General features: G+C 43.6%; 4 protein-coding genes, 1 non-coding gene and 1 pseudogene across 19 annotated transcripts; 2 read left to right on the top strand and 4 right to left on the bottom strand.

The window, feature by feature from the left end:
• Positions 1-8,356: 8,356 nt before the first annotated feature.
• Positions 8,357-9,393, bottom strand: LOC102141232 (glycogenin-1-like; annotated as a pseudogene).
• Positions 9,394-16,664: 7,271 nt separating this feature from the next.
• Positions 16,665-165,609, top strand: USP24 (ubiquitin specific peptidase 24). 6 transcript variants are annotated; one of them, XR_012419749.1, is made up of 69 exons: positions 16,665-17,243; positions 54,757-54,922; positions 56,422-56,489; positions 60,267-60,410; positions 61,109-61,231; positions 66,150-66,185; positions 66,799-66,864; positions 68,046-68,111; positions 70,911-70,985; positions 71,542-71,700; positions 73,189-73,303; positions 73,505-73,608; positions 75,841-75,948; positions 76,150-76,245; positions 76,336-76,497; positions 76,699-76,746; positions 82,380-82,487; positions 83,182-83,331; positions 83,934-84,065; positions 85,180-85,291; positions 87,078-87,154; positions 88,177-88,317; positions 88,497-88,550; positions 89,570-89,685; positions 93,237-93,303; positions 93,517-93,627; positions 94,333-94,431; positions 94,540-94,713; positions 97,937-98,022; positions 98,189-98,282; positions 99,663-99,818; positions 102,781-102,878; positions 105,848-105,943; positions 106,058-106,286; positions 106,983-107,142; positions 107,993-108,148; positions 110,076-110,146; positions 110,837-110,997; positions 120,695-120,756; positions 123,554-123,745; positions 125,033-125,150; positions 127,283-127,427; positions 129,580-129,699; positions 130,311-130,436; positions 131,411-131,509; positions 132,734-132,816; positions 133,197-133,338; positions 133,565-133,684; positions 134,125-134,345; positions 134,675-134,799; positions 135,895-136,036; positions 137,217-137,367; positions 138,383-138,478; positions 139,163-139,266; positions 141,522-141,635; positions 145,242-145,338; positions 147,390-147,506; positions 147,914-148,006; positions 149,850-149,952; positions 150,940-151,032; positions 152,085-152,206; positions 153,089-153,202; positions 154,449-154,514; positions 156,213-156,279; positions 157,776-157,854; positions 159,119-159,194; positions 159,585-159,671; positions 160,064-160,174; positions 162,859-165,609. XR_012419749.1 is itself a non-coding variant. In XM_005543253.4 (68 exons), exons 1-68 carry the CDS (start codon positions 16,923-16,925, stop codon positions 162,919-162,921), a joined length of 7,860 nt encoding a protein of 2,619 aa, XP_005543310.3. In that variant the 5' UTR covers positions 16,665-16,922; the 3' UTR covers positions 162,922-165,609. The 6 variants fall into 6 exon arrangements, 4 of the variants coding, with proteins under 4 accessions (XP_005543310.3, XP_065378033.1, XP_073862017.1 ...); XR_012419742.1 differs by lacking the exon at positions 150,940-151,032 and adding an exon at positions 154,985-155,167; XM_005543253.4 differs by lacking the exon at positions 150,940-151,032.
• Positions 165,610-167,080: 1,471 nt separating this feature from the next.
• On the bottom strand, positions 167,081-192,476 carry PCSK9 (proprotein convertase subtilisin/kexin type 9). Of its 8 annotated transcripts, none has more exons than XM_074005923.1 (13): positions 191,949-192,476; positions 187,967-188,158; positions 185,377-185,500; positions 179,507-179,637; positions 179,131-179,272; positions 175,744-175,940; positions 174,395-174,578; positions 173,695-173,868; positions 173,257-173,405; positions 172,257-172,434; positions 170,384-170,565; positions 168,294-168,535; positions 167,081-167,432 (listed from the first exon to the last, which is right to left on the bottom strand). In XM_074005923.1, exons 1-12 carry the CDS (start codon positions 192,153-192,155, stop codon positions 168,320-168,322), a joined length of 2,076 nt encoding a protein of 691 aa, XP_073862024.1. In that variant the 5' UTR covers positions 192,156-192,476; the 3' UTR covers positions 167,081-167,432; positions 168,294-168,319. The 8 variants fall into 8 exon arrangements, with proteins under 8 accessions (XP_073862024.1, XP_073862028.1, XP_073862026.1 ...); XM_074005927.1 differs by having other exon boundaries at positions 167,081-167,549; XM_074005925.1 differs by having other exon boundaries at positions 167,081-167,690.
• A 21,784-nt stretch (positions 192,477-214,260) lies between these two features.
• BSND (barttin CLCNK type accessory subunit beta) lies at positions 214,261-228,090 on the bottom strand. The gene is made up of 4 exons (XM_005543261.5): positions 227,655-228,090; positions 220,876-220,970; positions 218,730-219,005; positions 214,261-217,790 (listed from the first exon to the last, which is right to left on the bottom strand). Exons 1-4 carry the CDS (start codon positions 227,829-227,831, stop codon positions 217,376-217,378), a joined length of 963 nt encoding a protein of 320 aa, XP_005543318.2. The 5' UTR covers positions 227,832-228,090; the 3' UTR covers positions 214,261-217,375.
• A 6,618-nt stretch (positions 228,091-234,708) lies between these two features.
• TMEM61 (transmembrane protein 61) lies at positions 234,709-246,448 on the bottom strand. 3 transcript variants are annotated; one of them, XM_045370419.2, is made up of 4 exons: positions 246,421-246,448; positions 245,997-246,123; positions 240,653-241,002; positions 234,709-235,160 (listed from the first exon to the last, which is right to left on the bottom strand). In XM_045370419.2, the coding sequence occupies exons 2-4, from the start codon at positions 246,009-246,011 to the stop codon at positions 234,893-234,895; spliced, it is 633 nt and encodes a 210-aa protein (XP_045226354.2). In that variant the 5' UTR covers positions 246,012-246,123; positions 246,421-246,448; the 3' UTR covers positions 234,709-234,892. The 3 variants fall into 3 exon arrangements, with proteins under 3 accessions (XP_045226354.2, XP_045226357.2, XP_045226352.2); XM_045370422.2 differs by having other exon boundaries at positions 246,298-246,448; XM_045370417.2 differs by having other exon boundaries at positions 246,241-246,448.
• Positions 246,449-268,870: 22,422 nt separating this feature from the next.
• Positions 268,871-268,943, top strand: TRNAK-CUU (transfer RNA lysine (anticodon CUU)). Its single transcript has one exon. It is a non-coding gene; the product is annotated as a tRNA-Lys (tRNA).
• Positions 268,944-288,358: the final 19,415 nt, after the last annotated feature.

Genomic DNA, 288,358 nt, shown 5'->3' on the forward strand with positions numbered 1-288,358 from the left:
TAGGTTTGAATGGAATAAAATTAAAGCCTTGAAAAACAAAGAGTTAATGTAACTGAATGTTTGCTCCATGGGTCCTCAAAGGCCAAGAAAACCTAACAAAAAAAGGTGGTGAGGAACGAAGATCATACAACTCAGACCTCTAAACTCCTGAATGTTGTGTTTCTTATGTTCCTATTCAGTTCAAATTTAACCAAGACACCCATAAACTGAACCCTCTTCTCTTCTACTATCCTAAGCTAACCAGCAGAAAACCCTCTTGGGGATGATTAGTAAGCATGAAGAATAAAGTGTCATGAAACAACGAAGGAAAAGATCCTTTGAAAATTGAAAAACACTCCACAAATATATTATTTTTATTATTATTCATCTGTTTAAAGTGTAATTTTGGCTTAACCACAGACATGACTTCAGGGAAGTAATTCATCAGCTCTGCCCTTCATATAAAACAAATGCAGTCATGGATGCGAAAGATTAACTAGAAAATGATGGTGAACGTCTTTGAAAATTGAGGGTCACTGTGATGCTTATTAATTAATAGTAGCCATACAATTGTGATGTTATAAATAGCTTTACATTCGAGCAGCACCCAGAGTAACCTGCTATTTTTTCGCTTGTTGCCATTTTGATTTAGTCCATTCCTCCACTAACCTATAATTAGCACAACACCCTGGAAAATTAATCCAGCCTGGTGACTCAACATCAGGGAAATGAAACAGACTTCTAAATCATGTTAGAATTAAATTGGAGCCCAAGGGCTAAGTCCTCATGGTTTCAGAGGGAACTAAGAGCCTCAAGCCCTGATTTTTCAGCTAAATATAGGGGAGTCCATCTTTCTAAACAACTGAGTTTCAACATTGTTATCAAGGTACACATATTCCTTATTAGAATTTTCAATCAGTTATAAAATAAGAAAGAGAATTGCAAGCTGTTACATTATGACTATGTATTTTCAAATATTCCTTGTAAGAATGTGGCTTTGGAGAACCTAACCCTGCTAACCAAATTAAGATAAACTGCCCCAATCTCCATCTCCTGGCAGAGATTCTGGGGTCAATCTGAGCAGGAGGGTTTTGAGGGACTGGACTGGCAGAGGAAGTCTTCTGCTAGAAACTATGCAATCGCTGGCCGGACGCAGTGGCTCAAGCCTGTAATTCTAGCACTTTGAGAGGCTGAGACGGGCAGATCACGAGGTCAGGAGATCAAGACCATCCTGGCTAACACGGTGAAACCCCTGTCTCTACTAAAAAAAAATACAAAAAGCTAGCTGGGCGAGGTGGTGGGCACCTGTAGTCCTAGCTACTCGGGAGGCTGAGGCAGGAGAATGGCCTGAACCTGGGAGGCGGAGCTTGCAGTGAGCTGAGATCTGGCCATTGCACTCCAGCCTGGGCGATAGAGCAAGACTTTGTCTCAAAAAAAAACAAAAAACAAAAAAACAAACAAACAAACAAAAACTATGCAATTGCTGAAATCTGAGCATTCTCAGAGCCCATGGAAAGAGGTATCCAATAGCCAGAAGAGACCACATGCAGATCAAAAGCAATATGGAAAGCTAGAATATGGAACCAGCTATCCAGGAGCAGGAAGATGAAAATAAGTGTCAATGGGGTAAAAATGGACAGTGTGGGCTGGGCGCAGTGGCTCACGCCTATAATCCCAGCACTTTGGAAGGCCAAGGCAGGTGGATCACCTGAGGTCAGCAGTTCAAGACCAGCCTGACCAACATGGTGAACCCTTGTCTCTACTAAAAATACAAAATGAGCCAGGCATGGTGGCAGGCACCTTTAATCCCAGCTACTTGGGAGGCTGAGACAGGAGAATCGCTTGAACCTGGGAGGCAGAGGTTGCAGTCAGCCAAGATCACACCACTGCACTCCAACCTGGGCGACAAGAGTGAAACTCCATCTCAAAAAGGACCGTGTGTACTTGGGGCACTTCTCCCAAAACAAGCTTTGCTTGCTTCCCCTGACATATATTGTCACGGGTAGGTCAGTATGCTGAGTTAAAGGCTAGGAACTAGGTCATCAGATAAATAAATAGATCCTTTCACCTTTCTCTTTTTTTGCTAAATCTTTTCACTTTCTAAATTAAATAGCCCCAGTGTCCTTTCCTTGTAAATGTTTATTAGCTTTGGCTGTTTTATTTCCAATTGTTTGCATGGGATATGATTGTGGAAGCCTGCAGGCAAACTTTCCTAGTTTTAAATCTCAGCTCATCTAAGGCCAAAGCCATCACCTTTCCTTCTAGTCAAACTTTGACTTCAGAAAATACCACCAGTATTGTTTCAATTGCTCGACCTTAAAATCTAGTAGTCTTTCCTTTCCCTTGATCATCAAATCTAATTGCCAGATCCTGCAGAATTTACCTTCTGCAAGCTGCTTTTCATTCTCATCACCCAGCTGCTTATTTGATCTTTTATATCCAATGCACTAATGCTAGTTTAATCTTCTTAAAGCACAGCTTCAATCATGGTATTCCCTGACTCAAATATTTAATGGTTGCCTACTGCCTAATAAATCAAGGAAAAGTCCTGGGTTTGGCAGTCAAAACTTTGGTCTTAGCTCCCATGTCTCCTCTACTTGACAATCCAGTATCATGCATTTTTTAATGCTGTGACTACCAGATATAAATCCAGCTCGACTACTACAAGTAAAAGGTATTCCAAAGTGGAGGCAGTGGAACCAATTTGCAGTGCCCAGGAAATAGGTCTACCTTAGTGATGGGGGCTCAGAGCAACTCGTTGCTGCTGCTGCTGCTGCTGCTGGAAAAATAACCAAAAGCTAATGTTGGGTTGTCATTAGATCAGTCACATTATCAGTCACATTATTTCTTATGTGAAGGACAATACCACATTAAATTTCAAATGACTCTCCATTTGGGAATATACTGTCTTTACTGAGGGATAGGGAAACTTAAGAATTATCTTTTCTCTTCCTTCTTTCAGCCTTCTCCGTTGTCCATACTGACTTTTTAAAAAATTTTTTTTAATTTATTTATTTTTTGGCAGTACAGACTCAGAACCTAGATTCCTATAAAAGTAATTGCTCTTGGCCAGGCACGGTGGCTCATGCTTGTAATCCCAGTACCTTGGGAGGCCGAGGAGTGGCAGATCACTTGAGGTCAGGAGTTTGAGACCAGCCTGGCCAACATGGAGAAACCCTGTCTCTACAAAAAATACAAAAATTAGCCAGGCGTGGTGGCATGCACCTGTAATTCCAGCTGCTTGGGAGGCTGAGGCAGGGGAATCACTTGAACCCAGGAGGTGGAGGTTGCAGTGAGCTGAGATCACACCACTGCACTCCAGCCTGGGCGACAGTGAATGAGACTCCATCTCAAAAAAAAAAAAAAAAAAATAGGCTGGGTGCAGTGGCTCACGCCTGTAATCCCAGCACTTTGGGAGGCTGAAGTGGGCAGATCATGAGGCCAGGAGATTGAGACTATCCTGGCCAACATGGTGAAACTTTGTCACTACTAAAAATACAAAAATTAGCTGGGTGTGGTGGCACTTGCCTATAATCCCAGCTACTTGGGAGGCTGAAGCACAAGAATCACTTGAACCCAGGAGGCAGAGGTTGCAGTAAGCCAAGATCACGCCCCTGCACTCCAGCCTGGCAACAGAGTGAGACTCCATATCAAAAAAAAAAAAAATTTAAAAACAAAAGTAATTCCTCTCTTTCCGCAATATTATCACTAAGCTTTAAAAGAAAATATTAGCAAGCTGAATCCAGTATCATATGTAGTAAATTATACATCTTGACAAAGTGGGATTCACTCCAGGAATGCAAGGTTGGTTTAACATCTGAAAATCAATTAAGGCAACACATCATATCAATAGAATTCTTTTAATAGCATGATTATCTCAATAGATGAAGAAAAAGCATTTGGAGACAAAGATCCAATGCCTGTCATGATAAAAACAAAATAATAATAAGGAGCAGGTCACAGTGGCTCACGTCTGTAATCTCAGCACTTTGGGAGGCTGAGGCAGGTGGACCACGAGGTCTGGAGTTTGAGACCAGCCTGACCAACATGGTGAAACTCCGTCTCTACTAAAAATACAAAAATTAGCCACATGCCACGGCACTCCAGCCTGGGCGACAAAGCAAGACTGTGTCTCAAAAAATAGTAATAATAATAATAAAAAGGAGAAAAAGAACAAAAGAGAAGTCTGTCAACTTGATACAGGCATCCGTGAAAAACCCATAGCTAACATCATTCTTAATGGTGAAAGACTGGGTATTTTCCCCATAAAATAGTAGCAAGACATGGATGGCTGCTCTTACCGCCTCCATTCAACACTCTACTGGAGGTTCTAGTCAGGGCAATTAGGCAAGAAAAAGAAATAAAAGGCATCCAGATTGGAAAGATATATAAGATATTATCTTACATATCATTAATATACAAGATAACAACATGATCTTGTGTATTAAAATCCTAAGGAATTCGCAAAAACTATTATAAATAATAAACAAATTCAGCAAGGTTACAGGTTACAAAATCAATATATAAAATTCAATTGTATGTTTATACATTTGCAATGAACAATCCAAAAATGAAATTAAGAAAACAATTACATTTGTAATAGCACCAAAAGGTAAAATATTTAGAAACAAATTTAGCTAAAGAAGGATAAGACTTGGCTGGGTGTGCTGGCTCATGTCTGTAATCCCAGCACTTTGGGAGGCCAAGGAGGGTAAATCACTCGAGGTCAGGAGTTTGAGACCAGCCTGACCAACACTGTGAAACCCCATCTCTACTAAAAAAAAAAAAATACAAATGCCGGGCACAGTGGCTCACACCTGTAATCCCAGCACTTTGGGAGGCTGAGGCAGGCAGATCACCTGAGGTCGGGAGTTCAAGACCAGCCTGAACAACAAGGAGAAACCCTGCCTCTACTAAAAATACAAAATTAGCCAGGCATGTTGGCAGGCACCTGTAATCCCAGCTACTTGGGAGGCTGAGGCAGGAGAATCACTTGAACCTGGGAGATGGAGGTTGTGGTGAGCTGAGATCATACCATTGCACTCCAGCCCGGGTAACAAGAGCAAAACTCTGTCTCAAAAAAAAAAAAAAAAAGTCAGATACTTAATACTTATTACTAAGTATTAGAGAAGATGTGTAGAAATCAAAACCCTCATACACAGCTGGTAGGAATATAAAATTGGAAAAAATTTGGCAGTTCCTCAAAAATTTAAACATAGAGTTAACATTTGACCCAGCAATCCAAGTCCTAGGTTTATGTCCAAGAGAAATGAAAACATATGTCTACACAAAGACTTTTACTTAAATGTTTATAGCATTCTTCACAATACCCAAAAGTTGGAAACAACTCAAATGTCCATCATGAATAGATAAACAAAATATCCATATAATGGAATACTATTCAGCCATAAAATGGAATGATCTAGTAACACATGCTACAACATGAATAAATCTTATAAAGGTATGCTAAGTGAAAGAAGCAAATTCAAAAGATCACATATTGTAAGATTCCATTTATTTGAATTTTCTAGAATAGGCAAATCTAGAGAGATCAAAAGTAGATTAGTGGTTGTTTATCTCTGTGGGGGTTGGGGGAAGTAGGGAAATGGGAGGGTGATAGCTAAAGGCTACAGAATTTCCTTTTAGGTGATGAAAATGTTCTGAAATTGCCAACAGTAATAGTTGTACATACCTGTGAATGCACTGAAAACTAGAATTGTATATTTCAAATGGGTGAATTGTATGGTACGTAAATTATGCCTCTCAAGAAAGCTGTTATAAAAAAATCAATACTCAATTAGAGTATTCAAGGTATGAACACTGATGACAATTTTCTGGTTGCTGTTTTTTTTTTTTTAAGAAAAAACAAACATATAATATATAATGGATACAGATTTGTATCCATCAAAACCCAGTACATTAAATATCATTTTACTTTGCTTTTTCTGAAACAAATTAAAACTCACCTGAACCTTCATTTGCTAAAATATTGAGACATTGAATTATAGTTATAATTAGGGCCCCCCTACTTACCTTCCAGGAGGATTTATTCAGGTTGCAGTGTTCCTCTGCAGTCAAGAGCATCAAGAGGGCTCACTGGTACTTGGTGGGTACTTCCTGATGCTTTTGACTGCAGAAGAACTGGTTAACTAGTTAATACTGGTTAACAGTGAAAGAATGACAGTCTAAGCTTGCACAGGCTAAAGTACTTTGAGGAAAGGTGGTTCTGCTGCTCCTCTGCCCTGCCCTGCTAGAGACTGAGGGATTTTCCAAGACTAGAAGCCCTGGGACCCAACCAGTCACTTCTCTTTGAGCTCTTTCTACTTCCCGGGCCACTGTGAGCCAGCAATACAGATCAGCTTGCTTAAGACCATCCCTCCTATGGAGAATAACTAGAAAAGCTGGGAACAATACAGGAAATATCAGTTTGAAGGCACTGGAAAATTTCTAAGAAAATGTGAGCTCAGAGGACCAATCCCGAAGAGAAAGGAAGTACAGAGAAGTGAACCCATCACTTGGTATTGCTTTTCCTTTGACATTTTTGCTGATTCTTAATCAGCAACTGAGAAGCCCAAAAGCTGAAGAGAGCTTACAGGGCTGAGATGACAAGAATTGGAGATCAGGAGCCATTAAAGAGGAGGTACTCTGGTAAACACTATAGGATTTCATTTGATATGGTAATATGTTACATTGCCGGCCGCTAGTGAACCAAACCTTCCAGGATTTATGCCTGTGGGTGGTCCTCTTCACATTGGCTCTGGGCTTAGCCATGTGATTTGTTTTCTTTTGTTTGTTTCTTTAGAGACAGGGTCTCGCTGTATTGCCCAGGCTGGAGTGCAGTAGCTATTCACAGGTGTGATCACAGCACACTCCCTCCTCAACCTCCTGGCCTCAAGCAATCTTCCTGCCTCAGACTCCTTAGAAGGTAAGACTACAGGTGTGCACCACTGCATCTGGCTCATGTGATTTGTTTTTATCAATAGTACATTAGTGAAGGTGAAAACAAAGATTAAATATGCACTTGCTCACTGGGACTTGTACTTTTGGATTTCTCCCTGTTAGAATCTAGCCTCCATGCTTAAGTCAAGGTTATCCCAGTGGAGAAATACGCCATGTGGAAAGGCCCTGGGGGATGGAATACTGTATAGAGATGCTATGTGAAAGCTTACCAAAATGCCCCAGCCCAGTGCCCAGCTGAATGCAGCTTTACAAATGATCCCAGCCAACACCAAATGGAGAACTGTCTAGTCAACCCAGAGAATTACAAGAAATCACTATTGTTTTAAGCCACAAGTATTGAAGTGGTTTGAGATACAGCAATAAACAAGTAAATCAGTTGGGAACCCTAAAGAATCCTCCAAGTAAGGATGGGCCAAATATAGACTAGGCCTCACAAAGACTGAGGTCCAGCAAACCCACAAAAACCCTCCTAATCTCTGATTGAATTAAATTGCTTTTTTTTTTTTTTTTGAGGCAGAGTCTTGCTGTGTTGCCCAGGCTGGAGTGTAGTGGCACGATGTCAGCTCATTGCAACCTCTGCCTACCAGATTCAAGTGATTCTTCTGCCTCAGCCTCCCGAGTAGCTGGGACTACAGGCATGCGCCACCATGCCCAGTTAATTTTTGTATTAGAGACAGGGTGTCACCATATTTGCTAGGCTGGTCTCAAACTCCTGACTTTATGATCCGCCGCCTCGGCCTCCCAAAGGTTGCTTATTTTTTATTTTTTACTGCAATAAGTCTTTATTTTTCATACAGGGTGCCACTGTAGGTAACCATCAGAGAACATATTGCTATTTTCAAATATGCAGACTGAACAAAAGCATTTTAGCATGCTGCCTTACCGTACATAGAAAACTGGTGAACATCTTCAGACACTAAGACCAGGAAATAAAATGGGTTAATGCTATTTGTTGATACGTTTATGAATCATTCAGCAGTGTTAATATAAGCTATATTTACCTGCAAGCAGAATTACAATCACTCACTCTGGCAGCACTGGGCAATTCTAAAATGCAGGTCTAGTGAAAGGTAGGTACAACCAGCAAGCAAGCAAGGATCAGATGCCATGTCTACTTCTGAAAGCAGTGACTGATTTGGAACCAGGGTCTGCAGATTTTAAGAATCGATACAGCCACCTTAACAGCTTAATATTGAGCTTCCCTTACTTTGTATGTTGGCAGTCAACAAAAGTGAGAATTTCTGAAACAAGCTAAATAGGATTAAAAAGCAAAACGCTGTCCAGGTAACAACAGAATTGCTGCTTCACAACTTTTGCCCAGTTCTCACCTGTTGTCTTACAAAAACCCCTCATCTGGTAAGTTTTAGTGAAAACCTCTAGCGACTGTAACAGACTTTTCTCAACCCAGCTCTAGATACTAAGTATCAGAAACAAGGCTTGTGAAGTGGATGTGTCCACAGGAAAGTGCAGTGTTTCTACTGGAGGTGTCAAGTTTCCTCTCCATGTTGCCAAAGGAATCTGCTCCCATGTAATCAGCCTGGCCCTGTTCCCACTGCTCCTTCCATTCTTCTGAGGATACAAAAGCTGGGCCATAGTGGGGATCTCCCTGAGAGAGATGTGATATGGCTCCTGAGACATCTTCCACATTTATGTATGAGCAGTTGCCTTTGACAAGGCCAAATTGTTGAAGTAGAGGTAAAATGATGGTGGTAAAGATGTTCCACCAGGATGAGAAACTCTGAATGAGTCATGTTGTGATGGTGGGACTCACTTGACACTTTTTGTTTTGGGATCATAATTCCATGGTTTGCCTCATCCCAGGAAATGCACAACTTTGGCACTTCCGCCAAACACTTTAAATGCTGGGAGGCAGGAATATATAGAGATGCGACTTAGGCTATAAATAAACAGCAGGTGTTTTCTGATATCTGTTGTTGCCCAGCTGTTAAAAAACGTGTTCTGTATGCTTTGTTCCCCCACCATCAAAACTACCTTGCTCAGAAGCAAGATGCAACAGCTGATTATATGTTTCAACTGAAGGCTGATAAATTCAGAATTGAAGCAGTCAGACTACCCTGTGTCAGGTGCTGCTGACAATTCTTCTCTCTCAAAAAGATCATCAATATTTGCTGGGACCAGAGTATCTGCATCCATGAATACACATTTTGAATAATATGTAAGCGACCAGCAGTGGAGCTTTGTCAGCGTGACACCCAACTGTGACCTCTTCATTAAGCTTAGATGAGCAGAATCACCACTGTCCAAGACATCTACCATGATGACTTCATCAAAGACTCTCTTTCAAACTTTTCTCATGGAGTCTGAGACCTGTGGGGTGGGGAGCACGACTAGCCTCCTGGTGGTCCTGTGCTGTTTCAGAGATGAGTCCGGGACCAGGGCACCTTTGGTGTAGGCATCATTTGTGGTCAGTGTCACAAAGGCCTGATCTGTCATGGTACTGCCAGAGGTGCAGGTGGACCAGGGCAGCCACAGGCTGGTGGCTCAGAGAAGCCAGTGCCTGGAGGGAGTGTGGCCAATGAGGAGGCACAGTGGGACTTAAGTTGCTTATTATATGTACTCCCAACTGCTTGTTGAAACTAAAGTGAATCCTCCCTTAAATAAGGTATCAACTAGAACCTCAGGTCATCTCTATAGTTTTTAAAACACAATTTTCCATTTCAAAAAAACTATGCTGATAAAAATATAAGAAGTGACTGATAATCAAGAGAAAAATCAGACAATAGAAACAGACCCACAAAAGATCCAGGTATGGAAGTTATCAGACACAAACTATAAACAGCTGTGATTAATGTTTGCGAAATTAAATGACAAGATAGCTTCAGCACAGATGTGGAAGTCATAAAAAATTAAAGTGAATTTATAGAAATATATACAATAACTAAAATTAAGAACACAATAAGTAGACAACAGCAGATTAGGCCAGGCGCGGTGGCTCATGCCTGTAATTCCAGCACTTTGGGAGGCCAAGGCAGGCAGATCATGAGGTCAGGAGATCGAGACCATCCTGGCTAACATGGTGAAACCCCATCTCTACTAAAAATACAAAAACTTAGCTGGGCATGGTGGTGGGCACCTGTAGTCCCAGCTACTTGGGAGGCTGAGGCAGGAGAATGGTGTGAACCCAGGAGGCGGAGATTGCAGTGAGCCAAGATCACGTCATTGTACTCCAGCCTGGGCAACGGGGCAAGACTCTGTCTCAAAAAAAAAAAAAAAAACCCAGCAGATTAGATATAGCTGAAGGGAGAATTTGTGAATGAGAAAAGAGGCAGAAAAAAATATTGAGATGAGCATGAAGAGAGAGAAGAATATAACACTTTAGGAGGCCAAGGCAGGTGGATCACTTGAGCCCAGGAATTTGGGACCAGCCTGGACAACATAGTGAGACCCTGTCTCTACAAAAAAAAAATTTGAAAATTAGCCAGGCAGATGGCTCATGTCTCTACTCCCAGCTACTTGGGAGGCTGAGGTGACAGGATTGTTTGAGCCCAGGAGATTGAGGCTGCAGAGAACTGGGAACACACCACTGCACTCCAGCCTGGCAACAGTGTGAGACCCTGTCTCAAAAAAAAAAATTATAAAATAAACAAACAAACATAGGAGACAAATGTGATTTGGTGAAAAAGGTCTCACATTTATGTAATTAATGTCCCAGAAGGAGAAGAGAGAGACAATGAAACAAAAGCAATATATGAAGAAATAATGACCAAGAATTTTCCAAGCTAATGAAAGACCTCAAACCACATACTCAACAAACTCTACAAACTGCATTGAAGATAAATACAAAGAAAGCCACATCTAGACATATCACACTAAAACTGCTTCAAAGCAAGACAAAAGACAAAAAATTGTACACTGCATAAGAAAATAAAATTCAACTTTTCATTCCAAAGTGGTTACCTAGGAAGGCTAACTGGTTTTGTCTCCTTACCGGGTTCTCTCCCTTCACTTTTCCTCCCTTCTAAACCATTCTCCAAATTGAGTTAGGTTGATCTTTCTACAATTTAAGTAGCATCATTTCTGTCCTCTGCATAAATGTTTCTGTGACTTTCCATTCCCTCAGAATAAAGTTCAATTTCCTTATTGCAGTTTAAGCGGCCCTCTTGGAACTGGTGTCTGTCCACCTTCTTAGCTTCTTTTCTCACTACTACATGTTGAATATCTCTCATCTGAAATGCTTGGGACCACAAGTTTTTCAGATTTTGGACATTTTTGGATTTTGGAATATTTGCATATACACAATAAGATATCTTAGGAATGGGACCCAAGTATAAACACAAAAGTCATTTGTTTTATACAAATCTTATTTTTATTTATTTATTTTTTAGACAGAGTCTCACTCTGTCACCCAGGATGGAGTGCAGTGGTGTGATCTCGACTCACTGCAACCTCTGCCTCCTGGGTTCAAGCGATTCTCCTGCCTCAGCCTCTTGAGTAGCTGGAACTACAGGTGTGTGCCACTACGTCAGCTAATTTTTTTTTTTGTATTTTTAGTAGAGATGGGGTTTCACCACGTTAGCCAGGATGGCCTTGATCTCTTGACCTTGTGATCCGCCTGCCTTGGCCTCCCAAAGTGCTGGGATTACAGGCATGAGCCACTGTGCCCAGCCTTTATACACACCTTATACACCTAAGCTGAAGATAATTTTATTTATTTATTTATTTATTTATTGAGATGGAGTCTCTCTCTGTCACCCAGGCTGGAGTACAGGGGAGCGATCTGAGCTCACTGCAACCTCCACCTCCTGGGTTCGAGCAATTCTTCTGCCTCAGCTCCTGTGTAGCTGAGCTCACAAGTGTGCCACCATGTCCAGCTAATATTTTTTTTTTTCAGATGGAGTTTCACTCTTGTTGCCCAGGCTGGAGTGCAATGGTGCAATCTTGGCTCACTGCAACTTCCGTCTCCTTGGTTCAAGCGATTCTCCTGCCTCAGCCTCCCGAGTAACTGGGATTACAGGCAACCACCACCATGTCTGGCTAATTTTTTGTATTTTTAGCAGAGGCAGGGTTTCACCATGTTGGCCAGGGTGGTCTTGAACTCCTGACCTCAGGTGATCTGCCTGCCTCGGCTTTTCAAAGTGCTGGGATTACAGGTGTGAGCTATCACTCTCTGCCTGAAGATAATTTTATATTAAGTCAATGCAAAAGTAATTGCAGTTTTGCCATTAAGAGCAATGGCAAAAACTGCAATTACTTTTGCACCAACCTAATACACATTTTTAATTTTATGCATGAAACAAAGTTCGTATACATTGAACCATCAGAAAGCAGAGGTGTCACCATGTGAGCTACTGATGTAGACAATCTGTGATTATCTGGCATCACCATCACTCCTGACTATGAATATGTATGCTACCAATAAGCAATTTTTTTCTTATACCATTCACACTTAAGTACTTAACAGTAAAAAATATGGCATATGCTTAATACAGTGAAAGAATAATGTGTTCAGCATACCTAAACAGGGCAGTATCATCCCCAGAATACCTATATTAGCTGTTAAACAACAACAATAACAAACAATGGCAGGCTTTCAGTTTCCACCCACGTTTTGTCTGCAATCTATCACATGAAGTCAAGTGTGGAGTTTTCCACTTATGGCATCATGTCAGCACACAAATTTTCAAATTTTGGGGGCTGGGCATGGTGGCTCACACCTGTAATCTCAGCATTTTGGGAGGTCGAGGGAGGCAGATCACTTGAGGTCAGGAGCCTCATTGAGACCAGCCTGGCCAACATGGTGAAACCCTGCCTCTACTAAAAATACAAAAATTAGCCGGACATGGTGGCAGATGCCTGTAATCCCAGCTACTTGGGAGGCTGAGACAGGAGAATCGCTTGAACCTGCGGCAGAGGTTGCAGTGAGCTGAGATGGCACCACTGCACTCCAGCCTGGGTGACAGAGTGAGACTCCAAACCAAAAAAAAAAAAAAAAAATTCAAATTTTGGACTGGGTGCAGTGGCTCACATGCCTATTATCCCAGCACTTTGGGAGGCCGAGGTGGGAAGATCACTTGAGCTCAGGAGTTTGAGACCAGCCTGAGCAACATGGTGAAACCCCATCTCTTAATAAGAAAACAAAAAAGAATAAGAAAATAAATTTTTTTCCCCAGATTTCAGGTTAGGAATGCTCAATCCATCTCTCTCTAGAATTCTATACTCCACTGGCTTTTAATTCATCCAAATTGCTTTATTTTCACCCACAACAGGACCTTTGCACATGCTGTTCCTGTTCTTTTGAACTTTCTCTCCTTATTTCATACTCCTTTTCCTGGCTTTCCAACCTTATGTCAGATTATAGTTTGAATGTCATCTTCTCTGGGAAACTTTTCAGTTTTCATAGACTTGGTAATTACCCCCACAGAGGGCAAGAATTTGCCCCTTATGTCCTGAAATTCCCCCATCAAAGTACCTATCATGCTTTATGACTATTATTTGTCGATTTCCCTTTATTATAGACGGTAAGTTCCAAAGGGGCAGAAATTGTGTAATGTTTTTCTCATAGGTGTCTCCCTAGTCCTCAGCCTGGCTCAAAGTAGATATTCAATAAATAATCTGAAAAACTACTTATTAACATTAGAAAACCCTCAGTCTTCAAGATAATTCATCATACCTTACTTCTAGATGTAGCTATTTTTTTTTTTTCCTTTAGAACCTTTCTAGAGAAAGAGGTATGGGAATTGAATGTAATTTAAATTTTTAAAAATCTTCTCAACATTTTCTAGATTTTACTGCAATAAAAATAAAAATGTAAATGACAATTATGAATATTCATATCATAGGCCCCACCCCTGCTATCCCAATTCCACAGTTTGAAGTACTCACTTGCTTTCTTATATGCAAAAAAAGTATGATTATACTACTCGCATCCTCAAATGACACTCTGCCTTTTCAGTCACTCCAGGATCCGGTTCCAAAATGGACTTCCTTGTTTTTTGTGGCCTTTTGTGGCTCCTTTCCAGTTTTTATCACAGACTTTGTTTTTCTCTGCTTCCTTCTCTGCTTCCTCTTCTCAGCTAAGCACAGCTTCTTCTGTCATGTTCTATAAACCTGCCACCGTTGATGAGTCTTTTAACGTGCCATCTGATTCAGTTGGCTCTCTCATGACCTCTTAGATTCAACCTCAAATTTTAGTGACAATTTTTTCGTTACCTGTTACTTCCTCTCTCCTTGTAATTCATTTCTTAGTCACTAACTCTTCAAACACAAGGCAGAATTGAATGCCCTCACTTTGCCATCATCAAATTTTTGTTTGTGCCAAGAATAGTACCTGGCACCTAGTAAATAGAATCATTTTTATTCTATTTATTAAATTTATTGAATATATTATTTATTGAATTATTTATTGAATAAATTTATTCAGATAAACATTTAAAACTTCATTGTGTACCTAGAAGTTCATACTTAACAAAATTTTATTTCAATATATACATTGTGACTCAAACCAATTATAGGCATTCCTTCTTGTCATTGTTGTTCAGAAGTATGAGAAGGTTTCCTTTTGTTACTTTTAATTCAAAAATTAAGAGACTTTATTTGCTTTGGATATGAGGTCTAGGCTTTATAATGTCGCATTTAATGGAAAAAACAAATACAGTAACTTCATTTAAAAGTAAACAATAGTGACAAATCCACCCTGTAAATCAAATTGCTGGTGTTTATAAATATAGGTGGCAATTAACTAGGTACGAAGGGTTCGTGGTCCAGGGGAAAATATGCCAGCAGAGTGCAGAGACAATGTCTGGGTACTGGCACTAATTTTTTTTTTTTCTTTTTTTTTTTTTTTTTGAGACGGAGTCTTGCTCTGTCGCCCAGGCTGGGGTGCAGTGGCCGGATCTCAGCTCACTGCAAGCTCCGCCTCCCAGGTTTATGCCATTCTCCTGCCTCAGCCTCCCGAGTAGCTGGGACTACAGGCGCCCGCCACCTCACCCGGCTACTTTTTTGTATTTTTTAGTAGAGAGGGGTTTCACCGTGTTAGCCAGGATGGTCTTGATCTCCTGACCTCACGATCCGCCCATCTCGGCCTCCCAAAGTGCTGAGATTACAGGCTTGAGCCACCGCGCCCGGCCTACTGGCACTAATTTAATATTTGGTGTATGTGGAGATCTTAGTGCGTGCTGGTTTGGCAACAGCAGGGGTTTGATGGGATGAAAAAGAAAGGTTAGTTGGATTTCAGGTTCAGGAAGAAACCAGGATGAGGACATTACAAGATGAATTCAGCAAGTATGTAAGAATAGGCATAGGAGATGAACTCAGCAAGAACGAAGGAATAGGTATCTGAATCTTGGGAAAGGGTGGGAAAATAACCTAGAGAACTATGAATTGAAGGAAATTGAAGAGGAAAAATAGCAAGGACTTAGGCCCAGGACGGCTTTGAATGCGGCTCAGCACAAATTCGTAAACTTTCTTAGAACATGATGAGAGTTTTAAAAAATTTAATCAGCTATCATTAGCGTTAGTGTATTCTATGTGCTTTCTTAGAACATGATGAGAGTTTTAAAACATTTCATCAGCTATCATTAGTGTATTTTATGTGTGGTCCAAGACAATTTTTCTTCTTCCAATGTAGCCCAGGGAAGCCAAAAGATTGGACACCGTTGGCTTAGATAGTGGAAGTCAAGGGAACTAAAGATATGGCCCCAGAGTGCCAACGCCAAAGGTGAGAGAGAAGAGAAAGCAAAGAAAGCAGGCCTTCAAAGGGGTAGACGGATGCTCAAAGGTGGAAAGAAATAGGGATAGGATGCTGCCCAAGAGGCAGGGACAAAGAATCAGAGCCAAAGACTGCGGTGAAAATGTGGGAAGGCGATGTCCCATGTTCGAACGAGTCTGTGGTCGAAGTAACAAGAGTCTGGGTTTCTGGAGGTTTTCACACAGAGAACTGGGATTTAGATTTCGGGCTGAAAAAATATATTTTGGACTCCCAGGGGATTTCAGGGTAAGAGTTCGGTAGAGTTCAGTCAGTTTGGCGGAGACAGGTGGTCAATCTTGAAAGGAAAATTCGGACGGCTGAGAATTAATTTCAACGGGTTTAGGGTGATTTCGGCAAGGGCTGGCGGGGCTAGGGTCGAGTGTCAGTGAGCGTGAATTTCAGCTCAGGTGGTCCACGCGTCTGGTTTGGGCAGTAATTTCTGTAGGCAGCCAGGCGTATTCAGGCAGCGTTGCGGGTGAATCTGCGTGGGATGAGGGTGGATTTCCTTCAGGACTGCGGTGCATTTCAGGCCGGGGTGTAGGTGCCTCACAGCCGCGGCGAGGCAATTCCCTCTAGGATGCGGGGAGGCTGGTCGGGCGGCGCCGGCCAGGGAGGGGAAGTCCAACGGGGGCTCGGAGAGGCTCGGGGGACTCGGACCGAGGGAAGCCGCGTCGCGGCTGCGGAGGCTCGGCCGGCCAGGGGATTTCGGCGACATTCGGCGCTGCGAGCTGCGCGGCGCGGTGCGGCGCTGCGGCCCCTCCCGCCCCGGGGGAACCTGTTGCCGGCAAAACGGGCGGGCGGTGGCGACGACGGAGGAGCTTCCCTCGCCTCTGCCTGGCTGCGCGGCAGCCCTTTCACCTTAGGCACGCTCCGCGGCGCGGCCCCTTTCTCTGCTCCTTCATTTGAAAGAAACAGACTACGCCGCAGCCACCCCTAGTCAGGCAACGGCGAGCACGGTCACCTCCCGTGCCGCTTCCGGGAGCGGAGGCGCGGCCCCGCGGCCCGGGGAGGAGGAGGCGGAGGGGGAGGAGGCCAACATGGCGGCGCGCAGGGCTGGGCCGGGCAGCCGCCGCGCCTGAGCGCCCCACCGCCCTAGCTCGGCTCGCAGAACCCACGCCCGCACCCAGCCTGGCCTGCGGCTGCGGAGCACGCGGGACAGGAACGCAGGGGCCAACCTGGGCGCGGAGGCGGCGCGGGGGGTGCGCCGCGCGGTCCGCCAGGCCCGGGACCCGTAGCTTCGCCGTGCGTTCGCCGGGGCGACCCGGAGGCCCAAGCCATGGAATCGGAGGAGGAGCAGCACATGACCACGCTGCTGTGCATGGGCTTCTCGGACCCCGCCACCATTCGCAAGGCCCTGCGCCTGGCCAAGAACGACATCAACGAGGCCGTGGCGCTGCTCACCAACGAGCGGCCGGGCCTCGACTACGGCGGCTACGAGCCCATGGACAGCGGCGGCGGCCCCAGCCCCGGGCCCGGTGGGGGCCCGCGGGGCGACGGCGGAGGTGACGGCGGCGGCGGCCCCTCCCGCGGCGGGAGCACCGGAGGCGGGGGCGGCTTCGACCCCCCGCCCGCCTACCACGAGGTGGTGGACGCGGAGGTGAGGAGGGGCAACACCAGACCTCTGTGGGAAGCCACTGGGCTGGAGTTACTGGGAGGGGACACACCCCGCTGGGCTTGGTGTGGGAAGAGGGCATTCGGCGGGGGCTTTAGTGGGGGCGGGGCGGAGACAGAAGCCCCAGGCGACAGTTGGGGACCGAAGTCACTTGATTGGGGTTAAGTGGGGAGAGGGACCCTTAGGAGAGGCGTGTAAAAGGGAATTAGGGATGCCGAGAGCAGAGCTGTGGGTTGGGGTGAGGAGGGGTCCCTTAGGTTTCCGGCTATGCACGCAGACGATGGGGAGGAGGTTCCAGGGCCATCATCCGAGATGGGAAGACAGACACTCGAGCGTATAGTGAGAAGGATGCGTGCAGTAGGGCGTCGGAAATGGGGTACTGGTGCACTAGGCTAGGTCGGAGATTTTGTGGCACGAGGTTTCAGTGAAGGATTGGCGGAGGTACCAGGTTCAGAGTCAGAAAAAGTGGTGTGGGCCGGCCGGAGTAGTGGTCTTTGACAGGATCACAGGAAAACTGTTGGGGTTAGGAATGAGGTTGGGGTTTTAGTCAAGGATCGGAAAGAGGGGACATTGAGTAGGATTTAAAATGAAGAGGGAAGGGGCCGGGGCCAGGAATGAGGACTTGAATCAAAGTCTGGGTTGTGGGCACTGGACTTGAATAAGATCAGGTATTAGAGCAGTGGGGATTGCACTGAGAGGGCAGAGGTGGGAGGCCTGGGCAGGGATGGGAGCTGAGGAGGGTCTAGGCAGGGATGGGAACTGGAATTGGAAGATAGAGCTGGGACCAGGTCTGGGTAAAGAGGGAGTGCTGGTCATCGGTAAGGTCAGAAATGAGAGAAAGCTAGACTGGGGAAAGAGATTGTAGTCATATTGAGGTGCTATGCAGAGGGCACGGAACAGGGTGGGAGCCCAATGGGAGTGGAGGAGGAGTCTTGAGGCTAATGGCTTTGATCAGAGACCTCAAGTCTAGGTGGAGAAAACTATGCCTGTTTAGTTTGGGGTGTGAGCAAGGAACATGGGGGAAGAAAACGGACTCTTCTACAATGAAGAAAAAAGATCAACCAGAAGCAGCAGTGCTTTTCAATAATTACTTTGCAGAAACATAGCTCATGGCAGGAATTTTGGTCAGATTCGTTGGGCAGTTCATTTCAGGGGCCGGTAGAGCAGCTTGGCCTGACCACAGAAAAGCACAGATCTCAAATTATTGGGATTGCATTATTAGGTAGAGATACGAATTTGGAAGCTTAGAGAAGCTAAGCCTTCTGAAAGACTTTTTCCTGAGCAGTTTTATATCCTTTTAATTGTATGCTTTTGCAACAGTTTCTGGGGCTGAAGTAGCTTGAGCAAGAAGGTGGCACTTAAAAAAAAACTGGTTTCTGCACAAGATTTTCTTTGGCTTCCACACTTTGACACAGTTGCTAGATTGCCCCTGTAACCCACTAACTCAGCTGTATCGTTGACTAGTATTTGGAAATAAATATTGTTATTATTCCTAGTTTGGGAATTTTTAAAAATTCCCATATAATTGAGTAACCGTACTTAAGTCACTTTAAGAAATGAGCTTCTCATTGCCAGTTCCTATCACTCCTCCCTTGTTCCTTCTAGTTTTGACCCAGTTTTGAAATCAAGAAGAAAGCCGTTGCTTTTTCAGAAGGTGTTTGTATAACTGCAAAGCTCAGTGTATCCTCATTATGTGAGAAATTTGATTCTTTTTTTCTTTTGTCATACCTTTTAATTTCCTGTGATTGGAAAATCAATTTAAATTACAATGCTTGGTGCATTCATGTTAACATTAGCGCTAACCTTAGCTTACTGCCAGTACATGTACGTACAAAGAATTGGGAGTGGCTTCTTATGTGAATGGCAGGCTAAGGAGTTTGGTTTGCGGTAAATTAAAATCCATAAAATCTTCATCTTTTCGAAGCAGTGCATCAAGTCCTCATTTCTCCTAGACCTGTGGGTTTGGCCTGGGGGAGGGAGGCTGCACTGTTTACTTTTTAGAGTTCTAGAGGAGCTGGTGACTGAGGCTGCTTTACCCAGGAAGCGTGTTGGCAGAGGTTGGCAGGCTGACACTTTCCTGACACACAGGAGCCTTTTGGGAACATTTAACCCAGAATGTGCCTCTGTGGTTTAAAAATCTTAATGCATGCCACCTATGCAACTTCTTGGTCATCCTTGGTGTACGCAGTTGGGAAACTGAGGCTCTTGATCTTGGGAAATAGGGAAAGGCAATAAATATTATCCAGCATCTACAGGGTGTCAGGCCCTGTCTTAGGTGCGTTATACAGTTTATTTAACCCTTGGTGAGAGAGTTAACGTAGCCATTTTAGTGATACGATTATGTAGTGGGTGGCAGAGGCTGTGAACCCAGGTCTCTGTCTTCAAAGTCAGTGTGCTTTTCACTCTGCTCAACTCATGGTTTTGGGATTCAATTTGTTTGGTAACATTATGGATATTAAGGAAAAATAATGAGGGAAAGACAGATTTTGAGGCTACTGTGCAATGATGTGGTGAGCACCAATCAAGGCATTAGGAATCGAATAATGGATAGAAAATAAGGTGAATCAGATTTTTAAAAAAGAAGCATACTTTAGAAATTAATAACTGGTGCAGCTCCCTTGTTTAACAAATGCAGCCTTTCAGGCCCCAAAGGGGAAGTGACTTGTCCCCACAGAGTCAGTTAATAGAAGAGGTGGGGCTAGTACTCAGGCCTTTTTGCTCTAAGTCCTGCACTCTTTCGGCCTCTCTTTCAAGGAAAAAGGAATGGGACACAGTAATGGGTTAAAGGGAAGGAAGAAAAGAGTAAAAAAACTGGGTGAAGATTGTCAGCTATTATATAGTTAACCCTTTTTATTTCTAAAAACAGAACCTTATTTTAAATTATATCCATTTCTATTTGCTGCATAGGAAATTTCAGTTTCATTGTCTTCTTTAAAAATGGGAAAAACAGAATAAAATCTAATTGATTAGAAAAGAAAAAAATGACTTAAGCTTTTTTTTATATTTGTAGTTTGGGGACAGCAATGGTTTTCTCTTAATGCCTTCCTGTCCCAGGGGCAGGGAGTAGAGTGGTGAACAGAACATGGTGTTTACATTCTAGTGGGTCTTAGTCCAAGCCTCTCATTTTACAAGAACTGACTGCCCAAGGTCATGTAGCTAGTTAGGTAAATCTGTTTGGGGCCCTACTGTAATTAGTGGTTGGTTTAAAAATTAATATTTGAACAGTGAAAGCTGTTAACTTCCGGTTCAGTAGAAGCAAGGAGAATGCAGATAAAAAAGAGCCAGATATCTAGCAAAACACAGAACTGCATAGAAAGCCACCTTGTTGATATCCTCCAATTAAGTAAAGATACTGTTTTTCAGAAAAGATGTGTTTGGTTCTCACTGGTATTGTTGGATGTAAATGTTCTTGGTCTCTGGGTCTGGAAGGGACTTTGAGAAGCTGTCCAGTTTTGATTTTGAATAGCAATACTTCAAAATCATTCCACAGCATGTAAGAGTCTGTTCTATTATTAAAGAGCGTGATCTCTCACAGCTGCTCTAAATAACTTATTCTGATTTTTAACCACCCCCCGTCAGAATTCTTCACTTTTTACTGCATGGCTAATGTAAACTCCTTTGGCCTGCTAAGTGCGTACCAATTGGTTCTGTTCTCTGCACAACGGGAAGAGTCAGGCCTTTGTAATCCCTCCAGGGGATCAGTAGAAATCTGAACCAGGTATCCTGTGCATCTTACAGAACTTAACAATTATGAAATGTACCTTATCCATAAGGAATACCTTCATACATTAATACTATAATGAATACCTTATTTATTAAGTTTGTCTTTAGAAAATACTAAAGTGGAAGTTTGGGGAAGGAAATTTCATATTAACTGAGGAAATACTTTTCTTAGCTGTCTAGTGCTGTTAATTAATATTCCCAGAAGTGACATTTAATACTGGGATCTGATAAACATTGTGAACTCCTTGCTTTGTTCCTGTTTTAATGTGGATGTTCCTTCTGGAGGTATTATTTTGTCAGAAGTGCTTTCAAGATTTCATTGCTTTTTTTTTTTAAGTTTAGAGCCCCAAAGTTGGTCCTGCTGTAATATATCTAAGTCACATAAAAATAAAAAAGCATATTAATTTGTAGTTTCTTAACTTACCTCATTCCTGTCTCTTTTTTTCCCCTTTGGTAGTAAGTGTTAATTATAAATGGATTAAAATTGTAATACTGTCAATGTGTATCATTGAGGTTTATGTTAAAATTCGTGTTATTCTTTTCCTAAAATACAGCAATCCTAGTATGAATGTGGAGTGAATATCAAATGAGTAGCTTTTAGTTAACTATTAGTGATTGGAATCCATGACCTGTGGTTTATGAATTACTGTGATTTGGTAAATTTAAAAAAAAAAAAGGCCCTTTAAAGGCTTTAGAGTAAAAAAATGAAATAATTTCCCAAATCAGTTGAAAGTAGATGAAATAAAAATAGGGAATTAAATAAGAATCAGCATAGCCTAATTTTTAAATAAGAATTTCTTTCTGATCCTATATATATATCTCCTTTGGGAATTAGGTCTGTGAGTTAATCTAATGGTTGGAGTCTCACCTTGTAATTACCTGGCCATTCACTTTTAGAATGAATGTAATTTGGCATGAAGGGAGTACCTTGTGTGTGTCTGTGAATGTGGTTTTAGTGAAATCATAGTAGGTTGTGACAGCTTTATATAGCATAGTAATATTGTTAGCTTAAATTTTGAAAACAATTTCAATGTTAGAAAAGCAAATGTTGTAATGTTTTAGCAATTTGAGGAAAAGGTTTCAACGTTAATAGAAAAATATGTCCATATACTTATTTTTGTACTTACTGCCTACAATATCATATACCATTTACTTGAATCTGAGTGTGAAGGAGGGCATTTTTTGCTTTTAATAAGAAAATATTAAGAAAGATTTAGTAGAGTCTCAAATCTAGAGTTCAGTTTTCCTGGAAATTTTCCTTATATGGAACCACAGAGAGAAATAAGAAGTAAACACATAAGATTGAACCATTTCAGAACACCTTCATACATGCGTTAAAGCTCATGCACTACTCTACTCACTAAGCGCTCTCAGTGCACGAAAGCTCATGCATTTCATTCGTGTTTAAACTTAAAAAAAATACAGTTCAAACAAGTTTCAATATGAGGTTTCCTATCAAATTAGAATGGTTTTATGGCAGTCTAAACACAAGGTGATGAGCTCTTAGAGACAAGCCCATTTGACAATAGTGAGAAGTGACAGTAGCAGCTTAGTGGTCAAGGAGGGGACAGGAAAGCTTTAAAAGCCGACTCAACCAAATCACACTAGCCAATTTGTGCAGGGTGATTTGAAACAGCTTTATATGTTTCATGGCCCTGAGAGGATAACTGTGTTTTCAATGATGTCACAGTCAAGAAGAGGTTCCAGTATGGTCTGCTTAAGAAGGGTCAGGAATGTTTAATGTATTTTAGTAAGGTTTTCCTTAAAAAAAAAAAAAAAAAAAAAAGAAGAAGAAGAAGAAAGTTGGACGGATGGAGAAGTAGGCTTCAGATACCTGGAAAATTCAGATGTGAGGACATTTCAGTCACAATACTAGATTACAGAGGTACGACTAAGAGAGTTGTGCTTCATTTTCAAAGGAGTAAATGTTTTTCTCCTCCCTTTTTTTCTAGGGAGTTTTACTTCCTTTTTTTTAAGCTTGTATTTCTCATTCTCCTTATCATAGGAATTTTTATTGTTTAGTGTTATCACATTTTTCAGTCACAGCTGATATAAAAATTGTTGTTAAGCTCATATTGATAGTAGGTGATAGTAGGTGACATTATTGGTTGTTTTTTTTTTTTTTTGAGATGGAGTTTTGCTCTTTCGCCCAGGCTGGAGTGCAGTGGCGCAATCTTGGCTCACTGCAACGTCCGCCTTCCAGTTTCAAGCGATTATTTTGCCTCAGCCTCCCAAGTAGCTGGGATTACAGGCGCCTGCCAGCATGTTCTGCTAATTTTCGTGTTTTTAGTAGAGATGGGGTTTCACCATGTTGGCCAGGCTGGTCTCGAACTCCTGACCTCATGATCCGCCTGCCTCGGCCTCCTGAAGTGCTGGGATCACAGCCATGAATCATCATGCCCAGCGCTGTTTTTTGTTTTGTTTTATTATTTTGAGACAGAGTATAGTTCTGTCACCCAGGCTGGAGTGCAGTGGTGCGATCTCAGCTCACTGCAACCTCTGTCTCTCAGGTTCAAGTGATTCTCCTGCCTCAGCCTCCCAGGTAGCTGGGATTACAGGCATGCACCCACCACGTCCGGCTAATTTTCGTATTTTCAGTAGAACTGGTGTTTCACCATGTTGGCCAGGCTGGTCTCACTGGCCTCAAGTGATCCGCCTACCTTGGCCTCCCAAAGTGCTGGGATTACAGGTGTGAGCCTCCACACCTGGCCAACATTATTGTTTTTGTCCATAATCTCTGTGGTGAGTTTTGGCGAAGTATTTTATAAGCATTTGTTTTTATAGTATGTTTACAGGGTCACTTGTCTGTCCACTAGTGAGAAACCTGGCTCCCACCATTGTTAGCTTCCATTTTTTTATTTCTCTGTATGTGTTATGTGTGACAAGTAGAATCCACTGTTTTAGAGGTGATTACCATAAACTAGTTAATGGAATATATAACCGTAGATTTGATTTGTTTTTATTTTCTGTGAAGAGCTAACACAAGTTAAGTTTAAATTTTATTCTTACAATCTTTCCAACAATTACAATGCTTCAGACATGATGCAACAGTCCGTGGAATCTTTTAAAGGACTGAGTTGAAGATGTGATTGTTCTCTTAAAAAATAAATAATATTTTAGGTACTCGCCAAAGGCTTCCTACTTCTAAAGATAAACACTAACAAGTAGTTGTTCTAGCACACAATTTGCTTTCCTGTAGCATCAAGCCAGTTATTTGTATTGTGAAATTCATTTGACATTATTTATTATATTTTCACTTAAGTTTATATCAAGAATATTTTATAAAACCATTACTTACAAAGCAACACAATACAGTTGTCCCTTGATACCCATAGGGGGCTGGTTCCAGGACACCACCTGGCCATGCTCAAGTCCCTAGTGTTTCCATCTAACCTACACACATCCTCCCCTATACTTTAAGTCATCTCTAGATTACTCGTAATACCTAATACAATGGAAATGCTGTGTAAACAGTTGTTACATCATATTGTTTCTTGTTTGTATTTTTTATTGTTGTAGTCTTACTTTTAATTTTTTCTTCAAATAATTTTGATTTGCAGTTGGTTGAATCTGCAGATGTGGAACCCATGGATACAGAGAGCCAGCTGTACTTAACTCCTGTATCAGTAGGTTTCCAGAATTGCTTCTGAAATTAAATTCTTTGTCAGAAAGACTTGTTGGTCAGAAATTCAAATCCAAGACTTTTCAGTCTCTGCTTCATGTACTGTTAAAACCCAGCTTTTCATAAACAGTTCAGCATTTCCTTTTTTTCCCCCCTCTCCATTTCTCCTATATTGTCAGTTTTGGTTGAACATTAATTGCTTTTTGAGAACTATAGTTGGTAATCTATAGTGTGGAGCATTTTGGTAACAATTTTATTACTTTGTTTTAGTTTTTGAGACAAGGTCTCACTCTGTCACCCAGGCTGCAGTGCAATGAGGTGATTTTGGCTCATTATAGCCTCTGCCTCCTAGGCTCAAGTGATCCTCCCCACCTCAGCCTCTCAAGTAGCTGGGACCACAGGTGTGCACCACCACACCTGGCCAATTTTTGTATTCTTATTTGTAGATACGGGGTTTCGCCATGTTGCTCAGGCTGGTCTCGAACTCCTCAGCTCAGGTGATCTGCCCACCTCAGCCTCCCCAAGTGCCACGATTACAGGTGTGAGCCAGCCACCATGCCCGGCCTTGGTAGCAGTTTAAGATGTATTTCAGATCCTAGAAAATATGAAGGTACTCTGTGAATAGCAACACTATTATTAATCATCTGTGTTACTCTAGACTCCTTGCTCTCTTTCTTATGGAATAGTCTATTCTAATCCTAAATATTTTTCATGCCCCTTCCCTCTATCCTCACTTGTTACTACTCTGGTTTTGGCTCATGTCCTCCCCCCGACCCTTTTTTCTTTTTTAGTGTTTTTCTCTAAAACTGGCACAAGAATGATTTCTCTAAAATATAAGTTTTAATTGTGGAATAATCTTGGTAAAATGGTTTTGTGGTTCCTCATATCCTATAGGTAAAACCTAAACTCCTTTTCTTTCAAGGTCTCCAAACTTACCTATCTGGTCTTACCTCCTGCCTTCCTGTTCTAAGCCCTTTTGCAGTTTAGCTGCTATTTTCCCATTCTCATTCCTACTCCCCGATATCTCTTCTCCCTGTCTAACACTAAATCATTCTTCAAGGTTAGCTCAATAGGGCTACTTCTCTATAGGGAACACTTGTCTTACACCACTACGGTCTCCCACTGCATTGTGCATGTACACCAAGTAAAATAGTTAAAAAATTTTCTGTGTTTGCACGTGTGTATTGATAATTCCCATTAGGCATTGAGCAGGACTATTTTTATCTCTGTGTCCCTAGTACTGGCTCACAATAATACTTAGTTGGATAGAGAGATGACTCAGTGGTTGGATGGAAAGAAAATTGTAAATGAAATGAAAGAAAACGTCTCATGGTATTTGAAAGAGTATTCCGCCCAGGATTTGTGAGACTGTACCTTTCTGTTCAGCGTTCTGTTTCTTGCTGTTATTTGGCAAGTCAGTTTGCCTTTCTGAAACTCCATTTTCTCCTCTATAAAGTGGGCATCATCTTAGACTAGATCTAGAATACTTAATTTTTTCATTCATTGACTCCTTTAAGAAATTAAGAGGTATGGGGCCTCTCATGTATACATGTAAATATGCATACTTAATTTTGAAAATAAGCTTGTACTAAAATATTAATACTGTTATTTTGGGGTGATGGGGCTATACTCTCCCTATTTTTCTGTGTTTTAGAATTTTTCTTTCATGAGTTTTTAAAAAGTATGTAAACTTTATTAAAATTAAAAGCAAACCAAACTCTGTTTAAATGAGAGTAGTTAAAAAGATTAAAGTATTGCATAATTCTTAGGAAAATTTTGCAGACTCTAAAATTATTCAAAAACTTTACTAATGAGGAAAATGAAATATAAAAAAGATTTAATTTGCTTTTTATCTAATTGAAATAAGGAAAAAAGTATACTGCTTCCTAGCACATCATTGGGAGCTATTTTTTTAAAATCTAGAATTCACATTTGACTGTTACGTTATATAGTTATTTCTAGCTTTAAGAAAACTGGCTCAGAAGATACAATTCAGCAGGGCTTTTCGAATTTGAGTCACTGTTTAAGCCTTTTTTTTTTTTTTTTTTTTTTTGAGACGGAGTCTGGCTCTGTCGCCCAGGCTGGAGTGCAGTGGCCGCATCTCAGCTCACTGCAAGCTCCGCCTCCCGGGTTTATGCCATTCTCCTGCCTCAGCCTCCCGAGTAGCTGGGACTACAGGCGCCCGCCACTGCGCCCGGCTAGTTTTTTTGTACTTTTTATTAGAGACGGGGTTTCACCGTGTTAGTCAGGATGGTCTCGATCTCCTGACCTCGTGATTCGCCCGTCTCGGCCTCCCAAAGTACTGGGATTACAGGCTTGAGCCACCGCGCCCGGCCTGTTTAAGCTTTAATGGAGCTTCTATTTCATTGCCTTTTCTGCCCCTTCTGTTCTTTTTCTGCGTGCTCCCCTTCTCCTGCACCCATATCTCACAGCATTTTGCCTTGCTAATTGTTTTTAGGACATTGTTATATATGACTTCAGTGTGTATTTTGATTGACCTTTAGATTATCTGCCAGCTTTTGAAGACTCTCAAAGTTCTGTGGTGACTACATTTTGAAAACAGCTGTGTTTAGAGCTCTTTTTTTGGCCAAAGGGATGGAATGGAAACACACACTTGGCTGACATGGCCTTCCCTGGTGACCTCTGTTCCTGTGACCTGTGCGGTATTACTCATTGTGGGGCCATTGGTAGTTGCACTCACAGTCTCATCTGTTACTTAACTTTCTTTTTTTTTTTTTTTTTTTTTTGAGACGGAGTCTCGCTCTGTCGCCCAGGCTGGAGTGCAGTGGCCGAATCTCAGCTCACTGCAAGCTCCGCCTCCTGGGTTTACACCATTCTCCTGCCTCAGCCTCCCGAGTAGCTGGGACTACAGGCGCCCGCCGCCTCGCCCGGCTAGTTTTTTGTATTTTTTAGTAGAGACGGGGTTTCACCGTGTTAGTCAGGATGGTCTCGATCTCCTGACCTCGTGATCCGCCCGTCTCGGCCTCCCAAAGTGCTGGGATTACAGGCTTGAGCCACCGCGCCCGGCCTGTTACTTAACTTTCTTTCTGTCATTTGTATACTTTAATGTACTCTCATGTCTGTTTGCACATTTTTAAGAAGGTGGGGCTGCTATTTCTGTTGTTTTTATTAAGTAGAAAATAAAGAGTTCTCAGAGTAAAAACTAGTTTTAAATTAAATAATGGTTTAGATCAAATTCCAATGGAAAGAACAGGCATTATACTGAAAATGTCAGAGCAGCAAAACAGCCATGATCCAGTTTAACAAAATAACCATTCAGTAAGTTTTTATTGAGAACTTATTGTGTGCTAGGTACTAAGCGAGATGTTAGAAATGAATACAATGGTGAACAAATCAGACATTTTCCTTCTCTTACTATAAATTCAAGGCTGGTTGGTTTCTTATGCCCCAAGTCTAATAAATCTTAATATTCTCTTTCAGAAACTGGAGAGAGGTCTTGAAGGGTTGTAGGTTAAATATGAAAGCTTAAATCTGTGTATCAAAAGCATTTGTATAGTGCCTCTAGAATTTTTTGTGATGTAATTTGATCCATAGTGGTATCCATTGCCAAGAAACCAAATGATATTTTTTTTAAGCAGTATTTCTTTAGTGTCATGGAATATACAGAATTTGTATTTATTTGCCTGTTAGATGTTTAATATTAGTAGATGATGACTCTCTCAACTAGTATCTTTTTAGAGTGATGTTAATTATTTTAATGAAATGGCATTAGTTTTTATCCTAAAAGCATAAGTGTATCAGTTTTTCCCAAAAAGAGAAATTGCTTTAGGTCTTATTTTAGGCTAAAAATCTCTTAATGATTATTGATAATAAAAAAAATTACTTTAGAGAAATGTTGGTAATTTTAGAAAGACTTAATTATAATGGAAATAGCAGTAACTCTGTAAATAAAAACCTGTCTGGCATTAATAACATGAGGACTGCTTAGTTTATTATAAGTATTTTGCTTTTGTGGTCAGTTTTATATTGGAATGAACTGTGCTAAAACTTTGAAAATGTTAATGATTTTTCTTTTAGTAATACACTTCTCATGATGTCTACCTTATTTTGAAATATTTTGGTGAGTTACAGTAGCAGCAGATCATCCTATAATTCCCTAGTTAACAGCTAAAATATTTTAGATGTGCACATGCACACACATGTATGTAATGTATTTAATTTTGAGAAAATGTCAGGCGTCTATTGAGCAGCCAGACTCTCTGTGTTGAATTATGTCAGCCAAAAATATATGATTTATACCATTAATTGGTTCATGATATATGTGCAGATATACTGACACCTTTAGAGAATAACAAGGAAGTGCTATTTGCTTTCTAATACTTTGAGCTTTCTATGGTTGAAGTATAAAACATGCCTGTGGTAGAGAAATTTTAAGCATCTATTAAGGGTCAAAGATTAGAAATGATGCAGTTACCTTGTATTCTCCCAGTTCATAGTGATTGTAATATGGGAGAGAAATATTAAGACTACTTATCAAGGTATACTTCATAAAACAGCACAATTATCTGTAGAGCTGACAGTATTTCCTGCATTTCCCTCTCCTTATTCCAGTAAGTAGAACTAAAAGTTGAAACTTTAAGGATTAAAATGGATTATTTGTTTCAGAGCTGGGACCATGGAGATCTGCTGGTGGTAAGCTTTCTCAGCTTAGGGAGGAGGACCTTGACTCTTGGCTCAGCAGAGTCAGAAAAGGAACCCAGCCTTCTGCCTCTTGAGATGTATTTTAGTTACTTTACCATACTGTTCTTCTGACCTGAGGAAGTCTTTGACTGTAGGTTATCTTTAATATATCCTTCCTCATAAACTTTCTCTAAATCATCACATTTCCTTTGTTAGATATACACTGGTGTCTCCCCTTATCTGTGGGGAATGGATTCCGAGAACCCCAGAGGATGCAGAAAACCACAGATAGTACTGAACCCTATATATATTGTTTTTTCCTATATATACATACCTGTGATAAAGTTTAATGTATAAATTGGGCACAGTAAGAGATTAACAACAGGAACTAATAAATAGAACAATTACAATATATGGTAGTAGAAGTTTTATGAATGTGATCTCTCTCACTTAAAATGTCTTATTGTACTCACACTCCAGAGTGTTTATTCTATAGTTTATCTTGCTTTCTCATTAGGTACTTTTTAACTTTGGTTATTCGTAAGTTTATAAAGATGGTGGGAGTTGAGGAAAGGAAGATTGAGCAATTGCTATCACTTGTGAAGGTGCTGTGTCGTTCTCTCGACTAGCATGCTTGTACAAGTGATCCCCTGCCTGAGTCTATCCACAGTTGCACATGGTATTGAATATTTTAAAAATAAACTTTAAGAGTCAGTATACAGGCTGGGCGTGGTGGCTCACGCCTGTAATCACAGCACTTTGGGAGGCCGAGGCAGGTGGATCACCTGAGGTCAGGAGTTTGAGACCAGCCGGCTCAACAGGGTGAAACCCCGTCTCTACTAAAAATACAAAAATTAGCCGGGTGTGGTAGTGGGTGCCTGTAGTCCCAGCTACTCAGGAAGCTGAGGCAGGAGAATTGCTTGAACCTAGGAGGCGGAGTTTGCAGTGAGCCAAGATTGCACCAGTGCACTGCAACTTGGGTGACAGAGTGAGACTCCATCTTGAAAGAAAGAAAAGAGAGAGAGAGAGAGAGAGAGAGAGAGAGAGAGTGTGTGTGAAAAGAGTCAGTATACACATCGCTTGAAACAGTGTACCATCTAATTTAGTAATTTTTTTGTTTCAGATGTGTGTTGTTTAGTTTCTTAGAATAGCCTTTTCGTTCTCTGTGTGTCAAACACGGTAATGATTACAAATATCAACTGGAATGTATTATATACTTGCAGTTTTGAAGTTAAACATTTTGAAATATACCTTGGAATGGGGTAAATATACTGTAAATATAACGCTTGCCTTAGGTTATATATTTTAATGAATACAAAAATAAAGCACGGTGAATATTGATGAACTCTTAGAAGATACTTAAAAAGGCAATCAGTTCTAAAATTTTCTTATGACTCCTTGCCTGTGCACGTGGGTTTACTCCTGCCTGGCACGCCCTCCTCCCTCGCCTCTTGCCATAGTGGGCTGTTGCATAGCACTATGTGTGTGGTATCAATTTGATCCTTGCATTTGATCCTTTCTCTACAAAATAGATTTAACACAGCCTTGCAGTTGGCAGAGATAGGGTAGGAACATCCTCCTTCCTTAAGTCCAGCAAGTTCCAAGAGACTTCGAATGCTAACATACTACCTGTACTGTTAATCACTTGCTAATGGTTTTCTGTGAGAACTTGATGCCTTCCATTATACCTCCTCTCATTCTTTCTTCCCTTCCTGCTAGTTAAACGTCCCTTCTTGAGTTTGAATAGAAACCCTTTCATACCTCTGTCATAGCATTTATTTCATTGCATTGGCATTGTTCCTTTGTCACCATATTAAATTGAGTTTTTTTTTGTTTTGTTTTGTTTTTTTGAGACGGAGTCTTGCTGTCACCCAGGCTAGAGTACAGTAGCATGATTTCGGCTCACTGCAACCTCCGCCTCCTGGGTTCAAGTGACTCTCCTGCCTCAGCCTCCCGAGTAGCTGGGATTACAGGCGACTGCCACTGCGCCTAGCTAATTTTTGTATTTTTAGTAGAGATGGGGTTTCACCATCTTGGCCAGGCTGGTCTCAAACTCCTGACATCGTGATCCACCTGCCTTGGCCTCCCAAAGTACTGGGATTACAGGCATAAGCCACTGCGCCCAGCCTACATTGAGTCTTTTGAGAGCAGCATCTGGTTTTCTGTGTTTCCTGACAATTCAGGGAAACCCTTGACACAGGAGATACTCAACTGAATCAAAGAATCTGATCTGGAAAATACTTATTTGCATCACCATTTGGGAACACATTTCCTCCATTCATGCTTATCAAATAGTCTCTTAAATCTACTTTTGCCTAAAATACCCTACACTATAGCTTGAAAATAGCATAAATGTTTTTGTAGTCTTTCGGCAGATTTCTGTCATAGTGTTTGCCTTATATTACAGTTGGTGGGAAGGAACATTTTTTGAGCTATTGCTGGTGTCTTTATAATGTATACAATTTTGGATATAACACATTACATTTGAACTTTGGTATTCTGTACCACTTCCTTTGATTTATGTTTTTTCTTTAGCCCACATAGAAAAATATTGGACACAAGAAAGAACATAGTGGACGCTAAAAGAAACAAACCCTTTTTCAGCCTTTAGTAGGACTGTTTGCCAGTCTGTTTTTATTTAGTTTTGTTACATCACTTAGGTGAGCTCTACTTTAGTAAGGAGAAGATTATTTGCAGAGATTATCATTTCTGGAGAGGAAAGAGAGAAAAGAGAAAACATGTCATAGTATAAAGCAGAAAACTGACTTTTAGTGTTGTTTTTGTTTCAAATAGTCACATTTATTTCATTTATTTCTATAATAATGATTAATGATTATACTATTAATCCAAGTGAGTTTATTTTGAAGAAAAGCTATTGAGACAGTTTTTTTTTCTCCTTTCTCCTCCCAAAATACAAAAAATGTATGTGGAGTGGGAGTAGGAAGAGGAAAGAAACAATAGTATGGTAACTGTTTGTTCAACACTGAGCAATCTATTGAATGTCTTTGGCTCTCTTCTGGCTTCTGAGAACTAAGATACAGCCCTTGCTTTTAAGAGGTTCATAACCTACTCCAGTGGTTCTAAAGAGTTGCTAGGGATGGCCAACATCAGATCAGAGTCACTTGGATTGTTTTTTCAGTATAGCTTATCCCCATAAGGACCTCAAACTATCCTAGGAACTTCTGACAGACTGGGGAATGTTGTGGAAAACTACTTAGTAAAATATTAGAAAATGGTCTGCTACAAATTTAAACTGGGTATAATTTGATTTGATACTTGATAAGGTTTGGCTCTGTGTCCCCCACCCACGTCTCATCTTGAATTATACTCCCATAATTCCCATGTCCACGTGTTGTGCGAGGGACCCAGTGGGAGATAATTGAATCATGGGGGCAGTTTTCCCCACTGTTCTCATGGTAGTGAATAAGTCTCACAAGATCTGATGGTTTTATCAGGAGTTTCCACTTTTGCATCTTCCTCATTCTCTCTTTGCCTGCTCCTGCTGCCGTCCATGTAAGACATGACTTGCTCCTCCTTGCCTTCTGCCTTGATTGTGAGGCTTCCCCAGCCACGTGGGACTGTTAAGTCCAATTAAACCTCTTTCTTTTGTAAATTGTCCAGTCTCAGGTATGTCTCTATCGGTGGCGTGAAAATGGACTAATGCAGTACTAGATATATTTTTTCCAAGTTTTTATGTTGAACAATTTATAGTCTACAGAAGTCAAAAGAACAATACAGTGAACACTTGTATACCCTTCACCTTGATTCATTATTTACAAACACTTTGTCATATTTGCTTTAGCTCCTCTCTCTCTCCCCCCACCGTCTCTCTCTCTCTCTCTCTCTCTCTCACACACACACACACACACACACACTTTTTCTGAACCAATTTCAAATAAGTTGCCAATGTCAGGACCTCTGACTCCTAAATACTTTAGTATGAATCTCCTAAGGACAAAGACATTCTTCTACAGAACTGCAGTACCATTATCCTACCAAAGGAATTTAACATTAATAACAATAATATTGTCTGTTATTTAGTTCATATTCAAATTCTCCATTTATACTACAGATATCCTCTATAGGCTTTTATAGAAATTGTAATCTAGGATTGAATCAAAAAGTATGCATTGCATTTGTTAATCATGTTTTTTGTTTTTTTGGGTTTTTTTTTGTTTTTGGATACAGAGTCTCACTCTGTTGCCCAAACTGAAGTGCAGTGGTGCAATCTTGGCTCACTGCAACCTCCAACTCCCAGGTTCAAGTGATTCTCGTGCCCGAGTGTCCCAAGTAGCTGAGATTACAGGTGCCCACCACCATGCCTGACTAATTTTTATATTTTTAATAGAGGTGGGATTTTGCCTGTTGGCCAAGCTGGTCTCAAACTCCTGGCCTCAAGTGATCTGCCCGCCTTGGCCTCTCAAAGTGCCGGGATTACAGGTGTGAGCTACCATGCCCATCCTGGTTATCATGCTCTTTTAATCCAGATTCTAGAATGGTCTTTTCATCTTTTTATACTGATACTTGTGAAATGTCTAATTCAGATCTCTTATTTTAAAAATATTTTATGAATGAATCATTTTAAATACCCAAGGATGTTTTATTATTTATTAAGGAAAACTGAAGAAAAATATTTACCTTATTTCATTACATAATTTGTTCCCCATTAGTAAGACTGCATTTGTCAACAACCTATATTTTGACTTGTAGTAGTAGAATTTTAGCATTTTTAGAGCCAGAAGAGATCTTGGATCTGTAGGTAAATATTTTCATTTTATAGATGAAACTGAAGTATGGAGATATCAAGTCTTAACCAACCAGGGGTGATTTGTCATCCCACCCCAGAGACATTACGTGTATATGGAGATGTTTTAGTGTTGTCACAATTACAGAGGTGTTACCGGCCAGGGATGCTGATAAACATCTTACAGTGCACAGAACATAATTGTCCAGCCCAAAATGTCAGTAGAACCAAGGTTAAGAAACCCTGTCCAGAATCATACAGCTCATGATGGGACTTAACACCACGTTACTTGACTTTCAATTCTGTGTTCTTTCTACACACAAAAACGGAAATGCCTTTCTTACCCTTTCCTTCTCTCCGCCTTCATCCTCCATTTCCATTAAGACAAAGTAGAGCATACTGCTTGAGAGAACCTGGAGTATCTTTCTAAAATGAGAAATACGGGCTGGGCATGGTGGCACGCGCCTGTAATCCCAGCACGTTGGAAGGCAAGGCAGGAGGATCGCTTGAAGTGAGGTATTTGAGACCAGCCTGGGCAACATAGTGAGATCCTGTCTTTAAAAAATACATGTTTTTTTTAATATGTTTTTAAAAAAGAAAGAAAGAAATATAAGTGTGCTTTCAGTGGGGTTTTATTCCTATAAGTAAAAATTTGTGCAGAATGACTTTTGGGTAGTTTAGATAACCATGATTGCTCTTCACTTTTGATTATATGAGGTTTGAGTTAAGAAACACTTTCTCATACATTATCTTATTTGGTACTCACAGAAACCCCTTGTAGTTATAATAATGAGCAAAGCAAAAAGCATTTGCTTTTCACAAGTGAGAAAATGAAGGTTCCCAGAAAATAACGTCCCATCTAATTGTGGTCAGGTAAGGTATTAGTCAAAGTTATGTGGAGATAGATTTCGGTTGAACGGGCAAAACAGAAACAGGTAATCTCAAAATGTCCTAAGCACCTGGTCACTAAATGTATTTAGGCAGAGGTTCTGGGATATTGTTGGGGATGTTGTACAAGTGATTAGGTATCAAATAGACATTGGAGATAAAATGGAGAATTAGATGGAGCTCCATTGAGTAACACACTCTTATTGGGGAGCCAGACCTTAAATAGGTGAAGTTTACTACAGCTCAGTATATTTGATGTTATGAAGGTAGTGCTTTAAGTGTGCCATGCTTTCTCTTTCGTGCCTGAACACACATACAGTTCTCTGTGCTCAGGATCTGTTTCCTTTCTTTCATGTCATGAGCATCTATTAGGTCTTAACATTCACTCATTCATTCACCAAATATTTGTTGAGCACCCATTCTGTCTTAGGGACTGTTACAGATAATGGAGCAAACAAAACAATTCTGCCCTGTTGGAGCTTACATCCTAACGAGGGGAGACAGAAAACAAACAAGATAAGTGAAATGAAGAGTGTCAGATGATGATAAGTACTATGGAAAAGCAGCACAGGAGAGAGATCATGCTGGACAGCAGTGGGTGGGGGTGTGACAAGGGCTGATTTTTGAGTATTATTCAAGGAAGGCCTCACAGAGCAGGTCATATTTGAGCAAAGACCTGAAGAAGGTGAAGCCAACTGTGGTTATCTGAGAGAATGGCACTCTAAGTTAGGGGTGGACAAACGTTTTCTGTAAAGGGCCTAAAGTAAAAACTTTAGGCTTGGTGGGTTACACAGTCTCTGTTGTAGCTATTCAACTTAGCTATTGTAGTATGAAAGCAACTATGTACTATATGTAAGCAAATACGCAGGTCTTTGTTTCAATAAAATACAGAAACAGGCAGTGGGCTCTACTTTGCCAGCTCCTGCTTTAAGTGGAAGGAACACCTAATGCAAAAACACCAGGTACCAGCAGGGCTGGCATGTTGGAGGAGCTGCAGGGAGGCCAGTATGGCCGGAACTCAACAGGCAAAGATCAGCTCCCCATTAGGGCCTTGCAGCAACTGTCACGATAACTTTTTGTCAGAATAGGAAGGAAGGCATCGAAGGTTTTCAACAGGGAGATACCATGATCTGGTGAGAAAGATCAGGGGTTTGTTTTTGAACGTGTTGATTTTAGATGCCTATTAAATACCCTAGTGGAGTTGTCAAAAAGGGAGTTGGATATATGCCTGGTGTCCAGAGAAGAGGTCTGTACTGGAGCCAAAATGTGAGTCTTCAACTTAGAGATAGCACTTAAACCATTAAACTGTTCTTAACAGGAGTAATGTAACTCTGTGGGGGGCAGAAATTGGTTCTTGAGGGAGATGAAAAACAATCTTAGATATTACAGTGGATCACACCAAAACTCAGCCCTACCCAACCCAGTCAATTCTTAGTATTTAATTTCATGGGAGGTAGGATGGTTAAGAAAAAGATGTCTGAAAGTTTCCTTGGAAGAATGATAATGAAAATCAGGTAGAAAACACTGCATTAGATTAAACTCACTGAGGTCACCAAGGGGGTGCCTGTAGATAAAGAGGAAGTCTGAGGACTGAGCTCGAAGGTGCTCCAATATTTAGAGACTGGGGTGGGAAGGCGGAACCAGCAAAGGAGATTGAGGAGTGGCTGGTGGGGTGAGGAAGCAGGTGAGAACTGTGTTTGGAAACTGAGAGAAAGAGGTGTTTCCAGGACAAGGCATCCGCTGTGCTAAATGTTGCTGATGGGTCAGGTAAGATGAGAACTGAGAATTAACTGTGTATATGAGGCTGTGGTGAAGAAGGTGGATATTTACTCAGGTCTCGGCTTAAGTATTATTTCATTTAGTAGGCTACCTTTGACTACGATTAGGATGGGTCCCCCCTTTTTTCTTAACTGTGGTAAAAATCACATAACGTAAAATTTATCATCTTAACCTTTTTTAAGTGTACAGTTCAGTATTGTTAAGTATATTCGCATTGTTGTGAAACAGATCTCCAGAAATTTTTCATCTTGCAAATCTGAAACTGTACCTGTTAAACAACAACCTTTCCTTTCCCCTACCCCCTAGCTCCTGGCACCCACCACTCTGCTTTCTGTTTCTGAGTTTCACTACTTCAGATACCTCATATAAGTGGAACTATACAGTATTTGTCTTTCTGTGACTGCCTTATTTCACTAAGCATGATGTCCTCAAGGTTTTTTCATGTTATAGTATGTAGCAAGATAGCCTTCTTTTTAAAGGCTGAACGGGCCTCCTTATGTACTTTCATAATACTCTGTTACGATAACACTCCTTATAGGAAGTTGTAATTTCTTATTTGTCTTTTTCCCTGAAAGACAGGATATTTCCAAGATTCAGTGGCAGAATATGTTTGTCTTATTCATAGATGTATTCATAGCCTCTGGAAAACACTGAATGAGAATTCTATGTAAAAATAGAAGACAGAATACCTTCGTTTGTTTGGAGGAATCTCAACACTCAAAAATGTTGTTGAAGAGACGGTACTTGAACTGGTTTTGAAGAAGTAGGAATTTGTCAGGCTGAGAAAGGGCAACCTAGGCAGAGAGAGCAGCTTACAGCTATGCATGGTTTCATAATAGGACCTTGTGTGTAGCTCTAGCAGAAGGTTTGGAAAGTGGCAAACCATATATTATGATGGGTTGTGGTCAGAGGATGGAGAGCCTTGCCTGCCAATGCAAGAAGCTTGCGTTTACTTTCTAGGCACCTTTAGGCAGCTGGGAGCAAATGGAGCTTTCTGAGGAGGTGAGTGATGGGATCAGGTTCCTTTTTTTGGTTTGGGTTGGGGTTAGGGTTTTTGTTTTGTTTTGTTTTAAGGAAGATCCTTCTGGTGGCCCTTTGGAGGGGGCACAGGAGTGGTATATGGACTGGTGGAAGGAATGGCAGTTATATGAGTATTGCAGCAGTCCAAGCAACACATGACGGAGACCTCAAGTAAGCAGGCTTGGCTACAGCAAACTATTCAGAAGAAATTTATGAGGTAGAATTATTGTCATGTGGTGACCAACTGGCTGGGACGATGACACAGTTCCAGGGATTAGGAACGTTAGAGAAGTAACAGATTTGAGCCAGCACTGAGTTCTTTGTGGATGTGGTAAATCTGGAGTACCTTGAGGGCACCAAGGTTAGAGTCTAGCATAGAGAGAGAGAGAGAGAGAGAGAGAAGGAGAAAGAAAGATTCATCTGAAGTCTGAGGAGCGGACTAGGCTACTATTTCTTTCTTTCTTTTTTTTTTTTTTTGAGACAGGGTCTCCCTCTGTTGCCCAGCCTGGAGTACAGTGAACCTGGAGTACGGTTCACTGCAGCCTCAGCCTCCTGGGCTCAAGTGATTACCCACCTCAGCCTCCCAAAGTGCTGGGATTACAGGTGTGAGCACACTGCTCCCAGCCTGGGCTTCTGTTTCTTACTTTGCTGTGTGTTGTAGCTGGCACTATAGTGAATTATCCCTCATCGGTGTAGGAATCCTGCAAATTAGGCACCATGCTCTCTTTTTCATTGAGGAAAACAAAGACAAATTATAAGAAGTTTATTCAAGGTGACACAGCTAGCAAGTGGTAGTGAAAGAATCAACAATTAGATCTGTTTGGGGGGAATACTTAGTAAAGGAAATATCAACAAAATTAAAAATGAAAGTTGCTTGCTTATGCTAGATAGCTCTTTATCTAGAACTTTAGATTAAGTTTTAATGGATTAAAAAATACTAGTGCTTTGGAAGAAAATAAGTTTTACTTGATAATCCTCTCCCAATTCTTGGCTTGGGGTCCATTATATAAGTTCTGTTTGTTTTTTGTAAAAGCATTTTTGCCTCCATTCTGCATTGGTGTTTTTTTGAGGCCATGTCATGCTACCAATTTTAGGAGGAATTGGAATACTTTCAAGTGTGCTTAATCTAGAGCCTGAGATTTGGAGAAACCTTGACTTAAATTTTTATTCCAGTCTGAACGCATTAATGACTGTTGGTGTTAGGCAAGTGACCATAAGAAATGTGACTTTAGGTGAGTAACTTTGCCTTATTTGAGCCTCAGTTTGTTTGCTCATGTAAAAAATTAGGATGATAACTCTTACCTCCTGAGGTTTGAGAGTAATTAAATTATAATATTTGTACACTTTCCATAGTTACTAGTGCTATTCCTGACGTGTAGCAGCTAGGTGCTCAGTAGACGTATTAGTTCTCCTTTGCCGCTCACTCATATTGCTCTCATCTGAATTTATCTCAATCCCCTTTACCATATCTCTCCTCCTTCCTGCTGGCTGCTAAAACTGAGGGCCCAGCATAACTGCAGTCACTGGAGATGCCCTAAGAAAACTGGGACTGGAACAACTACCTACTATTTCGGTCTTGTAATGGATCATCTGTACATCCCAAACCTTAAATATTAAATGAAGGTTACCCTCTATTTGTAAGATATCACCTTTGGATTATAGGACAACCTCTTCTCATGAAAACCTTGTTCCTCTATATTCTAAATACAGTTGTCTGTTGGTATCTGCGGGGAATTGGTTTCAGGACCCCCTCGGGGATACCAAAATCTGCATCCCCCTGCCTTCTGCGCAGGTACCAAAATGCTCAAATCCCTTATATAAAATGGCTTAGTATTTGCATGTATCCTAAGCACATCCTCCTGTGTACTTTCAGTCATCTCTGATTACATGTAATACCTGATACAATATAAGTGCTATGCAAGTAGTTGTTATACTGTATATAAATACGTTATTTGTAATGGAAATTACAAAATGTAAATACGTTATTTTCTATGTATGTAAGGAATAATGACAATAAAAAATGTCTGGATCTGTTCAATACAAATGCAACCATCCATTTTTTTTTCCCCAAATATTTTCAGTTCACATTTGGTTGAACCCATGGGTATGGAGGACTGACTTTAAGAAGTCAGCTTTTGTTGAATAGTTTAGGAAATTATTTACTACTCATAACATGGAATGAAGATGCATTCCAGGAAAACATTTGCAGACTTCAGATACAAATGTATTCATACATGGGGACTACCTACACTTGTTTATCATCTCCTGTTTTTCCAGGAAGCAATATTTTAGGAATTATTTTCTCTAGTCTGAATTAACAGGGAATATCAGATCTGCAAGTAACCATCTCCAAATTGCTTTGAAAAACAGTAAAACTGAGAACCTCAAGGTTTAATGAAAGGTATTTTAAATTAGTGACTTGCAATCGAATGCCCATGTTTGCATGTTTTTCCTTAAGCTGTTGACATATATGTTACTAATTGTTTATTATGATAAACAATTAAATAATAGACAAATCTGTTTTAAATCATCATGAAGAAATCAGTCTGTCATCTTCATTTTTTTGTATATTGATCAGCAGTTCTTTTGAGTACATGTCGGTTAATAGCATAGTTCAGTAATTGAATTTAGTATTCAAATAAACTTTAAGCAACACTGGTAGTCTCTTATCCGTTAAGTTGAATAATTTTCTTTTATCTGTATTTGTTGAGTCAGTGGGCAGATAGGAGCTTATCTCTAAACTAGCAGATGGTATGTACCTCCGCAGCAGGTTTTACTTCTTTCAACAAAGAAGGCTTAAATTACAATAATGTATCCTTGTTGGGTTCACAAGTAATCAGTTTATTGTCTCTTTTAAAAAAATAAGGGTACTTTTTCTAAATAGATATTAAACTCAGTTATTAAAAGCTTGCATGTTGATTTTTTTAAAGCTCATTTGCAAGGATTAGGTAGATTTTGTGTGCGTGTGTACTTAACTGCCAGTTAAGATATCATCTGTACTTAGGTTGGTTCATTTGCATTTTTCAAACGGGCAAGTTTCTGGATATGGATAGCAACATATGTACAAACATGTCTGGCTACAGTTTGCAATATAAGAGGTAGCATGCAGAAAGATATTTTTGTCAAAATAATCTATATTTTAAACCTAACGATCTTTGCTAAACTGTGTGGGGGCAGATTAATACTGTACAGTGACAGTGTATATCAATTCCATGAAAAACTTCAGTTGCAACAATTAAAAGTGCCAGGCCAGGCAGGGTGGCTCATGCCTGTAATCCCAGTGCTTCGGGAGCCTGAGGTGGGCAGATCACGAGGTCAGGAGTTTGAGACCAGCCTGGCCAATATGGTGAAACACCATCTCTACTAAAAATACAAAATATTAGCCAGGTATGGTGGCAGGCGCCTGTAATCCCAGCTGCTCAGGAGGCTGAGACAGGAGACTCGCTCGAACCCGGGAGGCGGAGGTTGCAGTGAGTCAAGACCGCTTCACTGCACTCCAGCCTGGGTGACAGAGCGAGACTCCATCTCAAAAAAAAAAAGTGCCATATTGATCTTATAAGTGAGTAAATAGTCCTTAACAGTTGGCAAACAGATGAAGTCATAATTGTAACTATTTGAATTCCTACCATATTTATGGTGCTATAAAGTATTATGGCAGTTACAGAGACTTGTTTATATTTTCATTTGTACTTATGGGCATAAAAATATTACATATTTAGAAAGTAGCCTAAAATACTGAAGAGATGAGTATGTATCCAACAATGTTAATTGTTCTTTCTTTAATCGTAAACTGACCAATTAGAAATCATAATTGAACACTTTAGTTCATCTGTATTGTTTTTCTTGAACAACTGAATACACAAGATTTAATGTTATTAAACATTTTTCAGGTTAAAAGTGACATTCAATAGTTGTTGGCAAGCTCATTTCTCTTCTACCTTCGTGCCAGAGCTGTGCATCTCCTAACAACTGCTAGATTTACATGAATATTATAAAATATTTTATAAAAATTATTTTTCAATTTTAAATGAAGTTGATGGAGTATCATAAAAAGCAGCAAAGATATTAACTCCAGTAGTCAAATGGCTAAAAATGTTGAAGTTTTATAAATATACTTGAAAAATAAATACTGGTTTTGAAATAGTTTGATCTATAATCTTCTTTCTGGAGCACCATTTCCTTTCAACTTCTTCAACTGTGTACACATGTTTGTTCTCACTGCCCATATACCTGGACACCCACAGGCTGGTTTGGCATCCACCAGCCCTTTCTTTACTTTCACATTATCCTGTTCTTTAAAGACAAGAATTGTGTCCATTATCTCTGTCCTCAGCACTGAGCATTTTGTTTGGAGCATAGCACTCTCGATAAATATGTTTTTAATTAATTTAAAATCAGTGACCATTAATGGTTACTTTTGTATCATTTGGATTTGGCATCTAATGAGAAAATAGTAAGTTAAATTACAGAGATCTTACTAAAAGCTGAATACATTATGTCTGTTTGGAACTATGACATTTTGCAATAGAACAATACTGAGCTGCTTTGTGTATGTCTCTTGGTCAATATGTAGTTTTTGCCAAGGACAGGCTCTGCTTAAAGTGATAACTCACAATATCAAACCAACCTAAATATGGGTTCATACTATCCCCCTCTGTGGTTGCTTATCTCTGTGTTTGCAGCACCCTCCTGAAAATGTAGTGCTGCTTTGTGTCATTCCTTAACCCTGTGTATAATGTGCGGTTGCTTCCATTTTTTTTTTTTTTTTTTTTTTTTGAGACGGAGTCTCGCTCTGTCGCCCAGGCTGGAGTGCAGTGGCCGGATCTCAGCTCACTGCAAGCTCCGCCTCCCGGGTTCACGCCATTCTCCTGCCTCAGCCTCCCAAGTAGCTGGGACTAGAGGCGCCCGCCACCTCGCCCGGCTAGTGTTTTGTATTTTTTTTTTTTAGTAGAGACGGGGTTTCAGCAGGTTAGCCAGGATGGTCTCGATCTCCTGACCTTGTGATCCGCCCATCTCGGCCTCCCAAAGTGCTGGGATTACAGGCTTGAGCCACCGCGCCCGGCCGGTTGCTTCCATTTTTAAGATCAAGAATGTTAACTACCTAGGAGGCAGCATGGTATTTTTCACCTGTCAAGTCTTAAATAATATTTTCTTTCTTTCTTTCTTTTTTTTGAGATGGAGTCTTGCTCTGTCGCCCAGGCTGGAGTGCAGTGGCGCAATCTTGGCTCACCGCAACCTCCACCTCCTGGGTCTGAGCAATTCTCCTGCCTCAGCTTCCCAAGTAGCTGGGATTACAGGTTCCTGCCACCATCCCCAGCTAATTTTTGTATTTTTAGTAGAGACCAGGTTTCGCCATGTTGGTCAGGCTGGTCTCAAACTCCTGACCTCAAGTGATCTGCCCTCCTGAGCCTCCCAAAGTGCTGGGATTACAGGCGTGAGCCACTGTGCCTGGCCTTATATAATAATATTTTTTAATTGCTGTTTTAAAACTAATTGTCATATGTGTTAAATTTTTATTGTAGATCATGAGGTACAACTCTGTGTTTTGCAGTTCTTAGATATATACTCACTGTTTAGTGACTATAATCATTGAACTCATTTTTGTGTATCAAGTCATTTAAATAACAGCTTTATTGAGAAAGAATTCTCACACTATAAAGTTCACCCTTTTAAAGTGTGCATTCACAGAGTTGTGCAACTATCACCACCATTTATTTTGAGAATATTTTCATCACCTCCAAAAGAAACCTCATACTCTCTTTTTCTTTCTCCTGCCATTCTGTGGCAAACACCAGTCTGCTTTCTGTGTCTATGGATTTGCCTGTTGGGGACATTTCATATAAACAGAATCATACAATATGTGGCCTTTTGTGTCTGGCTTCTTTCACTTAGTATATTTTTGGAGTTCATTAAGAACTGAACTTCAGAACTCATTTTTGTTGAAATTCATCCAACTCACTATGTTCATTCAAAATACTGTAACTTGTGAGTATTTTCATTTTTAGAGCTAAAAAATACTTTATTGTATGGGTATAACACATGGACATAAAATAGATTGCTCATTCATTCTTTCTGATGGACATTTGGGTAATTTCCAGACCTTTTGGTTGTTAGCAACAGTGCTGCCATGAACACTCATGTACACATGTTTCGTGTGGACATGTTTCCATTTCTCTTATGAATATTTGTAGGAATGGAATTGTTATGTAATGTGGAAACTTACTAACCTTTGAAGAACTGCCAGACTCTCTTGGAAAGTGGTGGCCCCATTTTATAATCAACCAGCAATGTGTGAAGTTTCCAATTTCTTCACATTCTCACCAATACTTGTTATTTCCTATCTTTTTTTTTTTTTTTTTTTTTTTTTTTTTTTGAGATGGAGTTTCGCTCTTGTTGCCCAGGCTGGAGTGCAATGGCACGATCTCAGCTCACCACAACCTCCGCCTCCCAGGTTTAAGCAATCCTCCTGCCTCAATCCTCCTGCTTCAGCCTCCCTAGTGACTGGGATTACAGGTGCCTGCCACCACACCCAGCTAACTTGTTATATTTTTAGTAGAAACGGAGTTTCATTCTGTTGGCCAGACTGGTCTTGAACTCCTGACCTCAGGCGAGCCACCCGCCTCAGCCTCCCAAAGCGCTGGGATTACAGATGTGACGCACCATGCTCGGCTTCTTTTCTGTCTTTTTGAATTTTAGCCATTCTAGTATGTGTGAAGTGGTATTTTGTGGTTTTGATTTGCATTTTCCTGAAGATGCTTAGCATCTTTTTGTGAACCACTTATATATCTTTTTTGGAGAAACGTTTATCAAATCTTTTGCCCATTTTTATTAGGTTATTTGTCTCTTTATTGAGTTGTAAGGTTTTTTTTTTTTTTTTAATTCTAGATGCAAATCTCTTATCAGATCTATGATTTGCAAATACTGTTTCTCACTCTGTAGATTCTTTTTTCACTTTCTTAATGGTGACCTTTGATGCACAAAATTTTTATTTTTGATGAAGTTTATTTTTTCTTTGTTGCTTTTGCTTTTCCAAGAAATAATTACCTAATCCAAGGTCATGAAGATTTAGTCTTACGTTACATTGAGTTAGTTTTTGTATGTGGCTTGAGGTGGGGTCGTTTCATTCTTCTGCTTGTGTATATTCAGTTGTCTCAGCACCATTTGTTGAAAAGACTGTCCTTTCTCCATTGGATTACTTTTGTGTCTTTGTCAAAGATTAAGTTGTCTCGTGACTCTTGTTGAAAAATTAATTGACCATAAATATCAGGTTTTATTTATGAAATCTCAGTTATATTCCATTGATTCATTATGCCAGTACCAGATTGTCTTGATTATTATAGCATTGTAGTAAGTTTTGAAAATGGGAAATGTGAATTCTTGAACTTTGTTACAGTTTTGACTATTCGGGGTTCCTTGTAAATTTTAAAGTTTGTCGTTCTTTGCAAAGAAACTAGCTGGAATTTTGATGCAGATTGTGTTCAATTTGTAGACCAATTTGGGGAATATTGGTATCTTAACAGTTTTAAGTTCCAATCTATGAACATAGGATGTCTTTTTGTTTATTTAGTTATTTTAATTTCTTTCAATGATGCTTTGTAGTTTTCAGTGTACAAATCTTGTACTTCCTATTTTATTTTTTTATGTTACTGTAAATGAAATTATTTTCTTTATTTTAGGATTACCCAGTGTTAGTGTATAGAAATACAGTTGCATTTTGTATATTGATACTGTATTCTGCAACCTTGCTGAACTCATTTATTAATTCTGGTATTTGTTTTGGTGAATTCTTTAGGATTTTCTATGTGCAAAATATGGCATCAGTGAATAGAAGTAGTTTTATTTCGTCCTTTTAAATCTGAATGCCTTTATTTTTTCTTTTCCTAATTGCCTTGACTAGACACTCGAGTGCAATGTTGAATGGAAGCTGTGAGAGCAGAGATCTTTGTCTCATTCCTGATCTAGAGAAAAGCACTCAGCGTTTCACAGTTAAATATGATGTTCACTGTAGGTGTTTTTATAGATGCCTTTAATCATGTTGAGGAAGTTCCCCTTTATTTCTAGTTTATTGAGTGTTTTTTGTCATTGTTTTAAAATCACGGAATGGTGTTGCATTTTGTGAAGTTTTTTCTTGCTTCACTTGAGATGATCTTGTGATTTTTAATGTCCTTTATTCTGTTACTATGGTGTTATTATATTGATTGGTTTTTTGGGGGGGTTTTTTTGTATGCTAAACCTACCTTGATTCCTGAGATAAGTGCCACTTGGTCATGGGTTAGGATCTTTTTAATATATGTCTGGGGCCGGGCGCGGTGGCTCAAGCCTGTAATCCCAGCACTTTGGGAGGCCGAGACGGGTGGATCACGAGTTCAGGAGATCGAGACCATCCTGGCTAACACGGTGAAACCCCATCTTTACTAAAAAATACAAAAAACTAGCCGGGCGAGGTGGCGGGCGCCTGTGGTCCCAGCTACTCTGGAGGCTGAGGCAGGAGAATGGCGTAAACCCGGGAGGCGGAGCTTGCAGTGAGCTGAGATCCGGCCACTGCACTCCAGCCTGGGCGACAGAGCCAGACTCAGTATCAAAAAAAAAAAAAAAAAAAAAAAAAAAAAAAATATATATATATATATATATATATATATATATATATATATGTCTGGATTTGGTTTACTGGTTTATTGTTAAGGATTTTTGTGTCACTATTCATAGGGATATTGGTTTGGTGTGTGTGTGTGTCTTTGTACATTATTTTAAAGTGTGATAATATATACATAACATAAAATTTACCATTTTACTCATTTTTAAGTGTACAGTTCTGTGGCATTAAGTACATTTAATTAATCCTTCAGTCCCATCCATCTTCAGAACTACTTCATCTTCCCCAGCTGAAACTCTGTACCCATTACATGCTAACTCCCTATTCCCCGCTTCACCCAACCCTTGGCAACCACCATTCTACTTTCTTCATCTGTGAATTTGATGACTTTAAGTACTTTCATGTAAGTGGAATCATATAATATTTGTTTTTTCTGTGATTGGCTTATTTCACTTGGCGTAATATCTTCAAGATCTTCCATGTTGTAACATGTTATCGGAAATACCTTTTCTTAAAGGCTCGATAATATTTTATTCATTCGTTGATGGACACTTGGGTTGCTTCCACCTTTTGGCTATTGTGAATAATGCAGTTATGAACATGGGTGTACACATACCTGCTCAAGCCTCTTCTTTCGGTTTTTTTGTATGTGTATATCCAGTAGAGTTGCTCAATCATGTGGTAGTTCCATTTAAGTTTTTGAGAAATCTCCATACTGTTATTCACTGTAGGTACACCGTTTTATACTCTTATCAGCAATGTACAAAAGTGCCAGTTTCCCCACATCCTTGCCAACATTTTTTTCTCTATTTTTGATAATGACCATACTAATAGATGTGAAATTTCCCTGTCCATTTTTAATGTCAGGGTAATACTTGCCTCATAAAATAAGTTGGGAAGTGTTCCTTGCTTTTCTATTTTTTGGAAGACTGAAGGATTGATGCTAGTTCTTTAAATGTTTTGTATAATTCACTGGTGGTGTCATCTGGTCCTGGACTTTCCTTTGAGGGAAGTTCTTGATTACAAGTCATTCTTTTCACTTGTACGGGTCTTCAGATTTTCTGTTTCTTCTTGAGTCAGTTTTGGTGGTTTATGCTTTTCTAGGAAATGTTCATTTCACCTGGGTTCTCTAATTTGTTAGCATACATTTGTTAGTAGTATATCTTATCATATTTATTTTTGTAAGGTCAGTGGTAATGTTTTCTTGGCCTGGCGAGGTGGCTCACACCTGTGATCCCAGAACTTAGAGCCTGAGCTGGGAGGTTCACTTGAGCCCAGGAGTGTGAGAACAGCCTGGACAACATAGTGAGTCCCTGTCTCTATAAAAAAAAAAAATCAGAAAAATGAGCCAGTTGTGGTGGGGTGCTTCTCTGGTCCCAGCTACTCAGGAGGCTGAAATGGGAGGTTTGCTCGAGCCTAGAAGGTCGAGGCTGCAGCGAGCCATGATTGTGCCATTGCACTCCAACCTAGATGACAGAGCAAGACCCTGTCTCAAAAATAAATAAAATAAAAAGTGGTAATGTTTTCTCTTTCATTCTTATTATTAAATTTGAATCTTCTTTTTGTCAGTCTAGTTGAAGGTTTGTCCCTTTTTTTTTTTAATCTTTTCAAAAAACCAACTTTTGGTTTTGTTTATTATGTATTTTTTAATGTATTTATTTCCACTCTGATCTTTTCTGTTTCCTTCCTTCTGCTCGCTTTGGGTTTAGTTTATTCTTGCTTTTCATGCTTCCTAAGGTGGAAGGTTAGGTTGTTGATTTGAAATCTTTCTTCCTTTGTAATACAGGCATTAACAGTTAAAAATTTCCCTCTAGTGGCCAGACATGATGGCTCACACCTATAATCTCAGCACTTTAGGAGGCTGACCTGGGAGAGTCGCTTGAGCCTAGGCGTTCGAGATCAGCCTGGGCAACAAAATAAAACCTTATTTCTAAAACAAAACATAGCCGGGCATGGTGGTATGCAGCCATGGTCCCAGCTACTGGGGAGCTGGGAAGTAGGAGGATCCCTTGAGCCCTGGAGGTCAGGGCTGCAGTGGGCTGTGATTGTGCCACTGCATTCAGGCCTGGGCAACAGAACAAGACCCCATCTCAAAAAAAAAAAAAAAAAAAACAACTCCCCAAACAAACAAATTTCCCTTTAATCACTGCTTTTGCTGTACCCAAAAGTTTTATATTTTAATTTTCATTCATCTCAAAGTGCATTCTTATTTATCTTGTGATTTCTTCTTTTTGCCATTGGTGATTAAGGAATGTGATGTTTAATTTTCATATAGTTTTGAATTTTCCACATTTCCTTCTGCTGTTGATTTTTAATTCCATTGCAGTCAGACAACATATTTGGTACGATTTCAATTCTTTTAAATTTGTTGAGGCCTGTTTTGCAACCTAACATATGCTCTGTCTTGGAGAATATTTCATGTGCACTTGAGAACAATCTGTATTTTACTGTAATTGGGTGGAGAGTTCTGTAAATGTGTTTTAGGTCTAGTTGGTTTATAGTGTTGTTTGAGTATTCTATTTTCTTGTTGATCTTTTGCCTAATTCTAATGTATTGAAGTCTCCAACTATTATTGTTGGTGTATTTCTCTCTTTAATTCTGTCAAATTTTGCTCCTGTGTTTTAGATCTCTGTTGTTAGATGCATATGTGTTTATAATTGTTATATCTTCCTGATGGATTAACCTTTTGTCATTACAAAATAGCCTTTCCTGGCCGGGTATGGTGGCTCATGCCTGTAATTCCGGCACTTTGGGAGGCCAAGGCAGGTGGATTGCTTGAGCTCAGGAGTTTGAGACCAGCCTGGATAACATGGCAAAACCCCGTCTCTACAAAAAATACAAAAATTAGCCAGACATGGTGGTGTGTGCCTGTAATCTCAGCCACTTGGGAGGCTGAGTTGAAAGGATCATTTGAGCCTGGGACACAGAGGTTGCAGTGAGCTGAGATTACGTCACTGCACTCCAGCCTAAGTGAGAGAGCCAGACCCTGTCTCAAAAAAAACCCCTAAAGAATGGGGAAAAAACAGCCTTTCTTGTCTCTAGTAACAACTTTTCAGTATCTTTTTTACCCCCAGTGTTATCGTAGTCACCCCAGCTCTCTTTGGTTATTGTTTTTAGGGTATATATTTTTTCATCATTTTATCTTCCTGTTGTATTGACCTTTTTATTATGAAGTGTCTTACTCTCTAGTAATACATTTCTTGCCTTAATGTCTGTTCTATCTAATACAGCCACTCCAGCTCCCGTGTGTGTGTATGATATCTTTTTACATTCTTTTATTCCAGTCTCTGTATCTTTGTCTAAATTGTCTTTGATGTAAACAGCATATAGTTGTATAATATTTTTAAAAAATTCATTCTGCCAACCTCTGCCTTTTGGTTATTGTCCATTTGCATTTAATATAATTACTGGTAAGACAGGATTTACATTTGCCACTTTGCTGTTATTCTTATCTCTTACATCTTTTTGTTCGTCTGATCCTCCGTTACTCCTGTGTTTTATATTACATACATATTTTCTGGTGTATCATTTTAATTCCCTTGTTTCTTTCACTATATGTATTTTTATTTTCTTCATGGTTGTCCTGGGGATTGCAATTAACATCTCACATTTACAGAGAAGTAACCTTTACTCAGGTTCTTTAAGTATTAACATTTTATCGCATTTGCTTTATTTCTTTCTCTATGTATGTATTTAGATATACAGACATATATAATATGCATGTATGTATAAAATGTGTATTTTGTTGTTCCTGAACTGTTTGAGAATGAATTACATGCCCCTTTACCCTTATACACTTCCTAAAAATGAGGATATTCTCTTAACCTTAGTATATTTATGAAAACCAGGAAATTAACATTGATCCAGTACTAAGTCCTTTGAAGCCAAAAATGTAAAATAAAACACATAATAATTTCTGTTTTAAGATCCAGTCCAGGATACCATGTTGTGTTTGGTTATCGTATTTGTCTAGTCTCCTTGTCTTTGGTGACTCTGGCATTTTTTTAGGAATAGAGGCTAGACCATTTATAGACTATTTTTTGGCCAGGCACGGTGGCTCACGCCTGTAATCCCAGCACTTTGGGAGGCCAAGGCGGGTGGATCCCTTGCGGTCAGGAGTTCGAGACTAGCCTGACCAACATGGCAAAACCCTGTCTCTACTAAAAATACAAAAATGAGCTGGGCATGGTAGTGTGCGCTTGTAGTCCCAGCTACTCGGGAGACTGAGGCACGAAAATCGCTTGAACCCAGGAGATGGAGGCTGCAGTGAGCCAAGATGGTGCCACTGCACTCCAGCCTGGGCGACAGAGCGAGACTCCGTCTCAAAAAAAAAAAAAAAAAAAAAGAGACTGTCTCAAAAAAAATAAAAGACTGTTTTTCACTTTGGGTTATCTCATTGTTAGATTCAGGTTATACATTTTTTGTGGGAATATCAAAGAAGTGAGAATTGTGCGGTTTACAGTGCGCCATATCAGGAGGCACATACTAAGATTTTCCCCCTTGCTCCCCCTTAGATTTAGTATCTGCTAGGTACATTTGACAGTTTCATATGTGGTTTGATTTATTAATTTCTGTAGAAATTAATGATGGATATTCCATAGTAATGAAATATACCCACCTCAGAATCAGCCTGAACAGGCTGCCATAACAAAATACCACAGACTGGGTGGGTTAAACTACAGAAAGTTATTTCCTTACAGTTGGGGCTAGAAGTCCAAAATCAAGAAGTCATTAGAGGCCGGGCACAGTGGCTCTCCTGCAATCCCAGCACTTTAGGAGGCTGAGGTGGGCAGATCACGAGATCAAGAGATCGAGACCATCCTGGCCAACATGGTGAAACCTCGTCTCTACTAAAAATACAAAAATTAGCCGGGCATGGTGGCGCATGCCTGTAGTCCCAGCTACTTGGGAGGCTGAGGCAGGAGAATCGCTTGAACCCGAGAAGCAGAAGTTGCAGTGAGCCGAGATTGCACCACTACACTCCAGCCTGGCAACAGAGCGAGACTCCGTCTCAAAAAAGAATAAAAATAAAAAAGAAGTCATTAGAGTTGGTTTCTGGTGAGGATTCTTTTCTGGGCTGCCTTCTTGCTATGTCCTCAACTGGCCTTTCCTCTGTTCTCTGACAAAGAGGGAGATCTCTGATGTCTCTTCCCCTTCTCATAAAGACACCAGTTTTATTGGATTAGGGCCCTACCCTTATGACCTCATTTAACCTTGTTTATCTCCTTAAAGGTCCTATCTCCAAATGTAGTCACATTGAGAGTTAGGGCTTCAATTGATGACTTGGATTTGGGAGAGTAGACACAATTCACTCCTTAACACTGATGATGCTAGAGGACTTATGTTTCTTTCACCAAAGAGGCTCTTAGTTTTTATAGCTACTGGGTACATTTGATGATTTTATATATGATTTGATGTATTAACTCCATAGAAATTAATGATAGATACTCCATAGTAATGACATATACCCACTTCAGAATCAGCCCGGTGAAATTTTTTGTTTTTATATGACTTAATTCCACTTCAATCCTAAGGTAATAAATCTAAGCAGTTAGCATGTGTGCAATTTTAAAACTATCCTAAATTTTTTACTATTTGAGTCCCATCAGGTTCCTTTAAGTAAAATTGGCTTACTTATAGTACTTATGAATTAAATGTATTTCTGTAAAGTGTTACACTTTAAAAACTGAATTTTTCCTGTGCATTGTGATTCTAAGCATACTTAATTCATCACCCCCTCCTTCTACCCTTGCCCAATTTACATTGTCGTCTATGCTTAATTACCTTCCGTTTTTTGTTTTATTTAGTTACAAACTTTGGCTGTGGGGGGTAGAAATGTGTTGGATTTCTTTAGATATCATTGATATGGCATTGAAATTAGTTTTCTTCTGTGTTTTTTTATTTCTGCTTTATATTTATGGTCTTTTTCTTCATTGAGGATAAACATTATTTTTTAATGGGATTATTTTATTTTGTAATGATTATATAGTAAGTTGTGAGGATATGTAGGTTTTCAAAAACAAACAAACTAGTGTAGGTATTAGGCAATTTGGGGTCCAGTTTACTTTATTACAAATTAGCATAGTGAGAACTGAAGGAAAGTCTGGCAGTTACCCTGTTAATCATTGAAGCTTTATATGGATTATTTTTACATTTAACAATATTTACTAAATACCTGCTTTATGCTAGGTACCAGCTTCTAGAGATACAGAGGTGGTCAAAAATAGATAGGGTCCATGCCCTTAAGCAGCTTGGTCTAGTGAGGGGCAAACATAAATCACAGCTAAATGTAAAATTACACCTGTGAGTAGTGCTGTGAAGGAGAGGTTGAGGATGATTAGGGTATATACTAACTGGAGGAATTTGTCTATTTTAGAAATTCTGGAAAGACTTCTCAGAAAGAATTAAAGATGTGTAGGAGTTAAGTCGGTTAAAGAGAACAGAAAGATGAGCTCAGGAATAGTGGCGTAAAGCAACCATTTATTGTTCCCATAGATTATGTGGGGAAGGGATTCAGACAGCAGTTTGTCTCTGCTCCATGATGCCGAGAACCTCAGCTGGAAGACTAAGGCTGGGGATGACTTGATGGCTGCAGGCTGGAATCATCTGAAGGCTCCTTCTCTGGCCTTCAGGGGCTGGTTGTCCAAGGAGACCTCAGTGAGACTGTTGGACAAGACAACCATACGGGCCCTCTGCATTTAGCTTGGGTTCCCTCAGGACATGGTGTCCATGTTGTAGGAGGGAGTGTCCTGAGAGAGAGCCAGGAGGAAGCTATATTGCCTTTCATGACCTAGGCTTAGACGTGTCTCTTTCTGCTGTATTCTATTCACCGAGGCATGCACCCACACGGTTCTACCCTGGTTCAGATCCAGGGGAAGTAAATGCCACTTTATGGTGAAGAGAGACAAGGTTCTGGAAAAGTATATGTGACGAGGAATACTGCTGTGTCCTTTTGGGAAAATAGCCCAATACATGGAGCATTATGCCTGACAAGAAGCTAAATCCCAGAGAAATGATCTGGAGTGCAAAAAGCTGGGGAGAGTGAGTTAGGGAATAGACCATTCAAGGCCTTGTAAAATATTTTAAACATGATTTAGGCTTATCTTAAGAACAAAGGGAAGCCATGAAGGTTTTAAGCTTAACGTCAGATTAGTGCTTTATGAAGATTGGTATGAAGAGGAAATGTGTGTATGAGGCAGAGGGAGAACAGTTAGGAAGCTGGTGAAGTAATCTAGGCATAAACCAGGGCTAGGTGCTAACTGCGGAGATGGACAAGAGTAGAGGAATTGGAGAGAAATATATGAGGTCCAATCACCAGGTCCTGGGGATGGGGATGGGAGAACAAAGTGTTAAGAATGATCCCCTGGCTTCTGGCTATGCTGCTAGATGAATCTGGTGCCATTCACTGGGATGAAGAACACAAGAAGGGGACCAGGATTTACGGGGAAAGGATCATGAATTTGGTTTGGGGCAAACACTGAATTAGAGAAGTTATCAAGTAGGCAGTTGCCTTTGTGGATCTGAAGCTCAGAGGAGAAGTCTAAGCTGGAGATAGAAATGTATGAGTCATCTACAGCTAGGAGGTAATTGAGATTTGGAGTGTGGATATGGTCAACCAGGGAAATCAACAGGAACAAAAGAGAAGAGGGCTTAGCACTGGGGTTTGAGGAGCTCAAATATTTGATGACTAGGAAGAGGAAAATGTACAAGAAGAGGAGACAGACTATAACACCCAGACCCACGGGAGGAGAACAGAGTGTGTGCTGTTTTAGGAGGCAGGGAAGAGAAGCCAGCATTTCAAGAGGAGGGAATGGACAGAAGGTCAAATACTCCTGAGAGGTAAGGTTAGGACTGAGACATAATTGGATTTAATGAAATAAAGTTCAGTGGTGGCCTTAACAGTAGCCATTCTGGAGAATAGGGAATCTGGAATCCAGATTGGGGTGTTGTCAGGAATGAGTCAGTGGTGTGGAGATGAAAATGGCAAATATAGATGCCTCTTTGAAGAATTTATCCCCTCAGTGAGAAAAGAGAGGTGAGGACAGGAGGGCTGTTGATGAAGGCAAGCATTTGATATTTTATCATGAGAAATGGACAGTTTTTTTTTTTTTTTTTTTAGAGAAACAGGGTCTCACTCTGTTGCCCAGGCTGGTCTTGAACTCCTGAGCTCAAGTGATCCTCCCGCCTTGGGCTCCCAAAATGCTAGGGTTACAGGCATGAGCACCGTGTCCGGCCTGGACAGTTCATTTTTAAAGAAAGAGATGAGGTCACCTTCTGAGAGAGCAAGTAGCCATGCCAGAATGATAAAAGTTGAGAATATCTGAGATATTCTTGGTGAAAGATGTGATTACAAGAAAGAAAGGTGGAATCCATGCTATTGATATTAATAGCTACCATTGATTAAGTATCTGCTCTGTGTTACATAGGGAGTTTTTAGAGTAATCACTAATTAGTTTATTTGCTTTTTTTCATAATCCCTTTTCGTCAGAAGAATGATGAAAATGGAAACTGCTCAGGGGAAGGAATTGAATTCCCTACAACAAATTTATATGAGCTGGAAAGCCGTGTTTTGACTGATCATTGGTCCATCCCTTACAAGCGAGAAGAATCACTAGGCAAATGCCTGTTGGCATCTACCTACCTAGCAAGGCTTGGTAAGTTTTCAGACCTCAGAACACATGAGTATATTTGTTTCATAGAATGCCTGAGTTTAATCTTAGCTTTTGTTGTTGCCTAGCTGTGTGATATTGGACAGATCATTTTTCTGTTAGTCTTCACTTATCTCCTGCAGAAGGAAAGCTTTGAGCTAAATTGTTTTCTTCTACCTTCGATAGAGTATAAGATTATTTAAAATATAATTGAAAAACTTAATGGAAATTGAAATTAACTTTTTCCACAGAAGCTTGGAGCACTTTAAGCCTCAATTCAACAGCTTTTTTTCTTTTAAGAGAAGAAAGTAATATTTAACACACTTGTGCTTATTAAGTGGCTGACATTGTTTTAAGCTTTATAAATATCAAGCTATTAAAATAATAAAATATGATTAGGTTGGAAGAGTGGGTGTCAATATGAACACCTGTACTAAAAAAGAGAAAATAACTTATTTTTCATATTGAATTCAGTTATGAAATGAATATGGCCACAATATGGTGTATTTCTGACTGGCTTCTCAGCAGTAGCATTTATTGAGTGCCTGTTAGGATCTAGGTACTATGCTAGGCAGTGGGTCTGAAAAAAAAGAAAGTATGTTTAGCAGTATTCCCAGTGATAAGCAGAATCCATTATTGAGTTTAATAAAGAAATGTACTTTTTCCAAAAGATGATTTTACAGGAAATTCATTCATTCACTTAGCAAGTATTTATCTCTTACTATGTGAATTGTGCCAAACACAAATCTGTGTAACAGAGTTCATTGGTTTGTTTTAGGGAAGAAGAGTGACTTAGGCATTTATTGCAAATATTTGTGTGGTTTGTTTTTTTGTTGTTGTTGGTTTTTGATTTTTGATTTTTGATTTTTGAGACAGGGTTGCTCAGGCTGCAGTGCAATGGCATAGTCATGGCTCACTGCAGCCTCAACCTCCCAGGCTCAAGTGATCCTCCCACCTCAGCCTCCCAAGTAGCTGGGACAACAGGCAAGCACCTCCACGCCCAGCTTTTTATTTTCTGTAGGGATGGGGTTTCACTGTGTTGCCCAGGCTGGTCTCAAACCCTTCGGCTCAAGTGATCCTCTTGCCTCAACCTCCCGAAGTTCTGGGATTAGAAAATATTTGTGTTTCTGTAGAACTTCTTAGGAAATACTAATGGCTAGTAAGTAGCTGCTATTGGTGTTTTATTAGCTATTTAATCAGATCATTGAAGTTACTCTGACATGGGAATATAAGTTCAACCATTTCAGTTCAATTGGTATTTATTTAATCTAATGTTGTGGTTATTTCTCAGCCTTTCCTTCATCAAAGGTATATATTCTACTTTTAATAATTTCTTAAGAATTAAGGTTCCTATGACATAGTTCCATGTGTATGAATTTAGAATGATGTGTATAATTTTTACAAACTACCAAAGAACTAAATAAAGTATATTATTTCATTCATTTTACTAAGGTCTTTCTGAGTCTGACCTAAATAAAGTATATTATTTCATTCATTTTACTAAGGTCTTTCCGAGTCTGATGAGAATTGTAAAAGGTTTATGGATAGATGTATGCCTGAAGCATTTAAAAAGGTAAGAAAAACGTGCTGATGTGATATTTTGTGTGTGTTGGGGAGCAGGGGTGAAGGAAGAGAAACTTATTGTTTTTAGTTTTTTATGTATAAGACCAGTTTATGAATCTTGTTCAACTGAGGAATCTTTTAATATGAAAAACAGAGCTCTGAATTTGGGGCTTATAAATGATTTAACTCTTTTATATTGTCTACATGTGTCTTTGGTTAAATATAACTTTTATTAATAATAAATACTTCCTACTATTGCTAAATAATAGGTTAAGACTTAATTATACGAGGATATTGCACATATTAGTAAACAAAGACTTGTGGCACTTAGAACTAAGACGGTATATACTTACCAAAATATGAGCCGCTTTAAGTGTGTGAGACAGAAGACCTTTTAAACTACTGAAAGATTGACTAGGTGTTCTCACTGACAGAATAGCATGCATAAGGCACCATTTCTATTAGAGCCAGAGTGATACACTTGCTTCCATTCAGGTCACATCTCTTAGAAAGCAATGTTTCTTAACAATAGGAATAGGAGATCACAAGAATTGTGTTTCTAAAAGCAGATTGAATCAGCCTCCCTTTTTAGTAGGTGAGTCTTGAATCCTCATTAGAGCAAGGACTGTGTCTGTTAACATACTGCCATTTCCCCCAGCATATAACTAAGTGCCTAGCTCATAGAAAGAGCTCAGAAAAGTTTCAATGAATGATTCTTTTGCTGGCTTAACTTCTGGATTTTGACGTCCATTTTTGTCCAATATGCAAATAAGTCCCTAGAACTACAGATGGGTAATGTTTGTGTTTATCTTAAGACCCAATAAGGCTGGGTGCGGTTGCTCACGCCTGTAATCCCAGCACTTTGGGAAGCCGAGGCAGGCAGATCACGAGGTTAGGAGTTTGAGACCAGCCTGGCCAACATAGTGAAACCCCATCTCTACTAAAAATGCAAAAAATTAGCTGGGCATGGTGGGTGGGCACCTATAATCCCGGCTACTCGGGAGGCTGAGGCAGGAGAATCTCTTGAACCCAGGAGGTGGAGGTTGCAGTGAGCTGAGATCACGCCATTGCACTCCAGCCCGCATGACAGTGCGAGACTCCGTCTCAGAAAAAAAAAGAAAAAAAAAAGACCCAGTAAAACAAACAGTTCATTTGCAAATAGTTATTCCCAGCTGCATTTTGGTAGATAGAACCTCCCTTAATTCAAGCCTTAAAAAATAATAAAATTAATTTTAGAAGCAAAAGTAGCTTCATTTTTTAAAAAATTGGAGAAATCTTTTCAAATTGCCATTTGGGCAAAGATTATATGAAATCAAGATTTACCTTCATTTTAGATTAGGTCATCTATCAGTTTGTAGTTTAAAATAATTTTAAGCTTTTAAGAATTATAGCAGCTTTTAAAAAATCCAAAATTGGCTAGTCCAAGTGCTTTACACTATAATCCCAGCACTTTGGGAGGCCAAAAGTGGGAGGACATCTTGAGGTCAGGAGTTTAAGACCAGCCTGGGCAACATAGTGAGACCCCGTCTCTACAAAATTTAAAAAAATTAGAAATAGCAAAATTGTTATATTGTAACATATTGTGACACATATCACAGTGGATACATAAACTTAAAAGGAAAAGTATATTCAGAGTTGTGGAAAAAGGGCTTATTCAAGGTTGAGGATCTCCAGATCCAGAAATCCCTGTATCCAGTCCATTCACCAGCAAGTTGCATATTTGGAATATAATACTCTAACTCTATACAGAGATACTTCAGAAAACTGTTTTGTCTCAGGCCTTCAGCTGTTAGTAGCAGTGTAATAAATGGTCACATGGTTGGTCGTTTTTCTGTAAAACTATGAGTACAAAGGTAGCCTGCCTTATGTTATTCAGTTCTGTTAAGGTAAAAATATTAAATTCTCTTGCACTTTAGAGCTATTAAAAAGGTTCTCCTCCCCGTCAATTAGGCATACTTTCTTTTATTACATCAGAAGAGCTGGAGTTCTGTGTACCTTTAGGCTTGTCTGCCAGAAAACTCAGTAGGATCTGATATAATTGGTACTACTTCCCTAGCTGTGTTTCCTGGTTGGGTGACCATCCCTCTCCCCAATTCCCCAGGCTTTTCTCACGAGCTGCCGCAGGCTTTCTTTTAGAAGTGAGGGTGTGAATGATAGGTGATTACATGAATAAGGTGCCCAAAGGAGCTTTGTTGTCATTTCCACCTTCTTCACCTTTTACCTTCAGGCTAGCCTGGATTTTTTACTAGCATATTCAGGCAGAGAAGATAATTCAGGTGTGGCCATAGTGCATGGTTATTAGTATGTGCATCTTCTCCACAAGGTACTGCCTCCCTTTCCCTGTCTCTTCCAGAATGTAGGCAGAATTGCATTTTCAAAGTGAAAAATGAACAAATGGAATGGCGCCAGAGGGATTGCTGCTTAATCCACATACATTTTCATTTTGTAGTCACTTGAAGCTTTTTAATTGGTAATCTCTGCTTTGTTTTGCTTTATTATTTATTTTTTAACTATAGGAGGAATATGTAGTCAGGCAAAAAAAAAATCTGCAAAAAATAGTAACTCATTGGTTTACATAAAATCAGTCTTATGACTTTTGCTAATTTGAGCAAATAGTGTGGCTAATTAGTATTTAGAAAATCTGGAACTGAGGTTTTTCTCTGCAGCTATTACAGTTTGGGCTCTTCCAGCCTACTCTTTTTAAAGAGATTCTCAGTAAGGCCAAGATGAAATTTTTGTTACATAGTATTTTACCTTTGAAAAATCTTACAAAAACATGAAACCACCATACCAATTTAAGTGAAATCCTTTGCTTTTTCATTTCTTGTTCTGGCATTTGTTCTACACTTCCCCAAAGACCAGAAGACTGAGAATTAGGGGCATCCAATTTCTCTGCTTTTTAAGGAATCTAAGAAGGTATCTAATTATAAGATTTGTACCATTGTTTTATATTTGATGTTTATGTTTAAGAAACATAGCTACAAAGTAAACAGTTTAATGTCTTAAAACTTAGAGCTATTTTAGATTTGCTTAAACAGTTAAAAAATTAAATATTATTTTGTACATGCCAAAAAGGAAAATGTAAGCCAAATAAACTGTTACGATATTTCTAAAACTTCTTTTTTCACATTCTGAGTCCTGCTGTCATCTAATCAACAGGTAGAAAAAAATTATCCTATTTCTGAGATGTTAAAAAATGTTAAAAGGATATGTATGGTAGAATCCATGCAATACAGCATTCATTTCTTAGGTTCTGGAAATATTAATATGGATAGCCAGCCATCAAGATATATTAATAATGCCTTACCATTTGTAAAATGTTTCATGTTTGTTATACCTTTTAATCCTCATAGCATTTGTGTGAAGTGGGTGGGAGTTAGGCCTCTTTAGAGTTGAGAGAACTGAACCTTTGAGAACTCAGGTAAATTTGTTCGAGGCCACACAGCTAGAAAACAGTAATACTGGAATTGATCTCAGATTTTTACCTTGCTCTGTACCACGTGACCTCCCCTTGTAATTATGAAAAGTAGAGAACCAAATAAAATTTTTATTTTAAACCAAGTGCTTTAATGCAAGAGAATTAAAATTCAAAAGCAAAACTCTGTATTGACTTTGAAATAAATGGGCAAGTAGATGAACTACAGCTGTGGGTCTTTTAAAAGCCAATCATATGCATAAAAAAGTATTTTCATCATAATCTCTCAGTTATTTGAGATGGACCTGATAAACTGTAGATTTATTTTCTTTTTTCAAGTTAGACTCTAGACTGCCCTGTATGTTTTTATAGCTCCTGACATCAAGTGCTGTTCACAAGTGGGGTACTGAAATTCATGAAGGAATTTACAACATGTTGATGCTGCTAATAGAACTGGTTGCAGAGAGAATAAAACAAGATCCAATTCCCATTGGTCTCCTGGGTGTGCTTACAATGGTATAGTATCTCTAAAATTAAGTACTTTATATTTTGATTTTGTTTAAAATACTTGCTGTTCTCTGACTTGTAATTAATAATGAGTGATAATGATTTTGTCATTAAGGATATTAGCTGTTAGGATCCTTTGTCTTTATTTTAAAAGCAGAGCAACCATCTTGTGTTCTCAGTTTGAAAGAAGTACTTTTCTAATTTTAATGGGTTTTTCAACTTATAGAATGATTAAATGCCTTTCTCTTACCTCTCCCTGATTATTCATGTCTTAAGTACTTTTATATGGAGTGTTCATATAGATGTAGTTTGGTTTCTGGCCTTTTCCCCCAACAGGTAACAGTAGCTGCATGAAGAAGGGACCTGCATATTTTCCTCTCCTGACTTCTGCCTTCAGTGCCTCTGTTGCTCTTCTCATCCCCAGTAGCCCTAGCACACCTGGGGCATTGGCATCACACTGCCTTGAGTCAGACCTCTCATCCTGTTACCTCCTCCTCTTCCTTCACAGTGAACACTGAACAGGACAGGAGAATAGCACATTAATTCTTAGCGCCTCTGCTCTAGCTAAGGCATATGCTTTCGGTGTATTCTTGAAAGATTCCATTAATGAGGGGAGTCCAAGGCTATATTTTTATCTTCTTTTCTAATGCTAATATGTGTTGCTATAGAAATAGATAATAATGTTTCTCTGTTCTCTTTGAATCTAGGCTTTCAATCCTGATAATGAATACCATTTTAAGAACAGAATGAAAGTGTCTCAAAGGAATTGGGCAGAAGTGTTTGGAGAGGGAAATATGTTTGCTGTTTCACCTGTATCCACTTTCCAAAAGGTAAACATAGTTTAGTTTCATCTTTTTATAGAAAAATGTGTTGAAAAAGAAGATTTTTCTGTGCTATAAAAAAGACAATTTACATGGGAGGATTAAAACAATCTGAAAAATGACAAATATCCCATCTGGCTCATAAAATTTTTTTTTTTCAGATAGTGCATAATTTTTCCATAGCTGTTAACTAATATCATGAAGAATTTTATAGGTTTGAAATGATGTTTAGTAAAATGAGAAATGTCTTTAGTGTCATATATTGGATTATCAGAACCCCAGTTTAATTGGTGTTCCAGTTTCTTAGAGAGAGTTGAGAGACTAGAACATTTAAAATGATTAATTGTACCTAGAAAAAATAATCTAGTAGTTAATCTCATATATAATTTTCTTTTGAACTTCATACGCATTAAAACTTGCTTTTTCAGGCCTGGAAACAATATATTGTATATCAAAAGACTACAGTCTGCCAGTAAGAGTATACTCACAAGAAGTACATAATCTAAACAATCCTCTGGTTAAAACACTGTTTGGTTTCAGAAACAGTTGAAAGAAGTTGAGTTTAATCAATAGAAAACTTGTTAATTGCCTTAGTGGAAGCAGAGGTTTAGGTCAACAATCATTTATTTAACATTTACTATATGTCTGGCATTATTCTAAGTTTGAGATGTTAAACATAAGTATACAGTCCTGTCTTCTAAAGAGTAATAAGATGTCATTACTAGCTTGTAGCATAGTGGAGGAAATATGAAAACAAAAAAATGACAGCATGATGAACAGTAGGTGGAATTATAATAATATGTACTGTGCATAGAATCCAGGGGAAGGAGTAGTTATTGCCACCTTGGGGAGTCAGACAGTTCCCCAGAGAGGAGGAAAAAGTTGAGCGGCAAGGGCAGTGAATATGTACTTTGGAATTTAATCCTCACAGCGGCTCTTTGAGTTGGGTACTATTTTTACCCCCATTTCATAGGTGAGAACTGAAATAGACAGAAGTGAAGTACTTGCCCAAGTCTGCATACCTAGTTACAGGGAGAACCCATGCAGGCAGCTAGTCTGTGTTCTTTAACCATATGCAGTACTGCCTCCCCAAATGCTAAACTCTTCTCTTCATATGCGTTGTGAAGATCAAGTGACAAACATACATAGAAATAATGAACATGGTGGTTCACTGTAGTGAGTGCTCAGCAGATGTTCATTCTCTTTTTTCACTTTACGTATGCATCTGCTGAGACCCAGAAAGGTGCAGTCTTTGTGTTTCATCTCATTACCACAGAGGAATTCTCTCTCCTCTGGATCCCCTCTCCTCTTGCCTTCTCCAGCATATTCCTCCTTTAGCTTTCTATTATTTCTTTGGTATCCTCGATCTTTCCCTCATTTTTGGGATTGTTACCCTTTTATGCAACATGATCTAGTATTTCCCATCTTTAAATATTCTGCCTTTAATATCATACCCCTCTGTAGTTTCAGCATGGTCCTCTGCTCCCCTTCCCAACCAGACCTGAAGATTCCATGTCCTCCCTCTCAGTTTTCTTTCAGTGGTTATCCTAAAATTTTAACTTAATAAACAAAATCTAAATTTCACTAGTATCTTTCTCCTCCTTGAGCAGTACATAAAGACCTTATAACGTTGCATGTGCTCGCTCCCCTCTTAAATGATTCATTACCTCTTTGTCTTACTTGTGCATTGTCCTAGTCCCCTCCTGTCGTTTTTTACCCAGTAAAGTCGATAGTGCATTCTATAAACAATCCTTTAGTAAGGTTCTGTTTGTGGATAAGTCTTGATTTTTGATGACCTGAACTTTATTTCCCATTCCTTGAAGTGTGTATTTTCACTGGGTTCAAAAGTCTAGATGATATTTCTTTTCTCTCAGAACATTAAAATGCCATTTCACTGTCTTGTGGCTTTGATTATTGCTGTGGAGAAGTTGGCTATTGATCTGACTGTGGTTTTTTTATTAGAATTCTGCCTTTCCTCCATGGCTGTATTTTGAAATCTTTTCTTTCTCTTTGATGTTTGTAAATTTGACTCTAATGTGATTAACCATGGTATTCTTTTTATTTATTTTGCTTCAGATTCATTGGGCTTCTGAATCTAGGGTTAATGTCTACGTCAATTCTGGAAATTTCTCAGCCTTTATCTTTTAAAATGTTCCCTCTTCCCCATTAGTCTCTCTTCTTCTGAAACTTGATTGGATACATGTTAGACTGACTCATTCTGTCCTCCATGTCCCTTAATTCCTTTTCACATTTTCCATCTTTTTATCTCCTTGTGTTGCAATTGTGCTTTTTTCCAGATCTATAGCAGTACAGTTCGCTGATTTTTTTTTATTTGTATCTAATCTGCTGTTTAACTTGTTTATTTAAGTCTTTAATTTCAGTTACTGAATTTTTCATTTATATAAATTTTGTTTGTTTGTTTTTGACTCCGTTTAATTTTGTATTGTCTCATGTTCTTAACTCATATTTTCAATCCCTAATTTGTTTAATACTTTATATTCTGTGTCTGATACCTACTTTACTCACTTGCTTTGTGTATGTATGTAGGTGTGTAGAAATGTACTTATACTTATTTGTTTGTTCATTTTTCTATGAACTCATGTTTCTTCGCATTTAATCTAGGAGTGGACAGTTTGAGGCCTAAGTTGAAAGTTCTTTCTTCCAAAAAGGATTTACTTTTACTTCTTCTGGGTGCCTGGAAGCACTACATTTTGTGACCATTTTAGAATAAATTATCAGCTTAGGGTTTTTGAGACCATAACGTCAGTGTGAATTTGAGCAGTAAAGCCATATAAGGGCAATTCTGTGGTTATGAATTCTTGGAGAATTTTTTTTCTCTTTTTAGGTGTCCTTATTTTCTCTTTCCACAGGTAAATCTATATCAATTCATCTGACACCAAGGATGTAGCCCTTTAGTTCCAGCTTTATGTTACAGTACCCTCTGAGTCACCCTGTACCACCTGGGATTGGTGTCCTTTTTCTCCTGCAAATGGAAGCTCATGGTCACCAGGGCTCTGCACTTGCCTGTGGGTGAAGCTGGCTTCAGAGCCTTCCTGCCTGCCTCACAGGATTCCTGCTTTCTCTTTGTTTTAAGCTTCTGAGCTTTTTTCTTTTCTTTTTTTGTCAACTCAGCTGTATGTTTTAAAATATTGTATGTTTTTATCCAGTAGTATTATTTTTAGTTGGAGAGCCATTTAGGATACCTAGATAGAAGTCTACTAAATTTTCAGGGCATTCCATTCTGCCTTCGTCCACCATCTACTGAAATCATTCTCATTAAGGCACCAACACCTCTCCATGTTTCCAGATTGGAAAGAAATGTCCCTTGACCCCATCAACAGCACTGGTCCCAGTTGTTCTCTTCTTGGAGATGTTTCTTGCTTGGCTTTCAGGATCTACAGTGCCTTGTGTTTCTGCTTGCCCCCAAGCCATGTTTCCTCTGTTGACTCCTTCACCTCTATCCAGTTTTCTTCAGTGCTTCCTCTCTTTATTCACTATACTTTCTCTAATGAATTTAAATGTCATATTTCTGCCGACGGGTCTCCAATTTATATCTCTGTGGCCCAAACCTCTTCTCTTGAGTATACCAGACTTGAAGAGTCAGTTATCTCCTTTTGGTTGCCATACAGAGTTCTCAAACTTAGTGTGTCTGAAATGGAATTTCGTTTTGCCTCTCCGGCCTTTAGTCTCCTTTTTAGTAAATAACATCATCTATCTAGATGCTCAAGCCAGAAACATGGGAGTCGGCCAGGATTCATTCCTTGAATAAAGAATAACCAAACCATAAACAAGTCCTTTGATTTAATCTCTAATATGTCTCCATTTGACCTCTCTCTCTGGCTTCTGCTGCCTTCCTTCTCCATTAGTCTGTGAACTACCTAGACACTGCACTGGCCTTCTAACTGGTTGTGTCTGACTATGTCTCATTCTCCCATTCATCCATTCCATTCCATTCTCCACAGAACTGCAAGAATGACCTTAAAATATAAAACACTCTTTTGCTGAAAACGCTTCTGTTGCTTTCTTTCTAATCATGGTCTGTAAGTGTCTCCATGATCTACATTCTTTGCCTCTCTGTATGACCTCATCTCTGCCACTCCTGGCTCACCATGTCGCAGCTGGGAGAGTTTTTAAACACAGCAGACTCTTTTCTGCCATCCCCAATCAGGACCTTTACCATTTTAGCCTCACTGCCTGGATTGTTCTTTAAACAGCTACATCTGTCTCATCGTTTAAAGATTATGTATTCAGAGAAGTCTTTCATGACCACCACCCCAAGTAGAGGAAGCTCCTGTTTTTCTTTTGAGGCCTTTTTGTTTTTCCTTTCATGGGACTTAGCACAATCTGAATTATCTTCTGTATATGATACTCTACTTGGTTTTGTTGACTCTGCTAGAATGAGCTTCGTAAAAGCAGGTACAACATCTCTTCGTAGTCACTGTTCTGTGTCTAGTCCCTAGAACAGTGAATGCTCAAAAAAGAGAAGAAGAAAAGGAGGAGAAAATAGAGCTTGCTTAAGAGCATTAATTAATGATCTAACTGGTACTAAAACTTTTAATCGCTGCTGATTTACTACTTTTTATGTTAATAATTAAGTTTTAATTTCTAAAATAAAACTTTTTTAAAGAATTTAACTCAAGTTATTCTGTATGTTGGAGAGCTGAAACAACTGATCTCAGCTATCCAAAAATGCATAGATGTTCCACATTGTGGCAATTCCATCAAAATACAGACTTACAGACTCCCAAAATTATATACAGTAATGTTAAAGACGTATTAGGAAGCATTTGGGAAAAAACTTTGAAAATAGTTTCCAAACTTTTATGATTTTTCCTCTAACTTTTCACTTAGGATAAAAGAAATGTAAGGGTTAATGGGGAAACTTTTATATTGCCATCTCAATTTTTTTTTTTTTCTTTTCTCATAGGAGCCTCATGGATGGGTTGTGGATTTGGTAAATAAGGTATATGACTTTTGTTAATATTGTCATGTGGTATATTTTCAGTTTTCTAATGAGATGTCCTAGAGTTTGGTATGTAAAGCAAATGGCAGCTGCAGAGAATAATAAAAATGCTTTAAGGAGTGGATTTCATATTTTCTTCCCTTTTTTGTATGTACAATATTAGCAGGTAAACATCAGCTTTTGGACTTAGTACTATCTGCAGTATGCCACAGGAGCAGTAGAAGGATCGATGCAAGGCTTCTCTCAAGACCAATGTTACAGAGCACAGTGATAAAGTCGAATGTTAGCTTTAGTTCCTTGCTTAAATTATTAATATATAACATTTTAAAATTAATTTGTGTAGTATAATACGATGACTGCAGTCAATAATTACTTAATTGTATATTTTAAAATAAAGAATGTAATTGGATTGTTTGTAACTCAAAGGATAAACGCTTGAGGGGATGGATACCCTGTTCTCCATGATGTGCTTATTTCACATCGCATGCCTATATCAAAACATCTCGTGTGCCCCATAAACATACACACCTACTATGTGCCGAATAAATTTTTCAAAATAAAACAATTAAAGGGAAAAATAAACTAAATTAATGTGTGCCTTTTTTCTTCTCAGTTTGGAGAATTAGGTGGATTTGCAGCAATCCAAGCCAAGCTCCATTCAGAAGATATAGAACTTGGGGTAAGTTAAACCACTGTCTGTGCCCAGTGTGGGAGTTCATTTCATTTGCGTTGGTATACAGCCAGAGGGCATGGTCTGGACATGCCAAGTTAAATGTCAAATTCAAGGTTTTCGTCTTTAGAGGAGCAGATTCCACAGTCCTGATAACCAAAGAAATGTTTACTCCTAATTATAATCAAATTGCCATGTAGAGTTTTTTTCCTCACTATTTTTTCTTTACCTATGGAGTTTTTCTCTTAACTTGTAATGGTTACATGAAATTATCTTGCTGTTTAAAGTTGGTTGCTATATATGGCAAGTATATATATGCATAACAATTTTATGGCTCAGTTAAATGATTGTATAAAATCAGAATTTACTTCATAGACTCAGGCACAAATAAAAATACTTTAACAGAGTTGTTTAGTAAGCTTTTTGGTGTTACAAAAACTTTTAGATAACAAATGGCTGTAACATGGGAGCTTAGAATTATCAGGTGCAGTGTTTGTATCAACTTCATTTTCTCAAAACATAACCTCATAGTAAGGGGAATAACTAATCTTTAATTTTCAGATACTGTTGACCTGTTTGTTGCTGAGAGCACTTTATTCTTTTCTATAATTAATAATAATTCAATTAAAAACTATTACATACTTGGCATAAATAAGACACTGCGCTATCTGCTGTAATTTGATAAATACAGAAAATGTGTTAAAATAACATACCCAAGTGTTACAGATTGTGCTTACAGTTGCAGTTATTTCTGTGAAACCATGACTAATCGATTCCTATTGGTCCCTCTCTGGGTGAAGGAAATAGCAATGGTCAAGGAGAGAGACTGATGGTGTAGTACTGTATTGACTCTTCCTTGCGACCTAGTGTTTATCCTAAAGATCAGATGTCTGCCAGATCAGAGACACTGATGCAGAAGCCTCCTCTTGCTTCCCTGGAAGTTAATTAGGTTGTTGAACTGTCCTTGTGATCCCCATTGAATAGATCAAGTATGTTGGAAATGACTTTATTGGACTGACATCTTTATATCAATTCTTTCTATCCAGGAGTTTAGTTTCTCTAGTCTTATTCATGACTTGATCAAATCACTATTCAAACTTTTTTTCTGATATATGAAAAGAGATTTGTTTAATTTTGACAGGAAAAAAATCTTCTCAAATGTATTTCTAATCTTCACTGTCTTTTTCCAGGCTGTCTCAGCACTGATTCAACCCTTGGGAGTGTGTGCAGAGTACCTCAATTCCTCCGTGGTACAGGTAAGATTAAACCATTTCACGTTACTTCTTAGGATTGAAGACGTGCAAACTGTAATAACTTCTTTTTATCAGGTTATTCAGAATGGTCTTTAATCCAGAGTAACTCCTTTTTTCACATTAGCTGTCCTTTTAATAAAAATGCCATCAGATAATAAAAATTATTGAATAATTTGAAGTATAGGAGACCTAACATTTGAGAAGGCTATTTACCTTTTCAGTTTATCATTTTATAAAATACAATTTTTATTTATTTTTCATTTTATTATCTGTAAAGTAGGCAGCATATCCTTATTTGCTTCACAGGATTATTTAAGGATTTAATGCCATTATGTATTGAATCAGATTAGTATGTATGTATTAAATCAGCTAGGCTCACTTACTGGCTCAGTCGCTCACTTCTGAATATCAGCTTAACAGCACATCTTGTCTGATTTCCTGCCTCTCTAGGATTGTAAGTCAGCAGGTCATAGAACAGTCAAAGCTGCGAGTGTTCAGTTTTCCTAATGCTAAAAGCCTATTCTACTACCTTGTTTCCTTCATTTCAATTAACAAGTTTTACCGAGCAAAATGTCACGTTGAAATACTTCTATTTATTTATTTATTTTTATAAATAAGTCTATGCACCCTAAACTTTTATAGAGCTTTTACAAAATCACCGTAAATGGTTTTGAAAGCATGGTGTCCTTCTGGAGCAGTGTTTTTAAATGCACTGTTCCTTCTTTCCAACATCACATTTACTTAGGGCTGCTTTAATAAGGGAGATAGGATTTTTTTTTAGTAGGTTCTGGAAATTTCTGTTATTTCTTTTTTCTTTTTCTTTTTCTTTTTTTTTTTTTGAGACGGAGTCTTGCTCTGTCCCCCAGGCTGGAGTGCAGTGGCGCGATCTCGGCTCACTGCAAGCTCCGCCTCCTGGGTTTACGCCATTCTCCTGCCTCAGCCTCCTGAGTAGCTGGGACTACAGGCGCCCGCCACCTCGCCCGGCTAGTTTTTTGTATTTTTAGTAGAGACGAGGTTTCACCGTGTTAGCCAGGATGGTCTCGATCTCCTGACCTTGTGATTCGCCCGCCTCGGCCTCCCAAAGTGCTGGGATTACAGGCTTGAGCCACCGCGCCCGGCCTTTTTTTTTTTTAAGACAGAGTCTCGCTCTGTCGCCCAGGCTGGAGTGCAGTGGTGTGATCTCGGCTCACTGCAACCTCCACCTCCCCGGTTCTAGCGATTCTCCTGCCTCAACCTCCCGAGTAGCTGGGACTACATGCATGTGCCACCATGCCCGGCTAATTTTTGTATTTTTAGTAGAGACAGGGTTTCACTGTACTGGCCAGGCTGGTCTCAAACTCCTGACCTTGTGATCCACCCTCCTTGGCCTCCCCAAAGTGCCAGGATTACGGGCGTGAGCCACCATGCCTGGCCAATCTCTGTTATTTCTAAATGTTAAATGCTTTCTTTAGATGTCAAGGTAATCCTGCAAGAGTTTTAGGTGAAATAGGATGGCTGTTTATATATTTCTCCATTCTGTATATTAAGCTCTTTAGAAACAGCTAATATTCCTTCAGTTTATTAAGCATATAAATATAATCATTAATATCATAGTTGAAACATGAAGACATAAAGAGACAAAGTGATTGGACTTTTTAATATTTTAATAATAAACATTAATAATTTAATAATCAGGGTCAGGATTGGGTTTTAAACACATGCTCTTTACTCATGCCTTGCTCTCTGGAAGGGAATTTAGCATAAATACCCCAGCTGCTAACATTAAGGTCTTTAGAAATTCCAGATTTAATATATAAACAGAGTGTACTTTAAAAAGAACAAGAAGTGTATGAATTCCCAACCAAGCACATCTGACTTCATCTTTATTTTAATTATATCAAACCATCCAAAATTAAATTTCAGCAATAAATTCATACAGTACATGTTACTTACATAACAGTTGTCTCTACCACTTGCTACTTGTATGACTTCAGAAGACTCTTATTTAACTTGTGTGCCTCAATTTCCTAATTTGTAGAATGGCCATAATAGTAATAGCTATCTCAAGAGTTGCAGTAAGGATTAAACAGCACATGCTGAAAAGAACACTATGACTCTCTTAACCATAACAGCTCTCTCTCCTTCCTATACAATTGGCATTAAGTGTAAATGAAGAAATTCTATCTGGATAAATGCCTGATGTCATTTTAGCTCATTGCTAATGTATTCTTGGCTTTGACAGCCAAATATTGTTTATCTCTTTCTTCATCAGCTAAGTTTTAAATATTTTCTTACTTAGATGGAAGTGGTAATTTAGATGTATTAATGGCTAATACTTTACCATTCTCACATACTCTTTAGAGTTAGTTTTCTGGTTGTGTTACCATTCTGGAGCAGTGTATTGTATGAATCTCATCTATAGGCCTCATTCACATCAATAAGCAAAAGTCGTTCATATGACAGCATATTTTCCATGGTCTGTGTTTACATTCATTTTTAAAAATCAAACACAAAATATTTATTATAAAAACAGTGTTTTAAAAGTTAGACTGTGTGTCTTGAGTCACTCTTCAAAATTACCTTTATAAGATGGTAATGACAGAAATTGTACTTATATTGAAGAAACTGAGGCACCTAAGATTAAGCAGAATCAGTTAGGGGTTTATTTGGCAGTATTAGCTAGTTAGTAGCTGCTCTGATATGAAAATTTTTATCTTTTCATTGCACCCTCTCCTTTGCGAATTGTAGATGAAGAAGTATTCTCTCTCTTCTTTTGGGACAGCTTCGGGAGTTCTTAGTAACTGTAGCATTTTATTTCTACAGCCCATGCTAGACCCAGTCATTCTTACTACAATCCAGGATGTACGGAGCGTAGAAGAGAAAGACCTCAAAGACAAGGTAAACGCTCTCTCCAGCCAGATACGCCCTAGTGCCAGTTAGTTCACAGAAGCAGAGCCAGGACTTAGCAGCGTTCATACACTTTGGATTCTGGTCACATGCATTCACATCAAATTAACTTTACATTTCCTAATTAAAAAGTACTGTTTCTGAAGCACCATTGGTTGTTGTTGCCTTAGTCAATAGAGTTAATACAGTGAGTAAGTTATACCATTCAGAATTTTACTAACATGATTTTGATGGTATCACAGTTGGCGTAGAGGAAACTTTAAAATAATAGTGTTAAAACTTACCCAGAGTTGTTTAAAGCAATTTTACCATTTAAATTTAACATGATTTATTTTGTCTAGCCTAAATTTTTCACAGGACCATTCCCTTTCCTTTACTGCTCACCTATGTGCTATTTTGTTTCTAAGCAAAATGAAGTTAATTGGCTTTGTAAAATATCAGATACTGCCAGACCATTGTTACCCAGTATTCTTGTGTGTGTTATAAGAATTGGGATCAAAATGTTTTTACAGTTCCTTTTTTGTTTTTTGTTTTTATTCAATAAAAGAGATTAGTTAGCATCCCTGAGCTCTTGTCTGCCATTAAGTTACTTTGCATGCGCTTCCAACCGGATCTAGTGACAATTGTGGATGACCTTCGACTAGATATTCTACTGCGCATGCTGAAATCACCACATTTCAGTGCTAAGATGAATTCTCTCAAAGAAGTAAGTTTTGCATTTGTTTCTACAAGACTTAATGCGCAGATACTAAGTTCTACCAAAATGTGTGCTTATTACTATAAAAATGTTGGGAAATATGAATAATTTATTGTAATCATATAAAAAAGAGGTAACGATTCTGTATAAAACGTTGTATATCATTGTTAGTAAAGACATCTTCTCTGTTACTTTCAAAATTTGTGTCTGAAATATTTAAAATATGTAGTGTTTTTGTGAAATTTCCTAGAATATAATCCCTTAGAATGTACAGTTTGAGACTTTTGCTCTAAGGGTACAGTTCATTTTGTTTTATTTCAGATGTAAGTTTACTTCAATCTTCTAACTGGGGTTGGGACAAAAACAAAATGACTGCAACAGTGTTGGTCGAAGCAAAATGATGGAAATAATTTTCTGTAGCTTTCTGAACTTGCTATCATATCCACAGAAACAGCACAGTTGGTTTTGGTGTGTGACACATGGATCCAATGCAGTTCAGTTATAATTCAGTTATTTTTCCTTCAGTTTTGTATTGGTTAGGATTCTTGGCTACCAGTGAAAGAAACTCATCTTGAACCATTTTAGGCCAAAAGAGGAGTTTATTGAAAAGAGACTGGATTATTTCACATGAATGAAGGGTTTACTAGCCAGACCAAGAAAGGGTGGGCACATGTGGGCAACAGAACAACTAAAATTTGCAACCTGACCACTGTCAGGATTCTGTCCAAGTCTCGTGCCTGCTTTTCATAGTATGTTGGCCTTGCTCCCTCTCTACCTGCATTTGGCATTTTTCATATGGTAGAGATCAAGACAATGAATAGATCCCATGTTTCACATCCTGCGGTTCCCATCACCAGAGAGGGACTGACTTTCTGTATATGAAGTGTCTTCTTGACACTTCTGTATACTTTCCACATATAAAATTTGGAGGAAGTGCCTGGTTGAGGTATGGGTTAGATGTTCATCCCTGAGCCAATTAGCAGTGGTCCAGGGAACGAGAGCTGTAAGAATGACTCCATGTTCCTTTTTTTTTTTTTTTTAAGATGGAGTGGTGCTGTGTCACCCAGGCTGGAGTTCAGTGGCACAATCTTGGACCACTGCAACCTCCGCCTCACAAGTTCAAGCAATTCTCCTGCCTTAGCCTCCTGAGTGTTTGGGATTACAGGCACCCACCACTATGCCCAGCTAATTATTTGTATTTTTAGTAGAGACGGGGTTTCTCCATGTTGGCCAGGCTGGTCTCAAACTCCTGACCTCAAGTGATCCGCCCACCTTGGCCTCCCAAATTGCTGGGATTACAGGCGTGAGCCACCGTGCCTGGCCCTCCATGTTCTTTTTAAAGGGACATCACAAATGGTAGTCTGTTAACTTCTTATAACTGGCCTTTGATACATTTTGGCTAGTTATCGAAGCACATTGTAACATTGTAAAAATTATATACATATGAATATTTGATAATGTATATTAGACTCAGTCACAATAATCTTATCTTTTTAGGTAACCAAACTAATAGAAGATAGCACTTTATCCAAATCTGTGAAGAATGCTATAGATACGGACAGATTATTAGATTGGCTAGTTGAAAACTCAGTTCTGTCAATTGCACTAGAAGGTAAGTTGCTTTCAAAAAAAATAAAAATTACCTAACATAATTTAAATAGTATATCTTTGTATTAAAAAGTATACAAAATTGTTGCTTTGACTGTATTAGCCTTTAAATGATCTTATAACAAGTTATTATTTTGAATTAATAGAATTGTATTTAGAGAGTCAGTGTTCACTATATCTGACTTTCTCATGTTTCTTCAATTAGGCAACATAGACCAAGCACAATATTGTGACCGTATAAAGGGAATTATTGAACTCTTGGGTAGTAAATTGTCGTTAGATGAGCTCACTAAAATTTGGAAGATACAGGTAGGTGGATCAGAATTATTTTTGCCTTTGCCTAACGTTTTTGAACTACAGGAGAGGGAGAAGGGTGGTGAGTGAGCAGGGAAACGGAATCTTTATCTTGCTTTAAACAGAGCAGCTATACCTAACCCACTTTACAGTTTCAGGTTTTTATTAAGATTGTATGTATAAATCCACTTGCCACAAGAAGTTTCAAACTGCTGATCTAGTCTGGTCTTTTCATTTTTTAGATTAAAAAATTTTTTTAATTAAAATGTTAAAATTTTAAAAATTTTTAAAAATTACCTTTTTTTAGATTAAAAAATGAGAAGGTTATATAGCAGTTAGTGACAGAGCTAGGAATAGGTATGTGTCTTTGTTTATCAATGTAGTGTTCTTTTCATTATATTATTTTCATTAATAATTTTTTCCCATTTAGTCCCTATTAAATAAAGATGATAGATGAGTTTGTAGATCTCATCTTACTAGGACTGTCAAGAGGTGTGACAGAATCCAACATAGTCTTCAATTTCTCTTTTCTTCACTTTGATCATAGTCCATTTTACTGGTTTTCCTAACTTTCCTGGCATTCCTCCTTGAGTCCCCTTTACTAACTTATTCGCTTCTACTTTGACTTTATTTGGTTTTTTCAAGCCTTAGTTCTTAGCCCCTTTCTCACTGTATTCATAAGTCAATTGCAGGCACTCCTGTGACTTTGACTGCATTTGTATGCTATTGACTCTATGAATTATATCTCTAATTCAGATCTCTTCTTGGAGCTCCAATGTAATATATCTAAATATGTAACACACGTTCCCATGCATAGTGCGTTGGCATCTCAAATTAATTATTTCCCAACCTAGTCATTCTCCAGTCTATTTCATTAATGGTATTATTCTTCATCTAGTTGGTAAGCCAGAGAAAAACCTGCAGCACTTTTTGACTGTATCAACTTAGTCACTGTATCAGTCAGAATCTAGTCAGGAAGTAGAAATTGTGCTAGGTATATCAAACAAAGGGAATTGATTACAGGGGATTGTTTACAAAGGTGTTCCTAAGTAAGGTAGAGAAACAAAAAAGGAGAATGTTGGAGAAGCAAAAAGAAAGAAGGGGTATTAAGTTCACAGAAATGAAGCTGCTCTTGGAGGCGCTTTTACTTGAAGTGCTGGAACTGTCAGAGAGGTGCTACTGCCACCAAGGTTTCCAGAGTCCCTTGCTGCCACAGCCAGCATCTGCATCCACTCTGAGCCTAAGCCAGACGTACTTCATCCTGCCACTCATCTCCCAGTGCTTCTTCTCATTGGCAGAACATAATAGGAAGTTGGCTGGCAGAGGAGTTTGGGAAATGTAGTTGGCAGGCTCCCAGCCCAGCATTACAGAGCCGACTGTAAAAAGTCAGGTCCAGGAGTAAAAGAAAACAGTCCTGGGTCCCAAGATATTACTTCCCATGTCTTGACTTTGGTGGAATACACTCATATAATTTTGTTTTGCGAATATAAATTTTGAATCCACATAAGGTTGAAGATTTAGGTTGACGATTAGAGACCATGATTTATATATTGTATATTCCTACTACATTCAATGAATGACTCTATGTGCATAGTATATATTGAGAAAATTCTTAAGAAATTGAATCTTAAAATGTCCTCTTTCAAGTCTCTCACACGATGAACAGTGAGGCATAACAGTGACATAATTGAGGTTATAAAGTGAATTTAAACCTTAAGGTTGACAATAGGGTCTATAGCTCTGCAGCAAAGACTTACTGCCAATGGGATAAATAAACATTAATTGAAATCACAAAGTATCTATGAGTAAAATAAGAAATGAGGCAGGTAATACACTCAATTGGAACCTTCAGTATCATTTATAAAATGCCGAAAGTGAGTACATTTGTTTTATAATTCAATCTGTTTAAATCTTTTAGCAGTTGAAAATATTTTGTTCTTTTCTTGAAGTGAAATATGTCAGATTGAGAACTTGATTCTTGTGTGTGTGTGTGTGTGTGTGTGTGTTTTTTTCCATTGTCGGTTTAAAGAATTAATGCTGCTAGGAATTTAAATAAGGCCAGCTGATAACGATTAATAATGGTTGCTTCATATAGTCTTGCCAATATTATGCAAGTGGATGCTGATTAGACCAGAGTCGATTTATCTTTGTTATATTTTTGCTTGTGCTTCTGTAAATTGCTAGGGGGAAGACTTAGGTTGTTCCAAGTTCCACGACTTAACTTTTTGCCAATGTTTCCTTTTCCAGTCAGGACAATCATCTACCGTGATTGAGAACATTCATACTATTATTGCTGCAGCAGCTGTGAAATTTAATTCAGATCAGCTTAATCATTTGTTTGTTCTCATTCAGAAGGTATGTGTTCAGTCAGACATGCTTACTTTTAAATTTTCTTAAAATAAGCTCTTTTGTGGTCCTGAATACCCTTCCTCCCCACCAATTAGCAGTGTTTAAGTGTACTTTTCTTACGTTATTGTTTTTAGCTCAAGTTTAAAATTTCTGCATATTTTGCCAGTTTGATCGTGAAGCAATTCCTGTGTCTTTTCCATTCTACAGAGCTGGGAGACTGAGAGTGATAGAGTAAGACAGAAGCTGTTGAGCCTGATTGGACGAATAGGCCGGGAAGCTCGCTTTGAGACCACTTCTGGAAAGGCAGGAGAATCAAATGGATTTTTCTAGCTACAAATGCTCAAAGCAGCTATTTGCGTATTGGCTGGCTGATTATATGTAATATTATTGTAGGTATTAGACGTGCTCTGGGAACTGGCTCACCTTCCAACCCTGCCCAGTAGCCTTATTCAGCAGGCCTTGGAGGAGCACCTGACAATCCTTAGTGATGCGTATGCAGTGAAAGAAGCAATCAAGAGGAGCTACATCATCAAGTGCATAGAAGATATTAAGAGGGTTGGTTTCAGCTTTTATCTGATTTTGTTGTTAAAGCAACAGTATTCCCTGAGTAATTAGAGCCAAATAATTTTCCTCCCCTATTATGTAAATTAAACTAAATGCTGTATCTGGAAGCTCTTACCTTAAAGTACAAGATCGGGAAATTATAGGTATTGCTTTTACCAAGTCACTTATATTTCTCTTAAAATGAATTTTCAGCCTGGAGAATGGTCAGGTTTGGAAAAAAACAAGAAGGATGGATTCAAGGTAAGAATTTGCAAATGGAACCAACTAAAAGGTATACTAGTTTAATAATTTCCTTTAATAAATTACATCACAATTTAAAAATAATAGTATGTTTTAATGTTTCTTAATGTTCATATTCAAATTTGATGTCTAAAAATTTGTTTATGACTTATGCTTTATTAAAAGCTTGGGAGTTACTCCTAATGGGAAAACAAATCTAGGGTCACATTCAAAGAGTTAATTTTCTGAAATTAAAATTAAAATCTTCTAATTTTATGAAAAGTATATAAGAAGATTTTCAACTTAGTTTTTCTTTTTAAAATTAAATCTAAAGTATGCACAATTTTAATAAGTACAGTGGATTCTAAATAAATATTGTGCTTGTTTTTCTCCCATAAGGGAGAAATGGAGGAACAGTCATAGAATGAGAGAGAGAAAGGAAGGAGGTTCAGTCATCGATGGCACATAGTAGTGTTTCAGGTTCTTCATTTAGACATATTCCTAAAGTAATTCTATAGGCAAAGTCATTCAGTGAGTATCTGTTGCTGGGGCTTGATTTTAGAAGGCAGGGTTGGATAGTGACTTGTATAAGAGGGACTGGGACTGTAGGTTACTGTGAACTTCTGGACTTTCCTTGGAGGTGGTGGTTAGCAGATTGAGCGGTAATGATTGCAGCTCTCCAGTCCTTACGCCTCAAGCCTCTCCTCTGAGAGGGCTGATCACAGCGGCCAGCTCAGTGGACTGTGCTGCTGTTGTTGCAGCAGCACTAATTGGAGCAGTGTTGTCCTTCCACCTAGACCCTCAGGATGCCCAGACCAAACTTAAAGCCTGCACCGGGAAGGCTTCCACTTTCTGATTTTCATTTTATTATTAACATAAGAAAAGTTTTGGTAGAATAACTAGTGGCTTAATAATTTCATTGGTAAAACACATTGTTTGACTTTTGTTAAGTATTTATTTAAAGGATCTTGGATACCGCCAACTAATTTTCATTGGTATATTAAGAGACTCTTAGCTCAATGGGCTTTTATTTCTTATGTTGTGTTTGATCATAAAGTTTAGTTGGGGGCATTGAAGAACTTTGTGTTTTGTATTTCTGACACTGAAATGTGACCAAGTGAATTTTCTACATGTAACCCAGCTTTAGAGATTTTAAAAGGTATTTGCAAACTGGAGCTGGTAATTCTCAGGTTATGAGGAATTTTTCTTTTAACTCAACAACATTGCTTTCTTTTCACTCAGATACAATTTGAATTTTCCCAGTTTCCTTAGCTCAGTGATTCAGATAATTTAGCAACCTCTCCTTATGATTACAATTCATCCATAGTTATTGAAGATGTTTAGAACCTTCAATAGTAATAGTAAGAGGAAAAGGGTATCCATAGAAAAATGGTCTTTTCTTCTCAGCAACAGACACGTTTCTTTGTATATAAAAGGTCAAAGCTGAATGGACTTTTCCCTCCTCCAGGGAAGTGGCGTTATGAAACCAGAATATCCCTCCTGACCATTATTCCTTCCTTGTTACAGCTAAGCATTACTTAGCTTTTCTAGTCAGTTGCATCACTGCATCTTTATTGCTTCTCTTTGCAGTCATTTCATTTATGTCTGTTGTTTTATAACAAAACTCAAAAAGTAAAAGAATTTTTGGAGTTATTTAGTGAGACTTGAAAGTAATATTCTTTCTTTTTTATTTCCCCACTGCTCCCAGTAAAGAAATTCTGGTGTACCATTATTTCATTCTAAACAATAACATCTTGCCTTTTATATAGCACTTTTCAGTTTACTAAGTGCTTTCATGGACTTTTACAAAGTACACATTGCTGAAGGGGGGCAGTGGGAAGATCAAAGCCCCCTGGATATGGCTCCAGGCAGGGGGGTGAATTATTTACTTCCACTAAAGGTGTTTTTCTATGCTATGCCCTTTCCTGCCAGGCAGCAAGGTGGGCTGACTGGGGATTATGTCTCCCTGCCAGGCTACACAGAAACTAAGCAAAGGGTAAGACAAGATCACCCACTTCTTACTTCCCTCCCGCCCACAGCTACCTTTATTCCCCCAACTGATTCCCCTTCCCTCTGCTTTTGATATTTTTAAAATTCCCAAGTTCCACTGTTGTGTTCAGAAATTCTGACCTTGATTTCCTAACTTTATTTCTATAGATTCTGCAGGGTACCCTTGGCTCCCTTGGTCCTCTTTCCTTTGCTGCTTCTGTACCTTCCACTGTCTACCCCAATCCTTCCCTCTTATTTCACTTCTTTTTTTCTTCAATTAAAAAGTTTAAATGTACTCATCCAAAAACAAATTACTAAACCAAAAAAAAAAAAAACAAAACAAAACTCATTTTTCCTCAATTAGTTGTATCTGCATATTCCTTAAGTTGTTTATCTTCAGGCCACCTACCACAGTGCCTGACAGGCTTTTAGCAAATGTTGGTTTCCTTCCTCTTACCTCCTCCCCTTCACCCTATGAGGACACCAAAAGCCTCACTTAGCCATAGCTGAGTTGCCTCTACTTAACAAAACACATAACCGAAAATAAAAGTAGCAAAATGTCCTCAGTACAGATACTTTCACATGATGTGGTTAGTACAGGAGGAAATACTTTTAGAAATTGTCCTCCCAAGCAAAAATTTTTGCTGTGGTCCTAGATAAAAGGGTAGGTCTGGAAAAACAAGACAGAAGAGGAAGTGGGGATGTTCAACTTTGAGAAGAGAGAACTCAAGAAAATATGAAAGCTTTCTTTAAATACTTAGAGCATTGTCATAGAGAAGTTTCATTCAACTTACTTTTTATGTCTCCTAAGAAGTTATGCAGAAGCATGTTTCAGTATCAATGAACTTTTATGTGAGAACAGTCTGAAAACAGAATTCAGTCCCTTCTGAGGTAGTGAGTTCCTCATCATTGGAAATAGTAAGTCAGTCATTGTATAAAAAATGAATAAATATAATTTAGGCATAGGTTTGCAGGCTAAACCAATTGACCTCTAGGGCTTCATCTAATGTTGAGTCCAATTTAGACATCCCATTAGCTCCTACTTATGAAACCTCCACTCTGTGACATTATCAGATATCTTTGTTGAAATTGGAGAAGAGTAATTAAAATTTTTCTTATAACTTGTCACCATGTCATAGATAAGATGAAATAAATAACATCTTTCCTGTTTGCTAAACTTTAAAAGGGCTATATTAGAATAATTCTTAAATTTTAATTTTATGGACTTTTTCTTTGAATTTTATTGTATAACAAGTTACCTTCAAAGGATAATTTTCAATATTAAATAAGAATAGTGTTACCATAATTGACTTAATTGGCCATCATGATACTTTTTAATATATTTGCTTATTGTTGAAGAGTTCATATTTATGTCCCAATTTTGTAATCCTTTTGGGAAGGTATCTGTTTGGATATGAACCTTACAGTTTTTATTACTGTCATTTTGCAACGTGTAGCAAGAAATAGTCTAGCTGGTCTCACTACGTAGTTGGCCTTTAATATATACCTTATTTCTGTGATTCCAAGATGCCAGTGATTGCAGCCTGCATCTCAGATTTAATAAGCTTGCAAAGAAGAAAAAAAGAAACTGTCCATTTTGCAGTTATGGACCGTTGGTTTAGATTCTTTTTTTTTTTTTTTTTTTTTTTTTGAGACGGAGTCTGGCTCTGTCACCCAGGCTGGAGTGCAGTGGCGCGATCTCGGCTCACTGCAAGCTCCGCCTCCCGGGTTTACGCCATTCTCCTGTCTCAGCCTCCCGAGTAGCTGGGACTACAGGCGCCCGCCACCTCGCCCGGCTAGTTTTTTGTATTTTTTAGTAGAGACGGGGTTTCACCGTGTTAGCCAGGATGGTCTCGATCTCCTGACCTCGTGATCCGCCCGTCTCGGCCTCCCAAAGTGCTGGGATTACAGGCTTGAGCCACCGCGCCCGGCCTGGTTTAGATTCTTAATGAGAGGTTGAGCCTAAGCCTTTTTTTGAACAATTATGAACAGCTTCATGGGAGCACACTGCTTTGCATTGTATGTAGTAATGCTTTGGACCTCTCTGAAATCTTTAAGATTGGCTGTATAATTTTGAGGCATGTTATGAATATGGAGTTTTGTGTGCTTGTTCTATTTTGTAAAACTCAAGCTGCTTTTTTTCATGATTGAGTTATGTACACTACAAGTTAAACACCTTCTCTTGAAATAAGGTGCAGCTTAGGACAGAGAGATATTTAGTGTTGAGTGGTACAGCCCTTCACAGGGTATAAGTCTGTCATGCCAACTTCTCCTGGCTTTGGAAAATGCTTTAGTGTGAGACCACTGTTTTCTTTTAGTTTAATTATGTTGATGGACACAACTGGTTAGTTAGTGCTGCATTATAGTGTAATATTTTTTATAACATTTAAGTAACATATTAGTGATCCAAATTTAAGTGAGAAAGCCATTCTTGTTTGGTACTACCTATACCAGGTAACAACTAAAATGACAGGTAGATGAACAAATACCTTTTGTGTCCAGCTAAGTTTGCACATACTCAGGTAAGCACAGCTATATAAAAACTTACTCCCCTGTGCCTAGTGGCTAGTGAGTTTCTTTTGACATAATTGTCTAATGTGTCCATTTCAGAAATGTTAAAATATATGAAATCTTTGTCTTAGAATCTAGGAAATATCTGATTTGCTGATTGAGGATTGGCTGATCTCTATGAGGCAAGGAAAAAACTATTGTGTGACAATAACACATTTACATATTCAATAGTGAGATGTTTCTCTACAAAGACAACAAAAGTGTATTTCCCCTCCACAAGGGTCTTCATCTTATACTAAGGTTCAATAGAACAAGGAGGCTTTAAAACAAAAAATTCAGCCTCTGAAGAATGCTGAGGAGTTAAGTTTTTACTCAGCTTTTTGGTTAGAGATTTAATAGTCATGTTTTAACTGAAATTCTTACCAATTTTGAAATTTCATAGTTTGAAAGATGCTATTTATTAAAAAGTAGTTGTCTTTATAAAGAGTATTACACGAACAGTAGACTTTTTAGATCTGTACTATGACAATCTGGATTGTCATATACCAGTTTCAGAAATAATATATTTGAAAGTGTTTTGAAAAATGTACAGTGTAAGTGTAAAATGTCTGTAATAATAAAAGTAGAATTACCTCTTATGAAAATGTTTTAACTAGGAAATACAGATTATGAATATTTTCTTTAATATTTAGACCACTATTGGTGTCTTGATCATGTCATTGGTATCTTAATCATATAATCATAGAAAGCAATATTCTTACTCCATTTTACTTACCATGCAGTTCAGTATTATCCAAGTTAAGCTTTGGCCATCAGTTTATTTTGTGTCAACATGACTTAGCAGCCTGTGCTACTTAATCTGTCCTCTGAAGTTGCTAATTCCTTGTCTGTTTTTTGCTGATGTACCCCTGTACATTTACTGTCACTTCACATCCACTCCTGTTTGCAGTTCTTGGCTTTAGGAAATTGCATGCAGATTAAGAAGTTGAAGACTGAATTATGAGTGCATGGAGATAAGCTCTAAATGGTCAATATAAAGAGTAAAATAATAAAATGTGTAACAAACCTGATTGACTTGGAAATTTTGTATAGCTAATAAATGAATCTCCTGTTTATTTCTAAATTTAATTAATGTAACTTCTTTTTAACTCTAGTCATCTCAGCTTAATAATCCTCAGTTTGTATGGGTGGTACCAGCTTTACGTCAGCTCCATGAAATTACTCGCTCATTCATAAAACAAACTTATCAAAAGCAAGACAAGGTAAGGGTATAGCTATTTTTTATTATTATACAGTTACTGGCATAACTTTTATAATAACAAAATATGGCTAAAATTGCTGAGTTTATAGTCCCTATCTTTATGTTTATTAATGTAATTCACTTACATCATTTAATAATCTTGAGTTTAAGCATATTCTGCTTTCATTTCTGTGGAGCTTTTTTTTTTTTGGTATCTCCTTAACTCATTTTCTTTTTATTTGCTTAATTTTGAAATAATTAAGTTAAACCAATTTTTAAAAGTTAGAATGGCATTTTAAAAATTGGTTTGAAAAGATTAAAAAGCTTGTTGCTTGTTTTGTATCATAAAAAGATTAGTTTGCTTAAAGTACTAGAGTTTCCTCAGTATATAGACATGGGAAGAACGATCCAGAAAAGTATACAGGAAGTGAAATAGTTATTTTTAAATAACTTTAAACTTTTAAATAACTTTTAAATAGCTTTAAAAAAAAAAAAGGAATTTTTTTAGATGGAAAATGTTAGTAGTTTATTAATTTTCTAGTAAATGTACATACCAGATTGATTTTGTTTACTTTTGTGTAGGAAATATGAATGAGGAAATTCTTATGTTTGCTTTGTCTCATCTAGGACTACATATTTAAATAGCAGCTTGTATTAAACCAACAAAATAACTGCAAATTCTCATTACCACTTTTCTTTTTGTTATTTTCGCCAAGAGCATTATTCAAGACTTGAAGAAAAATTTTGAAATAGTGAAATTGGTAACGGGAAGTTTGATCGCTTGTCATCGGCTTGCAGCTGCTGTGGCCGGGCCTGGAGGCTTAAGTAGCTCTACACTAGTGGATGGCCGGTACACTTACCGGGAGGTATCAGGCCTTGTGTTTTTGCTTCATGATTTACAACATTCATTGGACCTTTTTATACTTTTACTATAAAAAGAATTTTTGTTAGCTGTAACTATAAAGAGGTTGTGTGAGGTATCTTTGTAGTGATGAAACAGTTTTGTATCTTGATGTTTGTGAATTATTTTTCATATGATGAAGGAATAAACATCTTTTTCTTTGTTTTTGATCTGAAATAATAATTGCTAATTCAGTGGATAATGGGTTTTGTTTTTCAAATCAATTGATTAGCAATATTATAGTTCTTTAAAAAATTAGGAAAAAATTTGTTTTTTCCTAATTGTGAAATTAGGAAAGTTGTGAGTTTGTAGTGTTTTACTCTGAGATTGCTGAAATTACATTTTATTGACGTCCAAAATTAACCGAATTTCTAATAGACTTGAGATAGATAGCTGCTATTACATTGTACTATCAACTTGTAAACAGAATTCTAATATTTACTTTACCCTAAATTATATGAAAAAGGATTAAGTAAAACTGTTGTTAAAACTTAAGAGTTTTGTTTTAATGTTGCTTTTAGGAATGAATGCCTGGAGTTAACTAATTAGCATTATTTCTTTTTGCAGTATTTAGAAGCACATCTAAAATTTCTGGCATTTTTCTTGCAAGAAGCTACTCTGTATCTGGGCTGGAATCGTGCCAAGGAGATCTGGGAGTGTCTTGTAACTGGCCAGGATGTTTGTGAATTAGATAGAGAGGTAAGAAGATGGTAGTGTGGATAAAGTAAGGCAGAAATATTTAAATATTTCACTTTTTCTGAAAAGTGTTTTCACATCTTCTAAACACTTTTCAGTTTATATAAGCATAAATAGTATGGGCCAAGAACTGTAAGTGCTGAAAAAATGTTTTATATAACATGTATTCATGATAAAAATAAATGTATGAGTTCTTTGGTAATTTTGATACCATTCTGGATAAAATACCAAGTTTAACCAAATGAGTATAAAGAATTCTAGATATATTTAAGTTTTTTCCCCTCCATATGAAACTAATTTTAAATTATCAACAGAAAACTTTAGGCCGGGCGCAGTGGCTCAAGCCTGTAATCCTAGCACTGTGGGAGGCCGAGATGGGCGGATCACGAGGTCAGGAGATCGAGACCATCCTGGCTAACACGGTGAAACCCCGTCTCTACTAAAAAATACAAAAAACTAGCCGGGCGCGGTGGCGGGCGCCTGTAGTCCCAGCTACATGGGAGGCTGAGGCAGGAGAATGGCGTGAACCCGGGAGGCGGAGCTTGCAGTGAGCTGAGATCCGGCCACTGCACTCCAGCCTGGGCGACAGAGCAAGACTCCGTCTCAAAAAAAAAAAGAAAACTTTGAGTTCCTATAATGATGTTGCACCCCAAAAACAGAAGAAGAATTGGTACCTGGCCAAATTTTTTTTAAACTATAATTAAACAGCCAAAGATAGATTAAATCAGGAACAAAACACCTGTCTTGATATTTTCTAACAGTGAATTTCATTTTCCTCATCTTATTTGACAGAATAATATTAACTACTTCCTAGACTTGTCGAAAGGCTTCACTATTGTGATAGTGCCTGGCGTAAGCAGGCGATAAATGTTGATGGAAAAACCCAAGTATAAAATCCAGTGAAAAGTATGAGTAGATATTTTCATTATCTAGAGGAAAGATTGCTAGTAACTGCTTCATTTAATTTCAGAATTCCAAGCATTTTAGCTTTGAATGGTATTTTGACAATATAAACATTTGAAGTATTAAAATAATTTATCTTTACTTTTCCAGTTTGGAATATGTATGTGCCTGAAATGGATCTTAGTTACAGGGTAATATTTGTCTTATTCCACAGATGTGTTTTGAATGGTTTACAAAAGGGCAGCATGATCTCGAGAGTGATGTTCAGCAACAGCTCTTCAAGGAGAAAATTCTTAAATTGGAGTCATATGAAATCACTATGAATGGTAGGAAAAAACTTAAGATCATTTTTTTTCAGTACTTTTAAGTAAGAATTGTTATTCTTTCCTTTACTTTTAATCCTCCTTCCCAGAAGCAACTAAACAGGAATATCATTCTAGAATTTTTCATGTACATATAAAGACATATTTAGTACTCAAATTCCTTTTTACATGAATGGTATCTTATAATTAGTTTTTAAATCATATGGCCTGCTAGGTCAAATTGCCAAATTGTCTTTTTAAAATTTCTTAGTACAAAAGGATTCATTAAGGTAAAAATGTATCAAAGTATAGAAATCCTCCTTTCAGGTGTTTCTTTTCATTGAATTTTTAAATTGAGATATAATTTACATACCATAAAACTCACTTTTTAAAGTGTACAAATGGTGGCTTTTAGTATATTCACAAAATTATGTGACCTTCACTCTGTTCCAATCCGAGAACATTTTCATCACCCCAAAAATAAACCTATACCCATTAACAGTCACTTTCCATTCATTTTATCCAGCCTCTTATCTATCTTCTGTCTATGGATTAGCCTAATCAGAACATTTTATATGAGTGGAATCATACACTGTGATCTGTTGTCTCTGACTTCTTTCATTGTATTAAGGCATAATGTTTTCAGGGTTCGCCCAGGTTATGGCATGTATCAGCACTTCGTTCCATTTTATGGCTTTATAATATTCCACTGTGTGGGTGTACCATATTTTATTTATCCACTCATGAGCTAATGAACATTTTGATTATTGCCCCTTTTTGGGTGTTATGGTTAATACTGCTGTAAACATTCATGTACAAGTTTTTCTGTGGGTATTAGTTTGCATTTCTCTTGGATGTATATCTAGAAGTCAGATTGTTGTGATATGTAATTAACCTTTGAGGAACTGCCTGTTTTGCAAAGTGCCACACTATTTTGTAATTTCGTAATCCCACCAGCAATATATGAGGGTTCCAATTTCTTCACATCCTCACCAATACTTGTTATTATCTGCCTTTTTTTATTTTAGACATCCTAATGGGTATAAAGTGGTATCAGAATTTAATGGGTGTTTTTTTTATTTGTTTGTTTGAGATGGAGTCTTGCTGTGTCATCCAGGCTGGGGTACAGTGGCATGATCTTGGCTCCACCTCCCAGGTTCATGTGATTCTCCTGCCTCAGCTTCCCAAGTAGCTGGGATTATAGGCACATGCCACCACACCTGGCTAATGTTTGTATTTTTAGTAGAGGCAGGGTTTTACCATGTTGGTCAGGCTGGTCTCAAACTCCTGACCTCAGATGATCCGCCTGCCTCAGCCTCCCAAAGTGCTGAGATTACAGGCTTGAGCCACCACGCCTGGCCAAATCTAATGGTTTTAATGTGCGGTTCTCTGGTGACTAATTATATTAAGCATCTATTTATATGTGCTTATTGGCCATTTGTTTATATTCTTTAGAGAAATCTTAAAATCTTTTGCCCATTTTAAAATGGGTTTGTCTTTTAATTGTTGAGTTGTAAGAGTTCTTTATGTATTCTAGATACTAGCTCCTTATCAGATAGTTGATTTGCAAGTATTTTCTTCTATTATGTGAGTTGTCTTTTCACTTCCTTGTTAGTGTCATTTGAAGCACTTAATTTTGATTATATCCGATTTACTAATATTTTCTTTTGTTGCTTCTGCTTTGGTACCATATCTAAGAAACCAATGCCAAGAGTCTTACGGTTTTAGTTCTTGATCCACTTTGAGTCTTTTCATTGATTATCTGTGTTACCTAGAGTACATGAATTTATTTGGCATTTTATAATTACAGGTTTTAACTTATTTAAAACTTTTTTTGAAAATGTGAATCTTTGTGATCATCGATTGAAAAGACAAGGAGCTCAGTTGGTAAGTATGTTATTCTCAAATCTAGAGAGTTGGGATAATCTAGTATAACTTGATATTCAGCAAAACAAAAACAAACGAAAAAAAAGTGTTGAGAGATAACATGGATTTTTTTTTTTTTTTAAAGAACAGCATCTCCTTGACTGCCAGTTTCTACCTTGATGACAGAGCTTCTCCTAGAGTGTAAGGGAGGCTCCTACCTGCACTACCATGCCTCACCAGCTACCTGGGAGGACACCAGTCCCTCCTCACATCTCTCTGTTTCTGGCTGATCTAGGGACAGCCAGTGGCCTCCTGTGGCTACATGAATGCAGAGCAGGGATAGTTCACCTAAGCTTCCAACTCCTCAGATCCAGCAGTTCACATGTACCTAAAAAAGCAAGCGCAGTCTTCGTCCTGGGATCACAATGGCAGGGATTTGGGGAGAAAAATTCAGGAATAGACAGGCAGGAAAACTAGGATGTACAGCTTATGTTTATATTTACACATACCCCTTTGGGGGAAAAGAAAAAAAGGCTTATTAACTCTTTTTCTACGTCCTTTTTATTCAAGACATGACTTCCTGGGTGGTAAGATCTTTTTACCAGATCTTACAAGCTCTGGGTCCTGCTGTTGCCTACTGAGCTTTAGAAAGACCAGATTGAGCCCCAAGAATTAGTGACCACTTCTGGCTTGACTGTGTTTCCTTTTGAAGAAAAGCTCCTGAAAATGGTGCCCATCTCACTCCTCCTCTATTTCTGCTTCAGTAGCCTGTCGGGCTGTGTGTCCAGTTTGGGTCTAGGGACGTCTGAAGAGATATCTCCATACCTATCCTGGTTCCCATGGAATTTGCCCAGTGCTTCTGTGGTTGGTTGCTTTTTAAAGTTCCACATCAGTATAATATTATTTTCATATAGCTGAGGTTTTGCAGCCTTAATTCGTATTGAACTGAAGAAGTGTGGACTCGTGATGTAACAAAATAATTGTTTGTGGTTTTGTAATTTTGTGATCCTGATATGCTTTATAATTTTTCTTCTTTTGAACAGTATGTAGAAAAGCTGGAATTGATAGGAATGGATTTCATTTGGAAAATAGCCATGGAATCACCTGATGAAGAAATTGCTAATGAAGCTATTCAGCTAATCATAAACTATAGTTACATTAATCTAAATCCTAGATTAAAGAAGGTAGGTATCTAAGGAAAGAAGTTACCCATACACAAGAAAGCAGAAAATTATATATATATTTTAGTGATAAGCTGTGATCCTTGGCATGACCAAAAATTGGCTTATTTTGATATTTTGTGCTGAATAATGATTACAACTAAATGTCAAGGACTAATTGTAATTTCCATGTACTCTTTCAGGATTCAGTATCTTTACATAAGAAATTCATTGCTGATTGCTACACAAGATTAGAAGTGAGTAGCAAATTTTATTTGACCTCTCTTTGAGGTAAATTTTTTTTTCTTTTGTAATTTTATCTTTTTAGATAATTTATAATGTTGATGTTTGTGGCTGGATCCTATTGAAGAATTTATCAATAGTACCATATTGTGGCATAGGGAACAGATGTTTGCCCAATATATAAGTGTACTTTATAGGAAATCTTTCTCCCTCTCATCAGCTGTTTTCCCCACTCCATCCACCTTCCTCCCCTTTTGGAGTATAGGAACTATCTTCAGAAAATAGGTCGTCTATACATTCCATGTTTGTAATAGAATCTTTTTCTCTTTTTTCTTTTTCTGTTCAGGAATTTTATACAAGCACTGCTTCTTTTCTTTTTTTTTTTTTACTTTATGTTTCACCTAGTTATACCATAAATGTTATTAAAGGCCACAGCAGGACAGTTAGTAGTAGGTGGTATCGGTTGTCTTTGTCCATTAGAAGCCTGCTGTGTAATGCTACCTCACATGTATCTCTTTTATTTGTAGCATGACGGTTAAAGCATTAAACGTTCATATTCAGTTGATATGCTTAAGTTTCATATCTAATCAAAAATATTCCAAAAGCCTAAAATGCTACTGCCTCCCAACTCCAATAAGTTAAACTTTCTGATGATAAGTATGTGCTAGAATATGTACAGTATTTCCCTAATTGTGACTTCTATCCAAATATGTCATTATAAAAAAATATTCAAGTATTCAAATACCCTTTATGAGGTCCCATGTAAGTATTAACATGTATGTAGGGCACTAGTTCTCAGCTGTAGCTTATTTTGCCTCTGGGGGTCATTTGGTAATATCTGGAGACATTTTTGGTTGTCACAACTAGAAGCATCCTACTGGTCCCTAGGTAGGTAGAGGCCAGGGATCCTGTTAAACATCTGGCAATGAATGCCCAGGCCAGCCCTCTGCAACAGCAAATTATCCTGTCCAGAATGTCATTAGCGTCCAGGTTGAGAACCCCTGATAAAGAATGATTGATTGGTATCTTTTAGGCAGCCAGTTCAGCACTTGGTGGCCCCACTCTAACACATGCTGTGACCAGAGCAACAAAAATGCTTACAGCAACTGCCATGCCAACTGTAGCAACCTCAGTTCAGTCTCCTTATAGGTAAGTGATCAGAAGTGAAAAATACACAACACACATACGTCAGTTTTAAATGGTATTTTTTGTGTAGGTTTCTGAATTATTGATTTCGTCATTTTGTATCATCATTTTTGCAAGCTGTCATAATCCTGAGAATTACATGTTCCCCATCATACACCCCTGAATCTGTGTCTCTTTGGAAGTTCTCTGTGTAGGTCATCACCAGAACCACCCAAGTACTGCCCTGTGCCTACCCTTCTACCTGGTGGACAAGTCTTCTTGTTTTAGTTTTTATTTGATTCATTTTACTTTTATTCTATGTAGTATGAATAACTTACTGTTTAGAATGGAATACACATACATTGTATGAAGATTAATTTTTTTCAAGTTTAAAATATTTACTTAGGCTTTTCTCCTTGAATACTCAAGCTCAGAGCATTAATAGGGTAAGAAGAATGAAGTGGAAGATGATTAATTAAAATTATGCATTATAGTATAATCATAAAATATTCAAATAATAAAAGTATTTTTCAAAATAATTTTTAGTGAGAACTTTATCCCCCAATGTTTGTGTTAAAACTTTAAACTGACATTGTCTCTTTTTTTTTTTTTTTTTTGTACATTGGCTCTTAATCTATTACACTGCTGTTTTTTGAGTTTTCAGTTATTATTGATGAAATCTTTTTTTTTTTTTTTTTTTTTGAGGCGGAGTCTTGCTCTGTCGCCCAGGCTGGAGTGCAGTGGTGCGATCTAGGCTCACTGCAAGCTCCGCCTCCCGGATTCACGCCATTCTCCTGCCTCAGCCTCCTGTGTAGCTGGGACTACAGGCGCCCGCCACCACGCCCGGCTAATTTTTTTTTTTTTGTATTTTTAGTAGAGACAGGGTTTCACCATGTTAGCCAGGATGGTCTCGACCTCGTGATCCACCCGTCTCAGCCTCCCAAAGTGCTGGGGTTACAGGCGTGAGCCACCGTGCCCAGCCATATTGATGAAATCTTGAGTTTAGCATCTGCTGTAGTTCTTTGATGTCAGAGAACTACAGCAGACGCTAAACTCAGATTTCATGAATAGGAGGTATAGGAGAAACAATGCATAATTTGGAACGTTATATGGAAGTAACTAAAATACTTTTGTGGGTTTCTTATGAGCCTCTGCTGGTAAGCAGCACCACGTCCTTGTTTTTCTGTTTTTTGTTTGTTTGTTTGTTTTTTGAGACGGAGTCTCGCTCTGTCGCCCAGGCTGGAGTGCAGTGGCGTGATCTCGGCTCACTGCAAGCTCCGCCTCCTGGGTTTACGCCATTCTCCTGCCTCAGCCTCCTGAGTAGCTGGGACTACAGGCGCCCGCCACCGCGCCCGGCTAATTTTTTTTTTGTATTTTTAGTAGAGACGGGGTTTCACCGTGGTCTCGATCTCCTGACCTTGTGATCCGCCCGCCTCGGCCTCCCAAAGTGCTGGGATTACAGGCGTGAGCCACAAAACTGGCGAGTGCTCTGGGAAGGGCTTGCTCTCCGTACCTCACTCTGCTCCTGCCCTCTAGTGATGGGTACTCATAGAGTCTGTCTCTACTCTAGAGTGACTATTCTTATTCACAACTGAATAAGGGTATTCCTTTGCTTGTTAAAGCCTTCCTTTAAAAAGGGGAATCAAAGCAGTGAGTCCTTTCCCCCATTCTTCTTTTTCTTTTTCTTTTTTTTTTTTTTTTGAGACAGAGTCTCTCTCTGTCGCCCAGGCTGGAGTGCAGTGGCGCAATCTGGGCTCACTGTAAGCTCCGCCTCCTGGGTTCACACCATTCTCCTGCCTCAGCCTCCCGAGTAGCTGGGACTACAGGCGCCCGGCACCACGCCCGGCTAATTTTTTGTATTTTTAATAGAGACGGGGTTTCACCGTGTTAGCCAGGATGGTCTCGATCTCCTAACCTGGTGATCCGCCCGCCTCAGCCTTCCAAAGTGCTGGGATTACAGGCTTGTGCCACTGCTCCCAGCCCATTCTTCTTTTTAAAAATGACTTGAGTACTGTGTCACTATACTTCGTTAATATGAAGGAAGCCAATAAACTCAGCCTTCTCAGACTTCATTTTTAAATGGCAGAAGTAATGATAGATTCAACTCATGATAAGAACACTAACATGACTTGCACATTCCTACATTCTTGGAAGTATATCTCAAATAGACTTTCATTTAAAATGTATATTAAGAATTCCCAATTACATGTTTGTAAGATGTAGTCCATCTCTATGACTCAGTTCCTTAATAGTTTATTTATCTGATAAATTAGAATGTAAGTGTATTTTATGTGCTTTTGGGTTAGGATGTCCAAACTCCTACTTCTTTAAATGACTATGCTTTTTGTTTTTTTCTCTTTACTAAGTGCTTTTTATTCTGAATCATTTCATATTTAGTGGACTACAGAGAAAAACCACATAATTTAAAATATTCTTATTACAAACTCTAAATTGGATTAATAAGAATATATAGTTTCAAAGTCAAATTTGAACCAGAACATTGTAGTTTATCTCATTTCACTAGTTTGGAAAGAACTTTTCAGTATCCATAATTGTTCCAACTTGGGGTAGTGGGGTTTCTGTCATCTGTACAGTATTTCATAATACTGTCTGTGATTTAATTCATTATTGAGGCATAATTTAAAAACAGTTCACTCAATAGTTCACTCACTTATTATGGACTTAAATATTTTCTAAAAATTTTTCATCTGAATTTCAAGTTCTAGTTCTTGCCCATAGACTGGAATAATTTAGAACTCCGTTAAATATATTTAATAGAACTGCTGAAATGTGTTTAATCAGCTGTTTTTAGAGTGAAATTTTTGGTACTGCTAATCAGCATACCAGACCAATTGTTAGAAAATGGTGGTACCTCTTTTCAGTTTTAGAAATATACCTCTTTGAAATATCTAGACTCTCGGGAATATAAAATGTTTAAATTAAGAGGACTTGGATTTTCATTTCTTAATGTTAATACATGCAATGTTTTCTTTAGTAAAGTATGGGGTTATGACTATATAAGCTGATGAATATTGCAGTCTGATTATTTCAACTGATAAGTAAGATCCCGTAAGTCTTCAACCAAAAGAGACCTCAGATTTCAGATAGCAACTTTTGTTTGTGTCATACTTACTGATTTGCATTTGTCTTCTAATTCTCAGGCAGTTCAGAACTTTGTCAGATTTCATGTGTTCACAGAATTGTATGTCATATTTTAGTTACAAGATTAATGAGAGTCAAACTCACTGATTTCATTCTTGATGAATTAATGGACAGATAGGCCTAGAAACCCAGGTCCTCCATTTGTGGAATAACTGTTTAAAGAATTAAATAGAAGAAAGGAAAGGAAACATGGGGAGGTACAGGCTTCTCCCTTATTCCATCTGTATGCTACAGCTGTCAGCTGGTAGAACCACCTCCCCATTGGGTAAAAGGGAAGTTTAATCTTTGCAAATTTCAGTCCTTGACCACTGAGTGCTAACTGTTACTGTGGTTTTGGTGAAACAGACTAGAATTGAGGTCAGATCAGTAACTCACTTCAAATACATTGTAATACTTTTTTTTTTAATCTGTAGATCCACTAAACTTGTAATAATTGAGAGACTGCTGCTTCTGGCAGAGCGCTATGTGATCACTATAGAGGTAAGCCGCTTCCTTCTTTTAAGACGCATGTTGCTTAGGCTGGGCTCAAGCCATCTTGACACCTCAGCCTTTCTAGTAGTTGGGAGTTTAACACACCACCACACCCAGTTAGCATCTCTTTTCTTAAGAAAGCATCTCCATTCATCATATGTACATAGGTATGTATTTCTGATGTGGTACTGTCCATCTGACTTGACTTATTTGTTTTTTAAGGATTTTTACTCTGTTCCACGAACTATTCTACCTCATGGTGCCTCATTTCATGGACATCTTTTAACTCTTAATGTTACCTATGAGTCTACCAAAGATACCTTCACTGTCGAGGTAGGTTTACATTAAGAACTATAGCCATTTTCATGTTGTCTTATTAGTTTCATAAAGCAGTCTTGATTGAGATAGCTACATAAATAATCATTCTAAAGGTTGTTTGGTAAACAGATGTAGAATAAAGACCTGAAATGAAACTGTGGGGTATAAGCAGATATATAAATAAATATTATATAATGTCAGGCAGTGGCGAGTATTATAAAGAACAAATAAGAGTAAAGTAGGATACATTGGTGAGGACGGTGATAAGAGGGTGATGGGAATGCACAAAATATTTTATTTAAAGGTGGACAGGGAAAGGTCTCTCTGAGGTGGTGACATTTGAGCACAAACTTGAGTAAAGTGACAGGGTAAATGACGTTTGCTTGGGAGAACATTCCAGGCAAATGGAGGAACAGGTACAAAGGCAAGCAAGGTGGCTGGTGTGAGGGGAGCACAGTGAAAAAGGGAAAGAGTGGACAACACCGCAGTGGAAGAAGGGCTTGAGGTCTCATTCCATGCTTGATGGGGAGGAGGTGGAGTGTGGAATGGAACATTTAATTATAGCAGAAGGGAAGCCTCACGAGGGTAGGGGTTCTTGTCTTTATGTTCCCTGCTGTGTTCCCAGCTTCTAGAACAGTGCCCATTACCTAGTAGATGACCAGTTGTTTAAATGAATAAATAAATGAATTCTCTCACAACATGTTTAATTTTATTTTACAGGCTCACAGTAATGAAACCATAGGGAGTGTCCGGTGGAAAATAGCCAAGCAGTTGTGCTCTCCTATGGATAATATACAGATATTTACAAATGATAGCCTGGTAGGTTTAAATAAGCAGTTTTTATGAATAATAAATGATACAAATATTTAGCCTGATATGAATAATTTCCTCTTTTCCTCTCGATAATTAAGAAACCACTTTTTGCAGCTGACAGTGAATAAAGATCAAAAGCTACTCCACCAACTGGGCTTTTCTGATGAACAGATCCTTACAGTGAAGACTTCTGGCAGTGGGACCCCATCTGGGAGTTCAGCAGATTCTTCAACCAGCTCCAGCAGCAGCAGCAGTGGGGTTTTTAGTTCTTCATACGCCATGGAGCAGGTACTGGGTGATCAATTTCAATTTAAAAACAAGAACTTAACAATCACTGTCTTTTTGTGTTCCGCCCATATGGGTTTGGATGATGATATCCTTTTCTCTCAGACAAGTTCTGACTCTTCCAAACTGTATAACAAAGGCTGGGATTCAGTTGAGAGAAGAAGATAATATAATTTACCAGCCTTCTGAGTCAATCACTGAATGATTCTGCCTGGCCACTCACTGTCCTCTCATGCATCTCTCTCTTCATTGATTTTTTTTCCCCCTCTCTACTGGGTCATTCCCATTAGTGTTCAAGCATGTTGTGTTATTTCCTCCATCTTAAAGAAACTCTTCACCCCATTTCCACTTTAGTTTCTGCCCCATTCTCCTTCCAAAATCAGCAAAGCTCCTTGAAAGAGTTGTCTAAACTTCTTTCCAGCTTTTCTTTGACATCCTGTCTTGATCTCCCTTGATAAGAATTAACCTCTTTTCAAGTTAGTCTGTCACCTCCACCTCTTAGTCCTTGTCTTCTTGGTGTTTCATTGAAGCTGATACGTGTGGTCACTTCCCCCTTGGAACACTCTTCACTTGGCTTTCAGGACTTGTGTGACTTTCCACTGCCTCTCTGCCTGTTTGGTTTTTTTGTTTGGTTGGTTTTTTGTTTTTTGGTCTCCTTTGCCAATTTCTCTTCATCTCCCTGATCTCTGTACTGAGGAGTTCCCTGGCCCAATCTTTGGACCTCTCCTCTGTCTACAGTCATTCCCTTAATAATCTCATCCAGTCTCCAGTCTCAGCATATTGTGTGTACATTGCTGACTTCTAGTTTTTAGCTTTAACCATCTCTTAAGTGTCTACAAGGCACCCCAATCCTAATTTATTGCAAATTGAACTCCTTATACCCTTTTCCCCACTACCTCACTCCCACTCCAAATCTCTTTCTTGCTGTATCGCAAATGATGGCATCTCCAGTCTTCTAGTTGGCTCATGTCAGAATCTTTGGATTCCTTCTTTCACACCCGTGTCCATGAGCAAATTCTTGACTCCACCTTCAGAATGCATCGAGAATCCAGCTACTTTTTTCTGCATCCACAGCTTGCACACCAGTCTAGGCAATCACCATGCCTCACCTGGCATGTTTTAATAGTATCCTAACTGCTCTCACAGTTTCTGCTCTTACACCAGTTCAGTCTCTTCGCTACAGGGCACCCAGTGGCCCAGGATCTTACTAAACATAAGTCAGATTGTACCACTCTGCCCGAGTGGCTACTGTCTCACTCAGAATAAGAGCCAGTCTTTACTGGGACCTTCAGGGCCTTCCTAATGTGTCCCCCAGAGCCTCTCCAAGGTTGTCTCCTGTGAGCTTCTCCTCTCACCACTCCAGCCGCACTGGCCTCCACGTTGGTCCTCAAATAGCATGGTCTGTGAACTTGCTCTTCCCTGTGCCTAAACTGTTCTTTCCTGATATATAGGTGGCTCACTCTCACTTTCTTCAGCTTTTACTCATATTCTCAGGCAGCCTTCTTTGACTGTCTTATCTAGATTTTCAGCCTCTTTCCTATCCCTGTATCTTTTTATTTCCCTTCCCTACTTTATTTTTTCTTTAGCATACTGTGTATTTTATTTATCTTGTTTATCTCTCTCCCCCAATAAAATGTAAGCTCCATGAAAGCAGATTTTCTTCTGCTTGGTTCACTGCTGCATCCTTGACACCCAAAACAGTGCCTAGAACGCGATAGATAATCAGTATTTCAGTGACTTCATGAATTGATTTATTTTGTACCTTGTCTGTGTTAGGACTCCAGGTGTACAAAGCTGCGTAAGACTGTTCTGCTTTTTCGGCTTCTATATAGAAAGCAAGCTAATGTAAAATAAAGGTATTGAAAAGACATACACAGTTTTTTCCCCCTATGGTTATTATATATATTTCTTTAATTCCAAACATAAGACTTTGTGTGACTGCATCTTTTTAATTTACAGAGCATAAACCTTACTAGAGAGATCAAAGAATTCTTAAAGTTTAGTGCAAGTTGAGTAGTCCTTAGGATTTTAGAATATTTGCATATACATAATGAGATATCTTGAGGATGGGACCCAAATCCAAACACTAAATTTATTTATGTTTCATATACACCTTATATACATAGCCTGAAGGTAATTTTATGCAACATCTTAAGTAATTTTGTGCATGAAACAAGATTTTGACTGAAATCAGTTACATGAGGTCAGGCATGGAATTTTCCACATGTGGTATCATGTTGGCACCCAGAAAATTTCCGATTTTGGAGAATTTCACATTTCAGATTTTTGAATTAGGGATACTCAGCCTGTGTTGGTATTGTGGGGTTGTCAAAGTTAACTGTATTGAAAGATTGGGTGTGGTGGTGTGGTGGCTCATGCCTGTAATCCTAGTAGTTTGGGAGACTGAGGCAGGAAGATTGCTGGAGGCCAGGAGTTCAAGACCAACCTGGACAATATTGTGAGACCCCCATCTCAATTTTAAAAAAAATTATGTTTCATATATAACAAGAATTTTAAAAAGAAATCCCACTCAGAATGGTATTATAGCAGCTAAATAACAACAAAAACAATGTACATAGTGTCTTCAAGTTTACTAATTTTTAACTGTCTCACATTTATCCTGAATTTATTAAAAATCTTACCACTTATAAATACATTGTGTAATGATGTCCGATTTCTTATTCCTTATAACCAGAAAATAGTACTTTAATCATATCCAAATCTCTTTTATGCAATTATAACCATTTTGTCTTTTCTGATCTTTAGGAAAAAAACATGGTAACTTCTTTTTCTCAACTTAAATTACATATATCTAGTGTTATGTGTGAATGTAGATACATAAACACACTACTTTTGTTTTCACATCACTCACCCTGTTCTCTGGTAGTGAGCAGTCATTAGCTCAGTGGTGCCTGCTCTCCATTATATTAATTACATATGCCCTCTGCTTTACCTCTCTTCTACTGTGCCTGCCTTTGTCATCTTAGTCCCTTCACTGGCAGGTGGCCAGGATAAGGGAGAGCAAGTAATACACACTAGAAGGTAGTGATCCCTCATCTATTATGTTCCAATGTGGTGTTCTTCAGTACAGATGAGCACTGTGCTTCCCTCAAGCTTTACGGTGACCAGCCTTTCAGAACTAGTATTTTTATTGCTTGTAAGTTTGATTAGGAAAGGAGAACATTCTTTTGTAAATTTGAATTTCTATTTTGCTTTTTTCCATCAGGAGAAATCCCTCCCTGGCGTAGTGATGGCTCTCGTATGTAATGTATTTGACATGCTTTATCAGCTCGCCAATCTGGAAGAGCCAAGGTAAATATAAATATTTGTGAGACTTGGGCAGAGAGAAAGTTACTAACGTTAGGGAGCCAAGTCACTTTTCACTTGAAATGCATTTTATTTTATATTCCATGCAAATGGACTTTGTTATTAAACTATGGCTCATATGTAAAAAAAGTTTGTATCTGAAAAACTTCAGGATAACTCTACGAGTACGGAAGCTTCTGCTCTTGATACCTACTGATCCAGCCATTCAGGAAGCCCTTGATCAACTTGATTCTTTAGGAAGAAAGGTATGAGTATTTTTGATAGTTGTTTAACTAGCATTACAATTTTATATCACAATTCAGTGAGTGAAAATGCAACCTGAAATCACATCAAGGTCATATGATATCATCTTTGCCATACTGTTTTTTCTTCTTTTGAAAAATACCTTTGCCAGCCCAGTGCAGTGACTCACGCCTGTAATCCCAACAATTTGGGAGGCCGAGGTTAGAGGATGGTTTAAGCCCCAGAGTTCAAGACCAACCTGGACAATGTAGGGTGACCCCATCTCTACAAATTAAAAAATTACCCTGGTGTGATGACATGTACCTGTAGTCCCAGCTACTCAGGAGGCTGAGGTGGGAGGATAGCTTGAACCCAAGAGGTCGAGGCTGCAGTGAGCCAAGATTATACATGCACTCCAGCCTGGGCAACAAAGTAAGACCCTGTCTCAAAAAAAGAAAAGAAAAGAAAGAAAGAAATACCTTTGCCATAAATGGAAATCAGAACTTAATGTTGGCTTTTAAAGTGCCTATATAAAAGTCAATAATGACATCAGGTTTCAGAACTGGAAAGAACCTTTAATATCATCTACCTTTCCACCTCCTCATGTTATATATTAGGAAACCAAAGCTCAAAGAGATGAAGTTACTTGTCCCAGATCAGACTCTAGTTGTGATTCAGCTGAGAAGTTTTTCATTAGCTATGATGCCTCTTTGAATCTGATTGTTGCCTATGTCTGAGTTGCTTATATAAATGGATTACCATTTAATTTTTTCACAGTCGATATTTAAAGTTCATTTGTGTTAATTGTTAGAATGTGGTTCCTTAAGAGATTTATCTACATATTAATATTGTCTTATCTATAATACTGTTTAATTATGTTCTCAGAATAAATTCATGTAGAAAAAGTTGTTAGAACTGTATTTTCTATTTTATAATTTAGTGTTAGAAATTTAGGTCAGCTCAGTCATGTCATTTATTGCTTATAAATTAATTTGAAGGATAAGCGAACTAATGTAATTATAAAATATATCACTAGTATTAGCTTAACACATTTTTCAAGCCCACCACTTTAGCAGTCTTATAATTTTATTATCAATATTTAGAGATACAAATTTTAAACACAGAAACAAATTAAAATGACCTTCTCAGTGTTGCTTAGAATACATGCTCAGAAGCATTCATGTAGTATTTGAATCTTATTGAACGCTTAGAATTTGTATGATCAAGTTTGATGTTTTAATAGTTACAGAGTAATGTGATTTTATGAAGTTAATTTTTAGAAAATAACATTGGTGTGGCTTATATTAAAGAGGGAAAGAATATTAGAACATGTACTAAGATCTATTTCTCTTTAATTTGTCCTTTTAAGAAGTTTACGTCTTTTTTTATTCTCTTCAACTTAGAAAACATTGCTGTCTGAATCAAGTTCTCAGTCCTCAAAATCTCCATCCCTGTCATCAAAGCAACAGCACCAGCCAAGTGCCAGTTCAATTTTAGAAAGTCTGTTTCGATCTTTTGCCCCGGGAATGTCTACCTTCAGAGTGCTCTACAACTTGGAAGTAAGAAACCTAATTTCTTTCCGTTTCCTTTTGACAGATCTATTTGGATTTATAGATTCAGGCTTTCACATGTCAGAAATAAGTAAATAGGTTTCTGTTATGTGATGATTGGTTGAAAATTAGTTTTAAGAAATAGATTATAAATTGAAACTTCTTTGCCTTTGAATATGCAAAAGATTATTTTTATCACTACCTTAGCCCATTTGGGCTGCTATAACAAATCACTGTAGACTGGATGGCTTAAACTGCAAGCATTTATTTCTTAGTTGGAGTGGCTAGGGAGTCCAAGATCAAGACACTGGCAGATTCGGTGTCTGGTGTGGGCTGGCCTCCTGGTTCATAGATGGTACTGCCTCACTGTGTCCTCACTTCCAAAATAGGAATTTTAGGGGAATACAAACACTCAGTTCGTTGCAATTAGCCTCCCCAAAGGAAGCTTTAAACTAATACATTTAATTGTTTACTGTCTATAAGTCATAGTGGTAGTTAAAGGAACAAAGTTGGAAAAAAACAAGATATTCTCTCCAAGATCTTATGAGTAAGACATACGGAAGCTGGATATACTGAGTCTGGATGGCAGAGTGTAAACAAAGCACTATGTGAAAGTGACCAACTGGAATCAGTTCTGCTCTTGGAGAGTAATAGGTCAGACCCTCATACCACTTTTGGTTTGAAGAAAATAAGGCCCTGAGTGATTTTGCTTTGTTTTAGGACGTTATATCTAGGCAATAAAGAATCCATATCAGTGCCTAAGCAAGCTTAATTATTATATCATGTATCTTAAGTACACAAAAGTCAAACTTTTTAAGAGGGTACCTGCATTTTTTCCAAGTTTCATTTCATTGACAATCTAATTGGGAGCATATAATTATAGTCCTTCATTTTTCCACTCGTTGCTTGTACAATGTGATAACTTTTCATACAAACAGTATCTTATTGCTTCAGGGTGTGATGACATTTCATATTTGCCTTAATCATTCTTGTGAAAAGACATATTGGTCTAAAAAGGAAAAAGTACTTAGCAAATATTTTAAAAATTAAGCATGTCCTTGTTTAGTGTGAACATTTAAAAATATATACAGTATTCAGCATGAAAACCATGTTCAAGGTTGAGTCATCCCTGTGTTTAAGAATTAACTTTATGAAATGTAGTAGCATTCAGTGTAGTATTAAGTTATAACAACAGCATGAAGTACCAAAGTGCTTTCTGTTTAGATTATATTTTACACTTTCGTGCATACTGAGGAGGCTTATTCAAAATGAAAATACTAACTTAGTGTTCACCCTGTTTAATAAACAGATGTCAAAAAATAAAATGTATACAGTATTCCAAAACAGAAAATTGCCTAGGAATTTTTAGCCCATTTAAGTCTATAGAATTTGCATCTTGTGATTCCTGCCAGATCTGTCATTTGTTTTTAAATGATTATCTCCAAAAAGTTCAAGTGTAATTTTTAACACCCACATTTGATAGAAAAACAGAATGGTCCAACAATGGGTCAACTTGTCATCAACTATCTGAATTACATTATCTTAGAGCCATAGCACTGCAGTAGTAAAATACCTCTGGTATCATTTTAGGACTCCTGAGTAAGTGTGAATTCCTTTGATATTTTTTGTTTTGATTTAGATACACAAAACAGTTGGAAACCTAACACTCCCAAAAGCTCTTATTTTGCTGTCAGCTAAAAGGTTAATTTCTTTACAATTTGTTCATTAACTTTTGTTTACCTGCTAGGAAAGTTCAAAGTGGATTATTTCCGTGTCTTTGAAGAAACCTGTCAGTTCACTAAATTGTTGTCCATTAAGCATGAGGTGGGTGGGATCGGAGTGTCCATGTAGACAAAGAGCTCTATATGCTTGAAGGGCTTAGAAGAGCACAGGTTCCTTTTCTCCCATGTAATCCTCTTTATCCCAGGTTGGTGGACCTGTTTCTCCAAGAGCAACCTGAGAAGAAGGCATCTTTAACAAAATCCCACATTAAGTTCTAAACTCATAAAACTCATGGGTTCATAGAATCAGATTTTTTTAGACTGGAAAATGATCTTGAGCCACATCTAGTTTAAGACTGAGGCAATGTGAGTTTTTATTTTTAAATCACAACTAAATAAGCAGTTGTTTATTGAGTACTTATTTTGTCCTGATGCTTCTACTAAGCACCTTTAAGCTTGTGCTGTAGTATTTAATCCTTTGATCTTCCTGTAAAGGTAATTACTATGCTCACTTAGTGATGAGAAAACTAGGACAAAAGGGAGCATTGTATGCCTAAGGTCTCTCAGCTAGGTAAAACTAGAATGTGAACTAGATTTGTAGTCTTGGCTATAGTATGGTTATTTATGTGAAATTCTGCCCAACCAAAGTATTCAGTTGAACTCCACTTTAGGTAGGCATTGCGGCATCATAGAAGGGCATGAGTGTTAGAATGAGACACATCTGAATTTGAATTCTAACCATGCGACTTTGGGTGGGCGGTTATTTAACCTACTTAACCTTTCAGGTCTCAGTTCTCTCACCTATCAAGTAAAATACGTATGCCTGATACATTGTAGTTGTTCAATAAATAGGAGTTAGAGTTATTGGGGAACTCATCTTGCATTTTTAATATATGGGCTGTTTTATAAAACTTTGGTTTATATCTTTCTAAAGAATATATCTAGCATATCACATGGAATTATCTGTTCTTATCTAAGCCTGAGGGCCTGAGACTTTCATGTTTGCCAGTTTCATGAAAAGAACACACCAACTTTCTCTAGAATGGAAAGATTTTTCTTCCAAAGTAAATAGAATAGGGAAAATGTGATTATTTTATCGTGAAACATCAGCTTCTACATACTTCTGGGGGGAAAACAGTGTGCAACATTTAAAGAAATTCTAACTCAAGTTGTCTGAATGTTTTATTTAATAAAAGAGTAATTTCTGCTGAAAATGTGTGAATGAGTAATTGTGCTTACCTATTTCCTAGGTTCTAAGCTCCAAACTCATGCCAACAGCTGATGATGACATGGCCAGAAGCTGTGCCAAATCCTTCTGTGAAAACTTCCTCAAAGCCGGCGGTTTGAGGTTGGAGTTTCAATGTCATGTTACATGAGTTGCCGAACATGAATATAGTTATTTTAGTTAATTTCCCCTGCAAAGTCTTGCTTATTCCTACAAGGTATCATATGACTCATTGTGAGAGTTCTTATAAGAAGGAATGATGTTTCAGTCCTTTAGAATATTTTAAATCCTTTTATTACTTCTGATTATTTGAGAAATGTATGGAAACATGTCTCCCATCTGGTAGTGGGGGACATCTTCAAGAAGAGTAGAAGCAAGGAGACTATATCTGTTTCTTTTGTGTCTCACGTCAGTTTGAAATAAGGTGAATTTGATCCCTGTGAATCCATGTTGTGCAAGGTATTAGTGTTGTGGATGCAAAGATAAATTAGATATTATCTCTGCCTTTGAGAGGCAGCTGATGTTTTAACAAAGAATAACAAACAGCTAGGTAACTATATTATAAGTATTAAAATAGGCCAGGCATGGTGGTTCGTGCCTGTAATCCCAACACTTTGTGGGGCTGAGGCAGGAGGATCACTTGAGCCCAAGAGTTTGAGATCGTCCTGGGCAACATAGTGAGACCTCATGTCTACGAAAAGTAAAAATAAAAAAATAGCTGAGTGTGATGACATGCACCTGCAGTCCCAACTACTTGGGATGCTGAGGTGGGAGGATCACTTGAGCTTGGGAGGTAGAGGTTTCAGTGAGCCATGATTGCACCACTGCACTCCACCCTGGCAAAGAACAAGATCCTGTCTCAAAAAAAAAAAAAAAAAAGATATTAAAACAGAGCTATGTATAAAAAGTACTTGTGACGGGGAGGGGCGAGAAAGTGGTGGTTAAATTGGTTGAATTTGCTTAGGGTCATAAGGTTAGGAAATGATTCACAGAAAATGACCGTTGAGCTAGGAATTGGGAAATTATTTACCTAGAAATCCTCTAGGTAAATAAGGAGGGAAAGAGCACTCCAAGCTGTAATGGAGGGAAGGATGAGTGAGAGCATGAAGATGCATCACCTCTCTTGGGCACCTCAGTTGCCTGGTGAGGTTCAAGCAAAGGATGAAAGAGAGAAACATGTCAAGAAGGGTCTCATTGGGGAATATGAGTGTTGTAGTCCATGAAAAAGCAGGCAGTTTCTAAGCCAAGAATTACCTGAGACAATTACTCTGGCAGCAGTGAAGAGGATGAAAGGAAATGGGAGAGACTGAAGGAAGAGAAGACTGAGAACTGACAGTATTCAAAGAGGAGATGAAGGCCAGTGACAGAATGACATTTATGACTAGGTAGAGGGTGGGGACATTTATAAAATGGCCCTGTGGTTTGTAGCTTGGTAGAGTGGCGAAATGGTGAGTCATTAGTCAGTATGGGAAATAAACAGAGAGAGAGATGGAAGGAACAGAGGAAAGCAAGAGAAATAAGTTTAATTGCATACAAGGTCCTTCCGAGTCATGTGAAGTAGATGGTTTGGATTGGATAGGGTGCTTGTTAGAAAAGTGGAGAATGGCATGAGAGATTTGGGAGCGTGTGAGTAAAACCATGAGGCCATAATCCACCTGTCAGAGCTGAGTGGCAAGTATAAGGCAGGAAGGTAGCATCAGGGCATAGAGATCTCTCCTTTCAGATGAGTCAGAAAAAAGGGGTGACAGTAAATTGAAGAGAAAAATAACTGAGGGGAAAGTTGGCTTTTCTGTTTTGATTTTAGCTTGTGGAAAACTGGAAGACTTGGTTCTCTTCATAGGCTAACTAAAAGGGACCAATGAAGGAGAAAAAAATAAAGATAAAAGAGAAAGGGGTAAATGATGGGGCCAACTTGTACTGCAGTTGGAAGCAGATTTTCTCTAGAAAGAAGTAGGCATACCATTTCCTCTGGGTGAGGAAAGTATGGACACCAGCTCGATGCATGAGCAGAGGATGTTGAAGGAATTCATGTGGGGAGGTCTGGCACAGAGAAGCTGGGTAGGGACCTTGAGGAGGTTGAGGGAATGGGAAACAGGGAAACGATGGCGAAAAGGATTCCCAGGTATTGTAGAAGGTCTGGCACACATGTAGCTTCATTCTGTGTTCAACACTGTAGAGGTGTTTTTAGTAAAAGCTCCTTTGATATCACTCAGCCATTTACAGGGCTGTCAAACTAAAGGCATTAAACATTTGGCTTATTTGTGTATGTCATTTAATTCATGTACCAGATACTGTTCTAAGCACTGAGAACAGAGCAGTGAGTAGATTAGACCAAAATCCACATCCTCATGAAGCTTACAATTTAAAGGGGGAAACAATTAACATAAGTAAAAATATGTGTCAGGTGGTGAGGAGAGCTGTAGAGAACAATGAAGAAGGAAGCAGGGATTCGGGGGCTGTGATTTGCAGTAGGGTGATCAGGAAAAGCTTCACTAGGGTGACATCTAGCAAAGACCTGAGGAGATAAGGGAGCGAGACCCAGGAGAAAGCTTTTCAGAGGAGCAGCCAGCACACACCCATGCATGGGGACCTGCCTGGTGCCTGCAGAGGCCACAGGAGGCCAGTGTGGTTGGGGCAGAGTGAATGAGGCAGTGTTTCCCATTCTCAAATGAGACAGAGGTCTGGGACATGACATTGTAGAGATATCAGAGGTCAAGTTATGAAGGATCTTATAGGCTGCTGTGAAGACTGCTGTTTTTCAGCGTAGGAAATAGGAAGCCATTGAAGGATTTTATGCAGAGGAGTGCCATGATCTGACTCAAATTTTCCAAGGATCACCCTGATGGGTCTTTTGAAAATAGGTTTGGAAGGTGGAGAGTCAAGAGCAGAAGCAGAGAGAACAGTTAGGAAGCTTATAGGTATCATAGGAAATTATTATGATAGATATGTTTAGGCTCTTACATTATATGACAGAATCATGTAGAAACTAAGTGATGATATTGATGACCAATTATATTACTATACTTATGGAAAATTTAAAATGAAAGAAATAGAAGTCTTTAATATCCTGACTTTTTTTATTCTTTTTGAAGTTTGGTTGTAAATGTCATGCAGAGAGACTCCATCCCATCAGAAGTAGACTATGAAACAAGGCAGGGTGTTTATTCCATCTGTCTACAGCTTGCAAGGTATGTAAATACATTGCATTAGTCTCAACAGGCAATATTTGACTTTTTCTTTCAAATCATGTTTTTAAATAGTGTGAAATGGACTCAGAATAAGTCTAGCTGTTTCTTTTTAAGATTTTTACTTGTTGGACAAACAATGCCCACGTTATTAGATGAAGACCTCACCAAAGATGGCATAGAAGCACTTTCTTCCCGCCCATTCCGAAATGTCAGCCGGCAGACAAGCAGACAGATGTCCTTATGTGGTACCCCAGAAAAGTCATCCTACCGACAGTTGTCAGTGTCTGACAGGTCTTCTATTAGGGTTGAGGAAATCATCCCTGCTGCTCGAGTTGCAATACAAGTAAGTGATTTGTGTATTCAGGACATTTTAGTACCTCTTATTCAGAATGTCTTGTTTTGGAAGAGGTGCTATGGGGATTTAAAAATGATTAAGACGTGAATTTTGCCTTCAAAAAATTTATGGTGATTTAAAAAGAGATCACTAGGGCATAAATAACTCTAATTCCCGGTAGAAAGTATCAAGTGTTGTAAAATTATAAGACAAAGCGTTATGTGTGTCTTCAAAGTAGGTAGAATAATTTCCTTCACCTGTGGCTGTGATGGGTGATTTTATGTTATAGATGGCGTTTGAGCTAGGCCTTGAAGAACAGATGAGGATTAGATATACAGAGATTAGTACTTAGAAAGTTGGAGAAAAGAGATTTGTTCAAGCAAAAGGGAGCACACGTGCAAACTAGAGACAATACTAGAGCTTATGGGAGGTCACGAGGTCATACTATGTGGAAAAGGGGGAAAGTGAAAAAAAATTGGTAAAGCGTAATTTGAAGCCACAGCATGAAGATCAATCTGTTTTACAGATGAAAAAACAGAGAAATTGAAAGTCCTTGAGCAGGATGGCAGCTTGAGAAAGGCCATCCTTCTGGATGACCTTGGAGGGAGAGGAGGCTTATGAAACTGAGACCTGTAAGAAGGTTGGAGATGTCAGGGCATGTGTTCAAGTATTGCTTTTTCTCATAATACTTGTTCCATTCTTTAGACGATGGAAGTAAGTGATTTCACTTCTACTGTGGCTTGCTTCATGAGATTGTCATGGGCTGCGGCTGCAGGACGGCTTGATCTTGTTGGGAGTAGCCAGCCAATTAAAGAAAGTAATTCCCTGTGTCCTGCTGGAATTCGAAACAGACTCAGCAGTTCAGGTACTGATTAAAAAGAGACAGTAATGAGAACATTGGGTAAGAAATAGCCATAAGAATTATCTATGTGTAGGTTTGCCAGAGTCACAAAAGGGGGAGACCCTCTTCTCTTGCTTGTGAGCATGAGTAAAAATTCATCAAGCTCTGTATACACTTGGTATTTATGCGTGTTCCTATATGCATGTCATGTTTCACTTAAGAAGAAAAATATTTATAAACACACAGAGTAAGTGAAGAAACCAAATCAGCAGTTTTTAGCTTAGCTGAGTATAAAAGTGTCATGAAACCAATCATTGTGGCAATAATACAAATTCATTTAGAATTCTGTCCTGGAAAACAGTTCTTTTCTTCGTTTACCAGGTTATTTTTCATTAGGGCTTTTGAAAATATAGCTTTATTTCCCAGCTTTGTTTGGTCTTCCTGCTCAATCTCTGTTTTAGAAATACCTCAATAATAAAGGAAGTTTTTAAAATTTTGACATACAGTAAAGCATGTGGAATTTTTAGGATTTTTGTGTGCATATAACCCATCTACATCAAGTTACAAGGTAGGAAACATTTCTCATATACTCTGGAGGGCTCCCTCAGGCCCACAGAATTGCACTATTCTCATTTCTGTCACCTGAAATTAGTTTTGCCTTGTGAACACATTTTTATTGCCTGCAAATGTGTTTTAAAGAAAAAGTAGTTAGAGTGTTTCAAATACAGTGTTAAGTCTCTCTTGCTTCTTGGACCTAAGTGATTTCTTTAAGTATTTAATGTCACATGAGGATTCTGGAACATATAGTAAAAAGATTAAAATATTGCATAGTTCCTGTTGGATCCACAGTAAATTTCTGCTTACCTATTTTCAGGAAGCAATTGCAGCTCTGGAAGTGAAGGAGAACCGGTAGCCCTGCATGCAGGAATCTGTGTTCGACAACAGTCTGTATCCACCAAAGACTCGCTGATTGCGGGAGAGGCTTTGTCTCTTCTTGTTACGTGCCTACAGCTTCGGAGCCAGCAACTAGGTGTGCTGGAGGCTTGTTTGTGATTAATCTCTTTCAGGGAAAGGCCACGTTTCTGTTGGGAATTATTTACATTTCTTTATAGATAAGGTCCCATTAGTCAAAATGAAAAAGGCGGGAAGTTGGCATGTGGAGTAGCTAAGGATAATGCTAAAGTAGCTCATTCTGAAGAAATATTTATTGAGCACCTTCTGTATATGAGGTTCCACAGTTGCTGTCACCAGGGCTGTGTGTCTGCACGCCACGAGCTTGCTGTCTAGTTGAGGAATTCAAACAGCCCAAATTTACTAGTTCGTAAATTACAGAATTAGAATTGTATATCAATTCCTGATAATGACTCTAGTATTAAAAATTGTGTAACTTAAGATTTACCCTTTCATCTTTATTGTTGGCTTTGGTGAACGGGGACCATTACTAATCATTCTCTACCATGAGAGCACCCCAGGGCTCAGCTCCTCATCATCTCTTCTCTATCTCCATTCATTCCCTTGGTGATCTCGTGCAGTTTCACAGTTTTAAATTCCTCTATGTGTTGACAACACCTAAATTTGGGTCTGTGGCCTGTACCATTGTCCTGATATCTCCAGTTGGATATTAAATAGACATCCCAAACTTCTCATTTCCAGAACTGAGCTCCCCTAATCCTGCCCATATCACCCTAGAGTTTTCTCAACTTAAAAGCAGTTCTGTTCTTCCAGTTGCTCTGGCCAAAAACCTTGGCTTCATCTTTGATATGTTTTTTTTCACCCCCTACTTCTAATCTGTCAGCACATCCCCCTTCAAGCCCTCTCTAGATTCTACCCCTTAGCACCCCTTTCACTGTTGGTACCCTCTGAGCTGCCATTGCTTCCTACTTGGACTATAGCAAGAGTACCCTAACTCATCTCCCTGCTTCTGCCTTGCAGTTTATTCTTTACTCAGCAACCAGGGTGGACCTTCTTCATTTTAAGTCAGAGTGTGTCACTCCTCTTTCAAAGCCTTTCGGTGGCATCTCAGTTCACCGAGTAAAAGCCAGATCTTTACAAGGGGTGGACACAGTGTACCCTTGATACTTCTGTGCCTTTGCTTCTACTCTCCCTTTTACTCACTGTGTTTTGGCCACCCTGGGTTCCTTGCTGTTCCCCCAACAACCAGCATACATTCCTTCCCTTGCACTGGCTGTTTGTTCTCTCTTTCCATTGTGCTTACTGAGACATTCCCCAACCACCTTTGAAAAAATTACAATGCTCCTCTTGCCCCAGCACTACCCAGACCCCTTACCTTATTTTTTTCCTGTATCATTTATCATTTTATAACATGCAAAATAATTATTTATTGTGTTTATTGTCATTATCTCCTCCCCAACTACACTGAAAGCTCCATGAGGACAGAGACTTTTATTCATTTTGTTCCCTGATGAATCTCCAGCCCCCAAACACTGTCTGATGTGTAGTAGATTCTCAATAAATAAATATTCAGAAATGAAGTTTTAGCAACTCCACTTTTAAAAAGTGTGCTAGTCCTACTCTTAGCTGTTTGATTTCGTTTAATTTTCCTAGAATTGTTTAACATAGAGATATTTTCAAATCAAGATGAAAAAATAACTTCCCTCCAAACTTTTATCTGTTATTATTTGTAAGTTTATTTTAGGGTATATTTTATAGTTTGCAACTATTGATAGTTTCTCAAGGCAAGACATTTATTCTGTAACTGGTATGTGCAAGGCATTGTGCTAAAATATGGGGCCCAAAAATAAGACATGGTTTCTTAAGTAACTTAGAATTTTACGGGGTAAATGGACAGGCATGAAAGCAGTTGTAAAAGGTTCTGAATTATTATATGTAAAAGAGATGAGCTTATGCTTAAGATGAGCTTAAGAAATTAATCAAAATTTGAAAATGCATTACCTAACTTGTTTCACACACCCACATCCCCCATTTCTTCTTCTTAGCATCTTTCTATAACTTGCCCTGTGTTGCTGATTTCATCATTGATATTCTGCTCGGATCACCAAGTGCTGAGGTGAGGATTTTTCATGTTACTTACAAAACTCCTTTGGTCCTGTTGTTTTGTGAGCTCTCTCAACTACCTGTGACATTGTTGGGAATACAGGAGTGGCACTGGGTGCTCTCAGGGAGTGTACAGAGGGGCTGCAGACCGTGAAAGAAAAGTAACCATTTGGACTCTACTGCCTTTCCTTCTACTGTCTCCTCCATATGCCATCAAAAGTTATGAGACTAATGTTAGTAAGTTATTTTTGTTTATAACAATGTTACAACCAGTGTCTGACATCCATAACTGGCAAGGGCAGCTGGCATTAAGCATCCACATGTTGGTCAGACTCAGGAAAAATCAACCTCAACCCATAAACTTTCATTAGATTTTATAGTCCTGACATTCTTACATGACCTTGAGGATTAACTTAAACTTTCTTTTTTCTTATTTTCATTTACATTAAGTTATAAACCTATTGAGTAGAGTAAAATAGTAGAATAATTAGGGAAATCAGTTCCCAAACCACAGTGGGTTTTAATTAGCCTTAGTTTATTCAATGGAAACCTTACCATTAAAAACTGAAACACTCATACCTTTCTAGTATCCTTCAATAACTTGAGTGACTAAATAGGGTGGACTTTGGAAGAAAATCACTCTTGAGGTAGTCTCAACATGTTGATTCATGTCTGTCCTTTGCTGCTGATCATGTAATTTCAGATTCGCCGGGTTGCCTGTGATCAGCTGTACACTCTTAGTCAGACAGACACATCAGCGCATCCGGATGTGCAGAAGCCAAATCAGTTTCTTCTAGGCGTCATCCTCACGGCTCAGCTGCCTCTCTGGTCTCCAACTAGTATTATGAGAGGAGTCAATCAGAGGTATGTAATAAAAATGGAAAAGCTCACCTTATACAGAGAGAAGATAAGTGATAATTTGTGTGCTGCTCCCCTAAAGTCCACAGTGCATTATTGAGATGACTAGAATTTCTCCTTTCTTCTTCTGACATTTGGGTCCTGAAAGATGGCATTTGGATAGGAGAGTTAGAAGAAACACTACCAGGCCTTCTTCTCCATACCCCCAGGTCTCACTTCACCCTGTGTGATTCATCTACCCCAAAGAGAAAAAGGAGTTCACCTGATTGGTGAGAGCCTGCAATTACTGGAGCCCAGTCACTGTGTAAAGGTTATACTGATTCTCTCCCCTTGTGCATCACTTTTTCAGTGCAGATATCTCATAGCTCCATGTCTAGAGGTAGCCAGGGTATCCTCCTGGCTTGTTTTCTTGGTTTTATACATGCTTCAGTATGTAAGAGAGCTTGTAGTCCAGGCTCGTGAGATAACTGTTCTGCCTGCCCCATCTTACCTCTACTGGTGAGCCTGCATGCATGTGCTCCTCAGTCTAGTCCCAGGATAGGAGGTAGGGGTCTCACATTGACCTCAAGTTCATACGACTTTTTCTAACTTACCTTTACCACACAGCCCCTACCGTGGGGCTTATAAAGTGTCATGGAGATTTGTGAAGTCAATGTTTCCTTTCCTCGTTTATGTGCTTTATAAATTAGGTCCATCTCCAAAACTTTTGCATCATCCTAAACTGAAACACTATGCCCGTGAAGAAGTGATTAAATGAAAGACTGAAAAATTTGACTCCATAAAAATTACAATTTTCTATATAGGAAAAAAAATGCCTCAAAAGTCAATCACCAAACTGGGAAAATAAATCTGCAACATACATGACAGACAATAAGCTAATTAGAGAGAGAGAGAGATATATATATATAACTATTACAAATTATTAAGCAAAAGACCAGCAGCCAAGTTAAAAAGGGACAAAGAATGTAAACAGACTGTTCAAAGACATGTAGATTTTGTTTGAATTGCTAAATTTTTTTTATTGTGGTAAATATACATAACATAAAATTTACCATTTGAGGTGTACAGTTCTGTGACATTCAGTACATATACATTGTCATGCAACCATCACAACTATTTCCAAAACTCTTTATTCATCCTAAACTGAAACTCTGTACCCATTGAACAATAACTCCCTGTTCTCCCTCCACCATCCCACAGCAACCACCATTCTACTTTCTGTCTCTAAGGATTTGACGACTCTAGGTACCTCATATAAGCGGACCCATACAGTATTTGTCCTTATATGTCTGGCTTATTTCACTTAGCATAATATCCTTAAGGTTTATTCATGTTGTAGCATGAATTAGAATTTCCTTCCTTTTTAAGGCTGAATTATATATCATTGTATGTATAAACAATATTGGTATATCCATCCATAGATGAACATTTGGGTGTTTCCACCTTTTGGCCTTTGTGAATGCAGCTACAAACATGGGTGTGCAAATATCTATGTGAATCTCTGTTTTCAGTTCTTTTGGGTGTATACCCAGAAGTGGAATTGCTAGATCATTTAGTAATTGTGTGTTTGATTTCTTTGTGGAACCACCATACTGTTTTCCACAATGGCTGTACCATTTTACTTTCCCACCAGCAGTGTACAAGGATTCTCATCATTTCTCCGCATCTTAGCCAATGCTTATTGTTTTCTAGGATTTTTGTTTTTGTTTCGTTGTGTTTTTGATAGTAGCTATCCTAATGCATGCGAATTGGCATCTGTGGCTTCAGTTTGCATTTCCTTGATAACTAATGTTGAGCGTCTTATCTTGTACTTGTTGGCTATTCGTATATCTTCTTTGGAGAAACATCTATTTTAAGACCTTTGCTCATTTTTAAATTGGATTATTTGTTGTGGAATTCTTTATATATCCTGAATATTGATCCCTTGTCAGATAATACGATATGCAGATATTTTCTCCCAATCTGTGGGTTGTCTTTTAGCTCTCTTGATGGTGTCCTATGTATGTATTTTGTCTTCAGTTGCCTGGAAATTATGGCCAAATCCTATGTTACGAAGTTTTCCCCATTTTCTTCTAAGGGTTTTATAGTTTTAGTTCTTACATTTAGGTATTTGATTCATTTCGAGTTTAGTTTTGCATATGGTGTAAGGTAAGGGTCTGACTTCATTCATTCTTCTCCATGTGAATATCCAGTTTTCCCAGTGCTGCTTTTTAAAAATACTATCCTTTCCCCATTGAATGGTTTTGGTGCCCTTGATGAAAATCAGGACCATATGTTTGAGTTCTGTATTGCTATTCCATTGGTCTATATGTCTGTCTTTATACCAGTATAACACTGTTTTGATTACCATAGTATTGTACTAAGTTTGAAATCAGGAAGTATGAGTCTTTCAACCTTGTTCCTCTTTTTCAGGATTGATTTGGCTACTTGGAGAGTCCATGTGAATTTTAGAATGGGTTTTTCTGTTTTTGCAAATGTCTTTGGGATTTTCATAGAGATTTCATTGAACCTGTAGGTAACTTTGAATAGTAATGACATCTTAACAAGATTTTGTCTTTCAATCCTTGAACACAAGATGTCTTTTCATTATGTCATCTTTAATTTCTTTCAGCAATGTTTGTAGTTTTCACTGTACAAGTCTTTGGTTTCCTTAAGTTGGTTCCTAAGTATTTTACTGTTTTTGATGCTATTGTAGGTGGAATTGTTGATTTCTTTTTCAGTTTGTTCATTGTCAGTGTAAGAAACACAACTGATTTTTGTGTTGATTTTGTATGCTGCAACTTCGCTGAATTTATTAGTTCTAACAGTTTCTTTTGCAGAAACTTTAGGGCTTTCCATATATAGTAACATGTCATCTGTTAACAGATAATTTTACTCCCTTTTCAATTTGGATGTCTTTTATTTCTTTTTCTTGCCTAATTGCTCTGGCTGAAACCTTCAACACTATGTTGAATAGAAGTGGTAAAAGTGGGCATCCTTGTTTCTGCTGTTAGGATAAATACTTTCAGTCATTCAGCATTGAGTATGTTAGCTGTGGGTTTTTCATATCTGACTTTATTATGTTGAGGTAGTTCCCTTCTATTTGTAGTTTGTTAAGTGTTTTTATCATGAAAATGGGTTAAATTTTATCAAATGCTTTTTCTGCTTTGATTGAAATAATCGTGTAGGTCTTTTTCTTTCTTTCCCTTAATATGGGATTACATTGATTTTTGTACCCTGGACCATACTTGAATTCCAGGAGTCAATCCCACTTGTTCATGGGGTGTAATCCTTTAAATGCACTGCTTTGGTTTGATAGTATTTTGTTCAGGATTTTTGCATTAGCATTCATAAAGGATATTGGTCTGTAGTTTTCTTGTGGTGTCTTTTTCTCACTTTTGTGTCAGGGTAATACTGGTGTCATAGAATGAGTTAGGAAATGTTACCTCCTCTTCAGTTTTTTGAAAGAGCTTGAGAAGACTTGGTGGTAATTCTTTAAATATTTGGTAGAATTCACCAGTGAAGCCATCTGGTCCAGGGTTTTTCTTTGTTGGGAGTTTTTGGTTTGTTTGTTTTTTTTTTGTTTTTTTTTTTTTTGGATTACCAATTCAGTCTCCTTGCTGAATAGATTTGTTTACCTTTTCTGTTTCTTCTGATTCAATCGTGGTAGGTTTTGTGTTTCTAGGAATTTGTCCACTTCATCTAGGTTAATTTGTTGGCATACAGTTGCTTATGGTACTCTCTTATATCCTGTTCATTTCTATAAAATTGGTAGTTACGTACCCACTTCCATTTCTGAGTTTAGTAATTTGATCCTTCTGCCTTTTTTGTCTTAGTCTACCTAAAGATTTGTTGGTTTTGTTGATCTTTTCAAAGAGCCAACTTTTGATTTCACTGATTTTTTTTTTCTTTTTGGTATTTTTTTTATCATTCTTTATTTCCACTCTAATCTTTACTCATTTCTTTCCTTCTACTAGCTTTAAGTTTGGTTTGTTCTTCTTTTTCTAGTTCCTTAGGTGTAAAGTTAGGTTGTCAGTTGGATCCTTTTCTTGTTTTTAATGTAAGCATTTATTTTAATTATACTTTAAGTTCTGGGATAAATGTGCAGAACATGCAGGTTTGTTACATAGGTATACACATGCCATAGTGGTTTGCTGCACCCATCAACCCGTCATCTACATTAGGTATTTCTCTTAATGCTGTCCCTCCCCTAGCCCGCCACCACTGCCCCCAATAGGCCCCGGTGTGTGGTGTTCCCCTCCCTGTGTCATGTGTTCTCATTGTTCAGCTCCCACTTATGAGTGAGAATATGCAGTGCTTGGTTTTCTGTTCTTGTGTTAGTTTGCTGAGACTGATGGTTTCCAGCTTCATCTGTGTCACTGCAAAGGACATGAACTCATCCCTTTTTATGGCCACATAGTGTTCCATGGTGTATATGTGCCACATTTTCTTTATCCAGTCTATCATTGATAGGCATTTGGGTTGGTTCCAAGTCTTTGCTATTGTGAACAGTGCCTCAGTAACCACACGTGTGTATGTGTCTTTATAGTAAAATTATTTATAATCCTTTGGGTATATATCCAGTAATGGGATTGCTGGGTCAAATGGTATTTCTAGTTCTAGATCCTTAAGGAATTGCCACACTGTCTCCACAATGGTTGAACTAATTTACACTTCCACCAACAGTGTAAAAGTGTTTCTCTACATCCTCTCCAGCATCTGTTGTTTCCTGATTTTTAATGATCGCCATTCTAACTGATGTGAGATGGTATCTCATTGCAGTTTTGATTTGCATTTCTCTGCAGTGATGATGAGCTTTTTTTCATGTTTGTTGACCACTTCTTTTGAGAAATATCTATTCATATCCTTTGCCCACTTTTAGATGGAGTTGTTTTATTCTTGTAAGTTTGTTTAAGTTCTTTGTAGATTCTGGATATTAGCCCTTTGTCAGATGGATAGACTGCAAAAATGTTCTCCCATTCTGTAGGTTGCCTGTTCATTCTGATGATAGTTTCTTTTGCTGTGCAGAAACTCTTTTGTTTAATTATATCCCATTTGTCAGTTTTGGCTTTTGTTGCCATTGCTTTTGGTGTTTTAGTAATGAAGTCCTTGCCCATGCCTGTGTCCTGAATGGTATTGCCTAGGTTTTCTTCTAGAGTTTTTATGGTTTTAGGTCTTACGTTTAAGTCTTTAATCCATCTTGAGCTAATTTTTGTATAAGGTGTAAGGAAGGGGCCGAGTTTCAGTTTTCAGCATAGAGCTAGTCAGTTTTCCCAACACCATTTATTAAATAGGGAATCATTTCCCCATTGCTTATTTTTGTCATGTTTGTCAAAGATCAGATGGTTGTAGTAGATGTGTGGTGTTATTTTTGAGGCCTCTGTTCTCTTCCATTCGTTTATAAATCTGTGTTGGTACAGTACCATGCTGTTTTGATTGCTGTAGCCTTTTGGTGTAGTTTGAAGTCAGGTAGCATGATGCCTTCAGCTTTGTTCTTTTTGCTTAGGATTGTCTTGGCTATACAGGTTCTTTTTTGGTTCCATATGAAATTTAAAGTAGTTTTCTCTAATTCTGTGAAGAAAGTCAGTGGTAGCTTGATAGGGATAGCATTGAATCTATAAATTACTTTGGGCAGTATGGCCATTTTCACAATATTGATTATTCCTATGCACGAGCATGGAATGTTTTTCCATTTGTTTGCGTCCTCTCTTATTTCCTGAGCAGTGGTTTGTAGTTCTCCTTGAAAAAGTCCTTCATATGCCTTGTAAGTTGTATTCCTAGGTATTTTATTCTGTTTGTAGTAATTGTGAATGGGAGTTCACTCATGATTTGGCTCTCTGTTTGTCTGTTATTGGTGTGTAGGAATGCTTGTGATTTTTGCACATTGATTTTGTATCCTGAGACTTTGCTGAAGTTGCTTATCAGCTTAAGGAGATTTTGGCCCAAGAGCAGATGGGGTTTTCTAAATATAGAATCATGTCATCTGCAGACAGAGACAATTTGACTTCCTGTCTTCCTATTTGAATACCCTTTATTTCTTTCTCTTGCCTGATTGCCCTGGCCAGAACTTCCAATACAATGTTAAAGAAGAGTGGTGAGAGAGGTCATCCTTGTCTTGTGCCAGTTTTCAAAGGGAATGCTTCCAACTTTTGCCCATTCAGTATGATATTGGCTATGGGTTTGTCATAAATAGCTCTTACTATATTTGAGATACGTTCCATCAATACCTAGTTTATTGCATATGTTAAACCAGCCTTGCTTCCCAGGGATGAAGCCGACTTGATCGTGGTGGATAGCTTTTTGATGTGCTGCTGGATTCAGTTTGCCAGTATTTTATTGAGGATTTTCACATCAATGTCATCAGGGATATTGGCCCGAAATTTTCTTTTTTTGTTGTGTCTCTGCCAGGTTTTGGTATCAGGATGATGCTGGCCTCATAAAATGAGTTAGGGAGGAGTCCCTCTTTTTCTCTTGTTTGGAATAGTTTCAGAAGGAATGGTACCAGCTCCTCTTTGTACGTCTGGTAGAATTCAGCTGTGAATCCATCTGGTCCTGGGCTTTTTTTTTGGTTGGTAGGCTTTGGTTGAGGCATACCAAATTGAGGTTGGTATGCCTCAATTTCAGAACTTGTTATTGGTCTATTCAGGGATTCAACTTTTTCTTGGTTTAGTCTTGGGAGGGTGTATGTGTTTAGGAATTTATCCATTTCTTCTAGATTTTCTAGTTTATTTACATAGAGGTGTTTATAGTATTCTCTGATGGTAGTTTGTATTTCTGTGGGATCAGTGGCGATATATCCTTTATCATTTTTTGTTGTGTCTATTTGATTCTTCTCTCTTTTCTTCTTAATCTGGCTAGTGGTCTAGGAATATTTACCAAGCAAATGGAAAGCAAAAAAAAAAAGCAGGGGTTGCAATCCTAGTCTCTGATAAAACAGACTTTAAACCAACAAAGGTCAGAAAAAGACAAAGAAGGACATTACACAGTGGTAAAGAGATCAATGCAACAAAAAGAGCTAACTATCCTAGATATATATGCACCCAATACAAGAGCACCCAGATTCATAAAGCAAGTTCTTAGAGACCTACAAAGAGACTTAGACTCCCACACAATAATAGTAGGAGACTTGAACACCCCACTGTCAGTATTAGATCAATGAGACAGAAAATTAATAAGAATATTCAGGACTTGAACTCAGCTCTGGACCAAGCAGACCTAATAGACATCTACAGAACTCTCCACCCCAAATCAACAGAATATACATTCTTTTCAGCACCACATTGCACTTGTTCTAAAATTGACCACATAATTGGAAGTAAAACACTCCTCAGCAGAAGAATGGAAATTGTAACAATCTCTCAGACCACAGTGCAATCAAATTAGAACTCAGGATTGAGAAACTCACTCAAAATCGCACAACTACATGGAAACTGAACAACCTGCTCCTGAATGACTACTGGGTAAATAATGAAATTAAGGCAGAAATAAATAAGTTCTGTGAAACCAGTGAGAACAAAGACACAACGTACCAGAATCTCTGGGACACAGCTAAAGCAGTGTTTAGAGGCAAATTTATAGCACTAAATGCCCACAGGAGAAAGCAGGAAAGATCTAAAATCAACACCCTAACATCACAGTTAAAAGAACTAGAGAAGCAAGAGCAAACAAATTCAGAAGCTAGCAGAAGACAAGAAATAACTAAGATCAGAGCAGAACTGAAGAAGACAGTGACATGAAGAACTTTTCAAAAAATCAGTGATTCAAGGAGCTGATTTTTTGAAAAGATTAACGAAATAAATGTAAGCATTTATAGCTATGAATTTCCATCTCATAACACTTTTGATATTTCCCATAATTTTTGGCAAGTTGTATTTTTGTTTTCATTTGTCTTAATATATTTTCTAATTTCCCTTCTGGTTTCTTTGATCCATTCTTGACTTTTTTTTAATACCTCTGTTTTCTAGATACAATATGTATAATCTATAGAATTTCTCAAATTTAGTTATAATTTTATCTGTTGTTTGCAAGTCTTTATTACAGGATTAAATGTGTGTATAAACACTTGTTATATTCTCATTCACTTTCTAATATACAGAGATTTCTGGCCCCCATATCCAGGCTTCTACATAAATATTATTTTGAAACATTTAACCTTCTGTTTTAACATTCCAAATGTCTAAGAAAGAAGTCAACATTTTGGTTTCTGAGATAAGGTCATTGTGAGTGACTTAGAAATGTTAAAAATTCAGCCAAAACTTAAAAATTATGTTATAGTTTACCATCAAGATTTAAGCTGAATTAGACATTAGCTGTATATTTCTGGTAATAAAAAATAATTCTTTAGTGATATTTCAGAGAATGGCTTCCCCCAGTAAACATATGAATTAAAAGCTGTAGAAATTTCTTCTTTTGTCTTTGTATACTTTTTACTTTAGAATTCCAACTTTTCCTGGTTAAAATTTTTCTAAACAGACGAACTTTTTATTTGAAAGACAAATGATTCTTCAGTATAAATGTTTAAGCCATTTTTTAAGAAGTTAAAGCTATTGTGCTTATACTTGTAAGCCAGTTTACTTAAGTACATGTTAATTTTTTATTTAATATTAAGTTCCTCTAAGTTTTACGAAAGAAGCAGAAAGCATTAGACGAGAATTTTAACATACACTCTTAAAGAATCCTTAAAAATATGTTGAAGGTAGAGCTTTTTAATTTCACATCAAACTGAATCTTTAATTATATGTTTGCATAATTTAAAAAATTACATCTCACAGCTTTTTTTAATGCCCAAGTTTGGTACATATTTTCTCCCTCAGTAGTATGATGATGATAGTTGCATGCTAAATACCAGGAAAAAAAAAACCAGTATGGTGATAATAATAGCAGTTACCATGGGCCAAGTATATGCCACACAGCATACTAAACTGCTTATGTATGTTTTTCTTTTAATCCTCAGACTGGCCTAATGAGTTTGGCAGTTTTATTGTCTTCATTTTTTATAACTATAATTCTTGGTTCATTATATATTCTCCTCATTAGTTTGTGCTTGAACCTTTTCTACATGTTTGTGTATATGCATCTGTTTTTTATTTCCAATACTATAGTAAGCGTTTTAGAAGTTAAAATACTAAAAGTTAAAAGTGTAATAGTTGTCCATGGGACATCCAGCTGCTATAAGTACGGGAGCCAGGTTTAAAACCCATTTGTGTCTGATTCTAAAACCTGTGCTGTTCACTACTATAATTGCAGAAAAAGCTGCTTTGATCATCCTCTGTAAAATAGTTTCCCTGTGTCTTTCTCTTCTTACTCTGCTCTATTTTTCTTCTTAGTGCATATTACCACTTGACAAATGTGTATATTTCTGATTTGTTGTTTGTCTCCCTTCTTAATTTCACTGATCTCCCAAAACAGTTCCAGGCATTTGTAGGTGCTTAGCAGATACAGGTTGAAATGTAAATGAATGAAATGAGTGTATTATGTATGCAGTCAGTACATTTATTATTTTAAGATGTGATAGATTTAATGTTTCCCTCTCTTTACACTGTTATTTCTATTACTATATTTGCATTAGTAAAATCAATATACTTCTTGCTAAAATATAGAATTTGAATTAATATGAAAGTGGTATGCTTATGAAACTTGTTTTATGAACTTGTTCTTACAAGGAAAATACTTTTTATTTTCAAATCAGCCTCTTATTAGTAACTGAAACCTTTCTGTTTTTTAGACTGTTATCTCAGTGTATGGAGTATTTTGATTTGAGATGCCAGTTATTAGATGATCTGACAAGTAAGTAAATGACTAATATGTAGGGGAGAGGGACTGGGGAAGAGTAGAAGAGAAAGTCACATGGACATTTCTAAGTATAATTTACATATCTCAGGTGTAAATAAAATTACAGTTATTGTCTGAAGTTGAACCTTGTTTTCTTGAAAATAGCGTATAAACCTATGTACCAGTGAGCTCTTCTTCTGTTACATAACCAGTCATTAATGAATTGAGAAAATTTGTTGATTTTTAAATTGTCTAAGGCTCATATTTTAATTACACTGATACAAAACTATTATGAAGGGTCTTTCTCTCCAGTGTAGTCTGTTATAATTTTAAAGGTTGATTGTCGAAGGAAAGAGGGACTCTTTATTGCAGCATGTTGATAGTGTTAGAAGTCAGTTCATTAGTGTTACTTGTATCACGGTTAGAAATTCTTTTGTTAGTGTGCTTAGATTTTAATTGTACTTACCCTTAAATAATGCAAATGTATGTTGCAATGCTCTGTGTAAATTTTAGTTCAGATCAAGAGTTTGTTCTCCACTCTTTACAGAGAATTTGCTTCAGCTTACAGGAAATTAATAAAATAAAAATCAGGATCCACAAAAATAGCAATTGGTAAAGAACGTCAAGGCCAGGAGGAAAAAAGATACCTCAGAATTAATTTGTGAGGTTCCTGAAAGCCAGAAGTAAAAAGAAAACAGCATATGGTTAGTTGTTCAGCATATGGTTAGAATGCCCTGTAAGAAGAAATAGAATAGTTTCTCAAAAGAAGCAAATCTCTTTCCCAGCACCTAAGTCTAAAAGAAATTTCATACAAAGGCCATCATGTAATGGACACATAAAGACAGTGACTAATAATCCTCAACAACATTTCTATGGTGGCAGATGCCTTCATCAGTTTCGTAAGTGTCTGTCAAAAACAGGAGGTGGCTGGGTGCAGTGGCTCATGCCTGTAATCATGGTACCTTGGGAGGCCAAGGCGGGCGGATCACTTGAGATCAGGAGTTTCAGACCAGCCTGGCCGACGTGGTGAAACCTTGTGTCTACCAAAAACACAAAAATCAGCCGGGCGTGGTGGCGTGTGTCTGTAATCCCAGCTGCTTGGGAGGCTGAAGCAGGAGAATCGCTTGAACCCGGGAGGTAGAGGTTGCAATGAGCCGAGATTGCACCACTGCACTCCAGCCTGGGTTACAGAGCAAGACAAAGTCTCCAAAAAATAAAAAAGAAAAACAGGCCACATTGCTCTGAGCAATGCAGTGGAATTGGTTTCGTGAAGAGGGAGTTAATACAGTGTGAGAGAAGATCTGTTGTATCTAGCGAAGTGGGTGGACTACATGTCCATCTGACAGTCTCACGTAACACTGGTTTTCACCCAGGCTCCCAGGGAAAGCTGACCAGCAGCCATCCAGGCTTTGCTTTCTGCTCTGCAGCAAGGACAGGAATCATGAGTTGGCTACACACATGCAACTTTGAAATGAATGAATGAGTTTTAATTGTAGACCTTCCCTGTGTTGTTGAGTGATAAATGAGGGACCCAGGATCTCTTGTTAAGATCTTGGGAGGTGAGGGGAATTAATTCTCAGGTAATAACATGTCTTGAAACAAACAATATTTGCCATTTCTGGAGTGTTTTCCATAAGCCAGTGCCTACACTAGCACTAAGCCAGTGCCTACACAGTGCCGACACAGCACCCTGCCGTGTAGGTGCTGGTCTCTTTGCATAAATAAGGAAAGAAGATCACACAGTAAGTGGTAGACATAGGGTTTGTATCTGGTCCCAGTCCAGCTCTGACTGACCCTAAAGCGTCCTTCACTTCACTGTGTGGAGACCCTGCTTGCTTCTCACTAGTACAGTGGAAGAAGACATAATCACTCTTCCTCTCCTCCCCAGTCTCAATTTCCAATGTGAAATTGTGCTTTAAGTCCTTGTTTGAAGGGGCAAGTGAAATACATAATACAAAAGAACAGAGTAGTTCTCAGGAGTTTGGCACATTGTTTAGAAACCTGGACTCTGGCAGCTGTACTTCTGACCTCATTGTCCTTTGCTGAACTCAGCCCTCCCTTGGTTCAGGTAATACTGCAGGAGTGTTGATTCTCCTCGTACTCTTCTACCCCTTCTTTCTCTAGAAGATTTTGTTTCCTGGGACTTCTGCTACCCCCCACCAAACCAGGAGCTCCTTCAGAGCGGGATTTGTCTCCCTCATCTTACAGCCTCAGCATGTGGCACAGTGACCTGCACAGAGGAGGCAACCAATAAGTAGTTTATGAATGAGGGTGCCTTCATTCCCTGTGGGCAGCAGCTGTCGCCTACTATTTGTTAATGACAGTTTTGTGGGGTTTTTTGTTTGTTTGTTTTGTTTATTTTTTGAGACAGAGTCTTGCTGTTTTCACCTAGGCTGGAGTGCAGTGGCATGATCTCAGCTCACTGCAACCTCTGCTTCCTGGGTTCAAGCAATTCTCCTGCCCCAGCCTCCTGAGTAGCTGGGACTACAGACATGCACCACCATGCCCTTCTAATTTTTGTATTTTTAGTAGAGACGGGGTTTCACCATGCTGGCCAGGCTGGTCTCGAACTCCTGACCTCGTGAACCGCCCACCTCAGCCTCCCAAAGTGCTGGGATTACAGATGTGAGCCAGCAGCCCCGGCCTTAATGATAGTTTTTTAAAGATCTATGAAATAAAAAATCGGGGCTTGACTTTGCTTACTTCAATTCAAGACTTTGACTGCTTGACGTTGCTTACTTTAGTTCAAGACTTTGACTCCATAAAGGGAAATTCTTCTTAGTTTGTAATGGATTTTTTTTTTCCTTCTTAGCTTCAGAAATGGAGCAGTTAAGGATCAGCCCAGCTACCATGCTTGAAGATGAGATTACTTGGCTGGATAACTTTGAACCTAATCGCACAGCTGAATGTGAGACCAGTGAAGCGGACAACATCTTACTGGCAGGGCACTTACGCCTCATCAAGACCCTTCTTTCACTCTGTGGGGCAGAAAAGGAAATGCTTGGTAATTATTGCTTCATCTTATATGGCAGATTCTTCAATGCTCAATTATTGCCAGTGTGTGTAATTGGGAAAATAAGATAGATGCCAAGTGTTCCATGGAAAATTGACCCTTCACACAGTAGGAAATTGTCTGTTATTTTAGTGGCTAACAAATTTAAGGTGTACTTTACCCGTGTCATTAAACAACATAGAGAATGTTATAGCGTTCAAAATAGCTGGATCACATAACTTCCTAATACCAAATAAGAATTATAATTCAGGCCGGGCGCGGTGGCTCAAGCCTGTAATCCCAGCACTTTGGGAGGCTGAGACGGGCGGATCACGAGGTCAGGAGATCGAGACCATCCTGGCTAACACGGTGAAACCCCGTCTCTACTAAAAAAAAATACAAAAAAACTAGCCGGGCGAGGTGGCGGGCGCCTGTAGTCCCAGCTACTCGGGAGGCTGAGGCAGGAGAATGGCGTGAACCCAGGAGGCGGAGCTTGCAGTGAGCCGAGATCGCGCCACTGCACTCCAGTATGGGCAAGAGTGCCAGACTCCGCCTCAAAAAAAAAAAAAAAAAAAAAAAGAATTATAATTCAAAGTATATTTTTCTCTTTTTGCTGTTAGATACTTTATAATACATAATTTACTGTCTGTCTTCTTTTAAGGGGGATTCTCATCTGAGGAGGCAGCCCCTAACCACCCCTGCCCTCCAGTGGTGGGGTACATATGAGGTTCTCCTAGGGTGCACATGTAATTTGTAAAAGATTATTCAGTATTATAAATTGTATTCAGAAGACAAATGAAAAATTAACTCTTTTATAACACAAACCAAGCTTTACAAAATATTCTCAGCTACTGGGAATATATAGAAAAGAGTGATTCTTAACCAGAGAGAGAAAGACATATCATTTTAAACTAAAGAGGCAAGATTTTAAAAGTTTCAGGAACCCTTATGTGGACTCCCCTATGCCCAGAGTAAAAACTATTCACTCAAACCATTCTGCCTTGTGGTGTTCTTGGCACTTGTGTTTCTAAAGTGAAAGCTTGACTCCTTTCACTGTATTGTAAGCCCATAAAGGAAAGCACCCTCACCTACCTATCTTTGTATTCTGTGCCCTTTGTATTCTACCCCACGAGCTTTGCCATGTAGTAAGTTCTCAAAAAATAAACATTAAATTAAACTAAATGCCCTGCTTTTGGCTAGCCTCAGGTACCTTTGCTGCTCTGATAAGAAAGCGCAAGATAGGATCTTTGAATTAAAATATATGTTCATCTTCAACATGCATATTATGCTCTATTCCAGGTTCATCACTCATTAAACCATTGTTAGATGACTTCCTTTTCCGAGCTTCTAGAATTATTTTAAATAGTCATTCTCCAGCTGGCAGTGCCGCCATCAGTCAACAGGACTTTCATCCAAAGTATGGAAAATGCACGTTGTGTTCAGTTTTGGTAAAAATTCTAATTTGAAACTTCAGTCCCAAAAGATTTTGTTAACTTGGAGTTTGTCTTCCATCTGTGAGTCTGTATATCCTATGTTATCCACTAAATGAAGAAATGCATGTGAAGGGGCTTAGCGTCAAGCCTGCCTGGCACATAGTAAGCATGGAGCAAGTGTGCTGGCACCATTATTATCATCAGAATGGAAGAACAAATAAAATGTGGCTAACTTGGTCAGTAACAAATTCCAAGAGAAATGAAGGTTATAAGAATTATGTCCAAAGTACAAGTAAATAGACTCTGAGTACAATCTTGAAGGTTTCTCAGGAGAAAACGATAGGTGCTTTAGTGCATGAACCTTGTCGTTTGCTGAGTGCTGGCTGTGTTCTGTTAACTACAACTGCTCATGATTTATTGCAGGAGTAATTTTGGAATCAAATTTTGTATTAGTTTTATGGATACGAATTTGAAATATCTCTTTGTAATGTTGACCCTACTAGAGTGGTATTTATACTCTTGCGGGTAGGAAGAAGAGGCAGAGCTACAAACTGCTATTTCATTTGCTCCAAATCTAACTAACTTTGTTCCTTTCTTGTGAAAACCAGAGTTAATTGAGTAATCCTGAAGAAACTGATTTGCTATTTATAGTGAAAAGGGTTCCTGTACAATATCAGTGGTTATTGAAATGGACAAGGCATAATAAATAGTATTTTGTGGAATCCTAAGAGGTATCTTATCATGTATAAATATTTCTTTACGTAAAGTTGCCTCATTAGCAAAATCTGTTTTAGGTAAGAAAAAAAAGCAAAACCCTTCATTAGAACTCTTGGGGTGTTCCTCAGGCTGTGACTCCCATCCTCATTGCTATCCCAGCCCTGTTTTGGAAGATTTGGTGCTAGGTCTATGAGCATCTTTTATTAAAGCAGCAGAAACAAGTGAATATTTTAATTTTCAGTAAACACAAAGACATTTCTTTAGCTGTTTTATTATTAATAAAAGCAGTTCCTCCATAAATGAAGAAGGAAGGAGTGTTTTTATAAAAATCATATACAGTGCCTTGACTAAAAAACGAAGTATTTGTTCATCCCTCCCCATTGTACTGAATGGTGTTGATTTATCACAGTAACTCCCAGTCTTTTCCCACCAAAACCTTCAAGGAAGAAAGAGATTTAAAATACACAGAAACTCTTTTCAGAAGTAATGCTATTTTGTATCACAGTAACAAAGCAACTTTTAATGCTTAACCTGTGTAAATGGCACCTCCCTATTCTTTTCTTACTGTCCTTTGCAACCCTGAAGTTCAGATAAGAAGCAAAGGACAGTGCCAGCTCCATGGCCATTGTCCTCAGTGCCTGGTGTTGTGCTGGTCTAAAAGCCTCATAATCCCCCCCCACTTAAATGCCTCCTACACTCCCTGAGTGTTTCACCCAGAGGTTGGCATCCTCTTTTCTGTGTATCCTTCTTAACCAGTGATCCCTCAGTAATGCAAGGTTAGCATTGGTTAAAGTGAGATATAATTGTCCGTCCCCAAAGTGATTTCTACTACAAGGCAGGCAGTGTAGAAAGCCTTTGATTTCATGCAGAATGCTTGCTAGTTATCTTTTGTGTCACTTTAAACGAATTGATTTGACAAGCTGTATTTCCGTTTCCATTTTTTCATAGAAAGTTCACATAAAATGTTTACGGCTATCTATTCTGGTTTTTACAGCCTTCTTTTGCTGCCAGTTATATATTCAGATCTTAGGATGACAGCGATAAAATCTTTCTACATACCTATTTTATTTGAAAGACAGTTATTCCCATGTCATCTTTATTACAGAGTTCTCTTTACTCTTTCTCCTCCATTCTTGCTGATCCATTCATTAGATAAGACTCCTCTGATCATAAGTGAAAGAATTTTGCTACTTTATCATCAGGCCAAGAAGATAGTTATTAATTCCTTCTGTATTCATGACCTCTAGATTACTAGATGTCTGGGGTTAGACCTGACTTAAGTATGTTTATCCTCAAATTGGACAAATTGGAGCTCTTCTAATTCCAACTGTTGTTTTAGTTTAATGAGTAATTTAAGTAGACTATTCATTGTTGAAATTGACTTGTGTCTTGTTTGTAGGTGTAGTACAGCGAATAGCCGATTGGCAGCCTATGAAGTCCTTGTGATGTTGGCTGATAGTTCACCTTCAAATCTTCAAATTATTATAAAAGAACTGCTTTCTATGCATCACCAACCTGACCCTGCTCTTACCAAGGAGTTTGATGTAGGTTTTCTAGACCTTGATGAACTTAATTTTTTTAGAATGATCTCTTAAACATATAATTTTAAGACTGTATTTGCATTCTGCTGACCACAAAGAAAGTCAGTATTATTATTTTGCTTACTGTGTTCACATACTCAAATCAAGTATAAGCTATAGTATCACTCTAATATACTGAATATATTGTGAAATAGTATCCTTTTAATTAAAGAGGGAGAGACATTTTCAAGTTGCTTGGTAGTTATTCTAAAATAACTACCAAGTAAATAAGTAAAAAGTAGCATTCCAACCTATTTTTTGAGCAACTTTATGCTGGGCATAGGCCAGACCCTAGAGATACAAGTCAAGTAGACACTGGCTCTATCACAGTACAGCCTATGTTCAGTTAAATTCAATGAAGATTTATTGAGATTAGTATGTGCTAAGAGGCATATTTGGCTTTTGGAGCTCAAAAATGGAAATAGGATCCTAGCCCTCAAGCAGGTCAGTGTATAGTGAAAGAGGCCCATAAGCAGATAATTTCAGTATAATGTGATACGATACAAGATAGAGGTATGTCCGGAATGCTCTACTAACACAGAGAGGCACTTTACCACCAGCTCAGAAGGCTTCTTAGAGGAGATGAAACTTAAAATAGGGCCGTAAAAACTAGTGAGCCCGGTGAAGCAAGGTGGGAAGGTCATTCCATTCCAGTAATGCGAAGAATATGAACAAAGCTATGGAGCCATGAAATAGCTTAGTGTATGTTGGGATCTGCGAGAGGAAAGTATATTGCAGGTCCACTGGAGTACCAGACCAGAAATGGGAGGATGCTTTCAAAGCTGCCTTTTGTGTTCTCTAACATCACAGAAAACCAGACTTACCCTCTAGATGCCTGAGTTAAGTATTACAGAACAGAGGGGTTAGGTAGGAAAGGAAGTGGGGACAGATGTCCTAAATAGAGGGAATAGCACTTGGCAAAGACTTAGAAGTGTGGGCTGTCATAAATTGGAAATGGTTTTGATTGATCAAAATGGGTTTATAATGCTTTAGTTTGTAGGTTATGTGTTACTTTATATGCATTTATTTAATCAGATTTTTGAACTTTTTATGTTTTTCCTTACGCATAATGAAGGCAATATCTGTGTTAGATATTTATATTTTTAACACTGTTATAAACCAGTTTTTTTTAATCTATGCTTTGGACTACAAATAAATTTCGGTGTTAATTAGGTCTTAGAAATAATCCTGCTCTAAGTATATGTCTGATGTTATTGAAGAATAAGTAATACTTAGCAATTGCTTGAGGTCTAGAAGACCTACACATTTATGTCTGCTAGTTGGTTATTACATGGATGCAGATACTTGATATGTGCAGATAACATGATTCTGGTCATGGCATGAGAACCAAGATCTTGCTATAATAGCATTTCAAAGTGTAAAATTACAGTATCCTTTTCCACTTGGAGAAATGCCATGTTGAACTTTATCCACTATGCTTTTTCTGGATCATTTCTACCCCGAAAAGCTCTGTACTAGGGTCTATGTTATTTCAAAACACTTGTAAGTAAAATGGTAGGATAATCACCTATTTAATTATATGTTTACTGGAAAAAGTTTAATAGAAGAATGTTACCTTCTCTAAAAGGAATTACAATATGAGCCTTCTTTTACCATCCAGATTGGTCAGGATCCTTCATGGTAATCACTTCCTAGACTCACATTCCTTTTTTTCAGAGTACTACCTTAATTCATGAATATATATCAGGACATTTGCTTGATTATGCCTCTTTACCCTAATAGACTATAAGCGCCTTGAGATCAGGAGCCATGCACATTTCTGTTCTCTCTTATATCCCATGCACAGTGCCTGGCGTATAGTAGGGTATTTAATCAATATTTGTTGAATGATAAGTGACTATATAAATAAACAAATATACACCTATCTGCCAGGTATTTTATGAATGAAAAAGCAACATTGAGATAGCAGTATTTGATAATTATATCGGCATCTGCAGAAGTACTTCATGAATATAGGTTTTTGCCAGCATAGCTTTCATAACATGCTGGATGGGTAAATCTGTGAATGTATCTCCCACATAGCTATAGTGTAAATGTGTCTGTGGCAGAGATGCTCATTCTCCTCCTCTGCTGTTTCTATTCCTCTCTTTCCCAGTACCTTCCCCCAGTGGATAGCAGGTCCAGTTCAGGGTTTGTGGGGCTGAGGAATGGTGGTGCAACTTGTTATATGAATGCAGTCTTCCAGCAGCTGTATATGCAACCTGGGCTCCCTGAGGTGATTTCCTTTTTCTGTCCTTTTTGGTATGATAGATAATATGTGCGTTACTTGAAAATTGTTTCATAGTTTTTTATTGCTTTTGGGGTTTGCTAAAACGAGACATGGCGATTCTTTAGTAGCTCCTGAGATGTGTAGAGACATGTTGTTTATAATCACACATTTTTATAAAGCTGCTGTTGTAATAAGCTGCCTGTATTACAGATGGACTTGGCCTAATGTGAATTTTGAACTCCAAAGTTGTTTTTAAATTATGTTCCATAAGGTTACAATTTTAGTATTTTAGAAATATATGGGGTCTACCATGAGCACTTTACAATAATATGGCAGTGGCTTGTAATATGGTAGTCAGTGGTTTTGAGAGTATTCCATGTGTATTGGGCTGCACTTATTACTAGACCAATTTTCATAATCAGAGCTTAAGGACATGATTTGTTCATAATTAAACCAGATAGAAATTACTGAAGTTAAATATCTGCAGCATTACAGCCATGTTCAAACATACATAACATTCTAAAAAAGTAATGTGGGTACTAACGTGTACATATGTCAGAGTTACCTGTGAAGCATTTTAAATATTTCAAGCTTGATAATGTTTCTTTTCTGTGCAGTCATTACTTTCGGTGGATGATGACACAGACAATCCAGATGATAGTGTGTTTTACCAAGTGCAGTCTCTCTTTGGGCATTTAATGGAAAGCAAGCTGCAGTATTATGTACCTGAGAATTTTTGGAAGGTATTTCACCCAGTAACTCTTGAGATTTAAAGATGTTAAATATTTGGAGTTTGGCTACATTCTTTCTCTAATGATAATGGTTTTTTGTTTTTATTAACTTTAGACTAATTCCTTGCCAAAAAACTGTAAAAGGATTTGTTATACCCTTGTTGAAATTGGTACTTGGTTTCAAATCATTAGAATGTTGAGAATAGTCATTCATAATTCCTAGGAATTTGCTCATCTTAATTGTTTTGAATATTTTTCATGATTCTTATTTTAGCTCTTTGCAATATTTGTTCATATCATTCCCCTGACCCTGTGCCAGTTTCACTAATGTCTTTAAATAAAGAACACTTAAAGTTTTTTGAGACGGAGTTTCGCTCTTGTTGCCCAGGCTGGAGTGCAGTGGTGCGATCTTGGCTCACGCCATCCTCCACCTCCCGAGTTCAAGCGATTCTCCTGCCTCAGCCTCCCAAGTAACTGGGATTACAGGCACGCACCCCATGCCCGGCTAATTTTGTATTTTTAGTAGAGATGGGGTTTCTCCGTGTTGGTCAGGCTGGTCTTGAACTCCCGACCTCAGGTGATCTGCCCGCCTCAGCCTCCCAGAGTGCTGGGATTACAGGCGTGAGGTACCACACCCGGCCAAGAACATTATTTTGAAACATTGCTGTACTGTGTTTCACATATTGGAGGATCACCTTGTGTTTTTCCCCATAGGTTGATTAGTTTCTAAGAGAGAAATTCTCTGTTTCATGGCCTAGATCTTACCCAGTATCCACTTCTGATTTCAGAGACTTATTATGATTGTAAGGGGACTAGGAAAAAGGGTGGATGGCTGAATACAAGCTAGTCTCACTTTACTAGAAATGTTCACATCCTAATAGTGAACCTGATTTTTAGAAGCATTTAAGTGCTCTTTTATGTTCCCTTTCTACCACATTCAGAAATTGCTACTTTTCCTTTAAAAACATTTAATTTTTGTTATATAGATTTTCAAGATGTGGAATAAAGAACTTTATGTGAGAGAACAGCAGGATGCATACGAATTCTTTACTAGTCTCATTGATCAGATGGATGAATATCTCAAGGTAATAAAAGTTTTACTTTCCCTCTAACTCCCTCAAACTCTAATTATAGTATGAGAATAGTGTCTTAGAATTTGAGGTTACTATGAAACTGACAAATCAGAAACTGATTATCTTTAACATAAGAACTATAATGTATTCTGTGTTTAAACATCAAAATATAACACAGATCAATAGAATTGTATATTTTCTCTTTTTTTTTTCTTTTCGTTTTTTTGAGACAGAGTCTCGCTCTGTCACCCAGAGTGGAGTGCAGTGGCACAATCTCAGCTCACTGCAACGTCTACCTTCCAGGTACAAGAGATTCTTGCACTTCAGCCTCCCGAGTAGCTGGGATCACAGGTGTGCACCACCACGCCTGGCTATTTTTTTTATTTTTTTGGCAGAGATTGGGTTTCACCATGTTGGTCAGGCTGGTCTCAAACTCCTGGCCTCCAATGATTCACCCACCTCAGAGCCTCCCAAAGTGCTGGGATTACAGGCGTGAGGTACTGTGCCTGGCCTAGAATTGTATATTTTCTTAATTCATCTAACGCTCAATGAAGTATGTAACTCTTAATCTCTACTACATAATAATAGCCATTCCTACCTACATATTCTGTGTGTCCACTGAAATAATCTGGCCTCAGAAGAGTGCTGTAGTCAGCAGTGAGCTGACGGCCCTGTGCAGAGCAGAGAGTGCTCTGGCAAAGGGGAGAAAGGAGCCAGTTTCAAAGGTTATTTGTGGTGCTGTTGAAACCCAAAGCTCTCTACCTCAACCCTGTAAGCCATGTGGCAGACTTCCTAAACGGTATTGCCTTCTCAGATCCTGCTGTCACTGCCAGCATTGGCCTCTCATCAGTAGGCACAATTCTTCCATTTTATAAAGTAACTTGCAAATTGATGGCATTCTATCCACAAGAAAAAAGAAAAGATTGCCGAGAGTTGCCCCTAACTTGGTCCTTGTAGCACAGGGAGAAGGATTCGGAATCACCCTGGAGAACATTCTGTTGTCATTAGCTCTACCTGACCCATCCCTCCTCCTCCTCCTCCTCCTCTTCCTCTTCTGATCGTCTGCATCACTCTGACGGTGGAACCAATAATGGGTTTGGCCTCCATTTATCGCAGCTGACACTGCCAGAATGACTCATTTTGTTTTGGCCCTTAAATTGCAATGTGTTAATAAAATTCTATATACTCATAAGTTCTGGAGGCATCACTTAAAATTGTAACTTTTCATTCCAACAGAAAATGGGGAGAGACCAAATTTTTAAGAATACATTTCAGGGCATCTACTCTGATCAGAAGATCTGTAAAGACTGTCCTCACAGGTGAGTGAAGATATCACTGACAGGAAAAATAAATATCATTTTGAAGTGATTTGTCTAGTATGTTGTAAATTTTGCATTTGTTAAGAGACTTAAAACCCTCTCCCTCTCAATAGATCTATAAGTATTTAGTGACTTAAATTTCTTTGGTTTCTACTTCCAGAAGTAGAAAAAATTTCTTTGTGGGCTTAAGAAAATATTCATTGAAATTCATAATTTTAAGCAATTCTAAATTGTCACAAAGTGGCATTTTAACTTATTAATGGACTTTTAAAATATTGAGGGACTCCCAGATTAAAAATGTAGTTCTGTGTTCAATTATGGTAATTGAAGAGTTTTAAATTCCATTGCTGATTGTGGGTTTTCTGTTATTTCCTAATCAGATATGAGCGTGAAGAAGCTTTCATGGCTCTCAATCTAGGAGTGACTTCTTGTCAGAGTTTGGAAATTTCTTTGGACCAATTCGTTAGAGGAGAAGTTCTAGAGGGAAGTAACGCGTACTACTGTGAAAAGTGTAAAGAAAAGGTATTAAGTTTGCCCTTTTTAAAAAACAAGATTAATTTGTTATTCACATAGTGTGTCTTGGTTTTATGTAAAATCAGTAGTAAGCTCATATTGTTATTTCCATTAGATTGTGTCATTACTTGTTTTCACATGGGTCAGAAAGACCTTTGCTTTAATTACTGTGCTGTTTTATTTTCTCCATGGAGATCATTCATATTTGCTCTTTTTTCTTTTTTTTTGTCTTTAGAGAATAACAGTGAAAAGGACCTGTATTAAATCTTTACCTAGCGTCTTGGTAATTCACCTAATGAGATTTGGATTTGACTGGGAAAGTGGACGTTCCATTAAATATGATGAACAAATAAGGGTAACTTTTTATCTTCCTGAAATTTTTCACAACCATTCATTTCCTCACTCCTTTTTTTTCCTTTTTCTGTTTTCATATTCCGTCTACCATGTTAAGGCTGTTGTCTCAGCATTATGAAGAGCCCCTTGTCTTAGGCAGTTGCTGCTACTGGAATAGGCAGATCTGGAAACAGTCGCCCTCATTTCTAGAAGGCACCCTAGTGATTACTGTGAAGGAAAATGCCTTCCTTAGTGCTCAAACCAGAGACTACTTTAGACATTCCCAGACTTAGCATTTCTGAGATTTTATACTTGAATTGTTCCTAGCTTAAACTAGGAAAACACATAGTTGTTCCTAGCTTAAACTAGGAAAACACATCCTCTTATTTGGATCTCACTTAACTGGGTACTGCTGTATACGTTACTAATCAATGTTAATATGGTCTTTTTGCTTTTACGTAGTTTCCCTGGATGCTAAACATGGAGCCTTACACAGTTTCAGGAATGGCTCGCCAAGATTCTTCTTCTGAAGTTGGGGAAAATGGGCGAAGTATGGATCAGGGAGGTGGAGGATCCCCACGAAAAAAGGTTGCCCTCACAGAAAACTATGAACTTGTCGGTGTCATCGTACACAGTGGGCAGGCACACGCAGGCCACTACTATTCCTTCATTAAGGACAGGCGGTAAGGGTTTCCTGAGGCAGCACTTACTCACTTTCTGCCCTCGCCTTCTCTCCCTTGTCATCCATACTCACCACTGTGGTGCAGACACACTTTGGCATTGTTCTTGACTGTGTTTCATTTTGAAGTTTTAAAGCTTAGTGCAACTGGTTTTACCCCTTCAGTTTGAAAAGTTGTTTTAGAAATTGAAATAATTGTTACTACGTATTTCTTAGATATTTTCAAATGATAATCACCTGCTTTATTTGTAGACAGTACATAGAGATAAATGCTAAGGATGAGAATGTTGATTTTTTTAACCTTATGATGTTTGTCTGATTTCCGGGCTCTAGAGGGTGTGGAAAAGGAAAGTGGTATAAATTTAATGACACAGTTATAGAAGAATTTGACCTAAATGATGAGACCCTGGAGTATGAATGCTTTGGAGGAGAATATAGACCAAAAGTTTATGATCAAAGTAAGTATTTACAAATGGATATTTTCCATTTTTTATTTATAGTTTTCTATAAAAATTAATAGTATTCTTTATATAAAAACAGCAGATTTTGTTATTTTTATTATACTACTATTCTAGCTATAGAACCATGAGCAAGCTCTTTAATAACCAGCGTGAAAATGTTCAAGGTGTTTATAAAAATTTTTAAAATAATTTCTTACAACAACCTTGAGGGATAGGTAGGGGAGCTGGGAGTAAGTTAAAAGGATGAAATGAACATCAAAGAGAAACTAATGAGTACAGAAATTGAACCTTAAAAATAGTTTTGGAAGTAGTTATCCATTAAAATTTTCAGATTTCCTTTTCACTAATATAGAGGTGTGACTAATTAGAGAAGACATTTCTAGCACCTGTGTTTTTAAAACCGTATTTATTATGCAGTGTGGCAAAGCAGTCTTCCCCTCCACAACCCCCACTCCCAGGAGAAAAGAGTATGAGGAGAAGCACAACCCAATCAGAACTTGCTCTTTGATAAAAAGCTATTTGACGGAGACCTTGGCATTTCAGAAACCTGATTTTGAAATCTTCTAGTGGTATTTCTAAATTTTTAGCTGTATTGGCTTCACTGTATTAGATTTTGATACCATGCCATTATAGTCGTGCATCGTATGGTGGTAACCTTTACGGGTTGGATATAGTATTGTCAGAATTTACCTAGATTTGGCCGATCATGGCAGAAATGGTTAAGTGAGGCCAGTTATCCCATCCTGTGCCACATAACATATTTTTAAATGTCACTTGCTATTTGCTTACATTTAGACCTCCCTAGGATACTTACCTTCTTTCTCTTACTCCATTACCATACTGCTCCCTTATTCCTTGCCCCCGCCTATATCACTTCCAAGTAAGAGATCAATCTTAGGCCCAGAACTGAAGTATCCTGACTTCCATGCTAAGCACTACTCTAGAGACACTCATATTTTACTTAACACTTTGCATTTTACAAATTTAGGGAGTAGTTAACTACTTACTGGAATAATGGGCCCTTTGTTTTAGATTGTCAAGACAAGAAAAGCTTTTACTTACAGATGTCTTTCTTAATGTCTTGTTATAAAGCAAACCCATACACTGATGTACGCCGAAGATACTGGAATGCCTATATGCTTTTCTACCAAAGGGTGTCTGATCAGAACTCCCCAGTATTACCAAAGAAAAGTCGAGTCAGCGTTGTACGGCAGGAAGCTGAGGATCTCTCTCTGTAAGTGTCTCTTCCCTGTAATTTGCTGTGTGATTTCTGTGGTGATGATGTGGTCTATGAGAATATACTATTTGAGCTTTTAAAGATAATTAGCTAAGCTGGAGAGAAATTCTAAAGAATTCCAAAAAGAAAATAAATCCATTTCCTTATTGCTTCCTGGTTATTTTCTTGGCAATAGGTTGTTACATATTTAGAAAGATGCACGTAAGTTAAATCATTCTAGAGTTGAAGTGTTTTGTTTTTTGTTTTTTTGAGACAGAGTGGTCTCACTCTGTCACCCAGGCTGGAGTGCAGTGGCATGATCATAGCTCACTGTAGCCTTGACCTCCCAGGCTGAAGCGATTCTTCCACCTCAGCCTCCCGAATAGCTGGGACCACAGGCAAGAGGCACCAGGCTCAGATATTTGGTTTGTTTGTTTTTTGTAAAGACAAGGTCTCCCAATGTTGCCCAGGCTGGTCTGGAACTCCTGGGCCCAAGCAATCCTCCCACCTAGGCCTCCCAAAGTGCTGGGATTATAGGCATAAGTCACTACACCTGGACCTTTTTTTTTTTTTTTTTGATGTTAGCAGCATTTGTTGAATACACTTTCTGTCCAAAGCACAGTACTGTGCCAGCACTGTCAGAATGTTGTTGTTTTTTAAAGGTCCTGTCGTTGGTGAATTTGCCTTTTAATGTGTTGGGTCAGGAAAGTGTTTACTTTTTCATGTGAGAAATATGACTATATGTGTTTTATTAAATTTGAAAACTTGGTTTAATACTTTGTTCTTACAAGACTTTGAGTGTATGGCTCTAAGATAAGTTTATTTCACTGCTTTTTAATGGCTGGGAAAGATATCTCACAATAATATGTAGAAAGAATTCATTTTTGTGCTTACTAAATGTTAAATCTCATATGCCAATTAAGTAAAAATTTCTGTTAAAGTTTGTCCTGCACTATTTTATCTTCTATAATGTCAATCAGTTCTCCCAACTAATTAGAAGGTATTGCATTTTTTCATTTCTTAATTGATACATTACGATCATATATATTCATGTGGTACAGTTTTATGTTTCGATACATGTATAATAATCAAATACTTTAAGTCTAATACCCTGTTTATGTGAATGTGGCAATTCTTACTAACTACTGAAAAAATAGCCATTTTATACTAGACGAAATTTTCTGATTCTGTCTCTTAGGTCAGCTCCATCTTCACCAGAAATTTCACCTCAGTCATCTCCTCGGCCCCATAGGCCTAACAATGACCGGCTGTCTATTCTTACCAAGCTGGTTAAAAAAGGTGAGAAGAAAGGACTGTTTGTGGAGAAAATGCCTGCTCGAATATACCAGGTAAGAACCATATAAAAAATTCTAAGAGGGAATGTCCACGTGGACATCAAAATGTATCCAGTAGGTCCAGAAGTACTCCTGCTGGGTTAGTCGTACCACTGGTGCTACATCATCTGACACACTTGTCTCATGAAACTTTTACGCCACGCCATAGAGGGGACCATAGAGCTAGAGCCATGGAGTGCTAAGAACACAAGTATGAATACACACTCAGGATTGGCAGGCACAATCACTGACCTGCTGTGTGAGTGTGAGATGTCACAAATAAACAATGTTGTGGGGAGTGGGCAGTAAAGAAACCATGTTGCCAAAATAAACTTATTTTGTCCGGAGAGAAAAACAAGGTTCATAACCTTTGAGTAGGACTAATAAGACAATGATTGGCCATTATTTATTGAACACCTACTGTGTGCTACGTGCTTGAAGCAAATCTTTAATTTGTAAAAGATTATTGTACAGTATCAGGTTTTATTCTCATTTTTTGGATGGAAAAACAGGTTCAGAAAAGAAGAAACACGTGCCAGTGTCACAGGGCAAGGATCTAAATTCAGAACTGTCTACTCAGTCCAGACTTTATACACTAATTAATCAAAAGCTCAGTAGCTAGAACAAGAGACTTTGAGAAAAATACGGAGTCTTACATTAAGAAAGAGAGAGAATTAAGCCATCTGACACAAAGGAAGCATGGAGTTGGTTGTGCTTGGGAGAGCTCTATTTGTCCCCTTCTGCCTAAAATACCGAGTTAGAATTTATTTGTCCTTCATGTGACGGTTTACCTGAATTTCCCAAAAGGGTATGGTTTAATGAATAATAGTTCTTATAACATCTTATATTCCAAAGGAAGGTTTTCTCTCTCCTCTTTTGAAAGTTCAAAACTTGAGAAAGGGGAATTAAAAATTATAATTCACTTTTTATAAGTGCTTTTTACCTATATTTTTACATATCATTAGAAATGTCCTTCACATATTGAATATTTTTCCATATCATAAAAATAATTATTAATCTTCTTTTGTAGATGGTGAGAGATGAGAACCTCAAGTTTATGAAGAATAGAGATGTGTACAGTAGTGATTATTTCAGTTTTGTTTTGTCTTTAGCTTCGTTGAATGCTGTAAGTAGCTAATTGAATTCTTAGAAATAAGAAAGATTACAGTTAAATATATTTTAGCGAAAGCATTCAGTGATTCGTCTTCAATCTCAGTAGTTAGCATTCAGATTAGATGCAAAAAGATTTTCCCATAAATGTAGCCTGTATTGGGTAATATTAAAATGCAGGCAGCATTCTGAATGTATAATATAGGTGGTGGGGAGGTGTGAGTTTCCCACATACTGGCTTTCTAAAGTGCCCTTGTTTAGATTTATAGAAGAATCTTGGAATAGCTGTAACTGTGAACTCATGTCAATGGATACTGGGCTTTGTGGAGATTCCTAATTTGTAATAAAATGTTACAAGACTAAAGATTAACTTTCAACTACTTTTCCTTGAGTACCATGATTATAATTTGCCAATAAGGGAAAACAGTGTTCTTAGTCTCTTGATGACTTAGCATTCCTGTGGTCTAACAACTGTTTTGAGAGGATTTCATAAAAGAAATGAAGAAGATGTCTTTTCTTAACCTTTTTAAAAATTTAAATGGAACATTTTTTATAATGAACTGGCTAGATTCTTATTAGTATTTAACTTTATCATGTGTGTATATCATATTCATATATTGTGTCATATTTAGTTCGTAACAATGTGTAATAATCTATAAAACTTCTGTGAAAAACGTCCTCTTTCATGTTTCCCTCTTAGACTAAATTAAAGCATCCATATTATCCTTGCATGGCAAAGGTGAGCTTACAGCTTGCTATTCAATTCCTTTTTCAAACTTATCTACGGACAAAGAAGAAACTCAGGTGAGAAGTGATATGTTTTGATAATCTGTTGTGACAAAGGGCACTGGTTAATTCAGTTGAAGTTGAATTTATAATTTTAAAATATTGTGAAAGCAACTAGCTAATTTTATTCAGAAGACTAAGACATGTTCTCTAGCTTTAAGAAACTTCTAATCTAATGGACAGAATAGATCAAACAAAAGAGAAATACCTAAAAAGAGAATGGGCATAAATTCTGTACATCTTGGAATTGGACAAAATCATACCCAGATAAGGAGATTAGAGTAGGCTGTAAGACACTGATGTTCTCAGAGGGTTTTGAAAGGCAAAACAGAAACACAGAGGGCTCATTTTAGGCAGAAGGGAAAGCCTGAGTAACAGACAAGACTTGGCCTAGGGAACCATGAGTGACTAATTGTGTTTTACTAGGACGGGTGAGAGACTACTGGAGCTGAGGCTGAATATTGGGTTTGGAACTCACTGAGTGCCCTTAGTACCAGAGCAGGGAGTTTGGGCTCTGTTCAGTGGGAGATCATGAAAGATTTTTGAACAGGGAAGTATGTCCAGAGTAATGTCTTAGAACAACAGTCTCCAATATTTTTAGCAACAGGGACTGGTTTCATGGAAGACAATCTTTCCACAGAAGAGAGGGTTAAGGGACAATTAGATTCTCATAGGGAATGCACAGCCTAGATCCCTCACATGTGCAGTTCACAATAGGGTTCTTGCTCCTATGAGAATCAAATGCTACCACTGATCTGACAGGAAGTGGAGCTCAGGCTGTTCCTAACAGGTCCCAGACCGGTACTGGTCCATGGCCCAGAGGTTGGGGACCTCTGCCTTAGAAACTTTACAGACATGACTATATCTTATTCATCATTGGTTTTATGGTTTTTTTTGTTTTGTTTTGTTTTGTTTTTTGAGGTGGAGTCTCACTCTGTTGCCCAGGCCGGAGTGCAGTGGCACGATCTCAGTTCACTGCAACCTCTGCGTCCCAGGTTCAAGCGATTCTTCTACCTCAGCCTCCCAAGTAGCTGGGATTACAGGCATGCACCACCACATCCAGTTAATTTTTGTATTTTTAGTAGAGACAGAGTTTTGCTGTGTTGATCAAGCTACTCTTGAACTCCCGACCTCAGATGATCCACCTGCCTTGACCTCCCAAAGTGCAGGGATTACAGGCATGAGCCACTATGCCTGGCCTCATCATTGGTTTTTATCTTCAGCACCTTATAAGGTGCCTGCACATTATAGGTTCTGGATAAGTAGTTGTGAATAAATGAGTGAAGAATGAAGAGTATTGAGCAGTGGTTTGTAGAATATACCTAGAGTAAAGGGAGACCCAGGATGAGGAGACCAGTTAGAGTTAAAAGACCACTGAAGTTCCCAGACTTTTCCCTCACTAGCAAAGTCAACTTCTCCAAGTGTGGAGAGGTTTTTGGACAGATTTTGCAGTCAAGAAACTCTTGAGAAAAAAATATATATAGTGACAACTTCATTTTTATGTGTAATAATCAAAGATATATTAAGTGATCTCAGTCTTTAGTATTTGATTGAAAAAGAAAAAATAATGTATTCCTTTCTTTTAATGTCCAGATGGCATGGATTTTTATGTCCTAATGGCATAGGATTAATTAAGGACACTTGGTCACTTCTGTTTGTGAAATTTGCTCATGCTCTTTACACGTTGCACACTATTTCCATTTTGTTTATATGGTCATTACACACAATGATCATTTTGGGACATTGAGGGATGTAAGGGAGGTGTTATGAGGGCATGGGTAGAATAGTCATTATGCCTTTTTTCTGCCTGAATTTTTTTTTTATTTCATAAGGTAGAATATTAACGATTTTAGCAATAAAGTATAAAAATGTAAATGTAAGTTATTCTGAAAGTGGACATTTTGTGAGTGTAAATTAATTGAACAAAACAAAATGCTATATAGTTCAGGCCTTTTTTCCAATTAGAGATGTTTGGTAAAGATGCAGAAGGAAGGTAAAGTCTAAGACTTAAGCTTCTTTACATGTTTTTGTTTGTGGGGAAAGATGAGCCACAACATAAGGAGCCAAGGAATGCAAAGCACTGGCTTCCAGAGTACACTGAGCCATGGTAGTGGGCAGTCATTGAGTGTCTCTTATCCCTCCACCCTACCCCGATAGGCAGACAGAGAGACAGACATTGATAGATAGAAATAAGAACCAATAAGAGTGACACTGCATGGGGTCATTGGCTGGGCTCATGCTCCTAACATTGCTGTCTCTGCTTCTTTTTAAAGGGTTGATACTGAAGAATGGATTGCTACCATTGAAGCATTGCTTTCAAAAAGTTTTGATGCTTGTCAGTGGTTAGTTGAATATTTTATTAGTTCTGAAGGACGAGAATTGATAAAGTAAGTGTTGGAGTCTTTTAATTGAAAGAAATTTGTGTCTCTTCCAGTGATTTAGAGCTGAAGTTTCTTATAACCCTTTTTATTTCAACTTGAAATTATTTTTCTGCTTAAAGTCCGTTTTAAACTCTCTTCACTGAAACAGTGAGGAAATTATTCAGGTCACTCTAAAATCATCTCAGGCAAGTATTCAGTGACCGCAAGAAGAGCCTGTGAGGCAGATTGCCTGCCAGGTGCTCATAGGCACGTGGGTCCTAAACCGCTGTTATGGCTCAAGGGGATCAAAGACGCAAGTCTTTTCCCTCAGGGACTCAGAATCTGGTGGAAAGAGATAAACAATCCCAGGTTACCATAGTTCACAATATTGTCTAACTGTGTTTGGATTGTGACTAAAAAATAATTTTTTTAAAATCTACTGGTCGGCCGGGCACAGTGGCTCACGCCTGTAATCCCAACACTTTGGGAGGCCGAGGCAGGCAGACCACAAGGTCAAGAGATTGAGACCATCCTGGCCAACATGGTGAAACCCCATCTCTACTAAAAATACAAAAAAAAATTAGCTGGGCATGGTGGTGGGTGCCTGTAGGCCCAGCTACTTGGGAGGCTGAGGCAGGAGAATCGCTTGAACTCGGGAGGCGGAGGTTGCAGTGAGCTGAGATCGCGTCACTACACTCCAGTCTGGCGACTCTGTCTCAAAAAAAAAAAGCTACTGATAGTGTATTACCTATGATAGTACATCTATATGTGTACCTGAAATTTAAAAAAGAAAAGTTGCTTTTCTGGCAGAAATTCAGAATGCTCCAATCACTATGAATGTTTATACTTTACTTCTGATCATCCTCATCAAGTCAGCTTCTCCTGTCCTTGGTAGTTCAACATTTATGTGGGGTTCCAGCAAGCACTGCTGTGGTCTCTGGTGTCCCGTCTCCTCTATTCCCATTGGGCTTCTCCTTCACTCTCCTCAACTGTGCCTGCTCCTAGCTGCTCAACGTCACTGAGGAAGTACAGATTAGCAAATGAGCATTCCCTACCCCAACCACAGATGCAACACACCTGCCAGAGTCTGTTCCAGCTTGCCCTTTCCTCTCTTTATTGTGGAGGAAGTATCCCCTCTTCTCTCAAAATGAGTCTCTTTGCATGTCCTGACCTTCTCAAGGAAGTGGACCCTTTAAGTATCTCACTCTTAATTCTTGCATCTTTACTTTCTAGAATTTTCTATCACTTCTGTCACTTCTGCCAGCATACAAATATGCTCTGTTTTCTCTCAAAACAAACACACAACAGGGAATTCAGAAACGCAAGTCTCTTCCCACAAGGCAATCAGTCTGGTGGTAAGTTAGAGATCTTTTCAGAACTGCTGGTCCCTGATCCCCTTCCTCTCTAGGTCTGAGCTCCAAACATTTATTTGCCTACTTGATATCTCCACTTTTCCCTCTAATCTATTTCATTCAGCAACAGAACTGTTCTTTTTTAAACAAATTAGATCACATTACCTCTCTGGTTAAAAATTCTTCAACGGAATCCTATTAGACTCAGAATAAAATCCAAAATTTTCACCACTACCCACAAGGCCTTGCTTGATCTGGTTTTTGTCCTTCCAGGCTTTCCTTGACCCTCTCCCTGATTATCAGGCTTTAGCCATACTGGCTTATTGATTCCTTGAACCCGCCGAGCTTATTTTCCTGCCTCAAGGTCCTTGCACCTGTTATTCTTTATCTGGAACACTGTCCTCCCCTCTTCACATAGTAAGTGACTTCTCCTTCAGACATCAGCATGAATAACATCAGCATGAATAACATTTGCTCTGAGAGGTTGTTCCCAGTCACACAGTCTAACGGATGTTTGCCTGCTAGTCTGCTCCCTGTTTTTCTGCCCATCTCCTCCACTACAACTTCAGCTTCTTGAGGCCAGAAGCCAGGTTCAATTCATTCCCGACTAGACACAAAGAGGCTGGCAAATAGCAAGCACCCAAATACTTATTCATGCATGTATACATGCATATATATCCATATAATTCATAAAAAGGGTCAGTAAGCATTTCTTTGAAGTGCTGTGTACTATACGCCTTTCCCTTTAGAGTTTGCATTAGAGATAACCATTTTTTCTAGTTTGATTCCAAAATATCTTTCCAACAGGACTCCTGAGCATTGTGCAAGCCTTAGAATGTTATAGAAACACCATCCATTTGGAAGGAACATAGCAAATATTTTATTCATTCCCTTATATCCAAGCAGGCTTGCTTTTAAATTTCTCCAGAGAAGCTGTAACGTCCTTTGGGTAGTATGTTTTTGGTTTCTTAGTATTCCTAATGCTCAAGAATCCTGGTGAAGTACTTCTACATTCTTCCTGATAGAGTTTATTATAGTTTGTTTCTTTCTTTATAAAGACCAATTACTCATCACTATCAATTGCTATGATTTTGTGTTCGAAGAATAGTCTTTTTTTTTAATTACTTATTTCTTTACAATTTTTTAAGATAGTCATTTTTACAACTAAAAAATAAGTATACTGTATTCATACTTTAGTAACTGTAAACATAAAGTGGTGTCGTCTTTTAGATCAGCCCCTCGGTGTAGTCTTCTTTTAAGGCAATTCTTTAAACCTAACTGTAGTTGTAAAAAAATTAATTCGTAGTAAATATTGCTTACAGATTGATCTAAAGAATTCAAACTACTAACATGAAGGATACTTTACATCTTTTAAGAGCCTTTTATTGTGGAAATGTTTAAACACACACAGAAGTAGGCAGAATGAGCCCTTTCCTGTACCCAGGCCCCAGGCAAGTTGTCAACTTTTGCCTGTCTTCTCTTAGCTATCTCAGCTCTCACACACGACACCCACGTGCAGGCTTTTTTTTCTCTCTGAAGTATTTTAAATTTCAGACATTATATCATTTCACAATTAATTTTCAGCATGTATCTGAAGGTAAAGTTCATCTCTAACAGTGAAGTTAAAAAAAAAAAAAAAGCAATGTAAGTACTTTACCATTATCATGAACCAACAAAATTAATATAATTCCTTCATATCACCTTGTATCTAGTCCGTGTTCAGATTTCATCCAAAGGTCTCGGAAGTGTCATTTTACCATTGAGTTTGCACAAATCAGGATCCCGTGAGGTCCCCACATGGCCTTTGCTTTCTGTGTCTCTTAAGGCTCTTTTGACCATCAGTCGTTCCTTTGTCCCCCTGCCCCTTGTATGCTGTGCCATTTGTTTGGGGAGTAGACTGTTTGCTCTGTAGAGCTCCCCATATTCTGGGTCTGTTTACATCCTCTAGGTATTCCCTTCAAGAGAATTGTACCTGAGTCTGATTATACCTCTAGAGCTGAACTTTATGGGAGTACTTGTTATCTTTTAAACTTTCTTATAGTTGCCACTTAGAATTTTAGTGAATTTTGAACAGAGCCTTGTCGACTAATACGTGGCATTCCAGTTAGCAGGAATAAGCAGAAGTGAAGTGACCTGGGAAAGCTCCACTTGGCCTGTAAGCGCTAACAGTGTCAGGAGACTCTACTTTTGTTTCTTGGCTATTAGGTGGGAACTGTGTTGGAGAGGTTGAGGTTATGGAAATGTATCTTGCTTTCTCACACCACCTTTCTCTTTCTTTCAGGATTTTCTTACTGGAGTGCAGTGTGAGAGAAGTACGAGTTGCTGTGGCCACCATTCTGGAGAAAACCCTAGACAGTGCCTTGTTTTATCAGGATAAGGTCGGTCTTGTTTTTAAAGCGTTATTTATACATTGTGTTTTTACCAAATGTTTTAAATTACAGGTAATAAGAAAGAGCCTAGGATTGGAGTCTGGTAATTTTGCCACATAAATGCACCTTCTGTGGACTGATTTTTGGTACATGCCAGGGAGAAGGCATTCTGTCCCTTCCTCCTCACATCCCAAACACCACGGTAGGCCGGGAATTCAGGCCTGCTTTGGTCTGCTTTGGGATTTTCTCTCTAGAAACACTCCCTTTTCAGAGTCCTCTCTCAAGAATTTGTATTAGATCTCTCTGAACTGAGACTAATCTGTGTCTAGAGACTCATCTAGACCAGCAGACATTTTGAGCCACCTCTGGCTTTGTCTCTTTCCTTATAAGCTATTTTCCTGATCTAAACCTGCAGCTGGCAACCAAACCAAATGGTGCCATTCATCCAGGGGCGTTAAGTCCTTACAGATACAGCAGTTACTTCCCAAGTTTGCTGTTTCAAACAGCTGACACTACATGGAAAACTTTGAAAAATGTTATTTTCACAACAAATTGGCTTCTTATAAACATTGGCTGGAGGCATTGTGCCTCAATGAACTAAATACAGATTCTAGGAATTACTGCTTCAAATGCAGATGTTGGCTTTGCTGTGCAACTTTGAGCAAGTCCTTTAAGGAGGATGTTGATCCAGATACAGTGCCTGCCACCCAAGCACTTAGTTCCATGAACAAGGCTGTCAAATATGCCCTTTAGGAAGGTCCTCAAAGACTGTGTCTCAATTCCGGGAATCATTAGGAAGTTGAGGTTTACTGTAAGGCAGTGGTTTTGATCAGCTTAAATAGCAGAACCATTTTTTAAATAAAACCCTATCTGGATGCACAATATAAAATACAAACCACAGGAGCTGCTGAGGACAGTTCAAATGCCATTGCTCCATTCCCTGTAGAAGTTTGTAAGATGTGTCAAGAATCCTTAACGTAAGGACCATATCACTCTCCTCCTTCCTCCCATGTACCAACCCAAACAAAGGATAAAGGCAGAGTTAGTGCAGCCTCCCTAGAGATGGGGTCAGGCCACAGCATATTACCCACCAGCCTCTAAAGGCAGGACAGCAGGTGGCAGAAAGAGAAGGGAATGGCAGCCATACACTTGGAAGCCATTTGCTCAGTGAATTCTGTCTGATGCCCAGCTGATGGATTTTCATGTCTATTTCCCCCGCCTCCCCCCATAAATGGAAATGGTGCCTCTTGCCACCCACTTTATCTTGGAAAGTACTTTGAAAATGAAGTGCTATGTAAATGCTAAATTTTACTGTATTTATAATGGGTGTGACAGGATGGATGGGAATATTGCAAAAGTATGAATCTTCAGAGGAAACGAACTAATGAGAGTAGTAAGCCTGGTCTTAATTCTAGATCACAGATGAATTTCTAGGGACTTGTCCAAAAACAGGTGGGGTGGGAGGGAAAGAAGAAGCAATGTCATAACCAAAATGGTTTCTAAACAAATAAAATGTTTTTCAAAGCTTTCCATGAGGCGTCAGCGGGCTCTCAAGTAAGTTCACGGCTGAGTCGATATCACCGTTGTCATTCTGTCAGGCTGTTGCTCTCCATTTGCTCCATCGGCTTGGTTTCCAGCCCCTATGCCTGTGTCTGTGTTTTTTATTCTTTGCATCTGTGATTATGTGAAGAAGTAACGTAGTGGAGGGAGGGATTCAGAAATGTCTTCCCTAAACACCCCACCTTTTTTTAAGAGACAGAGAGATACTGGCTCTGGAGAAAATGTGACTCGGCGGTAGAATCATGCCCTTGACTCTGAAATCTAGGAACTGAAACTAAGCTTTTCTTTTAATTATTGCTATGGTACCAATCTTTCTCTGGAAGGTAAAATGGATAATTCTGTTTTTGCTCTTCAAAGCATAAGTCCATCTGAATCTGAGACTGGATTGTATCAATCAGACTTTCTTTTGTTCTTATGGTGGTTTACCTCAAATTAATCCTATTATAAATGTCTGTCTTATGTTCTTTTTCTTCATGTAATTTTATCTTTCCTCTAACCAGCTAAAAAGCCTTCATCAGTTACTGGAGGTACTGCTTGCTCTATTGGACAAAGACGTCCCAGAAAATTGTAAAAACTGTGCTCAGTACTTCTTCCTGTTCAACACTTTTGTACAAAAGGTAAATAATTTTTTTCCTAATATCTTTTTCTAATACAGAAGATTTATACGCTAAAAAATTTTTAGACTGATTAGTAAAGTTCTGTATGGTATGTTTTTTATGATATTTCTTCTTAAAAATCTTGTGAATTATACTACTTGTAAGAATTCTGATGAGGTGCATGTAGTTTCTTATTATAGCAGTAGAAGTCTGCATTAAAACTAGGGGTTAATTGTTTAGTAGTTATTGTGAAGCAATGTGAGGCTTAGGAGTTTTTTTAAATTAGATTTTAACAAGTACTTTCTATATGGAAATAATATTCGTAAAATATATATTGACTCCTTAAAACTTTTCATTTATCTGTGTTTTTAAAACCAATTTTTGTCTGGATAGAAATATAATTTGCTATTCTCAATATTTTGTGACAGCAAGGAATTAGGGCTGGAGACCTTCTTCTGAGGCATTCAGCTCTGCGGCACATGATCAGCTTCCTCCTAGGGGCCAATCGGCAAAACAATCAGGTAAGGACTACTTTTATATCCCTAGTGGAATGGCTATGGTTTTCGTAGCCACTGTGTTTCTTTTTGTAGGTGAAAAATGTTTTGAATTTCATAAAAGTCTAAGTACTAGTACCATAGAGACTTTAAAATTCTTTGGAGTTAAATTATTTTTACAACTTCTTCATAGAATTTAGTCTAATAACCCATGGAAATTACTAACTAATGACAAAGTCGTAAGAGGGAAGGATGGATTCTGACTGGGGAGGGGCTTTCAAAAACCTTTAAGGAATAGGTGGTATTGGGATCTTCTGCGTCTTTCTGGGGCTGTGAACAAGGCTGTCTTGGTGGTGATTCTTTTAAGTCAGATGCTGAAAACACAGCCAGAATCCAAATGCAAAGTTGTGCTGTTATAAACGGAATGATATTGCAGATATAATACTCTTGTTCAAATGAAAAGGAAGTTATTTGGGTTTTTTGGTTTGTTGTTTGTTTGAGACAAGGTCTCACTCTGTCACCAGGTTTGCTGTCACCCAGGTTGGAGTGCAGTGGTGTGATCAGGGGTCACTGCAGCCTAGACCTTTTGGGTTCAAGCGAACCTCCCTCCTCAGTCCCCTGGTAGCTGGGACTATAGGCACATGCCACCATGCCTGGCTAATTTTTGTATTTTGTATAGAAACAAGGTTTCACCATGTTGCCCAAACTGGTCTCGAACTCCTGGACTCAAGTGATCTGCCCACCTCGGCCTACCAAGGTTGTTTTGTTATAATAGGGTTGAATATGTCCAAAACCAACTCTCCTGTTTGAAATTCTTTTATTGCAGTGTTTCTCCCATCCATTGTATTTCTTTTATTTGATATATTCAAAATACATGAAATGCTAACATGCAGTGATAATAAGTACTATTTATGAAGTACTTATTTTGTACTCCATACATCTGGTCACTTTGTGGTGGTATACTTTTGATACTCAGTTCAACAAAATTAAGCAGCTTCATCTCCATTCTCAGGCAAGGAGTAAAGCTCAGAGATGATAAGTAACTTGTCCCAGGTCACAAAGTTAATGCATTGTGGAGCATGGATTCAGACCCAGCTCTGCTGGTGTCGAAGCCAGAGCCTTTTCCCCTGTGTGTCAATACATTGCACAGGCACTTTTCCTTCCTGCTAAGGGAGACAGATTTTCGGCTTAGGCTTCCTCTCAGCTTTCTCTTTAGTGTTAAAAAACAAGTACTGACAGCGTCATGTGCTCTGTGTGTTGATACTATGTTGAGATTTACAATATCCCTTTTCCACTTCAAGCTCTTCAATATCCAAGGCCCCATTGTCACTAGCAATTGATTTAAATTCAGTATAATTCAGCTGCATATAAAATTAATATTATTTTGCATTTATGGAGTACATTTCTACTTTTGAAAACATTTTCACTTTTAATATTTCATTTGGTCCTCAAAATCACAAAGTAGGCAGAATAGAGAGGTAGGAGGTAGCCTTACCTCTGCCAGTACATGAAGAACTCAAGATAACTGTTGTGGTGAACAACGCACTCACATTATACAGCACAGTGAGTGGCAGAGGCAGGGCCAGACCTGCAGATCTCCAGCCTCAGAGTTTTTCCCATTATACTGAGGCACATTGTAAGCACTCCGTACCTACAGTGAATCCATAAAGGGACTGGTTTTAGAATATGAGTTAATATAACCCTTTGAGCTTGCTTAAAACCTGTGGTTTTTTTGTACTTTGACCTCTTCTATCAAGCACTGAGAAATAATTAAAGCCCAGAATATTATGAACCAGCAAACCCTGTCCCTTCCTCTTCATATTATTTCTAATGACAACGCTAACAGCCACTTTATCTTCCCTCATGACAGATACGTCGATGGAGTTCAGCACAAGCACGAGAATTTGGGAATCTTCACAATACAGTGGCATTACTTGTTTTGCATTCAGATGTCTCATCCCAAAGGAATGTTGGTAAGCCTAACATATCTTAGAATGAAGAGATAATGAATTTGTCTAGTTTGGGGAGTAATAATATTAGCAATTAAATGAATATCTCTTGTTTGTCATTCAACTACTTGCTAATTGAGGTGCACTTAAAATTTTTGTTTTAATTCATGTTAAACTTTATAATGTTTTACTAGTTTGCCATAAGAGAAAGTGAGTCATCATTTATTTGGGGGAGGTGAGAGGGTATATAAGTATTTTTTTTTAAATAACTCTTTAGGATTAAAAGCTAATTCAGAGCTCATTTATCACCTTAATTTGAACTGCTACTGTGTGGAAAATAGCCATGGTATGGGTTGGAGTCTCCTAGCTAGCTGTGTGAACCTGACCGTTCTGATCTTCAGTGCAAAATGAAAATACTAAAAACGTAATTCCCCAGGTATAATGAAATAAAGTACTTTGTAAAAACAAAGAGAATGCAGATATAAATTACATCACTGAAATATATTTGAATGTAAGATATAGTTGGTAGCATTTTCCATTTGTCTCCCAGAACTAATAGCATAGTCATCATTTAATACAGCAAAACCGCAGATTGTCCTATATGATTATCCAATGTCCTAAACTATGTGTGTATTGTTTTTATACCCGTCCTAGGTCTTGTCATGATAGCGACAACAACCATAGTAATAATACAACAAACCAGCTTTTCAATGTTTTCTGTGTGCTGTGCTTTAAATTTGTTGTGTTTAAAGCGCACAGTGCTTTAAACTTACTGTGTTTGATCCCCATAACAAACCTATGAGGAGTATTAGTCCTGTCTATGGATGCGAAAACTAAGGTACAGAAAGGTTCAGTTCAGTAACAAGGTTGTACAGCTAGTTAGTGGCATAGAAGCCAAGGCATGAATGCAAACTCAGACCCAGAAGCTGCTAGGAAGATCTAATGTCAGGAAACTAACTAAAAAACACAGAGCATCCTTCTGATAGAGAAATGCTTATTGACTCTCTAAAGGGACATTGGAGGAACACTCGGACGGTTGTATTATAAGGCACAGTTTGCTTACTAAACTCCGACTCATCTAAAAAGACAAAGCTGCCTAATTTCGTGAGTTCAGACAATTTTGTAATGAAAACTAAAGTATGCATTCTGGTTTTTGTAGTAAATGAGAGAACTTCTTCCATATGGGTTGATTCTGCTTAGCATAGGTGGTGGTAACCATTATTTGAGAACAGCTGTTTGAGGAACGGAAGTGTCTTCTGCGCTGTATCTTCAGTGGCAGCTTTCGGCAGTATTTCATATACTATTTATATTTTTACCTGTTTGAAAGATTATTGAGTGGGAATCACTAGGTATCCCTAGACTGTGAGGGGTCCGCTTGTGTGAGTATTCAGTGTGTTTGTGAGTACTCAGTGTGTGTGTGAGTACTCAGTGTGTGTGTGAGTACTCTGTGTGTGAGTACTCAGAGTGTGTGCGAGTGCTCAGTGTTTGTGAGTACTCAGTGAGTACTCAGTGTGTGTGCTTGTACTTAGTGTGTTTGTGAGTACTCTGTGTGTGTGAGTACTCAGTGTGTAAGTACTCTGTGTGAGTACTCAGTCTGAGTACTCTGAGTGCTCAGCATGTGTGAGTGCTCAGTGTGTGAGCCGTGTGTGTGTGCGAGTACTCAGTGTGTATGTGCACACTCAGTGTGCGCGAGTACTCAGTGTGTATGTGAGTACTCTGTGTGTGCAAGTACTCTGTGTGTACTCTGTGTATGCAAGTATTCAGTGTGTATACTCAGTGTGTGTACTGTGTATGCGAGTACTCAGTGTGTGTACTCAGTGTATGTATGTGAGTACTCAGTGTGTGTGTACTCAGTGTGTGTGTGTACTCAGTGTGTGTGCGAGTACTCAGTGTGTGAGTGCTCAGTGTGTGTGCGCAAGTACTCAGTGTGAGTACTCTGCGAGTAGTCAGTGTGTGTGCGAGTACTCAGTGTGTGTGAGTGCTCACTGTGTGTGCGAGTACTCAGTGTGAGTACTCTGCGAGTAGTCAGTGTGTGTGTGTGTGAGTACTCAGTGTGTGTGCGAGTCTTGAAGGAGGCACATTTCCTTATGGATGTGTATTTTGTGGAGTAACACCAGGTGAGACAGGTTCTGTTTTGTTTCTTTGGTCTCTTAAAGCTCCTGGCCTATTTAAGCAACGACCACCCATTAGCATTGCTCCCTCAAGCCCTCTGCTGCCCCTCCATGAGGAGGTAGAAGCCTTGTTGTTCATGTCTGAAGGGAAACCTTACCTGTTAGAGGTATGTATTTGTTATTCTAAAGCCATTTTTTTTCTCCTATTTGAAGAAAATTGCTTTTTGTTAGTAGTTATGTTTGGCATGGAGAGTATTGTTAAGAGAAGAAATGATTATTTCAAATTAAGTTTTCTTATATGTCAAAAAGAAATAATTAGTGGAAGAGAATATTTTTCGTCCTGCGTTCAGCCAAGGTCCAGACCTCCAGGTCCAGCCCAGCCAGCTACCCATCAGGGCCCCAGAGGGAGGTAAATGGCACTTCATCCATCAGAATCATTTCATTCATTGTAGAAGGTTTTGTCCCCAATCTCTTTTGTGTGTCCCTGGTCCTGGAATACTACAGCTCTGAACCACGTGTTGTTAAACCTCAGGAGTATGGGTGGACTGCTCTCAGCTCTCCATTGTGGCGCTTGTGTGGCTCATCCTCAGTCTGACCTTCCCATTCTAGCAGAGCCGCCCCCAGCTGTGGACTCCATCTTCCAGTTCTTCTTCCCTACCTGATTTACAGATATGTGAATCTATGAACAATATAATTCTGTTTTTTTAATTAAATCAACAGTGTTGTACTATTTAATACATATCTTTTTTTTTTTTCTTAATATTTTTTGGATCTATTGGTGATTATTTTAATTGTGGGAGCTTTTGCCTTTGAAAAACTGATGGAAATGACTCCTGAAAAAGTGCACATTTGCACAGAATTGTGTAAAATTTCAGACAGGCTTAGACACCCTGAAGTCTATCTATAGACTTCTAACAGTTAAGAAACCCTGTTTTCAGGCAGTGTTAATTATCTTAAAATCTGGGTAGATTTCAGTTAAAGGCAGCAACAACAGATGGACTGTTAACTGTGACATGAGAAGAGCTGACTGTGTTATGTCCTCCCACCAGGTAATGTTTGCCTTGCGGGAGTTGACAGGCTCGCTCTTGGCACTCATTGAGATGGTAGTGTACTGCTGTTTCTGTAATGAGCATTTTTCCTTCACGATGCTGCATTTCATTAAGGTAAGACCTCAGTTAAACGAGTGATAGCCAGATCACCTTTAGGTGAGACTCTAGGAGAACATCTGTTTGCTCCAAGGCAGTATGCTTGTTCTCATAGCCTAAATTGTTTTTCCTAATCATTCTACTATAGGCTCATTTTTATTCATTTTTAATCTTTAATTTTTAATTACATAGATTAATTACTACACTCTCTTTGGGAAAAATTTAAGCATAGAAATGAGGCCAAAAGAAAAAATATAGGCCAGGAAAAGAATAAGTAAATAAGAAATGAGACCGAAGTCTACTGTGGTCACCACTAGTCGCCCTTGCTCACTGTACCCCAGGGACCAACACTGTTACATTGATATTTCCTTCCAGGCCTCTTTGTATGGATTTACACTATGTATATATCAGTTTCTGCCCACAGAATTTCTGCATGCCTTCTTTTCTGCACCAGTATTTATAGTGGTGATACATGTAGTGTTAACAAGAAGCAGGTGATTAGTGGATTATGTCTTTAGGCTCTTACTACGGTATGTTTTTCCCTCAGCCTTTTCTGTACAGACCTGTATCAGAGGTGATTAAGTTCCTCTCTTTGCTGTTTACTAATTATATGACCTTGGGCAGTTCCTTCCTCTGTTCCACCTTCTCACAAACTTCACAGGTTGTGAGAATTCCGTGAGGTGGTATAATATTGTGAAGTGCTCACTTAGTACCATACCTAGCCTCTTGGAAGTGTGGTATTTTACCACAATGTCCTTTCCCACCTTTTATACATATAAATTTTATTAAAACAGCTGAAGGAATGTGTTTTATGAATTTTGCCTTCTTCACTTAGTATATCTTGGCACATTTTTCTATTTTATAAGCTGACTTTTTATGTACTTTGTTTACAGCATCCTTAACTCAAGAGTATTCTCATTTGTATTCTTGTAGCTCTACCAGCATCTTCTGGAAAACAAGCTAGGATATGCACATATATAAAATGGGATCTGTTTAGTGACTTGAAATCTCCCCTTCTCTTTCTTCTCTTTTCTCCTTCCTAATTTCATAGTAAAGTATCAGAGTGTTGCAGCTGGAAGAACCTTAGAGGTTGTTTATTTCTGTTCCCAGATTTAGCATTTGAGAAACTAAGGCCTAGAAAGGGGTATTGACTTGTCCAAGGTCAGCCAGATGGTGATAGAACTAGAGTGTGGATCCAGCATTGTTTATTGCCATTCCAATATGCTTTCCACTGAAATTTTTATGCTTTTAAAAAATATTTCAGAACCAACTAGAAACGGCTCCACCCCATGAGTTAAAGAATACGTTCCAACTACTTCATGAAATATTGGTAAGTCATAACTGTTCTGATTCACTTTTATTTAAGAATGTATTAGTCAACAAGTGTTTATAAATTTAAAATTGTATGTCTTTTTATTGTTTCTCCATTCATTTGGTCTGCATTTATTGAGACCAAATCTTCATGTCAGTCACGTGTCTAATGCATTTGATTTAGAGGTGAGCAGTAATAAAACTACCTCCTAGGAGCTCACAGTTGAGTGAGGGAGCAAGACAACTACACAGACAACTGTAGTGCAGGGGACTGAAGGGGAGTAATAGTGATGGTTAACCCCTGCCGGGGCCTTACGGTGGAGAAGGCATCGTGTTAGCGCAAATGATGTTAGGTTTAAACTTCACAGTCACCCTCAGAGGTACATTTCTGGTTTTATAGTTTATCAAATCTTAGACACTATTGATTGTATATACGTACTACGAAAAGTATTTTTAAGAGCCATGAAACTGAAATGTAATCAATTGTAGGATGCTTTCCAGTCTCAGAAGTGTGAAGAGCTGGGGAAAAAAAAATCCTCTGGCAGTTGTATTGAAGGATGGAGTAAAGAAGGATGCAAGACTGGGAACTGGAAGACCATTTAGGAGTCTGGGAATATTCTGAGTGTGAAATAACAAGGCCTGTGGTGGGGCAAGGGACAGACAGATCAAGAGGTATTGTGGAAAGAGAATCAATGGGATTTGGTGACTGGTTATGAGTTAATGAGAGTCTGGTCCAGAGGTTCCTTAGAGAGTGAGGGCCTGGGTTCCCTTTGGATTCTTGATACTTCATAGAGGCCTTGGCACAGAATAGCCATTTAATAAAGAGTTTTGAATAAGAAAAGACATCATAGATGCCATTTGTTAAAAGCTTGTTTTTCAAGTTCTTTACCTCCTTTTGGTCCTAGTGCTTTTACAAACTTTGGCAGATTAATACACAGTAGGACTGCGTATTGTTCATCTATCAACAACAAACCCATATAGTTTTATACCATGCACAGTTCAGTAGTAAGAACTAGAAATACAGCTATGATAGCAAAACTTCAACACATTTTTAGTAAGCAAGTTAGAGCATAAACCTCTTATCCTTAGGAACATAAAGTATATGTCCTCGTAGCCCACAGAGAACTATAGATGTAGTTGATAGCAACACATAGATAGGAAATGAATAGATCTTTAAGTATACTTAATAGTTTTTTCTCTTAGTTTTAAGATATATTTGAGATATGTGGCAGTGATGTAATATTTGTTTGTATTAGGGGTTTTTTGGTTTTCTTTTTTTCAAGACAGAGTCTCCCTCTGTTGCCCAGGCTGGGGTGCAGTGGTGCCTGGGCTGGAGCCACAGTCATAGCTCACTGTAGCCTCAAACTCTTGGGCACAAGTGATCCTTTTGCCTTGGCCTCCTGAATAGCTGGGACTACAGGCACATGTCACTGTGCCCAACTAATTTCTTTTTTAATTTTTTTGTTTTTTAGAGATGGGATCTTGCTTTGTTGCCCAGGCTAGTTCAGAACTCCTGGCCTCAAGTAATCCTCCTGCCTTGGCCTCGCAAAGTGCTGAGATCACAGGCATGAGCCACCATGCCTGTTCTGTATTGGTTTTGTTGTTGTTGTTGTTAAACACTAAATTAATCTCTTGAATAGAATTATAAAGAAAGCACCCGTGGCTATGACACAAGTTCCTTCTTTTATTTACTAATTTTTGTTTCTTCCTTTCACAGGTTATTGAAGATCCCATACAAGTAGAGCGAGTCAAATTTGTGTTTGAGACAGAAAATGGATTACTAGGCAAGTATGCCTGGCCTTATGCACAAATGTCTATAGTAAATATGTGGATAATCTATTGTTCTGGCCAGTTCTGCCTCCTGCTACTCTCGATGGGCTCTGCAGTGACTGATACAGTAGAAGTCTGGTGAGGGCCACTGGGCTCCCTCATGCTGGTCAGAAAAATTAAAACCCAGGGATCTTCTCACCCTACACATTCTCTTCTTTTAGTCAGGAAGGTGTAGCTTGGGGTTCTTTTACCAGATCAGGTAAGATTCAGGGGTGCTGTGAATTTTTTTCAACAAGCTAATGGCCACTCCCTGATGCAAGAAATCTTTCATTCCACTCTGTAGCCACTGGGGAGGGAAAAACCAAAACCTGAGACTCAGGATGTTGTCAGGCTCATGAAATGTGAATGTCTTTTTACCTATGGTACAAGCGTAACCACATTTTCACAGTCTACTCTTAAGTTGTTTTGGCAGGGCTTTTTTTCCAGAAGACTAAATTGGCTTTCCTGAGCTATTTATTAGAAAAAGTTTAGTTAAGAATAATTTTAGCCAGCTCCCGCCATTTACCCGTATTTCTACTTAGTCTGAATCCTTTTAGATTTTGCTATGTATTAAGAGATTTAGGGCGTTTTTTTGTTATAGAAAGGAGATTTAAGCTAAAATGTTTTGTAGCTTCAGCTTTTCAGGCCACCCTTTGGAATGCTGTACTCTAGTCAGAGTCACATACAGGCCCTCTGGAACTTAAACTCCTCAAGAGCAGGACCAAGTATTATTTATTTATTTTTATTTTTATTTTTTTGAGACAGGGTCTCACTTTGTCTTCCAGGCTAGAGTGCAGTGGCATGATCTCAGCTCACTGCAACCTCTGCCTCCCAAGCTCAAGTGATCCTCCCACCTCAGCCCCCCAATTAGGTGGGATTATGGGCACACACCACTAGCCTAGCTAATTTTTGTATTTTTTGGTAGAGACAGACTTTCACCATGTCGCTCAGGCTGGTCTCAAACTCCTGACCTCGAGTGATCCACCCACCTTTGCCTCCCAAAGTGCAGGGATTACAGGTGTGAGCCACCGTGCCCAGCCTATTTATGTTTAAATCCCTAAAACACAGAGCAGGTCATAATTGCTGAACTGACCCTAGTATCATAAAATTTCATTTATCAAACTAAAAGTGTTATAACTACTCTCAGTAATATGATGTGTGGAAAAGTCTCTAGGTGAATAATCAGGCAGTAAAAAGTTTTGTTCCTGTTCCTAAAAATCAAACTTGCAGCACCATGTATGTTTTTTGTTGTCTTTGTTTTTTTTCTTTTTAACATACTTAAAGTAGGGTTTCTGCCCATTAGAATTTAGGGATTCTGTGGGGTCAGGCACCACCATGCTTTTAGTTAAGTTGTTCCTTATCTGTTTATTAAAATTGTTTGTCGACTTTTAGAACAAGAGAGCTTGTTGTTACTTGGAACCACTTTCAGTTTAGTCTTTCATTGTTAAAATGTCCTTTTCTCTTCCTTCAGCTTTGATGCACCACAGTAATCATGTGGACAGCAGTCGCTGCTACCAGTGTGTCAAATTTCTTGTCACTCTTGCTCAAAAGTAAGTATTGAATTAAAATGCAGGGAGGAAATGGTGTTTTAATTACAAGTCACATATGAGCAGAAGGGAAACATGTGCCCGGTTTTGATACCTGGAGAATCTGACTCAGTCAGGGTCTGCTTGCTTGGAAGGTACAGAAACCTATTTGAATGATCTCAAAAAAATATGAGGGGAAGTATTGAAAGAGTGGCCCGGAAAAGCTCACCCATCAGGCCTTATGTCAGAAAGGCAGGAATCAGGGCAGATACGGAGGCTTTAAGAGCAAGAGTTCATGAGCTTTCACTCAAGGTCTCGCATTAGTGTAACCCAGCCACCAGCTCTTCAGGCTCTAGGCCCCTAACCTCAGAATAGCCTTTCAGATCGTGTCACCTGTAGCTCCTGAGCGCTTGTGAACCTAGGCACTGTTCAAGAACCTTGCCTGTATTATCTTATTTCATCTTGGTAACAACTTCATGATGTTAGTACAGTTGTGAGTCATATATAATGGGTAGTTTAAGTGACATGCCTAGAATCCTAATGTGAAAACTTGAACACAGGCTGATTGACTGCAAAATGAAGGCTCTTTTAATTGTGGTGAAATGTACATAACGCAAAATTTACTATTTGAACCATTTTTTTGTTTTTGTTTTTGTTTTTTTTGTTTGAGACGGAGTCTTGCTCTGTCGCCCAGGCTGGAGTGCAGTGGCCGGATCTCAGCTCACTGCAAGCTCCACCTCCTGGGTTCACACCATTCTCCTGCCTCAGCCTCCCGAGTAGCTGGGACTACAGGCGCCCGCCACCTCGCCCGCTAGTTTTTTTTGTATTTTTAGTAGAGACGGGGTTTCACCATGTTAGCCAGGATGGTCTCGATCTCCTGACCTCGTGATCTGCCCGTCTTGGCCTCCCAAAGTGCTGGGATTACAGGCTTGAGCCACCGCGCCCGGCCACTATTTGAACCATTTTTAAGTGTATAGTTCAGTGACTTTAAGTACATTCACATTGATGTGTAACCATCACCACCATCCATCTCCAGAACTCTTTTCATCTTCTGAAACTGAAACTCTGGACCTATTGAAGACTAACTCCCTATTCCACCCTTCCCGCAGCCCCTGGGGGAAGCAATTTCTGTCTCCATGAATTTGACTACTCTAGGAACCCCATTTAAGTAGAATCACAAATATAAAGACAACTGAATTTTAATGAAATTAGCATTTACGTTTCAAAATGAAGCACTGGGAACAAGGAAAGAAAGAATTTGGCTAATAAAAATCTCCTCGGTCATCAGGTGTCCTGCAGCTAAGGAGTACTTCAAGGAGAATTCCCACCACTGGAGCTGGGCTGTGCAGTGGCTACAGAAGAAGGTAATTAAACGTTGAATTTTTCTAGCCGTAACACAAGACTCAATAATAGCACATCTTGTCAGGAAAAATCTCTGGAACTGAATATGGAGACTGACCTTAAAGTGTTTTCAGATTTCAGACATTTCTTTGGTACAGTTTATATCTTGTGTGCATTAAATTTGTCCTAATACATATGTCTTAACTTCCTAGGGGAAAAGGTAGGGATGATGATGATATAAGCAGCAATATTTGACTGAGGTCTTGAATCGCTTTATGTGATGGAAGGTCTGGGTAGACTTGTAGCCTACTTTGGATGCTTTTAAGATTCTTAATATCTAATGGTAGAAACTGTGAACTCATGGGGGCTTATTTGTAACCTCTGATGGCATTATTTTTGACCTTTCATCTCAGATGTCAGAACATTATTGGACACCACAGAGTAATGTCTCTAATGAAACATCAACTGGAAAAACCTTTCAGCGAACCATTTCAGCTCAGGTGAGAGTCGTCTCTCGTTTTTGTGTGGTCTGAATCCCTTACGGAGGATTCTCAGTGTGTTTCTCAGAAACTGCAACCTCTGAGAAGAGAGAGATGAGTTGAAAATGAGAACAAGCAGAAGAAACAATTGGATTTCTATGAAAAGACAACAGATTGATGTACACTTATGCAAATATGTGCAGATTATATGTCTAGAAGGAAAGTCATAGAGGTTGGGCAGTCTGGTCCCAAAAAGGGACAGGGGTTGAGGGGGTTCTGGTGACTGTGTTGAAGGCCTCACTCTTAGGCCTCCGGTACTGTGGAAGGTCAAATGAAAGGTAGTCTTCCCTGGTGGTTGCTGCTGCCACTGAATGGGTCCTAACTTTGTCATTGTGTGTTTGAATCTTCTGCAGGACACGTTAGCGTATGCCACAGCTTTGTTGAATGAAAAAGAGCAATCAGGAAGCAGTAATGGGTCGGAGAGCAGTCCTGCCAATGAGAACGGAGACAGGCATCTACAGCAGGTATAACTGTCAGCATGTCCTTGTGTGCAAAGGGCAGCCTTGCTCTTAAGCTTTCCAAAAAGAACTTCCACAGTTGAGGAAAACAAGATGCCTCCTCTGGAATGTGAGTCCAAAGAGACACCAGCACTGCCCTCTAGTGATCTCAGCTTAGCACGCACTAAGCATGTGTTTACCGGGCTGAGCAGTGCTGCAGTGTGAAGTGAATGCAAGGCCTCGAGATGTCTGGCTGGCCACCCTGATCAATCTGCAGGTAGTCCCGATGAAGCCAGGCCACAGGTGGATTTGTTCCAGCTTGTTCACGTTATTCTGCCTTGCCAGGTTACTCAAAGTCCCTTGTTTGCTCTCACCAGCCTTCCTGGAAACGTGGACTCTTGAAAGAGAAGCTGCCATGTTCTTGAATTATACCTGCTTTCTGGGGGAGTCCAAGAAAATTTTGACATTTATTTTAAAAAAAGAAAAAAAAAACAGCTTTAATACCAATCATGATAGTGGAAAAAGAAAATAAATACGTATTGAACACCCACTGTGTGCAAACACTGAACTAAGTGTCAAAGTAATCATTACGTCTTTCCAATAGTCTGTAACCTTCCTTAACAGCGGTCTCCTCTGTGGTCCCTTCACAGTACTTGATACAGAATAGGCCCCATTAAATGAATGTTACTGATGTAGTGGGTGCCATTTTTTTTTTAAGCATTATCTTTCCAATCCACATAAGCACTATGTGAGGCAGCTGTCACCCTGATTTCACAGAAAGGTAACTGCAGCCCAGCACAGTGATGTGACTTAGCCCAAGGTCACTCCACACGTGACCTCACCACCTATTTCATTTGCAGAGAAAATAAAAGCTGTCACAGGAAAGCTCCTACGGCCACTAATTCCCAAGCATCTGCACTGTTCTTGTCCCCTCTCCTGTGACAGTGGGAATTTGCCTCTGTCCACCTAAAGCCCCTAGCACTCATCCCCGCCCACCTTGGCAGAGCTTTGCATTCTAGTGTGTATGTAACTCTTCAGTATCCGGAACGCTCCTCCCTGCCAGACCCTTCCCAGCGGCGTCTCAGCACACTGGCTTCTCTTCTGCCCTGTCAAAGCCTCTCTTCTCCCTGTTGCCCCTGCCTTCTTTCCTCTTCTTTGCAGCCAAACTTCAACTAATTCTCTAAACTTAACTTTCCCCATTTTCTTATCTCTCACTTGCTCTTCAACCTCTTGCCCGCTGACTCCCTCTTCTCTCTCACTCAGCAGTTGCAGTGACAGGTGGCCTGCAGCTTTCAGGCCTCATCTTAGCCGAGTGCTCGGCCGCATCTGGCGCTCCTGGCGCTCTTCCCATTTGAAACACTCTTCCAGGGCTTTCCTGACACTTCTCTCTCGTAGTTTTCCTCAAACCCTTCTGGCTGTTCCTTCTTCGTCTCCTTCCTAATACCACCTCTTCTAGGCCACCAGTAAAGGTTCGTGGAGTCTCCGACCTGTGTCCTCCTGCCCCCACTCCGTATTCGCTCTGTACCCACCTTGGATTTCTGAACATGAACATCCAGCTCTCTTGTTCTTGACGTTCTCCACTTGGCATACCTTAAAAACCTCAGGCTCGATGTGCCCAATGACTCCTCCCTGCCCCCACCAAAGCTGGCCCTCCGTCAGTGTTCCTTATCTCACACACAGCACCCCCATGTCATCGCGGACAGTTCCCTTTGAAAGGGTGCTCATCGCTCTTTTCTACCTGTCATCAGCCTCTCTCTCCTCATGTCTGTAAGGACCCCCTCACCTCCACTCCTGCTTCTCTCCGGTTCATGCGCTAAAACCTTTCAAAGACTTTCCTTTGTTATGAGGAGAAAAGCCAGAATCCTCAACATAGTCCTGCTTGATCTAGCCCCTGTGCACCTCCCCACCCCATTTTCTGATTTTTTGTTTGTTTGTTTGTTTTTGTTTTTGAGATGGAGTCTTACGCTGTCGCGCAGGCTGGAGTGCAGTGGCGCCATCTCAGGTCACTCTAGCTCTGCCTCCCAGGTTCCAGCGATTCTCCTTGCCTCAGCCTCCCAAGTAGCTGGGATTACAGGCATGAGCCACCGTGCCTGGCCCATTTTTTGAATTTTATTTATCAAATATACTCTCTTCCTTCCACTTCAGGGCCCCCCTACTCACCCCCAACTGTCACTGAGCTTAGGTTGTCACTTTAGAGAGACTGTCCTGGCTCCTCCCCACCCGAGCTCCAACTAGATCAGTCCCACGGCATACGGTGAGTATTCAGAACGATTCGCCAAGTGTGTAAGCCAAAGGCCACACAGATGGTAACAGAGGCAGCCTTCAGACCCAGGAGTGACCCAGAGCCCATATTTGGCAGGTGCAGGGCAGGGAGGCTCACACAGTGCCCAACGTGAAGCGGGCGCAGTGGCCACCAATGCCTCCCAGCTTTATCACTGCTCTGCGTTCTCACGTGAGTGCAGAGTAGCATTGTGACTTTAGACAAGTCGCTAGGTGGTTTCACTGACTAAATGAGATCATAGAAATGTACATGTTTTACATAATCATGAATTGTCAAATATTAGATGTAATGGTTATCACATTTTATTACCCTTTGATAAACATTGCATTAAGTTGCCAGATGAAGACACGTTTAAATTGCAGAACACAAGTCGGCATAGAAAATCTTTTCTCTAACCATATGAACTTTAACTTCCTTTTCTTTTCTGCAGGGTTCAGAATCTCCCATGATGATTGGTGAGTTGAGAAGTGACCTTGACGATGTTGATCCCTAGAAGAACGTGCCCAGCCTGAGAGGAGTCAAGACACAATACAGGATGCTCAGCATCTTCTTGGAATCAGAATCTCAAACTTGAACCCTTTGGAAGAGCCTGGAGATTAGACTGGGAAAGCTGCTGTGACTTGGGCGGATCGTGTATTTCTCAAGGAAAGCATTTTTAGGCCACTAGAAGATTTGGGAGCTGTTTGACAGTGGAAGAACTCCGGCATGTGGATCAGCTGTCCCGGGAGCGTGGTCTATATGTGGATTCACATTTCTGTGGAGATTTTCAGAAATAGAGCCAGTGGCAGACTTTTTTGTTACACAGACATACAAAAGTGAGCATAAAGCTGTTGCTTTCTCTACGATGCTACAAAACAAATTCCTTTGGTTTTTATATTTTAAGAAAAAAAAAGCAAGCTGCTTTTAGATATGTGGGGGCAAATTTTTAATCTTGCAGTAACATTAAACAGGAATATCCAATTTAAAATGATGTAAAGATGTAATAAAATTCCTTTTCACTGTAAAATAGTAGTTAAAGAAGTCAATTTACACAGACCTTTGTATTTAATATGTCTCCCTATTTGTATAGAATTTCAGATGGGTCTAGATGAGAACCCTACGCATAAGCTTGGATCTTGATGAAAGGTTACCAGGATCAGGATCAAAAATTGGGAAACATTAAGCTCTTGAAGATATTTTTCTGATATAATTGATATTAAAAAGAGCAATTTTGAAAATGCTGTGTTCTCCAGAAGTACAGGGTGCGTTATTTGACATCAGTCACTTATGAGTTATTCCCCAAACATTTTAAAAACAGCAAAATAAAAGCACTTTAAGTTATAATTTTACTGCGTTCGACTTCATAGAATTATCTTTTTAATGCTTGGAGACATATTGAATAAACTGTAGTCTTAAATCATGTGATCTGCAATCATTTGCTTTTGCTTAAAACAATTACTGAAACCCTTGGTACTGGTTGTATATGAAGTTAACTATTTGAGTTGGTACACACTGCTTGTGAGTTTCGTAGTAATTGTAATGCAGAGAAGGAATTTGAGAATTTGTTTCTCCTCAACATGACTGATTAACTGAAAAGGCAGTCAAGGTTTAAGATTTATTTTCCCAGAAATAAATATAAAGCAATTGAATAACCATTCATTTAGTTGTATTTGCAAAGTATAGCACCATTCACTCATTTATACCAGCTCCCTTTTATGGTGGGGGAGGTTACACCCACTATTTCATATATATTTTGTACATTTTGTATTTTGAATTGCTCACATTTTCGGCCCTGTTTTGCCTTTAGTTACAGGTTCTGCCTTATTTTCATCTCACCATGCACAGAACTAGGGAGCTTCAGGAAGTGCCAGGTTTTCACTGTCAGTTAGATTTGCCAAGTCACAGAGGCGCAGCCAGCCCTGAAGTGCCTGTCTGGCTGCTGTGGCATTGTGTGGGCACGTGGCCAGGCAGATGGCGTCTCATTGTTGTGCTCTCACCCTGGCCCAGTCGTTTCATTCTCTGGCAGTGAGGGTTTCTGTGCCGTCAGACTTCACTTTGTTATTCTGTGACTTGCTGGAGGCTGGCAATGGCCTTTTGTCAAACACACCGAAAAGATGGAAGGGCCAGCACTTAAGAGCAGAACTGTGCCCTTAGAGAAATGGACAGAGGCAAGTGGCACACTTCAGACAGTTCCAGTGTTCTTGCAGTTTGAAATGTGATGTTCTAACATTGGTTTTGAGTACGTGAATACTTCCTGTCCTACTGTTTCCCCTACCCTATTCTCACCCTCTCTCCACCCGCATCCTCACCAAGAGATTGTGTGGGACATGACCTTGAAATGCTGGCGATGATCCACGCTGGGATGTCATTGCTGGCAACTGCACTCTCAGGAGCCCAAAATCAGGAGTGAAATCGCCACTTCTAGTCCCCTTATTTCCTATGGAAACAACGCCTTCCGCACCCCCAGCACCTGCAGTCCTCACTGAAAAGCTTCATCAGGATCGTCCACCGTGTATATTATACGCTTCAGATCATGTTGCTTATGTTGTTGCTGCAATGACCATCGTTTTCACTTTGCTGGTAACCACTTGATTGCTGACAGCTACAGTCAATGAACCTGCTGATGACTTTTTTTAATGTAGTACAACAGTGACAATTATGACAGGCTTACCTTGGAAGAGTTGTCATTTTTACTGCCAATTTTTTGGATGAAGATGTTTTTATAAACCTTTCAAAATGGTCTGCAAACAGAGCAGGAATTGCACAATTAACTCAATAATGCTGTGTGTTCTCAAGAAGCTCCCTTAGTGAGGCCGATCTTAGGATGGCCGATTCTGCCTGTTGAAGGCATCCTGGGAAAGAAAACAAGCATCCCAGCGGGCATCTGACCACGACTTCTCCTGGAGTCCTCACACGGTCACTGACAACTACAATCAGTTTTAGGAAGTAGAGCACTGTATCATCAAACTTACCCTGTCCTGCCCCACCTTCCCTGCTAACATTGAGGTGTGTGCAGTTACCTTCTGAGCTTGGAACAAGCAGACTGGAATTTTCCTCTGCTACCTCTTGTGTATAAAATCTTGTTTATAAAATTTCAAAAGTAAGTAGATACACTAGGGAAGAACCTTAATTCTAAATTTGGTTCATGCGTGGCAAAGTTCTTAGCTTCTAAGAGTATAAAATAAATTTTTCAAAAACATAAGAGTTGGAGTCTCGCCGCCATTCTTCATGTATCAGAACACAGCCATAGTGGGCGGGGGAACACAAGCCTGTGCCTGGGGCTAAATGCTGTTATGGTTCCTCTTAGTGCTTTACACTAATAAAGGGGACTGTGGGTCCTCTGAGCCTTTTGCTGTTCTTCCCTCTGGAGAGGTTGACCATTTTAGGATTAGTCTGCAAAGCTTAGAGGAGGATGCTGAACTTAGGTTGATGTTCTCCATTCATCTCCACCAAAGCTTTCGGCTCTCCCAAGTGGTCCCCAGCATAGATCGTGTCGCTGGTCACGCTGGGCTTCTTGCTAGATCCCACAGGTCTCAGTCTCATTCCTAGTGTCCAGCGTTGCTCACGTGGGTCCCCTTCCCTATTTGCTAGTCCAGATCTTCCTCTTCCTGCAAGCCACACCCCTTCCTCCCTGATCCCTGGTGACGACCTGCCAACCCTCTGCAAGAACCAAGTTGTTCCAACATCACAGAGCTGTCAAGGTGTGGATATCTAACCAGCTGACACTTGATCCTGGGGAGGGGAAGGAGAGAGAGTCTAGGCTTGCACAACAGGCCTAGGTTCCAAGGGGCAGAGATACACAGTTGGGGTGTTCAAGCCATTGCCATCTGTCAACTCTTGAATGATTTTCATATATGACACTAAATTGTCAGAAAATGTAATCTGGGAGGATTTTTGCCTGAGATTCCTTATGACCTGGGCTGTGTAGAGATACAACTTGCTTAAGACAGCTATGCTCACCAGCCTTAGAGTGGAGGGCCTGGAGGTCCTACATTGAATGGGATCAGAGTGCACTCTGTAACCCAGGCTGCAGTGCAGTGATGCAATTACAGCTCACTGCACCCTCAGCCTCCCAGCTCAAGCAAGCCTCTCACATCAGCCGCCTGAGTATCTGGGACCACAGGCATGTGCTACCACACCTACCTAATTAAAAAAATTTTTTTTGTAGAGATGACGTTTGTGTTGCCCAGGGTCTTGAACTCCTACATGCAAGCCTCAGCCTCCCAAAGTACTGGTATTACAGGTGTGAGCCATTGCACCCGACCTGAGACTGTTCTGAATTTTAAATCATGAAAAATAGCCATAGACTTAGCACTGGCTCATCACAGAAGCATCTGGCACTGTAATTTATTCCATAAATACTCTGGGCCAGGCCCTGTGCCAGGAACTGGGGAGAAAAGAATGAAAAGGGGATTGGGAGGTTAGGACAACAGAGCATCTAGGATGTAGGGCATCCGTCACCAAGGAGGAGGCACTTTGACTGCCAGGGTCATCAGGGGAGCTGCAGGAAGACATTCATTTCATTCCTAGGACAGGCACAGGGAGTAAGTTCACATCACCAGTACTTACCCAATACTTGTACTCAAGATACAAGTACCTGGCTTACTCAACAAACTTACCCAGTTCCTAGTATAAACAAGGCATCACCCGAGGCAGTCAAGTCTATGCAAAAGTCAGGACAAAGTTTGTTTTTATTTTAAAAAGTCACTATATTAATAAAAATGCTACAAAACCCAGAATAAATATCTTCAAGTTACAAAAGCAAAACAGGTCTAGAAAAGCTGGCTGTAAAAAGGCAACAGAGAGGACAGACCCAAAAGATAAATGTCTGCTTGCTTGGGTGGGGCTGGTGCTCAAGGAGGGACAGTTGTCCCTCTCCTCCCACCATCCCTTAGAAGCATCTCCATCAGGCCACAGTGAATCAGGCCTAGATGATACGGGAAAAGTTCCGTGCCTGCAGGCATCGTTCCACCATCACTCACTGAGCTTCCTGGTCTGTGTTCCCCTTCCCAGCCTCACTGTTACCTGCGGGGTAAAGTAAGAAGAGGCTTGGCTTCAGAGGCAGCCCAATCTGGGTTTCTGGCTCAGTTCCTGCTGTGTGAGCTTGGCAGGCATGCCTCCTCTGGTTCCAGGTTGCTTCCCCTGTAAAGCAGGGGTGCAAATGTGTAGTCTGCTGGGTAGTGGAGCGGGTTGGCTGAGACGGTGCGTGCACCATTGCACACTGCAGAGTCAGTGCTAGGTGACGGCTCCCTGCAGGCCACCCTTGGGTGTTGTTAGCACAGCCTGGCATAGAGCAGAGTAAAGGTCACTCAGGAAAACAAGGCACAGCCCATGACCACCAGGGACGCGTTGATCTCCAGCCTCTGGCTAGATGCCATCCAGAAAGCTGAGCCTCCACTAATCAAGGGAGCCCCAAGGGGCTTCCCCACAGTGAGCTGGAGATGAGGGCCATCAGCATCTTTCACACTCGCCCCCTGACGATGCTTGTCCCTGCTGCCCCTACCACCTCCTCCCCTACCCATGGGAAGAATCCTGCCTCCTTGGTGGAGACGTGAGGACTGAATGCCTGGCACCGAACAAGAGCTCAATAAAAGCCGTTCTGCCCACAGATGTTGGCATGTTGGGAGCAGCTGGCAGCACCAAGCACAGCTCAACCTGTTTCAATGGTGAAATGCCCCACAGTGAGGGAGGGAGCTTCCTGGCACCTCCACCAGGGGAGGGGGGATCCAGAGTGAGTTCTGGGCAAGGAGCCTGCCCCACTCAAGGGCCAGGCCAGCAGCTCCAGGAAGGTGGAAGCATCCCCGTCCCCTCGGGCTAGGCCATGGAGGGCTGAGGGAGGGACAAGTTGGAACCATTTTAAAGCTCAGCCCCAGCCCCTGACCCTACCCAGGCACCATCCTGGGATGGGGCTGTCACTGGAGCTCCTGGGAGGCCTGCACCAGGTGCCGGCTCCGGCAGCAGATGGCAACGGCTGCCACGGCTTCTTCGCTGGTGCTGCCTGTGGTGCTGACGTCCCGGCTCCTGACCACACACGTGTTGTCTACAGCGTAGGCCCCCAGGACATGGGAGGTCCCAGGGAGGGGACTGCAGCCGGTCAGGGTCCAGCCGTCCTCACAGGCCACGATAACCTGCCAGAGCCGAGGAGAAGAAAGCACGGTCCAGCATGGCCCGGGACCCCCACCTACACTTCATTTCTCCCTCCAACATCCCGCTGTGAGGCCAAGGGGCAGATAGCCCTCCTTGGCTCAGAGCCCATTTGAGACACAAACACATATCTCCCACCCCGCACCTCCCGCCCCGGCGGTTCTGCACCATCGATGACCAAACACGTGAGCTCCTGCTTCATGCCTGGTTTGAGGGGCGCGGGGACAGACAGATGCCTACCATGCCAATGCCAAACTCATCTTCCTTCTGAAACTGACGGCCCCACAGCCTGCCCCATCCCACTTAATGGCAACTCCATCTGTCCAGGGGCCCGAGCCTTGGTGCCGTCCTCCCCTTCTCCCACCCATGTCCACCCACCAGGCCTGCAGGCTCCCTTCAGACTCCAGCCTGAGCCCCGCCCCAACGCCTGGACCCTCCACCGCCTCCCTCCAGTCTCCCTGCTTCTGCCCAAGGCCCTTGTCATCTCTTCTCAGCTCAGCAGCTAGGCCACAGTGAGAGGTTCAGATCCAGGCCAGATCACACTCCCCCTAGGCTGGACCCCTGTGTGGCCCCAGCTGACTCCTGACTGTGGCCCTCGGTCTCACCTGACTTGGCCCTGTCCCCTCTGAGGCATCCCCCACCTCGTAACTACTCCCACCTCTGGTTTCCTGGTACTCCCGGGTGCATCCCCACCCCGGGGCCTTTGCTCTGCCTGGAACACATTCCCTGCCTGATGGCCCATTTCCTCCACCTTCTCAGCAAGACCTCTCCTGACTTCTCCCCCACCCCATTCCCTTCCTTGCTATAGTTTTCTCCATCGCATCTTTTCAGTACTCTGTAATTTACTGGTTTGTTTTCTGTCCTCCCCCACTAAAACAGATGCTCCAGGAGGGAGAACAACATGTCTGTCCAGCCTGTATCCCTCCCCAGTGCCCGGAAGAGCACCTGGAACCTCGCAGCCCTCAGTGCACCCAGGGAAAGTGGATCCAAGAACAACACTGTCTTTTGCTATGGAGGAATGCACCATCCAGACCAGAATCAACACAGACTTGCATTTTAAAACCGAGTCTGAGTTCATTTAAGAGCGGACTCCTTAGGGCTGCCTTTGAAGAAGCTCCCACTGGCTTTTAAAAAGGAGAGTTCCAGAGCAACTGTTGGTCATGTCCACACCCAGGTTTCTAGAAGGCCTGGCTCTCACATTCCAGGGCTTGGCACGTGCCTCGCTAATCTCCGCAGGGCCTTTTCTTGCCTTGCTGGTCATGCTAACAACCTTCGGCATGCAGCTCAGGCACCCCCTCTGGGTCATGGCTGAGTGAGCTCTGTGTCCTCACAGCCCAGTGCTGCTCCTGACCCTGAGAACCTCCCAGCAGGTTTGTTAAATAGATCAGAGAGGCCAGGTGCAGTGGCTCATGCCTGTAATCCCAACATTTGGGGAGGCTGAGGCCAGAGGATCGCTTGAGCCCAGGAATTTGAGACCAGCCTGGACAACATAGCAAGACCCCATCTTAGAAAAAAATAGATCAATCAATAAATGCATGCATATTGTATTTCTTTATGGCAAATTTATGCACATTCTACACCAAGTGGAGTGGGGTACTCAGGCAACAAACCTTACTGATCTGGACAAAAGCAAAAACAGACCCAGCCACACACAGATACATACACACACTGTCCACACGATGGCGGAAGCTGCCCACAGCATCTACCCGGCAAACCGCCACCCTGATGCATGGCGGTATGGTGGTGGCACAAACTGACCCAGAAAAGCTGCACAGGAGAGACTCACGCCACCCCACGGCACCCCACCCACCCGTCCTCACAGGCCTCCTCACCTGCTCCTGAGGGGCCGGGATTCCATGCTCCTTGACTTTGCATTCCAGACCTGGGGCATGGCAGCAGGAAGCGTGGATGCTGGCCTCCCTGTGGCCCACACACTGGTTGGGCTGACCTCGTGGCCTCAGCACAGGCGGCTTGTGGGTGCCAAGGTCCTCCACCTCCCAGTGGGAGCTGCAGCCTGGGTCAGAGGAAGGCCAGCTCAGATAGTGAAATGCTGGAATGCTCCGTCTCCAGTGCCCATCCCCATCAGACCTTCTCTCTTTAAAGTGTGAGGCAGGAGCTAGGAAACCCAGAAACAACTCAAAGAAGATAAGAGATGCTGGCCTGAGCATCAGGACTCCTGTGTTCTCAACTCCACTCCTGACCAGCTGTGTGACCATGGGAGAGCCATTCAACCTGAGCCTTAGTTTCTCAGGAAAAACATCATCTCTCCACCCAGAGATGGAGACAGTGAAGCAGGGGCTCTATGGCCTGAGATGCTCAAACTTCCCCCAAACTCCCCATGCAGCCAGCAGGCAGAAGTTCAACGGTAAGCTGGGGTCTGTCTGGACCACCTGGGGATGCCCTCCATGGGCTTAGGAGTCAGACACACGCATTGGCTAAGAAACCGAAAATAGTTATTACTCAGCTACACTGAGGCTCTGTTTACTCATTTGTAAGATGGAAAGAGAAACCGCACCTACTCACAGGGACACTGTGAAGATGACACGTGTGAAGCGCCAGCATGGAGCCTGGCATGTGCTCTGAACATGGTAGGGTCGTGGTTACTAGCATTCTCTATGTCCTAGATGCAAGGGCTCAGGGCAGTCACTCAGCATGTCCAGCCTGCAGTTCCCTTAGCTGCAAAATGGGGCTCTTTGAGGTGTGCCTCATAGAGTCAGATTCCATGACTTCAAACTGACATGTGCCTGTGAGTTCATCGGCTGAGCACTTCCAAAGGGGAGTGTGATTACAGCATGGCGGACTTCCCTCCAAGCCAGGATCCCCGGACCGGATGGAGCCTCTCCCCTGGACAAGGGCACCAGCCACCTGACTACGCTCATCTTTCCTGAACATCCATCCCACATGCCAGCCTGCTGTGCCCAGAGTTAGGTTCTCACCCTCACCTTCCTGTTCCCAAACCCTCAGTGGCCCCCCTGGACATGCTCAGACGAGAATCAACTCTGAGCCTCTTATTCCAGGCAGGAGCTCCACTGTCTTCCCAGACCTCTCACGCTCCACCCAACCAGAACAGCTCAGCCTTGGGGTGCCAGCCCTTGATGCCCCAAGAGTCCCCATCTGTGACTTCCTGCTACCTGCCTGGACATGTTTTCGACACAGGGTAGCCTATCAATAGTTGCCTATACCAGAGACTGGATTTTAAAGCAACAGGTGATGACAATAATAGTAACGATAGCTAGAATCTATATTGTCCAAGCATTAAGCTAAGTGCTTAGCACCCATCATTTCCTCATACAGAGACGTTAAGTAACTTGCTCAGGTCACAGAGCTATCGAGTGGCAGAGTGAAATTCAAACCGAGGTCTGCCCTCCTTTCAGCCCCAGCCGGGGTCCTCTCTCTGGAGCTGCCTCTCCTGAACTGCACCACCTTAGGCAAAGCACCTGCCATGCTCCAGGCCAGTGCCCTATCTCCTCGCAACACAATGAGGCAGGTGATACCTTTTTCCCTCTTATGGAGGAGGAAGCTGAGACCAGAAGTAAGGTCACCTGCCCAGGGTCAAAGGGCATGGAAGTGACAGAACCAGAGTATGGAATGGAAAGTCGGGTTCCAGTCTCATGGATCACACTCATGAGGACCAAGCCTCGAGGGCAGTGGGTGCATAAGGAGAAAGGGAACTCTCCTCACCCCAGGGCAGGCCCAGCCTCCTACCTGTGAGGACGTGGCCCTGCTGATGGCAGTGGACACGGGTCCCCATGCTGGCCCCAGCTGGTGGAGCTGTGTGGACGCTGCAGTTGACCTGGGGTAGCAGGCAGCACCTGGCAATGGCGTAGACACCCTCACCCCCAAAAGCGTTGTGGGCCCGGCAGACCCGCTTGCCCCCTTGGGCCTGAGAGTCAAAGACAGAAATAGGAATCTGCTTTAGAATGGGCTTTGAAAACAGAGAAAGGGACTAGACAGGATCAACTCAAGCACCCTCGTCAGTGTCCCTACCAGGGGCCAGTCAGACCCTGCCCCTAGCCTTCTGGGGACAAGGAGCTCGCTCCTGCCCAAAGTAGACTGTTCTGCCAATGGGCAGCTCTGAATACTCAAAAGTTCTTCCAAACACAGAGTGGTTTCAAAATGGAGATACAGGGAAATCCAAGAGGCCAAAGCAAGGACCCAGCGGGCTCCACCCCACCCACTCTGCCTCCCACACAAGCATTAAGACACCATCTCCCAGGCCAGAAATGCCTGCCCCTCCTCACTCTCCTGACTGGGCACTGCCCTTCCACCAAAATGCTGCGACCAGATGGCATCTGTGCACTACCCTGTAGCATCAACATCAATTCCCCTTTTTTGCTGGTTTGAGATTTCTCAGCTCCCAGAACCATGGAGCACCTGAGTGAGAAGGGCCTAGAGATGGCTGAGTCCAGAGTAGCAGATCCCTGACCCTCACGCTGACACCCATCCAGCACCCATTGAAAATCCATCCAGCACTGTCCTGCAGCCTCTAGGAAATCCTTCTCACTGTGGCTCTCTCCAGCGGCCCCCAGCAGCGTGAGATGAGGAGTGCCCCACTCCTGCTCTGGCCAGCCCTGTAAGCTTACAGAAGAGCTGGAGTGTCGAGGATGGAGGGGCTTGCTGCGGGTCCCTCAGGGCCCAGCACTCACACACACACACACACACACACACACACACACACACACACACACGAAGGAGGGGTAGCCACCTCGATGCGCTCGCCCCGCCGCTTCCCACTCCTGGAGAAACTGGAGCAGCTCAGCAGCTCCTCATCCTGGGCGCAGCGGGCTACGGCTGTGGCCATCCGTGTAGGCCCCGAGTGTGCTGACCACACAGTCCTGCAAAACAGCTGCCAACCTGCAAAAAGTGCCTGGGATGAGGAGGGGGTGCTGGGAGTGAGGGGACCTCCACAAAAATCTTTAGTTCATGGTAGGAGAGAGGAGGGCTTAAAGAACATACTCAACTGTCTCTATAAAAACATGTTATGAAAATATTGCAAAGCCCTTTCAGAGCCCCCTTCTCATTTAATCCTATTTAAGGTGGTGTCATCCTCCTTACACAGACAAGGGAGAGGGGAGAGACTGTCAAGGTCACACAGACCTCCCAAGCCCCAGTCTGGCCTCGCCCACCCTGCCGTCCTGCTTACCTGCCCTGTGGGTGCTGGGGGGCAGGGCGGCCACCAGGTTGGGGGTCAGTACCCGCTGGTCCTCAGGGAACCAGGCCTCATTGATGACATCTTTGGCAGAGAAGTGGATCAGTCTCTGCCTCAACTCGGCCAGAGTGAGCTCCGGCTCGGCAGACAGCATCATGGCTGCAATGCCTGGTACAGGGGTGAATGGTGAAAGATGGTGACGGCCTGACCCTCCTGCCCCAGCAGGGGACTCCTGCCAGTGCACACACGCACACACATACACACAAAAATACGTGCACACACCAGAGACACCAAGCTCTCTTCTAGAAGGTAAGCCGCCTGCAGTCCCTCACACAGTGAGGTAAGACAGCCTTCCGTCACACCTCTAAGCCTTGGTAGTTGCTGTCTTATCGGCCAGGTGGACTCCTATTCATCCATCAAGCTCCAGATCAAATGTCCCTTGTCCAAGAAGCCTTCTCTGACCCTCGGGCTGGGCAGGTGCCTCCTCTGGGCTCCCTCTAATACAGCCCTAACCTCGTGTTCCCACTGTGCACTCGTCTCCCTCATCAGACTGAGTGTCCATGAAGGCACCATCAGGCCTGTCTCATCTCTGGTCCCCCTGCACAGAGCCTGGCACTGGAGGTCCTGGCACAGACCCTGACCGCCAAAGGGCTGTTAGCATCACGGTGGCCAAGGCAGTGGGGTGGTGACTTACCAGCCACGTGGGCAGCAGCCTGCGATGTCCCACTCCGTGACACAAAGCAGGTGCTGCAGTCGCTGGAGGCACCAATGATGTCCTCCCCTGGGGCAAAGAGGTCCACACAGCGGCCAAAGTTGGTCCCCAAAGTCCCCAGGGTCACCGGCTGGTCCTGGGCATTGGTGGCCCCAACTGTGATGACCTGGAAAGGTGAGGAGGTAGGTGGCACAGAAAGGAGCCCAAGAGAGGGGTTGCAGAAGCAAACTGAGGCCTTGCCAGCTGGGCTGAACAACTGCTATACACCTGTTTGGGTCCCATTCAAATGTCCCCTCCTAAGGAAAATCTGACTCCCCAGGCAGAACTCTGGCACCCCTGCCCCGCCCTGGTGCTCCCCTCTGTCCCTACCATAGCCAGGCAGCATTCCCAATGCCCCTGTGGAGTTTACATTCTAGTGAGGGAGATAGGAAACTACTCGGTGTATCAGGTGGCTCTAAGTGCCACGGGGGGAGACTGAGAGGGCAAGGCAGAGATGTGTTGGGCTTTGTTTGCTTGATGCCTTTAAATTGGGCTGCCAGGGAAGCCTCCGAGGCCAGGGAGGATCTGGGTTACCGCTGTCAGGTATGCTTCTGCTCCGCAATCCCCACCCACAACGCGCGCGCGCACACACACAGACTTGAAGTTCCAGACTTGAAGTGGAACAAGATTCTCTCCCCTAGATACCCGCAGTGACCTGACACTGGAGGAGTGGTGGTCACAGGAGGGACGGTCACTGCCCCCCAGCTCCTCAGGGCCGAGGCTCCGTGTCTGTGTCCCGGCAGCCACACTGCACGGCCCTGCGGCACTCTCTCTGGATGTCCCTCGGGTGAGGTCTGAGCCCTCAACTGTTCCCATTCACATTAGCCTTGCTCAAGTGGTCAGTCATGCAGCTGCGGAGGCATCTGGATAGTGGGGCCTAAGAATATTGGGCGGGCCCTAAGAATATTGGGCGGGCCCTAAGAATATTGGGCGGGCCCTAAGAATATTGGGCGGGCCCTAAGACTATTGGGCAGAGGACGCAGGGCCTGGGGAGGGAGATGGGGAGGGGGCGGCTACCAGGAGACCCTCAAGAGGGAGAGTGGCCAGGACGGGGTGTGGGGGCGTGGCTTCGTGGGCGCCGCTACGTGGGGGCGTGGCGGGGTCACTGCTGTTCAGACTCTGGGATGATGGAGGCTCGAGGCTATTCCTCCCCAGCCTCCCGCATGGCGGGGGGGCTCTGACGACTCCTTCCAAAGCCAGAAGGGTTCAGCCTCCAGGAACGTGCTGCAAGAAGCCCACGAGGCCTGCCTGCCCTTTGCTCCCCGTCTTGGGGCAGCAGCCTCAGCACCTACCTCGGGAGCCGAGGCTGGGGAGTAGAGGCAGGCATCGTCCCGGAAGTTGCCGGCAGCGGTGACCAGCACGACCCCAGCCCTCGCCAGGCGCTGGCAGGCGGCGTTGAAGACCCGGCTGTACCCACCCGCCAGGGGCAGCAGCACAACCAGTGGCCCCACGGGCTGGACCAGCTGGCTTTTCCGAATAAACTCCAGGCCTGGGAGGAACAAACCTAGGTCACCCCCTGGGGAGAACTGTTCCCCATTCCCAGCCCCTCCCTTACAGGCACAGAGTGATGGTTAATTTTGGGGATCAACTTGGTGACCTGATGTTTGGTCAGAAGCCAGTGGAAATGCTGCTGCGAAAATATTTTTTAGATGTGACTAACATTTAAATCAGGAGACTGAGTAAGGCAGGTTACTCTCCGTAACGTGGGTGGGCCTCATCTAATCAGTTGAAGGCCTGCAGAGAACACACTGAGGCCTCCCAGGGAAGAAGGAATTCTACTCCAGGCCTGCCTTAGGACTTAATACTGCAACATCAAATTCTGCAGGAATTGCCTGGCCTGCCCTGTGGATTTCAGACTTGCCAGCCCCCAGGGTCACATGAGCCAATTCCTTGAAACTCTTAATATATACATCCTACTGGCTCTGCTTCTCTGCGGAACCTTGACCAATAGAAACTGGAAGATATTAGCAATTACCTCAGCAATCAAACTAGCCAACCCCGGCCCTTCTGTGTGCCTGGCTCTAAGTGTCTGAATATATGAACTCAGGGGATCCTCACAATAACCTTATTATCCCTTTCCAGGAAACGGAGGCACCGAGAGGATGAGCCTCAGAGGAATGAGAAGGGCGCCCTGCCCCACCCAACTTCTCCCTGCCACTCTCTGAGGCCTGGCTCAGATGCCCCTCCACCGTGGCCACAAGTGTTGAACCCACACAAACTTGAACAGAGTCTTGGCTGCCCACTCACCAGCTGTGTGACGGGTGACCCCACTCTCTATGAAACAGGGACAGCTGCTCCCAGGATTGTCTGAAGAATTAAAAGACTCCACGCCCAGGACCCCCCCATACCATAACTCCCCACCTTTGAGGGTGTGGTTCCCTCTGGCCTCAGTGGCACTACATCCCCCATTTTGGTGTAGACCATGATCTACCTCATGCTACTGTCACCAGTGACAGCTCTTTTTTTTTTTTTTTTTTTTTTTTTGAGACGGAGTCTCGCTCTCTTGCCCAGGCTGGAGTGCAGTGGCGAGATCTCGACTCACTGCAAGCTCCGCCTCCTGGGTTCACGCCATTCTCCTGCCTCAGCCTCCTGAGTAGCTGGAACTACAGGCCCCCGCCACCACACCTGGCTAATTTTTTGTAGTTTTAGTAGAGACGGGGTTTCACCAGGATGGTCTCGATCTCCTGACCTCATGATCTGCCAGCCTCAGCCTCCCAAAGTGCTAAGATTACACGTGTGAGCCACCACACCCAGCCACCAGTAACAGTTCTAACCCTTTGCCAGCCTGTGAGCTCTGGCCCAGTGGCCTGGAGACTGGGAGCCTAACTCAGCTCTGGCCCTGATGTGCAAGGGGACCTGGAACTGACAGTTTCTCCCCTGTCAAATGGGGTGTGGGAGCCTTCCAGATCCTGGTCTCTGAGATTTCTCCAGGAGCTGTGGCCAAGGATGGAGCTGGAATCTCACAGCCATGCTCCTCCTAGAAGACAGCTAGTGAGGACCCTCACACCACGGAGGAAGGGAGCGGAGTGGCACTGAGTGTGGAGGTGAAGAACAACAGCCACATTTACAGCTGCTGGTTATGTATTTATTTATTTATTTTTGAGATGGAGTCTTGCTGTGTCACCCAGGTTGGATTGCAGTGGCACAATCTCGGCTCACTGCAACCTCCACCTCCTGGGTTCAAGTGATTCTCCTGCCTCAGCCCCCAAGTAGCTGGAATTACAGGCACCCACCACCACGCCTGGCTAATTTTTGTATTTTTAGTAGAGATGGGGTTTCACCATGTTGGCCAGGCTGGTCTCGAACTCCTAACCTCAGGTGATCTGCCCACCTCGGCCTCCCAAAGTGCTGGGATTACAGGCGTGAGCCACCACACCCAGCCTGCAGCTGCTAGTTATTAAGCACCTGCTGTGTGCTTATCTGTGTGCTCAGACTCGACACACAATCACCTGCTTACAGAGGAGGAAATGGCAGCGCCAAGGAAGGCAGTAGTGACTGTCGAGCCCCTGCCCCGTGCCAGGTCATGCAGTAAGGGCTTCCCATACACTGACTGGGATGCCAAAGAAGGGACTTCTCCAGGAAGTCCTCCAGAGGCCAGAGCACCAGGCCTGGGGAAGGCCTTTCTGGGAAGGAACAGCCTCCCCTCCACACACTGACCTTCAGGAACTGGCCTGACTGAGCCGAGGTCAGTCAATAAAGGGGTGGGACAGGCACAAGGGGTCACCTGATGGGGCCGAAGGTTATTGATTCTTGCCTTTAAAACTGAACATCAAAACCTGTACTCTGTAGGAAAGTCTCAGGGCAGACACAGGGAAGACTCCTGGGCCCCCTCAGCCTTTCAAACGGACCCATGGGCTGCTTCCGCTAGCTCCAGAGCCAGTGTTTGACCCTGGGGCCTGGGGCCTGCAGTGGAAGTCAAGCTGCTGCCCAGAGCTGGCACCTTTCCCAGTGACATCATCCGCTTGAGCTGTGTGACCCTGGGCAATCACCTCCCCTCTCTGGACTGGTTTCATCAACTGTTCAGCAGCTATGGCAAGGCCAGCCCCAGGGCATGTTGTACAGAGGCCTTGCTCAGTGGCCACAGGAGGAAGTCAGTAAGGGAGAGCACCCTCCCTCTTCTCTGTCCACAGGCCCCCGGAGTCCTAGTTCTCAGCTGGACTTCACAGGGGGGCCGCCAGATGGACTAAATATCGTCATAGTCTAGAAAAAGTCCTCTGCCAGTTCCTCCACCACATCTGCCTGGCCAGTGTGACCTGCAGGGCCAGTCATGCAAGCAAGTGAGTCCTCTGGTCTCAGAAGTATGCAAGCAGAAGATAGAAGAAGTTTGCTTAGATCACCTCGAGTCCCTCCACATTGAAGATAACATCACAAAAGACACAAAGATGTCAGCAGGTTTGAAAAGGGGAGCAGTGTGGAATTGTGGAAAGGTCACTGACCCAGGGTCAAGTCTGCACTCCTTGGGCTACCTGCATAACCCTCTTGGGGCCTGGGTTTCTTCATCTGCACTCGTGGTCACTGGGGACCCTGCCAGCTTTGGCACTCTGGTTCTCTGGCTCTGCGGCAGAGGCTGCCACAGCATTCTTGGTTAGGAGACTAGCTCTCCCTGGGCCCAGCCCAAGCCACTTCCCAGGCCAGGTCCAGATGGAGAGAGACCAGCGCTGTCTGGGGCCATCACTCACCTATGAGGGTGCCGCTGACCGTGCCCTTCCCTTGGCAGTTGAGCACGCGCAGGCTACGCAGGCCGGCGCCCTTGGCCACGCCGGCATCCCGGCCGCTGACCACCCCTGCCAGGTGGGTGCCATGGCTGTCACACTTGCTGGCCTGCTCAGCCAACACAAGGACCACATAAGAAAGACCCCCCCCACCCCATAACAAATCAGCAAGTGGCTGGATGGATGAACACCCTTCCCACAACTGATGGCAGGGAGGGGACAGTGACAGCTGGGGACTGTAGCCCAGCAGTACAGCTGCAACACTCTTGGACGGAAGTCCCCACCCACCTCCAGGATGGGGATATGGGCAGAGGCAGCCCTCCCACCAGAGGGCCGTGCTTACCTGTCTGTGGAAGCGGGTCCCGTCCTCCTCGGGCACACTCTCGAAGTCGGTGACCATGACCCTGCCCTCGATTTCCCGGTGGTCACTCTGTATGCTGGTGTCTAGGAGATACACCTCCACCAGGCTGCCTCCTTCTTTCCAAGGTGACATTTGTGGGAGAGGAGGGAATGAGCATGAAGTCAACCTTATAGTTAACACACAGAAACTGTGGAGTACATCCCAGGCACTGGTGAAAGCACCTTAAATATATTCACTCATTGAACCTCCAAAAAAATCCTCGCACGCTAGATCCTATTCTATATTTCATAGACAAGGAAAGGGAGGCCTAGAGGGGGCAGATAACTGTCCAAGGCCATCAGCTGGCAATGCTACTGCCAGGAAGGACCCAAGTCATCCTGCTCCTTCATATTAATATCAATATCCAACAATAATATGAATGTTCAAGAAATAATATCATAGTGTAAAATAAAGCCCCTATTATAGCTTTTCACAGCTCACCGAGTCTGCGAGAAAGACAACATGATTTAAAGACTCAAAGAATAACAGTGATGTCTGGCCGCCTGCGCTGGTCGGCTCATTTTAGAGACAGGAAGCTGCAGCTCGGACAGGATGTGTGTCTGGGCCTCCTGACTCCAGGTCCAAGCATTCTGCACTCCACAAGCTACCAGAAGGGCTCACAGGGGCTGCTTCCACCTCACACGAGTCACGGCCTCAGAGAAAACAGTCACCGAGAGCCTACCCTATACCTAATTGGATCAGTTTGGATTCTCCAAGAAGCCGGCACTGGGGTAAAAGCTGCAAGAGACTCACTGAGGGAGTTGCCTGTGCAGGACAAAGATTGGGGTGTAGGAGAAAGTAGGGAGAGCTCACAGATGCAAGGCAGGTCCAGCCCACTGGGCGGAGACGGGGGGGAGGAAGAAGGGAAGCAAGGAAGGAAGCACCTCCGCTCCAGTGCGGGTCTCAGAAACTCTCAGCCAGGCCAAAGGAAGACTTCAGGCAGGTTGCTGCTAGAAGAGTCCTGCGCCAGCGGAAATGGCCTGGCCCTGGAACCCCTGCAGCCAGGAGAAGCAGGGCCTCAGGTGGAACCAGATGGTAGCCCTCTGGGCTGTCAATCAACCTGCTCCTGCCCCAGGGTCTCCTGAGTCTTCTGAAGTGCCATCTGAACAGCACCTCTGTGTCCCCGGCAGTGATCCTCCAAATATGCTGCGGAGTAGAGATTCTCATCTCAGGACAGGTGAGCAACTACGGGAGGCTCAGGGAGTGTCGTCGCTTCTTATGGCTTCGGTAACAAATTCCCAGACTCAGCAACGAAGGCTCCAGGGAGAACCCTGCCTCACGTCTTCCGGCTTCTGGTAGCTGCTGATGCTCCCTGGCTTGTGGTCACATTTCTCCAATCTCTGCCTCTGTCTCCAAGTGGCCCCTCCTGTGTGTCTCAAATCTCCCTCCGCCTTTCGCTCATAAAGACACATCACCGGACTTACAGCCCACCGCATAATCCAGATGATGTCATCTTGAGATGCTTAATTACATCTACAAGGACCTTTTCTCCAAATAAGGTCCGGCTCACAGGCTCTGTCTGGGTGTGTGTATCTGTGGGGGCCACTATTTAGCCCACTACAGAGCAATTCAGTGGCTGCTCTGAGATCCCACACTAATTTCAGGCAAGGTCAGCTCCCAGTCCTACATCCTCCCACCCACCCACTGTGGCAGTAGGGCTGGGCCCAGTCCGAACTGTGAGTCCCCAGCCTGCACAGACACTATTCGCCCTGCCCTATGGCCTCCAGTCTCAGCAGGACGCTCCACTGATCAGTGCCCATGCGCACTTCGGTTACTTCTGTAGCATGCTGGGCAGGTCCTCGGCAGTCTGCCTGTCCTCCCAGGCTGCGGGATGAGGCAGAGTCCTTGCTCTCCGAGTGTGTTAGGAGCTTTCACTCATCAGTAGGCATCTACCACGTGCCCGGTGCTGCACTGGGAAGGGGTAGTTGAGAGCACTGTGAGCTCCGACCTGAAGACATGTGGAGACCAAAGGGTGCTGGTCACCCTAGAGGAACCACTAGATATTGAACTGGGCTATGGAATGTCGGAGGGGCAGACACATGACAAGGCCAGCAAGGTGGGCAGAGGCCAGATGGTGCCAGGCCCATAGGCCATGCTCGGTCTGCTCCTAGCAGAGGCCCCGAGCTGGCTACAGGGGATACAGGTGCTTAGGAAGCAGCCCAAGGTTCTCCCTCAGAGCTTCCAGGCTGACGGTACAACTGGATACATTGGCAGACAGCCCAGGGGATACAGGCTCATCTAGAAGACAGCACAGAAGCTGCTTCCCCACCTGGACATAAGCCACACAACGCACATCAAGCCAAAGGCCTGCTGGGCAGGATTCCAGTCCATGCTGCTCGTCGTGTGTGAGGAGGGAACTGAGGCCGCAGCTGAGTTAGCCCAGGTGACAATCCTTTCTGGTCCCACCTGTGCTTGGGACCACCATCTGCTCCAGGAGCTGTACTTGGGGTCCGCTGCAAGATGATGTGACCACTGTGAGGTCACATCCCTGGGCCTGGGGTGTGGCCCCAGCACAGCCCCACACCTTCTAAATACAGGCAGTTCCTGCCCGCTGACACCAGCGCACTCTCCTGCTGGGACAGGGTCAGGAGGCTGCAAGCATGGCCAGCAGAGGGCAGGCGGGCCTGGCGAAGGGGCAGCTCTTGGTAAGACACTGCCAGGAGAGAGGCTGTAAGCCTGGAACGCCCACCCAGGGCCCACAGCCCCACCATGGCCTCTACAGCTGGAGGGAAAGCACAAGCCAAAGCCCCCACAGGAACATCCTTGGGCTTCCTTCCAGTGGAAAGGGTTTCAGCTCGGACAGGACACAGGGCCTCTGGGGCCCTTCCTAGGCCCCCCTCTATCCTCCAAACCCCTGGGTGAGGCAGAGGCTGCTAGTTCCGTGTGACAGTGTGGCAAGGTGGCCTCAAGAAAAGCCACCACTCTCAGGGGCAAAGAGGCCTTGGAGTGGCCTCTTCCAGCCTCTAGGTTGGTACAGAAAGCTCTGCGGCCTCTGGCAGGTGGGAGCCCAGTCCTGCTTGCATACCTCCAGAGCAGGGAGCTCATTAGCTCTCACCAGGCAGCCCTGCCATGCGCCTGAGAAGCTCAGACTGTGGCCGAGTTCTTCCTTTCACATCTGCCCTGGAGGTCACCCAGGCCCTGCTGGTCTCACCAGCCTCAGTCCCTTCTGTACAGGCTACACTCCCTCGTGCCTCACAGCTTCAGTCCATGTTCATTCCTCTGCTTGGACACTGTCCCCTTGGCCTGGTTAATAATGCCCCCGTGGGTCTTGGCTGGAACAGCGCTTCCTCCAGGAAGCCTTTCCTGATCCTTCTGCCGGATACACAGGCTCACAGTTGCCTGCACTCCTTCAGAGCTCTCAGCCTATCCGGAACTAATTTGTGTCGATAGCATTTGTTTAAGGAATGGATTAATCTTCTGGATACACTGTTGGGGAAAGAGACCACGTCCATTTCATTCACCTTTGCATCCCCAGCACCTAATACGGTGCCTGGCACACAGTGGGTGCTCAAGACGTTATTGTTGAATGGTAAGAAAAGAAAAATGCAGGGCTAAAATCACAGCACCTCACTCAATACCTGACAGAGAAATGCATGCTATAGCAATAACTCATTTAACCCTCCTAACAGCCCCCCAGAGCGAGGCTTACTATTCCCTCGCTTTTGCAGAGGAACCTAGGAACCTGAGGATCAGAGAGGGTGAGTGATGTGTGCAGGGTCACACAGTTAAGAGTGCAGAGTCTGGGTTTGAGGGCGGCAGCCAGCTCCAGGGCCCATGCCTGTGGCCTCCCCATGAATGAAGAGGCTGCTGCTGGGCCCAGCCAGCCTGCCCCATGCCAGCACAACAGCTCCAGGAGGACATCCTCCAGCCAAGCCCTTGATGTGACTCCAGAAGGGGTTCCACACCCCTGCCTGCCATTCCTGCCACTTCCCACAGACACTCGGGGGAAGTGGGGAGGGGGACAATCCATGGGCATCCTATGGGGAGGAAAGGGCCCCACGTCTGCTTCTGGCCCAAGGGAGAGGAGGGAATGGTGGCTGCCAAAGGGTACACTCACATCTTAACCCGCACCGCCTGTGGCTGTGACCTTATTTGGAAAAAGGGTCCTTGCAGATGTGGTTACGGTTCTCCACATGAGATCATCCTGGATGATCCAGTTGGCCCCAAATCCAACAACAAGTGTCCTTATGAGACAATGAAGAGGAGAGAGACACAGAGAAGGCTGTGTGAAGACAGAGGCTGGGATGGGTGTGCTGCCGCTGTTGGGACACAGAAGAGACAAGAGAAGCTTCTCCCTGGAGCTCCCGGGGAGAACGTGGTCCTGCCAACACTGATTCAGGCTTCTGGCCTCCAGTACTGCAGAGAATCAATTTGTTCCAACAAGGGGGTGGTAGTTTGTCACAGCAGTGCTAGGAAACTAACTTAGAGGGCAAGATCTTCTTGGTCTTCTGCCTGGACTGGGGCCTCTGTGACCCTCTGCCAGTGTCCCTCTCAGTCTCTGATATTAGCCTGCTCCGGGAGGTCCCTGAGGCGCCAATGTGGAGTGCAGGGGGCTCCAGGAATCCACAGAAGAGGTCCCACCTGGTTGGAAAGGAACAGGCTCCTCCTACAGAGGAGCTGTCCTCTCCCTGGCCACAGGCTGCCCAGGTCAGGTCAGCACACATGACCAACCAGGCCCCTCGCTTCTGCTGCTGCCACCCTTGCCAGAGGATGTCCCCCGCACAAACCCTATCTCCACCTCCTGCCCACCAGCTCTGATCTGTTGCAATGGCAGCAACTCAGACATATGCAAGGTCATACAGTATGCAAAGTCACACAGAAGCCCCCAACTTTTCACTTCCAAAAGCATCTGCACACCCTTCAACTCACTGGAGTCTCACAGCAACCTGTGAGAAGGACAGGGACAGGGTTATGTGCCCATTTTACAGACAAGAAAGACAAGGCTAATAGAACGAAGTGGCTTCCCAAGACCCCACGAGAACCGGTAAGGGGTGGAAGCTGAGTTCACCCCAAGCTCTGCGTCCTGGCACCATGTTGCACGGACCCACCACATTGCATTGTCTCTGCACTGAGCTGCAGACCTCACACCATGGGCACCTCAAACTTAACACAGTCCAACTAGAACCCTTCATCCTCTCCTCAGGCCAGGTGCATCTAGAGTCTTCCCTGACTGAATTGCCACCTGCAAGGAATTGCCACCTGCAAGGCCCTGCTAGAATGCAGACTGTTTTCCATGGCTACTCCTCCTCCCTCCCTCCCACAGTCAGGCCACACCAGGCAGAGGGAACAGTGGAAGGAAAGGCCTAGAGGGAAGACACAAAGTGGGCCATGCAGGGAGATCCAGAAAGCCAAACAGAGCTGGAGGCAGTGAGAGCAGCAAAACAGGAAGCTAGGCAGGGGCATCCCAGTCCGGGTTGTGTCTGTCCCATTAAGGGGTCTGGTCCAGTCTGCAGGGCACTGGGAGTTATAGAGGTCTGGGGAGGGGCCCTAGGTAGAGTCACCATCAGATGAACCCTCCTTCTAAGGTAAGTGCAGCCTGCTGGGCCATTCCAAATGGAGAGAAGAGGAAAACAAGAGACAAGGAGGAAAAGAGGATCATTTAAGGCAAGACTTTTGCATTTGTGGAGCTACAGGAAGGCAGGCAGTGGGGGCTGCAGGGGTTGGGGATGGGACAGAAAAAAAGGGGTCAGTGGAGGTGCTGAGTCCCAAAGCCCCCCAAGAAGTGGAAACCACTGGCAGGGAGGCAAGGCCAGAGCAGAGCAAATGGATTCAGCTCAGGTGTGAAGGGGCAGCGCACAGATGGGGGGTCTTACTGGGGGGCTGGTATTCATCCGCCCGGTACCGTGCAGGAGTAATTCGCTCCAGGTTCCATGGGATGCTCTGGGCGAAGACAGAGGAGTCCTCCTCGATGTAGTCGACATGGGGCAACTTCAGGGCCTGCAGAAGCCAGAGAGGTTGGGGGACTCTGCTTAAGCCATCTGGACAGCAGCAAACACAGCCACAGCCTGGCCTCACCTGATCACACCTGTCCCCATATCCCAGCCCAGCAGCCTCCCACCTTGTCCCGGCAGACTCCCTCCTGGTGCCCCGGAGGACAGACTAGGAGCCTGAGTTTTCTCACTCATTGATCAGGCTGGGAGCCTAGCACTCCCATATCCCTGCAACAAGGCCTAGCACAAAGGATTCCTTTTAGGAAGGATTCTGGACTTGACATCTTGTCTGGGAGCCAGGCTGTGCTAAGGCTCTGGGCAGGATGGACACAGAGTGAAGCTCAGGCCCTGGACACTATGCCTAAATCATGACATAACAGCACTGGCAATTCGGTTTGTCCCCCAGTCTATTCCCCAGCCTTCTCCAGCCTGCTCAGTGCAAACTGCAGCACCAGCTCCCTTGCAAAGCCTCCATTTAGGCTCAGCCAATGGGAGGCACCAGCAGGAGTTAGAGGGACAAGAGTGCATCTGCAGCTGGGCGCGGTGGCTCACGCCTGTAATCCCAGCACTTTGGGAGGCCGAGGTGGGGGATCACCTGAGGTCGAGAGTTCGAGACCAGCCTGGCCAACATGGTGAAACTCCATCTCTATTAAAAATACAAAAATTAGCTGGGCATGGTGGCACACACCTGTAGTCCCAGCTACTCAGGAGGCTGAGGCATGAAAATTGCTTGAACCCGGGAGGCAGAGGTTGCAGTGAGCTGACATGGCACCACTGCACTCCAGCCTGGGCAACAGAAACTCAAAAACAAAAACAAAAACAAAAAACTGTGCATCTGCCCCACTCCCTCCCTACCTCCTGACTCCCTGCGCATGGCAGCGGTGAACTCTCAGGTGACTCCCCACGGGCAGCCTCTCCTCCGTGCCACCAGCTCCAATTGGGCAGAGGGAAAACTATTCCCTCTCCTTACCCTTCAGACCTAAGTGGTAACAGCTTCCAGGTGACAACTAGTCCCTGGATGCCTTGGTATCCCCAGAGGCTTCTTAACCTGCCCCCACTTTGGCGAGTTTCTATACCTAGCATCTGCTGAATGCTTCACAACCTCATTTAGTCCTTAAATGAATGTTCCCATTATTATAACTGGTTTACAGATAGGGGAATGAGGCTCAGAGAGGTGAAGGCATTTGCCCAGGGTTAAACAACTAATAAGGGGCTGGGTGGGACTCAAACCCAGGCTGGTAGGATGCCCAGTTTGAAGCCCAGGTCTCAATGGCAAATGCCTGCAGCTTTCCGCTTGGCTTCTGCTTGGCCTACTCTCCTCTGAGCAGCTGCCCTGGCCTGTGGGGCTTGTGCCTGTCATCTGGTGCTATACGGGTACCTTCTTCGTCTCGCCCCACTGCTGAGCACATTGTCCCATAGTCAGCTGTACTGGCTGGCAGTCACTGATCAGTCTCTCCTTCTGAACTGTAAGCTCGAGGGAAAGGCCTGGGCTGTGTCATCTTCGCCTCTGCAGCACACAGTAGGCGCTTGGTAAATGTGTGTTGAGCAGACTGATGGAAGGCATTGACTTGTCAGTCTCCTCTACTTAGACTACAGGTTCCTAAGGCAGGGACCCTATCAATCCCTGTCATGGTCCCACAGGCCTTGGTATGAGGTCGCTGTTCAGCCACGGGATGCTGAGCTGATTAACCCGTGGAGCAGCAGTACAGTGCAGCTAGGAGACCCAAGTCCAGACTCTGACCCTGCCCATTACATGCTGTGTGACCTTGGGCAAGACCCTGGGCCTCACTGTCTGCAGGAGGCTGAAAAGCACCCCCTGCCATGTGGAGAATCAGTGTGAAAATGACACACGCTCTCATCAAGTGACAGGCCAGGAAAAGAGGTGGGCTAGAAGGTGGGGCAGAAGCAAAAACAAGAAGGTTTTTTTTTAAGATTTGAAGCATTAGGGCCAGGGTGAGGAGAATACCCAGTCCCCTTTCTGCCTCTCCACCAAAGATGTGACATCCAGGAGGGAGGAGGGCCACCCTGTCCTAAAGTAGGGTCTTTACTCTGATAGCAGCAGCCTCAAAGAAATTGTAGACCCTTGAGTCATGCTTTTTTATAAAATGACTCAGGCTCCATTGAACATCCCAGGGCCTTGTCCCTAAAGGTTTCCATAGGTAGCAGATGCATTGGCATAAGAATGGCTGGCAGGCAGACCACTGAGTTTGATCCAGGTCCTACCCCTAGCTGTCTGTGTGGTCCCCTCTGAACTTTCAAATGAAGATGGACATACCACTGGGGCATGGCCAGGCTTAAAGGGAATTCCATACAGAAAGCCAGTGGTTACTGTGCTTGGTACCCAATAAGTGCTCAATACATACTTGCTGTCCCCTTCTGATTTTCAGCAATAGGCCTACTGAGCACAGTCCCCAGTGTATATGCAGTGGCCCAGCCCTATCAGGAAGTGCCATTCCCAGAAAGGGTGGCTCACCAGCTCCAGCAGGTCGCCACTCATCTTCACCAGGAAGCCAGGAAGAAGGTGATGGAAGACATGCAGGATCTTGGTGAGGTATCCCCGGCGGGCAGCTTGGGCCTGCAGGCGGCGGGCAGTGCGCTCTGACTGCGAGCGGTGGGTCTCCTCCTTCAGCACCACCACGTAGGTGCCGGGCAGCCTCCACGGATCCTGGCCCCGTGCAAGGAGGAACATGATGACGTGGAAGAAACCCAGCAAACCCTATGTGTACTTTATCTCACCCCTACTTACAAATTAGAATTACAACAAAAGAGGCACAACAGAGTGTAGTAAGTGATAAAGAAGTTACCAAATGCGGACCCAAAAGCAAATTAAAAAACGCATATAGGCCAACTATTATTATTCACATAGTTATATAACACTTTCAAATGTGCCAGTCAGGCAAAAATGGGAACCATGGGCCGCACTCGACAAGAGGTTTTCCTCTGTACCTGCAGCCAGCTCTCTATGGGCCTGGTTACCCGTGGCGGCCCTGCCCAAAGGCCACCTCCTCCCCCCTGCCCCAATCAGAATAAACTGAGGGGAAAATCTCATGGCTTTGGAGCCAGGAAACCGTGGACCTGAATTCCAGCTCTAATATTTACTGGTTGTGTGGCCATGAGCAAGTCACTCAACCTCTCTGGGCCTCAGATATCTCCGCTGTATTGTGGAGACCATAGTACGTATGACACAGGCCTGCTGGGAAGGTCAAGAGTGACGGTTGTAGAAATCTCCCATCCAGATGCTCTACAAATGCAGGCGGAAGGGATGACTAAGTGAGCAAAGACAACACTTCTTAAAGAGAGAGAAGAGTCAGGGCCACTGTCTTAGTCCTTTTGTGTTGCTATATAAAGGAATACCTGAAGGTGGGTAATTTATAAGGAAAAGGGATTTATTCAGCTCATGGCTCTGCAAGCTCTCCAAGAAGCATGGCACCAGCATCTGCTTCTGGTGAGGGCCTTAAGCTGCTTCCCCTGATGGCAGAAGGTGAAGGGGAGCCTACATGTGCAGAGATCTATCACATGGCAAGAGAAGAAGCAAGAGAGAAGAGAGGGAGGTACCAAGCTCTTTTTAATAACCAGCCTTCAAGGGAAATCATAGAGGGAGAATCTAGTCATTATCACAAGGATGGCACCAAGCCTTTCATGGGGGTTCCTCCCCCACGACCCAAACACCCCCCATTAGGCCCCACTTCCAACACCGGGGACCACATTTCCACATGAGATTTGGAGGGGACAAACTATAGCAGCCACGATCTGCAGGTGATTTGTTTGGTTTTAGCCCTCGTCTGCTCCAGCTGCTCTCAGGCAGACACACCTGCTCAAGAACCTTCACTGGCTCCCCACAGCCTCATGGATCAAGTCCAAACTCCATGCTCCTCCTTGGCCCCTACCTCAACCTACCTTTGCAGCCTCACCACCCACATCTCTGTATATATGCATCTGGGACTCCAGTCAGAGTAGAACAGAGTTCACCCCCTTTACCCTAAGCCTTAGGGCCAAATCGGTTTTGAACCTCAGAACTTGTTTGGATTTTAGAAAGACAGTAGTGGGCAATCAGAGAGCCTGCTTGGAGGAATCTGGAGCTGCATATGTAATCTATGCAGCAAAATACATGAATACACATATTCACACAACTAGATTAAAAATAATCTCATGTCAGTTCACGTCAGATGCTACCATCAAATAAATCACAGAAAAACCTTTTGGTTTTCAGAACATTTTACATTTCAGAAGGTGGATAAAGAACTGTGGAGCCTGGGCGCAGTGGCTCACAACTGTAATTCCAGCACTTTGGGAGACCAAGGCGGACAAATCAGTGGATCTGAGGAGGTCAGGAGTTCAAGACCAGCCTGACCAGCATGGTGAAACCCCGTCTCTACTAAAAATACAAAAATTAGCCGGGTGTGGTGGCAGGCGCCTGTAATCCCAGCTTCTTGGGAGGCTGAGGCAGGAGAATCACTTGAACCTGGGAGGTGGAGGTTGCAGTGAGCTGAGACTGCACCATTGCACCCCAGCCTGGGCAACAAGAGCAAAACTCCATCTCAAAAAAAGAAAAAGAACTGTGGACATGTGCTCCTTATCCTCCACCTCTGGTTTTCCCAGCTCTGTGCCTTTGTTCATGGTACCTCCTAATCCTAGAATAAAATTCTCCTGACATCGTCATCGCTGAACTCCTACTAATGCTTCAAAGATTCATCTAAAAATGCCTTCCGCTAAATAAAAATCGAATGAATTGGGAGAGTACTCTGTGCAGTGGAATGTGAGTTCTGGAAACCCAGTTCTAATGCACCTGGGGTGACCTCCTCTCTCTGAGCCTCAGTTTCTCATGACTAAAACAAAAGGATTGGTCTAAAAATTCTTTTCTGCTTGCCAAAAAATATTTTCATTCTAAATTCGACTCCCACAGAATATCCATTGAATGAATGAATAAATAAACTTGAGGAGGCTCCTGTTCCAAATTTCCACCAGAGAAGAAACATCCTCAAGGGCTTGGTTCAGGTGGTCATACAGCCTCTGCTTACTCACCTCTCAGGATGGGGTACTCACTATTTCCAGAACAGTCGTTTTGGAGCAGTGGTAACTTGAAGCGCCTTTTCTTATCCTGGCCACAACCCCACAACATCCCTCTAGAAAGTCAAAGGCTCAGGGAACAAGGAAGAGGACTATACTGAGCTGAGTAAGGACCTGCCATCCTGCCACCCAGAACACTCAGACGGGGCAGGCAGCTGTGAGTGGCAGAATTTTCCCCTCTGCCCCAGGAGCTGTAGTTTGGAGCAAAGACAATGTCACCAACAGGTCACGCTGCAGACAGGGGCAAAACTGCAAGTGATCCCTCCCTGGACTTGCATGAGTGAGGTCACTCATGGTCAACAGAACTTTCCCTTCATCTCCCCATCTGCTGCCACTGAGCCCTTAGGGAGGATTGTCACTTCCTTTTTAAAGACTAGGCAATGGAGGCTCAAGGATAAGTGGCTTGTCAAGCACCACAGCTAGTGAGAGGAAGCCATCATTCAACCCCAGATCTGACTCCAAGCTGGGGGACACAGAACCTCAGCCAAGTCCTGGGCTGATAATACTTAGAAAAAACTAGTGACCCCGCCCCGGGAAGAAGCTTCCCACAGCCTGAGGGCCAGATGCTGGCAGAGTCGTTGAGAAAACTCGCCTCACCCTCGGTCGGTCCGCAGACAGCCAGGTGGGCTGAGGCGCCGGGCTCAACTGCGGGGTCCCAGTACCAGGCGCGCCACCTCCTGCTCCAGAGCACCAAGGGCCCTTCCCTGCCTGAGTCCTAAAGGACACCAATGGGCCTCGAGAATAACTCCGCCCCTTCTCCCCTGCCCCTTCAGCTGGTTCTTTTCTTCAATTGAAACAGATGGAATACTACAGCATAAGTTCTGTGTCGTAAAGAAATTGCCTCGCGCTCCCAGCATCTGCAGTCCTTCCCACCCCGCTCCTGTCTTGGGTAGGGCCTTCTCTCCAGGCCCTCCATCCTCCGCTGCCCATATTTCCCAAACCGAATCGGAACCCACTATAATGGCAAGCCCACTTCCTCTGTGTCTGGTGCGTTCCCAGTGCTTTCCAGGCATTCACTTCTTCACCCACCTGTGCCGCGGCGAGGCGGAAAGTCTGAAATCTGGGCAGGAGACCCTGGCAGTGCTCTGCCCGCCCTCCCTCAGCCTCGCAGTCTCCCAACCCCGCGAGCCTTCCCACTGAATAGCGCAGCCGCACGCCCCCGCAAGTCCCCGAAAGGCCGGCCGTCCCCGCTCTCCACCGCGCTCCCCACGACCCGTCCTCCCACGCCGCCTTGCCTGCAGTCCCCAAGATCGTGCCAAGCGAAGAGCCCTCGGAGACCTGCACCCCACTTCCTCTCTTAAATGGGGGGAAACTGAGACCCGAGAGGAAACAGCATCGCACCGTCCCGGCTGCGGGTTCCCCCAGGCCTGCCACCCCTCCGCCCGCACCTTGGCGCAGCGGTGGAAGGTGGCTGTGGCTCCGTGCTCGGGTGCGTCGGCCAGGCCGTCCTCCTCGGAACGCAAGGCTAGCACCAGCTCCTCGTAGTCGCCGTCCTCGTCCTCCTGCGCACGGGCGCCAGCGGGACCCAGGAGCAGGAGCAGCAGCAGTGGCAGCGACAGAGGCCACCAGGACCGCCTGGAGCTGACGGTACCCATCAGGGCCAGGGGAGAGGTTGCCGTCCTGATGAGGAGACCTAGAGGCCGTGCACGGTCCACGCGGGCGGCGCCTTGAGCCTTACGGTGGGGAGGACTGTGCAGGAGCTGGAGTTCAGGCTCAGGGCGCGCGAAGGGGCGCGCGGAATCCTGGCTGGGAGCTGGGAGCCGCCGCTGCAACGACACGTCCCGGCCCGCCTGAGACAGTCTCACTGCCTGGCTCACTCCTCCAGGCTCGGACCCTGAACTGAGCGGCGGCGCCCTCCTGCAACCACGAGCGCCTCGACGCCGCTGCGGAAACCTTCTAGGGTGTGGGTGCTTGACGCCTGGGGCCCGCAGATCACGCCACCAGAGCCCCATCGGACGATCCTATCTGATTAAACATTAACGGAACCCCCGGACTGGAGGATCAGGTTTCGGCCTCGCCCTCCCCAAACAGCGTCAGATTACGTGCAGAGGGAAGAAAAAACTCCCAAATTCTAACTGGGCTGGAAGGCGGGTCGGCGCTCTAGAGGCACCTCCTCTCCCGCCTCTCACCCTGCGTGGGATGCCAGACTCCGAGTTCTGCCCAGCCCACCTTTTCAGTGTTTCCTGGGTCCACCTTGTCACCTGCTGACCAGTGAGACTTCTGAATCAATCCTACTATGGACTCCTCCCTGCCCACCGAATTCTTTCCACCGACCTTAACCTGGCAACCTTCTAAACTTATCTTGGACCCCCGCCGGCCTCTGCTCTTTATGCACCCTGCACACTGACCTTACCGACTAGCTGTTCCTTGAAGATACTGCTTGCTTTTGATGCCCAGCCTCCATGCGTTTCACGGGATTTATACTGCAAAGATTCAGGTTTTAAGTTTGCAAAGATGTCATATAGGTACATTCAGAATTCTATGGTAGGCACAAGCTCAGCGTTCCAGAAGATTCAATTTGCAAAGATTCCTTTTACACACCATGTTCAAGAACTCAACTGGACAAGCATCCAGTAAACACCTATTGTGTACTAGGCAGGAGGATGAAAAGGGGAAAGAGAGCTCCTGGCCTCAGATTGTACATGTGGCATGCCATGAGGCTTGCTCTTTCTGGAAGGGCTGTCAATACTGGGAAGAAACAAAGGCGGCTTTATGATCCGTCATTGCAGATGCACAGCATATTCTGAGTGAAATGACCTGCTCGGAATCTAGGTGCTGGAGTCCAAAGTTGCTGCATTTCCCACTTTGTTTGCAAAGACCTCACTCCAGAGAGCCAGGGCACAAAGACTGTGCAACCAGTGGGTTGACAGTGACTCCATGAGGTAAGGTCAGAGCTATCCGCATTGAGCCACCATCGCAGCACAGAGTGGGAGCTCATTGTTTGCTGACAGAGGTGGTTTTCCTTCCTGTTGCCTGTAACTGGAATTGTATTTGCAATGTGCTTTTGGCAGCTTCCTCATCAAAGGCCTCCTCCTAGAGAAAGAATGGATGGGAGCTAACTTTCCCTGCTGCTGCTCTTTGGAACCTTGGCCTCTCACCTACCAGGGGTTGTTACTGTGCACCCAGAGGATGATGAAGCCTGTGCACAGAGGGACACGGATGTCCCCAGGCCCAGGAAGGGGGCCGCTGTCCAGCGTGCAGTGGGTGTGTTCTGAGGGAGGTTGGGGAGGAAGGAAGCACCCTGGGCTCTGTGACAGATGGAACCAGAGGGGCAGTCACTTCTCATCCCACATCCTCCACTGCACTCTTTGAGGGGCAGCTCCAGCTGGGCCTCCTGCCACTTGGCAGGGCTTTCATCCCTCACCAATTACCCCTCCCATAAGTTGCCTGAAGGAGTTGTGTCACCTCCTCCCTCTTCTCAAATGCGTCCCTCACACCCTGGCCAGCAAATAACCAGCTGGCTCCCTTGAGAGGTACCAGCAATCAGGGTAAGTCAGAAACCTCTTCTGGGGCCTCCCCTCCACTACAAGTGCTTTCTGGGTCAATACCCTTCCTTCTCCCCTCCTGCCTTCCTCCTTCAGGGCAGAGGGGACCATCCTCTTGTACTCAGCTGACACTCCCCTGCCCCAATCTGGCCTCCGCAGGGATCATCTGCCTCCACTATCTCCTCTCCTCTTCTTATCCCTAAATCCCTCTTCCTGTGTTATTCTTTCCCCTCACCCCACAAGCATCCTCAAGGCTTCCCCCTCTAAAAATGCCACTTTTACTCTCCCTCAAAATGCTCTTCCAGCCATTGCCTCCCCCTCACAGACTGAATGAGTAGACAGAACTCACTTTTATGCTCCCTGGCTACCTTCTCCAGCCTCCGAAACTTGGAGCCTGCAGCCGCCATTGGTGCTAGTGTACATTTCAACACTTTGAATAGACATACTCTTTTCTGCAAGGGAGGGGGCATCTTTTTGTGTGGATGTTCAGTTTTTTAAAATTTACATGAAAAATTTTTAAATGTGAATAGCTTGAAAGAATATACAGTGAAAAGTTCATCTTCCTCCCGCTCCTGAACCCCCACCTTCCCAGGGGAAACCACTGTTACCCACGGTAGTGGGCTGAATGGTATCCCCCAAAAAGAACAGTCCAAGACTAGCCCCTGGTACTTTTGAATGTGACCTTATTTGGAAATGAGATCTTTGCAGATGTAATTGACCTAAGGATCTCATGAGGAGACTCGGTTTTAGGGTGGGCCCTAAATCCAATGACTGATATCAGAAGAGAAAGGGGAGAGATACTTGAGACACAGAAACACCTACGTAACGATGGAGGCGCCCATTACAGCTGTGCCAACATACGTCAAGGAATGCCAGGAGCCCGCAGGAGCTGGAGGAAGTAAGGAATGTTCCTCCCCTAGAGCCTTCAGAGAGGGCACAATCCTGCAACCCTTCATTCCAGACTTCTGGCTTCCATAACTGCAAGACAATATGTTTTTGTTATTTGAAGCCAGCAAATTTGTAGTACCTTGTTATAACAGCCCCAGGAAACTGATATACCTATTTATTGGGTATCTTTTCGGAGATAGTCTACTTTTATAAAACTATTTGGATGGGCTCTTCAACCCACTTTTTAAAACTGTAAAAGTAGTTTTTGATTTACTTTTAACTTTTTATTTATATTGGTGGGGTAGAGAGGGACAACTTAATCTAACGTCTTAACCTAGCCCTAATCTTGGAATAAAAACTACACTGGTGAACCTATATCTACTGCCTTATTTTTCTGGTTGCAGATTATTTCATTCTATGTATGTTTCACACTGTCTTTAGCCAATTTCCTATTGATTGGTGTTTCTGTTGGTTGTTTCTGTCTTTTGCTATTACAGTCCAAGTTGCTATGTCTATCCTTATCCATAGCTCTTGGCACATGTGACAGTATCCATTTCACATGTGAGTATCTCTTTGCATATGTGAGAGTATCTGTTTCATAAATTCCTGGAAGTGGAATTTCGAGATAAAGGGCACAAGAATGCTACACATTGATGATGTCTTCCCACAAGCAGGGCGGGAGGAATCCATCAGAATGGGCTAGGTCCTGCTTCCAGCATGTGCACGCCCCATATCTCAGGGGCTTGAAATGTCAAAGGTTTATTTCTCTCTCACTCCACATGTCCATCAAGGACTTTGCTTCACTACTTTATTACCCTCACCCTGGAACCAGACTGATAAAGCAACCATCATCCAGAACATTGCTGAACACTGAGGCTGACGGAAAGCAACGAGGTGACTCCATGCAGCTTCCACCCAAAAGTGACCCACACCACTTCCGCTCACCTTTCCTCCTCCTAAGCAAGACACATGACCACACCTAAGGTCAAATGTAGGAACCTACAATCATACCAAGTGCCCAGAAGGAGAAGAAAGGGTAATTTGTGAATACCACTGGCAACTACCACTCACGGTCACACCCAGGTCAACACAGAGTTGCCAAATATTTTGACCTTTCCTTAAGTTAAAAAATTATCTACATTTGTTTATCTTTGAACTGTCTCTTCATTTTTTCATTTTGGCTGTGGATCTTTTGTTTGTTGATTCATAATAGCTTTTTGTGTATAATACCAAAATTAGCCTGCTGCCTCTTATGTATGTTATAGATCTATTTTCCAGTTTGATTGATTTTTGACTTTATTGTATTTTTCCATAAAAATTTTAATTTTCATGGAGTCAAACTTATCAGCCTTTTATTTAATGACTTCTTGATTTTGTACTGTGCTTAGAAAGGCCTCCCCCTTATCAAGATCATATAAAAATTGTCCTCATTTTTTAAAACTTTTTTAATATCTTGGCTTCCACTGGGATTTACTTTTGTATAAGGAGTGAGGTTATTTTCTCCAGATGGCTAGCCTATTGTTCCAATACCATTTACTCCATAACTCATTTTTTCTCCCTGATTAGAAATGACGTCTTAGTAACAAAGCTCTCTTGTGGCTATGCATCTAATTCTGGCTGTTTTTGTACCTTTAATATCTCTAGTCAGAAGCAAACTATGAAAATGTGCTATATACTGACCTAGCTATTTGATTTCTTAGGAATTTATCCTAAGGAAATAATTAGGCAAGTGGACAAAGAGGTACTAATGATATAGAAATCATTGTGCAAAACAGAGAGCAACTAAAGTGTGTGGCAGCCCTAATATAATCTAGCAAGGACCCCAGCGATGTTCACCCACCATTCAAGAATGAGGCTAGAGCTGGCCTAATGGCCCAGGATGGACAAAGGGTCCAGGACAGCAGCACGCTTATCCGTAAGAAATTCTGCTGTAAAATGTGTGTGCCCAGCTCTCAAAACAGCCTCTGACTCAGTAAAGACTGAACAAGATATAGGAAGCCCAGACATGTGGTAGGGTGGGAAGTTTGCATCTGGTCCCACTGCTGGGAGCCACAGGGAGCTGTGGCCACAGCTCCTCAGTGCCCTTCTGGCTGCACTGCCTCCTGCCTCTTGGGGTGGTATGAGTCTGGGCTCCGACTGCAACATGTTGATTCACTTAGCTCTCCCCCCGTCATAGCTTTACTGTCTCCTCTAATAAAACTCTCACTTTGATCTGCCGGGGTGTCATATATTACACCTCTGTTTGCGCCTATTGAATTTCTTCCAGTGGTTCAGCAATCCAAACATCCATCAATGGAGGGACAGATTTTAGTCTGTTCATATGGTGGGATATTTGGCCGCTGGTAAAAAGAAATAAATAAATAGATGTTTATATATTGGCATGGAAAGATGTCCAACATCAATAACTTTTAAACAGCATATTATGACCCCATTTCAATAAAGTGGTTACATATGTTTATATAACGTTTGTCTCTGCATAAACAACACAAGATTTAAGGTACAGACCCCAAATGGAATTATAAGAGAGTCTTGATGTCTGCGTTCTACAGTTCTATCATGTTTAAAATTGTAAAATAGGCTGGGTGCGGTAGCTCAGGCCTGTAGTCCCAGCACTTTGGGAGTCCGAGGCAGATGGATCACTTGAGGTCAGGAGTTCGAGACCAGCCTGGCCAACATGGTGAAACCCCATCTCTACTAAAATACAAAAATTAGCCAGGCATGGTGGTGAGTGCCTGTAGTCCCAGCTACTAGGGAGGCTGGGGCAGGGGAATTGCTTGAACCCGGGAGGCGGAGGTTGCAGTGAGTTGAGATTGCACCACTGCACTTCAGCTGGGCAACAGAGTGAGACTCCACCTCAAAAAAAAAAAAAAAAAAAAACCAAAAAAGACATAACATTGTAAAATAAACATGACGCCTCTCCTGTAGCACTTAGAACTCCTCCTCTTTGTCCACAAAGCATTTTCACCCTTCCTGTCTCATTCACCCCAGCCCTGTGGGACTATCATCCCTGTTTAGACTATCATCTCTGTTTAACAGACAAGAAAATTGAGAGCCAGAGAGGGAGAGTATTTTGTGCACATCACACAGCTATGGGTCAGAGTGGACTTAGACTCCCTTTCCAGCTGTTTCCCATGGCCCAAGAGGGCAAGGGTTGGAGCCCAGTGCTCTCCCTCCTGAGGTCGGGGAGACGGGGCTGCAGCTCTCTACTTCAGAGCATTTCCTCCCATGTACAATAAGGGCTACATTGGAAAGTGACAGATACAAAGGGCTGCCTGCAAACCTGTGAGGGAATGCATCTGTCTCCCCCACTTATACTGAGTGAACTCAGTATAAGCAGGGAACCTGAGTCAGGTCGTCCTTGGCATCCCTAGCACCAGGCTAGAGCCTGACGTGTATGTTTAATGACTGAGTTAATTACTGAGCACCTACTATGTACCAGGTACTGTTCTAGATGCTGGGTATGGCAGTGAACAAGATCCACACAATCCCTGCCCCTGTGCAGCCCTCCCTCTAGTAGAGCAGAGCAGACGACAAATCGAACATGCAGTGTGTGAGATGGTGATGAGTACCATGAAGGAAAAGGAAAAGAGAAGAGGGTGGGAGACCTGCACTTTAAAACAGGGCAGTGTGCAAAGAGGACACTGGAGGAAAGGAGCTGAGAGGATGGGCCGTGGACACAGTGGAGAAGTGTCACCCCAGACTGGAACAGCCCAGAGATGGGAGGGAGCCGGCAAGGAAGAGCTGAGCTGGAGGCTGGTGTGGGGGCAGACCTGGGGGAGCTCGCCAACCATTCTGGGGACTCTGGCTTTTCTCCGGGAAGGTGGAGAGCTAAGGGCAAGTTTTAAGCAGGGGAGGGTATATTAGTTCGTTTCCATGCTGCTGATAAAGACATACCCAAGACTGGGAAGAAAAAGAGGTTTAATTGGACTTACAGCTCCACATGACTGGGCAGGCCTCAAGACTCATGGCGGGAGGCAAAAAGCACTTCTTACATGGCAGCAGCAAGAGAAAATAAAAAGGATACAAAAGCAGAAACCCCTGATAAGTCCATCAGATCCTGTGAGACTTATTCACTATCACAAGAACAGCATTGGAAAGACCAGCCCCCATGATTCAATTACCTCCCCCTGGGTCCCTCCCACAACATGTGGGAATTCTGGGAGATACAATTCAAGCTGAGAGTTGAATGGTAACACAGTCAAACCATATCATTCTGCCCCTGGCCCCTCCAAATCTCCTGTCCTCACATTTCAAAACCAGTCATGCCTTCCCAACAGTCCCCCAAAGTTTTAACTCATTTCAGCATTGACCCAAAAGTCCACAGTCCAAAGTCTCATCTGAGGCAAGGCAAGTCCCTTCTGCCTATGAGCCTGTAAAATCAAAAGCAAGCTAGTTACTTCCTAGATACAATAGTGGTACAGGTATTGGTAAATACAGCCATTCCAAATGGGAGAAACTGGCCAAAACAAAGGGGCTACAGGCCCCATGTAAGTCCAAAATCCAACGGTGCAGTCAAATTTTAAAGCTCCAAAATGATCTCCTTTGACTCCAGGTTTCATATTCAGGTCACGCTGGTGCAAGAGGGGGGTTCCCATGGTCTTGGGCAGCTCTGCTCCTGTGACTTCGCAGGGTACAGCCTCCCTCCCAGCCGCTTTCATGGGCTGGCATTGAGTGTCTGCAGCTTTTCCAGGAGAACAGTGCAAGCTGTCAGTGGATCTGCCACTCTGGAGTCTGGAGGACGGTGGCCCTCTACTCACAGCTCCACTAGGCGATGCGCCAGTAGGAAATCTGTGTGGGGGCTCCAACCCCCACATTTCCCTTCTGCACTGTCCTAGCAGAGGTTCTCCATGAGCACCCCACCACAAAGCAAACTTCTGCCTGGACATCAAGGCATTTCCACACATCTTCTGAAATCTAGGCAGAGATTCCCAAACCTCAATTCTTGACTTCTGTACACCTGCAGGCTCAACACCACACAGAAGTTGCCTAGTCTTGGGGCTTCCACCGCTGAAGCCACAGCCCAAGCTGTATGTTGGCCCCTTTCACCCATGCCTGGAGCGGCTGGGACACAGAGCACCAAGTCACTGGGCTGCACACAGCACAGGAACCCTGGGCCTGGCCCACAAAACCACTTTTTCCTCCTGGGGCTCTGGGCCTGTGATGGGAGGAGCTGCTGTGAAGGTCCCTGACATGGCCTGGAGACATTTTCTCCATGGTTTTGGGGATTAACATTAGGCTCCTTGCTACTTATGCAAATTTCTGCAGCTGGCTTGAATTTCTCCTCAAAAAATGGATTTTTCTTTTCTACTGCAACATCAGGCTGCAAATTTTCTGAACTTTTATGCTCTGCTTCCCATTTAAAACAGAATGTTTTTAACAGTACCCAAGTCACCTCTTGAATGCTTTGCTGCTTAGAAATTTCTTTTACCAGATACCCTAAATCATCTCTCTCAAATTCAAATTTCCACAAATCTTTAGGGCAGGGGCAAAATGTTGCCAGTCTCTGTGTTAAAACGTAACAACAGTCACCTTGGCTCAAGTTCCCAACAAGTTCCTCGTCTCCATCTGAGACCCCCTCAGCCTGGATCTTATTGTTCATATCACTATGAGTATTTTTGTCAAAGCCATTCAACAAGTCTCTAGAAAGTTCCAAACTTTTCCACATTTTCCTGTCTTCTTCTGAGCCCTCCAAACTGTTCCAAATTCTGCCTGTTACCCAACTCCAAAGTCACTTCCACATTTTCAGGTAACTTTTAAGCAACACCCCACTCTCAGTACCTATTAACTGTATTAGTCCGTTTTCATGCTGCTGATAAAGACATACCTGAGACTGGGAAGAAAAATAGGATTAATTGGACTTATAGTTCCACATGGCTGCGGAGGTCTCAGAATCATGATGGGAAGCAAAAGGCACTTCTTACATGGCGGCGGCAAGAGAAAATGAAGATTAAGCAAAAGTGGAAACCCCTGATAAACCCATCAGATCTCCTGAGATTTATTCACTACCATGAGAATAGCATAGGAAAGACAATCCCCCATGATTCAATTACCTCCCCCTGGGTTCCTCCCACAACACATGGGAATTCTGGGAAATACAATTCAAGCTGAGATTTGAATGGGTCCACAGCCGAACCATATCAGAGGAACATGATCTGATTTATCATTTTTGAGGATTACTGTGACTGCTATTTGGAAAAGAGATGTTAGGGGGCCAGGGTAAAAGCAGAGAGAGCAGGCGGGAGACTGTGAGCCACACTGGCAATGGCTTGGACCAGAGGGAGCAGTGGGAGTGTGAGTGTATTTGGATTTGCCCACAAGTGAGATGTGGGATGTGACAGTGTTTTGGCCTTGTCACTTAAGGAGCAGCAGGGGACCCCAGGGAGGAGTCGCTTAGTAGGGAACTGACGACGTCTCGGTACATGGGTTTGAGCCATTCACCAGATGGCCAAGGTGTCACATGGAACTTAGGGGAGACGCTAGGCTGGCAGTTGTCAACATATCAATGTTATTCAATGACAGGGGACTCACAGAGATCACGAGGGAGCATGTCCAGGAGGAGGAAGCAACCAACTGGGTCAAATGCGGCCCACAAGGCAAGCAAGGTGAGAAAGGAAGATCAGTCAGCTACTGGGGTCCAGTGCTCAGATTTAGCCATGTGGAGATCACCAGGAAGGCCTGTGTAGAGACAATGCAGGAAGAGGAGCCAAAGACAGCCACCACAGACATCGCTTTCAAGGATTTCCCTATATCCTTGGGGAAGCAGGAAGATGGATGATGGTCTAAAGCTGATGGAAGTGATACAGTTGAGAGGGACAAGCTGGCAATGTTGGAGAGTAGGGAGCATCTTTTAGGAGGTGAGAAGGGATAGATCCTAGTGCACAGGTGGAAGCCTCCATCCTCTAGACAGTGGTGCAGCCATAATCACAGGGGAAGGTGGAGAAGGAGGCACAGGCAGGCAGGTAGGGAGATGTGGAGGTGGGAGCCGGTGGAGGTTCTCTCTTTCTTGAGTCTATTTTCTTGCTGGAATGGGAAGCAAGCAGCAGCTATAAGGAAGGCTGGGGGAGAAGGATTTGGGGTTTAAGGAGAAAGGAGCAGGCATATTGCTGTCTTTGTCTGGGGGCAGGACAGCACTGCATGTGGCCACGGGCCTGGGCTCCAGGACAAGTCACGCAGTCTCTTCCTGCGTGTCTATCTCTTCGTCTGTGAAATGGCAATAGTTACAGAATGTACCTCACAGTGTTGTTTAAAAAAGAGTTGATAATAACTTGCTTAGAATATTGCCTGCAACATGTTACTATTATATATACTTTTACTGAGATTAAAAATAAAATAAGTAAGTCAGGCGGAGTGATGGACTTGGAAATGGAGTGGGTTTTTAGGACCACTTCCAGGGCCCACTGGAGCCAAGTGGTTGGTGAGTGAGACCAGAAAGCAATTGTGTTTCTCTCTGGTTGTGCTCAGCCGCCTGGGTGCAGGAGCAGGGGGTGGGGGGTGGCTGAGTTTAAGCAGAGTGGGGTTTTTGGAGTTTCTCCTCTGTGAGTACAATAACTAGTACGAGGGTGTGGGGAGGGTGGATGGCACGCTGGGCCATGAAGTCTGGGCTGGAAGGAGGGGAGATGTGCAAGGAGGTGAGTGAGAGGCAGAGGCGAAAGGCTGGCGTGAATGAAAATGTTGGAGTTGGGAGAAAAGGAAAATGGTGGTCAGAAACGGGGTGTTTGGAATGGAGATTCTGGAGGAGCTTATCACCATACTGACAAGGGCGAGAGTATGCAGGTGGGAATGGGAGACTGAAAAAGGGGCAGGCAAGGTCTCTGGAGGTGGAAGGACCGAGAGGCCAGAGCATGAGACCAACTCTCTAGAAGCACGCTGAAATCCCCCAGCAGGAGAAAGGGGTCATGAGCTGGAGCTAAGTCTTCCGGTGTAATCTGATGACAGGAACTTCAATACAGTCATGCATCCGTATGTCCTTGGCAATTTTGTCATGGTGTGAACACCATGTAGTTAGACCTAGATGGGGTAGCCCACTACACACCTGGGCTATATGGGATAGACAGCCTATTGTTCCTAGGCTACAAACTTGTACAGCACAGTGCTGAATGCTGCAGCCAACTGTAACACAATAGTAAATATTTGTGCATTTAAACAAATCTAAACATAGAAATAGTATAGTGAAAATACTATAGTAAAAATAAAATACAAAAGAAAAAATAGCACATCTGTGTAGGGCACTTACCATAAACGGAGCTTGCAGGACTGGAAGAGGCTCTGGGTGTCAGTGAGTGAGTGGGGAGTGAATGTGAAGGCCGGGGACATTACTGTACCTAACTATAAACTTGATAAAAACTGTACATTTAGACTACACTAAATTTATTTTTTTAAGTCACTGTGCTACGACATTACAATGGCTGTGACGTCCCTAGGCGAGGTGACAGGAGTTTCTCAGCTCCGTTGTAATCTTACGGGACCAGTGTCATGTATTTGGTCTGTCGCTGCCCGAAACATTGCTGTGTGGCACATAACTGTGTTTATGGAGGAGAGAAGGACAATGATCCAGAGAGCAGGGCATTGAGAGCAAGTAGACCCTACCCCTCCTCAGGCCAGGGGAACGGACCGCAGGGACGGCAGCAGTGTCCTTGGGGGACAGGGACCTTCCAGTCAGGGCCAGAAAAGGACGGAAACGCTGCCAGAGGCTGTTGAAAAGCAGGGGGTTGCTGGTGCTGGAGCAGGATTTGGAGGACGCAGTGAAGTTCCAGGAAGGGGGAAGGAAGGAAGAGGGAGGGAGGAACAGGCCCAGAGAACCAGGCCTCTCTCCCTGGAAGCTTCCGGCCGCTCTGGAGCAGCTGCCGTGCCCAGCTAGACCAGCAGAGGGCGCCAGGTACCTGTCATCGGAGCCCATGGCCTGCCCACCGCCCAGGCCCAGCTCAGCCCATCAGCTGCTGGCACCTGCTTTCACCCCTGAGCTGAATCAGACCCCGCCTCACCCTCAGAGTCCACAGGGAGGCAGACGAGAGCACAGGCGTCTATGACAGGAGGCGAGAGGAGCCAAGTCTCACAGAAAGGACAGGCTAGGTGCTGCGGGAACTCCTCTGAGCAGGCTCAGGATCTGTGGTCCGGTTATAATGGTGGCAGGAAGCAGTGCATGGCCCAGCTGGGGACACTGGGATGGGAGGCTGGTTTTTAACGCCTCTCGAGGCCAAGGCATGGCCCCCTCCTGACCCTAGGATATTCTGAACAAAAGACGCTCATGACCAGCACTCCGGCCTCAAAAATGCTTTCCTCTCCACCTGCTCAAGAATGGCTCTGGGCCCAATGCAAATCACCAGTCTCCACCCTCTCCTCTCCCCCACTCTCTTCCCAGGAATCCCCTTGTCTGCCACTTCATGGAGAAAAGGAAGCCACTGGGGTCTTCCTGGCACCTACCACAGGCAGCCCCTCTCCACCCCGTACCTCCCCACTCCCTGCCAGCTTAAAGGGGAGAGATGTTGCTGTTCTCAGACATGTCTGCCTGGTTCTCTCCGTCTCTCTTTTGTACACACCAAAGCTTACTCACTCCTTTCCCTGCCAGCCTCTGAGCACACTCAAATCTCTTCCACCCTCAAAAAACAAAATGCAGGCCAGGCGCAGTGGCTCACACCTATAATCCCAGCACTTTGGGAGGCTGAGGCAGGTGGATCACCTGAGGTCGGGAGTCCGAGACCAGCCTGACCAACATGGAGAAACCCCATCTCTACTAAAAATACAAAATTAGCCGGGCATGGTGGCACATGCCTGTAATCCCAGCTACTCAGGAGGCTGAGGCAGGAGAATCACTTGAACCCAGGAGGCGGAGGTTGTGGTGAGCTGAGATCATGCCATTGCACTCCAGCCTGGGCAACAAGAACGAGACTCCGTCTCAAAAAAAAAAAAAAAAAAAAAATGCAAACAGAACAAAAGCTCCCTTGATCACCTTCCATGTTACTGACATTGGGGTACAGCAGTGAAAAATACAGACAAAATCCCTTTCCTCATGCAGCCCTCATAGTTGAGTGAAATAGGTAATAAATTAATGTTCAGCCTATGGGTTGGTGATAAGAGCGCTAGAGAACGATGAAAAGAGAAGGATAAAATGGGTCAGTAGGGACAGGGAATGGGCAAGCCAAACTTTTCAATAGGCTTGTCCAAGAACGTCCAGCTCCTGCAGCTCTTCCTGCAGCGCACTCCACCTCTGCCTCCACCCTAGACCCCTCCACAGTGCTCTGTCCAAAGCCACCTCAGTCCTGCTAGTGTTTCTTCAAACATGGGCCGGGGACCACCTGTATCCGAATGGTGGAATGAGGCTGCGACAACTCCTACTACCCTCCCGCTTTGAAAGTTGCAGATTCCTCTGACCGGCCCAGAATCTCCAGGAACTGGGCCCAGGAATCTGCATTTCATAAACTCCTCAGGAGATAGTGAGGCAGCCCTAAGTGTGGGAACCACAGATTTACTCCCTGAAAATGTAGCACTGCCTCAAGTGGTCCAGACCGCCCAGCTCCACTCTACAGCCATGGCTCATGCTATTCCCTCCTCCTGGAATGCCCTTCCCAGCATTCTTTGTCTGATCATTCCCATGACACCCACCCCAAGGGTCTCCTCCTCCAGGCAGCACTCCCTGAACTTTCTGCCCTATGTTCCCTCTCTCCTCTTTGCCAAGGGAGTCCTCTACGTGACCACATCTTCCACTGGACCAGGAGCTCCTACAGCTGGGACTCCCTTTAGTCCAATTTGCATTGGTCTGGAGAGAGTGGTTTTAGAGCCCAATTACCACTTAGGAGAATCCCTCTGGTGGGTGTGGTGGGGTCCAGCTTGGAGCTAGTACCCAGTGAGGGGCCGTGTGATGGTGAGCACAGGCTGGAGGGTGGTGACAGTGGCTATGGTGGGGAGGGAAGAAAGTGGGGGGGGCTTGTGGAGGCAGAATTCTCCAGGCCTTGGCAGCAGATGGGACACGACCCAGGCGGGGATCCAGAACATGAGTTCTAATCCCAGCTCTGCTACAAATTCATGGTGTGACCCTAGGCAACAACTGGCCCCTTTCCCAGCCTCAGTTCACTCATCAGCAGAACGGTGGCGATCACTCTACCCTCACTGAGGAGACGTGAAGTCAAACCAGATGGCATATGCGAAACTGCTTTAGAAAATCATGACAGGAGGCAAGCGTGGGGGAGGAGGAAGGACGGGATCTGAGTGGTCAGATGGCAGCCCCACTCCTCCACACAAACACCCAACTGTGTCACCCAGACTGGCCATTTGGATCTAAAGGACCCCAAGGGCATGCACCCAATTTGCATCAGTGCTCTGAGGTCAGGGTGAAAGGAAAGAATCCCCAGCAGCCCAGGCCCCAGGGCAAGTGGAGGTGGAGACCGGGAGGAATGTGCCTTCAGCTGCTTCAGGGGCCCCTAGCCCTCACCTCCAGGCCAAAATATTTCCATCACCTCCTGGTCAGTGTGTTAATGGTGCAGAGAAGTCAGCCATCTGAGCCAGGGAGGCCGGTCAGAGCTCCAAAACCCAGCACAGCAACGACCACTGAGGTCCCCACGAGGTCCCCAGGCCTGGAATCATTCCTGTGAGGGAGGCAGGCAGGACTTCCAGCCCATGCTGGGGGTGGAAAACTGAAGCTGGGAAAAGCCCCATAGGAAATCAGGGCCAGGGTCTAGATCCACCACTGCAAGCAGGGAAGAGTGAAGTTGCTCTCCGCGAAGAGGTAGGGAGGCATTGACTGGCACCCTGTTATTGAGATGAGAAACCCCAGGCTTGGGCAGATGAATTGAACTTCAGGATGCAGAAGGCAATGCTCAAAGCTGCCCAAAGAATGGGCAGGAACATGTCTGAAAGAGGTTACACTTCCTGATGGGGAGAGAGAGAGAGAGAGATAGAGATAGAGAGAGAGAGAGACAGAGAGAGAAAGCTAAAAATCAGACAGGATTTTTGCTTCCTGTGTTTTAGATCTCTGTTATAAGATGCATATGTGTTTATAATTGTTATATCTTCCTGATGGATTAACCTTTTATCATTAAAAAAAAAAATAGCCTTTCCTGGCCAGGTGCAGTGGCTCACGCCTGTAACCTCAGCACTTTGGGATGCCAAGGCAGGTAGACCAACCTGGCCAACATGGTGAAACCCATCTCTACTAAAAATACCAAAAAAACTAGCCGGGTATGGTGGCGTGCACCCATAGTCCCAGCTACTTGGGAGTCTGGGGCAGAAGAATCTCTTGAACCCAGAAGGTAGAGATTGCGGTGAACTAAGATCGCGCCACTGCGTTGCAGTCTGGGTGACAGAGCAAGACTCTCGCAAAACAAAACAGTTTCCCTGGTGTATTTTCCCTTTCTTTCTCTGCTGACACTTTTTTTTCCTCTCCTCCAATTTTCCTCAAGGTCATTTTCATGCAGATGACCTGGGTTTGTTGTGGGAAGAGATGGTCACACTCAGCTTTCTGAAAATATGTATTTATAGCCAGTACAGGTGCCACGGGACATCAGCACCACCTGCAGATCCCACAGCTGCCCTGGCTTCCCGAGGCTGTAGGACCAGCTTCCCTTTCCTCCTTGCCATAGCCCTGGTGCTGTTGAGAATCCACCTGGCAGGCTGGCCAGCGGAGGTCTGGGGGCCTAATCCCAGGTGAGGACAGATTTGTCCTTGTGGGAACTGAGGGACATAACCTCTCCTTACAGAGCCTCAGGTTTCCATCCATTTCCCTGGGGCTCTGATGCCTACCTGCCTCCCTCAGAAGGCTGGAGTCACACCTGCTTTGGAGGGGAATCTCTGTAGGTCAAGTCTAGCCTCCCACTGGTGCTTGAATCCGTGCTCCAGGATGGCCACAGGTGGTCATCTAGCTTCCTTCAAATTCACTTATCTCGTGGATATGATAAGTGGCGGCTTAACATTTTGTTTATTTTTTAGAGTAGAATTAGGCCAGTCATGGTGACTCATGCCTATAATCCCAGCACTTTGGGAGGCCAAGGTAGGCAGATCACCTGAGGCCAGGAGTTCGAGAGCAGACTGGCCAATGTGTTGAAACCCCGTCTCTACTAAAAAGACACACAAAATATTAGCCGGGTGTGGTGGTGGACGCCTGCAATCCCAGCTACTCAGGAGGCTGAGGCAGAAGAATCACTTAAACCCAGGAGATGGAGGTTGCAGTGAGCCGAGATTGCCCCACTGCACTCCAGCCTGAGCAACAGAGCGAGACTCCCGTCTCAAAAAAAAAAAAAAAAAAAAATTAGAGTTAGCATGATTGCTTATTTTCTGAATGTAAAAAGTTCTTTTTCTGGTTATTATTTACATGCTGAATGGAAAAACTTCATAAAATAAAAAATATCAATGAGAATCCTACCACCCAGATATAATCACTTTAATTTTTTTTCTATTCATATTTATTTATACAGATATACATACGTATATGGGATCATACTCTGTATCTATTGGGAGGGCATTAATCTGCAAGTATAATTATTTAACAATCAGAGACTCATTTTCTTCCTAGCTAGAGTGCCTATGGTGGCTGGCCGTGGTTCACTGGTTCAACAATATTAGGTCCAGCGTCTCTGTGAGTCTCTTGGAATTTTCCTCATGATTGAAAGACAGCTGCTGCAGCTCCAGCCACTACATCTGTTTTCAATGCCAGCAAAGACAGTCACTTCTGCATTTTTATTATAAAAGCAAAAACTTCAGAAAGTGACCCCCTACCAGATTTCTCTTTAGGTCTCACTGGCCAGAACTCGATCTCAGGACCACTTCCAGCAGCAGAGAAAAGGATTGTCATGATTGGCTTTGGACCAATCATAATCATTGAAAAGTGGGGATGTGGTCCTCACTCGCGAACAAAATCAAGGAAGGAGGGAATTAACCATGTCGGCTACAGCATGCATGCTGCTTTATAATCTGCCTCTTTCTCTTAATCATACATTACAAAATTTGTCCACATCAAAAAATATATACTCAGTCACTCATTTAACAACAATTTATTGAGAGGATACTGTGTTCCAGGAACTTAACTAAGCACTGAGGGCACAATAATGAACGTAACAGAGTCCCTGCCTTCACAGAGCTTAGCGTCCAATGAAGGAGATAGAAATTCATCAAAGAAATTCACAAAGAAATGTAAAATTATGATGGTAATAAATGCCACAAAGGAGAGAGATCTGTGGTTCTGTGAGAGTGGTGACAGGGGACTTGATTCAATCAGGAGGGTCACCATTTTGAATGGCCATGTATCTGTCCCTTGCATAGCTGTGGCATGATGACTTAACCAATCTCCTATTGCTGAACATTGAGATTCTTTCCACATTTCATCTACCATGATCAACGCTATGATAAACAGCCTTCTATTAGTATAGTCTAGCACAGTTGTCTGATTTTTTCCTTAGGGTAAATTCTCAGGATAAAGCCAGGCACTGTGGCGTGTGCCTGTAATCCCAGCTACTCAGGAGGCTGAGGTCAGAGGATCACTTGATCCAATAGTTTGAGACCAGCTTAAGCAACACGGCAAGACCTTGTCTCAAAACAACAACAACAACAACTAGAAGAAATGAGCAATTCCTACATGTGGAATTCTGAATCCAGGGGCAGCCCCCTGTGAAGGCACTCACACTCTGCCATGCGGCTCTCTCAGAAAAGCTGCCACCACTCTCATTCACACCAGCAGCGTCAGAGAGAACTCTGTTCCTCCACATTCTGCCAGCTCCGCCTATTATTATCTTTATTATATCATCTTTACAAAGTGATGCCAGTGTTATGGGTGAAACATAGCTGCTTGTTTTAATTTGCATTCCCCTGAGGTTAACCATGTTTTCATTTGTTTCTTTTGTGAGATCACAGATCTTTCTGGTGGATGAATTCCCTTTCTTTTCCTTTCTGATTTCTAGTTCTCTCTCTCTCTCTCTTTCCATTAGGAACTGTAACCTCTTTCAGACATGTTCCTACCCATTCTTTGGGCAGCTCTGAGCACTGCAAAGCCCTCCTTCCATGGAAACTCTAGCCATGTCCTTGTCCATCACTGGGGCCTCCCATGTGCTCCAGGGCAACATCCATAGCCCGCCCTGGTCCAGTCCCCAGCCACTCATTCACCCACATCCTCTCCAGCCACCCTCCTCTCCTATTCTAAGCTCAGTTCACATCTACCCCAGGTCAATCCTGGAACGTGGTGGGGTGAATCGGGGCTGGAGCCTTCATCCAAGCTGTTCTCTCTCCCTGTTCTTCCCTAGCGAATCCTTCAGGACACAGCTTGGTGGGAGTTCCTCTCTGAGAAGCTCCTGCTGACTCCCCAGGTGGGGTCAGATCCCTGCCGTGCTTCCCTCTGCTCAGCACTGACCTGTCACTGTTCACTCTGCAGTTAGCCGGGGGAGTAGAGGTTCCCACAAGACACGCATGGGTCAGACGTGCGTCTCTGCCCCCAGTACCTAGCACAGAGGGTGGCACTAAACAGGTGCATAGTGTTTGTAATTAGAATAAATGAATAAATGAGCAAATGAATGAACATATGACTAGATACAATCTAGCCCTCCTTACCCCCAGGCTTGCTGATCAGACCCCCAAAGCCTGGTCTCGCCCACCTACCCACCACACCATGTCTGCTCTTCTCCAGGATGTGCAGAGACTATCTGCAGAATCACCAGTGGGGCCCATTTTCTGACCTGGGAACTTCCTGAGTCACTGAGGCCCTCATTTGCCCTTGTCCTGGGTCATCTGTGAACTGAGCACTGCCTTGGCCAGGACTCTGGTGTCTTGGCGGGAAGCAACAGCCTCTGCCACAGGGTTCCCTGCCCTGCTCTGCTGGGTTTGTGGTCAGCAACGAGGAATCCAGGACACCGGCTCTGCAAGCTTCAGTCCTGACCTGGCATCCACCCAGTGACATGAGTGGAAAAAACCTTTCACGGGGCAGGTTGAGAACGAAATCCCTGCCGCGGGGCACAACCCAGCCTTCTTGCCACCAATATGTGCCCCCATTCCCTTTTCTATCTGTTAGCCAGTATATGACCTGAACATTTCTTTCATGTCACTCCTCTGCTCAAGAACCATCAATGAATCCCCCTTGCCTATCAGAACAAATCTGAGCTCCGTGGCAGGAATTCAAGAAGCCCCGTGGCCAAGCTGCGGCCTCCCTCTCTGACCCTGTCCTCCACCACTCCAGCCAGGACAGTCTCCTTCTTCCTCCTTTCCTCCTCCAGGGCTTTGCCTATGCCATGCCCTCTGCCTGAGATACCCTCACCCCTTCATTCCACTGTTTTAAATCCTGGCTTGCAACTCCCCCCTCCTCTGGGTTGCCTGCCAGCTATCCAGTGCTTGATAACTCATTCAGGAAAAACAAACAACTAAGCCCTTCTGCACTTAAGACTCACCGGGCTTGCTTATGCAAAATCCAGACCATCCCTGACTTTTCTGAGGATGGTTCTAGGACACTAGATTTTTAAAGTTTCCCAGGAGAGTCTGATGCCACCAGCCCAGCCGGGACCATTGATATGCACTTGGAAGCACTGATGATACAAAACTCGAATTATACATGTGCTTGGATGACACAGTGCTTGTAGGCTTGGACAACCCAGGTGCACATGGGAACCTGGTGTCTAACCATTGTAACATCACCTCTGCAGGCAACACTAACAATGAGAACTGACTCTACTGGGGGCTCACCAGGTGCCAGGCCCATGCTATACTCAAAATGCATGATCTCATCCAATCTTCACAACATGCCTATTGGGTCGATTATCACTAACCTCAATTTATTAATTAGGAAATTGAGGGCCAGAGAGGCTAAGTCTCCTGGCCAAAGTCACAGAGTTGGCCAGTAGGGAAGCCTAGTCTCAAACTCAGCACTGTCTGCTCCAAAGCCAGTGCTCCTCAGCCCTGGGCTAGTAGTCCATGCCCCTGGGCCATGAGCCTTCAGATTGGGCACCGGTTCAGTTCAATTCTGTTCCACCAGCACTACTGTTCCTTGCTTTTGCTAAGTCCTGGGGATAGAAACATGAGTGGGAAGAGGCCCCTGTCCTTGAATGACCTCCCAGTCCTGGTGGAGAGACTGGCATTTACACGGCTAGTCATTCAGAAGTGCTGGGGACAGAGCGGGCACACAGTTTGGGAGGGATTCGGAGGAGAGGGTGCAGTGGAGATGGATTCCACCCTGGGAAGGGAGAGCAGGGCTCATTCAGGCTCCAGGAAACAGGTAGCATTTGAGGGATGACAGAGAAGGGCACCTGGGTAGAGGGAACAGCATGAGCCACGGCGGGGTGGCTGGAAAGGTGAGGATGCCGGGGCTGGTGCACGGGAGCACCTGGCAGATGATTCAGCTGGATGGGGCAGTTGGAGCCAGATCATGAAGGGCCTCAAATGCCAGCCTGAGGAATCTGACTTTTATTTTGTGGGCAATAGGGAGTCATGGAAGACGTGGAGGGGTGTGTCTCCCTCCTCACTAGCACAGAGAAAGGCACAGGGAGATGTTCAGTGGAACCTTGCTGCCTGACTTATTGATATTGATTTTTCTCCTGTCCCACTAGGGTCAGAATGGCCTGGGGCTACTGGATGATTCCTAGCAGGAATAGAAGGCCCTGCAGCTCTACCTCCTCTCCTCCATTTAGCTCTTCTCTGCAAGGATGGGCAAATTATTCAGCTTCTCTGAGCCTCAGTTCCTCACCTATAAAATGGGGACAGCTGGGCGCAGTGGCTCACGCCTATAATCCCAGCACTTTGGGAGGCCGAGGCGGGTGGATCATCTAAGGTCAGGAGTACGAGACCAGCCTGGCCAATGTGGTGAAACCTCATCTCTACTAAAAATACAAAATTACCTGGGTATGGTAGCGGGCGCTTGTAATCCCAGCTACTTGGGAGACTGAGGCAGGAGAATCGCTTGAGCCCAGGAGGCGAAGGTTGCAGCGGGCTGAGATCGCACCACTGCACTCTAGCCTGGGCAACAAGAGCGAAACTCTGTCTTAAAATAAATAAATAAATAAAAATAAAATGGGGACAATACACCAACCTTGCAAGCTGCCAGGATGGAATGAAGTCAGTGTGCACAGCACAGCAGGTGCAGCCTTATGACATGGGGACCAGGTGGCATCGTGGAAAGAACACAGCTCAGAGGACCTATGTTGAATCCCAGTTTCCCCCCGGTAATGCCCATCTCTTAGGGCAGATGGAAAGATTAAAATCAACGAAATGATTTATGGGAAGCACCTGACACTCAGCAGATGTCTGGAACCCTGTTTGGCACCTGCCTGACAGCACAAGAAATCCTGCTCCTCCTCCAAGCTTCCGGGGTGCTGTCCCCTCACTCAGCATGCTGCTCCCCTCCTGCCCCGCAGGAGGCATTTTATACGCCTTAGTCCCTGCACTTGCTGTCGGCTCACCTGCCTCTCAGCACTGGGCACACAGACTTTCTTTACCCCTTGCAAGAAGCTTTTACGTGCATCTTCCTCCTGGTGAATGCACCCACCTATTGTTTTATTTATAGGCAGGACAGTGGCTCCTTGCTGCGTAGATGAGAGAAGAGACCCAGAAAGGGAAGAAGACCACCACTGTCTAAGCACCTACAATGTGCCTGAGGCATTATCCTCATTACACCCAGTTCTTCTCCACAAAAGCCCAAGAGGGAGGTATTATCCTCCCCACTGCATAAATGTGGACATTGAGGCTCAGAGATGGGCTGTGACTTGTCCAAGGCCACACAGCAAGGAACTGGCTGAGGTTGAAGGCAAAACCAGGTCTTTCTGACTCTAGAGTCTGGGATTTAGAACAAACATTTACAATGTGGGGTTGACAGATCGGTCCCCCAGGGCTGTTTCACGGACCATATAGGGTAATAGGTGCCGCAAGGCCTTGCATGGTGCCTGGCACACAGGGACTGGAAGCAGAAGTGGAGCCTTGCCCATCCCCACCCAATCTTACAGAGAATAGAGGAGCCCAGGGTGGACTGTGATGTGCCCAAGGTCATGGCGAGCAGTCGGCAGAGCCCAGATTCCCTGTCCCCAGGCCCCTGCCTTCCCTTGCCCACCCTTTCCATTTAAGGGCAGGGGCCATCCCTCCAGGGCCTTTCCCTCCCCAGACAGTGGAAATTCCCAGAGTCCCTCTGACCTGATAGGAGAGTGACCAAGAGCAGGAATTTTCACCCTGGCACACGTACCCGGAGTCTGGGGCTGAACGCTAGAATCCCAGGCTTTGCCACTCCCAAGGGCCCCTCCTGGTCCTTTCAGAGCCTCCCCCATCCTTCTCTCCAGGACCTTCACCAGCACCTTGCTCCTCTCCTGGTGGAGATGGGGTCCCCCAGAGGCTCTGGTGCCCTTAAAGGAGATTGCAAGTTGGCAAGGCCAGGGGCGTGAAGCACAGTGTTTTATGATTTTATTTTATCCTGGGGAAGGTTGAAGACGATGCCCCATCGTAGAAAGAGCCCTGCCTCCTGACAGCAGCCTGTCCAGAGCAAAGGCCCGATCCTTAAACCCCCGCCAAGCCACCGAGCACTGGCCCAAATCCAGGAACAAGTCCTTTCTAACGCCTCTTTCAGAGACTCCCCCTGGCTCGCCGTGGTGTTCATTCCCTCTTCCCGCAAGGAGAAACCCTTGTTTCTTGTTAACCACAGGTGTGCTCCAGGCGGTCTCTGGCTGCAGCGCACTGACAAGATAGGTCCCATCAAATACCCGCATCACTTCCAAGATCCCAAGATATGTGCACTTCGTCTGTCATTTGCACATGAGAAAGCTGAGGGCTACAGAGGCAACCAGACTTGTCAAAGGTCACAGACTAGGTAAGGTAACACATTGTATCATCCAAACGAGATATCTTTGAAAGTGAAAGGGGGCCTCCTCATAACTGAGCAGAGGCAGTCGGTGTCAACCAGGACCTTCCCAGGCAGATCAGATGTGTGGTCTCCCCATCATGCAGCAAGAGCCAGGGAGACCAAGTCTGAGTCTCACCATCTCACTCCACTACCCCAAGCCCCCTTCTGATGCTAACTCTAGGACAGGGTTAGCATCCCCCTGCTGGCAGGCCCAGCAACCAGAGGCTCTTGTTTTAAGTCTAAAGCCCCTGCGGTTGTGGTTCAGGGGTGTGGGGATCACCCCTGAGATTCAGCCCCACACATAACTCCCCATGGTCATGCCACGGCAGTGAGGGATTACTTCCCGAAGAGGGCCTGTGGTGCCCGCCAGGTGTGAGGCCTCATGTATCCTGCCCTGAGGGAATGGGTGGTTTTAAAGAAAAGAATTTGCAGGTGAATGAAGATGACCCCTTTAAATGTTGAAAGTGGTTTTATTTTAGCCCTTGGTGCTGGCGCTCTTTCTGCTGTGGGTTGTAGGCTGCCCTGCCTGCGGCAACAGAGCACAGGAGCGTGCTACCCCTCACCTCATCCGAAGACTCAGCTGTGAGCAGGAAGTCCTGTGCCGTGTCATGCCAGCAGAGAGGGTGTGCCCTGTGGCATCCTTCACTGCAGAGGCAGAAATGGCCCAGAAAGAAAAGAGAGTGTGTTCCCAGGGCCGTGACCTTGTGACCCAGCACACACGGGCATCTCCTTCCCTAGGCCGGGACCCCCAGCCTCAACCCAGAGGCAGAGCCCAAGTGAAGGTCTCCGACTCCCAGGTGGCCCAGGGTGCAGGTTCTGAGGGCGTGGTCCTTGTTTGAGGTAGTGTTACTGCCATTTTCTGTGCAACCGCCAGGATCCTAGGCTGGGGCACAGGCGGGCTTTGCAGAGATCAGCGTAACCATAGCATCACCCTGAGATGGTTGAATAGGGTACAGTGGTGTCTTCAGGGCCTGCAGAGACAGCCTGAGCTATTTACCGCCATGCTCAACCGCCCCAAACAGCTGGGAGCCTGTCACTCTGATGCCTCTGCTGTGTCCATTTTTTACTTCTCTGTTCCCACCTCAGCTTCTGCTCTGTGCTCTGTCTCTCACAGAGAAATCAAGCTCACTAGATTGTGAGCCCTCTGAAGGCAAGGACAGTGTCAGTAGTTCATGTCTCTTTACCCCTAGAGATCACAGCTCAATATTTGGCATACAGTAGATGCTCACTAAATGCCATTCGATTCCAGTTGTTCTGTTTTGAGGCAGGGTCTCACTGTCACCCGGGAGTGCAGTCGTGAGATCTTGGCTCACTACAACCTCCATCTCCTGTGCTTAAGCAATCCTCCAGCTCAGCCTCCCAAGTAGCTGAGACTACAGGCACACACCACCACGCCCAGCTAATTTTTGTATTTTCAGTAGAGACAGGGTTTCCCTATGTTGCCCAGGCTGGTCTCCAACTCCTGGCCTTAAGTGATCCATTCACCTCAGCCTCCCAAAGTGCTCAGATTACAGGCATGAGCCACTGCACCTGGCCAGCCAACTGTTTCAAACTGAAGTGGGCCAGGAAGCTGAATTTCACCTACAATTCCAAGTCAAAGCAAATGTATTCCACAGGCAGGGGTGGGGGTGCTGTTCCTCTGGGGGTTTTTTGCCTGCTTTGTGAATTCATACAGGCTCTCTAAAAGTTTGAATGCCAGAGAGTCAGAGGGCTGTGAGTCTAAAAGTTGGGAACGTGGGGGAGAGTGATTTTTATCTGCAACAGGTTCCTGGGTCCTGGTGAGTTCTGTACACCCTCAATGACCACTGATTCTGGGCCAGGCCAAAGGCCCATCTGGGCACAGGAGATCCCAAGGTGAGTAAAGTCAAGATGCTGCCCTTGAATGGGAGGCAGGCAGCCATGTCACATTGATAAATGTACAGGTCCCAAAGGCAGTGCAGAGAAGCAAGTCCGCCTGGTTCCAGGAGGCAGTGACATCAGGAAAACCTTTCCAAGGGGGTCATCTGTGCAGGGGTTTGAAGGATGAGCATGAATTTGCTAAGCTGAAAAGGGAGCCAAGGGCTTCCTGGTGGAGAACAGCTTAGGCAAGAGTGTGAGCCTCAAGATGGGCAGGGGGCCAGGCTTGGAATCGGAGGAGCAGAGAGAATGAGGTCGGCAGGGGTCAGTCATGGAAGGTTTTGGGTCCTGGCAAAGGAGCAGTAGGAGCTGCAGGAGGAATGTGACCCAGGAGGAGACAAGGCTCCCTCTGCGTAAAGACGGATCACGCCATTGACCAGGTGGACTATAAGACACAATAGGAATGGGAACCCTGAGAGGCCTTCACAAAGGATCGGGGGCCCAGGGGGAGCACCAAGGAAGGACCCTGTCAGAGGTCAGCTTTGGGGGGAGGTGGAAAATGTTTTTGAGGGCTTCAGCTGCTGCAAACCTCAACAAATCATATTTTGCCTTCAAAGGTTGGCCGAAGACAACTAACTATTGGAAAAACGACAGTCCATTGATAGTCACCATCCCCTCCCTGTGCATTTCTTTACCATTCTCAAAATGCTACCATCTCATTGAACCTCCATATCATCCCATTTTGCAGATAGGGAAACTGAGGCCCTGTGATGTTACACAGGGGTTAGCAGCAGTTCTAGACTAGAAGCTACGGAGCACAACCACTTCAGCCCTGGGTGTCAGGCTCAAAACCCAGTTCCTTGTCCGGGAGGGGGTCCCCAGGGCCGTCTGGCAGCCCATAGTACAGGTCTTCCTCTTTCTTCTCAGGTTCCTCCCCACCTGTGTCTGAAGCCTCCTTCTCCTCCACCTTTGTCCTTGGGTACTGCTGCCAGTTGTTGGGCAGGGCTGTTTCCCACTGCTGCCCCTCTTGGGGCTCATCCTCCAATGTTGGGGCATCGATCAGGGCAAAGTCTTGGAAGTGGTCCAGCAGGCACCTGCAGCCCCGAGGTTCCTGTCGTGGGGAACAAGCTTCCTCCCCATCATGTTGAGATGCGTTGGGGCTGCTGCCTTCACTGGATCCCATGTCCAGGTCATCTTGGAAGGAAGCCAAGGGGGCAGGGCCCTGGCGACAGGCCGGAGGGCTGCAGGGGCAAAGACCACAAGGGCAAGGGTATCTCTGAGTCAAAATGCCTGGGTCCACATTCCAGCCACTAGCTACAAAAGCTAGGGTAGGTTAATCCACCTTCCCGGGCCTCAGTTTCCTCCCAATAACAGAATTCACTCCTGTAGTTCTTTCTCAGGTTTACAGCAGATAATATGTGCAGGGCACTTTGCACGGTGCCTGGCACATAGAAAGTGCTCAAGAAATAGGGCTATTATTATGTTATTGGCTGAACCAGGTCACTCATCTACTTCTCCAATTATTCAGGGCTCTCCTCTGTTGTCACAGACCCAGTTACACTGGGGTGTCCCCCTGTGTCTTTGCCTCCCCCATTGGACTCAGAGCTCCTCAGGGGTAGATTCCAGTGAAGTTGGTGCTCAGTAATGTGGATGGAATGAATAAATACACGGATGAACAAGGAGCTCAGTTCACAAACAGACAGGGATGGGAGTGGAGTGGGCAGTGCCTTGCCCAAGGTAACAGAGCAGTTCAGCGGCAGACCCAAATGTGAACTCGGGTCCTCTGACTCCTGGCCCCCTGCTACTCATGACAAGCAAACAGAGACAAGCATTCAGAGACAGCAAGGGCCTACTGGATGCCAGGCACTTAAATGCACTGTCCCAACCCTCAACATGCCTGGGTAGTAGGAATGATCATTCCTGTGTGGGGAAACTGAGGCTAGGGAAAGTAAGGAACCTACCACAGCTACACAGCACAGGAGCTGGGATTTGAACCAAGGCCTGACTCCCAAGCCCATACTCATTTGTCCGCCACACCTCACATCCCAGGGTGTCCCACACCCTCCACTGCCCTCTCCTTCCTCCCAGTGTCCCCACCCACCCCTCGGTGGTCCCCCACTCCTCTCCTTTTTAACCCTTGAACTGGGCAGAAGCCCCTCTCCTGCCCTCTGAGCACTCACCCAGGCCAGTTCTGAGTTAGCTGTCTTTCCCCTTCACTCTCGTCTGAGCCCCTGGGGATGACCACAGTGGCCTCCACCCAGGCCTGAACGTCGCCAAGGCCACCTTCTCCTCCATCACTGGTTCCCAGCTTCAGCTGCCCCGTGTCAGGGGCCAGCAAGGGGCGGGGGTCCTCACTGTAGCTCATGACTTTCATCTGGATGTGGTTGAAGTCAGGCAGGCTCTGGTCATAGGCGGCTTCCTCCCACAGCCTTACATAGGGCGGCTGGGGACTGGGGCTGGAGTGGGAGAGAGAACAGACAGGCGGCAAAGAGTCACTCAGCAAACGTCGGTGTTCTCCCCGGCCCCATTTGCTTTGGGTATGTGGTCTTCCTTCATCTCACAAGAAGCCTCTGGGGGATGTTACTGCGCCCGTTTCACCGATGAGGAGGCTGAGACCCAGCCAGGTGAGTAAATTAAGTGACAAAGCTCTGGCCTGACCCCAAGTCTGACTCTCTATCCAGTGTTCTTTTCACCTGATGCCTCCAAAGTTAACCACAGGATGCAATTGCAAAACGAAGACCAGTTAACACTGAGTTTGCTAGGTCCCAGATGGTGGGTAAAGGCTGAATGCTTATCAACCCAGGATTCTAAACAGTATTCTAAACAATGCCTTCAGGCAGAAATTCTCATTCCCGGTTTACAGACGAGGACACACCCAGCAATGGCAGTCCACAGCAATGCGGCGCTCTTTCCCGCCAGGCTCTGTTAGTTGGCTCATCTAACCCTTACCATAATTACAAGAGATACTATGAGGAAACCAAGGGACAGAGTCTCTAATTGAACCCAGGCGACACGGACCCTAGGTGATGGCACTGGAGCTCCAGACATCATGTTCTCTATGACTGTGCTACAGTCCCTCTGGAAAGTAAGGTTCAGAGACTAGGCCCCTTGCCTAGGGTCACACAGCCGGGAAGTGACTGGGAATAGCTCAGAACTCAGGGTGGCCAGAGCCCCATTGTACCACAGGAGCCCACCCCAAGTAACCGGCCCTGCGACGGAGCTCGGACTGGCCTCCATACCCACGGGGTCTATCCTCTTCATTCCCACTGAGACCATTATTCACCTTGTGTGCCGGGGGCAGAAAATGCCATTATCAACCCCTTCCCCAAGCAAAGCAAAGATCATCCCTGACCCAGCCAACAGACCCTAGGCTTGAAGCCCGGCCTCCTGAGCACAGAGCCACAGCCCAGGGGGCTGCTGGTCCCACTGCCTCTCCAGGGCTGGAGCGTTCTTGGCTATGCCTTGGGAGCCAGGGCTCAAAACCTTCAGGGAGGGAAGCAGTTTGTGGCCAGATCAGGCCTGAAATCAGGCCCCACTTCCACCACTGCTGAGTGCAGGCCCCACTTCCATCACTGTTGCGAGCAGTCCCCGCTTCCATCACTAACTCCCCATGAGGTTTGGGGCTTGTGACTACACTTCTCTGAGCCTCAATCTTCCCATCTGTATAAAGGGCCTAACACTCCCACCTCACAGGGTTTCTATGAGGACTGACGGAGATGATGGGTGCACAGTGCCTAACTCAGTTTCTGGCACACACAAGGCACTAATGATGACAAACACTCATACTCATAGAAGACCTACTGTGTGTCAGGTTCTGTTCTTAGCACTCTACATATATTATCTCACTTAACCCTCCCGAAAGCCCTAGGAGATAGGTACTATTAGTATCCCCATTTTACAGATGAGGCAAAGACAGGTCAGTAGCTTGCCAGAAGTCAAGCAGCGAGTAGGCAGCAGAGCCCTGAGGCTGCGCCTTGGCCATCACCATGCCTCTTGTTTGTCACTAGTAGAAGCAGTTACTCCTGTGACTCTATTTCATCGTTTCTCACAGTACATTTATTTCACTATATGATTTGCTGTGGAGATCTTGTATTCACCATAACGCTCCATCTTGTCCCTGGGCCTCAGTTTCCTCATCTGTACAATGGGAAAAATAATGCGTGACTCACAGAAGTGAGAGTTGAAAACAGTTCATAATTTCTAATAATACATTCTCCGTAAGTGAGAGGGCACACGGCCTTCCTGCCGTCTCTCGCACTCTCCTCAGTCAGGGGAGACTGGCCTATGGGGCTGACTGCTCCCCTCCCCAGAGGGCCTGGCACCTACCTCTCCATCTCAGCAGCAAGCCCGTTCTCCAGCAGGCCCATGGCCTTTGGGGAGAGGATGCCTTGGAAGTCAGAGTCAGCAGGGACGAAGGTGATCTGCAAGCAAAGGAGAGACAGCCTCTGTGCAGTTGACCAGGGTGGGAGGCTACTGTCTGTCCCCTCAGGGAATCGGCAAACCTCTCCATGCACTCTGGGAGATGGGCTGCAACACGGAGGCCTCCCTGCTTGACAGGAGAGGGGCCTACTTGGGGCACAACACCAGTGGGAGGATGGACCTGTGTGCTCCTCCTCCCTCCCTGGTTCTTCATTCATTCAACAAACATTTATTGAGTACCTGCTGTGTGCAGGCACTGTCACAGGCACCAGGAGCGGCAGGGAGTGAAAGAGAACCCTGTCATTGAGGAGCTCACATCTTGTCATTTCCCAGGGGTCTTTGTCCAGCGCCCAGCACACGCCTGGCACACAGTAGGTGCTTCATCCATATGTGGTGAATGAGTGGAAAGCAAGTCATTGTCATGTGTTTTTTGCCACATGGGCTGCAGTGGGTGACCGAGAACTTATGCCTGCCAGCCCCTGTCCCTGAACTTTCAGGAATCAAGAGGTCTTTGCAAGTCCAGCCCTAGGTTGGCACTGCGTGGTTCAGTGGGAGGCAGATCATGAAGGAGGCAGTGGGTGAGGGAGAGGAGCTGTGCCTGTGGGCTCTGGGAGGGGGGTTGAGGATCCCTCCTTTGCCAGGTCCTCACTGGGGGCCCTAGGCAGGTCATCTCTCTTCCCAGTCTCTCTGTGCTCCTCTGTATAACGGGGCTACCCTCGAAGAGATACTTGCACAGCCATGTTCAGAGCAGCACTATTCACAAGAGCCAAGAGGTAGATGCAACCTACGCATCCACTGATGAATGAATGGATAAACAAAATATAGTCAATCCATACAATGAAATACTATTCAGCCTTAAGGATGGAACTTCTGACACATGTTACAACTTCACTGAACCTCGAGGACATTATGCTGAGCAGAAAGACAAATACTGTATGATTCTACTTTTTTGAGGCACCTGGAATAGTCAAATCCATAGAGCCAGAAAGAAGAATGATGGTTGCCAGGAGCTAGAGAGTGGGGTAATGGGGAATTGTTATTTAATGGGTATAGAGTTTTAGCTTTACAAGATGAAAAGCATTCTGGAAATTGGTTGGACGACAATGTGAATGTACTTAGCTGTACTGTACACTTAAACATGTTTAAGACACTAAGTTTTATGTTACACGTATTTTACCAGGAGTTTTTAAAATGGGGCTAGTTATGCCGACCTCCTGAGGTTGCTGTGAAAATTTCATGAGATCATACGTAGGGAATCCCTCAGCATGGTCGCCAGCACATAGTAACTACACAGTAAATCATAACTTGATGCTATTGATGATTCAGTTGTCTGATTTCTCTGAGTCTTGCTCTCCTCAGTTGAAAATTTTTCCAACAAATATTTGTTGAGACCCCACTGTATTATACCAGATTCATAAATAGCACTTCCCTATTCCCCTTCCCATACATCGAAGTGAGTAGAAGACACTTGTCTGCACTAGGAAAGCTCCATTCTGATGGGGAGAAGGGAATGACGGATGGAGGGAGCCTTTGTACTCCTATGAGGAGTGAGCTTCCTCTAGATGTCTAGAAATAAAACAGAGAGCCTGGGCAATGAAGCAAGACCCTGTCTCCAAAAAAATAAATTAAATAACAAACTTAGCCAGGTGTGGTGGTGTGCGCCCGTCATCCCAGCTACTTGGGAGACTGAGGCAGGAGGATTGGTTGATCCCAGGAGTTCGAGGCTGCAGTGAGCTATGATTGTGCCTCTGCACTCCAGCCTAGGTGACAGACTGAGCTCCCATCTCTTAAAAAAAAAGAAAAGAAATAAGGCAGGGGCCTGGGCATCTTCCACCCCCACTAAGGATGCCTTGTACTTCCCAGCTGGTACTGTACTTCCTAGAAGCTGCTTCTTCCTCTGCCTCGTTACCTCATGGCCCAGTCAGCACCATCATCACCACCATCATCATCATCATTATCCTCATCCTCATTACCATCAATCATCACCATACCCATTAACGCCACTAAAATTATCATCACCACCATCACCATCATCACCACTACCATCATCACTATCACCATCATGACCATTACCATCATCATCATCACGTCACCATCATTGACATCTTCATTACCATCAACATTGTCATTACCATCACCATTCTATCACCATTCTCATCATCACCATCTTCACCACCCTCACCAGCATTATCACTATTATCATCATCATCACTTTTATCACCATCACCATTCTCACTGTCATCTTCACTATCACCATCACCGTTCTCACCGCCATCATCACTATCATCATCACCATTCTCACCGTCATCATCACTATCATCATCATCATTACCATTCTCACCATCGCCATCCTCACCATCACCATCTCCTAATCACCATCATCGTCATTATCATCACCATCCTCACCATCACCATCTCATAATCACCATCATCGTCATTATCATCACCATCCTCACCATCACCATCCTCACCATCATCATCACTGTCATTGTCATCATGTTCATTATCACCATTACCATTCTCACCATCACCATCCTCACCATCATCATCATCATCATCATCACCATCCTCACCATCACCATCTCATAATCACCATCATCATCATTATCATCATCATCACCATTCTCACCATCACCATCCTCACCACCATCATCACTGTCATTGTCATCATCACCACTATCACCATTACCATTCTCACCATCACCATGCTCACCATCATCATCACTGTCATCATCACCACTATCACCATTACCATTCTCAGCATCAACATTTTCACCATCACCATCCTCACCATCATTATCATTATCATCATCATCATCGTCACCATTCTCACCATCACCATCTCATAATCACCATCCTTACCATAATCATTCTTACCAGCACCATCACTAACATCATCATCATCATTATCACCATCACCATTCTCACCCTCACCATCCCCACCACACTCTCATTATCACCATCATATCATCATCACCACCCCTAGGAAAAACTTAGAGAAGGAGAGGATGGAGCATCTTAAAATACAAGTTTTTTAACGAGGAGAGACAGGCAGAGTTGAAGCTGGGGAGGGGATATCAGACCATGGAGACCATCAGAACACCAAACTAAGAAGCTTAGCCTTTCCCCAGGAGCAATGGGGAGTCCTGAAGGACTCTCAGCAGGAGAGTACACTGTCAGATTTGTGTTTAGACAGAAAACTGAGCAATCTCAGGAGGAAGGGAGGCTACCAGTCAGGACCCTGGTCCTGGGCTACAGCACAGCAGGCAGGAGTGAGGAAGGGCAGATGCGTGGGCAGAGGCCCTACTCTCTCTGCCACTCCTTTCCCTGCTCACAGCTCTCCCCCCGCATCTTCACTAATGGGTTCAGCACCTCCAACTGCCCTGATTTGCCCTGATCCCCTCTCCTCTCTCGTGCCTGAGGCCCAGCTGACCACCAAATCTGACCAGGTCTACTTTAGAAATTCAATAAGATAACCTGGGTGGAAGTGCTGGTGCTACGCCTAGCCACAGCGGGTATCCTAAGTGTAGTGAACTGTAAATGTCACCTTAGTTCCTACAGCTTTGGGTTTAAATTCTCCATTATTCCAGATGACTCTCAACTCTCACCAAGACCAGAGAAGAAGCCTCCCCACTGGTGTGGCTGCCCCCGGGCCTTCCTTCTTCTGGATGTCTTTCTCAAACTGCAAAGCTGGTCACGTCCCATAAAGGACAAGTTCCAAATTCCTTGCCATGGCATCCCAGGCCCTGAAGAGCTGAGCCCCACTCCCTCCCCACCTTTTCCTTCCTCCCCTCTGCCTCTCATAGCCACAATGGCCCACTTGCCTTATTCTTTCACCATATGGCTTTGATCATGCTGCTCTTCTGCCTGGAATGTCTTTCCCCATCTTCTCTGCCTGGTGAACTCTTATTGCATCTACAAAGCCCAGCTCACCTTCTCTGTGAAGCCTATTTCCTCCCCTTCAGGCAGCAAATAGTCTCTCCCACGAGACCTCTAGCCCCTAAAAGACATGGACAGCTTAATGCATGTTGGTATTGGCTACCCCTCACCCCTGTATCCTATTTAGCTAATTCTATTCCCTTGTACTTATAGCTCCCCATCTATCCAAACTTTCCATGGGTCTGGCACAGAGAGCAGTAGGAGGAGGCTGAGGGGAGGACAGGCAGGAGCACTGCAGGCAGTGCTGACCCAGGCACCAATGAGACCACGCGGGATCCAGGGAGCTTTGCCTCTAGAGTATCTCCCTGGTTTATAAGGTGCTTTCCTCTCTTGCCTTATTGGAGTCAATTTGTGCTGGCTCTACCAGCCTGCATCTCCGAAACACACACTCACACACACCTGCACTCCTGCAGAGGCCTGCCCAGTGCAACAAATACCAATCCTCAATCCTGAGAACAATGCCTTTACATATGTTCCATGTCAGGCGTGATGCCAGGTCTCCCCCAACACACACACACACACACACACACACACACACACACACACACACACAGGATCCCACTGTGTTCTCCCAATTGGCCGTACAAGGCTCAGAGCTGGTGGGGAGGGACTCCTTCTGCCAAGGTCACAGAAGTGGGACATGAAGGAGCAGGGATTTGAATCTGGGCCTGGAGGTCACCACAACATGTGCCATTTCCAGCCCACCACGCTGCCTCCACAGCACGTGAACCCATGAATCTATCAACAGTTACTCATTAATACCCAGCAATATTCCCTCCTCCCCTCCTCTCCCCTCTACTGTCACTCCCATCAGCCTGCCCACCGCCCCAGAGCCAGCTCTGTTTAAGAGGGGGGGAAGGGAAGGATGCTCCCTCCACACCCCTGCCTTTCCTCTGCTGTCCCCCAGGGTCCAGCCTCCTCACTGGGAGGATTATGATGGCAGTGGTGACATGGGTGGCTTTGGCCCCAAGGACTTCTCCCAGTGACCTCTGCTCAGGGAATTGCACAGACAGAGGCAAGTTGACTGTAAACTGCCTGCTAAATGACTACAAACCAGCCCAGACCGCTCCAGCAATGAACAGAACGACAGCCCAGGGCTGGCCCATGGAGGGGGCAGGGCTGGGGAGAGGCTGCCCAGGTCCCGGGGGAGCCATCCCTCTCCTTCCCTGAAACCCTGAGCACAGCCACCCAGGTGGGAGGAGAGGAGGTGTGGGGGTTGCTGAGGGCTGCCTGGACCTGGAGCCCTAAATACTAGGTACAGCAGGGCCCCCAGGTATACCCGCTTCCCGACCCCCTTCTCCTAACTCACACAGTATACAAATGAGGAAACTGAGGTGCAGAGAGGAAAGGTGCCTGAGCAAAGTCTCCCAGGCTGTTAGAGACAGAGCCCAAGTTAGAGTCCCTATTTCCCACCTTATCTCCCTGGGTCTATACCTGACCAGCTATGTGACCTTATACGTCACTCAACCTGTCTAGGCATTGAAGATTCACAACTCCTGGCATTTCCATTCCACAGAGCTGTTGGGCGGATCAATATCGGTCACAGTGGTAGCCCTTCATCTATATATAACACCTTACAGTTTACAAAATATTCCTATATCTCACCTCTTCTCTGATCTTTATAATGACCCTGTGAAGCTCTGTGCAAAATAGGGGCGGGGGTCCCAATTTCAGATGAAAAAAATGAAGCTCAGAAAGACAAAGGTCATAGAGAGTTTGGAACGGGACTTGAACTAGAACCCAGGACTCCCAAACGAGTGCTCTTCCCAGCACTAAATTACACATAAGGCTGGGAATGCATGAAGACTCTAAAGGATACTGCCCAGTGCATGCCACCAAGGTTAGACCTGACCTGCCCTGGAGCTCTCAGCCGCTCTGGGACCCAGAGGTAGAAGACCCAAGGTGAAGAGTGACGTGTAAGTCACACGCATCTGAGCTCCAAACCTTGCTCGTTAGCTGTGCAGCCTCTCTTGGACCTCAGAAGGGCTCAGAAGGTGGAACTACAGAAGGCACCAAAAGGCTTAGGATGAGGGCTGAACTGCACCCTGAATGCAGGAGTGCCTGGCAAGGGGTCAGCACTCATTAGCTTTTGTTTCAAGCACATGAACGGTGTGTTGTGTTTACTGTGTCTACACCATAGCTTCTGGTTCAGGGCTCCAAATCCAGAGGCATTCTGACCAACCCTTAGGCTAAGGGAGGGAGGGATGGATGGATGGATGGATGGATGGATGGATGGATGGATGGATGGATGGCTGGATAGATGGATGGATGGCTGGCTGGCTGGATGGATGGATGGATGGATGGATGGCTGGCTGGCTGGCTGGATAGATGGATGGATGGCTGGCTGGCTGGCTGGCTGGCTGGATGGATGGATGGATGGATGGATGGCTGGCTGGATAGATGGCTGGCTGGCTGGATGGCTGGCTGGCTGGATAGATGGATGGATGGCTGGCTGGCTGGCTGGCTGGCTGGCTGGCTGGATGGATGGATGGATGGATGGATGGATGGCTGGATGGCTGGATGGATGGATGGATGGATGGATGGATGGATGGCTGGATAGATGGATGGATGGCTGGCTGGCTGGATGGTTGGGATGGATGCTCAGGAGAGCAGAGAGAAGAACGAGTCAAAACGAGAAGAATGAAAAGACAACTACAGGTTAGGGGGTGAGGCATGGCATAGAGGCCCAGTGTTCAGCCCTCCTGGCCCCAGCTGACCTGGCCCCACCCAGCCCCACTACCACCTACCTTGGGGTAGCACTGGCACATGCTCCAGATGATGCCCCCAATCACCATGATGCTGCCCATGGCATAAAAGGTGCCGTAGACTTGGGGCCGATCATGGCTCATGAGGAATGTACCGAGGGCCAGCAGGAAAAGCCCCAGCACAATGAAGCCGATTCGGAAGGTCTTCTCATCAGCCATGCTGCCTGGCCAGGCCCTGGCCTGCACACCCCTGCAGGAGGAGGCGGCTGTAGTTCAGCCGAAACACCCAGACAGGCTCACACAGGGAGAGAAGACACTGCAACCGCTGCAACTCGAGGCTTCAAGGGAGAGCAGGATCCCTTTCAATCCAGCTCCAGTCCCTGGGCCCACCAGTTCAACAGGGCTGGAGGCGGCTCGCTTCAACAGACCCACATACCAACCCAGCCACCTTTCCTCCTCGCCCTCTCAGCTTCCCTCTGGGCCTGGCTGCCTGGAGTGTGTGTGTGAATCTGAGTGAGGGAGCACGCAGGGGAGGGAGACTGGGAGGTTATGGGGGCTGGGCCCCAGCCAAGGCTTTGACATCACCTCATTTGCCTACTGTGGGGCTGAGCTGGGTGGACAGGCAGCCTCATACCTTCCAGCTCTGGGAAACAGGGTGCAGTTCTGCAGCCGAGAGCCGTTAGAATGCTGTTGGAGGATTCCCGGATTCCACAGGCTGGCATTTCAGAATCCTGAAGAATTCTACACTCTTCAAGGACATGTGCCTATCCAGGGTTCAGGAATAATGGCCCATATTTACTGGCTGGTGACTCTGTGCATGGCACCATTCTAAACATGTTACAGCTATTAACTCATTGAAGGGAACCCCATGAGGCAGCTACTACTATCCCCACTTTACAGAGGACCCTGGGACACAGAGAAGTAACTTGCCCAAGGTCACACAGCTAGAGATGGTAGAGCTGATGGGATGTGAACCCAGAGGCCGTGGGCCTAGCCACAGCGTGATACTGCTCAATTGCAGCTTGAGGGTGAAGAGTGCGGCTCTGGTGGCAAGGCAGGCTGTCTGGGTTTGGATTCTGCCTCCTCTGCTGTGGGGCAGCGTGGTCATGATCAGGTTACCTGCCTCTACCTCAGTTTCCTCCTCTGTAAAATGGGAATACTAATGGTACCGCCCAGGATTGGTGCTGTCTCCAGGCCTGGCCTCCTTGGGTTCCTCCATCCCCTTCACTTTCACACGCTGTGCACCACCCAGCTCTGCTTTCAATGAGCTGCTCCCCACCCACCCCTAAGGCTCTGGGAATTAGTGCCCCTCCAGGGTGTGAGTGACAGATAGCCACTTCCTCCATTTCCTTGCAGCCTGATCTAGGAAGACGCCTTCCTAAGAATAACACTAATGAGGCGTTTTAGTCCTGGGGACAGGCTGATGGAAGAAATCAGATTCCTTTACAGGATTACAGGAAAATGAGGACCACTGGTCTTTTCAAGAGAACGTTCACTTGGCGTTTACATGGGGTTAAATCGCCGATGCAGCATAAAAGGCTTTGGCTGGACTTCCTCACTTGCTGGGCTTGGGGATTTCCTGTTGGCTGTCATCACCTTGTCCCCTCCCAGCAGCAGGGCTGCCCTTGTTCCCTAACCCCACACCTGTGCTCACAGCTGCCCCTCTAACTGGTTGTCCTTCCCACAGTGCCTTTTTCCAACAGGGGTTTCTCCTTCCCCACACCCACCATCGCCAGCCCTCAGAGTCCAGGTGCACTTGACAGTTGGCAGAGGAGGTCCTGGAGGGAGCTCGGGGGCCCTGGCTGAGCGATGGCTGAGGGGCAGGAAAGGGCTGAGTTATCAGGTCATGTCCAGGTCTGGTTCTCAGGGTGAGCTCAGGCAGGTGACTCTGCTCCGGGCTTGAGTTTCGTTAACTGCAGATCGGGGGTAGGTATTAGGCCACCTCCCAGGTTTTGTACAGGGAAGGGACATAAAGGGACTGGGAAAAGGCAAGTGCTTTGTAATCTGTGACTATTAACAAAGCAGGATCCTCCAGGGAAACATTATTATCATCATCTACTACAGGCTCAGAGAAGGGAAACGGCGAGTCCCTCGGCGAGTCCCGTGTCACCTAGCCGGTGTCCCTCTCTGGAAAGGAGACGGAGGCCCAGAGGGACCTCGGCCCGCCTGGCCCTGGAGCCCAGGCGGGAACGGTCTCCGCAGCCGCGGTCCTGCAGGGCCTCCTGCGCCGCCCGGCGCTGGGCAAGACCCTTCCCCCCGGGGCGGCGGCTGGGCTCGGACCTGGTGATGAGCAGTCGCGGCGGGGATTGGAGTCATTCGCCCCCGTTTCACAGGCGAGGAAACCGAGCCCGCGGAGTGGCAGGGGCTGGCTAAGGTCTCCCTCAGCTGAGTCGGCGGCTGGGCGGTGACGGGACCTCCCCTCCCAGCCCCATGTAGATGGATCTGGTCTTCAGCCATTCTTCAGAGGCCTCGCGGTCACCCGGGTACTCTCCTCCTCTCGCGCCTTTTCTTTCCTCTACACTGCCCAGCCTTCTTTGCCCCTTTTCTCTCTGAGTCGCTTCTCCTCTTAAAACAAAACAAAACAAAAAACAAAATAAAACGATAACAACGAGTAAGAAATTCAGTATCAAGTAGGAAGCAAGTAGGCACTCAGGAAAATGGGTCTCACCTAAGCCCTTCCACAGAGTCAGGCTAGGGATTAAGTAAGGACATGTGTGTAGGGTGCGCTGGAAATGTTCGGGTGCAGCAGCTCCCCCTCCTCTCCTGCAGTGCCTCCCCCGGCTCCGCGCCCCGCCTTATTTCACCTCCCCCGGGCCACTTGGGGGACAGGGGAGCAGAGCGGGCGGAGTCTTTCGTTGTCCAGCAGAGGGCGCGCTAACCCCTGCTTTCGGGATCCTCCTTGCGAGCAGGCTCTCAAGGGAGACCTCCGAGGCAGGGAAGGAAAGAGCACGCCCATTTGACAGAGATAGACACCGACGCCCATGCAGGCAAGGCGAGCAACCCAACGTGGCAGAACCTGGGAACAGACAGTAGAGCCAGGAGTCCACCCAGGTCCCCAGGCAGTCTCTGGTTGAGTCCCCACTGTGTGGGGGGACACTGAAGGGTTAGGAACTCGCAAACACAGGGCTTAAGGGATGGATGGCGTTCAATCCTAACTTCTGGGGCACAATATGGTAATGGCTCTGCGATGCGTGCGAGGTCCCGAATGTGCACAAAGCAGAAAGAGGAACAGATGGGAATGAGGGGTGAAGGGACAGATTCACAGAAGGGACCCTTGAGAAGGCAGATGGAGTTCTGATGGGGCAGGAGAAGCCTTCCAGGCACAGAGGCCAGCATGTGCAAAGGCACTGAGGCACGTACCCACCAACACATGGCTGGCGAGAAAGCTCTAAGTGCTGTGCACAGGCTGCCTGCATTGTGTCTTCCTCCCCAGATCTGCCCCTCCCACAACCCCATCTTTCCAGTTAGTGATCCATGCCACCGACCTCACCTCCTCCCTCACACCCACATCCTATGGGCTCTACCTCCAACACGTAAAAATCCAATCACTTCTCACCCCTCACGACTGCTTGTCATCGGGTCTGAGCCTCCATCATCTCTTTCTCTCCCTAACTGGTCTCTACTTCCATCCTTGACCTCTGAAGTCTCTTTGCAACCCCAATACTGGGTCAGAACATGTACCTCTTCTGCACGGAGCCCTGTAATGGCTTCCCATCTCATCAGAGTAAAAACCAAATGCTTTAAGATGACCCAAAGGCTCTGGATAATTGGCCCACGCTGCCTGCATATCAATCCTCTGAGCTTGCCTCCCGCCACGCCCCCTCTCACTCACCCACTCCACCACCCTGGCCCCATGCTGTTCCCGGAACACGCATGCACCCCAGGACCTCCGCACCTGCTGTTCTTTCTGCCTGGAGTGCTATCCTTCCTGTAGCTGCATGGCTCCCTCCCTTACCTCCTTCAGGCCTTTGCCCAAATGTTGCCTTCACAGTAAGGTCTTCCCTGATTCTGCTATAAAACTGCAGAATCGCCTCCCCAGGGGTTCCCTGTATTCCTTTCCCAATGTTTCTCCATCGTGCTCACAGCCACCCATCATACTATATGTGTGATTTATCTTGTCTCTTGTCTGTCTGTCTCCCCCAGCTAGAACTCAAGCACCCACAGAGTGGGGACTTTGTTTTGAGCACTGCTCTATCCCCAGGGGCTAGGACAGGGTAGGCTCTGGATGCTCATGTGAATAGAGGGATGGAATCTGTGTCCGTGGGAGAGAGAGGCCGGAGAGGAAATGCAGGCAGGAAACCTGCTGGGGCTAAGGTGTCTGACATTTTTCACAGAGGTTATGCAGGGGAAAGACGAGAACCAGATTTTAATGTTTCAGTTAGAGAAAGATCCCAGTGAGCAGCGATGAGCCACTGATGGGGTAGCATAGGGATTTCTGACTGGGATGGGCTGATTTAAGGGGAGAGCTCCAGGGGCAGGGGTCACCAAGCCCACCTAGCAGGTAACAGAAGCCCGGGAGAGGCCCAAGGAAAGCACGGGAGAGGTCTGAGCTCTGAGGATCCGTCATCTGAGACTCTGGTGGCCAGCACAAGATGAGGTCTGAATAGGAGGTGAAGAAACTGGACGGTTGGGCCCAGGAGGAAAGAAATCAGCAAGCAAACCGGTGCCCCCGGGGGCTGCAGAGTGGCAGAGCTGGCCCTCACGTGGCTCCGTGGTCAGGCACCCTGCCGATGGGCACGAAATGGGGAGCCCCCATTCACAGCGAGGCCACTTTGGCTTGGAAGAGGACAGTAACATGGCCTGGTCAGGAGTCTGTCTCCCTCTGCACCCCTGACTCAGCCTCCTCCATGATGCTGGTGACCTTGAGCAAGTCATGGCCCCTCCTGCGGGCTTCCAGTTACGACACAGATGAGTGGGTCGGACAGAAAGGCAGAAAAGGTCTCCCTGTGCTTCCAGCCCTCCCCGCCCTTGCCCCTTCAGTGCCTGCCCAGTAACATGGTGCCTCCTGGTCACACTGGCAACTCATTAACTCAGCTAACCCGCCCAAGGTCACTTCACACCTACACCTCCAGGTTCCTAGACTGTCCTGTGTTAATACCAAGAAGGGAGGGTGAAGCAGTGACTGTAAAGGAGAGGAAGGGAGGGAGGCACAGGAGGCATCCAGAGTTTGGTGATGGGGGAGGGAGCAGGTCAGAAGAGATCCCCAGGTTGCTGAAGAGCCAGGCCCCAGGAAGCGCTTCAGGAGAGAGGGAACAGTCAGTGCAAGGGCCTCAGTGAGACTGGCTGGAGCAGAGAGCAGGGAGAGGGAGTGTCAGGAGATGAGAGGGTCAGGAGAGAGGACAGGCTCAGATCAGGCCTCAGAGCCCCCCTCTCCCCAGACCAGTGTCTGGGCTTTTTTTTTTTTTTTTTTTTTTTCCCCCCGAGAAGGAGTCTCGCTCTGTCGCCTAGGCTGGAGTACAGTGGTGCGATCTTGGCTCACTGCAACCTCCACCTCCTGGGTCCTGGGTTCAAGCAATTCTCTGCCTCAGCCTCCTGAGGAGCTAGGATTACAGGCACCCGCCACCGGCTAACTTTTGTATTCTTAGTAGAGATGGGGTTTCACCATCTTGGCCAGGCTGGTCTTGAACTCCTGACCTCATGATCCACCCGCCTCAGCCTCCCAAACTGCTAGGATTGCAGGCGTGAGCCATGGTGCCTGGCCTGGCCTTTCATTATTCAAGGTGAGCTGGGAGCCACAGGGGCGGGGCGGGGGAGGGAAGGGTGGGGTGCGGCGGGGCGGGGTGGGTCATGATCTGACCTGGGTCTGAACAGATCACTCTGCCTGCTGGGCTGAGAAGAGACTGCAAGGGCCTCAGGGAGAAGCAGAGAGACCAAGACCAGATGGTGGCTACTGTGACAATGATGCAGCCTAGGTGGGAGGACCCCACACCGGCTGTGACTTTATCGTCTGGGATTTTTACCTCTCCAAAGCTAGCTCCTCACCTGTCAAATGCTGACACCACCACCTGTCGCAGGGCATCTGAAGATGACACGATGGCAGAGGACCAGGCCCAGTACACAGTAGGCTCTGGGGATGCCACCCTTCTCCAGCTGACTAAGCCGCAGGCCTTTGGACCCCTGCTGGCAGTGTGACCCTGGGAAGGTTACTTCACCTCTTTTCATGGAAGTGGGATGGGCTAGAGACGTAGGGATGCAGAATGGGGCTGGTCAAAAGTAGATGTTTCTGCCACATCTGCAAAGTGAGCAAAAGTAGTGAGCTTCCCGTCACAGGAGGTATGGGAGCAGAGGCCGAATTTTCCCTTGGTGGAGGAGGGCTACCTCTACTAATACAACTGACAATTACTGTACACGTACTAGGCACCTGGCTCAGGGCTAAGACACCTGCCTTTATTATCTGGTGCCTCAGCACTGAGCCATTGACGGCGGCATCAGTGTGAACTCACATGTCAGTTGCTATCATCTCACTGAATCCTCACAAATCGGCTCTTTGAGGGAATCCTTAATTCCCATTTTACAGATGAGGAGGCTGAGGCGGAGAGAGGAAAAGTCACCCATCCAAGTCACTAAGATGGTACATGGCAGACTGCGCACAGTGGCTCACGTCTGTAATCCTAACACTTTAGGAGGCTGGGAGTTCGAGACCAACCTGGGCAACAGAGCAAGCTACCTCTCTACAACAAATTTTTAAAAATTAGTCGGGCATGCTTATGGTTTCTGCTACTTGGGAGACTGAGGTGGGAGGATCGCTTGAGCCTGGGAGAAAGAGGCTGCAGCGAGTCATGATTGAGCCACTGCACTCCAGCCTGGGTGACACAGTGAGACCCTGTCTGAAAAAAAAAGGTACCTGTGGAACCTATACATAGGTGGTCTGAATTCAGAGGCCATGTTCTTCTTGTTATAAATGTGATGTGTGCCCCTGGGCCCCAGTTTTCTCACCTGCACACAATCTCCCAGCTGACAGCCAGCACTCACCACTGGCCATAGGAGTGCCACCCAGGATGTTCTGGCCAGCTGGGCCCCCGATGACGGCCCTCACCCATACCACAGAGGGCAGAACACCCCCAGCTGGGCCTAGGCAACTCATAGAGTCGTGAGATATAATAAAATGGGATTTATTTTAAGCCACTAAATTTGGGGTGGTTTGCTATACAGCAATAGATAAATAGAACAGCCTTCGACAATGAACATCTGTTGAGTGCCTACTGTGGCCCAGGCACTGCATGAGACTCTGGAAAAGATACAGCATTTTTGTCTCTGGATTCAGGGCCCGCTAGGAGCCTTTAGCTTCCTCCCCGTGCAGTCTGAACCAGGCCTGAGCAGGAGCACGTGGTGCTCAGTGTCGTCTCTGCAGAAACGGCATCAAGAGCAAGGCTGATGCTCTCGTAGCTGGGTGGAGGCCAGGGGGGCTGGGTGCTGAGCAGGGCATCCTTTGGTGCACTTGGCTCCAGGGCTTCCTCCATAGGGTATGCAGGTGGTGTTGGGGGCCCCTCGGCCACTGGGAAGCTCACGGCTTCCTCATAAGTGGGGATGTCAACCACTTTGGGGGTCCTGCGGGAACAGAAGAGAGGCTGTTAACAGGGGCTGGGACAGACCCTGCTGCCTGCCAGGGAGACAGTGAGAAAGGCTGGGGGCAGAGAAGTCTTCACACCCTGCTCCAAGCCTTTGCGGCTCCCCAAAGCCCCATATACACAGTTGAAACTTGGCATGAGCCAGCCCCTTCGGCCCTCAGCCTTCCCGCCACCCCCTCCCTGCTCCATAGAGTTAGTTCCCTGTGTGTGCCCCCAGCACCTCCTGGTGCCTCCTAAGTCCTCTCTGCAGGAAAAGTCCTGCCCTAGGGCAGTGACTGAGAGTTCAGGGGCTGAGGGTAGGTGCTTAGGGGTGTTTGTTGAAAGATTGAGTGATGGTGGTCCATAGAGAGAAAGGATCCCACCTATTGAAATATCCTTTACCAGATCAGAACTGGGATGCTCAGGACAGAATGGGAGACCTCAACTCCTCTGCCCATCTGGATGCTTTAGATTTTGATATGATGTCTGCCAAGTGATTATCTTTATGTGCATACCTCCAGTGATGGAGAGCTTACAAATTACCAGATCAACCACCTCTATCTCTGGACAGCTTTACTGTCCTGTGACTCTTTTCTTGTCCCCACTCCTGGCCAACTAAACCACCCCACAGGGACTTGAGGCAGAGACCAGGTTCTCTGCGGCTCCACTGACCAGGTTCTGCAGGCCAGACCCCGAGACAGATCACCCACGCCCCCGGCAGCCTGAGGCTGATAGGAACGAGACCAGCTGTCGGCCCCCTCAGAGCCCTGGCGGGTCATCTCTGGGGATCCAATGCCCCTTTCCCACCTGGGACACACAGTGGGGAGTGGGGTGGGAATGTCACTGATCCTAGGTGTGGGCTGCTCCTGCTTTGGGGGTGATCCTGAAGGTCCCTTCCAACACTGAGGGTGGTTATGAGTCTGGGCACTGGTGGTTCACCTCCCTGCTTGGACACATTCCTGCTGGGAGATCATGGGTCTCTAATTCCATTCATGGGGCCTGGTTTCCTCACCTGTAAAATGGGGAACAATAGTGGCACCTGCCTCACAGGACAGAGTGCAGGTTAAATGTGCTCACGCAGGGCGGCACTCAGTGCCTGGGATGTAAGTGGGGTTATGAACAGAATCTCAAGGGGCTCCTGTGGGGAATGGGTCGGGGAGCAAAGCTTATCACAGGCCTCTAGATGGCAGGCTCCACAAGACAGAGAGGCTGAGTCACTTGCCAGGCTCCTCGGTTTGGAGCTGCTGGGAAGCAGTTTATTCCACACCTATGCTCCTACTGTCTAGACCGAGGAAGGGCCAATGGCAAGAGGCCAGCCGGGGGAACAGAAGAGGCAGTAGATGGGACTCAGCTCCAGGGGCTGATGGAGGGGCCCATGCTGGGAAGCTGCTGCTGCCCCTCAGGTGAACGCCCAACACCCACTGGAGATCTGGACTTTCTCTGGCAATGTGTCTTCTGGGCCCACTGCAGCCCCACAGCAGCCTGCTGGGAGGCTCACTGCTCCCAATCACAGACCAGGGTGATGGAGCAGATTGATGGGACCCTGGATTTGAACCCCAGCCTGTATGTCAGTACAGGGCAGGGCACCAGCCAGAAATCCCTGGGACACCGGCCAGGAGTCCCAAACATAGAACTCCATGTCCGGTGCTTCCACAGATTCTCACAGACCTCGCTTCCTTCTCTGGAAGACAGCCCAGGAAGCTGAGACGGTGCCTGTCCTCACCCTCCTCTAAGCTCCCAGCATCCTTGCAGATGAGGGCGGGATACATAATATTGCCCCTGGCAGCAGGCAAGTTGGGTTCTATTGCTGTGTGACCTGGACCACATTCACACCTTCTCTGAACCTCTTTCTCCTCATCTGTAAAATGAGGATAATAATTCCCCTTTCAGATTCAGGGGAAGAAAAAAATGAAAAACAAACATTTCACAACACACAGAAAAGTGAGAGTAATTAGCTTCCAGAGGCCCATCTCCTGCCTGCTCACCTCCCAGCCATGCCCCGGCCCCGCTTAGAAGCCTGGACACGTGAGACAGGCTTTGGGTAGGCCTGGGGCCATCCCAGCAGGTGACAGCTGGCAGGGCAGGGCACAGGTGCCAGTGAGCTCTACCCACAGCAGGAAGTTTGCTTAGAGGGCAGATGTGAAGCGGCCCTCACACCACCTTTTGCCACCTTAGTGGCCAGCTGGGCCCGCCCAGCTCCAAGTCGCCAAGGTCACAGTCGAGGATGCCAGGAACTCAGTGAGCAGGGCAGCCGCATCACACCCCTCTGGGAGCGGGCCCCATTCATGGTGCCTCTGGATGTGGCGCCTCTCAGCTGTGTGGGGCAGTCCTGCCACAGTGGTCTCCCTGCACAGGAAGTGCCATGGAGGCCAGGGCTCACCCTAATCTTTGCAGCCTGGTTGGGGCAGAAGACCTGGGCCTGGCACAAGCTCCACTGCCCTTCAGCTGAGTCAGGCAAACCCAGGAGGAGTGGGGCAAAGGATGACACACAATTTGCCCAACACTTAAGTTTTCTAATCTCCTTTCATATTCTCAACCACCCTCGGGGGTAGAGGCCCACACCCATTTTATGGATGAGTAAAGGCCATGTGTCGGCTAAGTGGCAAAGTCCCAGCTTCGTCTGACAGCAATGCTCAAGCTAAGTCCACCCATCACACCTTTCCCCCAAGCTACCTCATCTCTCCTCACCTTAGTTTTCTCAGCTGTCAAATGGACCCAATCCTTACACTTACCTCATAAGCAGTTGAGGCTCAAATCTAGTGGGCATGAGGGTGCATTGTAAACTAAAACAGGAATAGCAGAGAAAGCAGGTGTGTGTACCAGCTACAGCATGTACGCTTCCCTAACTCTCATCTCATCTGAGCCTGACAGCGATGATAGGGAAAAGGTGTGTCACCGCAGCTGAGAGATGAGGTGTCAGACACAGCTCAGAGAGTCTAAGTAACATCCTCAAGGACACACAGCTTCTAAAAGAAAGAGCAGGGACTACTGGAGGCCCCACATCCAGTCACCTCACTAAGGGGACTTACACTGAAGATATGAGCTTCCTGAGGGCAGGGGCTTTGTCTGTTTTGCCCGCTGTGGCACTTCAGTTCTCTGAATAGGACCCAGCGTACCTCCGTGTGCTCAATCAATATTAGGTACATGCATGAAAGAATAAGTAGATGAATATACAGGGAAACCGAGGCCAAGAGGGGAAGGGACCTGCCCAAGCCATCAACCCAGGAAGGTTTTGTTTCTGACCTGGAGTTACCCACAGCGGGCACCACCAGAGACCGAGGTGCCTGGGAGCAAGAATAGCAGAGTAGCCACCCATGGGGGCCAGGTGCTGGGCTCTGCAGGCAGCAGGACTGGGCTGGGTCAGCCTCGGGACAGGAAAGAGCACCGCCAGCAAAAGCAGCCTCCTCGACCCCCCGCCACCCAGTTTCTGAGTCTACGACTTGGGTCTTGGAGCTCGATGGGCTAGGATCACCCTGTGGCCTCCTGGGTGGGCTTCCTCCCTGGCCCACTGGGAGTGAGGGCTAAGGGGCCCCACTTGCCAGGCGCAGCTGTGCCTAGACCCTGTTGCATCAACATGGCTGTGTGTACAGGCAACACCCAGCCCCTGCACTCACATCCGGCTGGGTGGGAGGAGCAGGCTCTGGTCCAGAGCATCTGGGGCCTGGCCTGGTTCCAACTGACCACTAACTCACTGTATGACCAGGTAGGTCACTTGGTCTTTCTGAGACTCAGGCCTCTCATCTGAGAAGTGAAGGGTTTGGCTGGAGAGTCCCCAAGGCCCTGCAATATCTAACACTATGGAAATGCTATGTAAATAGTTATTATGCTGTACTGTTTAGGGAATGATGAGAAGAAATCAAAGTCTGTACATGTTCAGCACAGACACAATTCTTTTTTTCAAGTATTTTGGATCCATGGTTGGTTGAATCATGGACGCAGAACCCATAGACAGAAAGGGCCGACTGTACTGCATCATCTCTAGCGTTAAGAAGGCACAGGCTGGTAGCAGGAATGCTCCTACATTCTTTGACTCGGACAACACTTTCCCTCTTAACACAGGGAGGAAGAGCATTCAGGTCCCAGGTCCCAGGCCAGCTCACAGCAGTCTGGCTTAGCCCCTCTCGCACAGGGATCCAGGGCTTAGGACTGACGCGGGGGGAAGAATGCCAGCCGTGCAGCCAGCAGGCTCCTGCCACTTTCTAGCTATGCCTCCCCTTCCTTTTCTGCAGACACAACAGTCATTCTTACCTTGGAGGCAATAGAAAGAAGGACAGGAGGTGATGTACACAGGCCCCTGGCACATAGGCACACTCTGTACTTTGTTGAATAAATAAGTATATAAAAGGGCATGCATAATGCATGCATTCTCAACAGGACAAACACTGGTTTTTGGGGAGAGTAACACTCTTTTTATGTATAAAGCACAGATACACATATAGAACATAAACAAATACACAATGTATCTGGGGTATTACAATTTCTTGGAGGAGGATTTGAAAAAAAAAAGAAAGTCTAAGAAGGATGGCACAAGGCAGGGTGGGGAGACCAATAATGAAAACAGAAGGTTGAGAGACGCTGTCTTCATGCAACACTTTGTCCCCATCCCCATACCTTTGTGCATGTTCTTCTACCTGCCTAAAATGCCTCTTTTCCACCATGTCCACTAGAGGAAAAGTTGACATTTGCTGTGCACCTGCTGTGTTCCAGGCCCTGGGCTAAAGCTCAACATACATATCTCATTTAATTTTCCCAAGTGTCACCGGAAGTAGGGAGTGGGCGTTGAGCATAGACTCTGAGGCCAGACTGCCTGGGTTCAAGTCCTGGTTCTGACACACACTAGCTGATGTCCTTGACTGAGTTACTTAGTGTCTCCATGCCTCCATTTCCTCCTCTACAAATGGAATTCATAACAGTAGCTACTTCAGAGGACTGCTGTAAGGATCAGCTGAGGGAGTATGGGATAGCACTTTGAACAGTGCCTGGCACATGGCTGGTACTGTAGAGGGGTTTGCTATTATTGCTGTTGCTATTAGTCCTTTTTATTTCAAATGACGAAATTAAAAAGTTTAGGGGGATTGCATGATCTACTCAAAGACCCACTGCTAGTTTGTGATAGAACCAGAACAGGGTCCAGTGGGTCTGACTCTTGTGTCTAGGCTTTTAACCCTCTGCTATTCTGTCCCATAGCAAGCTGAGCTCAGCTGCCACCTCCTCCAGGAAGCCTTCCTGGGTTTCTCCATGTCTTTAGAAGACATGCCTCTCTCACACAGCACTACCTACTCCGGTTTGTCATCATCAGCCTCTGTCATGGGGCTTTAAACTCCTTCAGGGTTGTACTGATCAGCTTCCATGTACCCAGGGCACAGGGCAAAGCCTGGTCCAAAGGAGGAACCCCATGAGAATTTGCTGGAATTACAAATGCTGGTTGGTGGGCTGGTGTGACTGGGCCCCTACCTGTGATCCCCACCCGCTGCCCCACCCTGCCCTGCTGACCTGCAGCTCTCCTTCTCTGAGGACTCCACAGTGAGGTAGTACAGGTCTCTGGAGAGGTGATAGAGGTCCCATCGGGGTGGCCCCCGGGTGCTGGCCTTGAAGGACCACAGCAGGCCAATGAGCAGCAGCAGGCCACCTGCGCCGCAGCAGACGAAGCTGACGGACTTGAGCAGGGCGCTGGGGCCCTCGGGCACCGGATGCTCCGTGGGTGGGGCCAGCTGGCCAGGCTGGGTACTTGCATCCCCTTCGCTCCACCAAGCAAAGCAGAGCGTCCCAGCTACCAGAACCACTGTGCCGCTGACCGTCATGCAATAGCGGAGGGTGGAGGCCGTGTGGCTCCCGTCACACATCTGGACACAGAGAAGGAGGGAGAAGAGGAAATGGGCCATATGAAAGGTGCTGGAGGCCAGGTGTTAATCCTCAGCTGCCTGAGGTCACTGTACAACCTTGGAGAAGTCACTTAACTCCTCTGGGCCTCAGTTTCCTCATCTGTGAAGTGGAGATGATGTCCCTGACTTTGCTGGGCTATTTTGAAGGTCAGAGGTAAACATATATCAGCACCATGCCTGGGACATCACAGAAGCTCAGTAAGTGTGACCGCTTTCACTCAGGGCCTCCCTCCAGGCCTCAGGGGCCCCATCTGCCTGGTGGGTCGAAGACTCCCCACCCTGACTACCACACAGGAAGCTGGGAAAGAGGAAAGTGAAGGCGTGTGGGAACCTCCAGGCCTGCCAGGATTGGGGCTTGCTGGTTATGCACTGCCTGACTTCACCTGGTCACAATCTTGTGAGATGGACACTGTTATTGAACAGAGGAAGATACTGAGACCCAGAACAAGTGTGAAAGAGTGTACTGAAGAGTCTGAGGCCGAAATTCACAACATAGAGCAAAACTTTGTGGAAAAAGATGTTCTCTGGGCTGGGTGTGGTGACTCACGCCTGTAATCCCAGCACTTTGGGAGGTCAAGGTGGGCGGCTCACCTGAGGTCAGGAGTTTGAGACCAGTCCAGCCAACGTGGTGAAACCCCATCACTACTAAAAATACAAAAATTATCCGAGCATGGTGGCACATGCCTGTAATCCCAGCTCCTCGGGAGGCTGAGGCAGAAGAATCACTTGAACCTGGGAGGCAGAGGTTGTAGTGAGCCAAGATCACACCACTGCACTCTAGCCTGGGCAAAAGAGTGAGACTGTCACACACACACACACACACACACACACATAGACACATACACACATATGTTCACTGTGGCCTTATTAATAATGGCCATAATTTGGAAAGTGCTAAAATGTTCAATGATAAAGAAATGGTGAGTAAACTATGGCATAATCTCTAGAATGAATAATTAATATTAGCCCATTTTTTTAAAAAAAAATCAAGCTCAGCACAAAGGTTTAACAAGAGGAGGAAACATTTATCACATCTTGCTTTTCTCAACTTAGTATACTAAATTATGCATACAGCATTGTCTCAATTAAATAAAAGAATGCACAAGGGGGAAAAACTTGGAAGGGTCCTGGCCCTGGATCACATAGACGTAGGAGGCTGAAACCTAGGTCTGAGTTGTCCCCAAAGCCAATTTCTAGGCTGCCCATTGTACCTTCCAGTCCCTGTGCCTGTAACTTCCCCTTAGCTCCCCTCAAGGCTCAGCTCAGCCTCACCAGGGAAGCCTTCTCTGCAGACACTTTAACTTTAAACTCCTGAGTGCCCTGGGCCACCTTTGCCACAGCAAAAACCTGTGCTTAACTTCTGCTTCACTTGTCCCACTCCGCGCTCTGTGACTGCCTGAGGGCAGGGTCCACATGGGCCTTGTTTACCACTATATCCCCTCAGTGCCTAGCACATAATAACTGCTCAATAGATCCTCTGAACTGAGAGAAAGTGTTGCTGGATAAATACATGCTGGTTGGGTGAAAATCCACCCTCAGTTGTGAAGAGCTAGGAGAGAGGAGGCAGTGCAGGATTCCAGCTGCCACAGCACAGGGACATGAAGGACAGTCCCGGCTTTGGTCCCCCCTCTACAGCTGTATCACGGGGTAAGCCCCTCACCTGCCCCGGGCCTGCTTCCTCATCGGATAAAAGGCAGGCTCTCTAGGAGGCCGCTAGGAGGATTTGCAGAAGCACTGTCTCCTCTTCCAGAGGCTGAGCCAGTGAAGCAGGGAGCGGGGGCCACAGACCTTAAAGGGAGGCTTCAGTGATCACAAATCCCTTCCAAGCGGGGCTTGCCCAGCCAACGACAATATATCCAAATGACATACTGCTGTGTGGCCGCTTAAAGCCATGATCCCATGGGAGCTAAAGGGCATGGAAAATGTTCAAGATGTAGCAGGTGAAACTTTACATTTCAAAAGGGAATGTTACCAAATGTGTTTAAAAACACACACGTGTGTGTGTGTGTGTGTGTGTGTGTGTGTGACAGAATGTACCCATGTAAAAGGGGGGCTCTGGGAGTGGACCTCAATCTTTCTGCACCCCTAGATCTCTGGATGCAAATAGAGAAATTCCATTGATAAATGACCTGCAGTTCTCTTCCTGTGAATCTGTCCAGGGCGCAAATGCCTCCTGTCTCTAGCTCAAGGCCTTTTCATGTAAGGACTATCCCCGGTCCCCCATCCCCAAAGTCAAAGAGCTAGGAGAAGCTGTCAAGAGAAGAAACCTGTTTGTGGGGAAAAAATTCAAAAACCAAAACACACAAGCAAATCAAGAACAGTAACCCCTGCATGTATGTTATGGTACTCAACAGCCCTTTATACCTAGCATTGCACCTGCCTCCCTACAGGGGCAGGCCAGAGGAAAAGTCCCATTTTACAAATGAGGAGAGTGAGCCCAAAAAGGTGAAGGACCTTGTCCAAAGCCAGGTACAGCATGGTTCTCAGCACTGGAGGAGCGCACACCTAGGCATGCCCGCATGGGGCAACCTACACTACTTTTTATTTTCTATCAAACAATAGTCGCTGCTCATTGTGGAAAAAGGAGAAAACCACAAAAGATAATAAAAATTAAAAATAATACAGGCTGGGCATAGTGGCTCACACCTGTAATCCCAGCACTTTGGGAGGCCGAGGTGGGTGGATCACCTGAGGTCAGGAGTTTAAGACCAGCCTGGGCAACATGGTGAAACCCCGTCTCTATTAGAAATACAAAAATTAGCCGGCCGTGGTGGTGGGCACCTGTAGTCCCAGCAACTCGGGAGTAGCTTGAGAATCACTTGAACCCGGGATGTGGAGGTTGCAGTGAGCTGAGATCGCACCACTGCACTACACTCCAGCCTGGGTGACAGAGTGAGACTCCTCAAAAAAAAAAAAAAAAAAGCAAAATACAAATCACCACTAATCTTGCCTCTCAGAGATGAGCACAATCGCCAGGTGGCTGTTTCTGTTCATTGCCCCTTTGTCCTGCATACAGGATGATGGCAGCAGCAGATGTATGCTGTGCATTTATCAGGCTGGGCATTTACTGGGCTGGGCACCATGTGAAGCGCTTTACAGGTATCCCTTCACTTTATCCCCACAACAGCACTGTGTCCTAAAGACACTGTGGCCACTAGGGTGACAATTTCTCCACAATTGGTGACCACAATAGGGTGACAATTTGTCCACTAGGGTTACTGCTGGATTTGGACCCAAGTCTAGTCTGAGTCAAATCCCTGTGTGTGTGTACAGCTAGGTCTATCAGTATCTTTTAGTATAGAAAGTTGGGACCATGCTGCGAATAGATGTACTTGTCTTTGGCACAGGCAGCTCTCACTCTTTAGAATGCATGCCCCTCCTTCCCAGCTTAACTCCTCCCAGGCCTCAGACTAACCCCTGCAACTGCCCTTTGCATGTTCTCACATGGGGTCAGGGTCATTTTCTGTGTGGGTCTTGCTCCTTCCATGTGGATCCACTACAGCAGGCAGGGCACATGCTAACCTGTCATCCTGGGGGAGTGGGGGGTTGAGAAGGTCAATGTCCACCGGATGAAGGGCAGCCTGTTCCGTTGCGCAGTGGTTGTTTTCCTTATTATTATAGGTCAGGGATGTCACTATCAGCAGGGTGTTCTCACCCAAACTCCTTTCATCTGGACCCTCTACTAGACCTGTGCTCCCTCCACCTGGAGCGCCCTCTGCTCCCATCCAGGGCCATCATTGCACCCCTTCCCAGAAGGCTGTCTACTGCAGCTGCCCCCACCTCCCTCTAGCCAGACGGCATTCCCGTGATCAAATGGCTCCACTGACCACTCCCTCTGACTACAGTGGTCATTCCCTGTTAGCTCTGTGACCGCCCAGCATCTCTGAGTTCAAATCCCTGCCTGCAAGGGGAAAGCAGGTAATGAAAATGAGATGGCAAGACAGCAGGCTATAAGTGAGGCATGGGGACACAAGGCTGGACTGAGGATGCACCCTGCTCTGACACTGGCAGGATCCAGCTTCTCCACGCCTTAGTGCCCTCGCCTGTAAATGGGCACAATAACACCATATTGCTTCTGAGAATGAGGATATATTAAAATAAATTTATTCTTATTATGATTATTTTTATTTCTACAGCCGTACTTAGTACCTGTCCCTGCCCTTCATCTTGCCCTATCTGTTCACTGGTGGCAGGGCCAGTCTGACTCTATTATCTGCCCCCTGGCATGGGGGCAGCATCCTCACTAAAAGTCTAGTAGAAAGGCCCTGCTCCTGTCAGGAGAGTCCGGAGGACAGAGCCTCCCTCCTGTGCCCGCTCCCGCACAAACCCAGGACAGAACGCCATGCCATTCTCCATGTCCTACTCCATACCAATAAGGGCACTTTTTTTTTCTTTTTCTTTTTCATTTTTTTTTTTTTTGAGACTCTGTCTTGCTCTGTCGCCCAGGCTAGAGTGCAATCCTGCAATCTCAGCTCACTGCACCCTCTGCCTCCTGAGTTCAAGTGATTCTCCTGCCTCAGCTTCCCAAGCAGCTAGGATTACAGGTGCCACCATGCCCGGCTAATTTTTGTATTTTTAGTAGAGACAGGGTTTCACCATATTGCCCAGGCTGGTCTTGAACTCCTGACCTCAAGTGATCAGCCCGCCTCAGCCTCCCAAAGTGCTGGGATTACAGGCGTGAGCCACTGCACCTGGCTCCAACAAAGGCACTTTAGAGGCCGCTTTGTGTAAAGACCAAATTGTCCGAACAAGAGTTTCCCAAACCATCCCCAATTAAGGTCCTGAGTGCCATGGCCTCAAGCCACCCAGCAAGATAAAACCCAGGCAGAGCCCCGGGTGTCCACACTCTGCCCACCAAGCCACCGTGACCGAGGTTAGGGGAAGGGGTCGGGGCAAGGTCGACGATAGAAGGGGCTGAGTGCCTGCAAAGGAGGGAGAAGGCCGTTTCCACCCACCTGGGGCAGGGCCATTGGGAGGCGGGCAGCAGGCGCTGTCCAGGCGCGCGGGGAGCCGGGCGCGGGTGAAGGTGTGGTGGTGGAGGACGCCAGGGCTGAGCGACCCCGCCGGCGGCGACCCTCGGGTCTGCAGGAGGCGCGGGTGTTAGGGGCGGGGGCAAGGTGGGGCCTGGCCACTGCCCCCGAGCCCTGCTCCCCAGCCCGCAAAACCGAGGCCTGGATCCCGGGCCCGCCCGGGGCTCACCAGCCGCGCCCTCTGGGCCGCCCGCACCCGGTGCGCAGGGACCGAGCCAGGCCTCACCCCCGGCGCCCGCCCCGAGGGCTGCGCGCTCCCCGCGGGGCTCTGAGGCTGCCGTGGGGCGCCCAGGGGCGCGCGGGACCCGGGCCTCGCCTTCCTCTCCAGTGGTAACCGCGCCAGCCCCACCTCTCCTCCGCGTCCTCGCCGAGACTCCGGGTGGCCCGGGCTCCGGGCAGCACCAGGTGTCCAGCGCTGTCGCCCAGCCGGCCCCGCCCGTCCTTAAAGCGCCAGCACGATTGGGCTGGCGGGGACTGGGGTTTGCCAGTGCGGCGGGGCCCGGGGAGCGGCGGGGCTGCTGCTGACCGGAACGCCTTGGCGCGGATCCGAGCCCTGGGTCCTGGGGGCCATCCCCCCACCGCGAGCGCTTCAGGGCGGGCTTGGGAATAGAGACAAACTCCGAACCATTAGCGCTCAGCCGCACAGGGCTTAGGAGTCCCGAGCCCAGTCCTGTTCACCCCCATTTTATAGAAAGAGAAACTGAGGCTCAGAGAGGGGAAAGTCACTTGCCGAGGTGTTTACTGCGGACTGTGTTGACAGAAGCTGCTTTTTCTCAGCAGTCAGAGAGCAAGCCCTCCTGGCCCTCCAGGACCCCAGGTCCTGGCAAGGATGGCGTTCTCAGCCATAATGACCAGCATTTAAGTGCTCCCCACTACCGGCATCACTGCCCCAACCAGTGGAGGTCCCGGAGAGGGACTGAAGATGTGTGACCTAACTTCTCTGAACCTTCCTCCATCAAGGAGAGCTGATAATCCCTAACTCACAGTTCTGTGAGGATTGAATGCCTTAAGCATGCAGGTTAAGTGGCTACTGAAGGCCGTTTCTGTGGACAGGTGATTTGGGAACCTGGAGGAAGGGTTATGTGTGTGTGCGTGTGCACGTGCCTCTGTGTGTGTGTGTGTGTAAAAATCCTTCCACGAGAGGACATCTGAGGTGTTTTCAGAGAGTAGGAGTGGACAACAGCATCCTGGCAGAAGGAGCAGCATGTAGATGATGTCACAGGCTGGTGAGATCCTGACAAGTTCATGTGGGCAAAGGGAAGCCAGTTCCAGGCCCAGCTGGGGTCTGGGTTTGGTTCTTGCCCTTTCTTGCTACTCCAGCAAGCCAGGGGACTGGGGCCACTTTGCCATTGGCATGGCCTAGATTCCCCAGTGAGCTGGGGGTGACTAACTCTCTTCCCAGCCCAAGCGTAGAAGGTGGAGCAGCCTGGCCAGCAGGGATCTGAAGCCCAGAGAGAGGAAGTCACTGGCTCCAAGTCACAGAGCCGGTCAGCGGCAGGGCCCAGGGCACTTTCTCTGAAGAAATATTCCACCAGGAAACTAAAGCTCAGAGAGGGCACAGGCCTGTGTGTGCAAGGCTACAGAGCTGAGACAAGGACCAGGCAGACTTCCTTTGACTTTGCTCTGCTCAGTCTGTAGGTGGGACCAAAGGCCACTGGCAGCCCTCTTCATACCCTTGTGGGCTCGGGGCAGATATGAATTGGAAGCTAGAGGCCACAGAGCTTTTGGCTCCACTCATTTCCACAGGGCAGGCATCTGTGTGTGTTGAGGGCCCCTCACTGGTCAAAATGGACCCTCCCAGCCCTGCCTGTGTAGTCCCAGAAGTGAGTCACAGGTTGGTGATGTTGGGGTCCAGGCCTGGACAAGCTGATGTTGCTAGCACACCTCTCGGGCCCTGCTTCAACCTGAATCCCTGGGCCAGGCTGGAAGCTCAGTCCCTGGAACTGGACAAGTCACGGTTCCTTCCTGCCTTAGTCACTTTCAGACTAGAAGACTGGCCACATCTTTATCTGTAAAATAGAGGCAATGGCACCTCCTTCCTAGAGTAGCTATTGGGGTTTAGTAAGGCCTTAGCCTAAGGAGCTGGCCTGGGTATGTCCTCACATGACACAATGGCTCTATTTGTGAGTCTCCCCTAGTTTATGAGGACCTCCCCAGTGCAGGGACCAGGTGTCACTTGGCTCAGGACTCAGCCAGATGCAGTACAGCTGGGACCAGAAGGGGCCGGGCCTGGGTACTGATTGAAATCCAGGAATCTGCCCCAGGTTTTCTGGCCCTGTCTTCTTTCCCACCTTTCAGAAACTGGTCTCAGCGTCAGATCTGCGATGCTGCCCAGGCATGGCGGTGACCCTCTCTAAACAAGCATGCTCAGAATTTCCCTGGCCTCAGAGAGCTAACATTTGTACCCACTTATTACATGTCACCAGCCACATACTCTTCCCATTTCGTTGTCACCTCAGCTAAGTCATGGAGGGTCAGAGAGAAGTGCATTGCCCAGGGCTCACAACTAATAATTGGGGATTGGGGAGAGAAGGTACTGAAATCCATGTCAGTCTGAATCTCCCAGACCTGTATGCACTTCTCCAATTTTTGCCACATTGTCCCCTTTGTTACAGCCTGTGTTGCTGCTCCCACCTCTCACTGGCCTCTCTGCCCCCAAGCTGACTGCCCTTCATGAGACACCAGCTTGAGCTTCCAAACCAGTATCCCCATCAGTCCCTCACCTGCCAAACCTTTCAATGGCTCCCCCATTGCCCTTAGAATAATGACCCCAGCTCCAAGCATCCACAGTCTTGTAACCAAGTCTCTGGCCACCTCCCAGCTTCACTTCCTGTGCTCCCTACCATGTCATGCCTGAACTCACTGTTCACTGTGTCCCAGAGACAATGCCACACCTTGGTCACAAAGGTCCTTTCCTCACCTGGTGAGCTCCTGCACTTCCCTTAAAACTCAGGTTACAGGTCACCTTTTGTAGGTGACTTCTCAGTGTCCCATAGTAGTATAATCTGGTCTCTCTTCCAGGCTTCCAAAGGGCTTTACAGGTCCATCCATCCTAGCCCTGAGCACACTGACAAAAAACTGCATACCTGCCTTCTTCTTCTTCTTTTTTTTCTTTTTTTCAGTGAAAAGAAATTGCTGGACATTGCAGAAAAATTAGAAAATATCAGTTAAGTTAAAAGAAATCAGGTCAGGCACAGTGGCTCAGGCCTGTAGTCCCAGCATTCTGGGAGGCTGGGGCCGGAGAATTCCTTGAACCCAGGTGGCAGAGGTTGCAGTGAGCTGAGATCATGCCACTGCACTTCAGCCTGGGTGACAAAGACCCTGTCTCAAAAAGCATCTAGTAGCAACCTACAATGCACAGGACAGGACAGCACCCACAACAAAGAATTTTCCAGTCCGAGATGTCAAGCACCGGGGTTGAGAATCCCTGGTTTAGACTGCCTTAGTTAGGTTTTAGAGACTGGCTTGTTCAAAGGTTTGCAGACTGTGTTCTACAGAGACTCTGGGGCTCCTGGGAGTGAGTGGAATGAGAGGGAGTGGACAGGGACCCCAGCCACATTCCCCGCCAGTCAGAGCAGGTGCCCTTTAGGTCAGCTTTTGAAGCTAGAGTTCTGTATTAGCTTTGCTTTGGAAAAATCCCTGGGGGTAGGGAGGTGCATAGAGAAAAGATTTGAATGCTGTTACCCTGCTTTGATTTATAGGCCCAGAAAAGGCAAGTGAGTTGCCTGAAGTCACGTAGCAAATCTGAAGTACAACAGGGACCTAGACACAGAGCCTTGCTGTCCAGCGCCCTTTGTACCACCCCTTAGCCCTATTGATAATTACTGATGCCCTGGGCTAGGAGTCAGGCACCTGGGAAGTGCTGGCAAACTGTGGCGCATAGACCAGACCTGGCTCACTGCCCATTTTTATACGGCCTGCCAACTAAGAATGATGGTTTTCACATCTTTTTAATGGTTGAAGAAAATAGAGTATTTCATGGCTGGGCATGATGGCTCACGACTGTGATCCCAGCACTCTGGGAAGCCGAGGAGGATGGATCACTTAAGGTCAGGAGTTCGTGACCATCCTGGTCAATATGGTGAAACCCCGTCTCTACTAAAAATACAAAAATTAGCCGAGTGTGGTGGCAGGCACCTGCAATCCCAGCTACTCGGGGGCTGAGGCAGAAGAATCACTTGAACCCGGGAGGTTGAGGTTGCAGTGGCCAAGGTCACGCCACTGCCCTCCAGCCTGGGCAACAGAGCGATACTCTGTCTCAAAAATAAATAAATAAATAAATAAATCAGAATATTTCATTATATGCAGAATTTTATGAAATTCAAAATGTAGCATTTAAAAAGTTTTATTGGAACACAGTCGTGCTCATTCTTTACATATTGCTTTTGTGCTACAATGTTAGAATGAAATAGTGTTGACAGAAACTGTATAGCCCCCAAAGCCTGAATATTTGCTATCTAAACCTTTACAAAACAGTTTGCTGGCCCGTGCCCCAGGCTGTAGCTCAGCCTGTCACTCTTGTGCTATGCAATCTTGGCCAAACAGCCACACCTCCCTGGGCCTCATCGCTTACAAAATAGGGGTAAAACTTCTCTCCAGAGATGGGTGCCTCATTAGTTTTCCATTGCTACACAACAAATTATTATAAACTTAGCAGTTTAAAATAACATCTATTTATTATCTCATATTTCTGGAGGTTAGAAGTCCAGCTGGAGTCAACTGGGTTCTCTGCGTAGGGTTTGTCAAAGTCAAAGGCAAAGTGTTGGCTGGGCTGGCCTCTTGTCTGGAGGCTTAGGGGGAAAATCTGCTTCCAAGGTAATCCAGGTTGTTGGCAGAATCCAGGTTCTTGTCATAGGACTGAGGTCCTCATTTTCTTTCCAGCTGTCAGCCAGGGGGCCAATCTCTGCTCCTAGTAGCTGCCCCCTGGCCCCCTCCAACCCAGCAAGGGAAAACCTCCCTCAAGCCAAGTCTGCCTCATGCCTTGAACCTGTCTGACTGCCTTTTCTACCACTAGCCAAAGAAAACGCTCTGCTTTTAAAGGGCTCCCACGATTAGATTAGACCCACCCATCTCCTACCCTAAGGTCTGCTGATTAGTAACCTTAATTTCATCTACGGAATTCCTCTTGCCATGTCACATAATCAAAACATTAACATCAGAGGGCAAAGGCTATGAGAGCCATCTCAGAATTCTGCCTTCTGCAGGTGCTGTGGCAAGGAAGACAGAACATGTATGTTGTGAACACTCATTAGAGGATCACACTTGCTGTGCTAGGTACCACGGCGCTGGATGGAGAAAGCAGGACACATGGACAGATGGTGTGTTGACAAAGAATTTGAAAGCAACCCAGATGGTGACAAGAGCTTATCTCCGAATGCCCCTTTTGGGGGTCACTAAAAATGCCCCAGAGTTTTTAGTTGGACCAACAAGGAGACTTCAAAGAGATGACATCTGAGCTGGGTTGTGATATACGTAGGATGTCAACAGGCAGAGAAAGGGCAGGAACTGGGAGTTAGGAAAGAACATCTGCTCAAGGCACAACATTGATTACCAAAGTTTCTATCATCCTTATGTTGGCAGTGGACATAATTTTAACCTTTTGTATAAGCCAGACTGTGAAGGATTATTAGCAGAATAAAAGCATCTATTGGGCCGGGTGCAGTGGCTCATGCCTATAATCCCAGCACTTTGGGAAGCTGAGGCAGGCGGATCACCTGAGGTTGGGAGTTAGAGACCAGCCTGACCAACATGGAGAAACCCTGTCTCTACTAAAAATACAAAATTAGCAGAGTATGGTGGCGCATGTCTGTAATCCCAGCTACTCAGGAAGCTGAGGCAGGAGAATTGCTTGAACTCGGGAGGCGGAGGTTGTGGCGAGCCGAGATCGCGCCATTGCACTCCAGCCTGGGCAACAAGAGCAAAACTCTGTCTCCAAAAAAAAAAAAGGAAAAAAGCATCTATTGAATATGTGCCAAGTGCCAGACACTAGGCTGAATGCATTGTATTCTTAGCTCATTTAATCCTCAAAGAGCCCTACATGGTAAGATTTTTTTCTTTTTACAACTTCAAGATATATAATTTGTATACTGTAAAACTCACTCACTTAAAGTGTACAATTCAGTGGCTTTCAGTAAATTCACAGAGTTGTGCATCCATCATAGTCAATTTTAGAACATTTCCATCACCCTGAAAAGAAATCTCACACCCCTTAACTATCACACCCTAATTCCTCATTTCCCCCAGCCCAAGGCAACCACTCATCTACTTTCAGTCCTATGAATTTGCCTATTCTAAACATTTCACATAAATGGAAACATACAGTATGTAGTCTGGCTTTGTTCATGTAGCATAATGTTTTCAAGGTTCATCCCTGTTTTAGCATGTATCAGTTCTTCATTCCTTTTTATTGCTGAGTAATATTCCATTGTGTGATATAAAACATTTTGTTTACTTATTGTTTGGTTGCCAGACATTCTAGTTGTTTCTACTTTTTGGCTATTATGAATACTGCAGCTGTGAACACTCAGGTACAAGTTTTTGGGTGGAAGATAGAAAATACGTTTTTATTTTCCTCGGGTATGTAACTTAGGCATGAATTTTCTGGGTCTTATAGCTAACTCTATATTTAACTGATTCTGGATAAGGTAGGAATTTTTACTTCCACCCAAGGATTGAGGAAACTGAGGCTCAGAGAAATTCAGATAACTACCCAAGATCACAGAACAGAGTGTGCTTAAACTCAGGTCCATCCAACACCAAAGTTCTATACCCTCTTGATTCTATGTACACATAAAATAGTACAGAAGTCTCTTTTACAACCCACCTCTTAAAATATTCATTTAGTGATTGCAGCGACCTTTGTTTAATCTGCTGTATCCAAAAAGTTATATTGGCTAGAAGAGGTTTGACACATAGTAAGTGCTCAATAAATACTTGTTCAATGAAAGAGAGGCTGAGTCAGTGTGGATGATATGAAGGTGAGTGACTAAAGTTGTGGGAAATCCTCCAAGATTCCTGTTGGGTCCAGAGTTGCATCAGACTTGGTGCCAAGATGATTTTTCAGGCTCTTGGAGCTGGCTCAGCCACCCTGCAAGGGACACGCTCTTCCCTTGAAGCCAACCTTGAAAGGCCCTGCTGGTTCCTGGAATTCTGTGCCTGGGAGACAGCCTATTCATGGAAAGAAGTAGCTGCGTCCTCTGAGTTCATGCTCTAAAAAAGGAAACGACAGTCTGTGGGTAAGAAATGGATTAGAAACCTCAAGGCTTCGGCTTCTTTGGAATACATTTTTTGCCCAAGTGTATCAGCCAGGGCTATTCTGGGGCTGCTGTTCTGGGAGGGCAGCCCTGGAGCTTGGGGAAACTGCACGCCAGTGGGAGGAGGAAATCTTGTCTGGGAACCAAGACGAAGAGTTAAGAGCCGGGAGGGTCTGTGGATGGGGAGGACTGGTGACAGCCTGGACTCCAAGAGTGACCTCAGGGATTCAGGCAGACCCATGAAAGGGCTCAGATTCTGGGAAAGAGCCAGCCGCTCCCTCTGTTGATAGAGATTCTAAAAAAAACAGCAAGCACAGCTGTCAATGTTGCAAAATCTCATTGTGCCGAAATTGGATGGGTGGGAAGACAGTTGGACAGGAGGGGCTGGTTCTGGTCCTGACTGTGACTTGTGGCTTTGGCCAAGTCCTTGCACCCTCCCAGACTCAGTTTCCCTATCTGTAAAAAGTTGGGTGTCCTTTCAAGTTCTGAGACTCTATGCTGGGGCTTAGCTCTCTTTCCGCCTCTCCTCTGTCCTCTTATTTTGAATTGAACTCACTAATCCACAAGCTTCCGTTCAAACTGAATAGAAATCCTGGACTTTATTGAGTTAGCATCTGGAGGCTCTTCTGGAATCACCTGCCTGCTACCCCAGGATTTCTGAAGAACCCTGTTTCCTGCCTCAACCCCTGCCCCATGCACCAATCCCCCTCCCCACACAGCCCCATTCACCCAAGAGCTGATGTCCCTCAAGAACCTCCTACTCAGCCCATTCAGACCAAATCACCCTTTCTCTCTCAGCCTTCTCCAGGCTCAGAGAATGGCACCTCTATCTGTCCCTCCACCCACCCAACCCAGAACACCAGGAGGAGCAAAACGAGACCCTGGTAGAAATGCAATCTCTTGCTCCCCTTTCTGGGCCTGGCTTCTCAACAGCTGAGTGACAGGTTGGGCTTGATGGTGTCTGAGTATGGTGACAAGCCTGAATGCCGATTTACTCCTGACTCTGCCATTAGCCTGCAGAGTGACCCTGGCCAAGTAAGTCATTGCTCTCTGTGGCCTCAGTCTCCCCATCAGTAATTGAAATGGACCAGATGAGTGGAAAGGCACTGGCATTGGGGGCAGGAAATCCGGCTTCACCTAATGACCAGTTCATCATGCAGCCCTGGGACAGTCCCTTCCCAGGTGGGCCACAGTTTTCCCTTCTGTCAGATGGGGAGGGTTGGCCTGCCTGCTCTCCAAGGTCCCCCTACCCCTGCCTCTGACATTTTGGGACTCTGGCACTAGGTTCCTTAGGTCATTTAACTAACAGTTCCAGGATGTGTTTATCTCCTCTCAATCACTGTAGAAGCTTCCAGATTGTTCTTTGGAACATTTGGAGGTCCCTTAACCACTGTGGCTTCCAGGCAGCTGGAGAAAACTTGGCCTGCAGGAGCTTATATTCCATTATTTTAAATAGAAAAATTAATATTGTATTCACAGCCCATCTAAAAAGCCCAGCCAATTTGTCCAAATAGCAGTAAAACATCCGTAAACATCTATTTAACAAACTACTAAGGATTTCTACATAACATGAAGCCTTATAATCTCTATATAATACAAAGTATTGACCTCATTTGGTGTTATTGATACATAATGATACTGTACAGTAGTAGATGCATGTTACATTTTCTTTCGATGAACATGTACTATAATGTAAATTACACTGAAATGGTATATTAAACATGTGCTGACTACAAGTGCCACTTAGCATAACAAAATACATAAATAAGCCAATTTGAAAATCACACTAATCAATAGAATAGTTTCCTCAGTGAGGTACAGGTGCAAGAGGAGGAGATGGTGGCTGTAAGTGGTAGGTGATATGCCTGAGGTTGGTCTGTGTCCACATCCCAGGAACTGGGGATACCCTTTCTTTTTGACATTTAAGATTCGGGAAGCAAATGACTCTGACTAATTATCTGAAGCCATAGATGAATCATTGGGTTAAAAGAAATCCAAGTGCACATCTGTTTGCTTTTCCTTTGCTTCCTTTGGGACCACGCTCTGGTCATTGCATTTTTTGCATACGACTAATCTGCTTGTGTTAAGAGCACACTCTCTTGTCATTATAGCTTGCCTGCCTGATGCAGGCATGGGTGATGGGCACATGCATAACCAGCCTCATTCTGTGCACATGCCCCTGCCCTCAGTACTCTTCATCACTTCTGCATTTTCTGTTAATGAAGAGTGTTTCTAGGCCGCCTAAGCTCACTCACTTTCTTCCCTGGTTTTACATTTTCCTAGAAGATATTTTCACTTATAATGTGAGGAAGATGCCAGCAAATGATGCCCAACACATTTGGACAATGCAATAAAGGGAGAAAGAGCTGAGACCAGACTGCGGTGCACACTACATAACGCTCGCCATAGCTCAGTCACAACATACGTGTTCTCACTGGCACACAAGTCGACCAGTCAGGCAGGTGTTCAATCAGGGCAGTGAATTACAGGTAATAACTTTGCAAGTCATCATCATGAGTATTCAGACAAAGAGAGTTCAAATATCAAGGAGTACCTGAATTTGACTGGTTATTTGTAATCCCCACAACTGCTGTTATTCCTGCTTCACAGATGGGGAAACTGAGATTCAGAGGGCTGAATTAACCAGAGTGGAAACAAGATCTGTTATACACTGTGTCCCCGTTCTTTCCGCCTCACAGCATGGCCCTGCACACATTGGGCTCTGCTTCTCCCCGACCCTATCCCCACTGGTCTAGATGGGGATTTTCTGTTACCCCCAATCTCTCCTTTGGCTCTCTTTTTCTCCCCTTACTAATCCCATGTCCCCCACCAGTCCCCTTTCTCTTCCTACCAAGCACAGATCATTAACACCTCCTTAGTCACATGCTACTTCGCCCTTAAAAAAGAAAAGGTATACCAGTTGGGTGTGGTGGCTCATGCCTGTAATCCCAGCACTTTGGGAGGCCAAGGTGGGTGGATCACTTGAGGTCAGGAGTTCAAGACCAGCCTGAGCAACATAACGAAACCCCGTCTCTACTAGAAGTAAAAAATTAGCCGGGCGTGGTGGCGGGCACCTATAATCCCAGCTACTCAGGAGGGTGAGGCAAGAGAATTGCTTGAAACGGCGGAGGGGCAGAGGTTGCAGTGAGCCGAGATCACACCACTTCACTCCAGCCTAGGCAAAGAGTGAAATTCTGTCTCAACAAAAAAATAAAAGAAAAAAAGGAAAAAAGGAAAAGGTATAAAGAAGGAATACGTAGCCAAGTGAATCCTGGCTTCCTCTTCTCCAATGCCTGCAAATGAGGTCACTGCTCCCTCAACCACCAAAATAAATATAAAGCCATACAGCCTGCCCCCCAGCCCTCACAGGGCTCTGGGTAGAGTTCTGTGACCCCCTCCTTTGGTGACCGGGTGTCCACTGAGTGCTGGGTTGGGCAGAACATACAATGGCCCTTGCTACATTGCCCTAGACAACCTCACTCACTGCTGTGACTTCAGTTACTACTTCTCAGCTGATAAATTTTCATATCCAGCCCAGAGCCTCCTCCTAAACTTCAAACCCATTATCCTGGATTTCCAGCATCATATGGTGTAACCTGATCACCCTCCTGCGGTTTCAGCACTCATTCTTGCTCCTTCCCCTCTTTCAGGCTCCATATCTAATCAATAACCATGTCTGCTGATTTTGCTCTGGAAATATGTTTTCTATCCATTCATTGGCTCTCCATACCAAGACAGCCATCTCTGTTCCAGGTCCCTCATCTCCCCGCAACACCACTGCAATAACTTCCCTCCGGTCCCTGGCCTCCTCACTCCAGTTAATTCCCCTCATGGCAGCTACCCTGATCGTGCCGCCTCCTTTGCTTAGGATTCTTTAATTTGCCAGAAAACAAATCTGATTCAAGTTAGGCAAGAACTGATTTAATATTAGGACATAGGACTACCTCAGTTCACCATGAAAAGGGCAGGGATGAAAGCCAGGTTACATTGACTCAATACCACCAGAATTCTCACCTGAAGTTTTGTGTTTTTACTTTTCCTAGTATATTGGTTTCACTCTTTCCTAATTCATACCAATTCTCTCCTAGTTCATACTGTCACTTCCAATACCAGCTACCACCTTTCATTCTAGGTTTTAAAACTTCTGGGGACAATCACTTGAATGAAGTGCCCACCCCGGGACCAATAAACTGTGACCAGGCAGCGGGGTCATGTAGCAAAGAAATGACAATGGGGGCCCATCCCTGCATATCAGGGCCTTCCTAGAGATGCGGGAAACTGACCAAGGCAGGTAGTCATCCAGACTGATGAAGTCTACCACAAAGGACTCCTCATTCGTTTTAGTGCTGTCATCTTATTTTCTTAGTGGGGATTACATTGCCCCTTTGAGAATTTGATAAAAAGCATAGACTTTATTCCTAGAAAATAAGCATTCCACAAGATTTTGCATAAATTACAGGAGACGTTTGGACTGTCTAAAGCCCAATCTACGGTCCTCAAATGAAGAGCTCCTGCTTTGGAATCAACATCTTTGCCTGGCTTCCAAGGCCCAGCATGCTCTGCGCCCATCACTCTGCATTGGTCCCTTGTCCTGAGCACCTATTCTCTAGCCATGCCTGACTCCACACGTGGAAAGGGCTGCTCCACATTTTTGCTTGTGTTTCTCCACTGCACCACACACATTGAATTCATCCTGCAAAACTCTGTTCATGAATCAGCTCCTCCAGGAAATGTCCCTGATTCCAGCTGAGTTTCTAGATTCAAATTGCCTCCCATACCCACAAACCCCATTACAAATCATTCCTAGTAAGGTTTGAAAGTGTTCTGGAAACTGTCCAGGTAGTCATAGAAGCATAAAGCACACACATTGATGAAAAGCAATTCTTGGCCATCTCCCAGTATATATTATTATGATCCGGCAAAGTGGGCCAAATTCAGGCTGTTTTTGTATAGCTGGTGAACTAAGAATAGTTTTTGTATTTTTCAATCATCGACAAAAATAATCAAAAGAATAATATCTTATGACATATAAAAATTATGTGAAATTCAAAAGCCAGTGTCCAAAAATAGCTTTACTGAACACAGCCACACTCGTTTAAGATTTCCATATTGTCTATGGCTTCCTTAGCACTACAAGAGCAAATTTGAGTCGTTACAATAGAGACCATAAGGCCCACAAAGCCTAAAATATTTACCATCTGAACTTTTACAGAAAAGTTTTCTGATCTTTATTGTAGATACTCCAAAGAACTACCATATTTCATTGAAAGTAAGATGGCATCAATTGCATTACACCATTAGTTCATGTGCCACCAAGAAAGAAAGGATGCTGCCAATTAGGCCTTAACAATGAACCTCAGTATCAGAGATATTCAAATTTAGGGGGAAGATGCCTCTTTGGAATTGATTCTGTTGTTCTTGAATGCCTATCATGTGCCAGAAAATATGATGGTTATTTTATAATCATTTTCCTAATTAACAATTCCTGGTTATTTGTTACCCCAATTAAACATTTTCCAAGAGGAAAGAACCATTGTGCCTGTATCACAGAAGAGGAAACAGACTCCGAGGGGTTAAGTGACATGCCCAAGGCCACGGAGATGAGTCAGAGGTCTGATTCCACAGCCTGACTCTTTCCCACTTAACCAGGCTGCAGTGCCTTTCCAGATTCTCAATCCCTTCCCCAAACTCCGCGTTCCAGCTGTGATCAAGTGGGAACCTAAGGTTCTCTTGCCCCTGAGCCTGTACAAAAGGTCTTCCCTCCACTGCCATATCCCTTGCCCGCTCTTCCTTCCCATTGCTGCCAAGCCATCCCTTTCCTGAGGAGGCGTTCCCAAATCAGATGAGCACCTCTTTTTTGAGCTCTCCCCAAAAGTGTCAGTTTACCTTCCTGTTTCTCCATGACTAGCCTGGGTTCCTCAGAGACGGGAATGTTCTCCCTGCACCGGCACCAGTACCTGGTGCGGCGCCTCAGGCAGAGTGGGAACCCAGCGCTCACTGGCTGTGTGGGTCAACGAGCAATGGGTGGAAGCTCACAGCAAGCAGAGAGGGTAAACATTTTTAAATTACACATTGTCCACTTGATCCCTGGTTCTTACAGCCAGCCTCAATCCTCTGCCTCCCACACTTTGCAGACCAGAAGGTGGACACCGAGCACAGCAGTGCTTGAGGCCAGCACTTGGAAAACTCATTTCTCCCTGAGTCGCCTCATTTGGGTGTCATCTCCCCAACACTGTTCTCCTGGTCCCAGGGACAAACTCTGCTCTCTACTTTTTCTGTCTCTCATCCACTTGCCCAGCAGCACCTCCTCTCTGGTCAGGCGTGGCCATCGTGACCGCAGGGCTGGTCACCATGCCGCTGACTGTTCGAACATTTCCTCTAATTCTCAGCCGTGCTCTCAGAGATCCCCCATTCTCCACTGACCCCCTGATTGGGCTCTGAAGATGGAGGGTCACAGGTATCTCCTGCTCACACCACCAGCCCCCCTTCTTAAATTCCTAGAAAGTTCCCCTCTTCCCCAGAGAAAGGCAGCGTTGTTTATTCTTATGGAAATTTAAGCTTCAAGAGGGGATATAGAAGACTTAAAAAAGTCTATTATCTAATCTTGTAGATTGACCACTTCTTCAGCAGTCCAGTCACATCCTCGCTATGAGGAAGAAGAATCTATCAGTCAGGAATACTTTCAGCTATAATAACAGATAACTCAACTAGCAGTTGTTTAAATCAATATGAATGTATTTTTCTCAAGAACTCTAGAGGGAGGCATTTATTCCAGTTAGCTCAGCAGCTCAACGTTGCTAACAAGAGCTTATGATCTTCCATACTTCTGTTCCTGCCAGCCTTTTCTTTGGCCTTTCATCCTCACGCTGACATGATGGCTGCTACAGCTCCAGACATTCGAGGCAGAACGAAAGGGGAAGAGCTGGCATCAATCTACAGCTGTCCGTTTTATTGAAAAGCAAAAGCCTTCCCAGAAGCCTCTACCCACGGCCCCCCAGCAGACTTCCCCTTATTCTCATTGGTCAGAACTGAGTGACGTGACTACCCCTAGCTGCAAAAGGAAGAGGGTTGTTATACCTGACTAAGAATAATGATTCATTAGCTGGGCCGGAGAATGCAGATGCCCAAAACCGCCACGGAAGGAAAACAAGTATGAAAATAGGATAGCCAACTGTAGTGAGTACAGTGAAGAGGTTTGCTCATCCCCAGTTTCAACCCCTTCCCAGCATGCAAAGGCTGGAAAGTGAAAAACCGCGTTTTCCAGACTTGCTTGCAGCTAGCATCACAAATGCAATTTTGGTCTCTCCAATCAGTTGCATATGAACAGGATTTTGAGTCTAGTGAAGAAACCGGCAGGATGAGGACATTTTGTGGGCGAGGGTCCAGCACTGCTTCCTTGCTGTCAAGGGCAGTCTTCCTGATTAGGATAGAACCAGCAGCTCCCTGGGTGTGCCACCTCTGTGCTGGTATTGAGAGCTGTTGCTAGAGGCTCAGCTAGTGTCTGTGTCTTCGGCCCTCCGAGGGTGTGCATCGTCTAAACCCCTTAATGAATCCCTTTTTTCTTTTTTTTTTTTTGAGACCGAGTTTCACTTGTTGCCCAGCCTGGAGTACAGTGGCAGGATCTCGACTCACTGCAACCTCCACCTCCCAGGTTCAAGCGATTCTCCTGCCTCAGCCTCCCGAGTAGTTGGCATTACAAGCCACCCACCACCAAGCCCAACTAATTCTTGTAATTTTAGTAATTTTAGTAGAGACAGGGTTTCACCATGTTGACCAGGTTTGTCTCGAACTCCTGACCTCAGGTGGCCTCCCAAAGTGCTGGGATTACAGGCATGAGCCACCACGTCTGGCCAAATCCCTTTTTTCTTAAACACACCACTGAAGTGGACATTATTAGTTCCACTTCACAGATGAGTAAACAAAGGCTCCACTAGAAAAGCTAAATATCTTGTTTCAGGTAACCCTACAAATAGTGGCAAAACTAAAATTTAAACCAGGTCTGTCCAGTGCAAAAACCTATGTTCTCCCCTCCTGTACCCACCCAGCTGTCTTGACAGTCAAGGTGTGGAATAGGTTTTCCACTCCTGCAAAGGAGTTAAAGGTGTAGTTAGCAATAGAAGACACAGTAGATAACAGCCGTAAAAGGTAAGATTTCAGAGCTGCTATGAGAGTGTTATGGCAGGGCTCCCAGGAGTGTCTTGATCCTGTCCTCTTCTTATCATAGGGTTCTTGCCCAAGGCAGCTATAGGCCAGGAACAATGGCTGAATGGGAATTAGTAGCCTACTTTATTAGCATTTGAGTCAGTGCCTAATAACTGCCAAAATGATAAAAGTCTGAGGTAGATCATAAAACTTAGGCTTGAGGGCAAAGCGAGACTTTCTACCTGTCCCCAGTCTTGCAGGGGTCCAGTAGGCTCAGGTGAGTTCTGACCTTTAAGAAATAGTAATTTTGCTTAGTGCTATAACTGGGTTCAGTAAATGTCTCAGGCTCAGACAAAGCCCATCAATGGCTTATGGGGTTGAAGAGGTGAGCAGAGGCAGGTCTGATCACAAAGGAAGTCAGAGAACACGTCTATCTTACACAAACACTTTCAGAGAATTGAAAAAGAAGGAACACTTTCTAATTCATTTTATGGGGCCAAATCAACCTTAATACCAAAACCTGACAAGGACATTAGATGAGAGGAAAATTATAAGACCATTTCTTTCATGAATATAGATACAAATCCTAAACAAAATATTAGAAAAGTAGATATAGTACGCCATTGCACTTCAGCCTGGGCGACAAGAGCAAGACTTCGTCTCAAAACAACAAAAAAAGAAAATTAGATATAGTAATATATACATAAAAAGAATATTACATTACAACCAAGTTGGTTTTATTTCCAAAGTACAAGCTTGATCAAGCAACATGGGGTGGGTGTGGTGGCTCATGCCTATAATTTCAGTACTTTGGGAGGCCAAGGCAGGTGAATTGCTTGAGCCAGGAGTTCGAGACCAGCCTGGGCAACATGGAGAGATCCAGTTTCTACAAAAGAGACAAAAATCAGCTGGATGTGGTGGCATGTGTCTGTTGTCCCAGCTACTTGGGAGGCTGAAGTGAGAGCATCACCTGAGCCCAGGAGACTGAGGCTGCAGTGAGCCATGATTATGCCACTACACTCCAGCCTGGGCAACAGAGTGAGACCCTGTCTCAAATAAATAAATAAATAAATAAATAAGCAACAGAAATCAGGGTTTGTCAGCCTCAGCACTATTTTTACCAGTGGAGGTTGTCCAGGTTCTTGGCGTCTTGAACAAAGAATTGGACAAAACACATAAACAAAGTGAAGAAAGAATGAAGAAATTTTATTGAAAATGAAAGTACACTCCACAATGTGGGAGCGGGGCCCTGTTACAGAATTTTTGGGAGTTTAAATACCCTCTAGAGGATTCCATTGGTTAGTTGGTGTACGCCCTATATAAATGAAGAGGGTGAAGTAAAGTTACGTAGTCATTTACTCCGCATCTACCCTATGGAGAGGATATTTCCTGTTATAGCTGACGCGTGAATCTGCCTTATATTCCCTGCCTCCAGACCCTATTTTCCTGCCTCATTTCCTCTTTAAGAGATGTGATCCCCATAAATCTTCATGGGAGGCAGAGGGACCAATCGTCTTTTCTCTGTGACTGCTTCATGCTGGCTTGCGGCATAGTCCCTACCTGTTAAGGATGACGGAACTCTCTCCCTGCTCTGTCTAGTGGAGGCGGGGTAGCTTCTTGATGGTCAAGGGTGGTGTCTTCACCTGGAACTGGCTGGAACCTTCGTTGCATGATCATCTAAAGCTTGGTGGTCCCTAGGAGAGAAGAAATGAATTTGGCTAAAAGATTTAATGGGAACTTCAGGGGGTGGATACCTATGTTGCCAGGAATGTTTGTTACAGAGATTTGCAGGAGAAAAAACAAAACCTGGTCTGTTCTAGAATCTGTGTTTCCTTAAAGACTTAGCACAAGCAACTCCATTTTTGTTTGGTTTGGTCTGTTGGGGCTTAGTGCAGGAGCTTAGTCCAAAATAATAGCCTCCCAGAATTTTGTTTAAAAAATTCCCCCTTTTTGGTCAGGTTCTCACTTAGGTGAGAGTGTGACCAAAACTTAGGGCCTTAGCACCACTCTCAGTTACCATCATTTTGGGTTTCTGGTCTCAGCTCGTCATTCATGGATTATGGTGTATTCATGATTGTACACTTCTTTCATCTTTTGTCATTCCAGTTGAAGAGAGACCATACCACATTCTAGAGATGGCTGCATGCAAGCTTTTAAAGTCTTTGAGAGAATACAACACACCAGGGAGACTATTATTTTTACTATTGGGAGGATAATACCAAGAATTCAGAGTATGCTTCTTACCCAAGGTCCCCATAAACCAAACCTCCTAAAACCAAATAGATCAAAGGATGACTTAAAGAAGCAGTTTCATTGTTAATCCACTACAACTGAATTTCTATAATACCAGATGTTTTCTCCATAGGCCATGAGTGCCAGCAGCTGCACAGATACTTCTCTGTTCAGCTAATTCTATCGTAACTTTCACAAGGTAATTTAATTTGTGTCCTTTACAAATTTGTTATAGAGCCTATCATGAGGGATACATTTCTAATCATTGCTTCTTTTACATTATACCATGGAAAAAGGACCTAACAAATGATGCCCTTCTAGAAGAGTGAAGGCCTCCTGGCAATATTCTTTTTAACCCATTATGTGGGTTAAGAGGAATGAACCAGTGTTTTGTTTCTGACTGATTATGAGGCAACATATGTACCATTAACGTTTCTTACCTACCTTGGGCCTTCATCTTTTATCTATCAAAGTATAAGGTTATTCATGTATAAACCTGGCTGCAAACTCCTTCACAAATAAAAGTACACCCCATAAGGGCACATAACAGACCTCTTTTCCACTTCTATTGTTCAGAGAGGCATAAGCAAGGGACATACTCATAGATGAGAGTTTCACAATAGTAGAAGTCTTAATCTGTTAAATTGGGAAAAGCTATTTACATCAATGATGCCATCCTCCTCTGGGTAGAAACCTCAAGGGTTCCAATGGGTGTACAGTTCCAAGAATATGGAGAGACCCTTCTCAGTTGTGAGATTATGAACCCAGAGTTCAAGGTCCTGAAATTTTGTTGTAGTGTGGATGGCAAGGACAGTTCTTTCTCCGATCTTCCCAAAAGATTCAAACCATAAAACGCTTTCTTTACCTAGTCAAAACACACTGTAGCATAATGATCTGCTGTTATAACATCAGCCCTTTTGTACGGGAAAGCTTTTATACAACCAGAAAACATGCATTGAAAATAACAATTGAATGAAATTCCTTTATAAAATGTTTAAATGGCCCCCCAGGTGACCAAATGTACCCGATGCTTTAACTGTTTTCCCAGGAATATGGGACTAAACATTGGTTACAAACTATTTTTGTAATTTGTAAGTTCCCACACTAATGTATTTAATTTGGATTATTTTATCTTTTCTGTGATGAGTCATGGAATGTGCAAGACTTTTAATAATAAAATCTTTAAGGACTCAGGGAGGACGAGGTGGTCATCCTGGTTCTCCAGAAGGCCATGCTTAATTAACATTAGACTCATATCCTCTTGAATACCAGTTGTTTTTCTAAATCATAGCACTGATAACTGATGGTTATCATAGGTAATTCGACTTAGACCGTGAAGTTTATTCAAATTGTATATTTAAACAATTTCAGTATCAGCTGGGTTAACATGAAAATCTGACAAACTATTTTCTTGGTATTTAATGAACTTTTTTTCTACTTGGGTTAGTAGCTTTATAGAAGGAAATTTGGTTATTGCTGTGGTATACAATAACTTAACATAATAACCATAATTATAATTGATTGGTAGAATATACTTAGACATTAGAATTTTAGAAATCCCATACAATTTTGGAACATATATTAGTATTATTTACAAAAATATAACCTAAAGAAGATCGGACATCATTCTCGCAATCCCATGTACCTAAACATGTTAAATAATCCTGTTTACCTCCTTTCTAGATGTTTTCAGGGGCCTTCTGATCCATCTAAAAAGTCAGGCATTAGAAAGACAAATTTGAAACTAAATTATTTATTTTGCCAAAATGATGACTCAGAAATTTTAAACAAGCAAAATCCTTTTATAACCTCTGACAAAAAAACCCCACACATTTTACTGTCTTTACACACCTTGCACGTAAAACTGTTTCTAGTAGTCGTAATTGCATGTTATAATGGTGACTCTCAGCAATTTTAATTTTAATGTAAAACCTGATAAGTTATGTTAATTATGTACTAGGTGCTAATAAGGTCTGATTATTTCCAGCATAGCTAGGGGTGTGGCCAACTCCACATGTCCCCAGGCCTTACCTAGTTGTAAAGCAGGTGAGTTAAACAGTTTTCAAAAGCCAAAGAAGCAGCTCGGTGACCTTAAAGCATTTAGCAAACCTAATATTTGAACATAATTTGGACCACATATTTACATTTTGAAGACATTTGTATTCTACTAATAATCATTAAAAACATCTTTATTTCCCAAAAATTACTTGTCACATGAATTAAATAAAAGGCATTGCACTTTTTACTTTTCTGACAAAATATTTGATTTAAGCTCTTATTATTATTAAACCAATTAATTTAAAACCTTACAGAGGAAATAAACAGTGACTTGTACCTTTCATTTAATCAGTTTGCACAAAGAGAAAGAGATCAGAGACTGACTGGTAAGAAATTCTTACCCTTTTGCTGGCATGCCAGGTTTCTGGGCTCTCTCTCCTTGAGTGGCCCTGGAGACCCTGCTTGACTGGATGCAAACAAACACATTGCTATGAATTAAGAATATTCACAAATAATTTATAAATTTTGGAAAAAGTAGGCAAAGAGAGAGAAATATGTCTTAAATTCTATTTACAAGAGTATACTCAACACACTTAAAGTATCAAGAACCCTAAAATCCAAAAAGTTAGTTTAAGGTTAAAAGGCTAGTGTGCTCCATTAATTCCTGTGGACCTGACAAAGGTAGCTTAGGAATTTCAGATAGATGGAACAAAGAATGACTTGCTAGAAATGCATAGGAAACAAAAATAATTATTCACAGAACCAAGTAAGAGCCCTCCACTAGAAACTAAAAAACATCATGGTGTTTTGTTTTGTTTTGTTTGTTTGTTTGTTTGTTTGAGATGGAATCTTGCTCTGTCACACTGGCTGGAGTGCAGTGGCACGATCTCGGCTCACTGCAACCTCTGCCTCCTGGCTTCAAGCAATTCTCTGCCTCAGCTTCCCAAGTAGCTGGGATTACAGGCTCCTGCCACCATGCCCAGCTAATTTTTGTATTTTTAGTAGAGACAGGGTTTCATCATCTTGGCCAGGCTGGTCTTGAACTCCTGACCTCGTGATCCATCCACCTCAGCCTCCCAAAGTGCTGGGATTACAGGCATGACCCATCACACCAGGCTAAAAAACATCATGGTTTTATATATATGCATACATAAGCAAAATCCAGAGGAGAATAAACAGCAAACAAATGAAAACTAGAAGCAAAAATTAATAAACAGGAAAACAACCCTAAATCTTTTCTACTTAATTTACTCTGGAAGCTACAGTGTTACCCAGAGCCCCCCCACCAAAAAAAAAAAAAGAAAGAAAAAAAACCCACATCATACATCCTGTGCAATTAAGAAATTCACTTTAGGCACGTGATCAATAAGTACTCCAGCACTATCTACACAAAACAATAAACATAGCGTGAAGCAATGCAAACATGTATGTGAACTTGGCTCCACACTAAATCTGGCTTCATGCTTAACTATATTAAAAAACAAAAAAGAATTGCTGAACTGCTGATGCATTTTCTACAATACTTGTTATTTTATTTTAAGCAAGACGGAGAGCTTTAACTACAAAAATGTCAATTAGCCAAATGTCTCCAATTCTTTATCAAGTTTTAAAGAATATTTTATTTTTATTTATTTATTTATTTATTTTTGAGACAGAGTCTCACTCTGTCGCCCAGGCTGGAGTGCAGTGGCCGGATCTCAGCTCACTGCAAGCTCCGCCTCCCGGGTTCACGCCATTCTCCTGCCTCAGCCTCCCGAGTAGCTGGGACTACAGGCACCTGCCACCTTGCCCGGCTAGTTTTTTGTATTTTTTTAGTAGAGACGGGGTTTCACCGTGTCAGCCAGGATGGTCTCGATCTCCTGACCTCGTGATCCGCCCGTCTCGGCCTCCCAAAGTGCTGGGATTACAGGCTTGAGCCACCGCGCCGGGCCAAGAATATTTTATTATCTAAACTTTTTCCACATTTTTCTCCCATACTTAATGGTTCCTTACTACATTGTTTCATAAATGAACTTTTCAAATCTGTAATTTGAACTAGCTTTTGGATAACTTCTGAATTAGACAAAATTATTCTTTTTCTCACTGATAACATAACCCTTTGGGCACATTTTGTATACAGAATTACGTGTTAACTAGAATTCTTATGCTAAAATTTTAGTGAAACCCTAAAAAGCAAGAAATCCTGAACTATCAGATATGGGCATTTATAGATAAGAATAATTCCACAATTTTAGAAACGTATTTCCCCATATCACAACCCTTTCATAATTGGAAATGACCCAGATATTAAATGAGCGTGAAAAATAACTAAGATTTTAATTTACACAAAAAGTTTACCTAAAACGTTTATCCCATTCAGTACTCAATTCTTCCACTTTTAACAAGGGAGGCATGAGACATTAATTAACATATGTAAAATGAACATCGGTTTTGTCTGGAAAGGCAGGACAACTCAAAGCGGGGAGGGGGCTTGGGGCTTCCAGGTCACAGGTAGGTGTGAGGTGAAGGGTTGCATTCTTTTCTGATTAGCCTTTCCAAAGGAGGAAATTAGATATGCATTTATCTTAGTGAGACTTTGAATAGAATGGGAGGCAGGTTCAAGCAGCTCCCACCCTAAATCTTCCCTTCAGCCTAGTAATTTTGGGGGGGCCCAAGATATTTTCCTTTTATAAATTACTCATGTTTGTCAAAAGAAAGCACACAAACCAAGATATTTTGTTTTGGCTGGGTTTATAGTTTTACAACCTTCCATGCCAAACACTGACATCTCAAAATATCTAGCAAAGACAAACATAAAATTCAGACAAAATGTATGCTGACAGTTCTGAAGGCATTTTTACTTTTAGTTCAATAATTTTTAAGCTAGCTTGTTTAGTAAAGTTATACTTAAGTCATGTGAACTTGAAAATTGCTTAGCCTTATTTACTTAATTTATAAGCACTCTTTTACTTATAAGCCAATTTGGTAGACACAACATAGAACAATAAGTGTACATACAAACAAGCACATATAGACATGCATACACACAAAAACAAAGATCCAATAGCTTGGAACCTTAGCCATGAGATAGCAATACAAAAGACATGTATACACACACACAAATGAAGATCCAATAGCTTGGAATCTTAGCCATGAGATAGCAATGTTGAGAATGAAGTTTTTGGTGGTGTAAAAGCCCAGTTAGCTCAGTCAGTAGAGCATGAGACTCTTAATCTCAGGGTTGTGGGTTCAAGCCCCACATTGGGTGCCAAATTTTTGGGAATTAAGTTTTCAGTGTCACAAAAAAAAAAAAAAAAGAATTAATGCAGGAACAAATTATCTCTCAGCAAGGCGAGCTTTACTTTCTGCAGAAAGGGTGCTACTCAATAGCTGTCCAGCCACAAGAGTACACCTAACAAAGGAGACAGAGTTATTTATAACCTGATGTGTTTACCCTACTACTGTGTCCAGTTTCCATGAGCTGGAATAGGACCTCACATTTTACAATTTACCCGATTGGCTGTTAGCTTAAAGCTTTCTTATTAGGTAAGGGGAACAGAACAAAGAAAGAAAAGAAAGTTGTCCAGGGATAGTTAAGGAAGCATCTCCAAACAAGGAGTGGTATGCACTGTGGGCTGGGGCTTGACTAGTTCTGTCCAGGCATGCTGGAGCAAGCTAGGACAGCTGATTTGGTATATATATATATACACACACACACATATATACATACACATGCACGTATATACACACACACACACACACACACATATACACACTAATAGAGGATAACAATCTTATAGTAAGAAATTGTGACTTTTTATAATCTTTGAAGAAGAACTTTCCCATTTCTCACAGCAATACAAAGACATGTATATACACACACAAACAAAGATCCAATAGCTTGGAACCTTAGCCATGAGACAGTAATACAAGCTTGTCAGTTTTACTTTGTTTGCACCAATAGCTAATCCAATGAAGGCTGTGAACTAAAATTTCAGGTAAGGCAGTCTCCATGGCAATTTGATATTTAAAGGCCAAATTTCCCCAGACTCCAAAGAGCACTGGGGCTCCAAACAGCACCAAAGGAGAGTGTCACACATTAACCAGGTTCCCTGCTTAGAACAGCAGCACAAAAGCCTGGATACATGCAATGCCATTCCACGTTCCCATTCAATGGTAAACTCCAGATTCCAAACAATGTTGGGGCTAAACAGCATTGCAACTGTGAGAGAAAATTATAAGAAGGGCTTATTACTAGACCTCAGAACCTCTGCTGAGAGCATCCCCTTCAGGGAGGTTGAGGTCTCTAGGATCCCCTGGAGTGTCTGTCCCCCTGTGGGGTCCAATCTTAGAGTATTAGAAGTCTCTGACCTTAGGTAGGCACTGGTGCCACTTTGCATGCTTTCCCTCCAGAGCCTACTATGAGCTTTCCCTCGGTACCTGGGTGTAATCCCCGACTTTTAGCATCCTTATAATTTGTTAAGACCATGCTTTCCCATGCTTCCTATCCCATGAACTTTAATGATAGGAACTGGAGGCTGGGTAGGTTTCTTCTGCTTTAGCCAGTTGAATAGGGGAAGGAAAGAATTTAGCATAAAAAAATGGTTCAAGTCACCTGAAACATGCGAGTTTGCTCTGAGCTGGGTCACATGTAGGGACCAGGGACTACACACAGAAAAGATTTTTTAAAAAAGAGTCTTTTCCCCTTCCAGTTAGGGCAGTTACTCCCACTCACTCCTTGGCTTTCAGGCAATACCAGGGAGTGACGCCAGTCAATTGCCCTCAATTTCCAAGGAGCTACTAGGAAACAGTGGCTGAAAGACTGAAAAAGAAAGAAAGGGGGAAGAAAAAAAAAACCCCCTGGTCCCTTAAGTGAACCGGTCAGTGGCAGTTAGGCACCTCCACATGGGAACCCCTTAGTTTCACCAACCATGGCCAGAAACCTGCAGTTGCTTCTGTGTTTAGGCATTGCCCGCCAAGGGTCTTGAATTGGAAAGGAAAAGAGAGAGACAGAGACGGATTCCCCTGTATGGAGCAGAAAGGAAAGGGGAAAGAAAAAAAATAAATCCCAAACTTTGGACCTAACTTCTCCTGGAAGTTCTCCGGGCTGGCTCGCTAAAATATGTTACCAGTGGAGGGTGTCCAGGTTCTTGACATCTTAAACAAAGAATTGAACAAAACACACAAACAAAGCAAGGAAAGAATGAAGAAATTTACTGAAAATGTAAGTTTACTCCACAGTGTGGCAGTGGGCCTGAGCATAGGGGCTCAGGGGCCCATTACAGAATTTTTGGCAGTTTAAATACCCTCGAGAGGATCTCATTGGTTAGTTGGTTTATGCCCTATGTAAATGAAGAGGGGGAGGTAAAGTTACAAAGTTATTTACTTGGCATACACCCTATGGCATACACTTGGCATACACCCTAAATATCCTATGGAGAGGATATTTCCTGCCATAGCTGAAGTGTGAATCAGCCTTATGTTCCCTGGCTCCAGACCTATTTTCCTGCCTCACTATTGGATCATTCTTTGCTGTGGAGGGCAGTTTCTGTGCATTATAGAATGTTTAACAACACCCCTGGCTTCTATGCACTAAATACCAATAACACACACACACACACACACACACACACACACACACACACACCCAACTGAGTTAATAAAGAATGTCTCCAGAAATTGCCAAATGTCCCCTAGAGAGAAAAATTAACATCAGTTGAGAACCACTGATGAAAGCACTGATGATTAGCTCATTAACAGAAAAAGTAGAAAAATCTATAAGATTATCTTACCAGATGGAGGAAAAGCATTTGATAACATTCAACACTGATTTATGATTTTTAAAGAATTAGCAGTCTAGAATAAGAGGAAACATTTAATCTGATAAAAGGTACCTACTTTTAAGCAAACATTTTAAATGTCTGTAAGCAAATATTTTAATTAATAGTGAAATACTGAAAGTTTTCCCACTGAGATCAGGAAAGAGACAAGGCTGTCTACTGGCATTGATTGTATTACATTTTATTGGAGATGCTCACCAGTGCAATAAGGTAAGGAAAAGAAATAAAAACAGGAAGAAATAGGACTGTGATTATTTGCATATGATTGTCTACATAGCAAATCCAAAAGCATCTATAGATGAAGTTAGCAAGTTTACCATATACAACTTCAATAAACAAAAGTCAACTTTTTGAAATAAACCCCTAATAAACAATCAGACAATAAAAGTAATGGGGACTATAATTACCTACGTCCTTTCCACCTCACTGGGCTGCTGTGAGGGTCAGATTGGATCATTCCAGGTTAAAATGCTCTGAACATCAGTGCTTCTGAGGACAGAAGGGAGAGATCCCCACATCTTAGAGTCCTGGGGAAGAAACCTGGGGCTGGGACTTGAAGGATAGAAAGCAAGGAGGAACAGAAACCTCCAAATTCCAGCTCTGCTTGTCTCTCCAGCCTCCTCCCCACAGCCCCCACCTCACACTCCATGACTCTGCATGTTGTTTCCTTACCTGTCCTGTCTGTGCCAGCCAGGAACTTTCCTGATGTGTCTTTGCGCACATCATTCCTCCTGCCCAGAATGCCTTTCCCTCCTCCTTATCCAGAGAACTCTTATTCACTCTTCAAGACCTGACTCAGATGTCCCCATTTTGGTGAACACTTACCCACCTTTCCCAGGCAGACTTAGGTATCCTTCAAGTTTCCCCATGATGAGCCCCTCAGTTCAGCAAGCATGCATTTCATGGCTCCTGGGCAAGGGTGAGATTCAGATGAAGCAGACAGTCTCTCTCCCCATAGGCCACTCTCCAAGCCTCCATGCTCTCCTTCTTCCTTTGTTGGCTGGCCAAATGCAGAGGACCAGGGGCGGGGTGGGGGGCACTCTGAGCCCTTGGAAGGTGGCAAAGGTGGCAAGGCCACTAGACGGAAAGATCCTGGGTCCTTGAGTGACTGTGTGGAACAGGATTCTCCCCACCCACCATACCTGATTTTCATTAAACTGTGATGTGAGTGAGAAATCTCCAGTGTGGTAAGCGTTGAGAGTGGAGGTTACTTGTTAGAGCAGGCAGTGTATTTACTCTAATACTCCTGGTGACTGTCCTGACTCCAAGACCAGACAGATTAGAGTGAGGAGTGAACTGAGAGACAGCCGAGGGCCTAGCAGACTTGGGCCAGCAGACGAAGAGGTCAGAAAAGAATGCCCATCAAGGGTGCTGGGGTCTTAGAAGCTTCTCCACAACAGAGATGACCTTGCCTGAATTACTTCCCCACAATGAGACTCTGTATCCTCATCAGCCAAATGGGGGTGAGCGTACCTACCTTGTATGAATATTAAGAGCTTCATGAATTACATATGTAAAGTGCTCCAGATATCATTCTCCCTTATTAATGTTTGTGTCCCTCACTGTCTATTGCATCTCTACCAAGAGGGCAAAGTAAGACAACTGGAAGAGACACAGGACAGGCTACACCTACATACCAGTTATTATGTAATGGGCACTGCTCTAACCACTTTACAAAATAAACTCATTTAATTCTCAGAGCAACCCATTTTACAGATGGGAAAACTGAGGCACAGTAAAGTTAAGTCACTCAACCAAGTTGACATAGCTTTAAGAAGTGGAACTGGGAATTGAACCCAGTGTGGCTTCAGAGCACGTGCTCATGGCCACAATACTATATTTCCCAGTGGGGAGATCCTGTTGGAAAAAGACAGAGAGAGCTGCTGATACCAGGCATCTGAGAACCACCACAGCCAAACCTGACTTCCAGCCATTCTCTGGCTGAGCAGAAATCGAGGAAAAGCCAGGCTCACTTGGTGTCTCTCTCCTAAGAAGAAAAACCAGACTAAACCTTGTGCACAGAGGCAAACCCTTCCAGGGAACTTTATTCAAGGAGAAGAACATCACGTAGTTCCCATCCAGGAGGCCCTGAGTCATCAAGTGAACAGTGACTCCTAATATGGTTTTGCAAAGGCCTAGACCTGCAGGAAACTGTGACATTTGGAAGCACTTGGACTCTGCTTTCTTGTAAATTCCCATGTTGGAGTTCAAACTGGGGCCTCCATTTACCAGGACCAGCCAACCTAATGCCGAGGTGTTAACAGATCCTGGCCAGGTATCAGGAGTCCTGTTCTGTCTTGGAGAGCTGAAGTCAGGACACTCAGGATGTGATCCTAGACAGCCCATGCATTGACTGTGAGACCTAAGGGACATCACTCACAATCCTATGCCCAGGGAGGACCCATTCTCAAGGGAGACTCCTACAGGCTGCAGGCACCTGAGACAGCCACAGCATCACCTTTATCTCTCCCTTCCCTGCAGTGTGCATGGGGACAGGTGGGGAGTGTGAGCTCTGTAAATGTGGCTGGAGGAATCCAACCAAGGTGGCAGCGCAGGGCTGGGTTCTGGAGGCTCTGAAAAAAACATTTTATTAATAAAATACAGTAGTGTTCCTGGACCCCACCACTTATCCAAAGTTAGCCTTTGGCTCAGGGGTTTCCTCAGTATTGTCCTTTTGTGGTCTCCAGAAAGATGTTGCAGGAAAGGGGTCCCAATCCAGGCCCCAAGAAAGGGTTCTTGGATCTTGTGCAAGAACAAATTTGGGACGAGTCCATAGAGTAAAGTGAAAGCAAATTTATTAAGAAAGCAAAGGAATAAAGAATGGCTACTCCACTGACAGAGCAGTCCCTCAAGGGCTGCTGGTTACCCATTTTTATAGTTATTTCTTGATGATATACTAAACAAAGGGTGGATTATTCATGCCTTCCCTTTTTAGACCATATAGGGTAACTTCCTGACGTTACCATTGCATTTGTAAACTGTCATGGTGCTGGTGGGAGTGTAGCAGTGAGGCCGACCAGAGGTCACTCTCGTGGCCATATTGATTTTGGTGGGTTTGGCCAGCTTCTTTACTGCAACCTGTTGTTGCAAGGTCTTTATGACCTGTATCTTGTGCTGACCTCTTATCTCACCCTGTGACTTAGAATGCCTAACCATCTGGGAATGCAGCCCAATAGGTTTCAGCCTAATTTTACCCAGCTCCTATTCAAGATGGAGTTGCTCTGGTTCAAACGCTTCTGACAGTACTGCTTCTGTTTGCTCTTACTTACCCCACGAACTCTATGATTTTTTTCTCACATGTAGCTTAACTCAGGACAAGGGAGGAATGATTATTATCCCCATTTCCCACTTGAAGAAAACTGAGGTTCTGAGAGGTTAAATTGAAACCACTTTTGCAAAATTATGACTGAGGAAATTACGACAGTGAAAGAAATCTGACCTAACCGACTCCATCTTGCTTCTAACCTTTAAGCTGTCCTTGTTCATTCCTGGGCGTAGGCCGAACTAACTTTGGGAAGGAATTCAGCCCATGGTTTGACTCTGACACAAAATCGATAGTAGCCCTTTCCAGAAAAGACCTCCTTCTCACCTGAGGACCAGTCTGCCTGTGCAGGACTAACAAATTAGCTATAAGATTAGAAATTACCGGGCCAGGAGCGGTGGCTCATGCCTGTAATCCCAGCACTTTGGGAGGCCGAGGCGGGCGCATCACAAGGTCAGAAGATTGAGACCATCCTGGCTAACATGATGAAACTTCGTCTCTACTAAAAATACAAACAAAATTAGCCAGGCGTGGTGGCGGGCACCTGTAGTCCCAGCTACTCGGGAGGCTGAGGCAGGAGAATGGCGTGAACCCGGGAGGCAGAGCCTGAAGTGAGCCAAGATAGCGCCACTGCACTCCAGCCTGGGCGACAGAGTGAGACTCTGTTTCAAAATAAATAAATAAATAAAGGATTAGAAGTTACCGGTTAGGGAGTCATGCAGCCTCTGACTCCAACAGTCTGAACCTCCCCAAATTGCTCCTGGGGATAACATCACTATTGTAAAAGCTAACATTAGTGCTTGAAATATTTTGCAGACCCTGCACTTGATGGATCAGCTGACACCACCCAGACTGGTAATCTGGCTCAACCAGTTCTGCCATCTCACCCAGGAAGAGAAAACAGCAAGAAAAACTCACTTCGACCCCCTACGATTCCATCTCCAATCTCACCAACCAGCACTCCCCACTTCCGAAGCCCCTACCTGCCAAATTATCTTTAAAAACTCTGATGCCGGAATGCTCAGGGAGACTGATTTGAGTAATAATAAAACTCCGGTCTCCCGCACATCCGGCTCTGCAATTACTCTTTCTCCACTGCAATTCCCCTGTTTTAATAAATCGGCTCTGTCTATGCAGTGGGCAAGGTGAATCCATTAGACGGTTACAAAATGACTTGCCCGAAGTCTCACCGCTGGTCAGAGTTGGGCACTATTGGGCGGCTGGCTGTTGCCATGAGGACTGGGTTGTTGAAAGACGGCCTTTATTTGGTCTTGGAATCCTACCCTGTTTCCCAGGCTGCGGAAGGGATAGTTGCAACATGGTAGAATTGAAAACAGCAGAGCCCTTGGCTCTGTTTCGTAACTTGTGAAGTCAGTTTCGTAACTTGTGAAGACTAAGTCAGGGTTCTGTTTTTCAGCAACACATGAAGAATCCCCACTTTGTCACCGAAGGACGGGAAAAAATACAAAAAGCCTATGAGCGCCTCCTAGTGGTGAGCTCCGCCATCACATGTCTAATTGAGGAGCTTCAGCAATGGAGGATATTGTGCTTCCCAGGCCCCCTGAGCTGCAGGGAAAAACACACACTGCGTCCTCAGGGCCAGGCGCTCAGCTTGCCAGACTGTTCTCAGTCGCCCAACTGCAGTTCAGAGGGCCGACAAACGATCGTTCATGGCCCCAGGGCCGAGGCACCTGGCATTGCCAGGCACTCTCAGGCACGAAGTGGTCAAGCTGCCTACCTGGTGGTTCCTGCCACTCCCTTCCTTCTCCCTTCCTCTTTCAGGATCCAGAACTTCAGCTTTCACTCATTCCGCAGCCACTGTGCCAGGCTCTGTGCTGAGCACGGGCCGTCTGGCCATCCGCCAAGCCTGATCCCAGGGGCAGCCATGTCCTGTGCTCCTGTGAGGGCCGCATTCCCCTCCCTACTCCTGCCCCCCTCCTCCCAGTTCCACATGCCTAACTATGGCATTCACTTCCACCCCCGGGATCCTCCTCGTCCTACACCCGGCCCCACCATTACCACACCTAAATAACTTGTGCATCCCTCCCTTTCTGTCCCTTCTGCTCACTGTCGTAGGCCAAGCCACTACTATGTCTGCCCTGGACAGCTTCAAAGCCCCCCCACAGGCCTTCCCACCTCCAATCTTGACCCCTGCACCAACTCTTCACACCGTGATCAGAGTCAACCTTCTAGAAGGGAAATGTAAGCAATGGAAATTTCCGTGTTGAAACACTCCAGGGCAAGTTTCTAACTCCAGGACATGACTAAAAGGGAGGAAAATAGGGAAAATGTACGAGATGGTTATATGAAGGGAATTTAAGAACTAATATATATGGCTGGCGCGGTGGCTCATGCCTATAATCCCAGCACTTTGGGAGGCTGAGACAGGCGAATCACAAGGTCAGGAGTTCGAGACCAGCCTGGACAACATAGGAAAACCCTGTCTCTACTAAAAATACAAAAAAATTAGCCGGGCATGGTGGTGGGCACCTGTAATCCCAGCTACTCAGGAGGCTGAGGCAGGAGAAATCGCTTGAACCTTGAAGGCAGAGGTTACAGTGAGCTGAGACCAGGCCACTGCACTCCAGCTCAGTGACAGTGCTAGACTCCATTTCAAGGTGCAGTCTTACTATATTGCCCAGGCTGATCTTGAACTCATGGCCTCAAAAATCCTCCCACCTCAACCTCCCAAAGTGCTAGGATTTCAGGTGTGAGCCACCACACCCAGTCATAAGGAAGCTAAATTTTTTTAAGTGCCCCATATTTAGCACCCAGAAGATCTTTAATTCACAGCCACTAAAACCTTGCTCTTCAAGGTGTGTCTGGAGACCACAGTCTCAACCCCACCTCAGACCTCCTAAAGCAGGATCTGCATTTTTAACCTGCTCCTGGGCCAGCATGTGCAGAGGAGCAGAGAGTGAGCTCCAAAAGAGCAGGCCCTGCCCTGTCACCTCAGTATCTGATATGGTTTGGCTGTGATCCCACCCAAATCTCACCTTGAATTGTAATCATCTTTACGTGTCAAGAGTGGGGACAGGTGGAGGTAATTGAATCATGGAAGTGGTTTCCCCCATACTGTTCTCGTGGTAGTGAATAAGTCTCACGAGATCTGGTGGTTCTATAAAAGGGAGTTCCCCTGCGTACGCTCTTGCCTGCCGCCATGTAAGTTGTGTCTTTGCTTCTCCTTTGCCTTCTGCCATGATTGTGAGGCCTCCCCAGCCATGTGGAACTGTGAGTCCATTAAATTTCTTTCATTTATAAATTACCCAGTCTCAGGTATGTCTTTATTAGCAGCGTGAGAATGGACTAATACAGTATCCCACCCGAGCCCTTGCCTGGCTTGCAGGAAATGCATGAGAGAGAACAGAGGAAAGAAGGTACATGTGGCAGGGCCTGTCCTAACCATGCCTCTGCTAGGCTGGTCCCTGTGCACCCCAGTGATGTAGAACCACCCTGCCTGGCAGACTCAGTGGGTTTGTTGTGCAGACATTATCACTTTGACGTCACTGTGTGCAGGGCAGACAATCTCCACATAATCTGGAGCAGCTGCAAACACACTGAGAAGCCACCAGTTTGTTATGAAAGCTTTCTCATTAAGAAGGCAAGAATAAAAAGCACTGTCATTTCTCCTTTTCAGAAACCAAGGAAGTGCCTCGCCCTCTCTCCCCATCACTCCCTACCAAGTACTCCTCCTCTTCACCTTCTTGGGACCTTTCTCTGCATTACTTATGTCTAGTAGTAAGGGGAGGAGGGCTCTCTTCACAGTTAAAAGTATACAAAGTCTTTAATGACAATTGTCTAAGACTAGGAGATGGGAGAGTATGGCAGTTGAATAGGGTGTGTGGTCTCCATCACATAGCTTGCTGTGTAACCATGCAAGCCACTTGCCCTCTCTGGGTCTTGGTTAACTTTGTGGTAAAATGAAAGCAGACAAGGGTGGGCAGGCTCTTCTTCCTCTCAGAGGTCCTGATTTCGAGAGGCCAGGCCCTGGGTCTGTTCTGTGGCTAGAAACAGAGGCATTGTGGTCAGATGTGCACTTCAACTGAGATTCCACCACTCACCAGCTGGGCAATCCTACCAGTGACACACCTTCACCTCTCTACATCTCAATTTCTTCTTTTCGGCTGGGCACATTGGCTCACACCTATAACCCCAGAACTTTGGGAGGTCAAGGTGGGTAGATCACTTGAGGTCAGGAGTTTGAGGCCAGCCTGGCTAACGTGGTGAAACTCTGCTTCTACTAAAATACAAAAAAAATTAGCCCGGCATGATGGCAGGTGCCTGTAATCCCAGCTACTCAGGAGACTGAGGCAGAGAGAATTGCTTGAACCCAGGAGACGAAGGTTGCAGTGAGCTGAAATGGAGCCACTGTACTGCAGCCCGGGCAACAGAGCAAGATTTCGCCTCAGGAAAAAAAAATCAATTTCCTATTCTAAATTGGGTTTTAACAGCGCCTACATCTTAGGGTGGTCGGGAGGTCTGTATGTGCCCTTTTACTGCAGTGCCTCCATCACAGGAGCCCAGAGTTTGTTTCTTTTCCCCTTAGTTTCCTAAAATGAACACTAACAGTAGCTTTGAAAATAAATCCCAAAGGCCGGGTATGTTGGCTCACACCTGTAATCCTAGCACTTTAGGAGGCCGAGGCAGATGGTTGGGAGTTCGAGACCAGCCTGACCAACATGGAGAAACCTGGTCTCTACTAAAAATACAAAATTAGCCGGGTGTGGTGGCGCATGCCTATAATCCCAGCTACTTGGGAGGCTGAGGCAGGAGAATCGCTTGAATCCGGGAGGTGGAAGTTGTGGTGAGCCAAAATCACGCCATTGTACTCTAGCCTGGGCAACAAGAGCAAAACTCCGTCTCCAAAAGCTCTTAGGGTTGTGGGAGGGGATGCAAAGCCCAGCACTAGACTCCTGGAAGACCAGAGTCCCAAGGTACATTACAGATCTCCAAACCTCCCCATCATGGCCCAGCGAAGGTCAGGCCAGTCTGTTGGGCTGATTTGAACATCACCTCTCAGAGCTGAGCTGCATGAGCCACAGTCTCCCTGAGTCACCACCCGGCTGGCTGCCAGCATCGTCAGAGTGGGTGAGGGTGGGGAAGAATGAAGGGGTGGAAGGGGTGGGAAACTCCCCATATTCAGAGGTCTACCACGGGCTGGGTGCTTCTCAACAATTCCATGAAGTAGATTCACTTTCCTCATTTAATAGAAGAGGGAACCAATGCTCAGAGAGCTGCAGAGTTTCGCCCAAGGTCTCCCAGCTAGTTCAAGGTGGAATTGGGGGTCAGACCCAAGTCCAGTCCCAAGGCCCAGCTTCTCTTCCCTGGCAGTAAGCACACTTGTCTATCCTGCATTCACTCACCCCAGTGTTCAAGCCTGGGGCAGCTCTGATGAGCAGGAAGGGCTTTGCTCTGCTCTTCCCTGGACACACTGGGGCGGGCACGGGCTACCAGAGGGAAGGATGGGGGTCATCAATCACATGTTCGTGCACACCACATGTGTACACACACACACACAGCATGTTCACCATTTGATCTTGCCCAAATAACCTCTGTGTTACAGAAAAACCCCAGGAGGGTTCTAGTTTCTAACATTGTTGCTTTCAGGTGCCTACTACTTAGCCCAGGACTGACGACGCAGTAAACTCATCTTCTTGCTGGTCTCCCGGCCCAGTGCTGGAGGTCTGTCTCCCTCTCTCCTCACAGAGCCCTCATCAGAGTTCTTCATGGACCTCACACCCTCCACAGGAAACAGACCAAGCACCTTAACCAGAGAGCTTCTGTGACCTGGCCCCTGCCACCTCTCCAGCCCCTCTCCCACCTCCCTTTTCTCCCCCTCGGACTGCAGCCACCCTGAGCCACCACCTATGGCTTCTCTCCCTCTTCCCTGCTTGCACAGCAGCCTCTGCTGCCTATACCAGCTCCGCCCCATCCTGCCCCTCTGTGGGCTCTCCCTGGGTTTCCACCAACGCCCTGCCACACCCAAGGTTCCTCCTGCCCTGAGGTGTGACCCTCGCACCTTGTCCAGTGATCAGTCAGAGCACTTCCCACACTGTGGAGGAGCAGGGCTGCTCTTACTCACTGTGTCCCCGGTGCCCAGCCAGGATCTAAGGGTCTCCAGATGTTTGCTCAAAGATGAATAAATGAATGAATGGAAAGGGAACTAGAAATGGAATAATTCTATTATTCCAACTGTAGGGGTAGATAAGTAGGGGCACACGGCAGCTAAGTGTCTGTCTCTTGGAATCCTGGCTAAAGCCAAACATGGCAGAGCCCAGGCTTCCTAGTTCCTGTCCCAGGTGGTCAGCCCAGTGTCCTCATTCGGTCCTCTCCAGAAAGGCGCGGAGCTGGGCGCTCTTTGACTTGCTGCTCTGTGCTGCCACCTTGTGGCCTCACAGGGAGAGCTTTCATTTTTTCACCCCAAGAGCTCAATGAATTAAAAGACTTGGTGAAATCAGTCTGAATTAATTTAATCCTAGTAAACTTATCTTGCTATTCCACTAATAAAAGATATACTCAAGTGACAAACAGTGAGAGGCCACCAGTGTGTCCACACTGAGCTATAATTCCAACCAAAGCTACAATTCCTGTTGCTCGCAATAGCCCATGACTCTGTAACCAGGGCCATGACTTATGTCTTTTGGAACTGGAGAAATACTCAGGAACCCCACTCCCCCTCTCCCCGCTCATGGAGGGAGCAGTGAGGTGCCTACTTTGTGCCAGATACTACTTGGACTGGAATCCATGGTGAGCAAAACAGAGCCGTCCTTAGCCTCAAGGAGCTTAGAGTCTGGAGGCAGAGATGGGTCTTTTTTTTTTTTTTTTTTGAGACAATGTCTCTGTTGCCCAAGTGGAAGTACAGTGGTGCAATCATGGCTCACTTCAGCCTCAGCCTCCTGGGCTCATCCTCCCATCCCAGCCTCCTGAGTAGCTGGGACTACAGACAGGCACCACCACACTCCTGACTAATTATTTGCATTTTTTTGTACAGATGAGGTTTCACCATGTTGCCCAGGCAGGTGTCAAACTCCTGGGCTCAAGTGATCCACCCACTTCAACCTCCCAAAGTATAGGGATTACAGGTGTGAGCCACTGTGCCTGGCCAAGATGGGTCTTATTCAAATAATCATATAAATATATAATTTCAAACAGATAAATTCAATGAAGAAAATGTAAATGGGGCCCATATTAGTCCATTTTTACACTGTTGATAAAGACATACCCAAGACTGAATAATTTATACAGAAAAAGGTTTAATGAACTCATAGTTGCACATGGCTGGGGAAGCCTCAAAATCATGGTGGAAGGTGAAAGGCATGTCTTACATGGCAGCAGGTGAGAGAGAGAGACAGAGAGAGAGAGAGAGAGCAGACAAACCCAAGGAGGAAGAGTCCCTTATAAAATCATCAGATCTTGAGAGAACTCACTCACTATCATGAGAACAGCATGGGGGAATCCGCCCCCATGATCCAATTATCTCCCACCGGGTCCCTCCCGCAACATGTAGGAATTATGGGAGCTACAATTCAAGATGAGATTTGGGTGGGGATAGAACCAAACCATACTATTTTACTCCTGGCGCCTCCCAGATACTGTGTCCTCACATTTCAAAACCAATCATGCCTTCCCAACAGTCCCCCAAAGTTTTAACTCACTTCAGGATTAACTCAAAATTCTCATCTGAGAGAAGGCAAGTCCCTTTCTCTTATGAGCCTGTAAAATCAAAATCAAGTTAGTTACTTCCTAGACACAATGGGGGTACAGGCATTGGATAAATATACCCATTCCAAATGGGAGAAATTGGCCAAAATGAAGGGCCCAAAGGTCCCATGCAAGTCCAAAATCCAGCACGGCAGTCAAATCTTAAAGCTCCAAAATGATCTCCTTTCACTCCATGCCTCACATCCAGGTCATGCTGAGACAAAAGGTGGGTTCCCATGGTTTTGAGCAGCCCTGCCCCTGTGGTTTTGCAGGGTATAGCCTCCCTCCTGACTGCTTTCACAGGCTGGTGTTGAGTGTCTGCATCTTTTCCAGGTGCATGGTGCAAGCTGTCAGTGATCTATCATTCTGGGGTCTGGAGGACAGTGGTTCTCTTCTCACAGCACCACTAGGCAGGGCCCTAGTGGAGGGGGCCGGGGGAGGGGGCACTGAGAACCACTGCCCTAGCAGAGATTTGCCATGAGGGCCCCATACCTGTAGCAAATTTTTGCCTGAACAGCCAGGTGTTTCCATACTCCTTTGAATTCTAGGCAGAGGTTCCCAAACCTCAATTCTTGACTTCTGTGCACCTGCAGGCTCAACACTACGTGAAAGCTGCCAAGGCTTGGGGCTTGCACTCTGAAGCCATGGCCTGAGCTGTGCCTTGGCCCCTGTTAGCCATGGCTAGAGCGGTTGATATGCAGGAAAGCAAGTTCCTAGACTGCACACAGGAGTGGGGCATTGAGCCTGGCCCAGGAAACCATTTTTTCCTCTTAGGCTTCTCAGCCTGTGATGGGAGGGGCTGCCACAAAGCTCTCTGACATGCCCTGGAGATGTTTTCCCCATTGTCTTGGCAATTAACATTTGGGAACTCGTATCATGTAAATTTCTGCAGCCAGTTTGAATTTCTCCTCAGAAAATGGGTTTTTCTTTTCTATTGTATTATCAAGCTGCAAATTTTCTGAACTTTTATGCTCTACTTCCCTTTTAAAACTGAATGCTTTTAACAGCACCCAAGGTCACCTCTTGAGTGCTTTGCTACTTAGAAATTTTTTCCACTAGATACATTAAATCATCTCCTTCAAGTTCAAAGTTCCCCAAATCTCTAAGGCAGGGGCAAAATGCCACTAGTCTCTTTACTAAAACATAGCAAGAGTCATCTTTACTCCAGTTCCCAACAAGTTCCTCATCTCCATCTGAGACCACCTCAACCTGGATTTCATAGTCCATATTATTATTAGCATTTTTGTCAAGGCATTCAACAAGTCTCTAGGAAGTTCCAAACTTTCCCACATGTTCCTGTCCTCTTCTGAGCCCTTCAAACTGTTCCAACTTCTGCCTGTTACCCAGTTCCAAAGTTGCTTCCCCATTTTTGGGTATCTTTACCGCAGTGCCCATCTACCCGGTACCAATTTACTGTATTAGTCCAGTTTCATGCTGCTGATAAAGACATATCTTAGACTGGGTAATTTATAAAGAAAAGGAGGTTTAAATGGACTCAGAGTTCCATGTGGCTAGAGAGGCCTCACAATTATGGCAGAAGGTGAAAGGCATGTCTTACATGGTGGCAGGTGAGAGAGAAAGAGAGAGAGAAGGCAGACGAGTGAAGGGGGAAGAGCCCCTTATAAAACCATCAGATCTCATGAGAACTCACTCACTTATGATAACAGCATGGAGGAAACTCCCCATTATCCAATTGCGTCCCACAACACGTGGGAATTATGGGAGCTACAATTCAAGATGAGATTTGGGCAGGGACACAGCCCAACTGTATCAAGGCCTTAAAAGCAAATAACAGAGGGTCCAGTTCTAATGTGAGCAATGTCAGGAAAGGCTTCCTTGAGGAAGTAACTTTTGAGCTGAGTTCTGAAGAATGTCTAAATGAGAGAGAAAATGGCACATATAAAGGCCTTGAGACTGAAGGAATCTGAACTGTTCAAGATATTGAGAGAAAATCAGATGACTGGAGCATGGAGAGAAAGGGAAGGGGCAATTGGAATCTGGCCACGTTGGTGGGGCAGGAGCCAGACCATTTAGGGGCTCATAGGCCAGGTCTGTCTAAGAGCAATGGGAAACCAGGGCTTTAGACAGAGGGCTGGCATCAGATGCTTTATTTTAAAAGACCACTCAGGGCCGGGTGCGGTGGCTCAAGCCTATAGTCCCAGCACTTTGGGAGGCCGAGATGGGCGGATCACAAGGTCAGGAGATTGAGATCATCCTGGCTAACCCGGTGAAACCCCGTCTCTACTAAAAAATACAAAAAACTAGCCGGGCGAGGTGGCGGGCACCTGTAGTCCCAGCTACTTGGGAGGCTGAGGCAGGAGAATGGTGTAAACCCGGGAGGCGGAGCTTGCAGTGAGCTGAGATCCGGCCACTGCACTCCAGCCTGGGCGACAGAGCGAGACTCCGTCTCAAAAAAAAAAAAAAAAAAAGACCACTCAGTGCCACGTGGAGGATGAATTGGAGTGGGCACGGTGGCTTCAGGGAGACCTGTGAGGAGAGTGCTTCCTTTAAGTGAAAGGAAGACAGTTCTCAATATAATAAAGAAAGAAAAAAATGCTGAGGCTGCTAAAATCTTTGTTAAGAACAAATCTATCCATGAAACTGGGAAGAAAGGAAGAGAAATTTGTGGTAGTTTTGCTGTCACACTTTAAATTGCAAAAGATAAGCTACAGTGCATGGTAAGTGCTTAGTTAAGATGAAAAATGCATTAAATTTGTGGATGGAAGATACGAACAGAAATGCGTTCCCACTGAAGGCAATTTGTTGTACTGGAAAGCATGGTCTATACAAAGACTTCATCAAGTGATCTCCTGATACAAATGATGCCAGGCCATTTACTGCAAGTAAGGGACAATTACACAGATTCAGGAATGGGTTTGGACTGAGAAATATAAAAATTACTGGAGAGGCTGTATCTCTCGATGAAGAAGCTGCTGCCATATTTCCAGCAGAGTTGAAGAAGCTAATTAAGGAGAAAGGACACCATTCAAAGCAAGTCTTCAACTGTGGTGAAACCGGACCCTTCTGGAAGAAGATGCCTAATCGTCTCTCCTTGTCAACTGTCACTGACATGGGAGTTCCTCAGTCTGTAGCAATAGCATCCCAGCCTTAAGACCACTAGCAGGTGGGCGTTATCACTAAGGCCACTCTGGCCAAGAAGCAAGGCAAGTGGGCTGAGCAGATACAAGCTGGTACTTAAACTGGGTCTACAGCCATGTCTGCCCTTCCCTTGAAGCTGAGTGCTCCTTAAGGGTAGGGATCCTGGCTTAGTCCTTGCCTATCCCTAGTGCTCAACACAGAGCCTGGTGCCATATGGGTGCCATGAATGTTTAGGGATATGGTGGACATTTGTCACTTTGGTTGCTATAGAGTATAGATAAAATATGTTTGTGTTTCTGTAGTTAAGGCTTTCTGAGGAAATTTTCCTGAAACCTGGGACCCACAAGAGCAAATCTTAAAATTATTTGCAATTGTATAGATAGTGAGAGAACTCTGAAGACATTTACCTAATTCTGGAGGAATGTGTTTACATTTCAAGGGAGAATGGAGACTCAGTTTACCTAGCTCCTAGAAAGGCTGACTTTCATGCCAAAGTGTTGTGATAAGGACTCAAACCCTGTGGTTTCCAAGGAGACCCTCCCAGGAGTGGCAAAGGACAACTCCTTCCCCTTTATAAGCAGAGAAAATTCTTTGTAAGTTCATTCCTCTCCTAGGATATGACTTTTTATGTGTAGGAGATTTTTCTGACTGTCATTGTGTCACCTCAGTGGTAAGAATTAGGATGGAGGGAGCCAAGTGATCCTTCTTTGCTTTTTAAGTGAATAATGATAATCCCTCTCATCTAAATTGCCTTGTGCATTCAGTATGAAATTAAGATGAATATTAAAAATCTAATTGCTGCTCAGCATCTGGATAACCTTCCTATTGTAAAAGTAAGTAGTTTAAAGTAAAAGCTGTTGGAATTTTATTTTGAGCCTTAAAGGAATATTATTATGGGACCTGAGTCATGTGACAGGCAGCTATAACTTAGGAAGCTGTAACCTAGACAGCTATAACCTTTGTTCTTCTGTTACAGATTAGCCTTTTCTTTGCCTACCTTGTGTTGTAAAACGTTATTTAAAAAAAAAACAAAAAGAAAAACGAAAGTGCACCAGAGAAGACCCTTTCTTCTTCACTGTTGATCTTCGTTGTAAATGAACTTCCCTTTGACTCTTACACAAAGATCTCACAACTATCACATTGTCTAAATGGGGATGTTAAATATACTCATTTAAATTGTAAAAGCAAAAGAAAACCATCACTAATCATACATTTCTGTAACCCATAAACCAGCCTTGTATGAAAAATGTTGATGCCTGTTAATTTCTTTGTTTTCTGCCTATCTCAATAAGACCTCCACTTTTCAGCTTAGGAGCACTGGCCCCATTCCGTTAGATTCTGTGTTTCCCAGATGGTCATTCTCAGCTTTGCACTTGAATTAACTCTTTAAACTAGATTCTGATCCTTGTGATTATTTCTTGTTGACATTCAGATGGGACCCGAGGTGGTCTCTTTCCATTGACTCCTGCTGCTTCACAGACAAATCGGGGCCCTGGTACCTGCACACACTGTTTCTTTGCAACCAACTTTTGCCGAAGTTTGCAAAAGTTCTTGGCAAAGCCCCTCTTGGGTTTCGATTCTCCCTGGCTTAGGTGAATTCAGATTCTATTCAAGTGACCTGATTCCATGCTTGATGGGGATGGAACTGAAGCTCAACTTTAAAGCTTTAAGGTATAGGTTGTTTGTTACCTATTTAGAGATTCTGTTGCAGGCAGGTTTGTGGCTTTACTCTTCCTTGAAGTTAAAGTTTTGTCTGTCTTACTTGCCAAAATTTTGTGATATGGTTTGTCTCTGTGTTCCCACCCAAATCTCACCCATGTCAAGTGTGGGACCACATGGAGATAGTTGAATCATGGGGGCTGATTTTCCCCATGCTGTTCTCACGATAGTGAGTGAATTCTCACGAGATCTGATGGTTGTTTTTTTTTGTTTGTTTGGAGACGGAGTCTCGCTCTGTCACCCAGGCTGGAGTGCAGTGGCGCGATCTAGGCTCACTGCAAGCTCCGCCCCCCGGGTTCACGCCATTCTCCTGCCTCAGCCTCCGGTGTAACTGGGACTACAGGCGCCTGCCACCACGCCCGGCTAATTTTTTCTTTTTTTGTATTTTTAGTAGAGACGGGGTTTCACCGTGTTAGCCAGGATGGTCTCGATCTCCTGACCTCGTGATCCACCCGTCTCGGCCTCCCAAAGTGATGGGATTACAGGTGTGAGCCACCGCGCCCGGCCCTGATGGTTTTGTAAATGGCAGTCTTTCCCGTGCTCTCACACTCTCTCCTGCCACCTAGTGAAGGTGTCTGCTTCCCCTTCCACCATGATTTTAAGTTTTCTGAGGCCTCCCCAGCCATGGAGAACTGTGAGTCAATTAAACCTCTTTCCTTTACAAATTACCCAGTCTCAGCTATTTCTTCTTTTCTTTATTTTTATTTTTATTTTTATTTTTTTGAGACGGAGTCTCACTCTGTCACCCAGGCTGGAGTGCAGTGGCATGATCTCAGCTCACTGCAAGCTCCGCCTCCTGGGTTCACACCATTCTCCTGCCTCAGCCTCCCAAGTAGCTGAGACTACAGGCGTCCACCACCACGCCAGGCTAATTTTTTGTATTTTTAGTAGACATGGGGTTTCACTGTGTTAGCCAGGATAGTCTCGATCTCCTGACCTCGTGATCGGCCCGCCTTGGCCTCCCAAAGTGCTGGGATTACAGGCGTGAGCCACCACGCCTGGCCGTCTCAGGTATTTCTTCACAGCGATGTGAGAATGAACTAATACAATTTATGAACTTTT

Source organism: Macaca fascicularis, chromosome 1 (genome assembly GCF_037993035.2).
Source record: "Macaca fascicularis isolate 582-1 chromosome 1, T2T-MFA8v1.1".
NCBI lineage: Eukaryota > Metazoa > Chordata > Mammalia > Primates > Cercopithecidae > Macaca > Macaca fascicularis.

Bases quoted from the DNA above. Each gene is read 5' to 3' on its own strand.
- USP24 (XM_005543253.4), top strand. From the start codon at position 16,923: ATGGAATCGGAGGAGGAGCAGCACATGACCACGCTGCTGTGCATGGGC. The intron at 129,700-130,310 runs GTGATTTCCTTT...TTTTCTGTGCAG, and splicing joins TGCAACCTGGGCTCCCTGAG to TCATTACTTTCGGTGGATGA. The intron at 136,037-137,216 runs GTAAGTGTCTCT...TCTGTCTCTTAG, and splicing joins GAAGCTGAGGATCTCTCTCT to GTCAGCTCCATCTTCACCAG.
- PCSK9 (XM_005543259.5), bottom strand. From the start codon at position 192,155: ATGGGTACCGTCAGCTCCAGGCGGTCCTGGTGGCCTCTGTCGCTGCCA. The intron at 179,273-179,506 runs GTAAGCACGGCC...TTGGCTGAGCAG, and splicing joins GGACCCGCTTCCACAGACAG to GCCAGCAAGTGTGACAGCCA. The intron at 173,869-174,394 runs GTAAGTCACCAC...CCCCTGTACCAG, and splicing joins GGCTGCTGCCCACGTGGCTG to GCATTGCAGCCATGATGCTG.
- BSND (XM_005543261.5), bottom strand. From the start codon at position 227,831: ATGGCTGATGAGAAGACCTTCCGAATCGGCTTCATTGTGCTGGGGCTT. The intron at 220,971-227,654 runs GTAGGTGGTAGT...CTTTGCTTGCAG, and splicing joins TGTGCCAGTGCTACCCCAAG to ATCACCTTCGTCCCTGCTGA. The intron at 217,791-218,729 runs GTGAGTGCTCAG...TTGCCCCTGCAG, and splicing joins CTAACTCAGAACTGGCCTGG to CCCTCCGGCCTGTCGCCAGG.
- TMEM61 (XM_045370419.2), bottom strand. The intron at 235,161-240,652 runs GTCAGCAGGGCA...CTGTTCCCGCAG, and splicing joins TCAGAGAAGGAGAGCTGCAG to GACCCCCAAAGTGGTTGACA.